General features: G+C 43.2%; 9 protein-coding genes across 21 annotated transcripts; 4 read left to right on the forward strand and 5 right to left on the reverse strand.

Moving 5' to 3' along the window:
- Positions 1-2,487: 2,487 nt before the first annotated feature.
- LOC122411072 (juvenile hormone esterase-like) lies at positions 2,488-7,110 on the forward strand. Its single transcript, XM_043419595.1, has 8 exons — positions 2,488-2,493; positions 2,575-2,860; positions 3,212-3,356; positions 4,454-4,790; positions 5,349-5,705; positions 6,069-6,232; positions 6,338-6,648; positions 6,854-7,110. Exons 2-8 carry the CDS (start codon positions 2,667-2,669, stop codon positions 7,050-7,052), a joined length of 1,707 nt encoding a protein of 568 aa, XP_043275530.1. The 5' UTR covers positions 2,488-2,493; positions 2,575-2,666; the 3' UTR covers positions 7,053-7,110.
- A 19,630-nt stretch (positions 7,111-26,740) lies between these two features.
- LOC122411002 (collagen alpha-5(IV) chain-like) lies at positions 26,741-41,054 on the forward strand. Of its 3 annotated transcripts, XM_043419515.1 has the most exons (5): positions 26,741-27,011; positions 31,647-31,767; positions 31,865-32,233; positions 32,356-39,527; positions 40,000-40,135. In XM_043419515.1, the coding sequence occupies exons 1-5, from the start codon at positions 26,976-26,978 to the stop codon at positions 40,003-40,005; spliced, it is 7,704 nt and encodes a 2,567-aa protein (XP_043275450.1). In that variant the 5' UTR covers positions 26,741-26,975; the 3' UTR covers positions 40,006-40,135. The 3 variants fall into 3 exon arrangements, with proteins under 3 accessions (XP_043275450.1, XP_043275448.1, XP_043275449.1); XM_043419513.1 differs by having other exon boundaries at positions 32,356-41,054; XM_043419514.1 differs by having other exon boundaries at positions 32,386-41,054.
- A 738-nt stretch (positions 41,055-41,792) lies between these two features.
- Positions 41,793-45,458, reverse strand: LOC122411003 (keratin-associated protein 19-2-like). The gene is made up of 4 exons (XM_043419516.1): positions 45,316-45,458; positions 43,729-43,867; positions 42,520-42,712; positions 41,793-42,236 (listed from the first exon to the last, which is right to left on the reverse strand). The coding sequence occupies exons 1-4, from the start codon at positions 45,331-45,333 to the stop codon at positions 41,936-41,938; spliced, it is 651 nt and encodes a 216-aa protein (XP_043275451.1). The 5' UTR covers positions 45,334-45,458; the 3' UTR covers positions 41,793-41,935.
- Positions 45,459-58,538: 13,080 nt separating this feature from the next.
- Positions 58,539-87,992, forward strand: LOC122411603 (RYamide receptor). Of its 5 annotated transcripts, none has more exons than XR_006261179.1 (11): positions 58,539-59,088; positions 68,433-68,570; positions 73,176-73,378; positions 73,843-73,991; positions 75,082-75,203; positions 79,689-79,906; positions 80,655-80,755; positions 81,231-81,321; positions 81,429-81,586; positions 85,822-86,669; positions 87,300-87,992. XR_006261179.1 is itself a non-coding variant. In XM_043420532.1 (11 exons), exons 3-11 carry the CDS (start codon positions 68,450-68,452, stop codon positions 86,114-86,116), a joined length of 1,458 nt encoding a protein of 485 aa, XP_043276467.1. In that variant the 5' UTR covers positions 58,539-58,765; positions 58,941-59,088; positions 68,433-68,449; the 3' UTR covers positions 86,117-87,992. The 5 variants fall into 5 exon arrangements, 4 of the variants coding, with proteins under 4 accessions (XP_043276467.1, XP_043276469.1, XP_043276470.1 ...); XM_043420532.1 differs by having other exon boundaries at positions 58,539-58,765; positions 58,941-59,088; positions 85,822-87,992; XM_043420534.1 differs by having other exon boundaries at positions 81,429-81,559; positions 85,822-87,992.
- Positions 87,683-89,812, reverse strand: ave (Protein aveugle). Of its 2 annotated transcripts, XR_006261180.1 has the most exons (4): positions 89,403-89,812; positions 89,163-89,276; positions 87,959-88,197; positions 87,683-87,817 (listed from the first exon to the last, which is right to left on the reverse strand). XR_006261180.1 is itself a non-coding variant. In XM_043420536.1 (3 exons), the coding sequence occupies exons 1-3, from the start codon at positions 89,439-89,441 to the stop codon at positions 88,021-88,023; spliced, it is 330 nt and encodes a 109-aa protein (XP_043276471.1). In that variant the 5' UTR covers positions 89,442-89,810; the 3' UTR covers positions 87,860-88,020. The 2 variants fall into 2 exon arrangements, 1 of the variants encoding a protein (XP_043276471.1); XM_043420536.1 differs by lacking the exon at positions 87,683-87,817 and having other exon boundaries at positions 87,860-88,197; positions 89,403-89,810.
- A 176-nt stretch (positions 89,813-89,988) lies between these two features.
- On the forward strand, positions 89,989-93,501 carry shv (DnaJ homolog shv). Its single transcript, XM_043419268.1, has 6 exons — positions 89,989-90,019; positions 90,323-90,644; positions 91,510-91,894; positions 92,057-92,325; positions 92,480-92,766; positions 92,929-93,501. Exons 1-6 carry the CDS (start codon positions 89,989-89,991, stop codon positions 92,991-92,993), a joined length of 1,359 nt encoding a protein of 452 aa, XP_043275203.1. The 3' UTR covers positions 92,994-93,501.
- Positions 93,502-93,641: 140 nt separating this feature from the next.
- Positions 93,642-101,679, reverse strand: LOC122411602 (uncharacterized). The gene is made up of 4 exons (XM_043420530.1): positions 101,365-101,679; positions 97,799-98,003; positions 95,626-95,923; positions 93,642-95,540 (listed from the first exon to the last, which is right to left on the reverse strand). Exons 1-4 carry the CDS (start codon positions 101,389-101,391, stop codon positions 94,016-94,018), a joined length of 2,055 nt encoding a protein of 684 aa, XP_043276465.1. The 5' UTR covers positions 101,392-101,679; the 3' UTR covers positions 93,642-94,015.
- A 970-nt stretch (positions 101,680-102,649) lies between these two features.
- On the reverse strand, positions 102,650-108,561 carry LOC122411606 (uncharacterized). 5 transcript variants are annotated; one of them, XM_043420541.1, is made up of 6 exons: positions 107,036-107,087; positions 106,443-106,962; positions 105,908-106,130; positions 104,822-105,032; positions 104,422-104,719; positions 102,650-104,274 (listed from the first exon to the last, which is right to left on the reverse strand). In XM_043420541.1, the coding sequence occupies exons 3-6, from the start codon at positions 105,932-105,934 to the stop codon at positions 102,750-102,752; spliced, it is 2,061 nt and encodes a 686-aa protein (XP_043276476.1). In that variant the 5' UTR covers positions 105,935-106,130; positions 106,443-106,962; positions 107,036-107,087; the 3' UTR covers positions 102,650-102,749. The 5 variants fall into 5 exon arrangements, with proteins under 5 accessions (XP_043276476.1, XP_043276477.1, XP_043276478.1 ...); XM_043420542.1 differs by lacking the exons at positions 106,443-106,962; positions 107,036-107,087 and adding an exon at positions 107,695-108,561; XM_043420543.1 differs by lacking the exons at positions 106,443-106,962; positions 107,036-107,087 and adding an exon at positions 107,122-107,146.
- Positions 108,562-110,930: 2,369 nt separating this feature from the next.
- Positions 110,931-187,301, reverse strand: salm (spalt major). 2 transcript variants are annotated; one of them, XM_043420537.1, is made up of 8 exons: positions 184,521-187,301; positions 121,414-125,631; positions 118,744-118,877; positions 117,719-118,036; positions 116,753-117,041; positions 116,288-116,436; positions 115,803-115,976; positions 110,931-115,711 (listed from the first exon to the last, which is right to left on the reverse strand). In XM_043420537.1, exons 1-8 carry the CDS (start codon positions 184,624-184,626, stop codon positions 115,310-115,312), a joined length of 5,790 nt encoding a protein of 1,929 aa, XP_043276472.1. In that variant the 5' UTR covers positions 184,627-187,301; the 3' UTR covers positions 110,931-115,309. The 2 variants fall into 2 exon arrangements, with proteins under 2 accessions (XP_043276472.1, XP_043276473.1); XM_043420538.1 differs by lacking the exons at positions 117,719-118,036; positions 184,521-187,301 and adding an exon at positions 126,869-127,222.
- Positions 187,302-288,358: the final 101,057 nt, after the last annotated feature.

A 288,358-nucleotide genomic window follows, 5' to 3' on the forward strand; every position in this document is an offset into this window, starting at 1 on the left:
GGAAATTTGAAAATTTTGATTAGGAAAAAATGGCGGCCATTTAAAAAAAAATTCGAATTTTACACAAAAATTTTGCAGTAAATTGTTAATAAAAAAAAATAAACAATAAAAAAAAAATCTACGATGCGACGATAGCGATAAGTTTTCTGATGAGAATCCTTTTTGAATGAATTCGATTGGACAAAATTTGACAGGGTTATGCTGTCAACCAACAAAAACCAACCAAAAACATGGTTTCGAGAAAAACACGTTTAACGTTCTGAAAGGATAAAATCGAATGATGCAACTTAAATATTAATATAAAACAAGTTCTTGCCGATTAGTCTGCTATCCCTGGACCACACAGAAGCTCTTTTGTGCCCAAGCTCTTATTTTCACACTGATATTCTTCCTTAAAATTTATGTAACAACTCTCGAATGTTGCACGAAAAATTTGAAATGTGGCACAGCATTGAATTATGCGATGGTATTTAATTATGCGAAGAAAGGCTGGCACGTGGGAACAATAACAAAACAAACATTTTCTTATCGTCACGTGTACGCCAGAGTTTCTGCATTTCTTGATCCCATTTGCAAGCGGTTTAAATGCAAACTGACAGATTAGAGTCTTTCCTTCGTCGTTGTTGGCTGTTAAATTTTTCAAGTTCTATGCCAAAGCGTTTACTGTTGATTTACGAATTCCCCATTCTCTATCATGGACCGTGGACAAACGTGTTGTTTTTACAACGAACGATTATACTATGCGCTCGAACGTGTAGGGAATATTCCAAAAGCATTGTTTTCCTCAAACTTCTACACTGTAAATTGAAGAAGTTTACGAAACGCCATTTTTCGTGGAAAAATATATTTCACGGTAAACTTCGTAACATTCCTCGCGCATCGATAAATTTATCTTTATAAGGAAATGACTTTTTTTCAATCTCTAAATCCCTCTGAGGAACCTCCACCAGCATGGAGGAAAATCAGACAAAAGACGCTCGGAAGTTTCAAACTTACGAACAGAAAATTATTTCTGAAAGCTTGACAGATATTGGTTGAAAACTATGAGCGCGTTGCTTCAACACTCGCCCCATTGTTTCATGGAAACCATCAGCCGCGTGTGAACTTCCATAAAACTTGAAATCGGCTCCTTAAACGTTCCGAATAGAAAAAACTAACATTTCATATCCACCATTGAAAATGATGCTGAAGTTTTCTCGTAATTTTTTTGTAATTTTATTGGACCATGGGCCAACGTAACGATGGGAAGAATATCCCGTTCATTGCTCTAGTAATGCGTCCTTCAAACGGTTCCGTAATGTCGAAATCGGAATCCATTTTTTCCGATTTTTAGTGAAATATTTCATAGAAATTTCGAGACGTGCAAACGTTCATTTTTATTCCTTATATAATTCCTGAAATTCGTCGACAACAGCTTTGGAATTGAATGAATGAATCGAGCCCTTTTGTCGAGAATTTACGATAAATTTGACCCCACAGAATCCTCGATCTGGACTCAGAATTTCTAGGCAACATTTACTCGGTCACTCGAAATTAACAAATTTTTTTGCTCTTAAAGTTTTATCATGGTATTTATCACTCGCAGTCGGATTATGGCTCAAGTACAGTTTCATCTGACACGAGGGCCTGGATCGTTATTCGTCTAAGTGATACTTCAGGTACGGGAGTTAAGTACAGAAGCTGCACTTGTTCCAGTTCTCAAATGTCATGGCAACCTTGATCCAGTCAGCTCTGTGTCGATTGAAATGAAACGTTAACACGTTCTCAAAATAATGGAGGTCACTCTACAAAGTTTATCTTTCATTGTGCGCGAAAACACTGAAGTATGCACGCGGAGGAACAATTTTTTCTGATTGAACACGTCGGGAAATGTTATCTGCACGGAATCCTCTTCGCGTCGCAAGTCTGAAAGCGTTAATGTGTTTCTTTTTCACGTGTGCCTGTGATAACAAAAAATGCCATAATGTGAAACAGCACGTGCTCTGTAATAAACGATGCCGATAAAAAATATTGTTGCAAACTGCAAAAAGCATTGTTGGTATTGTAGAAAACATGTCGATGGACACACTTGGATATAGAATGGAATATTATTTCCGTGATTACCGAATCGTTGAAAACGTAGAACGATACTTTGTTGCAAATTGAACAAGAGACTCAGGAATTTTTCACTTAGCATTGTCGAGAACGTGATTTTTCGTTTCTCGATACTCGTCGAGGCTCGGTAAATAAAAAAACGGAATATATGTATATATATTCCGTTTTTTTATATATATATGCATATATAGATATACAGAATGCCTGTTCGCTATTTTGATCGTTCGTTGTTTTGACCCCCACCCCAATATAACGGCAAAAATTATTATCATTTTCTCTATATAAGAGTCTATAAAAAAATTACCGAGCCTCGACGAGTATCGAGAAACGAAAAATCACGTTCTCGACAATGCTAAGTGAAAAATTCCTGAGTCCCTTGTTCAATTTATCGGAAACGAAGTGAGTCGGAATAAACGAAATTTGTGACATGAGTAGTCGCTCGCTCTGCTCGTCATTTTCGTCCATACGTAAACTTATCAGTTACCGAACGTTTAAAAAGACTCCGGAGAGTTAGGAATTATCGTTTGTTCTCGAGCGTTGGTAGAACTGGACGTAGTTTACGGTTGACTGTCATGGCCAGTAGGCAAAAGTGTCTCCGCTCGGTGCATTTTTTTGTATTAATTTCGTGCTTAAGTTTTGTGGAAAATAAAAGCGTTACGATCGAGCAAGGGGATTTACGAGGCAACACATTGACCTCGAGAGGGGGTAGAAATTTTACTGCTTTTCGTGGCATCCCTTATGCCCAACCACCGATCAACAAGCTCAGGTATTGCGAATTCTGTCAATATAAAAATCTACTATTTCACTGTAGAGTGCGTTGAAAACAGTTGACTTGTCGATACATTCGTTTAGGGAAAACAAGCGACGAGCTTCGAGCGATAAAATTGTGATTTTCAGACATTGTTGCATTGAGTGGTCGTTGGTTTGTTTTAGTTTGTTTAACGTTTCATTCTCATACCAAAATATCGCGATATTCTGCACTCGCGAAGCCTCTCTCTCTCTCTCTCTCTCGCAAAACAAACGGAATACCGTGTTATGGATATTTCGTTAGCGTGATTTCTGACAGTGAAAATTGCAGGCCCGATGATTAATCGTTAAACGGTGTTCACTGAAACAGATTTAAAAATCCTGTGCCGGCGGATTCATGGAACGGTACATTCGTGGCAGACGAAGAAGGTAATCGATGCCCTCAACTGAATGTATCCAGCGGCGAAGCCTTCGGCAATGAAGACTGTTTATATTTGAACGTGTACACGCCGAAGGTAAACTTTGTTAATATTTATGTCTCATTAACGTTCGGACGTTGTCAAATCTGTGCACGAAATTGCATCGCGTTAATTAACATAAATTACATAAATCAAATTCACTTGGGCACTAATCTATATAATTTCATAAAAATTATTTATAATTATCGTGATTGACAGTGCGAACTAATAACTTTCGATTAAAGTATACAAACGTAGGAAGCATCTTTGACATGAAAGCGACAAAGTATGCAGTGCATCAAAATAAATAGTATATTACACTACAAGGGCAGAAAGTTTGATATTCCTGCACTGCGCGTCACAATGCCCGAGGCGATAGAAATGTTATACTTTCGACCGAGGTGTGCAGAAAAATAGTATATTACACACCGAGGGAGGGAAAGTAGACTACTTCAAACCGCGGGCAGAATTGTCACCCGAGCCGAAGGCGAGGGTGATAAGCACGCGGTTTGAGGTGGTCTAATTTCACTTCCGTGGAGTGTATACTATTTTTCACCAGACATGCACCGAAAATTCAACCTTCCGATTTCGGAAAGTTGAACTTTCGGGGCAGGTGTGGTGAAAAAAATGTTTGCGCCCGCTGTCACAGCGAGCATGTTTTTTTTACCAATGCAGGAATGTTGAACTTTCGACCCTGAAGAAAAACATGAAGAAAAACATATGAAGAAAAAACAATTTTCAAATAAAATTGAATTGAATCCAATTAAACGTAACATGTGTCCGTTTTCAGAGAGTTCATTTTTAACGAACTTGCGTTGTCAAATCTCGATGACACTGCACTTTACAATGCCTCCGGGAGCAACGTCATATCGAGCTAGCTCCGGGCTTATTTCGTGTATGTTAACGACTTTTTTTCAGTGGAAAAATGAGTGATACATTTTTTTGAAATTTTGTTTCGATTTTAAATGCTCACCCGAAGTGTCGAGGCACACAGACTATACCGGGAGGTCATTAAATTGTTTTTAAATGAATCGCAAGGTCTCTCAATCCTCGGTAATAATTTCTTAACGAATGTGTTTGGGTTTGTTAAAAAAAACCATTTACCGTTCCTTCGAGAAGCATCAAATTTGATCCTTTCAATCACAACGTTTCAGACGAATCCGGTGACTTTGTATCCGACCATAGTATACATCCATGGAGGTGCTTTCACGAGGGGGCATGGAGGTGCCGACTACGTCGGCCCCCAGTACATAATGGACAAAGATATCGTGTTCGTATCGATGAACTACCGTCTGGGTGCTCTGGGTTTTTTGAGCACTGGTGATGCTGCAGCACCTGGCAACTTCGGTCTTAAAGATCAGCTCTTAGCGCTCCGATGGGTTAATGAAAACGTGAAAGCGTTTGGCGGCGATCCGCAGAGGATCACACTCGCCGGACAGAGCGCTGGCAGCGTCAGCGTCAATCTTCATGCTTTGTCTGAAGCCAGTATTGGTTCGTGCGTCTTGTTGCCACTCATTATTAGCCTTCCCCAGCTCACTTGTCACGCTGTATTGAGAATTGGACACGAAGATAGAAGAGGGAATTCGGTTCATTGATCTTTCGGGTCGTCGAAGCATCGCTGAGCTTCTCAACAATTTCGTTTTTATTCGTTAACAGGATCATTTTTTTCTATTTTCAGCTATTTTCAGCTATTCATTTTGCTACTCGATATTTTTGAAGGAATCAAATGCTGAGGAAATTTTCATACTTCTTCCCTTAAGCTTGAACGTTACGCTTAGAAAAAATGAAAATTGAATTAGAATTTATTTTCGAAGTAAACAAATTTGTGGTAAAACAAATTTCCTGTCATCGAATAATCAAATATATAGCAAAAGGGATGGACGACATTGTGAGTTGAGATGAATGAACACGAACACGAAACATCTACGTTTCAATATTAGAGGAATTTCTGTCCCCTAAAGTACACGTTATAATTGATAATTAATTGAGAAGCAATGACCCCAAACCGGCCGAAACAGTTTTATCAATTTGGTACGTTTTCCCCAACAGGCCTATTCAATCAATACATAACCCAGAGCGGAAGTCCATTATCTTTCTGGGCATATCGCGATATATCGAGCCACAAAAAATACGCGAGCGATCTCGGAAAGCACGTTGGTTGCCCGACTAATGATTCGGAGGTCTTAATCGAGTGTCTTCGTCGCATCGAGGTCTACGATCTTCTTACTACGGAAATCTTCAGCGGAATTTCAACAGAATTCAACACCTGGGTACCCACCAATGAACCACCGCTCGAGGGCGCTTTTATCACTGAAAGTCCAATCGAATTACTTCTCGGCAATAAATTACGCGATTATCCGTGGATATCTGGCAACGTGGCCGACGAAGGGCTCATCTTATCGGCACGTGAGTATTCCGAAATCCTTATCGAAAACCTGCGTTCAGATGAATCGATTAAGTTGGTTCTGAAACGAGCAGAAAATCATTTCAGCTGACACACTCTGTCAGTTGATAAAAAATTCTTGAAATTGGCCGATCTACTTGCACGTGGAGATGTGCGTAAGCTCTTGACACGATCTGTCATAATTTTTGTAAAATTTCACGGTTGCGGCTTAAATCATTTGATCGATCACTGATCAGTGCTCATTATACGATTGCGTCAATATGTGACAGGGCTATTTCTAATCGAGGATTCTGCAGTGTCGGCGTTTCGATTTACTGTTTAATCTTCATTGTTCCATGCCAATCGATAATAATTTACCGCGGAAGACCTTTACGTCCACGAGGACTTTTACGACTTCGTAGCAAAAGATGTCGTCAAATTTTTACAATACTTAACGATAACCTTCATCGACACGAATAATTCGACGACCCTGGGCACGGACATCGCCGAGTTTTACTTGAAGAATGTCGATCTCAGTAATAAGGATGCTGTAAGTATGCTGTCGAATAATTTCGAGTGATATGAAAAGTCAAAGCCGGTTGCGCTGACTTTCCCATCAGTTGGATTTGACTATTCTCCTTTTCCGTATTTCCAGCTCATTCAAGCACTAACGCGAATCGTAAACGACGTTGGTTTTTTACTCCCTGCTATCATACAAATGCAAATTGCTTTGAATCGAATGAAAAGTCCTTTTTACTACTATCTGTTCGAGTACCGGGGCACGAACAGCGAAACCGAGAGAACTTTGCATGAAAATCGGGACATCGGTGTGGCTCACGGCGACGAATTGTTCTACATTTTTCCACCAACGAAAACTAATCTCGCGTCCGGAGGTGGAATGGTTCACCTCGATGAAACGATGATCAACATTATGACAGATCTTTGGAGTTCGTTCGCCTATAACGGGTGAGTAAACACTCGCTGTTGCCAGTTCTCAAAATGATCAAAGAGGCGGATCCTGCTTGAGAAATTACTTCGTAAAGGTCTTGAGACCACATCGATCGATGTGAAGAAATTTACCATTTTTTCCGTTCCGAACATCTTGATCTTTCAACATTTTTTTAATTTTTATTCTCGCTACGATTATTTGAACTGTTTGACATTATTTCAGGGTTCCAGTGACGAAACACATGCACGAGACCAACACCTGGAAGCCCTTCGACCAAGAAATGACCTATTTGGGAATAGGTGGTCGCAATCATACAATGTTGACCGTTGGAAAGAACTTGCAACACGAGCGAATGCGCTTTTGGATAAAGCAGTTGTTCAAATATGCATTTCACATGTTTACCAAAAAAAATAACAAGTGAATCCGAGAAGCCACTCAAACGAGTTCATTAAAAATAAATGGAGAATCTTTATTGTAAATCAGTAAAATTATTGCTCAAATAATGCTCAGCAAAAGTTGACTCAAACTTCACTCTAATAGGTTCGCTTATATCAGCACGAATTTTCCGTTCATATATGTTCCATCCGACGAGTTGTGGAAGACAATATTCCGGGGCAGCCTCCCGGGAACCGGGAGAACCGAATGGATAAACTGCCAGTAGCCCAGAAGGTGAAAAACGATGGGGGAAAAAAATGTAGTAACCATCGTGGTAGAATAACGTTGGGCTTCTGAGAATTTTCGACTCGATCGTTGTTCTGTGTACGACTTCACTTCGGTTCCGGACGCAATGACGTTCTTGCGGTTCAACTAAGATTCATTTACATCGCTATCGCTCTGTTTGTTTTGCACACTTATTGGCAACTCCGGCAGCAAACTGACAAGTGACTTTTGAAATGGCAAATTTATTTCAAAATCTATCATTTGAAAGTTATTTTCTTTTTTTTTTTTTATTACTTTGTTTCGGATGGTGCCTCAACTACGAAATAACAATGCAACTGGATTGAAAAGTTTCGAAGCCAAAGTGTTGTTGAATCGAATGTCACTGTAAGTTTACGCAGCGTCAGTCGTAAATCAGTGTTCCGTTCAGAGTTAAGGCGCTGCTCCATTCTCTCTGCAGCTTCGATAGATAGGAACGATCCCGAGGAAGTGGAATTCACGAAGGTTGCCAGCGACCTAAACTCCACAAACTTCGATGTTACGAGAAAAGGTAGTTCATAGAAATATCCTCGGGATACGGAAGACCGTTATTTCAGTCTGGGCACAACCTTGAACTAAGCCAAAACGTCAATGCCTCTTGTGATATTTTAGTCACAGAGGACTTCGACAATTTCACTCTGGCGACGAAGAAACTTTGAAGTTTCAGAGTGTTTGTGTCTGCCATCTGATCCTCCTCTCGTCTCGCGTGTATATTTTCATCTCTTCGTGTCAAACCAAGGGATTCTGAATTTTCGCCTATCTTGCTTTGCGTCACTCTGCCATGCTTTATGACACTTTGAAAGTGCTGATCGATCTCTCAATAATGAAAATTTCTGTTGATTTTGTCAAAAGACATAAAAAAATGGTCAGATGATCAGCTCGGCCAGTCTCTTTTATTTTTATGTATTTTCACGCAAAATCTTTCATAAAAATGGCGAACTCTCTTCAGTATTGTTTTTCCTATATTAATTTAGGTGACTTGGGAAAAAAATGTTCCATTCAAGCTCTCGATTCCTGTTGCGGTAAAGGTAAAGAGAATTTCAGCACGAATTACATTGGTGGTGAGCGGCTCCCTGAATGTGTTCCGTTGACTCGAAAGACTTCGCAGTTCATCCGCTAACTCCGGAACTAAAGAACGGACTATTGCAAAGAGAGGAAACGCAGTAAAGGGAGGCACTCGTCGTGGTCCGATGCGCGGAGAGAACGGAAGATCCGCGCAGTTTCAATTGCTCTTACTTTGGTATTTCACAAGTCACGTTGCTGGTTGTATCGCGTAGGATTTTTGAAAAAGTGTGTGGGTGTGTCGCAAAAGGATTATTCACGGCGAAAGCTGAGCAAGATCCTTTCAGTATTTTATCTCAGTATCGCGCGTCATTTTTCATCTTCGCTTTTTTGGCGTACACGCGCAGGGTATAATGGAAATGTGTGCTCTTTCGTGGTGCGTGAAACAAGATTTATTGATTTAAATTCTATTCCTTCGAAGTTGCTTTATATGAGCAAGTCTCCGGAAAGTGAAGCTTTTCTTAATCGAATTTTTTACCGAAGCTTTGAATCCGTGATTGATAGCATGCAATTTTGAACAAGCTGCGCAGAGACCAATCGATTGATGTTTCGATTTTTGCTTCTTTAAAGATAATTACAAAAGAAATTTCAACCTTCTCATTATCAGGATTAATGAACTTTCATTTTGTGCGTTTTTTTCGAGAATTATAGTCGCAATATCCACAAAATGAGGACTAATGGATTCACTTTTTCTGGAGCAACTTTACATGGCAGCACAATAAAGCTCGAGATATTACGCGCGGATGAAATATTTGTACCACTTGACAAAACGTCGTGACCGGACGATTGAGGTAATTTACACGAAAAGAACTCGTAAAAATACACGCATGTTGAAATAGAATCGGCCAAAAAAACGTTACGCCACTGGAGAAGCAGCTGACGCTCGTCAACTTATTATCGCGGACCGCGCGGGTAATATTCGCGTGAAAATTCATGACACGAACGCATGATAATTCATTGAAAGCCATATATCAGTGTAATGCAAGTTTATGTATGTTACTTCAAGCAGGTCAAGTCGTTACTGAAACATTCGCCAAGTATTGAGAATGGAAAGTTTACAGTTTACTTTTCGAAAGTCAGAACCTGATATGATCAACAGTATTTTGGACTAGTTTTTCCATTTTTTGGGATCTTCGCTCTCGGAAATGTTGTTCGTAGCAGAATTTTCGTCGACTGAAAAATAGTAGCGTTTGAACTGTCGAGACGAGAGTTTATCAGTTTTTCTCAAACGTTCACGCAAAGAGTTCTTCTTTTTGGCTGACTTTTCCATCGGCAGGCCCACGCACGAAGGGAGGGACAGTTCGATGTTTGAATAATTGAACCAACGATTGATTGTGAATGCGAGATTAATTATGAAACGTAGACGATTCAAGGTGCAGGACCCTTAAAGTGCGAGTTCGCTTCGTCCTTGTCTCTTCTTTCTTCACAAACAACTTTTCATGAAGTGATTGATTAAACGAGAATTCAACAAAGGCCCATTAGAAACGTTTCTGATTGTGCAAGAAAACTTTGGTCCAATCCGTGTATTTTAAATTGTGCGAAGAGAAGTAAAATCTACATGGAGATAGGAGAAACACTGTTCAGCAAAAGCGAGCCAGAGGCGAAGCAGTCGTGGTCAGTGCTCGCTCGAGTGCATCGACAACAGTTCCGTAACGCATTATGCAAATTGCACTAAAAAGCAATTACGTTTTATGCGCCTCCGTTCAATCTTCGTGGCTTTTCCCGAGTACAGTTTTCTTCCCAAATTCATTGTTTAAACATTGAGCAATTAAATGAGTGAATATATTTGTATGGATAAATAAGAAATAATTGAAAACGTGATAAGTGTGACGATCATTTTAGTGCGAGTCAAAGTCGATTCTCGACCGTGTTCTCGTCTGAGCGAACCAAACTTTATTCCAGAGAATTGTTTACAAAACGAATTTATAAAACCATAGAATTGGGAACGCGAAGTCTACAGCGGTAAACATTTTTTCCCCTTTTTCTTGTATGCTGTTTTTTCTGTAAACAGAACTTCATCACTAAAAAAATTATTAACCGCCTCGGATATAATCCTTTCCAGGATTTACAGGTTGCTTAAAAAAAATGAAATACTCAATGGGGATGAGTTTTGTGGATTTTCTGGCCACGGGGACACCCTCAATCTGGCTTCTTGCCAAGCAAAATATTCAATTAATTTCACCAGCCTTTGTCCCTGTAGGGGTTTACGCGTGCCTTCTCACCGCAAGAATGAGTCTGCACGGTGTCTCCCTTCTGCTTTTTCACTTGTTGGGCTACATCGAGGAAAATTATTTTTCACGTTCTTCTGGGCTCATGATTACTCATGTGTAAAAGTTTCCAACAAGATGAACTATTTTCCTATGAACGTAAAAAACTTCATTTTTTTCTCGAAACTTTAACGTCATTCAACCTGAATAATTTTGAGTAATATTTAAAAATTAATAAACTTTAACGATATTGAGTAAAATCAAAATAAATTGCAGGCTTGATGGAACATTCAGAATGAACTTTGTCCCACAAATTTCATTAAATTTACAGATCAAATTTCCATGTATCATCTAAACGAGAAATTTTCTCCAAAACTCCCCTCCGCAATCTCAATTTTTACCCACTTCCGATAAGTCGAGCACAAAACTTTAAGCTGAAAAGTTTCGAATAAGGACACATCTTAACTTCGATGTAGCCAAGAGCAGCTGAAGCATTTCTCTAGCAGCCAGCAGCTGTTCCACGTCAACTCTCTGTAACATTATTTCCTTCACAATCTCAAACCGTCTCTGATCCTCGCTCTGATCTCACGTTGTTCTCTTCCCTCGTAAAAAAACCTGAACTACCATATTCTAACGAAAAAAAAAAAAATACTTTTAAACTGTTACCGAAAGGTCACTATCAACGAAACAACTGCAGCTAATGATTTTAGCTTGAAAAATGCATACCGAGTCTCTTGATATCAACCATTACTCAACCAAATTCATACTGTTTCGATTTCACTTGAAATTTTGTAACGTTGTATAATTTTGTCGTATTTTCACAACAATTATTTTCTTCATTCTCATAAGCTTGCACTAAAATTCGTTGCAAAATAAATTTCCAAATACTAAAAGAAGAGAAATAAAAGTTAAATCATCACCGGAGTTTTGAATGTTTTTTCCATAAGAGTCGAGGCCGCCGTGGGAGGATCAGATTCTCGTAGTTTTATTTTCTACTTAATAATTCCACTCCGGCAAAATGATGAGGAATCCGATGAATTATCACGTATGACAATTCTGGAGACGTACCAGGTGCCATATTACATTCATTACTAAAATACGTATCTCGAAGGAATAAGCACATGGGATGGTGAATGATGGTGTTACCTAATTTACCTACCTACAAGCTGCAGTCATGTGCACATGTCATACGTATTCGATCATTATTCCTTAAATCAGGGTAGGCTGGGACAAGGAAACCCGAGCTATCGACGTATTTCCTGGTCCAGAAGGGAGTCATAAGATCCGTCGAATTACACACGACAATCGGTTTGAGATGATTTATGGGCTTTCTCATATGTGCATATTTGTGGGGTTGGGGAGAAATACGATAAGATTTAGGAGTTTCTACGTTTTCGCTATATTTCGAGCGAATTTCTTAGATATTTATAAATTCGTTTACTCGAACTTCCACGTAACGAAGCTCAACTGCAAAAACGACGAGGCTTGATGAAAAGAGTGCTCCGAGCCTTGAATTGTGTCAGAGAAATATCGGACGCTTGTTTTTTTAATAAAACGAACGTAACGTCGGAGAATAAGAATGAATGAGGAAAAAATTGTGGAAAATTAATGATTCTTGCGACGTCCGTACCCGAAAAAAGGACTGAAAAACGAAAAAAATGTTTGTGAAGAAACTTGAGAATGGTGAGACTTGAAAAACGGATTTTTTTGAACACTAAAACTTCTATTTAATGAATGAAGAGAACTGATTTTTCTTCATCCAGTTGACACATTTTCATATTCAAACGATTGTTATCACATGAAAAATTCTTCTTTTTAATTGGCTCTGACAACTCTTGTTAAATGTCTATTTTCGTTTTTCGTTTCCAGGTAGTTTTTAATAAGAAACTTCTGTCGTGCGTGGTTTGAAAACATTGTCGAACTTTACTCCAATCGCAGAGCACCTGAAGCTGCAATAATTTGGTTTTGATGAAAAAACTTCAGTATCCAGGAATCCTTTCATTTGTTCCTAGAGAAGCTAAACAAATACAAACGAATAATGCGTATGGTTTTGATACGCAGAGAATTTCAATATCTCGCTCTTAAACTTCAACGTCATCCTCAAAGTCAACGCTCAACCGCAGCCTTCGAACTTTCCTTCGGATGGCTGGATCTGTGGCAAAGTGTTGTATGAGATTTGCGTATCGAATCGCGTCAGTGTCAGAGAGCCAACGCGAGCCCCTGATTTACGTCTAAACTGTTCTTCGCATCGGATAAGACGACTTTATAGATTCTTGTCAACACGGTGTGGAGACGCAGTCATGCTTGCACTCGCTCTTGCAGTTACTCCCTTCTGTAAAAATAGCCTTGGAGGGTCGCGAGAGAGAAATTTACTGGGCGATTCAACATAACGGAAATTTCAATAAAAATGATTGTTCATTTAATTTTCTAACAGGATTGCTATTTCAATCTAATTTTAATAAAAACTGAAGGAATTTCGGTAAAACGTGATAAAAAAATGTGGCTTTAATCGCTTGTCAGAGAACGTTCAATAAAATTAAAGCACGACGGGATTTCTGGAGAACCCGTTGGACGGGCTCGGTTTACAATGGTCGCGGTCAAAACTGGCCCGTAATTTAAATCTTGGGTCATTAAATCGAAACGAAAAACCACAAAGCCATGCACGTTTGCAAATGACTCAGTGCTACGTAATGCGGACCGTCCAGATCGAGCCACCTTAAATCCGATTCGTTAATAACAAGTTCGAATCACATCCGGGTCCTGTTTACAAAATCTCCAAATTTCCATCTTTGTTGTTCACGAATAATATGAAGAGTGGTAGATTCGAGTGTTTCTGGAGCCTCGATCGATTCGTGCAGTTTTCGTAGTCTGCATGGAAAAATTTGTATAATTCACACGAACAAAATGTTCTTATTGAGCCAATAACGCATCGACGACTTTGTGTTTTATTGCTCTCATAATACAATTTCAAAAGCAAAATACAATTTCGAGTGTGGATACCTGAAAAACGTAAGTAAAAGCCAAGGTCCCTGACTCACTTTTAATTTCTGTCTCCAAAATGCCAAGTCTCTCAGTCAATCGATTCAGTCAGTTTCGACTCTATCATGACGATAGACCATGAAAATACCAGCATTTTTTCATTCGATGCTCTATTACACAGGTTGCTTAAGAATCTTGCATCAATAGTGCTCGTTTGGGTGCTCCGATGAAAAGATAAGTGGAAATATGCAGTGAATACAGTCAAACATTCCATTATGATTACAACACGTGGGTAGTCCCCCCCCCCTTTTCTCACCGTTTCATGGCTCTTCTTCGTGACACACTTCAAGTTGTTTTATATTTCTTCGATATTGAATGGAAGCTTCGTTTCATTGGCTTTATAAGGAGAAATCAACATTTTTGGGATTCATTGTAATGCTTAAGAAAACTGACGAGATAACGAGATCAAAGTTCAATCCTAATCATCTTAAATAACAAGTTCAGAGCAGACATGAAGGTAATAATTGTCAGCAGCAGTGGTCTTGGTATAAATCGTAAAAATTGGAATATTACAGCTTAATAAATAGTGGCTATCGGACGAGGTTCGAATTTTTGACTAGGAGACTTTCACATTGGATTAGAAATTGACAGCCCCTAATAACGCAATCTCCGATTAAAATTTCACTCGGCAAACATCGATGCTAAATTTCGAATTTCTTGATTATGCAAAATAGATTTTTATAATCAAACACAAGTAGGTTCTTATAACTCATGAAATTTTGGTGAAATATTTAGAAAGTAATTATTTCTTTCTCATTCAAACTCGTTGTTTGTGATGTTTTAATTTCACGTTAATAGACGTAGGAAATTAATATTCTTGAGACGAGATGGAGAGTTTAACGATTTCGTGTGTGTTTTCGATTTTTCTATGAAAGCGAGAAACAAGCGATGATTCTTAAACGAAAATTATATTCGGAATTTTGAGCAGGTTCGACTAAGTTCAATTTTTCATCGATGATGAACGTGTAACTGGAAAAAGATCCAGACGAATTCTATCAAGAGTTATATAATGTGATAAAATATGAAAATCGAGAGATCGTGTGTATAAAAAATTAAGTCTCCGACTTTATTTGCATTAAACAAATCCATCAGCCATGAATGAGAAGTTTCTTAAAAGCATCATCCCGAATAGAAGATACTAAAAAAATCTCCACCCGAAAAAGTTCGGGGGAAAAGAAAAATTGACGAAATCGTAAATAAGCAAATTGTCGACGTAACAACTGGACGGAAAATGGGAACGAAGGGTTATCGAATCGACGACACTTGAGCTACTCTTTTGCGAGTGTTGCTAAATTGAGTGTTGCTAATTGCTTTTCCAAAACTTGTGACGCGCGCTTGTACTGTTTCATTATTTTGGAAAGAGAGTCGTTCGAGATATAGTGGAGAAACAAAGTTTATGGAAGATTATTCATCCGAGATATTCCGGGGAATAAACGTGGGCCACAGCACACCAAAAGCGTTTCTTTCTTCTTTCGCTCGTTTACGATGAGAGCCTCACAAAATTCTTTAACATCTGCGAAGCCTCCGTCAAGCAATAACGAGACGAATGAAATTCTGCGTTGCTATAGAAATGTTTCGATCCGGGCAGATTTCTCCTAATTATCATAATCTTCCTTCCCGACCATGAAAAGCGTGTATTCGCGTTCACTTTTTTTCTTCCTGTAAAGCTGACTCTTCGCCTCTGCCGGCACCGTAAAAAGTCAATGTCTCAATAACCAGCATCGTGATTCTGCGTGAGATTAATTATCGTCTGGTCAATCGTATACTGTGATTAGACGATTTGCCGACCGGGAACTGTGACAAATATTAAGTATAGACGGGCCCACTGTTTTCTAAAGCTTCATCAAGCCGGATGTAACATTTCTTAATGGAATAAATATCTTCATTTCCAAGCTAAAAATATTTCAATAGAAGCGTCTTGAATATTCACAAATGTACTACATTTTGTACGTAACGTCAAGAAAGTTATGCAAAAAAACGAGCTTCGGTCTTTTTTTCCTTTTCGCAAAGTTCTGCAGGAGCTGCGGTAATTCATTCACGAAACGATTTTATTAGGAAAGTCTTGAAATTTACACAGAGTTTCAATAGCTTGTCGACTGACATTCATATCAAATTTTACAAGGTTCTTCTTATTGGCTATTGTGACAAACGTGTTTAAAAATGAAGAAAAAAATACAAGGTTATAGAGACCATGCATAAAAAATCGTTCACCTTTCCATATAACGAATGAACACTTCTTACGAAGTTTTTCAAAAAGTACACAATCTCGAAAAAAATTCGAGATGATTGTCTTACTAGTAATAAAAATTAAAATTCAACGAAATTGCATGGTAATGAGCACTCGTATAACCTCACATTTGCTTATTTCGGCATTTCGTTTCATCTTGGCTTGGCCCATTCCTGTCATAGTCTTCTGTCCTTTTATTAATACTTTTTTTCTTGATGCATTTCCTATTGTGTTTTCTCTTTGCGCTTTCCAATGCGATTTTTAACATAAAAAACAATAGTATTTTCGCCAGGGACGAATGAAATTTCGGGTTCAGCCAGTGATGGATCCCCGTTTAATTAATGGCTTATAATTTAATTCGCCAAAAAATAAGTCGGAAAAATTTATTTACGCTCTGAATTAATATAACTCTGACATTAATTTAGAGTGATTATATCTTTAATGAGGAAGTAAAAATCGACCAATTTAGACAACCATAAAATACTATGGGCATGATCTACCTTAAAATCCTTGAATCTAGGCACAATTTTTCCACGGTCTCAAAAAGTGAAGTAATGTTCACGAGGATCCTTGAAAAGTGTCTCGAATTTGTGCGACTCCGATAGGAGAGATAGCCTGCGCAGACTTTAAAAGTGAATGCGACTGGCGGAAAGAGCGAGTACTTTTGCCAACGACGCAGACGTTTAATTTACTTTTTCAATCAGCGGGGTCAATTGACCCTTAAATTATTCAACCTCACGAAATCAGCGAGTCCCGGGGAGGAAAGACTGCGACTGAGAGAGTTTTCACAGATGGGAGAAAAGCTCGATGCTTCATTAAGAGGGGTGCAAAATTTTCCGGAATTTCCAGGCAACTGTCATAGAGGAAAAAGCTAACAAGACTGCAAAATTTTTCAGTTTCCACTTCTCAGTATAATTATAATTATAAAACTCAATTTTTATTCCAGCAAATAGTTTTTTTCCTAAAATAAAATCGATTAAAATGACATCATCATAAAAATTACTTGATTGGATGAAACATTGTATTAATCTGCAATGCTTTACCGACGTCACAAAAAAGTGCAATCGACCCAGCAATGCAATCGAGTTTACCGTGAGAAATACAGCAGAGCGAATTAGATGATTAAACACACTTCTTGCACCCTTTTAGTCACAGCAGATTTGTTTTTTGCGGGCCCTTGAGGAATGTGTGACGTCTTTCTCTGCAGGTTCAGCGGCCGGTCAAGTCCTCGTTTCGGGGACCGATACATAGCTGCATATAAGCGAGAGGAGTCCGAGGGGGAGAAGGGGAAGTGAGTGGATCGTGGATGTGCAAACTTTTTTGCGTATGTCACGCATCGCTGGCGATCCCCGGCGACGAAATGAAAATCCGGATGGTTCGATGCTGCAAATAAGTGTGAATAAAAAATAAAGTGTTGGAATATAAAAGGAAAGAAGGATCGGCGTCTCGAGGAAAGAAAAGGCGAGAGTATTTGCGAATAAAAAAAGGCGATAGCAGCTGAGACTTCCTGGAAGAAAACTGGTTTTCAAGCACAATAAGGTTCTCGAATCTGCTCCTCTCTTTGCTCCGTTCCTATACACACGACGCTCAACTCCGCTCAACTTCTCTCAGCAACATCCCACCGTCGCTCGAGTCTCGATCTCCTTAAGGTCGGAGCTCCTGAATCTCGGGGAATTTTGCGACGAAAAAAATTCCTTCCCACGCGCCAACCACCTTTCGCATTACACACACTCCTGAATATTTACGTATTCGAAAATAAGGAGCTTGCGGTCAGACAACCGTTAAACTCCAAATACCGAAGTACGAGCCTCGAAAACCACTGTTTTGAGGGGCTACTCGTCTTCTAAAATGTTCTGCAACCTCATCAAAGAATCCTCCCAATCATGAGGTTTTTTTGCTGTACGATTTCCAGCAAGAAATATTATCCTAGTGATTTGACACGATCGATCGGGGAGAAAAACTGTAATGAATATTCAGAAGTGAACGACGAGAATAGAGACTAGAAAATCGATTCTTATAAATTTTCACCCCTTTGTGGACGATCCATAAAGCTGACATGTAATATATGGATACGGAAGAAAAGGTATAATTTGAGACGCAACCCATAAAAAGCGTTCTTCTACACAGGACTAAAATCAATATTTCTCTCGCATAATTCACAGCAGATTTAAATTCGCACGGAGGAGATAAGAAATATTTTGCTAAGCCAATCTGCAGTAGAGGGAATCCCTCATTTTTTGCGTAAAAGCGAAATTCTTCTGTTGGTGGAAAGAAGCAGGCTGCAAGTTTCCGCTCTGATGAGTATTGAATGCAACCTTATTTTGTAGCTTCACAACACAATTTTTCTTCTAGCCTTAGGTCACTCCAGCTCGAGTCCAAAAAACGGTAAAATACCCTTGAAATTTCTCGTTCACGATAGTATAACGATATCGTCAAGTCATTCCTTAAAATTATTTCTATTCATCGCTATTCCATTCCGATCCCACGTAACATGCAGCTTCGTTAGGTGCAAATCCCCCACGACTCTCATAACTCACGCGGGGAATTCTTCGATTTTACCAAATTCCAAAAAGTTTAGATTTCCTGCTTTTTTCGTCGACTCAAATTTCGGAGAGTCGAAGACCTGCTATGAAAACGGAAAAGTTCGAGATTTCGGTGTGTTGTTACGACAAGCAGATTATCGCACCTGATCGTTGTGACAACAAAAAGATAATTTCAGACCGCTCAATAAATCACACGAAAACGTGAGACTCAAGAACTCAATGAATTTCATCGACGAAATGATCGGTTGCTCGTGTCACTACAAACGTGCAATATCACCAATGTCAAGGCCGCGTTGTGCTCTTGATCTTTGCCGAGATACAGCTTTCTGTTTCATTTATTATTTTCGTGTACGTTGCGAGCGCATTCTGCCATGCAGCCGCGATTCGATAGTCGCCCGAGAGATGCAATAAGTAGACGAAAGATGCAAAGCATACGCGCCGATAGGAGCAACAAAAAATAGGAGGGCTATAAATTATCGGTTGTCCGAAGAACTTCCTTCGTAAAACACTCCTCGATATACTCGCACGAAAATGCAAAGTCCGTATACACTTTCCTCATACACGTTATAACGAGGATAATGAAGCCAACCTAAATGCATAACGAGAACGAAATAAACAATGGCTGGGCTATGAATATACATGGATAATTCTCCGAACCTCTTTTTGGCCGAAGATCAGTTACGGGCCCGGTCAGTAGCGCAGTATTTCTGACACAGTTACGCTCGATCTTATCGGCTCTCCCGAGGAATTTTTAACGTCAAGTTTTTTAATTACCCCGTGCCCCAAATTATTGTGTCTGCGATATAGCGGAGAGAACGCTACTCGTTTTAATCTATGCCGAATGTGGTAACGAGCGACGTTTTGAGCTGATTCGCATGTGTTCGAGTCCGCGAATTCAATACCAAAGAGGTTTATTTGACTGAAGTTATTTTGAAATCGTGCGAGAGGTTTTTTGGATCACACTTTTTCGACAAACCGACGATGAAAAAATGGTTCATTTTGAAATGCAAAAAATTTGAGGGTGAAAAATTCGAAGGTTATGCACAATTCGTCTTCAAAAATTCCACTGCACTTATCTTCAGCATTTTTTTTCCAAATCCGTGCCTCGTTTTCTTCCACGAATTTTGTATTCCACCTAGTTTCTCACGAGACTCGTCAAACCTCGTGTACTTTTTTCCACCGGAGTGTGTTCATCGAACGTGGTTAAAAGTGAGAATGAACTCGTAAACCAGGTCCTGAACAAGTTTTGTATTTTCGTGTAGGAAGACTCGTAAAAACGTCAAATTCATGTAAAAGTTGTAAAAACGTCAATAAAGCTACTGTCATACTTGTTATGTATGCGGAATGGAAGAAAATACTGAAACCTCAGATTTTTATTATACGATACATTTCGTACGGTGCGCATATCATTGAGCGAAGAGTCTGTTTTCTTTGATCCAGAAAAACCAGACTCCTTTTCCCGAGGAACCTGAAACCTATTAGGAAAAAACGTTATTCGATCACAAGATTTTTCATTCGTTATTGCTCTGTGCGGGAACGCGAAGAAATTTTTCATTCTCCGAATGTAATAGGAAACGGTGCAGATGCATGAACTGATCATGCTTGATGGCTGTACACGATTAACATAAGAAACGATAATTAAAAAGGGAAAACTTTGTATATAAATTATTAAACTTATTATTCGTATTAATGAAATCGATTATGATAGAAACTTTGCTGCCGCTTTCATATTAGTTACTGGTTTACACAGTGTTATCAATAATTATAAATGAAAGTGATTTTTCTGAGTTTCTACCTGATTAGAGAAAACACTGGTATTACCATGAAAATTTTCTTCATTTAACGATGTATGGTACAAAAGTCTGAATAAGAAATTGATCAAATTTGGCAATAATGTTCTTCAACATCAAGTGCGAAAACACAGTTTTTTTCAAAATTTTCTTCTGCTTAGTTATCGAGTAATTACGCATTAAAGCAGATTTCGTATGCCCGGAATGTATACCTATATATATAGAAACGCTATGCTTGTACACGTGAACTTTAGTGATCAATTACTCGATAACTGTACAGAAGAAAAATCTTAAAAAATTTGTATTGTCAAATTTGGCACTAAAGAATATGTTCACCAAATTTTATAAAATTCTCATCATTTTGAAATTTTTTATGTTTTTAGCATGGTTTAGCATGGCAACATTGTAAGCCTGTACCAAATATCCTTAAAAGGGAATCGAGAGTCCTAAGCTCAGTGGAGGCTTATGTAAAGAAACATGTAAATCAGGTTGGGTTTCATTCAACGGTTTTGGAACGCATCGTCAGACTAGTGTTTTGAGTCTTATCTCACTTTGACATCCCCTCATTACTTTCTTCACTATCTACTTTTCCGAGTTCAAATGATTTTGTCGATCGAAAACTAGGAAAAGATCACAGACCCGTTATTATATCACTGCGAATTAAAATTTCGTAAATTTTCGAACGAAATGATATTGGATGACTGGAATCACGTATTCGAAAGTCATAAGTGGGGGAAATTTAAATAATTAAAAAAACCTACGGCAAGTCACTCGACGGATTTTGAGCATCTGCATAACGGTTTATTTTCAAAATCTCTCTTCGGAGACTCCTACATGAATATTCGTTTCACTCCGTGGCATCTTCCTGCGGCCAAACTATAGTAAAATTACTGCTAAAAAAATGTCTGAACTCAATCCGTGGTGGGGTTTCCGTGGCTCCGCTGGTCTAAAATTACTCGAGAGCAAACAGTATTTTTTTACACAATTGTTGTTCTGCTTTATATTCTGCTGATTATCCCACTGGAATATAATTAAATTCCCTCCTCGATTGGCTGACCCTGTTGGTTTGAAATGTGAATAGTTTTGTGGTTCGTGATAGAAAAAATTAGAGGAGCTAGTATATTTTTCGTATGAAGCAACTGCAAAACAGTTGTCACTTGTCGCCTCAGGAGCCAGCTACGTTTTTTCGTGTTTCATAGTGGAAAGTATACGGCAGTGAAGCACATCAAAATAGTCGCGTGGGCAAGAAGAATTTGAAGAAATAAAACATTCGACTAATCAATCAATAAAGATTACTGAGAAAAAGGTGTCAGAAATCTGCATGATCGCTAACGGGATCGTCCATTTAACGCTTCAGCATCGGAGAATCTGCTATCTGTACAGTTATGCTATCACAACGAAACGTCAATATTAAAAATATATTTGCACATTCGCCGCAGACCTTTCAGTCGCTAAATTCGTTCATAAAAACATCCGCGACGAATTAGGAAGGAAAAGCTGACCATAAAGAACTCAAGATCGTAATTGTTCCTCAACGTGCGTGCAGTTTCAGGAATTTCCAGAATTTTTGTAGCGCTTCACGTCGAAGGGGACGGCGCGAGTCACAACCCCACATGCCCTGGGACACCTCGCACTTAGATCGCATCCTCGAGATTTCTCGTCTCGATAACGTTACCAGGCAGATACACTAGACGTAAATAAAAATTCTGTAGATATTACGTCACGCTTCGCGATGGCCACACTCACTAAATGAATTCACGAAACCATGCGGATTCCAAGTTCACGTCCGTGTTCGAAAACACGAGGACATCGCTCCCACGATACAAGGACTGTTGGTCCTGTGTCGTCATGGCTCTCGATAGAAACGTGTTCAAGATCATGGCTGAGAGGCCTGCTCTCGGGTCGGCCGATGTACTTTTATTCCGTCGCTAAATAGGTGGGCAAGATAATTGATTATGATGAGATTGGCGGCTGTATGAGCACAACACGAGACAATAAAACGTGCCATAAACCGAGGGGAGAATTTTGGGATGACGTCTGGTGTGAACGGAGTCTCGAGGTCAGTGGACTCCGGGAACAAACGGCTAAATGGTGACCTCAAGATCAGGAGAGGCAGAAGGAGGGGGAAGAAGAGAGAAAGAGCACCATTCGCGAGCTTTAACGAGAAGATTTACATTGCTCACTCGGGGGGTCACACGTGCCGAGCATCGAGAAACCCAGAGCAAAAAAGACTCCTGTGCTTCCTTGATATACGATGATCGTATTTGGCCACGAAAGGATCTGCTCGTTGAGGCGCCATACTTTAACGTAACTGGTTGCATGTAGAGTTTATTCTGGTGCGTCGTGAGTGCATGCACACTGAAACAATCGCGTAGGAATAATAATTCAAGCATGAAATTGAACAAAATTTAATCTTATTAAGGCACCATCTGGACAATTTATTGAAATAATGAAATCACGAATGCTGATGAAAGGGAAAGTGTCTTGAACGATGATCGCTAAAAATGTAAATTCATATATTTCTGATGCTCAATTTGTTGTGGAGAATGAATTTTATAAAAAACATTTCATTCGTTTAGTTTCATCGCAATATTTTTAGATTTTCATAAAGCTTGGATCTACGATATTTGGGATTCTAAACATTGAAGCATTTGCACCAATTGATCGATCTATCGATCCACGTCTGAACATTTTCATTTCGCCTGCGGGAACCTTATGCGGGAACACGAGCGTGTTTTTGCTGCGCTCATTTGTCAAGAGCCAGCTCGTTTTCCCGAGGGAGGTTCATAGAATATGGTTCAAAGTGCATCCAGGAACGGAAACGAAATCGATCTGCAAAGTGAAAAGGAAATCAAATATTTTCTCGACCAATTCGCGTGCATTGAATCTTTGCGGATTCATCCAAAGACCTTTTTCCTTTACTGATTCCGTTGCAACTCGAACGTGCAATATTTGATTAGAATGGAATTAGTTTGCTTTGTTCCGTTTAATGAGCTGCGACCTATGACTAGTCAAACTTTTGTAACTTCCGAGGAACAGCAGAAAGACTGATTCATTAATTAGAGTTTGTTTCAAGTCGCCGGAATTGATTGCCGGCGAATCAAGATTTATTTCAACTTTAGAATTTATTTACATTCATGAACACAAGGAAACGAGAACTTGTGTATGCTATTTTTGGTTTACAGAGCAATTACGTGTGTTTAAGAATATCGTATTCGATATCTTTGTCAGAAATGAAATTTCGATAATTGTTGCATATACGAAAGAGAATAAAGAGAACCGGTCTGGTAATGCAAGTGTGCGCGCGTTAGCGTTTGTACGAAGAAAAAAAAAACAACAAAAACTAGGCAACACAATATTGAATTGACGAAAGATAGCGGTGTTTCAACGTGTCTCGGCGGGAGGCCATCACGCGCTTCAAGGCCGTTCCACACACTTCGTTGAAAAGTAACGTGTGAGTGGGAACAACACATCGGTTAGAAAAATACCTGTGAGCGTCATTTTAACGAGGTGGGGCGTCATTATCGAAACACGACATTGCTTCCACTTACCAAAGCGTTTTGCTTTCACTATTAAAAGAAAAATATCGTGCGTTAGAGAAAGTGATTGGTTTGAGATAAGGATAAATCGTACAGAATATCTCACATATTTTTCAAACACGTTAATCTCCTTATTAGTTACTTTTTCTGCCCGCACCACAGCCGGAACCTCGATCATCAATTTAAAAGTGTCACGAGCAATCCGACCTAGAACTTTTATCGGAAATCCTTGAGTCGTTCGTCGACTGCTCGTCGAGACATTGAAAGGTGGTAGCTCGCGAATTTTCCGGAAGTTCGTCGTTCCTGGAGGGGCGTTGGAATGAGCTTCTCCAATTGAATTTATTGAATATGAATACTGGAGGATGATCAGAAAAAAATGTTCAGCAACCCGCTTTTCACAGTCGTAGAAAAAACAGTCTGCTCAATCAGATCGATATTCTCGAAATAGAACCAAGTTTACTGGATGATTCAATTGACGACGGTGGATGTGGGGCAAACAAGGAAAAACCTTGTGATTGAAAAACAATCGAGATAGATACAGATAAAACCACTTTTTGTCGTCTCCTTGTCCTCGCACAATCGAAACAGTTAATCAACTCTTCTTCGTCCTAATGACTAACGTCTATCGTTTTTTTTCTCTCTCTCTCTCTCTCCATTTTTGCCCCATCAAATCTCCAGTCTGCTTTTTCTGTTTCTCGAGAACAGTAAATATCGAAGCATAATAGTTTCATCAAAGTACAATGGTCTGGCTTTGTCATGCTATTATGTACGTAATTTTTAGTAACATGTGTGTTTGTCTCGAATCTGATATACGGTTTTAGTTCATTGCAATTTGAGTTTATTCAATGCGTGGCCGTCATTACTATTATTGATGAAATTCTGTGCGAAAGCCTGCAACAATTTGTCCAGTATGAATAACAATTAAATAACATTTTTCCACCCCTTTATGGTACTTTGATTTAATGATTACAACTAATCGCGAATACGTGGCCTGTGCCATGCGCCAGGAACAAACCACAATAAATCTTTCGATGAGAGAGAACCAAGCCAGTGCTTTAGTACACGAAGCTTTGCCACACGTGTGGAATGTAAAACAAGCTCTGAACGTGTTATGCAACCAGTGAATCTGTGGAATGATAAAGAGCTCGCTTCGTGATCGTGTTTATTCCGAGTCAAAGACTTTTCGAAATTCGTTAGTCAAAAGCAGAAATTCTACATTTAGCGTACCTGTCAAGATAAATTGTTTGTTATAACTAATTAGTTTTTTACTCACTGCATGTATGCATCTCTACTGTAATTATTCAACCAATCGATAAATAGCAAAATTCCTCTAAAATGAAGTACGATAATTTCGTGTTTTAATAAACTTGTTTGGGCAGGAAGTTTAATAAGCTTAAATCAAAATGAATTTATTATTTAACGATCTTCAATAATATTTAGTGAAGCTTTCAAAATAGTGAATCGCGTAATAATTTCGAGTTTTTACTACTTTAGTTATGACTCCGAATGAGAATCCACTACTTTACACTACTTTTATATTTTATGCAACGGATGCAGAGTTTCATAAAAAAAAAAAAACTATAATGTATGGATCTCATTTGTGCACATAAAGAACGGCGACAGTGGATTTGGGAAGGTTAAGGTTCTTTTTTACACCGCCTCTCCTTACTCTTCCAGATTCGAGATAATCCCGGAAATTTCTTGCATCCCCTAGAGAGCCAGGCTGCTCGGTTCAATGCTTTATCTTTTTCATTCTCACCTCTTGCAGGTCCGAAACTCTTTGCATTATTTAAGCCGCTTCATTGTATTTGGCCCTCGACGATATTCTTAACGTTACTTTGATCTCGGGAGTAATTAAATAAATATTTAAACCCGTGGATCAGATTACTGAGTGAATTTCTTGGCTCGTTCCTCCAGCGATTTTTCAAAAAAGTCACATTTTTTACTTTTTATTGGTTTCCAGTTTTTTTTTGGCGAACTCACGAAACAGCGTCTGCGTGGACGTCACTACGTAAAGAATTCACGTGGTTTCGCTCGATTTCTTCTTCAAGTGGTCTGCGCCAAAAAGGTTCCTGAACGATATACGTTCGTGAAACAAAGGTCATTGCACGGCAAATGGCGCATGGAGAAGTTCACCAATTAACGTATGAGCTGTTTGAAGAGGGGGAAGGGAGAGGTAGAGATTCTTTAAATTCCTATTCACCATAAAGCATTGGAGAATTAATTAGTTGGATAATACGATCTAACGAGTAGGAAAATTGGAAAATTGTTTTCTGGAACTCTATCTGACAATAAGTTGATTCAGCGCCCAAAAATGAGTCCATGGGAAAGCACTTTCATGTTCATCGACTCTTTAGGGATTCGCAAGCGTATAGAAGCTGCCATTGAGCAGCCGCATAGTATGCAGCGAACAAGCACTTTTATTTCCGATGCTCAGAAACCATTTGGAATTACGATTTGATAGTGTAGTGCGTGAGAACGTAGCACGCGCCAAAAATCGATGCTGTGAATGTTGATTTTTTTTTATGGTTTCGTTTCCTAACGTAAAAAGATTCGAAGTAAAAAACGGTGCTGAAAGTTTCAGCGGGAAGGGATAGACGTTGACAACTATTGGATCCAAACTTCTCGTTTGTTGTGATGCTGCACTGATGAACTGTCATAAGCGTGTAGTCTTTTTTCAAAGGGAATGAGAAAATATAAAAGAGTTTCGTGAATATGAGACAAAAAGACGAAACAGTTGGAAATATATAAATGCCCATACAAGTACAGCATATGTGCCGGTGGGCATGAAGCGAAAGAGGTATCAGGTAAGAGTGAATAAGAAAAAAACGAGTACGCAAACCAGAGGAGGGATAAAGGCAGAAGATCGAGAAGAGATGAGACGATGGGTACCAAGAGAGATGGTCGGTTGGGTTTGCGGATCGTGTGTTGGTCCTCCTTGGTGACCCCCACCCTGTATATAAGCCTCAAACGTTCAACTGCATCTTCAGTCTTGATTTTGAACGCCACACGTTGCGTCGCTATAGATCGTGGATACGAAACCGATCATCGAATTCATGTGGAGCGATTTTCAGTTACTCCTTTCTCATTAAACTCAAAACATATTTTCATCGTTTTCCCTTAGCCTTATTTTTGCTACGTACGATTATTTACCGTGGGCGAGTTTTTTTTTCATAAAATGAGTTGGTAAACGGCAAAGAGGATAAGAAGAGGCAAATCGCGGCCACTCGATTTCGCGAGGATGTACAGCTGCGGAGGGATCGTGGCCTGTGCCCTGGTACGTTTGGGGTTCGACCCGTCATACGTAATTTTTGTTCAGTTTTTTTTTCATATGTTCAATCTCGAATTTAGAAAAGCGCACTATCAAATACTTTCTGTCGATTCAACAAGTCCCGTATAATGTACTTGTGGAACGGCAAAAGTTTTCATACACGACACTAAAAAAATACGAATTTTTCACTTAGTTTGGTGGACGGATATCAATTTAAATCGTTTTAGAATGCATTCGTGATACTTGTCACACCGATTGGTTGAGGGCTCACAGCGATTTTCGATATGCACGTATAAATTACGAAAATACTGATCATTATTTTGGAAACAAAACCACTATTATGATTGATAAATTCGCTTAAGTTGTATTTGTAAGTACTGAGATAGCTGACTGGATTTGCAGAAAAATGAAAATTCAGTGAAAAGGATGAATCAGAACAAATTTTTTGAGTGAAGGATTTTTAACTTGAATGTGATGAACACGAAATTGTTTTCATCATATTCGAACGCCTGCACGGATACATCGATTGTGTTTCGGTGCTGGAGCGAAATCGAAAGCGTATTTTAAAAATAGAATCCATTTGTCATTTTGTCAAACGTTACGTGGGTATTGTGAAAGGTCAAAGTGTGTTCGAAGCATTCGTACGCTTAACCGGACAATGATCGTCGCTTTTCGTTTATTTTGTGAGCATGAAAGACTTCGGAGATTGTCAGTGATATTCACAATTATACAATTTTCATAACACGAGATCTATATCGAAACGTTTTGCAGAAGGAGATAGAGACATATCAGTGGTAGAATCAGTTACTTAGATACGTGTGTTTATTTAGTCGATCGGATTTACTTTTTTATTAGCTTTACCAATTGAGCAGAGTGCCTGCTCGTAATACGCCATTCATTGCTTTCGTTTACGTGATCGTCTATTTCTTTTTTCTGTCTCTTTTACTACTCTTTCATGTCGAGACCATTCATAGTATCGTCGAAAGGGTACAGTGACTGGAGGTGACTGAACTACATTTGATTCATAAATTCCTTTCGTAAAGCATATGAATGTCAATGACAATCGCATCAATCGGGAACACTAGTTCAAGTAAATAGTTATTGAGATACTTTTTTTTCTTGAGAATGGCGAAACGATAACCTCTGTAATAGGCACTTCTAGCCTTGTTAGCATGCCAATTGCTACGATTAATTCGAATGGCACTTTGCAAATTAACCATAAATTAAGTTATAAGAGCATTCCCAATGAAAGCTTAGCCAATTTCCGATGGAAATCAGATTAGCTTTCGTAACATACACGAGATCTTGGATCTTCGGAGTTTACAATGAAATCTCATTGAACATTAGCGCAGGAACCATCGTGCTGTGCAATAGCTTGTTATTTAACAAATTGTATGCTATGTGTACATGCATCTTACACACACGCACATACATATCTCATTAGACATGATGCAGTATCGAGAATCTCAAGAAAATAGATTGACAACTACCGGTTTAAGATAGAGGCCGATCCTCGGTCGACAATCTCTCGACGTGATCAGCTCGAGAGTTCTTATCTGTTGGTACAATCCGATTGTAAAAGCTGGGTATTGTATAAATCTTTCTCGGTGGTTCCTGCCAGACTATCCCAGTATTCTCAGTTTGTAACCGCGTTCAATAGCGATACGACTGACCGAGAGATCAGTACACCCGAGATGCAGAGTCCAGCGCGTGGATACGGCTAGTTAAATAACGAAGCTTAGCTAATTTGTTCCGGTGGGTAGTCAGTAATGAATCGTGGGCTTATATGTACAGGTAAATTCCTATTGCGCAGACTCCGCTTCTGTTGAATCTAGCATGAGTTCTTTCGGTTCGAAATTCGTGTTAAAATCCACAGGGTTGGATTGTTTGATTATCGGTTGATCACGCACAAAGCTTCATACACGTTTTCGCATGTTTTACCTTCATCCATGCAGATCTCGTACGTTGATTATCACTTATCGATTAATAATATAAAAGTATGTCACGGGAACGAAATTGTTTCGAGACAGAATTAATTCTACGATAAAACTATCTTTGGGGCACACGAGCACATAGCTCACCACTGCTGGATGGCCTGAGGCCACCGCGAAAGACCGAGACGTATTTAGCCTCTCCAGGATATATGCTGTCATCCTGAGAATGTCTTTAACGTGTTACTCATTCTTACTTGCTTACTCCGTATACCGGGTGTCTCAGAAGCGATAGCCGTCGGATTAAAATTCTGCCCTGATTTTCATTCCGATTGAAATAGTTCTGTTTTAAACTTCTCCTTCTTGCCAGAAATTAAGAAATGTGAAGGGGTGATTGAAAAAGACCAATTCGCAAAAATTCGTGGGACCAATCTCGGATAACGAATAATTTCGAACAAAAAGACTCAATATTAGTGCCTCCATTCTTCGGGAGCTCTAAGAAAACGCGCCGACGCTTGATGACCTCTTGAGAAAGTTAAGAGCAGAGCGCTCGCATACAATTCGAAATGAAATGTGCACATGAATGGACGAAGAGTTAGTAAAACGTAGGCTTACGAATGAATAATTAATTTTTGCATCGATTATCAATATTGGCGATCGAGCACCCGGAGATAGGTCTATTGATATGCAAGCACACTTGCACCGGCGATGAGCAAATAAAAAGTTGAGACGCCCGTAGTGTGTTATGAAAATAAATTTGGTCTCAATCTCGCTCCCTCGCAAACAGTCAATATCTATATATACTGCATGCACTTTTCTCCATCGCCGCTCACCGACAGCGCTGCATAATTTGACGGATGAATTCTTCAGACGGCCGTTCTGTTATGCACGTCACTGCTCATTGACAAGGTCGTCGTTCACACGCGACGATCATCGAAATTTCGTATCATCAACTGTATAGGAGATATATTAATATAGTCTAACGAATAGCCTATAAAATAAAGAGAAGTGAGTAAATTGCTTCTCATCAAATTTCGAATGACTTTTCGTTTCGTAGTCCTTAAATTATTATGCAGTTCTATAAAAATTACTGTGACAGGTGAAAGTGCTAAAAGTTTAATAACCGCAACCACAAAGTGGAATTCATAATATGGCAATCAAATTCGATGATTGATTGAGCCTGACCTTTGTGTAGACATAAAATGTTTGATCGCTTGATATGTTCGTCTGCTGCATGTATTTGGTATACATCGATGCCTATTACTTCAAGAGTGATATATCAACAGTTTATCTTGAATTATTACGTGGCACAAGCTACGTTTTAGAACATTCAGTCGGCGTTACATTTGGGAAGATATAGTGATTCATATGATTTCGAATAATAAATTTATTGCTAGTTTCTTATCGAATATATAAATTACGAGTCTGCTAGGGATTTCTAAGTGACATAAATACAATCGACATTTCAGCTAATATATTATACAAGACAGAAAGTAACAAAATAAAATTACAAGGCTAGAAAAAAAACTGATTTTTCTTGTTCTTGTAATTAGACTAAAGTGAGAAATGATGCTTTGATACATAGTTCATAAACTCCAATGAATTTATATAGAAAATCGATGCAATAATTCACAGTCTCAGATGGTGATTGATTATGACAATTAACGATTTAACATGTCTTTAGTGTTCGCTTGTATTGCTAACGTGGATATCCTCACATAAATGCTGATGATTTATTCGGTTCCTTACGAATACCAGACAGGCTCAATATGTCAGGCAAGATATATTGTCTGAAGGTAGAAAACTGTAAGACATACTGTAGTAAGATGCAGACATACCCAAGATATCATATATTCTCCTCAAACGATATATACGTGATGGTGAGACAATTCATTTTACTTGTCGAAGCTATGGTAACAGACAAGAGACATCCAAAAGCAATAAGTTTTATTCGATCTTGATGACTATGGAACAATGATGAAAAATGTTTGATAAATAAGTAATGAAAAGTATAGTTGTATAAAATAACCCGTGGTCAGGCCATGACTAAACTTCACAGACAGTTCGAGGTTAATTTTTATCGCATTCCAACTTGGGAAATTCTAGTTATGATACTCTAGAAACTCTTGAAGTGAACACATGTCTTATGAAATAGCATGAAACGTGTAAAGCATGCTATAGTCGATATCGTTATCCACAAATTCCAAGTAAAAGTCGGTGGAGATATAATAGCGTATAACGCCTTCATCAGTGGGTGGTTGGGAGAAACATTGGAACTAACTGTGTGTTAACTATAGTGGTCTCTTGTACATCACAAAGTCACCGTGTGGACGCGGAATAGGGACCCCGCATCCCTTCATGAATCGTTTTGAATGTGATAATATGTGTTATTTTAGCGTTGATTTCTATGATTGTGCGCATAGAATAGATTATCGTGATCTCACTAAAATAACTTCCATCTTGCTCAAAGGTTGCGAGTAATATTTTTTTATAGAAATATTCTTCTCATTGGATCACGACTACTTGCTTATTTTTCTTAAAAAAAAAAACGTCATTAAATTTTCGAACCAATAGTGGACACATAAACTGTAGCGAAAATGAACTGTATAGAAAATTTATTTATTATACTCCTAGTCATACATGTAAAGCATACAGAAATTGTCGACCTACAATGTCCACGGTAAAAAAATTTTCTGACATTTGTTTGTAGGTGCTTGCAGCAACTGCTTTACAAGCTATACAGGCACAAACAGTCGATGGCGGACGAGAACTGATTCTTGATATTAGCGACGATCAGAAATCACAGTACCTAAGTCAAGACTTCGGTTCAAGTGAGTTCAGACACCTTTGATATGGATATTTCATGAATTTCAAGCTTGACCGCGCTTTCAAATACATATAAAATGTCAATATTTTTCTTGAGTATAGATACGTATGACTATGGATACGAAGTACAACCGAATGGACAGTTCCACCATGAGGTCCATGGGCCAGATGGGGTTACCTACGGATGTTATGGTTACGTTGATCCCTTGGGAAATCTAATGGCCACATTTTATTTGAGTGATGGGTGGGGTTATCGAGTAGTCCATCCAGGAGATAAGGTGGAAATATTTCTACACGAGCATGAAATCCATGAGGATGATCATGAACAAAGCAGTGGAACAGCCGGCGAGCATGAACACGATCATCATGGAATTCTGACAGCATGGCGAGATTTACATTTTCCCCCTGATTGTGGTCAATTTGAAAGTACTGTTGTAAACCCGGCGATATCCGGAGTCGCTACATCTGAACGTGAGTAGAACGATATTTTTTTATTTAATAACGTTCCCGTTTTGACAGACATAGTGGTATTACAAATATGATAGACCTGTCATAGGCTGGGTGGAAAAACTATAGCAGTATAAACAATACAGGTAATGTGAACACATATCTCGAACTCACAGAACCCGGGGGCAGCACATCAAATGAAACAGAACATCCAAAACCGACTGATAATAATCCAAGTATAGCTGGGACCCCAGAAACGACGGGGAGCTCATCTCTTAGTGACTTCGAGAAACCGGATCGTCCTGATCGACCGGGGAGTGTGGGGAAACCAGGTCATCTGGGAACACCTGGAAAACCGGGACATTCAGAAGGGCCGGGAACGCTTCCCCAACCAGTATACCCTGGAATATCGACTCAACCAGACTATCCAGAAGGGAACGAACCTCCAGGAAGTCTTTCGACACCAGATAGTCCTGGAAAACCATCCAGACCGGGACATCTAGGAAGACCACCAAAACCGGGTCACACAGTGAAACCTCCAAAGCATGGTCATTTAGGAAGACCACCAAAAGAAAGACCTCATAAACCGAGTCATTCAGGTAGGCCACCGAAACCCGGCCATGCCGAGAGACCACCTAGACCGGGCCATGGAGAGAAACCTCATCATTCAGGACATCCTGGAAAACCTCCAAAACCTGGTCACACACATAAGCCTCCTAAACCAGAACATTCAGATCGTCCTCCGAAGCCAGAAAATACAGGTACACCGGTGCAGCCGATTAGTCCAGGATATCCGGGTCAGCCAGGTTATCCAGGTACTCCAGCTCGACCAGGCTATCCAAGCACTTCTGCACAGCCGGGTTATCCAGGAAATCCAGTTCAACCAGGTTATCCAGGCAGTTCAGGACAGCCAGGTTATCCTGGAATGCCAGCACAACCAGGATATCCGGGCACACCAGCACAGCCAGGCAAACCAGGAACTCCGGCTCAACCAGGTTATCCAGGCAGTCCGGGACAGCCAGGTTATCCTGGTGTGCCAGCACAGCCGGGCTACCCAGGAACACCGGTACAGCCAGGTACACCAGGGATACCTGGATACCCAGGAACTCCAGCTCAACCAGGTTACCCAGGAACTCAAACTCAACCAGGTTATCCGGGAACTCCAGTTCAATCGGGTTATCCAGGCAGTCCAGGACAGCCGAGCTACCCAGGAACACCTACACAACCAGGATATCCGGGTACACCAGCACAGCCAGGTAGTCCGGGGTCACCTGGCTATCCTGGATACCCAGGCACATCAGCTCAACCTGGCTACCCAGGAACACCGGCGCACCCAGGATATCCTGGAACTCCAGGTCAGCCAGGTACACCAGGGACAACTGGCTACCCTGGATACCCAGGCACACCAGCTCAACCTGGCTACCCGGGAACACCGGCGCATCCAGCATATCCTTCAACCCCAGGTCAACCAGGAAAACCGGGAACTCCGGGTCAACCAGGCAAACCCGGAACTCCAGCTCAGCCGGGTGCTCCGGGGACACCTGGCTATCCCGGATATCCAGGCACACCAGCTCAACCTGGCTACCCAGGAACACCGGCACACCCAGGATACCCAGGCACCCCAGCTCAACCAGGATATCCAGGAAACCCAGCCCAACCAGGTGAACCCGGAACTCCCCCTCAGCCGGGTACACCAGGGACACCTGGCTACCCAGGAACTCCAGGTCAGCCTGGTACACCAGGGACACCAGCTCAACCTAGCTACCCAGGAACACCGGCACACCCAGGATACCCAGGCACTCCAGCGCAACCAGGATATCCAGGATTCCCAGCCCAACCAGGCAAACCCGGAATTCCAGCTCAGCCGGGTACACCAGGAACGCCAGCTCAACCTGGATACCCAGGAATACCGGCGCACCCAGGATATCCTGAAACTCCAGGTCGACCAGGCAAACCCGGAACTCCGGGCCAGCCAGGCATACCAGGATCTCCAGGTCACCCAGGTACACCAGGGACGGCTGGCTACCCTGGATACCCAGGCACCCCACCTCAACCTGGCTACCCAGGAACACCGGCTCAACCAGGAAAACCAGGAACCCCAGTCGAACCAGGCAAACCAGGAACTCCAGCTCAGCCGGGTACTCCGGGGACACCTGGCTACCCAGGAATACCGGCGCACCCAGGATATCCTGGAACTTCGGGCCAGCCAGGCAAACCCGGAACTCCCGGTCAGCCAGGTACACCAGGAACACCAGCTCAACCTGGCTACCCAGGAACACCGGCACACCCAGGATACCCAGGCACTCCAGCTCAACCAGGATATCCAGAAAACCCAGCCCAACCAGGTAAACCCGGAACTCCAGCTCAGCCGGGTACACCAGGGACACCTGGCTACCCAGGAACTCCAGGTCAGCCAGGTACACCAGGAGCATCAGCTCAACCTGGCTACCCAGGAACACCGGCACACCCAGGATACCCAGGCACTCCAGCTCAACCAGGATATCCAGGATTCCCAGCCCAACCAGGCAAACCCGGAACTCCAGCTCAACCAGGAAAACCGGGAACTCCAGGCCAGCCAGGCAAACCAGGATCTCCAAGTCAGCCAGGTACACCAGGGACACCTGGCTACCCAGGATACCCAGGAACTCCAGCTCAACCTGGCTACCCAGGAACACCGGCCCACCCAGGATATCCTGGAACTCCAGGTCAAGCAGGAAAACCAGGAACTCCGGGCCAACCAGGCAAACCCGGAACTCCAGCTCAGCCGGGTACTCCGGGGACACCTGGCTATCCGGGATACCCAGGCACACCAGCTCAACCTGGCTACCCAGGAACACCGGCCCACCCAGGAAATCCTGGAACTCCAGGTCAAGCAGGAAAACCAGGAACTCCGGGCCAACCAGGCAAACCCGGAACTCCAGGTCAGCCAGGTACACCAGGGACACCTGGCTACCCTGGATACCCAGGCACTCCAGCTCAACCAGGATATCCAGGATTCCCAGCCCAACCAGGCAAACCCGGAACTCCAGCTCAACCAGGATATCCCGGATTCCCAGCCCAACCAGGCAAACCCGGAACTCCAGCTCAACCAGGATATCCAGGATTCCCAGCCCAACCAGGCAAACCCGGAACTCCAGCTCAACCAGGAAAACCGGGAACTCCGGGCCAGCCAGGCAAACCCGGAACTCCAGCTCAACCAGGAATACCGGGAACTCCGGGCCAGCCAGGCAAACCAGGATCTCCAAGTCAGCCAGGTACACCAGGGACACCTGGCTACCCAGGATACCCAGGAACTACAGCTCAGCCGGGTACTCCGGGGACACCTGGCCATCCGGGATACCCAGGCACACCAGCTCAACCTGGCTACCCAGGGACACCGGCCCACCCAGGATATCCTGGAACTCCAGGTCAAGGAGGAAAACCAGGAACTCCGGGCCAACCAGGCAAACCCGGAACTCCAGGTCTGCCGGGTACTCCAGGGACACCTGGCTATCCTGGATACCCAGGCACACCAGTTCAACCTGGCTACCCAGGCACACCGGCCCACCCAGGATATCCTGGAACTTCGGGCCAGCCTGACGAACCCGGAACTCCAGGTCAGCCAGGTACGCCAGGGACACCTGGCTACCCTGGATACCCAGGAACACCAGCTGAACCAGGAAAACCAGGATTCCCAGCCCAACCAGGCAAACCCGGAACTCCAGCTCAACCAGGGAAACCGGGAACTCCGGGCCAGCCAGGCAAACCAGGATCTCCAAGTCAGCCAGGTACACCAGGGACACCTGGCTACCCAGGATACCCAGGAACTCCAGCTCAGCCGGGTACTCCGGGGACACCTGGCCATCCGGGATACCCAGGCACACCAGTTCAACCTGGCTACCCAGGAACACCGGCGCACCCAGGATATCCTGGAACTCCAGGTCAACCAGGCTACCCAGGCACACCAGCTCAACCCGGCTACCCAGGAACACCGGCCCGCCCAGGATATCCTGGAACTCCAGGTCAAGCAGGAAAACCAGGAACTCCGGGCCAGCCAGGCAAACCCGGAACTCCAGGTCTGCCGGATACTCCGGGGACACCTGGCTACCCAGGATACCCAGGAACTCCAGCTCAGCCGGGTACTCCGGGGACACCTGGCCATCCGGGATACCCAGGCACACCAGTTCAACCTGGCTACCCAGGAACACCAGCGCACCCAGGATATCCTGGAACTCCAAGTCAACCAGGAAAACCAGGAACTTCGGGCCAGCCAGGCAAACCCGGAACTCCAGGTCAGCCAGGTATACCAGGGACACCTGGCTATCCTGGATACCCAGGCACTCCAGGTCAACCAGGAAACCCAGGATCTCCAGGTCAGCCAGGTACACCAGGGACACCTGGCTACCCTGGATACCCAGGAACACCAGCTGAACCAGGAAAACCAGGATTCCCAGCCCAACCAGGCAAACCCGGAACTCCAGCTCAACCAGGGAAACCGGGAACTCCGGGCCAGCCAGGCAAACCAGGATCTCCAAGTCAGCCAGGTACACCAGGGACACCTGGCTACCCAGGATACCCAGGAACTCCAGCTCAGCCGGGTACTCCGGGGACACCTGGCCATCCGGGATACCCAGGCACACCAGTTCAACCTGGCTACCCAGGAACACCGGCCCACCCAGGATATCCTGGAACTCCAGGTCAAGCAGGAAAACCAGGAACTCCGGGCCAACCAGGCAAACCCGGAACTCCAGGTCTGCCGGGTACTCCGGGGACACCTGGCTATCCTGGATACCCAGGCACACCAGTTCAACCTGGCTACCCAGGCACACCGGCCTACCCAGGATATCCTGGAACTTCGGGCCAGCCTGACGAACCCGGAACTCCAGGTCAGCCAGGTACACCAGGGACACCTGGCTACCCCGGATACCCAGGAACACCAGCTGAACCAGGAAAACCAGGAACCCCAGCCCAACCAAGCAAACCAGGAACTCCAGCTCAGCCGGGTACTCCGGGGACACCTGGCTATCCGGGATACCCAGGCACACCAGCTCAACCTGGCTACCCAGGAACACCGGCCCACCCAGGATATCCTGGAACTCCAGGTCAAGCAGGAAAACCAGGAACTCCGGGCCAACCAGGCAAACCCGGAACTCCAGGTCAGCCAGGTACACCAGGGACACCTGGCTATCCTGGATACCCAGGCACTCCAGGTCAACCAGGAAAACCAGGAACTCCAGCTCAGCCGGGTGCTCCGGGGACACCTGGTTATCCTGGATACCCAGGCACACCAGTTCAACCTGGCTACCCAGGAACACCGGCGCACCCAGGATATCCTGGAACTCCAGGTCAACCAGGCTACCCAGGCACACCAGCTCAACCCGGCTACCCAGGAACACCGGCCCGCCCAGGATATCCTGGAACTCCAGGTCAAGCAGGAAAACCAGGAACTTCGGGCCAGCCAGGCAAACCCGGAACTCCAGCTCAGCCAGGTATACCAGGGACACCTGGCTATCCTGGATACCCAGGCACTCCAAGTCAACCAGAAAACCCAGGATCTCCAGGTCAGCCAGGTACACCAGGGACACCTGACTACCCAGGATACCCAGGAACACCAGCTCAACCAGGAAAACCAGGAACCCCAGCTCAACCAAGCAAACCAGGAACTCCAGCTCAGCCGGGTACTCCGGGGACACCTGGCTATCCTGGATACCCAGGCATACCAGTTCAACCTGGCTACCCAGGAACACCAGCGCACCCAGGATATCCTGGAACTCCAAGTCAACCAGGAAAACCAGGAACTTCGGGCCAGCCAGGCAAACCCGGAACTCCAGGTCAGCCAGGTATACCAGGGACACCTGGCTATCCTGGATACCCAGGCACTCCAGGTCAACCAGGAAACCCAGGATCTCCAGGTCAGCCAGGTACACCAGGGACACCTGACTACCCAGGATACCCAGGAACACCAGCTCAACCAGGAAAACCAGGAACCCCAGCTCAACCAAGCAAACCAGGAACTCCAGCTCAGCCGGGTACTCCGGGGACACCTGGCTATCCTGGATACCCAGGCACACCAGTTCAACCTGGCTACCCAGGATCACCGGCGCACCCAGGATATCCTGCAACTCCAGGTCAACCAGGAAAACCAGGAACTCCGGGCCAGCCAGGCAAACCAGGATCTCCAGGTCAGCCAGGTACACCAGGAACACCTGGTTATCCTGGATATCCGGGCACTCCAGGTCAACCAGGAAAACCAGGATCTCCAGGTCAGCCAGGTACACCAGGGACACCTGGCTACCCAGGATACCCAGGAACACCAGCTCAACCAGGAAAACCAGGAACCCCAGCTCAACCAAGCAAACCAGGAACTCCAGCTCAGCCGGGTACTCCGGGGACACCTGGCTATCCTGGATACCCAGGCACACCAGTTCAACCTGGCTACCCAGGAACACCGGCGCACCCAGGATATCCTGGAACTCCAGGTCAACCAGGCTACCCAGGCAAACCAGCTCAACCTGGCTACCCAGGAACACCGGCCCGCCCAGGATATCCTGGAACTCCAGGTCAAGCAGGAAAACCAGGAACTCCGGGCCAGCCAGGCAAACCCGGAACTCCAGGTCTGCCGGGTACTCCGGGGACACCTGGCTATCCTGGATACCCAGGCACACCAGTTCAACCTAGCTACCCAGGAATACCGGCGCACCCAGGATATCCTGGAACTCCAGGTCAACCAGGCTACCCAGGAACGCCAGCACAACCAGGCTATCCAGGCACTCCGGAACAACCTGGATATCCTGGAACCCCGGGTCACCCCGGATATCCAGGAACCCCAGGGCATCCTGACAAACCAGGCAAGCCCGATCAGCCGGGACATCCGGGAGCTCCAGGTTACCCCGGGTACCCAGGGGTACCAGCCAGGCCTTGTCCCGCTAATCCATGTTCCGTTAATAAGCCCGGGTCCGGAAACACTTCATATCCCGGAGCTCCCGACGGCCCTCCTGGAGGGACTGGCCCCACTGGCATTTATCCTGGTTACCCTGGTGCACCTGAAGGACCCGAAGGACCGACAGGTCCCATTGGTGGAATAGGACCTGTTGGTGGTGTCGGCGGTGTTGGCGGAGTAGGAGGAGTCGGGGGCGTCGGACCAGATGGCCCTGACGGCCCGTGGCCTACCGGCTCACCCGGACCCGACGGCCCTTGGCCTGGTGATCCCGGTTACGTACCTCCCCATAATTCGGCACGTCGACGACCATCCGATGATCAAATCGGAAATCATCATAATGGACCTAAATTCCCGGTCGTCCCATTACCTCGGTCTCAGTCGGTGGATTCAAATGAAAATGTTGGTTTTACACGAAATTATAACGATTATGATACTATAAATGAATTCATAGATCGCGACGTTCATAGCCATGCTGTAGTAGATTCCACTAAAAATATTTTCACGACCACTCTAGACAGATTTGATATTCTTAACAAAAATACAATACAAAATCACGATGATCAGGAAATCAACTACAATTTTCCTGAACGAATCAATGGGTCAGAAAATACATTAAAACAAAAGAAAGAAAAATCGGGACGAACGGGAGAGATCGGGACTCCGAACGGGGTCATTGTTACTAGTTTTGTCAATAATAATGCAATAAGCAGTTCTCATAACATAAGAAAAAGTAGCGAAAATATTTTCTCAAATGTTAACACTCTTTCACAAAATGATTATGCAAATATCAAAACCAAGCATAAATTGATGATTGATTCTAACGTTTCTATGGAATCTGGACCGCAGCACTCAATTTCTTTTCCAATTACAGATATAAAACACCGAGTTGACCCTAACGGTCTAGGTACTCGTTCGGAATCCTATCCAGAAAAATCGATATCACACTCAAAAGTAAAAGATCTGCCACCAGCCTCAAATCTTGGATTCACGGCCATCGGTGTTCATCCACCTGGTCCCATCAATATTAAGCCTATATCGCTTCCTGTCGGTCCGGATCCACTAACATGTCCTTGCGTTCTAGTGGAAAGCAACAACAAAACTAAGACCCAAACTAGTTTGCTACAAAATTCTGTTGTCAGTGGTCAGCTCGGATTTATTCCCATTATTTTTGTGCCATACTGCCCCGGTGAAAAATTGCACAGTGAAAACATGATGAAAACCATGTTCCCTTTGGCTACACCTGTCCCCTATCCGTGCAGTATTTGTAGCCAACATGAAGCTCCTACTCGAAATCAACTTGCCGACATTTATCACCTGAATAGTCAGATTAAACAAGTTTTAGGAAATGCCAATCTTGGATTTCTAAATATTTCGGAACGCTGAAATATGAATGAATATTCGAGTTACAAAAAGATTTTGAATATTACATGAGTAGAGCTTCAAGTTTGTGTTTCTTTCAAAATCGCGTTCAGCCATCGTGAAATGCAGACATTTCAACCGTTGATATCATAATATGAAGGAAAAAACGAAAAACTATGCCCCCAGCGTGATCTCAAGAAAACTGATCCACCAGCTGCTGGCTAGCTAACGGTGGTCGAGGTACGGAATGGCCTAATATCGGTGTTATCTGACATTATTTATGTATATATTTCAATGTTAATTCTCAAAAGACTTAACGGTATTATTTATCTTCTCATACCAGAGCTTTGGTCCGCGATCAGTCACTCAGGGCGAATTTTCAATTTCTTTACGTTCAATCATGGCTCTTAGAAATTGAGAACGCACCGTTTCAATTCAGACCAACTTAAGGAGGGTGGCTACGTTCGTCAAATTGATAAGAAATTGATCAAATTTGGTGATAATGTTCTTCAACATCAAGTGCGAAGACACAATTTTTTTCAAAATTTTCTTCTGCTTAGTCATCGAGTAATTACGGATTAAAGCAGATTTCTTATGCCCGGAATGTATACCTATATATATGGAAACGCTATGCTTATACACTTGAACTTTAGTGATCAATTACTCGATAACTGTACAGAAGAAAAATCTTAAAAAATTTGTACTGTCAAATTTGGCCCTAAAGAATATGTTCACCAAATTTTATTAAATTCTTATCATTTTGAAATTTTTAATGTATTTAACGTGGTTTAGCATGGCAACATTGTATCGTCGGTAGCCACCCTCCTTAATGTCAAATATCTTCATAGGAATTTATAGGTATATTCGTACTCTAATAATTATTAGCATCATCTTTCCATGCATCATCAAACTTCATAACTAGACGTTTACGTTCATATATTGTATTGTCGTCAGTTACGAGCCATAAAATACGTAATGAACCACATGTATTTTAAGATTGTACATATAAAAGACTTAAAAAATACATACAATACTTGTTAACATGTGTCATCTATTGATCTATTTACCTCCTGAAGTATCCCCTTGACCGTAAATTATATCCTTACATAAAGCGATATTTAAAAAATATATATAAAAATCAGTGTCGCTTAAATTTTTTCCTAACCAATGTAACAAGGTAAATAAGGTCGAGCTTGACCTTATGACATTTGATGTGCTGATGGTTTGAGTAATAATTCTGAGTTCTGCATATAAAACCGTGTGAGAAAGGTATTCACATGTATTTTATCATAAAACAGGAAAGTCTCAAATTCACATATTTATTTATTCTTTTTAAAAAACGTTATAGTAAATATGCTTGAAAGTATTAGTGTTCAAAACTATCAAGCATTCGTCAAATACTCAACTGACAGTAAAAATATGACATTGCAGATTGCAGCAATTCGGATTTAAGAATAGCCCCGGTAACCCGATGGATAGCCTGGGTAACCGCTCGAGGAACCATATGTACTTCCACGATAGCCATACGGATAGGATGAAGCCCCATAACCTGAAGCTCCGTAACCTCCGTATCCACTACCCGAGATTCCGCCATAACCGGTTCCAACGTACCCGCCATATCCCCCGTAACCATCAAGGCTGTTCCAGCGATTGTATCCTCGACCACCGAGTCCCGCGTAACCATCCTCATAACCCCCATAACCTACACCTACGGAGCCACCGTAACCTCCATTTCCGTAATAACCCCACCTATGACGAAAAAATAAGCATGAATCAGAAGAGCTGTAATAATCATATTGCCATGGTCAGAAATATATTTGTTGACCTACTTCGAATCATTGAATTATCAAGTAACTGTGTATACTGCAAAAAGTTCAACAACCTTTAAAAATTTGTCTTTTGTCATATTTTACGACAGTAAAAATGTTTAACAGCATCAAAAAATATTAAAAAACGTTTTTTAAAAAATTATATACCCTCACTAACAGAGTAATAATTTTGTTTTTGTACGCAAAAAAAATTGAATTTTTACCCAGTATGACCACCACCGAGGATCCCACCATAGCCGCTACCACTTTGATAACCTCGATATATGCTGTTTGCACCATTGCCATGGTTGTAGTAACCATTGCCAGTTGGGCCATACAGAGAGTTTCCTCCGATAACGGGATAATTTCCGCCATAGCCTCCACTACCATAGCCATACTCTCTACCAATGAAGAATGCTGCAATTGAAAAAATTCAGTTTAATAGTGAGAGTTTTAGAAGTTCTATTGAACGAAAGTAGCGCACTACCAATCAATAGAACTCCATGGAATTAAATCGTATCACAAAGATTCGCCGGCTCAGGAAATCATCAAAATTCTATCCAGAAGTTAAATTGAAACCTTTTGTACATAGCGAAGCCAGTCAACCGAACGTTCAATAAAGAAAAAAACGTGATAGAAGATTCTCGACATGATCGGCACTCTTTTTATTTCGATACGGCAACGTAGAATAATGGAAAAGTTCATGATGGAAATTAAATTACGAGCGCTCACTACGTATACCATATATTTATGTATGCTCGCTGTCAAAGTAGACACATATTTCCGCACGCACAAGCAATCATGTGGAAAAATCCTATCGCAATGTATACATGAGTCAGTCCAAATGACATTACACATGGAAAACCGCAAGGTCATGTGTACTCCAGAAACATTTAAAACTGGAATAATTATAATTCATTGATTATATTCGATCTACGAGTCTAAGAAATATGCAAATATAGGAGGTCAGTATCTATGACTAATAACAGCATCTTTGCTGAGACTTAAACATATATGTAACAATTTTGTTATACAACGCCGTGTGCATTTGCTCGTGCAATGGTATCGAGGAGGATACCATCGTGGTAAAGTCGGGTGGGGCAGTAAGTGTGTCACTAGGTGTGTTCACACGCTGTTTAGAAATTGAACGATCTTCTTTGTCGTTCATTTTTTTCTTTACCCGTATTACGGTATAATCAAGCGTTTGTAGGAAGTTCGTCAATAACGAAATATTATTAAGTCTTCTTTTGTTCTCATGGTAGACAGTATGAGTCACTCATTTTACTTCTTCTTATTCGCTAGCGTGAAACCGACGTGAATAGACTAAGTTTCTCATACTTAATAAAAATAGACAAATGTTTTTATTTACATTTCGATAAAGATTGACGAATGGGTCCTATAAAGCTCATTAATGCAATCGAAAAATTACTTACTTCGATCACTTGCAGCTCCTTCTAGATCTTTACCATCGGAGACTGGTTTCCCCGCGGCTGTTGAAGTCAATTTTGATAGTTGTTCGGTCCCCTCAACAGCGCCATTGATCACTGCTATTAGAGCAGTAATAACCGTGACCTAAAATCATTTGGGCCCAAAACAAATATCCAAGATTATTCAACTAGACATTTAAATATTCCACAACTAAAAAACCGCCATTTTTTCAGTCTTTGTACATTATTTACGTTCCTTCTAAATAATAAAAAACATAAACACGGTCTGATTCTTCTTTTCGGTCAAATTCAAAATTTAAAGGGTTTTGTCATTAACACAACTAAAAAATTCGTGAACATCTTTCGTTCGTCTACACCTGTTGATTGCTAGTCATATAATATTACTGTTAATTGTACGTTTCATCTCTATACTTATTGCTGGCTCCTTCAATCCTTGTATTATAACAGCTGTGGCCGAGTGATGTATCTACGCTCGAAACTGTTTCGTGCATTGATCTTATACCTAATGGACATGGTGTCTCGATACCCATACTTAGTTTTGTTTAATCCTAAACAGAGTCCAATTCAACAAGCCTAGGAATATTGTATATCAGGCTCCACTATGATGAGGTGCAACATTTCAAAACTGATGAAATAATAATAAAAGTGCTCACGGCCAATCTTTTAGAGCATGGATAAAGCTTCTGACAACACTTCTCCACAATTGGCAGTTTAATTGTACAAACGGTTGAATGCAATGGATAATGAGAATTATTCTTTTACGGGGACCCTCGAGCGAATTATCTCAAAGTTTGGTTTATTCCACTCTCAAAGCTACGCTGCTGAGACTATGAAGAAAGTGTTTGAAAGTCCAAAAGGAAATTTTATGCTTCTCAAAATTTAGGCTGTGAGCTTTTACTTTATTTTCAACCGATCTAGCAATAAAATTATTATACCAATTAAAAAAGGCATTTCTTTTAACTTTAATACTAAGCATCTCATCTCTCATCAGAAAGAAGTTTACTCAAACGACATGCGGTGACTTCTTGGTTCGGATTTTGACACTATATTCAGGTTCAGAAGCACGGATGCTTGTAATGATACACACTATTCATAAAAACGAATACAGCGATGTTAAATGCCCACATTACTCTACACTCGGCTTATTTAACAACTGATAAATGAGGCTTATTCAGCATAAGAGAATTGTCGGCTGTCACTGTCACTTCATTCCCGGTTTCGTTTAAAAGGAATATAAAATGTTATCCTAATAATCATGAGGCTCTACAAACTTCGAATGTATTCTTAATGCTCCAATCAATACTTTTGCATTTTTTGACGTAGCGTACCAGAGTCTTCATCTATTTTGTGAATTCTTTCTCCCCAAAACAGTAATTATTGGCTCCAAGAAGCGAATGCTCCTGATATTATAATCAGGACCATTCTTAGTATCTCAATTATTATATTCGATAACCGCACCCATTTGAAAAAAATCCCATCCCAGTCAACCGCAGTTTTAGACGAGAGGCACATCTACAAAAACCGTATTCTCACTATTTCACTATTTTTCAAAACCAGTTCGTAAAAACTTACCAATAAATAGTTTCTCATGTTGTTAATAGATTAACGTGAGATTCTGGTTGAAACGAAGCAGTGTTTTGCGGTATGTGGTTCTGTCGAACGTGCAACTAAAGTACTGCGAAGAGTAACGTCTCTGTAATCCCCATATATATATAAGTATTCTTTGCTGCCCCTCCTAGTTTACGAGCATGTCAACAGTCATCAGGGAAGTCACCGTATTTGAGTTACGCCCGATGTTTCAGACTTCGAGACTTTAAGACTCCTGTGATTACACCGTGAGTGTGAGAGCGCGTTGACAAGGTCGTTTCGTCGAGACTCGCTACTTGGACGATTTCCACATCTCAAGACACACCCATCTACGAAACTTTAACTTTCAATACTAGCTATCTCCAGTTTGTTCGGATAAAAATATGAACATTTCAGGAAACCAATGTTTATTCACGTTCGTGACACGCAATGGTGCGTATTGCGACGTATCATGAAACTCATAATAACACGGTACTTGAATTATCAGTAAAAGTAATGCTCGATTATCTGGATTTCAATTTTCTAAGCTTCTTAGCTGAAGGATCGTTGATGGTCCATGGCTCGTCGTCAAATTATTGATTAATTTATCGAAACGTTGAAACCAAATTTGTCGAGCTGTCTCAGACACATTTCAACTTGTGAATCTTCCGTGACTATAATGAACTCATAAAGTGTATAACAACAGTAGTGACAAGGCCAGTGGTCGGACAATCAGCATTGAAAAACTTTTGTCCACGTGTGTGTGTACAACGAAATTTATTTCAAGTATTCCAAGGAATTTGCCTGGTGCACGGTCAAGAAAAATTTTCGCACGCAGGTGACAATTATTCGATCGCCGTGATGCGTGACATTTGCCCGACCATTCATGGTCTTGACTCTAATCCTGGGAGTCAGTTTTTCTCCTCCGAACGCTTGTGTAAACAATGGACGTAGAGTTTGTTCCCATAATGTAGCTCAATGTTGCATCGAATCCCTGACGATTCACGTAAATGAAGGAACACTCGAGAGTTCTTGCCTCAAATATTCACTCGTTGAGTACAACAGCTCATCATGGTGGTTGTGTAATACATTCTTATCGGAAGTAAACTGAAAATTCAACACTTTTCTAAATCCCTTTCGCTCGAGTAAACTCTGCCAAGGACATCTTAGCTCGATGCGTTTCGATGGCAGGAAACTTGATCCATTTCTTGCTTTCTGATTGTGTTTTGGTCCAATTCAATTTTTCTCACTTTTCCCGTTACGGTAAGATCCTACTACATTGATCGTATTGACACAAGGTGTGTCCGGAACAATGACGTAATGTGTTGAAGGAGAACGAGCGCATGCATGATGACAATCATCTTGGTCAGCCGCGTTGTTTTTTCACTTTATTAATAATATATCTGTGCGGTTCTGGAAATACCAGTATTTATTTTTCATCTCATAAGCATAGGATGTGGACGACGCACTTGTTCATAAAGGTAATGCTGAAGTACACTGAATTTCCTTAAGTAGGTCAAGCTGGTTCCTCTGATTGTGTGGTCCTAAACAACTTGGTGAGTTCCACTTTACACATTCATTCCTGCGAAGAAATAAATACCTTCGTCATTCGTCTCAGAACCGGATTTCCCTATGGGTAATCTTACTTTTAAATGCTATTATGTGTGTGGTACGAAAATCGAATAACAATTATGTCAGAATTTACAACGAACTGCAACGATTTTTATTCGAATCGGCAAATGTGGGATTAAATTGTCTGGGGCATGAGAACAAGTTGAATTGTAAGTACCAATAGATTGATATTTCATCGAGAGTCTTTACAAAAGCGAAAATAATTCAATGTTGTGCAATTCATTTTATAAAAAATCTTCCTTAAACGCTGCAGTAAAACTTTTTAATACTGTGACACTTTTTAAATGATCCCATTATACAAAAAGCCTCGTTTCCTTGACGCCGCTCTGTTGGTATTCTGTTTTTTCTATCACAGTGACAGGGCCACGCCGTTATTCAATAATCTTGTTAATTATAGTCGGCAAACAGGTGATCCAGATCTTGCCCACGACAATGGGAGAGGTTCACGAACTTATTTTCTTCTACCCTCCCTGTCCGAGCTTTAAGTTCATTAAGAGGAGCGTGAAAATAAAATTCACAAGGCTGAAGCGCAAGAGAAAGAGAAGAAAAAATAGAAGGTTCTTACTTTATTACTTTCTGAATTACGGACTATGAGACGTAAAAAATTTGCTTGATGAAAAAAATCGTTACGCGTTCGTCGCTCCTCCTTGCTTTTTATGTCGGTAATCGAACTGATTCTTCCGCTCTTTACTTAGCCATTAGTCCACTGCAATAAAAAAAGTACGAATAGTAACACTATTTAATTACTTTCAGTACCTGTATTGGCTGAGATTCCTCAGAGCGAGTTGCCAATGAAACATCCTCCCATTCAGCTAAACTTAAAATATTTTTTCTACAATTCTTTTTGGCACTGGAGAAAAGCGATAACTTGCCTCGTACCTTATACTAGAAATATTGTGAAAAAACGTACATTTTCTTAAATCTGTCAACATTCTACCCTTCGACTAATTAATATAAAATAATCCCAATTGTACTTGATCCGATGTTGATTCTGAAACGAAATTTAGTTTTTCTGAATTCCTGTAGCTGTTGATAAATCCGAGTACATAGCCGGCTGCACCTGCCAGATTTTTTCACAGTACAACTTCAGCTCCTCGAGTAAATGTGATTCTGGAGTACAGTGAAAAAGAGTATACGAACTACGCGAGAAATCAGGAATCCGTAGAACACGGAGAAAAAAATGTTAAAAAAATCTCGTATAATTTCCCTCTCGAGCTACGATGTAATTACTGTCTCGTTGTCATTTAATTTTTTACGCTAACAAATTTCCTGAAAACTCAATTTATAACGAGAGAAGGGACTCTCCAAAAAAATAATAAATTACTCGAGTTGCTGAAGGTAAATTACGAGAGATTTCAACAATTGGGCATTGGGACTTTTTTCTGGAGCTGCATCAACTTCATGAGTCTATCCACGGGGTGGAATCTATTTTTGTCATTTGAATCTATGCTTTAATTTCTGTAAGTGATGATGTTTGAAAAAAATTTCGAAAAATGTATTTTGTACGATTTTATTAAACTTTAATGATTTCACCCATTTTAGTCCAACGAATTATGACTTCGTGGATACCCAGTGTATAATAGAAGAGCTTTTGGATACCAGTCGGATATTACGTAACATTCCTCAGCCGTCCGAAGAATGAAAAAAATGAGTGTGCTATTCACCTACGTATATCTTGCCATTTCGTTATGAAATTTGTCTGGCAATTCACAGATGTCTACGAATTTTGGAGAAAAGTAGAAAGTTTTTAAAATAGTCAATAATAAACGGTTCCATTGATACTTCATCCTTTGCTTCTGCTTTACAATTGCAGTGAAAAATGAAGTAATATTTTTTCCATGTATCAGAAATAGTAAATAAAAATCAGTAGTATTACAAAACAACACAAAAGCGTCCAAAAAAATCACATGATCACATAAAGAGAATAAATATTTCTATAAACTGCATAATTTTGCTTTTGAATAATTTTTGTCGTGTATCGATATCAGAATTCAACGCGTGGCATATTTTAAATTTCTCTATAAATGTTTGTTATTTGGTGAACCTACTAAACCCGAATTTGACCTGCTCGCAATTAGTTTAACCATCCTCTGGCCTCTTCCTGACGCCGACTGACGCTAGCATCAATCAATTGATTCTTGTCGCTGAAGTATGTTTGCAAATATTTCAATACTATTGCTAATGATATTGACCAATGACAGTGCTGTTTGACTCTTGCTCTGTTCTCAGTCAAGAACTTTTAATACTTAATATCTCGCTGCACCCACTGTGATCACTCATCAATAAACATTCGTTAAAAAATGTCTTACCAAAGCGTGTTCGCCAATTGCCGCACAGTCATGTCAACACTGAGATATTAACGAACACGTGATTCATCCTCGTTCGAACTCGATATTTTTGTTCACGTGGCCTTTTCTTGTTAACATGTTTCATATGTTTAGGGTCATTGAAACCTCAAAAGAACTAAGCACTTCTTTCATGAATAGCAAATTTAATGACTTTCGTCATATTCGACATGACTAAAGGAATACTGCTTTTGGTGGGTAATTCTTTTTCATAAACATTTCAAATTACACGATTCTCGCAATTAAAAATTTCTTTGTATTACAGTCGTTGACCAACAGCAATAAAAATTCGATTCATTGATGAGACATACGTGGTGTGATAAAAAAATTAATAAGTCATCAATTGAGCTAAAAGTAATCAAACAATTAGAGGTACAAGGAAGTTTGCTTGGAAGCATTTTTCCATATTTCTTTCTCATTTTAAAATAGTGCCAAAATGAAATTTTTAAATAGGACCAAAGTGAAATGAACGCATTTTTGTCTTACACCTTGAAAACTGGGGCTCGGTTGAAGGATCCCAATTCTCAAACTAGGCTTTTTCGTGCTTTAAAAATAGGCGAAATATTTTTGAATTTCATTGATTTTTGAGAAACCAATCAGAGATGGAAGTTGTATCACAAAACACTGTCTCAATGAGTTCCACGTCACTCAAGATTTCGTCATCACAGAGCCGCTGATGGAATTTTTCAATAAATTTTCACGCAATGATCTGCAAATGTTAGAAAATCATTTCACAAAATGATTGAAAAAATATTGGTAATTATCGAACGATCATAAATACCACCGATAAGAAGGAGCCATTTAAAAAACGCCTCGATTTGATAATTTTCATACATTAGCATAAAAAATCATAAAACTCAATGCAATATAACGAGGTTAACGCGACTCGCAGCTTTTTATGATAATGGAATCCATTCCATTTTGTGTTTACGGCATTAAAAGATAATTCGAATTAGCAATCTTTTCAGAGCCATAGAAACAAATGCTCGTGGCTTTGCTTCTCTCTACCAACCACGACCCTTGTTTCCACATCGTAAAAACTTGATTTCCAGGATTATAACGAAATTGAGATAAATTGGATACTCTCGTATACGGTGAACAAAGTTTCAGAGAACACATAACGTTTGACAGGACGCAAAGGTAACAAAAGACGTGAAATAAATATTAGACCTGTATGAGGATCGAGGCAAGTGAACACACGTCACGTTTCCACGAGCATAGAAAATAAAGAACATATTGGCTCTTGTGAGTTGTTTACTGTACACATTTGTCGACGTGGTATATAAGCTGAGTCAAAAGGGTCGGATAAAATATCTCGACGACAGAAACTCTCGAGACTTGCAGTATACAAGCGTGCAAACGTATGAGTGTATACCAATGCACGCGAGAGCTCTGTCGGCTGTTGAACAACACCGAAATCTTGAAAACACTACCAATTGCAATTTCAAAGTAAAATCATAATTTTGTGGCAGACTTTTTTTCCGAGAACTGAGATAACAATAACGTGAATCTGTAATAAGGAGAAAATAAATTGGTGATAAAGTGTTAGGAGTGAAACGGTTATTTAAATTTAAAAAACTGTCCAATGGGATCTGCCTCGATGGCGTTTTAACTCAATGTAGAATTCATGAGATTTCGGCAAAGATACATTCATTCCAGTGACCTCGTAAGTGTATCCCTGAAAATCCGAATTTAGATAAAAAAAATTAAAATATATGGAAACAACGATGAAATTTCGGTCCTCTTTTCGCACCGATGGAAAAAACAAATGAGCAGATTCGGAAGATTCACCATAAATGTGAACTCGCTCCACAACGATGGAAATAAGAGGTGGCGACTAGTCGAGGAATGTTCCGTATATCGTGTGCGAAAGTTTCGACTCAGAAGCGAAGAATTTTTCTCTCACTATCGACAAAGTTCACACGCGCACACGCAAAAATTCCTCCTGGGAATTTAACGGCAAGATAATGAAAATATCTTGTTAATTGAGTTATTCCAATAGCGAAAATTTCTACATTACCAATACTACGTCAGGAAACTAAACTCATAACAACTAACCTTAAAAATGATAGAGGAAAAAGGGGAATAAAAAGAGAACAATTTGAATTGAAAATAAAATTTGTATAAATAAACGATAATTCAATCAAATTATGAGGAATAAATCATTTCAATAGTGCCTAAACAAACAATAGGGGACGAGGAAGTCTCCTCTAAACGGCGTGCGAAAGTGACACTCGAATCGAGGTCGAGGGTAGCAAGCCCGTGGTATGAGATCGCTTTTCCCATTTCCAGTTGCGTATATTATTTTCCATGACACTTCTCCGGAAATTTCGACTTCGACAACGCAGCAAATTGACCTGTCTGTGGACGTGCGAGAAAAAATATGTTTTTGCGATGTCTTTCAGGACGTTTGATTCTCGATTAGCGTGTTGCGCAGGAACCGACGGTCCTTTCTCAACCTTTCGTCCTCAAAATTACGCGAAGATTTGGAAATGCCAAGTTATACCGCACGAACCTAACCACACCCTGCCATAAGTAACTTTCTTCTACCCCATCGTTCCCAGGTAGAGACAATTCATTTGGAAGCTCATAAATCTGTTCGCAATCGATATTTTCGCAGGATTTTTAGAACGAACACGAATTCTGCCGAATTAAATGGCCGAAGAATCGATGCAATAACGACTGCTGAAAGAAAGTGTTTTTACCTCCTAGCAAAACAGCACGAATGGCTTGAGATTGAACATTTTTGTTCAATCTCAAGCCATTTTTGAAAACCGAACAGATTTTTGCGGCCGGACATTTTTTTACCGGACATTTCTTTTACATATAAAATAATGGAATACTCGGTAAAATTTCACTGATTTCACACAATTCGTAAGCTTATGTTTGAGACATTTTACAGGGCATCAAAATTTACTTACTACTCTGGTAAAAGTTCCTACCTTGAACAATGAATATTATTTAGTTTATTGGAAAATTCAAGTTTTTTCCCACAATACTATCATGAATTCCAACTCGTCATCGTACTATCGTTACTGGACGGTAATTTTTCCTATTCAATTTAATTCTCTCCGTGTTCAAAGTTATGATGCATGTATTCGAACTCGAACGCGTGTAGACGCTTCCGATTCATGCGCCTCAGAATTATTCGTGGTTTCGGTATTTGATACGCATAATGCAGTAAATTATGCTTCGCTCGCGATCTGATTCGTTTTTTTCGCACACGTCGCAAACTGTATTTCGTACGCTGTCAGTTCCGGAATCGAAATTTGGCAACAAGTCCAACTTGGCAATGAAATTTTTCGGACGAACGTTGCGAAACGGTATCGCAACCGCTGTTTCTTGCACCTTAAGCATCCAGTTTATTTTATACAATCATTCATAAAAATTAAAGTGTTTCGAGGTGCTTCCTGGAAATTTTTCACAAGCAAGAAACCATCAATCGTAAAAGGGACTTTTCCATCAATCAGCTAGTGAATCAATCAAGGCAAATCGCTGAGAAATAAGCCACCTCCCGAACATCAATCGAAAATCGATCTTCCAATGCAGGTACTCCTTTTATCCCTGACAAATTTCATATCATTTTACTCGGTTTCGATAATGGAAATCTATCATGGAAATTGGTAATTAATAGACAATTGAACGACTTATGTGGATGTGTGCAATCATGTTAATAGCTCGCTGTTGATTCTGCCTTTGAAACTGCCGAAATTTGGAGAACTAATTAATTATTTCTACAACACAAAAGTGGATTGAATCCGCTATAATCGTTTCAATAGTCACGTTCGCGTGGAAGCATTTCATTGAGCAGTTTTGTGACAGAAAAAGACTTGAAAAGATTTTTCGACCTCTCAACGCTCCCAAATAATATGAAGTCGAAATGAATCTTATTAATGTGACATATCGATTGAACTCAATAAAGGACTTCCGTAGGAAAAATCTTCAACGACATTCTCAAGAACATTCTACGAAAGTAAGTCATAGACCTGCAATAACACGGGTCAACACAAAATTTGACATTTACATTTAAGCATGAAACTTTAGTGAATTGGATCATATTTGAACGAAAAAAAAAATTACATGGCATGAAAAAGTTTGCTTCTGTATCCAGGTGAACGTTTGAACGATACTTTTGAAAATCAGTTATTTCAATTTTTATTTCATAATAAAGCCATGACACTAAAGTTTGCAATTGCGTTACCCGACTAATTTGCAATTCATAGTTTTTCAGTCTACATCAAAGATTCGTGAAATAAAAAATTGGTGAATTACAAATGTTAATTTCGTTGGACTGCAACGTTGCAAACTTCAGCATCGTATAAAATCATACAAATATAAATATTATTTTTATTCGTTTTAACTATCAAACTAGCTAGCAAACACCTCGTTGTTATTTATCACTTGAGTGCCCTCCGGAGGCACGGTGTGAATGTAAGAACCTCATTTTTATTACGGGGTATTTTTGAAAGTATCAAAATTAATTAAAATTCTTATGAAAACATGAAAATGAGTATTATTGTTATAACTACCATAAAAGCAAACTTTATATGAAATACGGGTATTTTTTTTTTCGGTTTTGTGCATAATTAACCAGAAAATCATGAAATGAACTTTAGGACAAACAAAATTTTTTTTATATAATTGTGTAATGAAATCCTTACGACGAAAAACACTTTGTTGGCCAATATTGCTTATTAACTAAACTAATCTGAAATAAAAATCTATCCCTATGCGTTGCTCACCTCAGTTTATTTATCTTTGATCTTCACTCGACCCCACTGGATACACACGACGACTTAACCAGCCGCCAGGACTATCGATCCAATTCTCGTCACCCTCGCTGATCACTTCCCGTTGGCTAATAAGAATTGCCCATTTATGATGGACGAAACTCTGACTTGGCTCGGTCTAATGCACAGTCGGAAATCGGATAATAAAAATATCGCGTGCAGTTGTCGGATTAAAAGTTGAACGTATTACTTCATTCGTTTGTAGAGTCATAACGACTTATGGTGCAAGCAGAAAGGACTTTCAATGTTGTTGCTTGTGCTCTTTCAAGCAACACTACTTACTCATCGTATAACGTGGCTTCTACCTTTTAAACCCTAAGTTCACCATGAACCACATTCATGGAAATACTGACTCGAGACGTTGTTTGAGATGAGAAGCAAGGTCTAGTCATTGTCTTATAACATCTGTCATATTTACTAAAAAAAAATCCTTTGAGAGACGATGAAAAATATAAAAATGAAAAAATTCAAGAGCAGAAGCAATTCCCATGGTACATATTGCCTGAAAAATTAGCTCGTAGATAGTTGCTTACTCGAAGGATTATTACAATGATTCTTCCACGTTCAACCTCCATCCATAAATTCGATCCGACGCTGAAGCAGCTATATGTAAATATTCGCCTCCGTGTTCGTCATTAGTTTTCACTAATAAAACAAGAAATTCGGGAAAGTTGGAAAAATAGTTAAAAAGCATTGAAGTTTTATTTGTTTAACGAAATTGATGCAATTTTGTAAAATACTTAAAACAGCTTCAAAACGTAATGGTGTAAAAAAAAAAATCTGTTGCTGAAACTCTTAAAGTCCCGAAAAGACTGCTACGAATTAAACAATCATCATAAAACGCAAGTTGCTAATCCAGAAACATTGCAGTTCCTGTAATGTTTAGAAAGGTTTTCAAGTTATTTACAATCGCCTCTTATGGCATTAGAAATCCACACCCATACTCTCTACTCAGATCAATGAAACTCAAACTTAGTTCATTCGACGTATTTTCACTGGCTGCGTGACATTGAACAACAAAAGTAGCAGGATTGCGAGAGCGTGTTTCATAGAATGATCCACAGCTGTGTATTCGTGATTCCAGTAGAATAGTTTCCTTGTTCACCAACTTGTTCTGCAGCAACATTGTGTTCCAAGCCTCCTGTTCTGTAATGATTGAAATCGTGTATATACATGAGCGGAATTAGTACGCGATAGATAGCACGGGAGCTTTCTCATTGTCAGTCAAGGGTCCTCGACTTACCCTGTATATAGACGCAGGCGAGCACACATTTGCGAATAGATACGTGAGGATTAGCTACATCATCACTCCCGGAAAAGCCAATATTAATCTTGAGATTTTTAAAAATAATTGAGAGGCCCAAAGTTAGAATTGGAAAAGTGTTTTTGCCCAAATATCGCAGTCTCAAAAATCCCCATAAAATCTTCAAATCTTCCTTATCACCATGGCTTATTTAAGCATGGATTACAAACAGCATGGTATTTTTTGAATTTTGCTATTTTTCGTCCCTTGAATTCTAATCAGCTTTATGTGGATAGCAAAAAGTGATGCACGTGAGAACTATATTTCGTTTCGTTTTCGAGTCCTATTCGTCGTGTCAGACTAGCACTTACTGACAAGTGCAAATATACTGTAAATGACAAATTTCCACTGTCAGCATAGCAAATTCTATGATAAATAGACGCACCGAAGACGTGTGACATTTTATCATACACATAGTTTTTTCTCGGGGTTGCCCGAGCATACTTTACAATATAAACATTTAAAGTGACTGTAAAGATTTTTTACTATGTTCATAGAGAAAAAGACTCTTGAGTCTTTTGAATAAAAGGTATGTTTATTGGTCTTTTTACTATTGTGGATAGAACAATTCTTACTACTGCTCTTCGAATTAATGCTGTAATCCAGTCCGTATAAACTGTCCCCGAGACACTATATTCCTAGTACTTTCCTCTAGAATTTTCGGCCTCGTTTTCTTCATGTAGGAAAAGCACTGTAGAAATTCGACCGTAGAAACAAGCACAATAGGAAAGTTCGTGAGGAACACACGCGGACAGGGGCTTACCAACACTTCCGGCAAACCCAATTGCGCTCTCTATTCCAGGTAACAATTGAAACATCACCGTAATTGCTGTTTCACTAACCACGAAAAGGTTATTTCACTCGAAATGAAAACAGAAAATGTTTAGCTGATTTGTAGAACATGTTTGATCGTCGAAATTGTTCCCGTGGAAACGTAGCGTTACCTTAATAATTCCAGATTATGCAACCACTCCGGTCAACATCCGAAACGTGTCTCCGAAAATTATGGCTGCTATTCAATCGAGATAAACAAGTTTCATTTGAATAATAGAATTGCCATTAAGCTGCAGTACAAACTCGATTTATTCGCCTACACGAAGAGTTTCGTTAAACGAATGCCGCATCCGCACTCAGACACATTGTGGATCGCATTTCAATTGTCATGCGAAAAGGTGCGAATTCGTTCAATACTGATTCGGAAATGCATCCATTTTCATCGACGCTTCGAGAGCCCCTCGAGTGTTTTCACTGCACCGCACTCTAGTAAATTCTGTATATCAATTCCGATAGAAATACAGACAAGCGGCACGTGACCGTCGCTCGTACTGTGAAATGACAGAAGTGAAATTGTCGGACGTTGACAGGTGAATTTCATGAAAGTGCAGAGTTCGAGATTAATAAAAATGTATTTATAAAGAAAAAACCCGGAAGATCGTGCCCTAAAGATGGACGTTCGAACTGATAATTATTTCATTAGAAATTCTAAACTCATCTTGGAATATGAATGCACCTCCGAGAATGAAATTCGAGTCGAAATTTTCCAGCTTCACACACCATGCAATCCATTGTGACGCCTGTGGCTCGAAACCCACAGTGCATGATAACCACATCCATTTTCACTGGCGAGCAGTTGTCGAGGTGAGCTAGAGAACTTGATAAAGGAGAAATTGTAACTAATGGAAACGACTAATTGTGACGAATGAACACGAAGTTAGAAGGAACCGGAGGAGTGCAATAATTACATCGCACATCTCCGGAAGCTCGCTACACGAGGGTAAGAGGAAGCTTTTATAATGAAAATTATAAACTAAATCCTCTGCTCGCTAGTTTCATATTTTTCAATATTTCACGAACCACGAGATCTTGGGATGTACACGAAACCAACCGGATTGGTTTGTCAGTGCAGCGGAAAAGAAAAGAGTCAAGTTTCCATGGGCCTTGAACCTCAGCTCCAATTTTTTTCCGGCCAAGATCGAAGCCAATCTAAGCCAAGATCGAAAACGACTCCAATCTTCTCAGCAATTTGAAAAGTTCAATTGCACAAGAGTGTCGTCAGTTTTTATAAAATTCCAAGATCACTCTGTAATTGAGTCGCATTTTGTGAAATGCTCCAAAGTAAAAAGTAAATTTCGAAGAATACCTAAATGAGGTTGTTCCTAAGTAGTTCCAAGGCTTGGCACACCTTGACAAGATTGATCAGGCTAAGTGCAGCTCCACGAAAAAAAGACCCAACATAGTCACCGAAAAAGTAGCACTCTGTAGAATTTTCACCATAAATATTCATTCTCGTTAATCAGTCCATTTGGATGAAAGTTAAGGAGGGTGGCTACATTCGTCAAAATAATAAGAAATTTATCAAATTTGGTGATAATGTTTTTCAACATCAAGTGCGAAGACACCATTTTTTTCAAAATTTTCTTCTCCTTAGTTATCGAGTAATTACGCACTAAAGCAGATTTCTTATGCCCGGAATGTATACCTATATATATGGAAACGCTATGCTTATACACGTGAACTTTAGTGATCAATCACTCGATAACTGTACAGAAGAAAAATCTTAAAAAACTTTGTATTGTCGAATTTGGCACTAAAGAATATGTTCACCAAATTTTATAAAATTCTTATAATTTTGAAATTTTTAATGTATTTAACATGGTTTAGCATGGCAACATTGTATCGTCGCTATGCACCCTCCTTAATCCACTTTGTACGAAACGACACGCCACTGTTGCGTTGTCTGAATTTGCATAGGAGCGTAGAACGAGTAAAATAACTGCAACGAAACACAGGAAAATACACAGTGACGATTCTCAACGTTTGAAAATGGGGTAACATTGATTTTCGAAAACGTATGTGACGAGAATGAGACAATGGAAAGTGAGACGCGAAGGGAAACTGCACGGTACCAGCGAGTTTCATCTGCTTTGGGAAACTCTCTTCGGTCACACGGAAAGAGTTGAACCAAATAATAGAATGTCGAATTGCTCGAGATAGTGGGATTAAGATAACCGTGGAAACGGTACACGCATGCATGTATAGACATTTCGAACCGAGAGAAGATCCCAGGGCGCATGTTACAGCGCTGGCGTACAACGTTAAAAAATTCGAGTCCCGCCAGACTGGCTCAAGGCGAAAAACGGCCGCATTTCATCGTGGCTACTCGTCACGCGCGGTACGCACGCTCTGTCGTGAGCTTTCGAATTAAAACTAACTTCCGCCTGGATAAGGCCAAATATCGCTTTCCGTTTATGCATCAGTCAACTGACCTTGATGATAAACTTGTCTCGAGTTCTGAAAATCAATGTTCCAATACTTCCATATCAATTAAAATAGTTTACTGATCCTTCGAGTAAATGACATTCGAGTGCAGTCTCAATGCAAGGCTTGTGAGCATAAAAACACATTTTAATTTGAACGAGTCTTCGAAACACTTGCATGATTGATTAATCATGAATCACGAAATTTCTGTCAGCGTCAATCAAACATTCATTTTGTGATATTCAAGTGATCTCGTGATTTTCGTGATGTGCTTTATCTTTTGTTCAATCTCGTTTGCGCAAGAAAACCAATAAAGGCTGGATTATCACGCTCATCGTAAAAAGACGCTAATTTTTTCCGGCATGCAAACCCCATGAGGAAGAGTTCACTGGCATCGGATTCACTGACAGCTCAGACGCAGTTATGAACGAATTCACTTTCACGATTTTCGGTAAATATTACCTTCAAATTATCCCTGCAAAATTATCATTTATTCCATTTATTCCAAGGTCATTTATTCCATCGTTGATTCGATCTACTTTTCATTTTTGTTGTTTTTTTCAAACAAGTACGATTATTCAACACCGCAAACCTGGTAGTTCAAAACCCGAATCTGTGCTTTCAGATTATTTCTTCGTAGCAAATATTTTTTTTTCTTCCGAGTGCAATGACTTTACACATCGTTTTTTCACAAGTATATTCATCAGGTGATAACGCTAGTTCACTCCGTTTCCTATAACCCAGCGAGAAAAAAAAAAATTGGTATCCAAAGAAACTCTGGATCGCAGCGAACGAAGTGCACGAGGGTAATTTGCGTTACAAATGCAACTTTCAGCGAGGCTAATGAATATGTTACGGTTGGGGATTCAATGGCAACAGATTTGCGGTTCGAGCCAACCGGATACTTGCACGGCAGTGTCGTTCCGTAATTCATGAAAAGATCCCCTTCGCTGAAAACTTTTAATCGGTTACGTTTTATGCTGAACTAATAATTGTAAATAAAAACTGCGATTAAAGATACAAATGTTGATTAATTAATAAATTAAATTCAGTCCATCGCTCAATTTCAATAGCCTGAATTGTCAGAATTTTCGAAATAATTGATTCATTAATTTGGATTATTTTGATTTGCAACAATTGATCGTGGAGTTAGTTTACAGTGGAGCCGTAAATCAGCGAATCACCAAAAACTAGATTCCGATGTAGTATTATTTTGAGATCGCGTGGGGGCACATTCGTGTGAAATTTTCGTTACACAAGATGGATAAAAGGATTTTGCATCTTCGGTAATTTTTTATTCTTCTCTCAGACACTTTTGTTAAATTCACAATCAAGCGAGAAAAGATGCGGGTCCAACACGATGAATACCCTCTTATCGCGACCGCATCTTCCAGAAGCATCCCTCAAGTCGCGTCCTTACATCACTTTCGGAAATTCCACTTGATCAGTCGAGCTCACACTTTTGTTTTCTTTCTTCATCTCTGCATGAGGATCGCACCTCAAGCATCGTCGTATATCACGAGACACCGAACTGGAGGTGTAAATGGAATCTTTTCATGATGAGAATGAGTTCGTCGATCGCTTCTTTCAAGAGAATCTTATCGTCTCATGACGTTTGGTTCCATCGAACCTGTTAAGGTATTCCTTTCACGAACCCGAATATTCTAGAAATAACTGATTCTAAATAACAGTAAAGTTGAAGCGCATGAGAATAGATTGGCGAAATTTCAGGTCAGGCTATCGAACATTTAACGAAGAACTAAAACTTCGAAAATCGCACAATTTATACGGGAGCTTCCTGATACAAACTGTCTCACAGATAGAAAAAAATGTAAGGAGTCTACAGGGACGATAAAAATCAAGGGTCACCGAATGCTTAAAAGAAACATTGACGATAGGAGTTGGAAAAATGGCAGAAGCAGAAGCTTTTCCTATACAATCGCAACTTCTCAGAGGTTAGGAATCGGTCCAAATTTCGAGTGCCCCAATTTGCGCCACCAAAAAATACGGTCATGCTAAAGGAGTACCTTAATTATTCATCGTTCTCATCACTGATGCTTGATTTGTTTTTTCCATTGAAACTGGTCAAAACACTTTCTTCAAAACAATCTTTGACTCCATTCACTAATTAATATCGACGAATTTTTCCTAGAAATGGAAATTAAAGAATTTTTTTGTATATCAATGTCACTGGCATATAGAAAAAGGAAACTTCGGTTGATCGTTCGATAGTGAAATTGAATCCAGCCCCCAAATAAATCCTTAACAACATTTGATTCCTGTACCCAAAAATCTTCTCTTCTTTTCCGATTGCAATCTTCGTTGTCAAATGTGAGATCATCTTAAGCTTTTCGATAGACTCTTAATACTCTTTTCTCCGAGTGTTGTTTGTATTTGAAGATCCTCTTAACGACAAGTCTAGAAGCTGGCAGTTAGCACTGAAATGGTTGCCAGTAAACGTCACGTTGTTTAGAATCAGTCTGGCCTCAGTCATTACGCATTTGTGTACATTTGCTATCGAGGAAGAAAGTGCGATGGTTCTTCCTGCGTTTTTGTGGATTGACGAGAATTGAAACGGAGTTTTTGGCATGGAGCCATGGTTCAACAGTCCCCGAAGTAAATATCATTGGCATTCGTGTGTTGTGTTTTGTCATAAAATTTGTGTGTTTACCAAGTTGAATGACTTCGCACAAACCTTCGTATCGAATGGTCGTCACTGCTCTTTCCAATGTGTTGTATTAATTCATCAATAAAATTTACTATCCCTGCAAAACTTCAACTGCAATCTTCGAATTTCGGTATTTATTTTTCACTGAAAAGTTGCCTGCGATGCCTGAAGTGATTGCTGCGCAGCTGCACGTGCACGTTCGACGATGCATAATGACAATAAAAATTATCTGACGATTACCGCATCAGTGGTTCGAAGTCTGAAGCGTTGTGCAGATTCAAAACTTTGTAATAGCTCCATGAACTACGATTGCGACTGCGAACGGATCGAAGGAGCCGGAGAAAGATTATTGGTAGCTTCTCATATGCAAACGCAAACTCAAAACACTTCTTGCTAAGATTCCATAAAGTTTTTAACGACCCACCAAAGTTTGTATTTGCTCAGTGGAAGTTTAATGTATTCATGAATTCATCTGGTACTGCGAATAATCGAATAATCGCCAGTAAAAAAGCAAACTGTTTGAGACCATTGTTTTTTTACTGGTCGTAAAAAACATTAGAGAGGCCAATAAATAGTTCTGACAATGTTTGTCACGACGCGTGACGCAGTTGTGCTGCTAGCTGTGGCTACTCGTGTATGCAAATTGCGAAATATCTAGGCGCCCATTTGTACCCTCGGAGCGAAAGGTCCCCCTGGAATTTCATAACAATGGTACGAAAGCATATGAAAAAAATGGCGAATCCCTGTTATTGCTTGGTTTTTTGTCGGAAATAGCGTGTTTTATCGATCACTGTCCTCGTTATCCCAATGAAAAACAACAGATGTCACAGGCTTGGTGCTGACTGTGCAAATCTTTAATGCCGTGAGCAAACGATCATCCATTTTCTCCACCCTTCTTTGCGATATTATGTATCAACTTGATACGATATTCTGACGGACACGCCGCTACTTTATTCGCCGTCGTGGTTGACCTCGTTCTCCTAACTACCACCGTTTGCGTTTCCACCATTGGGGAAACAGAAATTCGAGGGTAACGATTCCCCCTTTCGTCTTTTCATACATCCCCAGCGAAAACCCGGAAATCTTCTAACAAAACGCCCCGGAATTCTCTCGGACAACTCGCAAAAGAAAAGACGGACGAGGGCCGAGGAGATTGAGTGAGAAAATGAGAAAATGTAATCAAAGAAAGAAAAGCCACGGATATTCTCTCACCGCTTTCCACTTACGTCGGAATAACTCGTTTGCTAACGAGATCCATTGTCGTTCGAATGACGCTCCAGTTAGCGTCGAATGAATCGTGTAATTTAGCATTTTCTCAAGATTCACCTTATTCAGTAATCTCCCTAGGAATCTTGGCCCACTCATCCCGGGACGCTCTTCCCATTGTCGGTGCTTCAATAGTATCGACGTTAACACATGCTAATGAAGGCACCGCGAATGGAAGCGATCGAAACTTTAAACACACATCCAATTATCTCAGAGTGGGGAGTTTTCGTGTTAGAAACATTTGAATTTTGGGTGATAAATTCTTATCCAAACTCAAGTGTTTCCATAAAATGAACTTTTCAAAGACATTGTTCCAGATCCAACAAACGAGCCTGAATACCGGTTTCATGACATTTTTATTCCAACATTCTCTCTCGCTCTCGATCCTCATAAAAGTTTCAATTGCTAGTAAAAATAGTGCTATCGTTCACGCATCAATTCCAATATACTCACACCCGGCATGTAGTACAGCCCCGAAAGATCTCTCAATTAGACGGATTTCACTCACAATTTCTGCCACTGGTTGAATCTTTTTTATTTATCAAATGAAAATATTTTTACTAATTTTAGGAATTTTTTGTGGAAAAAAGAATTTCACGCATTCAGTCTTCGTTTATTCTGAATTGCTGCGTTTTTGAATATCATACAAGCAATTTCTGAACCCAATAAAGCACAGATTATACTCAAAAACGTTTGAATTTATGAATCGAATAAATGTTTGTTTGCTTTTCGTTTCGCCTTTCCCCCCCGTCGGACCGCCTGATTAAGCTGAGAATTTTTCGATCGAATGTAACACACCGTAACGTGAAAGAATGAAACATCAGTTCGATTCAAGTCGCAGAACACGTTGGTCGCGATTGTGAACACGTTTGTGAAATTCAAATACCTGTCGACGAAAACGTAGGGAACGTTAACACTGAAACTGTGCAAACTTGGAGTTATAAAAAATTCAACGCTTTGCTGGTGAGTGTATGTTCGACGGAGTAAAAAAACGAAACATCAACGTTAACCACGAACCCAATTCCGGAGTCGTAATGTTGCTTTTTTGCGGTCATTCGCCGGTTCGCATGCAGTCGACGGCTGAATCGTTCCTTCAGAATTTTATTCGAAGTCACGCGTGTACCGACATTCATGTGTCACGTTAGAATATTATTTTTCGGTTGCACTTGAGCTATGCAATGAAACCCAGCCATAGGTTGGTGAGGCGTGGAAATTCGTGTCGATATCCGCCAGAGTGAAAGCCTCGTAATTTTATTATTTTTCATTGTCAATTACTTCAGCCGAGTTAAAATATTGTAGGATGGTACATAAAAATAGTTATCAAAACTGACGATTTTCCATTATTTATTTAACGAATTATGCAAACGAACCAATATTTATCTTGGAATTGACAGCATCGCTTCAAGTTCGATATACCATTCGAAATGTGACACGTGACGAGAGATCTATCATGCTTCGATCAATTAGCTTTGAAGAAAAATTGAACGATCCATGATATATCTCTCGTCACGTGTCTCATTTCGAATGGTATATCGAAACGTTTATTTTTCACAGAATCAAATCTATGTGCTAGTTCACACGTAGTGGTAGCTAATTGTACAAGTGTCCCATACGAGTCTTTATCGATCGTCTGATAACGGTTTCACTGCTCGGCATTGTACGATGTGTACTCACTCCACGACTTATCCTTCTCGAATGTTTTTACATTTTATTCTTCTCTCAATTTATAGTCAATACTGATATAAAACTCTTAAAAGTTGCAGTACTTCGTGATATTTTCAAGGGGTTCACTAATTCGGTTTTACAGACATTTTCTATCAGGTTTTCTGCTGCTTTATGGAACGTCGGTACAAGTGGAGTGTCTCTCACGGTAGTTGCGAAACCGTAGAACCGATATTTCGGAGTCTTTTCGCTTGTGACGAAACGTACGAAGAAGTTTGAGGAAATAAACCATAAATATTGCTTCTAGGTTTCGGAGGTGCAGGGACTTTTGATACTCATTTTTCAATCTGCACTTGAAACTTCGCTGAATTTCAGTCGTACTTACTCTCAGCTCACAATTTCCAGCTGATGTTGCGAGTAAAGTTCCCCGAGTATGTAACAAACTTGCATTCGAATCTGTGAGTGTTTTAGTGCGAATCTGGTCTGGAATATCAAAGGGATTCATGCATTTGTATAAATTATTGGAATTTTTACATTTATAAAAGCTTGGAAACTCGGAGTTTTTGTTGCTTCAAGCCCCTCAGCGTGGTTGGCATCATTTCACTTCATACGTGCGCTTCACGAATTCGAAACTATTCTGTAAATTTTTCTACAAGCTTCTTGGTATGGCGAACACGTGACAATCCCATCGAATTTGATGGCGAGCATTATTTTTATTTATTTTTTATATTTGTATGTCGTATACGTTCGCCCGTTTCCACGAGTTCATCTCGTCACTCTTATTCCACTTTTCCCGAGCACGTTTGGAACCTTTCCGCGGTCCACCCTTCCTCGGTGTCGCGCCCATCGTCGTTCTCTCTTGATGCATTACTGCCTAATAAATTCGCTCACGTGCCAAGGAAAACAGTGAAAAACCGTGTCGATACGGTTGACATTATTTTTACTTCTCGTCGCTCTACACAATGAGAATCGCTCTGAATGAGAATTCCGCTTTCGAAATTTCGCAGCTGACATCCGAGTCTACACGGGAGCTACAAGCGTCGCTTGAGAAAATCCAACGCTGGTGATTCAAAAAAGTGTATAAGAACAGTTTGACGATTGTTGACGAAGTTTTTGCGTGTCTAGAACCAAAAGCAGATTGATAGCCTTTAAAAATGACGTCGCTAGACAACTCCATTTGGATAACGAAAATAACTCGATATCAGTCGACGGATTTACTCAAAATTATTCGTTTGCAAACGACCATTTTGGATTCGTGGGGAAAAAAACGGAGTTGTGACCGTGAAACTTGAAGTGGTCTGCGATCTGAATCGACTACTGTTTCACTCTTTTCCCATCAGCCCCATGAATTACGTGGCTGCTTAATGATGCAACTCCATTATTATTATTATAACTCCGCTGTGACGTTCATTTGAAGCTTGTAACGAAAGACTGAACTCGGTGGATTTTACGAGCGCTCGCTACATGCACAGGGAACATAAAATCAGAATTTCACGCTAGCCTGAGTGCTTTGTCAAGTCGTATCATGGTGCCATGAACGGGAATATGCTGACGGAAGGAAGAAGGAAAAAGTGGGCGCACTCTTTTGACGATATTCAGCCTACTGAAAAATGTATTTTTCGTCGATTTATGAATATTCAGTTTCCATTTTCTTTTCCGATCGATTTTTTCGGAAAAAAAATAATTGAGTTGATAGTGTCGTGGTTCCACGTGGCGGTGACACCGGCTGTTGCAATTAGAGTTTTTCTCATTATTTTGAAGCCTAGTGCGATGTTCGATTCATCGAATCGAAGCGACTCGATACATACGAAGACCGCTTCTTTTCTAGAGAAATTCCGCGACGTAAACGTGTTTTCAGAGGCTCCAATTTCACAGGGATTCCTGACACTTCCGAGATGTGAGGAGCCCAAGATTTATCGAGGCTTTTGTTTAACTTTGTTTAAACCAAGAGCGCTGTGCTGTCGTCGTAAATTTTTTCTGACGAATCAAAGCCTGCAAACGAAGAAAAAGCGAGGAGGTTGCGATCGCTACGAACTCGAGCTTCGCTATCCGCGTGATTGATTATACGGATGCCATCGTAAAGCGGGTGGAAAAAATGATGAGAGCAAAAAATTCCTGCTGGAAACTCACCGCGTACGGCACCCACGCGGTGCTCGAGTCTAAGGAAGAGCTTCACAGAAACTGACCTGGTCATCGCCGAAAAAACGACCAATTAAACGGAGCTTTTCAATTTTTATCTGAAAATACTTTTTGAACTCTCCTCCCCTCTCCGAGGCTCATCGCTAAGAACATTTGCGGTTCGGCTTAGCTTTCACCGCTCCGAACCCAACGAATCAATCAAAACGAGAACACTTCACTCGAACGAATCAAGTCACGCGAAAAACCAAACTTCTTTCCATGCAAATCGATAACCAATATTTACCGAATCTTTCTGAACCGGAATCCCTCAAATATCAAACAAAACCTCTCTCTCCGGACCAGGCTTTTGTTATATTTTGTTAAACGCGACTAAAATCAAGAAAATAACAAAAAAATCTTTTCAGCCATTGAATAGTGTATTTTGGAAAATCCGGAATTCCGGATTTTCCTGAAAGGAACATTGCCCAGGGAATTAACTTTCCGGAGACGAATTTCGGTAAGTCAATTTATTTTCGAACGGCCAACAAAGCGATCATTTATAACGATGGTTTGTGAGTTATGAAAACTGTAGAAATTCGGTATTCGAGCGAGCGTTTTACTCGAGGCGAATAAACTTTTTTCGGAGGGAAAAAATATGAGAAGTTTCGTACACTTGAAAAATCAAAGCCGGAATTCGAAGTTCGAAACTTCGAGATCAGATGTCTAATATCGTGTTGATCGAAGATTTATTTAGTCCAAGGGAAACGGGTCGTTAGCCAAACGGTGAATCATTCGCACGTTCCGGAGAAATCCGTAACGCGGATTATCCGCGGATAACAGCAAAGTAACAACACCGCGGCCCAGGGGTGGCTAAAACTTTGTAAAAGTTTTCAAATTAACGATCTCACTTCTCAAACGGTAGCCGATCGCACTTTACGTATTTGCTTATTATACAGGTCACCGATATTTAACTTATGGAGCCCGGCTGGGAGCGGGAGGAGGCAAGAAAAATTGATTGCTTGAGGGAACAGAGAGATCGGAGCTGGAAGTTACAGTGCTGAAGAGATTTTGCTGACTCCTTCCATTCAAACATTCAAAGTACAGCGTTGCTTGTTTATGACATAGGATTGAAGGAGAAAACTCTTCGGATAGCGACTCACTGAAAGAGAATATTTTCGTGCCAATGAAAACTCGGAATGAAGTGATCGTTGAACTGGAAGTCTCGATCTCTCGAAGAAGTCCAATTCCATTTCAGTAGTTCAGTCCGACTTTGCGTAAGGAGAGAATCGAACTCCGAAACTGCAATTCGTCCGCCCCGCAATTTTGAGAAAGCAAAATGCATTTTCTGCATCTTTAAACATTCCAGTCCTACACGGAGAGAACTAAATTTGATAAATTATCGTGAGTGGCGATAGTGCGATGACGAATTCATGATATTATTGTGAGAGAAAAATTGAATATATCACGATAAATTTCACGCTAAATATTACCGCTTAATTCTCTCCTTGCAGATTAACTGAAATTTTTTTTTTTTTCAACTGTTCGTGTCATTCAGCTCGAGAAATTTTCACCAAACATGAAACTAGCTCTAAGCTCTCAATCTGTCAAAATTCCATTGCAATGTGCGACAACTCTCCAATTTTTCATGAAGTATTGAGGGAAAACGACGTTCATGGAAACTGTCAAAAATGGTTCACGGTTAAAATATGTTCGAAAAGCTCGCATCACATAATCAAAACGTGTGTCAAAATAAATATCGAATGAAGTCACATTCTGACGGTTTGACGTGTTTCTGCATCATCGCAAAAGCTCACGACTCACCAATTCGTTGGAAGGTTTCAAACGCACCAAAAGAGCTAGAGTTTCAGAGAATGAAACCTCTCACCGGAAGCTTCGTTTGTACGCGTCAAACTGATTCGATTCAATGGATATTTTTGGACCTCCACGTACGAGGTGCCCAATATGCTCAAATTTCCGAATAACATCGAACAGGAAATTAAAGTTACGATCAAACAGAAGTTTTCGTGTACTCCATTTATATTTAACAATATTATTTGAACGGGCATTTGTGCATGTTTCAGAACTGTAATACCGCAGGATGAATGCTACGTGGTCGTCGGACGATGGAGATCCCGAAACATTTTCTCTGGCGATGCTCAACGCGACGTACTGGCTCAGCAATATCATTGACAACAATACGTTGATTTACGACGAATACGGTATGTTACAGTTTAATTGTCGCTGTCCGAAATGTCTGCAAATTTGCTATTCACGATTCATGCGTCAATGACGGCGTCGATGATGGGGGTTGCATACCAGAATTTGAAAATCGATGAGAGACAAGCGAGGAGACAGGGGGCCGTTTCTATTGGCGATGGCAAAGCGAGTTATGTGCGTTTTCCTTCATTTTGAAAAAAGGGTTAAATTCAGTTTTTTTACAATAACTCGGCTCTCCGTTGAGATACAAAAATTTTGAATCAGTACTTTTTTATTGATTTTTTTACGCTCCACAATGTAGGTCGTATAAATTTTTCACCTATCGTTCACGGTTATTGAGATATCGGTCGAAAAAGTCAAAAGTTAAGGTAGTGAAATTTGTTTTTTGCTATTTTCTCTTTTCTCGCGATAGATATCGAAAAAATGTTCAGTATCAAACTCCCAGAGCGTATCCAGACGTACAATTTCAATTTTTTATTTTTTATTTTCAACGAAAATTACGACCTCTAGCGCGCCGCAAAGTTGACCGGCCCGACACTACCTTAACGTGTGTACATGCGAGCGTGATTAGAAGAAAAATCAGTTTTTTCCAAATGTATATTGACTGGACTAGAGGGCGCGCAGGTGCAAACGATATCGGAACGCGCCACGTTCGAATCACGTGCCAATTCGATTGGATCCTAGGTGGAAAAACGGACTCACGTAATTATTCGGAACCCTCGAAAATAACGACTTTTGACACACGCAGTGAAATAGAAATCTACTTTTTGAGGTTCAATAAAAACAAAGAGGGGATAGCTCGAAGAAAGCGCGTGAAGAAACAATATTTGCTTCCACCGTTGGAATTGTGGAAATAATTGGAGACGAGGGGAACCCTCATGAAGGATTGCCTCAGGGAATTCTCTCGCACGTTCGACTTCCCGTTTCCAGAGACGCAGAAAAATATATGTAGCTTCAAATAAGTGAAATGCTGATAGGTAAAAGGGCGTATTTCGTACGTCCGCACACTCGACATACGTGACTCAGTATCTAGTGATGCCATATCCGGAGCGCTGGGTTTCCATTTATTCTCACGAGGCTCCTATCTCCTGACGCGCGTTCGGAGACCTTCTCAAAAATTGTACGCAACGCCTCCCGCGTGATCGAGCCTCCTCCGAGCGATTCTCGATGAACCCTCCGAGCCTACGATCACAGTTTTCTTGAATGAAGCCAAAGCCCCTCCCAAGTCCATATACGAGCTCGCTGATTCAGGCACGGAAAATATGAGGGTCGGATCTATATCTTTATGAAGCATGGTCAACGCCGACCACTCACAATATTTCATATGAGATATTTCTCTTTACGAATCGCTTTCTGACCCGGGCACAGAGCCTTTCTCGGACCGATTTGTCTTCATTTCTCTCTTTACGAGTGACAATCGTATGATGAAACCTCAGAAATCTCACGCACAATCTTACTGTCCTATCGCTCACATTGTTTTTTATGTTCGGTGCACAAATCCTGCGAATCTTTTCTGTCATATGTTCATTCATACCTGTCGATTTGAACGCCACTGAAATCAAGTTGCGTCGGCGAAAATATCGACGTTTGGTGCTCGCAATCCGAGTGGAAGTCTCTGCTGGAACTCGATTTGCCATTTATTTTATCAGTGTTTGCGTACCGTGGTTCGAGGCTTCGTTGGGCTATTAGCATCGTTCGGATGGACAACATAAAAACCTGGATTTATTGAACTTTTGCTCCTGCTGCTGCTGCTGCTGGGTGAAACGTAGTTTTTGCCTCCGGTAAATCCAACCGCGCGAACGGCCTCTCACACCAATTTCCGCTTCACCGAATGAAGCCCTTTTCAGGATAGCTCACAAGCTGTAATTGATTGTTCTTAGGATTTGAATAAAATATTTCTATTTCACAGCGCATTTTTATTCCCTCATTACTTCCATGTGCCCAAACAAACTCACTCCAACTTATCGATCCACTCGAATAATCGTAGACGCGATGATAAAATAATTTGAAAGTATATCATTTCGGCACTGCTGCAACCCAAATATTGCGATACACCCAAGAATTAAGGCCTTACGTACGCCTGCAGTGCGCGAAAAAACGCGATTTTCTTGATTTTTTTTCGAAAAGAATATAAATGTTTAGTGAAAAACTGTGAACGACTTTCATTAGTATATATGCTCAAGTACCTGTACAATTTTTTTCATCAAAAAATTTCCCAAAATGGCGCAACTCCAGCTGTATTACAGTAGCACCTTTTTTCGAGCATTAATTGCAGTGGACATGATAACTAAGGAACTATTAATCCGATCCATACCAAATCTATACCACTTATTTATTACAATAATAGCTTGGGCCTGGACGAAGGATTTGTAAAAATTTTGATTTTAAAAAAATGGCGACAGTTTTGACAAAAAAATCATTTTTTGGGGTGTTAAATTTTCGGTTTTGTTTGTTACAATTTTTTTCCAACAAAATACGAAATCCTTCGTCCAGGCCCTAGAAATTATTATAATAAATAAGTTGTATAAATTTGGTACGGATCGGATTAATAGTTTTTTAGTAGTCGTGTCCACTGCAAAGGTATTTTTCAAAAAAGACGATTCTGAGATAATCGCGTTTAAAGATTCAAGTACTAGACGACCGCATGCTCGGTTGAAATACTCATAGCTGCGAATTTTTATGAAATTTCGTGAGAATATTTTTCAGAAATTCTACCTAAAGAATATCTAATTAAAAAATTTTCGATTTTTCCGCCATCACAAGTGCATGTATATAAGGCTTTAAATATTTAAAAAAAAACGCCATGAACAAGACAGTAAGAATTCAGTGTTTCGATCGATGGTTGTGCATTCTCTGAATTATTATTAACCCCATTAAAAAAGCTCAGTCTAAATACAGCTATTTTCTTGCACTCCACGACTTTTTCGAAATTTTGAGAGCAGTTATTTCGCCCCGAATGAGCTGCTGACACTTTCCAGTGCGTTACGTGCCTGTGGAGTAGTTCAGCTACTCGCGTTCGAGGGACTCCAATCTAAAATCTGATCCGACCTCTCGTGCATGCGTCACCGTTTTCCCAATATCTACATCTATTTTGAGTCTTCTCGTCCTCCCCGTCATTATCATTGTCTTCGTCGTTGTCCAACAGAATCTCTCGTACCAACGACCCGAACGAGATAACCCGGAGAGTCCGGTTGGTAAAGCCAGAAAAAATCCTTTCTTTGAGTGGATACGTGAAATACGACACGAAAATACCATCCAAGGATTCTATTCATCTTCTTATAGCCGAACGTATCAACTCTACTCGAAAAACTTTACCTCGAGAATCCGCACAATCCTGAACCACAAATAAGGCAAACTACAAGCATGGAATAGCTTCCGAGCCATACATCGCGATGCTGATAGGAAAAAGGCGAGCAGAAGCGCCCACGAAAAACCTAAAAATACCTCGGCGCTCATCCTCCAACTCTTGACTCGATGTTGTGACCAATCTTTGCAGAAACGAGGGAAATTAACTCTGCCGGAAATCCCCGAAAACCTTGCGGCGATCCGATGAATATTGCAAGTCCGGATGAGCCAGACACAGTTCATTTTTACTAACACAATGAGAAAGAAGAAACTCCAGATTCGTTTTCGTTCCTACAGCTCAAATTTTATGCCTTTTCTGATACCAGTGACGACCGCGAACCTCGAAGCTACAACGTCTCGTCGAGTTATTATTATTCGAGAAAAATAAATAGAAAAATTTGTTATTGCAGTAATTTCTGATGTTTTGACGTGAATACTCGTGACCCGTCAACCCAAATCAACGGTTCTCGATAGCTTGAGAGCTCAAAAATGCTTTCCAAAGGAATCGGGCTCAAAGTCTCGAGAATCTTTGTACCCTCAACAATAAATTTTTCTCTTCATTGTAATCCTTGGAATCTCTCTAAGAATATTTTCATATATTGAAAACCTTTCACATTTCGATGGCGCAGAGAAACCAATACCCAGGAAAACCTTTTCTACTTGATGATTCATGAAACTCGCATGTACCTCGAGAAATGGGAGCAGTTTTTATGATCCACATTTTAATCTCCAGATTGCGAATAAGAGTAGAAAAAAAATGTTGCATAACGAGAGGTTGTTCTCGTGAAAATGTGCACTTCAATACCCAGCGGTGATAACGTCGTAATTCAAATTTTATTTTCTCGAAGATCCTTCTGAAAAATATACAACCTTACTTTTATGGCAGTCACTTTTTCTGATCACCTGCGAAAAAAATAGCGTCGCCTATAATACCACAGCTAATCAGGTATAAAAGCGTGCATGTCTCAACATTTTACGAGTTTCTTTTGTGATATGAGAACCGCTAAAAGTTTCTGGAGAATATTGGTCGCTTGAGCTTACGACAATTCAGAAAATTGCACTTTTACCTTAGAAACTTTTGAGCAGCGACCATCGAAACTATTCGAATTGATTGAGCTGACCATAAACAGCCCGCATAGTGTTTCCTATGCAGGAGGGTGGCATGAGCTCAACAAAAGGAGCTGCGAGTCGTACAGTTGATAACGCGAAATGAGCTCAACGATGCCTGCTTTGAAACTGTAAGGAAATTTGCAAATTTTCAGATGACCTGTATGACGTTCCAGCAGGAATCATTGTACTTTTGAGTCTATGCTACGGCAGCATATCGATTCTCGCTGTCGTTGGCAATTTCCTTGTCATGTGGATCGTTGCTACTTCACGACGAATGCAGAGCGTTACTAATTGTTTCATCGCTAATCTCGCATTGGCTGACATCGTAATCGGCTTATTCGCCATTCCGTTTCAGGTACTGTAATCAATTCTCTTTTTAAGTATACTTTCGCATCATCCACATTATTCGAAGCTCACTGCTCACTCAACTGGTCTGTTTACTGTCTTCTCGCCCCCCCCCCCCCCTCCCTACTTTGAATCCTTCTTGTTATATTTTTGTTATATTTTACCAATGTAATGCAACTATTTTATTTCATTATATTTTAATCCATTTTATTTCATTGCTTTTTTATGTTAGATCTCAGGCACTGGGCTCAAAAATTCTTGTAAATTGTTTTATTTTCCGCCTTTACTTCGTATTATTTTTTGGTATTTTTTCTTTCTACTTTTGTAAATAATTATTGGTTGCATCCTGATTTTTTTTCGGCTGTATTGTCTAAAGGTTTAACTAAGGCAATAAACTATTATCATTATCATCATCTCTCTCTCTCTCTCTCTTTCTTTGATTTCTATTATCATGAAATTTTTGCGTTATTACAGTTCCAGGCTGCCCTGCTGCAACGGTGGAATTTGCCCCACTTCATGTGCGCGTTTTGCCCGTTTGTCCAAATATTGTGTGTCAACGTATCGGTTTTTACGCTCACTGCAATCGCTGTCGACCGTCATCGGGCAATTTTGAAACCACTGAGGTTAGTTCAGGTCAAAAGTGTTTTCACGAAAATCGGTTTTTCAAATTATATGCTTCATCGATCATTTTGTTCTATTGCTCGTAACAGCTTTATACATGTAAAAATAAAAAAAGGCATTTTTGAACGAATATTTCTGTGGGTTTTAAGTAAATATGGAAAAAATGTGAATATGAAAATTTTAGGTTCTACAACACGAATAAAAACTTGAAGCAGCTCGTAGATTCGATTCGATTGGCAACCGCGTTATAAATTTTATTCTCAGATTCGTTCCGTTCGGTTTTCATTGCGTAAAAATATTTGAAGAATTAGCGGGGCGACCTTGAGAAAATGATCGTAAATCGAAAATAGATCAGTCGGAATGAATCGCCGGACGCGATAAACGCTGAGGTTGTATAGAAAAAAACGTGAATCCCGACCGGTCGGCCTTCGAGGCAGGAAGTCGTAGCCGTTAAATAACTCTAAATGCAAGTGAAAACGGTGCGAAAAAAATTCTTTTTTTCTGACGCCGCGTGCTGATCCGAGTGAGTGAAAATTGTTCACTCGAGACCTCTGAAATTCTTGCGATCGAAAAGTTCACCGGTGTCGATCGATTTACGATCATAAAAATCCAAAACCGCGTTTGCCCTCGAAGTCCTGGCACGTCCGTGACGCAGATTCAAGGTAAACGCAACCTTTGACCCGCGATAAAAGATCAATCAGGAAAGCTTTTACACGGTTTCGAGCGTAGGCTCCTGGCCATCGGAACGAATCTGCGGTCCTGCATGGAGATTTGTTTACAAAGTACTTCGAATATGCGAACCCGCTAATGGGAAGATTGCCTGTGGAATTAGGCGATTCGGTTATTTCGAGAGAAGCTCAAAATCAGTGCAAGCCATTAAGGACCGGAAACAACGCGTGTGCGTGGCGATTTTTTTGAGCTTTTTACTTGATCAACAGCCCTAAGAAAGCAGCAACTTCTTGGAGTATTTTTTCATGACGATACCCTGGATTTACGTTTCTTTATCTACCCCTCTGTCTTCATGTTGTGAATAATGCATGACGATTATATTTAACACTGTTCGATGCTATGATCACTCAATGTCATTTCCAGTGCTAGACCAAGCAAGCTCAGAGCCAAGATCGTGATAGCAGGAATCTGGCTAATTTCCGGTGCACTCGCCACCCCCATGGCAGCAGCTCTGAGGGTCGTCATGGTTCCGGAAAGTACGACCGGTGAGTCGGTCAACTGTATAAGAAATCTGTTTAATAACTTTGCGAGTTTTTGGGGATTTGGGGTCCGATGAGCGATGAAACCGTGCGAAAATTTGATCCTGCGATGAAAACTTCTTGACGATGAATGGAAAAATGAACTAGTTTACTCCCCCATTTAGTTTCCCTACGGTCTAGGAACTCAAGGGCGACGGAACCCTGACGGTCGACGTTGATCAATCCGCCAAAATGTTCCACTTTCGAAAAAAGCACGGGATCCGTTTTTTTATTTTTAACCACTGAGTGGATCCAGCGATGTGATAGTAAATTACGAAATTCAGTTGAAGGTTCGTTCAAGTAGTGGCTTTTTATTCGTTCAGTGCGAGCCGAGCATACTCTTAGCATCTAAAGTGCGGAACTCGTTAGTACGAACATAAAGAGCAATCGAACAGAGAATCACTTTGAAGAAAAGCTTTTTATCGGAGACCCTCTCGGACAGGCTGCTGCAAAAACCAGCCTGGAGTCGTGGGCGAAATTGTGCGCAGGAAACTTCGGATCTGTTTTTCTGTTCCAACGTACAATTTTCAAGACATCGAAAGCTGTTAAGCACTGGAGAGTCGATATAAAAAGACGCGGAGTTTAAATACAATCAAATCGCTTGACGATTCGCAAGCATTTTTTCGCTCAGCCTGTACCCTTCGGAACTCTTTTTTCTTCCATAGAAAACAACAAGCAGTCTACGTAAATATAAAATGCATTCCTTTCGATCGCATTTCATCGGGCACCTGTGTCACTCCCGTGTGCTTCATTCTGTCCGCTGAATTTCTCAGTGTACACGGTTTTGCACTCTGCCAGCCTTTCTCGTGGAAATCCAGTTTCTCTAACTTAGTTTCCATTGAGTTGAAAATTGAAAAAAAGAATTTTTTTATCAATAAGAAAAACATGTTCATCGTCGAGAAAATTCCATGTAATTAGATAAAAATATGGTGAATTCTCAGCAACTTTATTCAACCATTTTTTTTTTAATGTGTCAACGTCGTGTGTTAGTTCAAATAAAAATATTGGTCGAGGAGTTTCGGTACAATCGATACAATGTTGTAATGCCACGTTGAGAACAAAAAATTCCAAAAAGATCAGAATCTTAGAAAATTTGGTGACCATATTCTTTAATACCAAACTCGACGATACATATTTTTTTTTATTTTTCATCTACACAGTTATCGAGTATACTTAAACACGAAAGATCACGTGCATAAGCATAGTGTTTCATTATATATAAGTATACATTCAGGGTATAAGAAGTCTGCTTTAATGCGTTTAATGCCTAACGATGTATGATACAAAAGTCTAAATAATTAGAAATTGATCAAATTTGGTGATAATGTTCTTCAACATCAAGTGCGAGAACACAATTTTTTTCAAAATTTTCTTCTGCTTAGTTATCGAATAATAACGCATTAAAGCAGATTTCTTATGCCCGGAATTTATACCTATATATATATGGAAACGCTATGCTTATACACGTGAACTTTAGTGATCAATTACTCGATAACTGTACAGAAGAAAAATCTTAAAAAATTTGTATTGTCAAATTTGGCACTAAAGAATATGTTCACCAAATTTTATAAAATTCTCATCGTTTTGAAATTTTTTATGTTTTTAGCATGGTTTAGCATGGCAACATTGTAAGCCTGTACCAAATATCCTTAGCGACGATACAATGTTGCTATGCTAAATCATGTTAAATACATTAAAAATTTCAAAACGATAAGAATTTAATAAAATTTGGTGAACATATACTCTAGTGCCAAATTTGACAATACAAATTTTTTAAGATTTTTCTTCTGTACAGTTATCGAGTAATTGATCACTAAAGTTCACGTGTACAAGCATAGCGTTTCCATATATATAGGCATACATTCCGGGCATACGAAATCTGCTTTAATGCGTAATTACTCGATAACTAAGCAAAAGAAAATTTTGAAAAAATTGTGTCTTCGCACTTGATGTTGAAGAACATTATCACCAAATCTGATCAATTTCTTATCATTTTGATGAATGTAGCCACCCTCCTTAATAACTCGATAACTATGTAGTAGAAAATTTTGAAAAACATTGCGCTTTTGCACTTTACGTTGAAGAACGTTGTTACCAAATTTTGTCAATTTTTTAATTTTATTAATATGTACCGAAACTCCTTAATTCACCACTTTTGGGTCCAGCTGAATGAATTTTGTTCTATAAACAATATTATTTTCCATGTGCTGCAAATATCTCGATTCACCGTCCAGGACGGTTGTGGTGAAGTTTTTTTTTTTTTTTTTTTTGGCGAAACCGAATTGTGTGACGTGGTGGCAACACTGAAAATCGCTGTGATTACAACAGTCTCTGATTTCCGGAACGACTATATAGTTTTGGGTCTGTGTATTGTCTTCTGATTTGCTTAGGTCTGTACTACGACATAGGCTGTGTGTTTAGGTTTGTTTGGATATTGAGATTTAATTAAAGGTTCGTATGCATGTTGAATGCTTGGGGTTGCTGCTCATCTGGTGGGGATTGTCCTTTATAGATTTCAATCGTGTCCTGTTCCTTTGTGTAGTTCCATGTCGTATATTTAATCCGTAGACACTAGACTGGTGCAAATTTGCACCCACGAAAATTTCACGTGTCTACAACTTCAGAATTCCTTTCTTCAGTTTGCCCACTTTTCTACAATAAAACTATATTTTTTAATTTTTTAAATGACTGTATTCGATTACCGAGGAATTGCTGACCGTAAAAAGTCTCGTTGTAACATTAATTCCGTACATTAATGAATGAAATAAACAGTTTTTAAAAGTCCAAGTGCAAATTTGCTCCAGTGTGGTGAGTGTGTGACCTCAAAGGGAGTGTGCTGTCCAAGGATTAAATATTGAGTGTTCGGGGTCCATTAATTTCGTCATTATGTGAGGTGAGTGATTTATTTCGATGATTTGTTCCGAGGGTGCCGCCTGTAGATGTCGAGATTGTTATTTTCCGGTGATATTATTCGGATATTTTTAGTCAGGTAGATCCGAAGAGGATTTTTTGGGAGCAGAATTGCACTTTCTCACGATCTTGAAAAAATCAATCGGTTCATTCCCGTCGAGATTCGAATGCAAGAATATTCCTTGAACGTATTTCGACCGATTTACGCCAGAGACTTTTTCCTGGAGAAAAATTTGTCTCTCTTGCTGTTCACCTTATTGTAGGGCATGGGGATGTCTGGTCTGACGAAAAATGTTGTTACGAGATTCTTCCATATTTCTCGATATTCCTGTAAACTTCTTTTCCATCTTTCACTCCCTGTTTCTCCGGGACTATTATTTTTCTGGAAATCCATTTCCATTATTTTTCGATTCAGAAGGCAGTTACGGAAAGTTGACTGCACACGTCAAAAGAAAAAGTCAATGCAACGTCTTAGGGAATACGAAATCCGAGGCGGTAACACGCTCGGAGTCCCACCGGAATATTGAATCGTGTTATCGAGCAAAAAATATCAAATATCTCTTCTGCACACATTAAATGATCCGTAAGGATGCCATTTTTCCAGGCGAACGTACACGCGGGAACTCAGATTTCACTAATCCTTTGCTTATCGAAAAACCATCGTTTCTAGAAGCCTCAGAAAAATTCGGTAGAACATAAAAATAAACAGTTATGAAGAATCAGCATGAAAAGAACGGAGCAAAAACACTTCAAGCACGTCCAAGAGTCGAGAACGCAGATAAATCAATTAAAATGGAATTTTCGGAGTTGTTATTCGGGGAAAATTCTCTTTTAGTAACATGCAGAAAATTGAGGACTTTGCTAACTGGCAAAAGGGAAAACTGCTCGGTGATGAGGGCGCAGGACCAATCTAATTGTTGCATCTGAACAATCAGATGCTGTGACAATGGCATCAGCTCGTTAAGGCCCGATGCAAACAGCAGCTGCAGAAATTCAAATGTGCTCAAGGTTCCTCGATGTCAAAGCTATTTACAGAATTTCACAATTTGCATTTATTAACTCAAACGATTATCTCTCTCGAGTTCTCGTCTCCGTTTACTTTGGAATTATAACCAGACAGGAAGCAGACATGACATCGTTGGTGGGCTCCTCTTACAGCCTTGATTTCGATGTCAAGTCCGAGGCGAAAGCTTCTTTATGAATAATTAAGGGACAGCAAGGGGCGATGAGATTGCCTCTCAATTTTCTGCAGAAATAGAACACTTCCGAGAGCTTTGTCATGCTGAATTTTCATGATGGGATATTGATGAATCGTAAAGTACAATTTATGTTGCCGTTGTGAAGTTTCGGAGTCTCGCGACGGATTTTGCAGATTATTTTTCAGAGCTTTTTCTCTCCCCAATTCCACTGTTTCCTCTCAGGAATTTCTGCGATTTAATAAACAGTAAAAATAAAAAATTCAATGGTTTTTCACCGGATTCGTGCTCTTCGAAATTTGAGTTAACAAGAAATTATTTTTTCTTTATTGCGTTACGTTTAAAGCTGGCCGTTTGCACCTAAAGCCATTTTGCCAGAACGAGAACATGTCCGAAAGATCGATGCTGACGTACCGAGCTCTGCTGGGATTTCTGCAATATCTCACACCACTTTCGGTAATATCATGCGTGTACGCGCGTATGGCTCTGAGATTGTGGGGTAGCCGAGCACCCGGCAACGCACAGGACTCGAGGGACGCGAATCTCATGAAAAATAAAAAAAAGGTAATCATTCTTTCGTCTTTGCTCTCTTTGTGAGAAGTCCTCCCGGAATATCTCGACTCTTTTCGTATTATTTACGATACGATGACACTCGAGGAACGGGAAATGCGATTCGAGTCACACGTTTTACAGGAGCTTCAATATCAATTCATCGGAGTCTCCGGATACGAAATACCGCACCAGAAAAAGTATCTTCGAATCGTGACGAACATTTCTTCCACGTTTTTTCATTGCTCTCATATTCCGTGACGCAAATCATCCATCAGACTTAGGGGAGTCAAATTTTACGTGAAATATAAACTATCAAGCCGCTGTCATTACCGCACTCGTTCGAGGAAACGAAAATTTTAAAATTATTATTACTCTAAATTTCGTTGAAATATTAAAGTATTCAGTTGCACTGAAATGAAATTTGGTTGAGACGTTAAAACGGTTCGTCGTGAAAAAATATTTTGTTGAACGCATTCAACGAGTATTTCAAAGTCTCATTTTCGTTTTTATCGAAGATTTTAAATCCAAGAGTTCTGGTTGTTGAATACTTTTCGATTATTCGTGTGGGACGCTCGACAGCGCAAAACCCTTGTGGTTGCTCTGTTTGCTCGATCGATGTGCGGCCGCCGCACGGACTGATGCGGAATCGTTGGAATCTTCCTACGCCATGACCCAATTAAGCCAACATTCGTTTTACTACGCCAAAATGTCAATGAAAATAGTTAATGTATTTTCATACAAGATTTAACTACCTTTTCAGGTGATTAAAATGTTGGTCATAGTCGTTGCACTGTTCGCGATCTGTTGGCTACCGCTCCAGATGTACAACGTGCTTCAGTACACCTATCCACAGATCAACGAGTAAGTAAAATTACTATTTGATTCCGAAGAAAAAAAAAACGTCGATAAATGTAGAAACTATTTACGAAGTTCTGTTAGCTCTTGTGCTTCATTCCTCGTAGATTTTGTGGTACTAAATTCGGTATATTTACGAGAAATGAAGTGACCGCATTTCAATCGAACATTCCCCGATTCAGCAGTGATTAATCAGTCGCTTTTGGAGCAGCTTTAAAGTGATGTAATTTTCCAAAGCTTTACAGAACATAAATAACTCGCGTGAATTAGCAGCGATTAATATTTTATTGGTAACTATGCAAAAAGAAGCAACAACTTCAATACCCCATAGCTTGTGGTTTTTATGGAAAATGTCAGCCTCCCTCGACGGAATATCACTTATTATAGTCCAATCAAGAGCTTCGAGAAGAGAAAAAAAATTCTTGCGTCGATTATCGGAAAAGTAAGGAAGCTGCATAATCACTGTTTTTTTAATCCTCAGATATCGGTACATCAACATAATTTGGTTTTGTTGCGACTGGCTCGCGATGTCCAACAGCTGCTACAATCCTTTCATCTACGGGATTTATAACGTGAGTCAGACTGATGTATTCGAGCTTGCGTCAAACTAACGAAAGCTAACGAATTGAGAAGAGGAGCAGAGCGTGTAAACGTAGAAGTTTCATTGCTGTTGTTTCAGGAGAAATTCAAGAGAGAATTTCAGCAGAGGTTTCCCTTCAGATCTCGAAAGTGGTCCTCGAGCCCGGCAACGGACAGCCTCGACATGGAGAAGACCCAGAGCACGAGAGCATCGTTTAGGTATATTCTCAGGTGCTCTTCAAAACTCATCACAATACCGTACGATCGATAGTTTTACTTTGGGCCAAGTATCGCGTATACCATAATCATAAATTTCGGGCTCGTAAACGCTTCGAACTGTTACGCGCGATCTGTATCGAAGCAGTATGAATACGTGAGAGTAGAAGCCTTGAACTGTTGGTGCCATTATGGATTCCGGTAGTGCGATACCTTTGTTCACGTGCTGAAACATAAAATATGTGCAGGTTTATTATTAGAACGGAGCGTAGCTCATCTAAGACCACTCCGGTTTACGCACCCAGATGCTTCGTACTCTTAAACTTTTCTGCTACCTACGCCTCCGTCACAAATTCTCTATCTGGAATTATCGAACTTACAAAATTTCTCTCGCACGCTTCTCCACTTATTAGCTAATTTCGTATCAGAGCTTCGAGTCAATAATTTAGGCCTCATTGCCGAGGAAATTCTGTCGGCGACAGGAGAGAGTGACTCGACTGGAATTTCGGTTCCATCGCCTCAGCCACCTCGCTGGATGATGTGAAAAAGCGTTATTTTCTTCACCGATGAGGCGTCTGATAGCGGTACTTTGAACCGAAGATATATTTTCGTCTAAATTCAGAGACTTTTGGATCTTTGAGAAATCTCTGAAAGTTCGTACTCCCATTTCGAAACGACCATTTTTTTGCAATATTTTCGTAGCTTTAACCGGTTGACTGGTGAGCTTTATTTCAGTTTTTGTGCCAAAACTGGTACGAGCCAATATGTTACCGAAAATCACGATATTTTATTTCCGAGGGTTTTCGAGGTTGCTGATTCCATTTTCATGTGATAAAGCATGAAATATTCGCAGTGAAAAATTAACAAATTTCACCCTGAACCCTTATTTTTCACATTTTTGGGGGTAGCGAATTTTGTTTGATTTCGATGAAAGAGTCCAGTGTGATGAAAAACTAAAAATTGTCATGTCACATAGCATGGAAAATCCATTGAAAAAACGAAAAATTTCAACCTCAACCTTCGATTTTCCCCATTTCCAAGGGTAGTGAGGTGAAAATTAAGTTCAAAAATCGACTCAACGACCCAAAAAACCATTGTATACCAATTTTTGTCCAAATCGGTTGAAAATTGATGAAGTTATTTCAATATGTACACACATGATACAAAACCAGAATGATAGATAGAAAAAAGATATTCGCACCCACGCAATTCTACTCGAATGTTTTCGATTAATGAATCGGTCCATCGAAGCGCGTACCATTTTCGGTAAATTATGAGAAAAATGTTGTTTCGATGACGTTCGAGATTTTCCTTTTTCGTGAAACAAAGTACCACAAATTCTTGCTCCAAATACAAGGTTGCTGTTGAGTTAATCACGAGCCATCCATCAGCTTCGTTAAAACTCACTTGAAAGTGCCCACAAAGTCGCTTCAGCGCGAGGAATGAAACGCGGCGTTCTGAAAATTTATTTAATCGAATTAAAATTGGTCGTAACTTCTTAACGAACTTGAAACGATTCCCAAGTCCCTGCCTGCTGGAACCTCCGAAAGTTTACTCGTGAAAATCAAAAGCATCGTGCCAAGTGATCTTTGAGTCTGGAGATCGCAGCCTCCTCTGCTCCGACTTTGATGAAGTTTTTCGATCGAGTTTTCCCGGCGAACGATAATTTCCATTCGTATCGCATCAACATTCATACGGAATACATCAAACTCAAGGTCCCCTCTGAAAATATTTTCAATGGAATTTCCACACCGAAGAAGCTCTATGAAAATTGAGCCCAAAACTCGTCCCTTCGTCTTCGGCTCTGTCGTCTTCCACTTTTTCAGACTCAATAAAGGTATCGAGTTTGAATTCGGCCATACGGAGCTTACTATCCAACAGACTCGTCAATAGGAAGCGCCAATTTTTCTATCTCCGGCAATTTATCATCGGCGTAGCTCCGACGGAGAGAGAGAGAGAAAAAAAGTTGAAAAGGAAATGATCATTTCTATAAATATTTCGAAGAAAATAAAAGTTACGTTTCATTCTCTGATAAAACGAGAAGGACGTGCTGCTTTTATTATTCTCTAAAAGCGAACTGTGTCATACACGGAGAGACTTTTATACGAATATTTCGGATTGAATTTGCTAGAAAAATTTGCTATGTTTTATAGCACCGCTGTTCTAAATCGCCATTCTATTACATTTCACCAAAGTGCATAGTAATTTTGATGCCGAAAGTAGTTCTCTCAAATTTTACTATGTATTATGTACGACAGGCAAAATTTAGGTCTGCGACATTCTTACATCGAACGACGTATCGATATCTGAATGGCACTCGTGTCATTGGCGAAATGTTAAAAATTGGTGAATTGAACTGGACAAATTGCTTGAAATTTTACTATGTGCCACTGGTTAATTTTCATGTTTATACTCGCAGCGCCTCATATAATTGGTGGGCGCATGAATTTTGCTATGTTATTGAGCAAAATTCAGTGCGGTAAAAGGGAAAATACGAAACTATGCAATTTTTCTTATAGCACCGAGAAACGACTGCTATGTTATCTCCTAAATTTTCATCAAATCATTTCATTATTTACTACGTTTTTTATCAAAATTCGCTCGGTGTTCATTTTTGATACAGTACAGCGCGTTATTTACTATGAGCTGTGGTAATCCGACGTTACTATAAAAACATAGTAACTTTTGCTATAAAAGTCTCTCCGTGTAGAAAAATGAGCAGCAGAATTTTCACTCGCTGGCCGAGCACCTCAAGGGGTTTTGAGATGGTTTATCATTGTGAGGTATCGGAGGGAAGATTCCATTGCTTCGAGTCGAGTAGCAGCAATATTGCTTTGGAAACGAACGCGAGCATAACGAGGCTTGGACGAGGGCAATAAAAATAATGGCATTTTCAATGCCATTTTAATTTTTATTCAATAAATCGCTGATGAGATCTCAACGAACGTTGTCTGGCTCGAGGGAGACAAAAGTCAAAAGAAACTTTCCAAAAATTTCTTTTTTCCCTTTTCGATCGAAATATTAACTAAAAGTTAACAAAATCGGGTTTCGGTAATCGAGATATTCTGTCCAATTGCTGTTCGCCGAATTCGAACTTTTTTCGATCTAACTTAAGCGAGGTGTTTGAAAAAAAAGAGAAGGAATAATAGACACTACAAATTTACTTGTTGTGAGACTCTGCCGAGGTTCTCGATGAAAAACGTGCGTCGATAGATTCGGTGACGGCGTTATTCGCTGGTGACGAGTTTGTTTGTACAGTCAGCTGTTTTTTCATAAGCACGGTTTTTTGAGAAGACTTTTTCTAGGAAATGGAACGAATGTTTTGTTAAGAAAGAATTTTCATACGATAATTATTGGAACGTATAATTCTTATCAAAAATGTGTTTCATTGGACGAATATTTGCGGCTCAACGACGAGAGTCGTTGAGCGCTCACGCAATGTTGTCACACTTTTTATGTGTGTACTTTCGATCACCGAGGGAATTGATCGTTTTCGTTGAATAATTATGCCCGGTTTTTCCGCCTCTTCGAAAATTTTATCTGATGCTCGAATATCTGGAACGCGATGCTTTAACAGCCTCAGATTAAACTTACAGGAAGGTGGCATAGTCTGCTCGAAGTGAGTAATTGATAAAGCACGTAAACGAATTAAATCATTCCTACCATTTTTCAACTAGCGTGTTTGGTAGTCGAAGTTGGGATAATCAATCAATCATTTATCAATGTTCAAAGCTTCTTTTGGCTAATCATTTTTACGGAAACTGCCCGAACGACCGTTTCACTACTCGAAGGGTATTTCCAGCGTGAGGCAAAAATATTGCGTTAAAAATTCCAACAAAAACGATTTTTGTCAATTGTTCCGAAACTCCTTAAGCGCCATCAAGCGTTTTAGCTCCAGTTTTATTGACGATCCAGCATAAAATTTGTTATCTTGTCTCAAAATTCAGTGAAACAATTTGCAAGAAATTGTTGAGTGTCAAAAAAGGGATTTTTTGACACTCAAACGTTCAAACACGTTTGTAATCAACTTATTTTCCATAAATACGAATTTATCTTTCACCATTTTGTTCGTTATAAAAAAAAAGAGCGCCAGGGTCGAAGAGCTACCAAATGTGAAAGTGATTCGGTGTTTGTTTGCAGAATTGTAAAGGGGGAAAGAAACTTTTGGATTATTGTATATGATGAGGCAGTGAATTGCATTTTAGATAAATATGACGCGTCTGGTTAGTGGAAACGTTCGAATGATAAAGTGTGAATTTTGAAACTTGGAACCGCAGGTACGATTGGCGAAGACCGGCTTCAGGGGGTTGTCCGGCGGCTGCTTCCTTCTACCGAGGAGTTTCACTGCGAGAGCCAAGCCGAACTTCGATAAACGGTGACGATCCGAAAGCTCGAGGCTTGACGACGGCAGGATGTTGCATTGGAAACGGGCATGGGAATCAGCCAGCCGCTGTAAATAACAGAACGGGGAGTAAAAAAAGCAAGGAAATTTGCTCGGCTGAGTTGTACGTATTTTCGTCCGGTAGACACAAACGTTCTCGAGAACTCGGCGATCAAGAGCTTTGTCTCTAAATCCACGAACGTGACAACGAATACGATCGATTTATTTATTTTTTCTTCTCCTTACTCTGCTCATCTCGGTTCTTCACACTATTATTAACGTGTCCGGATGAAACTGCCGAGAACACTGTCACGCTCAGTGAACGAGCACGTTCGATTTAACGTCCCTCACGTCTTGGGCGAAGGGGATGACGAGTCGCGGAAGTGCACGGTCTGGAAAAAAGAAAGGAACAATAAACAACCAAGCGAGGAGAAAAATAGTGTGCGCTGATCGAATTCACGGGAAATAAAATAACGGGAAATTCGTCCTCTTTATTTACCCCCTGGATCAACCTTCGAGCCACGTCTCACTCTCCAGCATCCACTCGTGTCTGACAGCAATAAAGAGCTTTAGTGGTTTATAGTTGTACGAAACTTCAAGTGGAGAGCCGACGCACAACATCGCGATGAGGCAATCTCTTTCGTCTCCCTCGTCGTAACTCGTGCCGCAATGACTCCGTGAGAAATGAACGCCATCAGACCGGGTCTACCTGACCAATGTCCACCGAGGAAATCTCAACCAATTGTGCGTGAGAGAGTTTTCCCAAAGTTTTTCTTCTCCAATGTAATTTTCGATCGTTGGCAATTTTCGTAACCAGGAGAATTCGCGAGATTTTCGTGAATTTGCTCCATTTGTGTAAAATTTCCGGAGACGCTTTGTACATTCATTGTAAAGTCGTATATTTTTCTGAATATTTGTGTTTCGATTTGAAGATGATAAGAAACCATAAAGTTCTAACGATGTTAAAGTTCGCGTGGTTCGGATGCAGCGAAATTCCTTTTTTCTTCCTTCACCAAAGTACACAACTTATTTGCCGTTCAACATTACGAAAATCGTGCGGTGTTTGTTTGGTGAAGAAGAAAGGAATTACGATGTTCAAAAAATGAATAATAACGATGCAAACTTCAATAACGTTGTATATGATATCGTTATATTAAACTGTTGCTACAGCAGATTTATCCTACTAATATTTAAGGCTTCATGCAAAACTGATAATTGAGTAAACAATCGTCGAATGAAGCGTCGAGTGCATGGAAGAAATTTGTCAACAATTTCTTCTTTTGTCAATGAAAATTTCGACGTATGTAATGACGAGACTTAAAAATCAATCGAAACGGAGGCGTGAAACTGAAGAAACGACGTGTTTTATTCTAGTCAAGTAAACTCTGGCTTCGTACTTCCGGGTTCATTGGACCCAAGCGAGAATCGATCGAGGGCTGGAACTTTTTGCCCGTCAATTTGGGAGGCCCCAGGAGGTTCAGGATGAATTAAATCGAGCCTTTTCTATTGAGCAGACCAAAAAGCAATCTTCGTTTGCTTAGGTCATGAGTGCCGGAATTAAAAACGACGTGGTATGAAGAATTACAGTTTGAATTTAGGCTTGAGGAAGAAAACAGTTGGAAGCGCGGTCGTTTATCATTGTACATAATAGTTTATAATTTTTATTTCTAATGACTATAGTGAAATAGCTCGAATGGAAGAGTGCCAACTCGATTACGAAAGGCGAATGAAAACGAAAAACGAAGAAAAAAAAACAATGAAGCTTCGAATAAATTCTTATTCATTTTTTAACGAGTATTATGCGTCCTCGGAACGTGTAAGATCCTTCCATAACTACAGAGCGTACAAAAAAAACGGTATTCGCTCTTACATTTGCGTCGATTTGAAAGACGCTGTAAAAAGTGATTTTTTGTGTGTAAGCATGAACAATGAAATAATTGAGAAACTATTTTTAATGTTATACTGTAATCAATGTAAATAATTCAATGTACATTTAAGCATATAATTCGTGTTTCGCCGTAATGAATAATTACCTTGTTGAATAAACAAACCCAAAGCAATATGAAAGAACATATTTTTTTCTAAGGAAAATTGACTAATCATAATTCATGTTGTTGCGACGTTCGATGTCTCGGATCTCGAGGATGTCTGTTTTCAGATGGAGCTTCATTATTTCACGCCAGATGTCCATTCTGTGCTCCTCATTCTCTATGCCCAAACGCAACAAAATGTTCTCGTTCACCCTCAGAAGAGCCCGGCCCGTTATGTCATGCTAAAATCATTCAATTTATTAGCGACACTTCATCACTTTTTCCATTTGAGTTAAATATCGAGCAGTTTTTGCAGCTGGGATTAAAAAATTATTTATTCTTATTGGGACTCCTCATTATCGGGTTTCTATTTTTATTGAATGCAGAAAATATTGAATTTTTGAAAAATTTCATTCTCTCAGCATTTCAATTCGGACTCTAATATTGAATGATACAGGAATTGTGAAAATATTGTAAACTTTAGTTCTAATGTACAATAAAGTGGATCAATTTACAAAAAATATTTCAATAGGCAGACCGCACTATTTTTACCAAATTCAGATTCATGAGTAATTTCATTTTCTTTAGAGTTTTTGAAAAAGAGTTTCACAATGAAACAAGATTTTCAAAATGTCGTCACAAAGCTCAATGCTCAGTCGGTATGACAAGCCAGCCGAAGATAAGCTACCGTTTGTTGAGAGTATTTTTACAACAATATCCACTAGAAAAATTGACACATTTCTTTTAAACATTCTTTTAATTATTTATTTTCATGGTAGAGTCGTTGCAATTTATACATTTATCAATAGAAATGTTCTGGTAGAATGTGCTTCAGGTATAGAGTTGATATGTGGTAGTTGTGCAATCAAAATTAAATTAATTTTTCGAATTTTTGTGGAGCAGTATTTGGTCATTGTCGGAATATTATGAGTCTCGATTTGTTGAGTATAAATGGATTTTAGTATAGATGTTTCTGGTAGAGATGTGCCGTTGAAAAATTTTAACTGTCAACAGACCGCACTTTTAGGTTAGAAATACACCTAAAGCACAATGAAAATAAAACAGAATAAGGCTCATGCTGATTTAAAATAATAAATTCTGTAGCAGAAGCTTAATTTTAACAATTGATTTCATCTCAAGCTGTTAAGAAAACGGTTTATAAAAAATAATAATCGATTTAAAAAAAAAATTTAAACAGCGCACTTACATATAAAAATTTCTCATGATACAACTGATAGTAATCGCTGCAATGTCGTCTCAACCATTTCTGTACATCCAAAACGTTCCAGAGATAGACAGGACGAGGTCTCGCAGTTTTGCTCTAATGGCAATTTTACAGTTTCAAAGATTTTCACAAAATTACATTGATTTTTACGTTAAAACCATTGAAATAGCACAATAACAATACGCAACGTAAAGCAATAAAATAGCACTAAGGAAACTATACCTTCGGTTTATTATACGGACTGACAATCTCCTCCACCATTGTTCCAAATTAATTTCGTCCGATTTCAAAAGTATTACATTACGAACGTTTTTTCGATATCATAAAAGATCGATCATATTTACAAACAAAGACATAATCTTAGTAACTATGCTCTTACTTCTATCAACGAAATCTGTAAAAAAATACTTCGATGCTGTGATGTAAATTATATATTGGCGTTGTTGGTACAGTCGGTCGTACGCTAACTGATAAATTTTCGGCGTAATAATAAGCAAGGTATAAATCAACCAGGTATCAAGTTGAGACGATGACAAACAAAAGTATCAGCACAAAGTGTCAGTGAAGAAATAACATTGTTACACCGGTTACACCTTTATGCAGAGTGCGTAGTGCGTTTTCAGAAGAATCAAAATAGAAGAATCAAGAAGAATGAAAAGAAGCGCTTTTTCGCAGTGGCCAACTCTGTAATGTATCAGATTTTATTCCTTACTCAGCCGATGCTGCAAATTGTTCTCTGTCCGACATTGGTTTTCTCCCGCTCTTAAATTTCAGTCTTTCTCTCGTTCGCGGTGGGGATAATACCGCTATGAAGTTGAATTTCAAAATGATCTACCTCCGTGAATTTGACCGACTAATTTTAGATTTTTGACTTCCTTTTGCCGTATTTTGTCGATATCATTGTGAAGAAATTTTCATCCATTCAATGAACTGCAGTCTAGAATCACAACAGTTTTGCTCTTCCCCTAATTGCTTAATTTCACACAGATCGTTTTTGATTTTTATAATAAACTAATTTATGATAAGCGTCACATTTAATCCGACAACCACTGCGACAAGAGCCCGACAAACGGTTTACTTTAAAAAAAAAAAAAAAACAGTCACAAATCCAAAATCAGTAAGCTAAGTTCACGAGAGTTTAGAATTTCAGTTGAAATACTTCTACAAAGTTGAAATTGTCGTAATATTTGATCATATAACAATCACCACCACTTACATTTTCCCTTTGATCGATGATAAAGTAGGGGGCGTTCATTCTCAAGCGTGCAAGCAAGCAAGTCGAGCTATACAAACAACACAGCACACGTTGACGCGACCAATCAGAAGCAACCACGATCCGAGTTTTGGAGGCTCTCGCGTTTCGTCAAGATCAGTGCAAGCGACGTCTGCTAGAATGGCATCACCTAAAATTTTGCCCACTTTATTCGTTTATTTAACGATATGTGCAGTATTATGCATAGCCGGGTAAGTGATTTTTCAAAAAATTTCTGGTCTTTATTCACTAGTTGTTCACAAACAGACGTCTATTTCAAATATTGAAGTAAAAGTAATCCTAATCTTGCTAGGTCCAAATTTCGTACTGCTCTATCCTGCTAGCACTCGTGCTGTATTTCACTGACGTGTTCATCGTTTGAATATTTGACAATGACATTTTCTATTTTGTTCTTGAATAATTCTCTTTTGCTCAATGCATCTAAACTGATGATATCATTCGGGCTTAAGTTTATACGGTTTTTACTTCAATGATTGAAAATGGCGTTTTGTTGATTTTTGAATGTCAAACAAACAATCACTTTGAACATTGGGATTTCAAAAATACTCCAAAACCTTTTCTACAGTTTTTATAAAATTTTTCCACAACTCGCTGATGAAGAAGCTGAAAAACTATAGTTTTTCAAATTGTTTGTTTTTATGATTTCTATCTGAATGGTTCTTTCCATGACCGATAAATTTGTGCTATTTTTTCTTATATTCGTTTTTTCAATCGATTTTTCCCATGGCGATTTTGTAAGTAAGAAAATACCACAAAATGTCGAATTTTTTCACATCGTGCTGATTAAATTAATGACCTGATCGAATCAGCAATCCAAACCAGATTGCTCTTTTAGCCATTTTTGAAAGCTCCAATTCATGACAGCATCCCAAGGATCTTTTCTAATCAGTTTCATTCAAGTTTGATCACTTATATTCTTCGACTTGAGTTTCTTATAAACTACAGAACATTCTTCATAAATATTCCTGCAAGAATGAGAATAAAATTCAATCTATCAATCAGACCTCATCGATATTTAAATGTCTGTGATTAATATGTGTATTTTTCATTTTGCAGGCGAGATTTCTATCGCATTTTAGGCCTGTCAAGGGGTGCTACCACAAATGAAATAAAAAAAGCTTACAGGAGTATGGCAAGAGAATTACATCCTGACAAAAATAAAGACGATCCTAATGCATCACAAAAGTTCCAGGATTTAGGTGCTGCTTATGAAGTACTTTCTGATCCTGAAAAACGTGAGTTGTATAATAGGTGTGGGGAGGAATGTGTCAAAAAGGAAGGTGGTATGAGCGGTGGTGATCCGTTCTCCAGTTTCTTTGGTGATTTTGCCTTCCATTTTGGTGGCGAATCGCACAGTCAGCAGGAGAGTCCAAGAGGAGCGCATGTCGTTATGGATTTATTCGTCACTCTTGAAGAATTGTACAAAAGCAGCTTTATAGAGGTTAGAGAAAAATATTCAATACTAATTATTTGTGAAAATTTCAAAGCGAATTCATGAGTTATGAAATCTACTTTTGAGTCCGTGCAAGAGTATGAATTTCGTTTTCATCAAATTTATAAAATTGATTATGAAAAATTGCTAAATTTTTATTGAACATTTCAGATTACCAGAAACAAATTAGTTATGAAAGCAACAGCCGGGACAAGGAAATGTAACTGTAGACAAGAATTGGTTACACGCAACGTCGGTAATGGAAGGTTCCAGATAATCCAGCAGGCAGTGTGTTCCGAGTGTCCGAATGTTGAGTTTGTTAATGAAGAGCGAACGCTAGAGGTTCTGGTTGAAGCTGGAATGGTAGATGGTCAAGAGACTAAATTCTTCGCTGAGGGTGAGCCGCATTTGGACGGAGACCCTGGTGATTTGATTCTGAAGTAAGTATTCAATTCTTTCTGCTAAATTGCTTTCTTCCCTTGAGTACTTCAATCATTATTTCTATTTGTTAATTTTTAAAGTGTGTGAAAAGTACTGACTTCATATTTATAAGTGCGACAAAGCAATAACACATGTTTGTACTCCATATTTAAGGATACGAACACAACCGCATCCGTTGTTCGAGCGAGTGAAGGACGATCTTTACACAAATATAACGATATCGTTGCAAGATGCGCTCATAGGATTCACAATGGAAATAACACATCTTGACGGTCATAAAGTAACGGTAGCTCGAGATAAAGTGACTAAAACGGGCACGCGAATTCGCAAGAAAGGCGAGGGAATGCCCAACTTTGACAACAATAATCTTTACGGTACTCTTTACATTACGTTTGATGTGGCCTTCCCCGAGACGGATTTCTCGGAAGAAGATAAAGAAGGTGAGTTATCTAGTTGAAAGTTCGATAATTATGCTGAAAGCCATTTCATATTTGATGATTCGAAGCTTTCTCACGTTTATCTCTTAAAATACTAATATTGCATCATTCCAGAAAAAAGTTCCACCACATTAACGAAAAACCATAATTTTCTTTTTATCACAGCGATAAAGAAGCTTCTCCATCAAAAATCGGTGAACAGGGTCTACAATGGTATTCGAGGCTCATAATCATCTAGACGAATAATACCGAATGAAGAGGAATGATGAAATGAAATCGCGTTAAAATTCGTGCGACGTATTCCAAATGAAATGATGCAGTTCCCAGACGAAGGCAAGAGCATAATCTTGCTTCAGCATTAAAAACTAGTTCCCTGGAGGTTACCGTGGGAGGTGGATAATCGTGAATTTCATCTGAAGAAAAAAAGTCTCCCCATTTTTTATAATCCTTCTTCATTCTTTTTCCATACGCCTGCGGGAGTGTTTTTTCATTGAATAATCCAGTGCGTACGAGACACGTTGGTTCAAGGTTTATTACGAGTTTTGTGGGTGCGAGAACGACGAGTGAAAGACCAATGGTTCCCCCACAACGTCGCATCATTTTGACGGAACTTTTTTTGTACAGTGATCATATGGTTTGCCTAGACGAGTGTTTTCCACTTAAAAGCTAAAAAATGGCGTTAAGAAAAACAATACGACAAGGTCGACAATATTTATAGTAAATTATTATTATAAGAAATATCATTCGTTCATATTGCTTGCCTGCCCTCGCTCAAAATCCCTTCCAGTTTGCTTCGCCAACAAACTAAACTTCACAATAAAATCGCCAACGGTTCAGTCGAGATTTCCCAGTTCGTTATCGATTGTGAATAAATTTCGAACGATAACCGCCTAATTTTTATTTATAGTTACTGCATGAATTGATTGTTTTTTTAATTTTCAGTTACTGATTGAACTTTCGGCAAAGAAGCTCTCAAAATCTATCATAATCAGAAAAACTTCAACACTGTAATTCACGTTTTTCGATCACTCATTTTCATGGTCACTTAAAATTTCAGGTTCTATCGATGCGAAAGAGATCAAATATTCCGGAAATCCAAGATCCAAATTTGAGCAGCCCTTGATCGTGATACTTACTGCAAGAAGATCGAGCAAACGGAATTTTAATGAGATTCAACATTTATTTAACAAAATAATCCACATCCAGTCGTCGGATTCCTAACAGTTTATAATTGACTGTGCTCGCAAATGATTCAATGACAGTGACAATACAGACGCAATTTCGGTTCATCGACACACGCGCTCCGATTGCCATAAGCGTTTAATCGGGCGACAGAACCGGTGAGCTGATTTTTGGTCGCGGTGTGCCTGACAGTAGATTCGAAGATGGCATCGCCGGGTTCGGTTTGAAGGGTTATCGTTAAATCGATCCAGGCCGGGACTTGATCGTCGCCGATATCATCGGTTCGCCCGATTACCATTTTAGCGTTTATTAATTTACTGAGCTTGAGGACTGAGCATTGACTGTGATATTTCAGGAGTTCGTTGATTTGTTCGACCAAGTAGCTCGATGACTTGAGCACTCTGACGTCATCCAGCGAAACGTTTTTACTGGTGTGGCACATGCACCAGTGTTCGGGTATGCCGGCCATCGAGCAAGTCCGATAGTGAGGAATGGGCAGGAACATGCTGATGCCTCGAGGCAGGCTAGTTGTTTTGTTCAGACGTTCGGTTCGCCGGATGATCGACTCTTCGGTGATATCCTCAATTCTCAAGATATCGAGGAGAGTTTCGTGGAGATCGAAAGGTGTTGTGAGGCTGACGGTATTTCTACGAAGATTATCGAACGCGAGGGAATATTTGCGCTGCCACCATCGGGGAAAGACGAAGTAAACGAAGGGCAAACTGCCCTCCATTCTGCCTTGATACGTTTGGCGATAAGCTCCCCACCTCAACCCATGGTCGCTGGCCACCACGACAACCGTGTTATCCAGTAATGTGCTTTTTCTGAGGGACTGGAAAAACCTACTGTAACCGGAGTCCGCGAGCTTCGGCAAGTTCCAGTCATCGTGACCCAAACTCGTCTGCCAGTAGAACCCGAAGTATCGTCTCGTCGCGAACGTCTTCGCTACTTTGCTCACGTACCCGAGCAAACAATCCAAATACTCTCTGCCACCGAGACACAGAGGAGCGTTGAATCTCTGGTTGTTTGCGATGTCATTCTCCGCGGCCACGCTCCACGGTCGGAGATAATAGTCCGTGGGGGGATCGCGGTAGCCAGGTCGCTGCCAATTGAACGCCGTCAATTTGGCTGCGTCTTCTCCCAATATCGTCCGGTAGCCCGATTCACTGAAGTTCTTCCATAAAAATGGGCAAACGTCAAAAGTCGCTGATTTATTATCGTGCATATAAACCGACTCCATCTCTTCGGCCGTCAAGCCACTCAGTATCGGTATGAGATTCGGGTACGTGTTGTCAGCGACTTTGTTGTAGCCGAGAAACTCAATCGCATCGAGACTTTTCAAAGCTTTCACAGTCTCCGGCATAATCCGATGCAAATGCAATCGCGATATCGAATCCACACCGAGGAACATCACGCTCAAGTGATCTCTCAACTTCTCGTCCAAATCTTCACATCTCTTTTCCGTTTTATCCTTCCGAGGTAAAAATGCATGGTAGTCCCGATATATTTGCTCCTTTTTTCGAAAACATTCGACTTTTACAAATTCTGCTTTGATCGATGCTGATCCTTGAAAACGATGGCACTTCTTTTCGAACCTGGAAGTACGCAGAGCTGGAAATTATTGTTCTCGAAACACACAAAATGGCGAATTCGTTAATTAAATAATAAATCTTTTCTCACGTGACATCGTTGTCGTGGCCTTCTTTACGAGAAAAGGAAGTCCAACAACAATTCGCCCTTTCAAATTCGTTGTAATACTGATACTGTGCCAAGGGGTTTACGTAAATGGCACTTTCGTTGGATTCGATCAATGGGAGTTTTCCCCCATTATCGCATTTAAGGGGTTCCACGTATTTTATGTAACGTTGACTGATGGAATCGAATGGATCTGCTGCAGGGATTCGACAGCCCTTGTTTTCCACCAGATAACTCGATATTTTATAGCTTATCAATCCGAGCGATTCATCTACACTCTCACCTGAAAGAAAATTATCGATTTCTAGAAGACTTTGCAGTCAAGATTCCTGCCATGTGGATATACTTTTCGTATGATTAGTCGTGAGAAATAATTCAACTAAAAAAAATTCAAAACTCAAAAAATGACTGTTTTGACAGAGAACGATCAATTTCTATGGAGCACGATTGTTTCACGATGTAGTAGAAACAGTTTTCTCGTCTTTGGATAATCGACAGTAGTTTTAACTCCGATGAATAAGATTTGGTTGATAAATCAAACAGGATTTGTGTCGGTTGCGTCGGTTTTCCCGATTCCAGGATTGTTTTTTGTACTCGTTTTGACTAATCGTCACTCATGCACTTTGCCATATTTACAGTAAAGCAAATGTCACTTTTTTGGTCAATAATTATACAAAAATCAATGTTGATGCGACCAAATGAGGAATTTCGTGAAAGGTTAGGATTCAAATGAATTTCAAACAATCAAATTTACTTCGATTAATTAGAGTAATTAACAATGTCATATGACTCCAAGCTGAATTGATTAAAATAATAATTTTATATAAAAAAATTCGTTAATCGTTTGAATTCCTCAATTCATCGATGATTTCATTAATCGAATACGTACTCGGCGATGCTGTCACATTGGAAAAATTTTTTACATAAACGCTTCCAGGAATGAAGCTTTTTATGAGTATGAAGAATGCCAAGAGAAAGAACAAAACTTTGAAGCAAGTTCTCCACCGCACTCGACTGAACTGATGTTTGATATGATAGATGCTGTCAATGAGCAAAGTCTTTTCATCCTGCATCTTCATTCAATAATCAATCATTGCCTGTGTTTGAAAGTAATTCGGATCAGTTATCAATTTAACGAAGGAGGATCCAATTATTCTGTTGGGATCACTAAAATTGGGAGTAATCAAAATTTAAAAAAAATTTCTTCGTGGCAACCTCGAAAAGGAGCGACGAGCGGATGAATTTTTATGTGCTCGATTCTCAAAAGGTTATGTTGAAATTTGATATAGAGAATGAATGACATGAAATTTAATTCTCTTTGGCAGTCCAATTTCAGACTTTGTTCACCTAAACGCTCAAAAACTTTTTTTTTATATTCGTCCAAAGAATTGATTTTTTTTTTTTTTTTTAATTTCTATTCGTTCTTGGGGACCGATAATTGGATGACATTTTTTTTATTGAATTTAATTTATGAATCATCGCGAAAGACTCTGCTGATACGTGCAAAAAAATGCCCCCCCCCCCCCCCCCCCGGATAGTTTCTTTAACCAATTAATACGTACCTGGACCTAACGAATTCTGATTGAATGTCAAGGCACATGTGAGTTTTTGCTTATTCTATTAAATCGTCGTCGTGATGCACGACACGAAGTTTTTTCCGGTAATGAACGAGTCAAAATACAATTTCTTTTCCAGACTTGAAAACAAATGAAATATAACCAAATCGAGAAAAATTTTTTTTTTTCGCTGCGACATCGATTACGTGACTTGTATCGAGAGATCTCGGTTGATGTTCGTTTCAACAATAAACGGTTACTCGCCACTCGATCGGAGTAATCGCATTTCTTATATTTCTGTGTTTCCCTTTCCTTTCGTGTGTTCTCAGTAAACGATGACGAATGTACATTCTTTCTGAATGTTGCGCGATATGTCAAATTAGCAAATAAATTTTGATCGGTGTTCCCCCAATATCGCACCTTTGAGGCAACTCTGCTCGTCGAATTCAATACAAAATTGGCTCTTTTTTGTTACCACCAATTATAGCAAATGGACATCGCGCGATTTGAGCTTCATCGAAGTAAAACACCGTCCCATTCTTCGGCTGAAACGACTTAATTTGATGATTTTTAAATCATTTTTTTTCCCATTTAATACAAACCTAGTATTGCCATTTCGTACGACGAACCATCTGAAAAATTGCGTCCAAAAAAATAGTCGATCAGCAGTATCAGCACTACAGAGAAAAAAAACGCTTTCAACCATATTTTCAACCTCACTCGGTTGAATTTGCGTCTAACAATGGAGATGTTGTCGCCGATTAGAGGTCTTCTGTCCTGCCCGTTGCGCTTGCTGTCGGCCCCTGCCTGCATTCAAATACAATTCAAACGTCAATAAAATTATAATGAAACAGAGAATGGAATCAGAATTTGCGATTACTTCGAAAAAAATGATATTGGAAGACAAAAAAATAAAAGATGCAGAAAATTTACATTTAAGGACCGAAAAATCAAAATTTTTATTTCATCGGCGAAACTATTAAAATGGGGTCGCGTCCCGTGAAGGAAGTTCAACTCGAATGAACTGGAAAGGATGATGTTCTATGTCGTGATTTTTCTGGTTTGTCTGACAAGGAAAGGTACTTTAGTGTCCGCCTCCGATTTTGATAATTTTTTTCTATCTTATAGTCCATCCAAAAATAAGAGACACGTATTTTTTTTTATCGGCCGAAAGTTATTTTTAAGGGGTGAAATCAACCCTCAAAGTTCGGCATGTTTTGCGTCTGGTAGAGTGTTTCATATAGAAGCACTCAACCGATCGAAACGAAACCAATTGCAAAATGTTCGGCTTGTCAAATAACCCATATGACATGTCCAACTTCTTATGCACCCTTACGGCAAAGGGGTGAACCACCCCCGAATATTCAGAATTTTTTCGTTCAACAAAAATTTACTATCCAATTTTAATAAAACAAACGCCATTTTGCGGAGCAAAAAAAAATAAAATCGACGTGTTTTCGGGTTTTCCTCAGATCAAAAAAATTAAGGGGGTAAACACCCTTAAAATGTCAAATTTTGTTTTGAGCACTGGCCCCTTCCAATTTTAGTATTCTTTTCATAGAATGTAGCTTATCAAAAAATAAGAAACACGTATTTTTTTTATCGGCCGAAAGTTATTTTTAAGGGGTGAAATCAACCCCCAAAGTTGGGCATGTTTTGCATCTGGTAGAGTGTTTCATATGGAAGCACTCAACCGATCGAAACAAAACCCATTGCAAAATGTTCTGCATGTCAAATAACCTATATGACATGTCCAACTTCTTATGCACCCTTACTGCAAAGGGGTGAACCACCCCCGAATATTCAGAATTTTTTCGTATAATAAAAACTTACAATCCAATTTTAATAAAAGAAATGCCATTTTGCAGAGCAAAAAAAATAAAATGGACGTGTTTTTTGGTTTTCCTCGGATCAAAAAAATTAAGGGGGTAAACCAGTCCTAAAATCTTGAATTTCACTTTGCGCATCGAAATGTTGACATTCAATTCATATGGTTCCTTTATCATTGCGTATCGACTTATATGTTGAATAATATTTATTTCACATATTCATTGGCTGACATCATAATCGTATAGAGAATCGAATACTTTGACATGCTTTACGTGAGAAGTGTTAGTTTTCGTTCTACAGGTTCTACTATGACATCTTTAAATGGTTCTTGAAAATCTAATGTCGTATCTTCCACGATTTCTAACCGATTGAACTCTGCCATAGAAGCATTCAGAATTCTCTCGAAACTTTCTTTCTCGTAGCCATGTATTCTTAAAAAAGCCAGCTCGCTCAGCCTAATGCTTGAGAGATAACCGAAAAAATAAAAAAATCTGTTTTTGTGATGATGTCCGATTAAGCCACCCACTCAAGATGAAGAAGCTAAAACTGACGTATATTACTTATATTACTCCAGAAGTTTAGTTGCTGTTTGATTGTTTATCTGTCACTATCGTGTCTGCTATTGTGAATAACGTATTGTCATGAACATGTCTATCAACCCAATGAACGTAATAAGACTGTTGCTTCTTACATTTGAAGTAATGAACATTCCTGACAGTCCTGTTAACAATAATGAAGTGGAATTGAAAGAAAGTTTCGAGAGAATTCTGAAGGCTTCTATGGCAGAGTTCAATCGGTTAGAAATCGTGGAAGATACGACATTAGATTTTCAAGAACCGTTTAAAGATGTCATAGTAGAACCTGTAGAACGAAAACTAACACTTCTCACGTAAAGCATGTCAAAGTATTCGATTCTCTATACGATTATGATATCAGCCAATGAATATGTGAAATAAATATTATTCAACATATAAGTCGATACGCAATGATAAAGGAACCATATGAATTGAATGTCAACATTTCGACGCGCAAAGTGAAATTCAAGATTTTAGGACTGGTTTACCCCCTTAATTTTATTGATCCGAGGAAAACCAAAAAACACGTCCATTTTATTTTTTTTGCTCTGCAAAATGGCATTTCTTTTATTAAAATTGGATTGTAAGTTTTTATTATGCGAAAAAATTCTGAATATTTGGGGGTGGTTCACCCCTTTGCAGTAAGGGTGCATAAGAAGTTGGACATGTCATATAGGTTATTTGACATGCAGAACATTTTGCAATGGGTTTTGTTTCGATCGGTTGAGTGCTTCCATATGAAACACTCTACCAGATGCCAAACATACTCAACTTTGGGGGTTGATTTCACCCCTTAAAAATAACTTTCGGCCGATAAAAAAGAATACGTGTTTCTTATTTTTTGATAAGCTATATTCTATGAAAAGAATACTAAAATTAGAAGGGGCCAGTGCTCAAAACAAAATTTGACATTTTAAGGGTGTTTTACCCCCTTAATTTTTTTGATTTGAGGAAAACCCGAAAACACGTCGATTTTATTTTTTTTTGCTCTGCAAAATGGCGTTTGTTTTATTAAAATCGGATAGTACATTTTTGTTAAACGAAAAAATTCTGAATATTCGGGGGTGGTTCACCCCTTTGCCGTAAGGGTGCATAAGAAGTTGGACATGTCATATGGGTTATTTGACATGCCAAACATTTTGCAATTGGTTTCGTTTCGATCGGTTGAGTGCTTCTATATGAAACACTCTACTAGACGCAAAACATGCCGAACTTTGAGGGTTGATTTCACCCCTTAAAAATAACTTTCGGCCGATAAAAAAAAATACGTGTCTCTTATTTTTGGATGGACTATAACATAGTAAAAAATTATCAAAATCAGAGGCGGACACTAAAGTACCTTTCCTTGTGAGTTTCAATGCGAGCTTTAGCATTCAAATTGCAGCTACTACGTGACAATAACGGGGTTTCAAAATCTCGTTCGACTCCCCATTTTTATCAAATTCGAGAGGAAAAAATTCCTTTACTGTCGTCTCCTGCTTTAACAAAAAAGCGGATGAATTATTCGAAAAACCATTCCACAGTAACGTGCGCAATTATTTTTGTATTTTTTTTTTAAATGCAATTCCTCATTTTTGTCGGCAACGATGAAACTCTAGAAACAAGTAAAATCTTCTTAGTTTAGAATGAAAAAAAAAACTGAAGAAAATTGACCCTTTTTTGGCAAAGCGAACTCATTTCGTAGGACGCAAAACAAAATTTGACGAAAATACGAACAAAGTGAGTGATGACAATGGCTCGGGTGATCAAAATCATCGGTTTACCAATAGAGGCTCTGAAGAAGGGACCATCCTTCGTCATCCAGCTTTCGTATGTACGGACGCTATTAATTCAAAATCCAATTGGTGTGTATTACTGCGATGAATGATCAATTCAACTTTCTCGATCTTGATCCACGTAGACACTACCGGACACGAGGAGGATATAGAAATTATTTGACTCGCGACCGTCACAGCGGAGAACTTCGACGATGACTCTCGCGAGCTTCACCTGATGCAACAATCGATGCACGGTTGCAGTTGATTCGTGTCAAATCAGCAATCCGTTTTTATTATATGTAATTAGCACGATTTAAGTATCACGAAAATGATAAACAAGAGATAAGAATATTAGTCGGTATTGTACAACATTCCGGACATTTCGAAAAACCAGAATTACCTTTAAAAAAAGGCTCTGTGCACACAGAAAATGCTCTTTTAAGAAGTTTAATCAAACCTCAGAAACTATTTATTATTTTATTTTTTTTTAGTACTGCCACAACTGACGTTAAATTATTATTATTTTATTTTTCTCGTGCAACCTAACTAAAACGAACTCGAACTGAGTGCGCGTATCACCTAATCAAGACACCGAATATAACACATAGACATGTCGTTACCAAAGATGCGTGCCTGACGCAAGTGTTCTGGGTTTTACGAAACTCCCATCCGAGCACTACTGCCGTAAATTTCGGGGATTCATCGACTCATTACACAGATGTTTTTCCTTATAAGGACCGAAAAATAGAACTCTGAACACTTGTGCCCAAGGTAACGATAACAAACCCTACCTATTTGACCCAAATCTAGCCCTATAAAAAGGCCAAAATTTACTGTACAACTTGCATTCCGTTCCGTACAACTTGCATCCTACGAAGTGTGGTGAAAAAAAAAACTCCAGCACCGTTCATTTTCATGTATAAAGAATTAAAAACAACTTCATTGTCGGCTTTTCGTATTTTGGGCACAAATTTCGAAGGTTTTTTTATCCTCAATCTTAGTCCCAAACGATTTCGAATTCCAATGTTCGTCGAATGTGTTCGAAGGCATAATTTCAAAGAGTTTTTGCCCGAGTATAGGAGACTATAAAATTCACATGTTGCTTTTGCAAGTTATAAAAAACGCTTTTTACACGATATACAAAAGATGAAAATGATTTCCATATGCTCCAGGCCGAGCACCAATGTCCGTGGAATGTTCTGACTGAATCGCCACGACGAACAACTGCTAACGTCGAAGGCATTGCCTTGCCACGTATTTTCAGTTCTGAAAAACTGCACAGAAGGAAGTGTAACGAGAAATACTCAACATTTATTCGAAATTCTACAAAATATCACATATTTTATACATTAGTCGGCGGATATGTTATTGTTTGGTAGCTCGTGAGTAAATCAGTAACAATAGCAATAAAGACGCGTGTTGAAGTCATCGACACAGGCGCTCTGAGTACCGTAGGCGTTCAGCCGGCTGATAGGGCCGACGAGTTTGTTGCTGGTTGCATTGTGTCTAATGGAAGCTTCGAAGATGGCACCGCCGGGTTCGGTGGCGACGGTTATAGTGAAATCGATCCAGGGCGCGTCTTTTATGTCTTCGCCGGGTTCCTCCGAGCTGCCGATCCACATTTTGGCGTCCTTCAATTTTTTAAGCTTGAGAAACGAGCACTGAGGATAATTTTTCACGAGTGCGTTCACTTGCTCGATCAAATAGCTCGTTGCGTTGTGGACCCTGGTGTCGTTGAGGGAAACGCTGTTACTGGTGTGGCACATGCACCAGTGCTCGGATATATCGGCCATTGAGCAAGTTCGATAATCCGGTATGGGCGAGAACATGCTGATGCCCCGAGGCAGGCTGGCCGCGTGCATGAGTCTATTGCGCCTAAGCATCGATTCTTCGCTTAGGTTATCGGGCGTCAAAATATCAATGAGAGTTTCGTGGAGATCGTAAGGTGTGGTGAGACTGACGGTGTTTCTGCGCAGATTGGTTATTGCCTTGGAATACTTGAGCTTCCACCAATCGGGGAAGACGAAAAAAACGAATGGCAAACTTCCCTCCATTCTGCCTTGGTAAGTTTGACGATAACTTCCCCACCGCATTCCATGATCGCTCATCACTACGAGCACTGTATTATTCAACAATTTGTCGTCGCCGAGGGACCGGAAGAACGAGCTATAAGCGACGTCTCCTAGTTGTGGATAATTCAAAAAATCGTGAGTCAAACTCGCTTGCCAGAAGAACCCGAAGTAACGCTTGCTCACAAATTCTTTCGCCACTTTGCTCGTATACTGGAGTAAACTTTCGAAATTCTTTCTACCACCCAGACACAGATTCGCGTTCAGTTTGTGGTTGTTCCCGATGTCAGACTCCGCTGCCACGCAGTAAGGACGAAGATAATAGTCCGTTGGTGGATTACGAAATCCTGGCTTCAAATAATTGAAGGTCGTCATTGAACACGCGTCCTCACCGAATATTGTCCGATACCCCGATTCACTGTAATTTTTCCATATAAACGGCCCGTCATCGTATGGTTTTTTTTTATTATTACCCATATAAGCAGTCTCCAACTCTTTCGATGACAAGCCACAGAGCACTGGCACCAGATTCGGGTATGTATTGTCGCCCACTTTGTTGTAACCTAGCAGCTCGATCGCATCGAGTCTCTTCAATGCTTTCACCGTTTTTGGCATCATACGGTGAAAATTTAAGCGCGATACCGCGTCCAAACCAACGATCAACACGCTCAGACGATCTTCCAACTTTTTGTCCAAGTATTCGCATCTCTTTTCCGTTTTATTCTTCCGTGGTAAAAAGGCATGGTAGTCACGATAGATCTGCTGTTTCTCTCGAAAGCATTCTACTTTTACAAACTCCACTTCGATCCTCGCTGATCCCTCAAAACTGTGACACCTATTTTCGAATCTGCAATTACACATCAGTTATTCAAAGAATTCATTGACTTTTGATTGGACGTTGAAAAAATGATGTTTTTCAGATAAACTTTTTCAAAATGCAATGCATTATAAATAGAAAAATCCTCCCCAGCAAATAAAGATTTTCTACACTTACGTAACGGCGTTATCCTGACCAGCTTTACGAGTAAACGAAGTCCAACAACAATTAGGGCTTTCCGATTTGTTGTAATAGTGATATTGTGCCGAGAGGTTTACGTAAATGGCAGTCTCGTTGGATTCGATGAGAGGAAACTGAGTGCCATTTTCGCATTCGAAAGGTTTCTCAATTTCGATGAAACGTCGACTAATCGGATCGAATGGGTCCAAAGCAGCGATCCGACATCCCTTGTTGTTGACCAAGTAACCCGATATTTTTGGGCTGACCAAACGAATCGGTTGATCTACGATACTATCTGGAAAAATATGTTTAAAGTAAGTAAAAAATTAGAGTTTGTAGGCTTCGGTTTCGTCAGATTTTTCCCATTTCGGAGGATTTTTTTTCACTGAAAACATACTTCGTAATGCTGTTGCGTTGATGAGATGTGCCAGTCGAAATTGTCCGGTGATGAAGGTGTTCAAAAACAAGAGGGATGCCACCAGAAACAACAAAACTCCAATGAGCCATGTTCTTAGCCGCAGTCCACCGTTTTGATGCTCGACGTTCGGGATGCTGCCAATGAGTAGAGTTTTTCCATCCCGCACTTTGATCCCGCCACGAAACACTACCTGCGTTCAAAGACACACGGATATAATTAAACGGTAATATTAAGTATGAAATTCTTGCTTAATATTACTTTGCTTGACTGCGGAGACGAACGCACTGTGAAATTTTCACATGCGGAATTTTAAGTTTCATAATCGTTAATATTGCAGATAGTGAAATTTACGGTACGTATACTAAAATTTATAAAATGTTTAGTGAATTTTACGGCGCATCACGGTAAAATGTCTTTGCCCTAACGTAGCTATCGATTACTCCTTTTCGAATTCCGTAGCACACTCAAACGATGATTTACACACTTCAACAGAGGGCTGAGCATATAAAAACAATGGAGAAATAGGCTGACGTAGCGGCAAGATAGCCCTGCCATGTCCCCAGTATAGCCGCATTCTGGCATGAACATTCCTACGAAAATTTGGACAGAGTGCAGGGCGCTAAAATTCACCGTGACGTCAAAATTTACTAAATACTCCGTTAAAATTTCCTACTGTGAGCAATGAATATTATGTTTTTAATGGAAAAATTGAATGTCTTTCCCATGAATAGCAGCTCGTCACCGCACTATCATTACTGGAAGGCAATTTCTTTAAATTTACCATAATTCTCCCCCTGCAATTGGAATATGAGTTAAATGACATTGAAGATGAAATGAAAAGTTCGACTGGATTTGATCAAATATGCGAGCTGAAGGGGGGAGAGCAGGATCGAAAAATTGAAGCTAATTAACCACTGTAAATAATAATTTTTCTCGACTCGATATTCGCCGACAGGAAGCACGTATCGAAAAAAATGATGCCATGATTCGAGTCAAAAATAATAGAGACCGAGAGTCCATTAATCCGCACGAAATGTCAGTGTTTGTCGTTCGATTGAACAGTACCTCGTTGATGGGATGAGATTCGAGCATATCCCAATGCACGTGTAAGCTTCGTACTGATTGTCTTTATCCGCGGCGGTGGTGGTGCACGACACGTGCATTGTTCCGCAAATGAACGAGTGAAAATTCAATCTCCTTTCGGTTAAAAGTCTGTCTGTGGGCGTGGAAAAAATGAAGAAGTAAAGCGAACCGTTGGAATTCCTTGGACTGCGGCACTGATTGCAACCTGAACATCCAATAAAAATGCGATTTTATTAATGACTATGACAAACACTTCCGGAGGGGCGTGAAGGAAAATTTTTGGTGGTTGAGCGTCGAGCGGTAAACGCTAGGTCCCAGCACAGACTTTTCCATCCAGGAATTATACTCAATTCGTATTAAAAATTGTGGACAAAGAGATCTAGGATTCTTAATACACTCTTCAATGAAAAAACAGATGCTTAGTCGTTATTGAGTTACGAGATCGATTGTAAAATATTCTGTCAGAAGTCGAGATGATTGTGGAAAATATTTCAAGTCCCATATCGGAGCAAAGTACCTTAACACCTTCGTTGCTGGAGTTGATTCGCTCTCTTCTGTAGAGGACCTGAAGTTCGGCCAGAGTTTAAGTGTGAGAAGTCTAACCGAATGACAACCGAACTATAAACGCGACACTAGGTACGGATCGGAATGCGAGTTGTGCTGCAAATCTTGGCCTTTTTATAGATATTTGGGTCGAATTAGTGGGATTTGTTTTCGTTATCTTGAGCACAAGTGTTGTGGGCTCTATTTTTCGGGGCTTAGAAGGTGAAAACTTGAGTGGATCCCTGATTTTCAGGACAGTAGTGCGTATTTTGATTAGGTGATACGCGCACTTAGTTCGAGATCGTTTTAGTTAAGTTGCAAATAGGAAAAATAAAATAATCAAAATGTAACGTCGGCTGTGACAAACGAGACGACGAGCACGAGCACTCTGATCAGTATCCGCTCATCAGAGTCTCATATTTCGTTCCGTTTCCCTTCCTTTTATATCGCCCGGAACGGCGATAAATGTACATTTATTTTCGATTGATTTATATCTGAAAACACGAAGGCGACAGATAACTTTGTTTCGTCGCTTCGCTGGCAACGACGAAACTCTAGAAATCGTACTTTTCAATTAACTCTCCCAACACCTTCGCTAATCCACGAGCCTCCAGATCTGCGCCTCTCGATGATTCACTTCGAACCGAACTAACCTGCGGAAAGTGCGTGGAATCACGTCGCAGCTTCTCGTAAACACTGCCATTGAAACTCTGAAGCAAAAGTTCTCTTTCAACTGGCCTGAGGCCTTCTACATTCGCGTAATTTATCTACACAGTTAAATGGAATCTATGCAAATTCGCTTGTTGTCTTAGCGCATGAAACTGCTCTTATCTTTCGCTACTGATTGAAAAAATCACTCCGTCAGAGTTATGGCACGTTCTCGAGTTTTGTTAAGGTTCGAGCACTGTTTTTAAAATCGAATTGACGAGAGCTCAGGAGCGAAGCAAACATGGTGTAATGAGATCGTGAAATGAAACAGCTGCCCGGAGTTGACAAGTCAATTCGTCAGAAATGTGATGGAACTTTGACACTTTACGGTTGACAGCTGAGCTCGTAGATCGAGAGCAATTCAATTGTCGGTCCCGTACGGCTCGTAAGCTCTCGACTGCTCGGAGTCCTTCAATAAACTTTATCGGTCGCGCACCACTGAATAAATATTTGATAAGCGCAACGATAAAATGAGAGAAAAGAAAAGCAAAGGAATGACAATAATTTTGGAACGTTACCATTGATCGAGAATATTCGATGCTGCAACTGCGTTCAAACGACTGCCAATGACGCTCGTTATTTCATTTATTATTTTCGTGTATATGTTTAGCGAAGAACACGTGGACCGAGCGACTATCCCTCGACCGTACGCTGCTCCGATCGAATGTGTTTATCTGAAGCTTCCGTCAATTTGGTAAGCGGAAGTACGATAAGGGGTGGCATTCTCTTCCTTTTTGGGAGCGCCAATTGTAACGATTATTTAGGCAGTCACATTGTCTCTATCGGGACAAGACCATGTCATGAGAAAAACTCGATCACATCTTCTCACTCTATTCTACTTATTTACGATTTTTTCATAACCACGATATATTGGCGATTTATAACGTTTAACTGGCAACAATATTCAGCGGAATTGCTGTTTTTTTCGTTAATTATTATCAGGCCGATCGAACTATGGATTTATTGGATATTTTTTGAGAGATCAATGCCTCGTTGGAAGCTGTGAAAATCCTTGGAGACAGTCGATTCTCGATATTCTCATGTTTACCGTTCACAGCTGATTTTCCTTTATTTATTTACGTTTCTGTATTATTATTATTATCATCATCATCATCATTTTTCCGTATAAATATGCACTTATTTACACACGTGCACGAAAATTCGAAAATACGCACTCCCGCGCGTGTTTTTTCGTTTTTCGAGCTTCCCAGTAGCCCGTTACGTCTAATTGGAAAACAAAACGCTACGGAGCCCCGCGTCTGTACAGCCGCGAGAGTCGGTCCGACTCGGTCGCGGACGAGTCCTCGACCTCGTCGTCCTCGCCGTCGTCGTCGGGAGCTAGGACTGCCCACAACCGAGTCCTCCGTCTCGACGAAGGAACTCACAGCCGAAAGCCTCATCACACAGACGATGACGACGATGACGACGGCGGCGTCGACGACGAATCTGGTCGATACGAGAGCGCACGCGTGCCAATGCCTTTCTCATCCTCGACGTCGACGTAATCGTCGTAAATATATGTTCAATTTTCGTGTATATCATCTCGTCCCATCTCCTGTATACACGGGCCATTCCATCTCACTTGGAACGAGGAAAAATCGTTAGGCTCACTGCCCTCGTTCATTCACCAGTTTTACTTTTATGTCCGAACGTTTTTTTATCACCTCTAGTCGTTTGATGGAGAAAGGTTCTCGATCTTTGTGAATTTTGAAGTTTCATACTTTCTTCCGGTCCTTAGGAGATAAAACTGCAAAATATATCGATTGATCCAATGTTTTGAGTGTTTTTGATCAGAATAAATAAATTACGTTCGGATTAGAGTAGTCTCACAATAACCCTTGAGACGAACTTTGGTATTTTTATGGAGAAAATTCGAGAAATAAAATGAATGGAGTTCCCTGGTTGCTGGGATCGAAGCCAAGTAAAAATTTCAATTTTCCTGAATTTCAAAAACTTTAAAAAACAATGAAAATACGAAAAAAATACAAAGTGATTCGAAGTTAGAGTCGAAATCATTGTTCGTTAGTTTCTCATCGAGAAATCCTACTTCGAATTGGAAAATCGAAATCACGAGACGATTCGAACAGCTTCAAATCCGTTTTCCTATTCCAAATTATTCGAATCTCTTTACGAACTTTTCCAAATTCTATAAAAACAGCATCATTTCTTTTTTCATGTGGGCACGTGCCAATGAAAGGAAGTGAATAAACGAATGCAAGAGAACGAGTAAAGAGCACCTAACTCTATATAACGATCGTCATAAAAGTATGTATAGAACGATTTAATCGATGAATGCAGTCGGTACCGACTTATTACCGTATCAACGTTCCACTATTCTCGTACTTTTTTCCATCGTTAATAACTTGTTTGACTTAATCCACGTTAGGCTTTCCACAAAAAAAAATTTTGACCAAAATTGTTTTGTATTTTAGTACGAGATTATTCACTTCATTGTGGGGACAAAACATTTGAAAAGTGTGCACCGAACTCGTCGGTTTTGTGACAGCGAACAATGTTACTTGAAAAGGCGTGGATATTTTATTGCATTTCATCCTTGGCATTCTGCCTGTTTGTGGAAGATACTCATTAAAAAACGTCCGGGAAATGCTCGCGGAGTTATCAACGAAATAATTTTACGATGATTTCACTGAATTTTTCTCGGTGAATTTGAAAATACTGTTTTGAAAAATCCTCTGAAAAGGTGTGCCACGCGGTCAATTATTCGAGCGAAATATAACTTTTAAATCGTGTGTTCAATGCTCCGGTTAAAGCCTTAAGATTTTGTTGATATTGCAGTGTTTGTGTAAAAGCTTTACGCACGAGCATGATAAAAAGCACAGTCGGGTAATCTACAGAGCTGCTCGAGCTGCTATTAACTGCACATTCTCGGTATCATGTGAATAATTATTGAGCTCCGCGTTTCGTGTCACCGATAAAACCCACAATTCAGTGCGCTCGTCATACTTCAATTTATTTTTCACAGTGAATTTTTCAACTTCTGTAACCCTTAGAAACACCGCGATATAAAATGAGAAAATAAAAAAGCTTTCCAATATGAGTTTTTACGAAATTTCGAGAATCATAACCTGCAGAAAAATCCTCTCAAGTGGGTGATACTTCCGCTGGGTTCGTCAAAATTCCCTGAGCTTCAGTGCCACAAGGAGCGATTCATCCCGTTCCGATTACTTGGAAAATCCGAGAGTAAATAAATTTTCAAACTATGTTAAATTTCACCCAAACACATTGGCTGAAAGCAAAGTCAAGTACGACGAAAATATCGACAGATAAACAAAAGTGATTCTGTGAAGGAATCACTTGCTTTTATACTCGTGTAAAAATTAAATAGTCAATTGTTCAAATGAAATTTTGAATTGTCATATTTTATCTCATTGTTTCTCCATTACCATGCAGGGTCGGTCGGTCGGGTCTCTGTACCATAGAATCTTCGTTGACTTACCTGCCGACGGTCTTACACCGCTTGTCGATAACAGAGAAAGCCTACAATACTAGTCATTAAGGTTTTATCTTGTGAGTGAATTTTAGCTTACGATATCGACGGGACATTTTTTGAGCATCCTTAATTTCCTCTCTGATGGCGCTAGTTGTCAAAGACCGTTCGCTCTTCATTTGTCTTTTTCGAAAGGAAGTTTCTGTTGCCAAATTCTCTGTGATGGTTGAATGACGTCAAAAAATATTTAAATAATGAATCATGTAAAACCATAAGTGTTTTAATTGTCAGTAAATAAGAATATAATTGTCATCATAATAATCATGGTTTATTGTTGAAAGTTATATAGATATAATGATTCGTACTCTAATCCACTACAATCGTAAGCTTATAGCTATGGTAGAGTCAGTTGTTTATACATGGATTATACAATATTTACAAAACAAAAAAAGACTTAAGCAACTTTTGTCATCATTTTTATCTTTCGTTTTTTTCCTCTTTCTTTTTATTTTGTAGGCTTTCCTGGCCTACCTACGACCAGTTAATGCCAAATTATTATTCACAGAACTGCGGGGTAGCAGTTACTTATGTATATTTATGTATGTATATATATATATATAAGATTTATGTGTCACGAGTTTAGTTTCCGTACGTTAGGGTTCATATCGAAGCCCCTCGTACAAGGAAGAGCGCTCGTATTACAATGGGTCAGTTTTTTCATTCTGTATACGTGGAATTGCCGTATACTTTTATCATTTAATTTTTTTGTTCGAGGTTTCACATATTATAGCTGGAAATGAAGGTTTTGCGGTTCAGTTTTAAAAAGTATTCTTTCACACTTTTACCTCCTTGATGCGGCCGTTGGTCTTCGTTCATACGCAGACATAATCTTCTTTGCGAATGATATTTACACTATTTTTATAGTTTTTTTTAAAATTAATATCAATCTCTCTCTCACGCACACACGCAAATGCGATTTTTTTCGCTCTTCCTCTCTTACACAATAATATTTCGCCTCAGTTTATACAGCGAGTCTCAGAGTCGAGTTCACCAGAAAAGCAACGATGCAAACGTGGCTTTTTTCGCATCTTCACTTTTCCATTAGCTCAGATATTTTTTGTTTAAGTTAAATCATACTTTCTGTTTTGATCGGAACGCTCGTGGTTTTATTTCTAAACCCAATTTGTTTCTCTCTCTCTCTCACTCTCTCTCTCTCTTTCTATTTATCGTTTTATTTTTTTTTTTTTCGTTCTTCAGTGTGAGGATCTTTAGGCAGAAGTAGCATTTTTCATCGTGCCAACCGAAGATGATGAATGTTTGAATTTGCAAAAAATTATTTTCCTTCTTTCGTGCCTAAATTTTGTGACGAATGATTCATCGTGGATTTGCGTTTTTTCTTGCGAATATCCAGCAAATTTTCATGTTTTGATATTTTTCAATTATTTATATCTAGTCATATGCATATTACACTGAACCTACATTCTAATATTTATTCCGAGATTGATAATTATCGATGCGATCTCGAAACGATTTTTCTTCACCTGTTCGTTCCTGAGAGAGAATTTACAATGGCCCGTGCATCGCCTAAACATTCTACCAGGTATTTTATGCTATGTCTGCCTGTTTTTGACTCTTTTTTTTACCAACAATGTATAAATATATTCCGAGGTTATTTTCATATTCTGTTTCATCTTATTTGTCTCTTGTATCAATACAAAATCATCTCGATATGCTTATACGCTTCATAAAACCCTCGCAATGAATTCTCTTCTCTTTAAGAAACTTGGGATTTCATGAAAAATATCCAACTGCAAATGCATTGACTCAAAAATCAGTAATTGTCTGTTCTCATTTTTATTACAAAGTAAGTTTATTTTTTTCTTTAATGAGATCGATAGTTTTGGCGAAAAGTGACTAACGATTCCTGTTTTTTGTTGCAGCTCCCCCATTTTCATCGATTCAAACATGATATTATTCAAATTTTTCTCACAAAACCAGCGACAGAAAAATTTATTCGTTTTTTTTTTTCCAAAACACACTCAATCATTCTTCAGGTAATTTGAGGATTAGAATTTCTTGAAACTGCTCGGTGATCGAATAAAAAATAACAAAACTCAACACTTACGTTACGAAAACGTGTCCCAATCGAGTCTTCCCCATCGTCTACGAGTAAATTTTTCTACCGAAGTTAAAAAACATCGAATCCGTGTATAAAATGTCGTGAAAAGCGATCGTCCATTATGTACGCAAAACTGTAAAATTGGATGAAATTCGTTATAAATATCGTGGGAAATCCTCGTGCCAAAACCGCCCGAGGCTTCGATCAACTTCTGAGTCTAATTCTTCGACGAATATTGCAGACCAGTTTGGAAGACATGAATCGTTTCGTTCATACGATTTCCGAAAAGAGAATTCTGTCGTAAAGCCTGCAATGTTTACGAGCAATTCTTCGTCAACTGAAAACAAAGAGGCAAACATAATCCTGAAAAAAAAAGGATTATTTGTCAAGACCGGACGTGTGAAAGCCAAGAAAAAGGCGTGCCCGAACGCCCTAACGTTCGATCGAGTCTCTAGTAGCATTGAAATTGGGTAATCGTCGTGCGTCCATTATTTTTTTGGCGATTGGATTCGTATAGCATCGAAACGGTGGATAATAATGTTCATATACAATAATTAATTTATTATAATAATACTATGATACAAGGTTATAAGTACATTGGTTTAGTGATTGCAGGCTGCTCCTCTCATATCACAGCGAGGGGCGCTGCCGGGCCCGCTTTTCTACTTACAAGTACTATTTACTTTCTCGCACGCACAATTCACTCTCTCCCTCGGACACTGTTATCTCTCAACATTTTCCCCGTTATCATCGATCGTTATTTCTTAGAGATGTAAAACGAAGAAAAAAACACTTGATTTAATCACTGATAAATAATAAATCTAAAATCGACGAATTTTCTCGATTACAATGCATAATACATAGTTTTAGTCGCGAGTTCATCAATTATTGAGAAACCATTTTTCCTCAATTACACGCACCGACATCAATCTCGTATACAACGCACATATTCGCTCATATATTCCACATCGTTTCATATATATATATTCATTTTTATTATATTCATATGTATATATTTATAGTATTTTTGTATATTTTTTATACATACATGAATGTATATATTCATACGGAAATTCGCACACGTCGCTAGGTATAAATATATACATGCATATAAATATTTTATTGTGATAATTAATTGTATTTTAATGGGTCTTTAGATCCTGTCGAATCATCGATAGGAAGATGATCGAGGGGGATTGTGGGGGGGCTCGGAAAAGAGCGGGACGCCACATGTCTTGTGGCTCGAGGTTTTTTTCTGTTGAATTTTCTCGTTTTTAATTGAAAGGAGAAAAAAATATTGGAAAAGTACTCGAGCTCAGTCTAGGCGCCCCACTCGATCCGATTTATCTCGCGCGATCGAGCCAATAAGTTCCGATCGAAAATCGTATGACCAAGTCACATATGTGGGTGTTGATTATAACGCAATTATGTGTCGAGATGTTCGAGAACATTGGGAAAAATGAGGAAAAATGAGGGAGAATTGTTAAAAAATGTCTCGAACTCGCGATCTTCATTTTCAATTGAAATTTCATTTCGTTTGTTTGCTTGTTTTTACAATTTTAAGACTAGTGTAATAGTAGGAACATGGTGTCTTCTCCAGCCGATCGCGCGAAACGAATGAACGAAAAAAAGTAAATTTTTGTTGAAACTATGAATTTCGATCGACGAGTCGTTCGTTTTGGAATTTTTATTTATAAAACGCCCTTCCGGGCCTCTCGCACCTCGTGAGAAACTGTCACGTGGACTTTTGGTTTTTCTCTACTCCCCGCGGTCAATCTAATCGACCGTCTTACGGCCCTTTCGCAACTCGATCAAACGATCCCTACTTCGAAGGTTTCCTTCCACGAGGACGTGAGAAAAAAGCGATAGAGAGAAGAGAGAGAGAGAGAGGTGAAAAGAGAAAATGGATTTTCAATGATATTGGAAAATGCAATTGGATTAATCACGATGGAACGCAATCGTGATTCACATATATTTATGTTAAATTTTCGAAATTTGTAAATATTGTCCCAAGAGGATAATTATCACGAAACCGGGAAAATGCGATTCGTCTTTTTCGTTTTACAGTTCTCTCGTATCTTATTCTTCGTAAAGTTGATTTTGCCAGGCCAAATAAACACCGGCCACTCCAGAGCAAACGAGATCGTTCCAAGCTCTCTTTGCTCCAATTTTTTTATACACACACGCACGCCTATAAGGTTTTTCGTTTGTTGTTCACTTCACTCCGAGGATTCTTTTTTATTCTGTCCAGATCAAAGGTCTCTCGGCGTCGTTCGTTTTTTTCCTGGGGATTTGACATCCACGCAGACAGACATTTATACGTTTAATATTATCTTGTCATTTTCTTATTTCTTTTTATTACATTAATTTTTATGATTTATTTATATATTTATATATTTGTCTATCCGCATCGATCCGGTGATCGCTTTATTTCTGTTACATCGCGACTCGATCAATAGCAACGTTCGTAACATCATATCACCATGAAAAAACAGCCCCTGACAAATCCACGATCGTTTTCCTTCGTCCTGTCTTGTCTGTTGTTTTCTTCCGCTTTGCTTTATTCTCACGCAGCGAGTCCCTCGCCCCTCGGTGCCGACGGCGGCTGGATTCTTGCCGACGGTGGGGTCGAATTGTTCTCCGGCCTCGAGACGGTAACGTCACGCTCGAAGTGGTGCTGCAGAGTCTCTCCGCTCCACGCGGGCACACTCGCCGAATTCTGATTTCCGGTGTTCGACGAAGGCGTACCTGGTGAATGGGACGGCGAAGGCGTCTGGAAGAGCATCGAACCCGAAGGCAGGGATGACTTGCCGTCCGACAGCGGACCGTTGCTCGGCGCCATCGGTTGTTTCTCCAGTGGAAATCCACCCCCGCCGTAAATCGAACCGAAAAGACCCGCGTATTTTCCTGCGCTCACCGGGTGCGCCGGCAATCCGTTGTTACTCTGAATCACCGAGATCTCGTTCAACTGGAAACGAGGACGAATTATTATTAACGGAATTCACGATTTCGTGGGGTACTTCCTGCCAATAAATTCAAAAACACTCTTTTTAACGCACTTTTTGCTGAACTCCGTTGAGAAACGGGGCCGGTAAATACGGATAAAAAAGGTCAGGACGACGCTGAAGAAACTCCGAGTCCTTGGGGGTTATTGGCAGAGGTGGAAGATCCAAAGACATTCGCCGACCTCTTCGCGATGCTCCGTTCGTCCACATATGAGTTCCCATGTGAACCTGTATTATCGTGAGAAATGAAATGAGAATAATGAGCGACCTCCGTCATTTTATTGATTGCTGATTTCTGTTGGACGCAAATTTTCGTTGAAAAAATGTTGATCTCTGGTCATGGGATTTGGCGTTAGTGCACAAGCGATTTTTCGCATCCGATGGGACTTTGCAAACATAAAACTCAATGAATCAACAGTGAAACGTTATACGATAAATTCTATTGGGAAAACGTGACGATTTCGATATACAAAATACTACAAAATAGTGCTATAAAAGGAATATAGAAAAATGCAATTGGTGTCATTGAAAATGTGTACCTTGAGATTGCCCTTGGTCGTGAAGGCCTTCTGACAGACGGTGCATCGAAAAGGCTTGTCGCCGGTATGAGTTCTCATATGGATCTGGAGCGCCGAGGACGAGGAGAAATTCTTATTGCAAACTTGGCACAAGTGCTTGCTCGACATGCCTGCAAATACACACGCACGCGCACACGCTCAAAACCAAAGTTCGTAAGGTGTTTTGTATCGATGGAATGCTAAATGTTGATACGCGCGGATAACGAGAAATCTGAGTTGCTGAATTAGTCTAAAAGTTAATGATCAGCGAGATCGCGATAAAGTGAGCGAAAGGTATGGAAGAGTCTCGAAAAGCTGCGAGTAAGCGAAAACTATTTTGGGCTCTTTGTGACTCGATAAAAAGTTCAAGTTAAGTACCGAAACGTGGTTACGTTCCTGGCAGAAATTCTCGAGTATCGAGTTTTAAAAAATTCTATAAAAACTCACTGGGCCTTTTGGGGGCTGGTAAATCGCCCTCCGAAGGTGATCTTTTCACGGGTATCGGCGACTCCATCGACGAGGGCGGCATCGGCGGCGGCGGGGGTGGAGGAGGCGGCGGTGGCGGTGGAAGACTCGACTCATCCATGCACATTGGACTCCTCGAGTTTTCCAGTTCTTGCGATTGTTGCGACAGCGTGGATTGTTGCTGCTGTTGAACCGACTGCTTCGAATCGTTGAACAAATGCGGTGGCATGTCACGGATTTTGTGGGTCAGCATGTGCTGCTTCATGTTTCCCTGTTGGCCAAATTCCCTCGGTTTTTTCAAATATTTCACACACAATTTTCAGGTCTTTCAATCGATTCCCATTTAGCTATGCTATTCGGCCAACGCTCGAATCAAATCTGAAGAGAACGCTGACGATAGACAAATTTCACTAACGAATTGACACGCCCATTCGGTGGGCCGCGATAAATAGTCAAAACACATTTATATCGACGCTCTTATCAACCAGGGAACAATTCAGCGGATATCGTCATAAAGAAAAAAAACATTTTTTACGGTATTTCGAGTCTCCACGAATTTTGCGGTATCGATCGAAGATTTTTTCAAAGAATCGTTCCATGGTAATCGAACCAAGTTTCGGTCAGACAATAACGAAAGTTGTCATAAAAAATTCAATCACGTGAACACTGACTAGGCAGGCAATAACTGTTACACAAAGATTCGAATCATGCGACAATCAAGGTTTCGAGTACATTATTTTGATGGAATAGAAACGACTCATTTTCACACGATGGAATAAAAATTTGAATGAGAATAGTCGAACAGACATTGGAAAAAAATTATTCAACATTATTGTTAGAATGAGAAATTTTTAAACGAAATTTTTTCATAATATGTTGCATTCGTTAAGATAGAAGCTAAATGAAATATGGAAAGCTTTGAAATCTCGCTCGGGAAGGGACTCTTACCAGGAAGACGTGGTCCGAGGCTAGAAGTCCGAGGGCGGGGGGCATCAGCGGGGGCAGGCGGACGGCAGCATAGGCAGACGTCAGCCCTCGCCCCCCTCCGGTCCCTGTCCGCCCCCGGCTTTTCTGTTCCTCAGTCCGCCGCCGCCTGTTCCTTTTTGGCCTGATATCCTGACTTCCGCTTGTCAAGACACCACCCTCAGGTATCGCGGTGTTCCCGAGCGAGTGGTACGCCGCCGGTGGATTTGATTGTAGGATATCTCCGGTAAAGAGACTCGGATGCTCCATGCAGTTACACGATTTCACCCATGTGCCGTCACTCTGAAATTATCGCATCACCTCGTACAAACACTTGAACGAATACTGTGGATTTATTTTTTATTTTTTTTATAGATCACTTTGGAAGTCAATTTCAGGATGTTCCCGTTAAGCGTCGTTGTAAAAAAAGTGTTACGAGCCAAGTGTGCCCAAATATTTGTGAAAAATTCATTGATTCTAAAAATTTCGAAATAATTTCAAATTCCGATATTTAAAAAGAAATATTAAAAAAGTTAAAAATAGTTTCAAACGACGCAATTGTTTTTACTTTGGTTTGAAATAAAATTGGGCGTGGATCGTCGGAAAGTGATTCGTGTCGAGATTCACGACTAAAGTGATGCAGAATTATTCTCGTCCGTGTCTGTCTGTTTTTTTTTTTTTTTTTTTTAATTTTCATTTTTGCAATTACTTGACATCAACGAGGCAAAGTAGTAGGAGATTTTTATACACGCAAGAACGCGGCGAGGGACTTTGTGAAATGCATCTAAAGAGGGGCAAAAACAACCCGAGGTCTGGGCTAAATAGATAAACCAGGATGAAGGAACGTGCAACAGTCGGAAATACTCGAGAGTGCAATGGATCCGGTTGATTCCTCTTTCTCTCTTCTCTCTCATTCTTTTTAGTCTTTTAAACATTAAAACAGCAGGCGCAACCTTTCAACTTTTGCGATCAGGACATGAAATAGGAAGGAGAAAGAAAAAGAACGGTACCTTTGTCGAGAAGCCACGGTCGCAAATGCTGCATTTAAAGGGTCGCTCCTTCGTGTGGCTCCGATAGTGAATCTCCAGTGCCGAGTTACACGCGAATGTCTTGTAGCAGATATTACACGTGGTGTTGCCACGTACTGCAAACAGATCGTGCCAAAGTTCAGTTACGCTGGTCCTACATATCTATATGCTCTGTATGAATGTACTTTTTTCAAATAAAATCAACTCAACGATTTACAAACAACTAAAACTTTGGAATAAAAAAAAAAAAAGAAAGAAAGAAAGAAAAAAAAAATGTCAACATTTCGATAGATTTTTAGTGTCTTTAAATCGAGAGCCTGTTTCAATATTTTCTTGCCAATCGTATCGTTAAGAAGCTGCGTTCTGAATATCGGATATTTTCATGTTCGTGACATATATTTTGAATGGACAGAAATAAAATACCGTTTGGAGGAAGACCGCGGAGATTCCAACGGTCGGAAGTGAAACTTCGAGCTAACGAAATGAACGAAACCTTCAAATTTACTGGATATTTAGCTACTTCGTTAAGTGAATTCTCTGTTAACGTTGAAAGGGTTTTTTTTTTTATCTTTCGACAATTACCTAAATGAAAATAAAGTGCGTAATCTCGTTTCAGAGTTTATCGATTTCTTCTCTCAACGCGATAAGACACACACGCAAGGGGAATGGGGTAAGTTGCGAAGCTTTATCTTCAATGTACAAAATTCGTGGTTGTGTAGAAAAAACAATTTATTATTTCGAGCTTTACATCAATACGCGGGTAAGGAAGATCATTATGTCCAGTCCAATCGTTCGAACTAATCATAATAATAGCACAATACGGACGACTTCGAATAAATTCTTTACTAATAATTAATAATAATATAATATAATATAATAATAATAATAAGAAAATAATAATAATAATAAAGTGACAATAATCGTTAGAAATACAGTGATATTCTCGCATCGAATCTCATGGATCGAGGCCGTATATACTTTTGTCTATCGAATATATAATTCACTAAAACCCGAGACAGAGATCGTTAACGATAGCGAGCGCAAGAGTGCAAATCTATACCAATTATTGGAAAGATTGTCGCGGTTTATAAATTGCAGGCGCGTGTTTGTATAAATTTATATCTACATGTATATATTGGTGCACATCGGCCCATTATTTTCGAGCTCATTATATAAGATACGCATCTGGTTTACGACAAGCAAGACGTAGAAACATGTACAAAAAATCAGAGACACATAGGCTATAGATAAATGTACAAAAGAGATTGATCGAGTGAAAGGGGAGTGCTAGGTCCGGCTACACCACATTAGGAAGTTTTTAAAAGACTCTGGAAAAACAATAATATTCTTGTCGACGATATGTCAAGCTTTCGCTTATTTTTCTTACATTTTAACTCGAGTGAGTGAAGACGTAAGAAAAATTTGGAGGAAACGTGAGTTATTAGGTCTTATGGAATAGAGACACACGAAGTGGAACACAAAATTGCATCGAGAATAATAATCATCAACGTATTCTCTCCTTTTTTTTTCATCTTTCATATATAATATTTTATACGTATATATGTTCCATGGTGGTTTCTAGGATATTACTTCATTTTGATAAGCTCCATTGAAATAAATGGGGTTAGAAGACCCACGAGAAATGAATCTCACTGACCTAAGCAGGATTTTTGTATGCTTTCTTTGAAGGGCAATATTTTTTTAATGCAAAATAATTCTGGACTTGTGGATAATTAACCTGTTGATCAATCCTCTGAACAACGAAAATCTAAGCGTTTATTTGACAGTTATTCTAAACCGAAGCGAAATTGGATTTCTTTTTTTTTTTTTTTTTTCAATCGCCATTGATGGATCTCGATAAGGTGTTAACAAGATTCAATGTTTCATTGATAATTAATGGCAATCAGGGATAAACACTCGCTTGCAGAATTGATAAAAGGGCAATTAATTAACAAGAAATGGAAACACGTGCCAGTGCATAAACGTTGACAACCCAATGAATCGGGCGCACATGGAGCATTGAATGCGAAAACGTATAATGCCCATTAGTATTCGTTCAGAAGATGAATAAACCGTCTTTTTCGGTCGATATAACGATCGATCAAGCCTACTATTTCTCGTAATTCAGTATACTGAAATGCATTATCGAATTGTGGCGGCAAAATTCGACGTAACGAAAGATTTTCCCTACGAATGAAAACTCTCATTATACATGGGGAGCAATTGTTGAAATTCCTTCGATCAATTAATTGATCCATTTCGAGAAATTCTGATCTAGGAAAACTTGATAAAAATTTATCAGCGAATGATTTATTTGATTTTGCATAGAATTTGTATCAGAACATCGTTAGATTCGTTAATGAAAACTTGTCAAAATTGGAGACGAAGGAGCCGACGATGGCAGACTAGGTATTGGAACAACGTATGTTAATGGATCTCCGAAATTGTGACGTACTTTGTAAGCAGTCGATAATCGCGTAGGGTCCCGAAACCTACCGTACAACATACATAGATATAAACATACATATATAAATATATATATATATACAAATTGATCGTCTTTTATCGTTTTTTTTTGTTTAACGGAAGTGTATAAAGTGAAGGAAGGTGTAGCAGGAACTGCGGCTCGCCCTGGTTGCTAGCAGCGCCTACCTGCTGGCCCTCCGACAGCCAGGCCGAGCGGATTATAGGTGGAGGATGCTGCGAGCACGGCGGACGTTGTTAGCGAGGCGAGAGGTCCACCTCCACCACCGCCACCGCTTCCACCACCGTTACCGCCACCGCTGTTGCTGCCGCCACCTGGACTAACGGCGTTGTTAATAGTCGAGGAAACATTAACGGCAGAGCTGTTTATCGCGACCCCGGCACTTGCACCGCCCGGGGGGCCACTGTGTTGAATGCTATTGCCGATGATGCCCGGAGTTTGGGAGGAAACAGCCTGCAACAGGCCGGCAAACATTCCGAACGGATGATGCGAATGATGGTGGCCGAGGCTTTGCGAAGTCGGGGGCGGTGTAGTTGTAGCGGAGACAACGGACGAGGCTGGTGTGGAGGATGCCCTTGGAGTTAGGTCGAGAGGCGCGCCACCACCGCCGGTGCTGTTGACTGGACTGACACTTTTTTCGCTACCGTTGTATCGATGCATCGGCGTAGGCGAACACCCGACTGAGCTATTGTTGTTGTTATTGGTGGTGGGAAGCATCCCCGAGGCAGTAGTCGTGATGGTGCGAACTTGATTTTCAAGGGCTGCTAAGGAAGTTGAGAAACTTGGTATCGTGAGGCTGGTCGCCCTCGACGCAATGTCGTCTTTTCTACTGTCGTTGTCGTCGCAATCGTTGATATCGTCCTCGTCCTCGTCGTCCGATCTTCGCTCACGATTCATCATTTCTTCGCACCTCTCGTCGTCCTCGCGACGATCCTCCTCTTCGTCCTCCTGGTCCTCCATATCTTCACTCTGAACGTCCTCAAGATACCTCCTCTGTTGCATCTGGAGTTGGGCTTGGTGCTGCTGCAACCGCATCTGATGATGTCGATGGGCGTGCTGCTGTTGTTGCTGCATTTGTTCCTTTGCATCCAGATCGTTTTCGAGAGAATGTCGGTCTAGGGAGTGAAGACGCGAAGGTGGAAACCCCAATGGGAAGCCTGCTCCACCGGGATGTAATCCTGGAAAACCTTGCGGTAGAAACGACGTGAGCGGATGGTGAGGATAACTCGGTGGGAATTCGTTCACTTCTGCAGCCTGGATCTGTTCGGGGCTCAGATCCGTTGGTTCCCCGGTATGGAGACGTATGTGCTGTTGGAGAACGAGCGCATTGGTGAACTTTTTGTGACAAACTGGACACTGGTGCAACACTCTCAAGGGGGGTTTCGCGCGGTGAACGCCCATGTGAGTCTTGAGGTTTCCTTTCGTGGTGAAAGCGCGACCGCATATTTTGCACTTGAAGGGGCGTTCCCCGGTGTGAGTTCTGTAGTGCATCTGCAACGCGCTTTTGCAGGATAAAACGCGATGGCATATGACGCACTGATTCGGATCGGTGAGTTTGTGTTCAATGTTGTCTACGAGCTGTTGAAGTTTCGATGTCTCTGAAGTTTTCGTAATCTCGATGAGGCTCTCCCAGGAGTTGTCGTTGCTGCCGGGTCTCGGAAGGAGGCTGGAGTAGATTGCTGGATCCCGAGCAGGATCTACCATCATTTCGTTACCCCCCGTTCCGGTAGGTGTTGTACCGGTTGTCGAGGAAGGATGTTGAGGCAGCTGATGATGGGACGGTGGACCAGGAAAAAGAATACCGGCGAAGGAAGTTTGCAGGCTTCCACTGCTGGCGCTGCTGCTAGCTGGAGAAGCACCTGGATACCCACCGCCGCCACCAGCACCACCGCCACCACCGCTCATGCCGACTCCTTGTGGTAGAGCCAAACGACTCGTACCACCGCCGCTACCACCGCCACCGCCGCTCCCACGACCTGAAAGATTCTCCGGTTGTTCTTCCATTTCTTCGTCGGCGTCCATGTTATCGGTGTCAGGTTCGAGCCGACCACTCATTTTGCTATCCATGCTACAATCTTCGTAAGATTGGGCATGCGAGATCGTGTGATTAGCAGGTGATGTTGATGGGTTGAGATAACGTTGGGAGGTCTCGTCGAACTCATCGTCGTCCGGAATTTCTTCAGGTTCTTCGGGCTCTCGCTTTGGCGTTATGCTATCTTCAGGCTCGCGACTCGCAGGTCGGTGAGGTTGATAAGGCTGCAGCTCTTGCACTGGTGATCGTTGTTCTATTTTTATATCGTCGCAATTGGCTCTAGGAGATTCAGTTCGTGCAGGGGGAATTTGTTGTTGGAACTGCTGTTGTTGGCGTTGTTGTTGTTGTTGTTGTTGTTGTTGTTGCTGTTGTTGTTGTTGTTGTTGTTGTTGTTGTTGTTGTTCGTGAAAGGAATGATGCGAATTCGAATGGATGGAGGGATTAGGTGACTGCGGTGAGATCGAGGGAGCCGGTTTACTCAGGTTCTCCGGGATATCCTGGTCATCACGATGATTAACGATCGGGGCACGATAGAGGGGCGGCATACCAGGCAGGGCAAGACTCAGGGGCAAAGGTGGCTGGGGCGGAAGAAAGCCATGAGCTACCGCTGCTGCCGCCGCGGCTGCTGCTGCCGCTGGATGAAAGTTTCCGGCCGCTACTGCAGCCGCGTGATGTTGTAACTGTTGCTGATGTTGTTGATGCTGGTGGTGCTGTTGGGACGGTGTTTGATGAGGTGGCGGAGGTAGCGGCGGCGGCGGCGGTGGGGACGGCATAGGTCTCTGACCTGAGGCAGCTAACTGCTGGAGCAAGGGAGGGTGGTACTTGTCGAGGTGTTCGGGCACGGGATTCGGATTCATTTTAACGTGTGGAAACTTTGCCGTGTGCCTCTGAAAGTGGACCTTGAGGTTTCCCTTGGTGGTGAATCGGCTTCCGCAGACGTTGCACTTAAAGGGACGCTCACCTGTATGAGATCTTATGTGGATCTGTAGTGCCGAGTCGCTTCCAAAGACCTTGCCGCAGTAACGACATCGATGCTTGAAGAATGGCTCGCCCCGTCCACCACCACCGGACTTGGAATCGTACGGGGAGAGACGCGAACCTTTGCCACTACGAAAAGCCAGCTCGTCCGCAAGATTGTTCGCCAGCAAGCCCTGACTAGCGTTGTCCAGTACTTCCTGAGCACGTTTTTGCAACATCTCCAAGGTATTCGGCTCGTGGAGAGGCAACGGATCGTTGTTGGTGATTATCGACGACGCTAACGAGGAACTTATCGAACACATGTGCATCTGATGTGACATTGGTGTCGAGGCTGCTTGAGTCATTGGGCTCCCATTGTTTGCACCAATTTCACTGCTGCTACTCGTAACTGCTGCTGACGTTAGTGACATGTTCGAAGTCGGGGGCAACGGTAGAGCTATGGGTGATGTACTGCACGAATCAACCGGTCGATCTTGTTGCGCAAGACTACTGGGTGTCAACAGTGGTGAGGACGAAGTTTGATGATGACTCGGTGGTCGTGAGGACGGTGGTGAGGTCAGACTCGCTATTGACTTGGCATGTATCAACGGCGAGCTCGATGACGTTTCTTTGCATGAACTCGTTTCGAGGTTCGTCGTAGGAGTTACCGGCTGCATTCCATCTACCGTTGGGTTGCCGCACGCCATACCGCTGCCGCTTAATATTTGTTGGGCCGGTGTCACACCAACCGGCTGACCTCCGGCGTGCGTTATCGACAATTGTTGCTGCAACTGGCTTATCAACTGTAACTGAAAGACCTGTTGATGCTGCAGGGTGTACAGCGTGCTCTGCAACAAAGCGAGATCTTGGAGAGCTGCCTCGCTGTCGGCACTCCCGGCAAGTGCTGTTGCTGCAAATTGAGCAACCGCAACTTTTGTGTTCTGGAGAGCCTCGAGGGTGACGTGACTCGTGCCAGCTGCCGGGAATGCACTACTTGCTCCCGTTGCACCGCCGCTACTACCAACCCCATTACCACCAATTCCTTGCGGTCCTCCCGTCGCCATCCCAGTTCCTGTAGCTCCCACAATCGCCGGCCCACCCTCACCGATAAAACTGTTGTTGTTCTCGGCGTCTTGTCGATTACGCATTTGCTTTCGCGAACCTTCCTCGTCCTCCTCGTGCTCCTCAATCTCGTCCACGAGCTCGTCCGTCTCGTCCTCCTCCATAGGTAATTCATCGTTTTCCCGCTCGTCTTCCTCCTCACCGTCGTGATTAGACCTCGCTGCTGTGAGATCAACCGCCGCCTCGTCAACCGAGTTCCCGACGGCTTCGACACCAACAACGCAACCTCCGTTGTTGCTCTCCCCACCCTCTGACGCTGTGTCATTTTCTTCTTCTGTAACACAAAAGTCAACACAACATTTAATAAACAAATATTCTTCATTGAGTAATTATCCTATTTATTTTTCATTCAATTTCCCCACACCGTCTTTTCACTTTTCAACTTTTTCCTTCATTCGCAAAGATTTTTTTTTTTCGGCTCATTCGCATGGATTCAGATCCCGAGGCATCTACGTGACTCGAATAATTATATAAATAATCACGACTTTTTCTGAAACTGCTATAACTGTACATCACATTTAATTAAAATTAATTATGCCTCGGAAAAGAGGAACTCGAAAGTAGCAATCTATAAGATCGTTTGATATCATTGTGAAATTATGTTTTTTTTTCTCTATATTTATAAACGTCTTGGAGGAATCCTGCTATGTAAAAACTCGACTCAATATTCTTCGGTTTAACGTAGTATGAAAGAGGCGAGGGCGGGGATTCGTAATTTAATTATTCACGAGCTGGGAATCTTCTCATTTATCTCTCGTCGTATAAGTGCATATGCTGTGTATGTAAGTTGAGAACGGATGCGCGCTTCGCTCCAAGAGCCTTGGTTGGAAAATCGCGACACGAATAATGTGTGCGAGAATCGGTGGATTAAAGTCTTGCGAATGGTGTTCCGAGCGACATGAATGAAAATTATTGTTGTACTTAATTCATTTATGTTTGTATGCTCGAGTATGCTCGACATCAGAATTGTCTTCGAAGAATTTTTCAATCCGTTAATTAATACCACTCGTAACCCGGGCGCTCCATAATGAATAAAATTTCATGAAAATAAATGTGCACTCGTGAGCCAAACAGCAGAGCAAGGAACTCGTGCTCCGAGTTCCGGTACATTTTCAGCGTCGCGAGGAGTCATAAATATTTTCAAATACAGGACACTCTCTCTCCGCACTAATAAATATTTCAAACCGACAATCATGCGCGATCTCGCTCGACTCGATTTCAGATTTTCTGGCAAACCTTCGGAGCTGAAAATCTAACAAAACCCCATTTCTCAGGGACGATCAACGCGAAGGAAACACTTGAAGTTTCAATGGACGTTGAAAAACCACGAGCGCCACACTCGGAGAGAAGCACGTGCTAAAATTTTCGAGCCGCAATAAAACGCACGCAAGTATATATAACTGTCTCATTCAACTGAATTTTTCGAAACAAAAAAAATACTGCCAAAGATGCGAGAGAGCGAAGATTGCGAATGGGCGATAATGAAATGTGTTTTGCAGATTGAATCGTACCGGAAAATCTCGGACACGAGAAAGAATCGTTTGTAATAGTTTGTTGTTCCTGCTGACAGATCTCGCCGTCGCGTCTCGGTTTACTGATGCCGCGACTCTCGAGTCTTCCGGTGATGCTCCATCTCATCAGCTGCATATCGTACGCGATAATTCGTACAACAGCGTCAAGCACGAGAGGTGTATATCTATAGATTCAAATGAGAGAAAAGCGTTCTCTTGGCTCGTCGCGGGAGTTTCCGTCGTCGCGACACAGCCGCAGCAGCGGTTGCAGGAGCAGCGCTACTTCGACGATCCGGTGACCCGCGAGCAGTGAACTCGAACGAGATTCTCGAAGCATCTGTGCGTTAATCGCGTTTCATTACGACGAAGAGCATTTCCTAGTCTCCGTTGGTCGAGACACGAGGCACTAATTTTCATCACTAAATTTCAGTCCACTTTGTAAAAAGTTCGATGATGAACAGTGTCTAACGAGGCACAGGGCGACGAACTTTGTCAACAATTGACAATCGCACGTTCGACGATCACGATCATTGGGCTTTCGGTCTTGTGGAAAAAAGAAAAAACAAAAACAAAAAGGGGACAAGGAGCGTCTGATACGTCGAGCCTTTATCCCCTGCGTCTCTCGTTACAAAGGGGTTGCGCGCCGAAGCTCACTGTCCGACAGAGTGTAACATCGAGCAAGGACGAAATGCAACTGATCGCTCGGCGAAAGAAGCCGCCGCTTGGGCGTAGGTATAACGAACCGGCCTGGTGGTGGCGCCGCCACCGCTTGTGTTCCAGAGGCAAAATCTCCTTCTCCCACCACTCCAACGAAAATGTGTTCTCTGCGCTCTTCTCCGCACAGATCTCTCGAACCTACTCCCCCACCAGTCCGACTCCGAATCGAGACTCCTACGCGCCTCTCGTTCAGTGTACACGTTTGTACGGAGGCTCAACGTATAGCGATATATTCAACGCTGTTTTACCACCACCCGAGCGAAAAGCAACTACGGCGACGACGACGACGACGGCAACGTGAACGGCGCCTCCACCACTTTCCTCCTCGATTCTCTCGACGTTTTACCACCACCACGAGCACCACCACCATCCGAACTGAAAGCCGTATCTCTCTCTGCTTGTGGATTATGACAGTAGGGGCGTTGCGATTCATAAATCAGGGGGGAAAAATAGGCGGAGCCTCAGCGAGCCATTCAACGTCGAGTTTATTAATTATTATCCAGACGGGAAACGCCACCCCCGCACATTACTTGCTTCGATCTCTCCCTCCACTCCCCCCTCGCTCCTCTTTTCTCCTCCTCTCATCCTTGCGACATCCCTTCTACCTCAAATTCACTCATACACTGAGAAACAAATATGCATCGACGTTGCACATTATTCGTAGTCACCTTTCAGCTATATGCGCATCGCAAACTCTCTTCAAATCCATTTAAATCGCTCTCGAGCTATTTCGGAAAATAAGCCGCTTTCTATATCGCGCTTTTACCAATTTCACGAGCATTCCCTCCCCCATTTTCACCCACACCCCCCTCCCCCCTGCACAAACTCCTGCGAATTTATTGCTTTGGTAGACGATATCAAAACTGAGCGAATACTTCAATTTTTTTTATCTCCGAGCCAAGTATTTTCGTTGGGTTTTCGCTCCACTGGTCCTTGTAACGTTCGCAGTACCGATGCTGGATACACGAACTAACAATTTATCGTTTTTTTTTAGGAATTCTCGAATCGTATCCGCTAATGATATTCCATCGGTTCCTGCTCCATCATCGATCGAAGACCGAAAATAAAATTTTCGGGTGATCAATTCTCACGGAGTTATTAACGTTGAGCCTCAAAATTAATGACCCACAAGGAATGTTAATTTACTGGATATTATTGACGTTTTTTTTTCATCGCGACGAAAAACAGCCGGCAGCTCCTCGGCGCAGGGAGCTGCGATTTTTGTTTATTTTTTTCTCGGTCGACGAACTTTAGAACGAGGCTCATCGTGCTCGATCGGAGTAAAAGTACGAGGGAGACAGCGCCGCGCAGCATTGAGAGCGGTCAGTAACCGAGCAAATAGCGAGAACACGAGGAAATCGCCGTGGCAAAAGTGTGATGCTCTCGAACGCTCGCGTCGTCACCCGCCGGATCAGAATGACGCTCGATCGCTCCTTTCGTATCCACAAACATTTATAAATTGCTTTATATCACGTAATTTCACGCTGTATTGGTCTCCTCAAAATAAATAATACAATCGACGTGCAGCCCACTCTCGGGACCCCTGGGACAATTTTTCGCAAGAAAAGAGCAAAAAAAAACTCATTTTTTCCACAACTCGCTCTGCCAATCGATTCCATTCTTCCCTCACTCGAATCAGGCGAACAACCAAATGTTTCAGGAAATAATGTAAAGACTGCGCAACATTGTTTAACTTCCGATGAAAGAGGCAACTAAATAAAACGCTCGTTCTGAATCAACCTGTCTCGCGTTTCGTTACATCGTGCAAATTCACGATTCCCGATATATTATTTCTGATACAACGAGCACTGAATAAAAAATATGAACTTTGGCATTTGGCAACAGGGAGTTTTTCCTTCAACCTATCGATTTTGTATTCGTTAATGACTTTATATACGTAAGTGGCATGTATATTGACATAAATTCAAAGTATATTATAGCAGCGCACGCTCTCCTCGGCGATTATATGAGGATGAAGAATACTCGATACACGTATAGACGCGGGTAAATAGACATTGGAAAAATTGGATTATTGAATGTGTATATCGGGCGTGTGCATAGCGTGATAAGGCTTCCTCGTTCCACATATTATCAATCATCACTTTTATATCTTCTCTCGTTAAATATCCTCGAAATAGAAGCTCGGTGTCTCGGGTTCCCGATGGATTTAACGTTACGAAAGATTTTAAATTTGAAAAAAAAAGCGTCAATAACTGTGAAAACGAGCGAGGAGACTCGAAATTTGTCAGGAGAAGCGAGTGCGGATTCGATGTTCGAACTTTCCCGAAGTTTAAAAGAGTCCAACTGCGAGACATTTTTTCTCTAGTGAAGCAATAAATCAAACTTGATACTTGACAGTGGGGAAAGAATTTTGGAAAAATGAGCTTTCACATTGTCGCTTTGGAAGGGGAGAGCCGGCGGCGCGTGGCGATAATTCGGAGCTCGGGCACAAGGTAAACGGTTGAAATATATGAAAAGCTACTGGTCCATTAGGAGCGTACCTGTAAGAGCGATTCCGGGATCGTCAGTATTGATTTATAGGGGGAGCCATAAATTAATTCTCCGTATTGACTCGTGCAAACGCACACGTTCGTACTAATATAAAAATCCAAGGAGTAGAGTATTGTCCGTGGTGAAACGGGCTCGTTGCGGAGCCAAGGGAAACTGGGAACTGCGCCACCCGCGCCTGTTCCCCGTCGCCTTTGGGTCAAGGTTACGCCGAGAGATGCGCGCCGGCGAGGCAGTTTTTCCCGTTGCGTAATTCACGCACGCACGAGACGCACCTCGCTTTTCCCACTGCATGTTTTCCTTGTAGGCTCGAGGCGCATTCCGCAGGGCCACAGCTTTCACGGTCCAAGTTTTTACGACGGTATGCGCGCGGGTGGCGCGCCCACGGTCACAGTCACAAGGGCCGATGTCGCATTGTTCGGAAGCTCGGATCGGATCCTTCCGAGTGCGGACTCTCGATATGCGCGCTCACGGACAGAGGATCGTTTCAACGAATCGGTTGAGTGTGTGCGCGAGTGAGAAACTCGGACATCCGTCGTTTTTTCCTCGGCCACGCGGGGGTCGATTCCTCATGGTTGACCGGCTGCATGGCTCACTGCGAGTATGATTCCATCTCGTGATTTATTGACGCGTCATAAAAGAGCTCCACCGTCGTCGCTACTGCTCAAGATATTTTTCACTTCGTACATATCTATGTTGCACTTTTGTACATGAATATGCTTATGTACGTTCTTCTATATGAAAAATCAAACGAATATACACGGAGAGACGGGGTATGCTTTGAGGACTCGGGCATAAGAAATAGCACACCCGAACCTGCTGCCTCCGGTCGAAGGTCTCGTCCCTTTAGGGCGACAAACGACTTACTGACTTACAGGCGGACTGGCGGAGCTAGAAAACCATGAGATGCCGGTATACAGAGAGTCGACTGCTCGATATGTGTGTGCGTGTACGCGAGCGAGCGCACACTCTCAAGAGCACGAAACATCGCGATATGGACACACGTACACACTAAAGTCTTACGACAATGGTGAAAATGGGTCGGAAGTCATAATTCACAAGGTGGGTCGTATGTCTCTTCACGGTTCTATCTTTCCCTCTCCCTTCCTCTCTTTCCAAGTTGTTGAGGACTACCACGAGGCCCGTCGAAAACACCCGAAGAAAAATCGTCTTCGTTGCTCCCCTCTGCGCACGTAAACTTCGCTCGTAGTCTTTGGCTTCGTAGATCGTGGGCAAAGGGCTCGGGTCTCCTGGTTTTTAGTGCCTTTTTCAACGTGGAAAAATCAGTTGTTCAGTTCCATCGGGACTGTCGACTCCACGGAATCGATCTGTCAAACTGATGATTTTTTATTCAGATATCATTGGACAACGAGGACGAATTTATTTTGGATAAGAATCAACCTGAAACTCGAGGTTGTCGGGAATATCACTCAACTTGAAGGTTTCATTAATTCAACATTTTGCCTCGACGATTATAATTCTTGCCATGGATTTTGCAAACCGAAAATTTATTCTATTTTCGGATGAATTTTGTCAGTGCTTCAACTATTGAGCATCTTCAGCGAACAAAAACACTGAGAACAGGCTATAGAAGTTCTTCGGTTAACGTTCGACGTTCAAAGCAAATGGAGATCGACCGGTGCATCCATAAACACTGGTACGTGCATATAAATGCACACATTTATTATGGATACATGAAAAGGTCTGGAGGCAACGGTACGATTAAGATCTGCGATCGACAGACGACGCCAAACTCATTTTCGAGGCCATGCTTTCCGTGTGTATGCGGGGACTGAGTGAATGGGCATTGTGTTTTGTCACCGACGAAAACCACCCTTCCGATATTCTCGGCCCGGCGCCACTTCCCGATGAAAAAGAATGAAAAGATGAAAAAATGTAGATACAACGAAATCTCGGGCTCTAACGAGACACGAGATTCATTCAAGTTTATATACGACTCGTTTTATCTGCTAACATCTTTCGGAGAAAACGAGACTACGAGAACTGGCTTTAGAAAAAAAAACTGAAAATTATATCTAGATGGCTCTTTGTTTTGGTTTTTTTTTTTTTTTAGTAATTATTGAGTTGACGTGGACAGAGAGCGAAATATTTTTTTATTGGTTCGTTCTAACTTGGAAAATAACTTGACGAATTGAACGAACTGCGTGGTCCAGCGAATCTGTGCACATATTTTGCTCAAAGATAATCCGCCGATGAAAAAAGTTACCTGCGACCGATGTTGGGCCAATTATTTTTGATGATTTTTGGAATCGAGGGAAAAATGCGACGCCGCGTACGGATCTGATACGCGATCAGGGAATAAATTACAGATCGGATCGCTTTCGCCTCGAATTTTAATGATTGATATGCTTGTTCAGTACTCATATGAATTTCAACGGGTTTATATTCGCGTATCAGTTCGTCGAGACGTTTTCACGTGCGATGAAAAAAAGGGGATTTCGGGATACCACAGGATGGACGCGATGCTCAAACGCGCCATAAAAGTGTAAATCACTTTCGCCAGAGAGCTCGTAAGAAATCCAACTATGAATTAATTCGCTGGTTAGTGCTTTGAAGAATTTTTAATTCGAAAATTATTCGCTAGTTTGAATGAACCGATGAAATCTGTTTCGTCCTCAATGACTCTCGGTTATTAAGGAGTTTGTTCGAAATATATCAAAAGGACGAGAAATCCAATGATAAATATTCGCTGAATTAGCGCAGTATTTAAATGCCAAGTACGCGAAACCCTAAATGCACCGGAGCCAGGGTAACTCAACGTGCTCCAATGTACATGCACATTCGCATACGTTTATAAGCGAGGCAAAAGGTAAATTGCACGTGGCGTAACGTGATTGGCTCTCGCACCTGTCTCCTCGGACCGCCCTCGCCTCCTTTACGAGCCTCCGCAGGGATTCCCGAGAGCCTTTCCAATGTCTGTATACATGCACGTGGTTGCGAGTGAGTAACAAGCGTACCTCGAGGTAAACGTACGAACACGAACCGCGCACATCGATCCAGCTTCGCGCGATATCCCATGCAAGTTTGTAAACACACGAATCTAAATATTTCTGCCCACCAACTATTTTCCAATATCAAATTGCTTGCTGTGAAGAAATATCAAATTTCGCTGACGTTCGCATACGAAAATTGGATTTTTCGAATAAAGGAGGTGCCAATTTCCCAAAGAATCTTTCAGCCAGCGAATTCGTGACGAAAAAAACTTGAGAAACTTCGTTAATAGCCACGATGCCCGACTCCCAATTCCGAGTCACGTTTCTCAAAGCGTAGATAAAATTTCGTCTCTACTCATGTTGTAATGTCCAAGGGGCGGGTGTGCACGAGTGCAATCTGCGATCGAGATGTGTGTAACGAAAGTCCCCCCTCCCTGAGACGCAAATGCACGAGCGTATTTCGCAATAGCCCATTCGAGAGTGTACCGAGGACACGTCCAACGAGACCGAGCCGAGACAACTGGATTTCCGAAGAGTGGGAGGCGTGGGTACACACCGCTGGTGAGGCTAAACGCTGCGACGGGGGGAGATTCGAGGAGGAGATGCTGGAGGAACGAGGGGCACCGAAAGAGGTGGAGGAAAGGATGACGAGAAGGGGAAATTTATACGTGTACAAATCATTTACTCGGTGTATATCTGTAGCGGCGTTGGGTGGGAGGCAAACCCGAGAGGCCCGTGTACAGCTAATTCATCCCCGAGTAAGACGCCAAAGCCTCAAGATGGAAGACATTTATCTATCCTCGTCCGCAAGAGAGCATACACACTAAAGTACTACTAATCCTGCGAACGTAGCTCTGTGGATACTCGGCACGATCGTGTTCTCGAATCGTTTGTACTTTAAGTTTTCCATATTTGTTTGGGGCATCCAAGATCCCAATGTGCCTCCACCTGACGCGACACTGTCTCTGAAAGTGTCTGTCTCTTCGACTCGATTCTTTTGTGGATTAAAATTCCTTTTTTTATCGTCTTAAAGATCGTCTTTAAGATTGCTCAGAATATCGAGGGCTTCTAACGGAGTTCGATGATCGATTCCAGTGGATTATTCATCGCCGGAGGTTCGTCGATTTATCCCTGAAGCTTTATATATTTTCGAGAATATCTGGAGTTCGAAGAAAGTATTGGAAACGAGTGGAAAAAGTACGGGGCCGTTTCGCGATCGGGGTTAATCTGAAAAATCAGTAATACACGCCTCTCGATTAGCTCTCGGGGGAGTTCGAACTCGAGGATCCTCGACAAGGCCAAGAAGAATGCGATTGTGGTGTTACGAGAGGTAACGATGTACTTCATATACGAAAGTGTACGAAAAATGTAAAAGAAAAAAAAGGAACGCAGGAAAAAGCCGCGGGGTCAAAGAAACTCGACAAAGTTTCGAGCCCCGGCGCGAGGGAGGGGGCAGGGAGGAACGACACGGAGGGAAATATCGAGTGAAGAAGGGCAGAGAAATAAAGTTTATACTAACCCACGGATTTACACCGAGTGTTCTCTATCTTATCGAATACGCGGACGCAAACAGAACACAACACACAGAGCTTGTAAACGTATATACGCATATACAGACAGATATATACGTGTACTTAGACCCTTCGATCGAGAAAACATTTATTTATTTGCAGATGAATAAATAAGGGGGCGATCGATGCACTGCTCGATCTTTCCCTCCGTCTTTCTTCCTCTTTAACGCCATTTTTAACTCTTTCTTTCTTTCTTTTTTTTTTTACTCTCGCACCATTTCTCGTGCGGACACACACTCACCGACCTCCTCAGACGTGCGGTCGTCGTTCTTGCGTTTTCTTAGCTATGGACCGAGTCAGGATATACATTAGGTTCTCACGATTATATACAGCATTGGGCATTCCTGATGCTATATTCCTTCGCTCTCTCTCTCTCTCTCTCTCTCTCTCTTACGTACACAGAGACATGAACGGTATTGTCGATCTCGATCGAACATTGCACGCTCGATTGCTCGTCCATGTAAATACTCAATCGCAAAAGCTAATACTTTCGGTACTTCTTCGATGAAGAAGTCCGGGGAAAAAAATCGATCATCGGGGGATTTTTGGCTCACGAAATCTTTGACTGGCTGGTGAGTTTCGATAGAACTTTTTTGAGGGGTCTAGTCCAATTAGAATTTTCAATAAATCGATTTTTTTAATTGCTTCTTTCGAAAGTATGCATATTCAAAAGTATCATGATATAAAATTTTATAAAGATATGAGCAGTCCAAGTGCACTTTTGAGCGACGTTTACTCGGCTGTCTGAGCACGCTGTAAACCACCGCCCACCGCAGTACCGCGTACTCGCTTTTGTTTAAACGCGTTTCTCTCAAAATCACGTTTTTGGACGGCTCGTTGACAAAATCTCCGAAACTGTTGAACCGATCCTTATCAAAGTTTTACCACATGTTCTTTATGACTATAGCTGTAGCGCGTATCATACGAATTTTGAAATTTTTGAGTGGAACTATTTTTTTTTTTGCAAAAAACGATGAACCAAAAATACGCTTTTTCGTAGTCTTTGGAAAAGTGGCCGCTATTTTGTCGTTTTTGGAGAAATCAAAAATCGTATGATGTGCGAATTTACCTATCGAATTTGAAAACCATTTTCACTTTTTTTCTTCGATCGACCATTCCAGAGATTTTATCAACAGCGTACATGCACCCATCTTATTTTTGGACCTCTGTTTTCTCCTCGATTTTTCTGTACGAAAACTGAGTAAAATGAATGTAAAAAAAATGTTTGTGTATTCTTAAGGCCTAACACTTTTGATATCCATTTTAATAATTTATATCGGCGAAAAAAATTCGTGAAAATAGTCATTTTTTTGGCCCTCTAATTTGGGGTAACGTGCTGAAAAAGCCCGTTTTTCAAAAGCGTGCGCGAAAGATCCTTTCAAGCTCGCAAAGTTACGATCACCCAAAATCGAAATGACGGGAAACTTTCCTCGAGAGAAGCCCACTGACGAAAAAAGTGTGTTAAAAGACCACTAAAAAAACGCCCAAATCGAATAAAGCTCGATACGAAATCGGTAGCGTTTCGTCGTCCAGACTCAAGCGTCCGTAGGGAGATCGAAGCGAATGCGCAAAAAGGCCGCAAAGGGTAAGAAAATCCCTTCGGACCCCGTCATACGTCCGCAGCATTGTCTTATCTCGGCAGCAGCGGCGCGCACGAGATGGTCTCGCATCGGAATCGCATCATCGTTCTTCTCCTTGAACTAGTCGGAGGGGAGCTCGGTCAGGAGATACCTCAAGACACAAATTTCCTGTACAGCAGGAGTGTAAGAGGGTTTTAATGTTACTGACACGTCGTGGATGCTGCGTATAAACGTAGCTCGCTTATAACCGTGTGTAAATACAGGCACGAAGGTCAATGTGTACGTGTGGACTGGGAGTTTTTCTCTTTAGTTACAAACTCGATATTTATCGTTATTCGAAATCCTCGATGTCTCGGGAACGCGATCGAAACTCGCGCCCGCGGTTCGCGCGTTCGAACACGTATGCGCGTATATTTTGTCAGAGGAAAGTATGTGTAAGCGGTCAATTCCCTTCCCTCATCGAATTCAAGCTCGAATTTCGTTATCGGTTTGGCGAGTTTGCGCCGGGCGCGGAGGGGTTGAGGGAGCTTGATCTCTGGGAGCATACCGCGCGCCGGATCGAGAGAGAGAGAGAGAGGAAAGAAGGGAGGAGTAAAAAGCGGTTGAAAAGAGTTGAAAAAAAGGAAAACATTTGGAGGGAAAAAAAAGAGATGAAAATAATCGAAGACAAGCGATCGAGGGGAATTTGCGAGCATCGTCGCGCGAGGTATTTCTTATCAGGTTTACTACGAGCTCGCGCGGCGTCTCAACGACTTGTTGTACCCTCGTTTTATATTATTTTCAACTTCTCCTTCTCGCGCCTCTCGCCGCTCACTTCGCGATGCATCGTCGAATGCATCAATTTCGATCGCGCGGCGTTCGCTCTCTCGCGGATGAAAAATCCTCGAAGAAAATGCAACGAGAGCGCGACTCCAGAAACAAATATACGCGAGATTCTCTTTCCACGGAGCTATTACAGTTTGTAAAACATCCGAGAAAGAAATAATACGCGCGGGAATACGCGTTGCGGAAAGGGTGCAAAGGCCCCGCGATTCGATTCATATATTTTGATTTTTTACGATACCGCACTCGCCGATTTTTACGAGGACGACGTCGACGAGCTCTCGCTCTCGCTCCTCCACCTTTTTCTTCATATTCGACGTCGCGGAGTGTAATAATCGTAATAATCATCGGTGAGCAATAACGACGCGTTGAGTGAGAGCAAAGGATGCAACAGGGAGATCACGGACGAGCGGCGAAATGCGAGTTCGTTTTTTTCCCCCTTTTTTCTTCTTTTTGTTCCCCCGGCACGCCGCCTTTCCCCTATAACTATATACGCATGCCAGAGGAAAAGGAAAGAGTATGAAAATAAAAAAGAACGCGAAAGAGTCGAGAATGTCGGGGGGAGAGAGCGGAGAGACATTCGAGAGGGAGAAAGAACAGCCACCGGCAAAGAGGACCAGAGAAAGAGAGAGGAACGTAGATTCGTGCGTGCCGGCGTTCGTAACACGTAATATCCGAAGATCCCTCGAGCTGCTGGCTCTCGCTCCGTTGATGTGCGTGCCGGCATGCGTGCGCTCGCGTTATGACTTCGAGACAGAGATCGACGTATTCTCCATACATGTATACGAGCTCACGACACGGAGCGAGACCGGGGCACTCGTTTACGGCGAATTATTATTTAAATGCTCCGGGCGGAGGGCGGAAGGTGGGCACCTTAAGAATAACAGGCACTTTCATCGAGGGACTCACTGCACTTGACGTCGCCATTGGCGTCAGCGAAAACGAACGTGAATGTGTTTAATAAATTATAAATGGTACTTTGAAATTTTTCAATGCAAATTTATCTTCCGTAAAATAATGATATTTTGACGGGAAAACTGTGACGAAACTCTGATGGCAAAAGCTCCTAATGACGGACTCGATTGGTCGAAAAATCTCGAGCTTCGAATCGAGCGAAGAGCAATAATAAATAAATGCTGAAAGTCTGAGAGGCTGAAACGAGCGGAGGTTCGGAGATGATGAGACAGACGAGAGGAGATGAGACTTGTGAAGAGGTTAAAGAGACCGGTGTGACGCAGCGATTGGTCACGGTTTTGATACACTCGCGCGTGTAACTCGACCACTTGGTTAACCCAATCTTCTCCTCGTTCTCCTTCCACTTTTTCCTTCTCTCTTTCTCTCTCTCTCTCTCTCTCTCATAGTCTCTTCGAATGTTAAACTCGATATTTTTATTTCCGTTCATTTTCCCCTCGGAGAACGGAGCCCGGCAGGGTCCCGTGGCCCTTTGGCTCCGCGTGTGCGTGCGCGGATATCCCAAAGTATCCGGCCAAGTATCGATTTCCAGTTAAAAAGTCGTAATCGACGTTACTTTGAGAGCGAAATGGATGCGAGCACACGCCCTTACGTCCAGGTGAACACGGCGATATAAACGCATGCTCATTTTTGCTGCATGCGCTCTCCGCATGCGGGCCCCTCTGCGTCGAGGATTTGAAGAGCCTCGCGGAGGCTGCCCGCGTGCGATGGCATCGTGGCGGGTCAATCTGGCGGCGCTAATGCGACGAGCGAACGACTCATGACTATTTAATAGACTCCCAAGCAGTTTGAATTTACAACGCAATAATTGCAGTAGTTTATACTCAAAAGAGTACACGCGTGTGCCTGTGTTTGTGGGCACGTACGGAGCCGATAAAAAGTACGCGAAGAGAGCGCATTCGACGCGGAGCAAAGCGGATTAGTGCAATTCTCACGATGACCTCTTTCTGCCTGTCAATTACACAGTTTCGTGCAGCCCCCCGTAAATAAATATTGAAATAAAATGAAGCTAAAAAGATAAACAGTCCAATCAACTTTTCAACGGCGGACTAAAAAGAGCGGGCGCGAGTCTACATAGGAGGCGATGAGTTGTAGTTTCATACTCAAGAGAACGTTAATCACTTTGCCGACGCGGTAATTTTATCGATCACGATCAATAGAGAGCGAGCGTTCGCCCGTACTTCGCCGTGTATGATACACACCGCGTGTGTACTATTCGCATAAAACCATAAATTCTTCACTTATCCCCGAGCTCTCACCGCGTGATCCACATTCTTTTATTCGCTTAGCTTGAAAACGTGCGTTGGCAGAAAATAAATAACGAGATCAATCCGAGACGCGCCGCGAGTCCGCGTGCCCCGTACATTTTTGTATCCTTTAATTGGACTACTGAATCCTCCAAGTGTGGAATTAAGAGACAAATGAATTAACGGATTCGACGAGTGAGTTACGCGACCGGCTGAGTCGACTCTCGAAAGAGGGCTCCCCCCCCCCCCCCCCTCCCCAGACGCTAATGAAGATCCAACCGTTTGTTTAATCATCGAAAAACTTTCCTACGATCTTAGCACCAGCTAACGGAAGATCGAACTCCGCGGAATACACACGAACGCATTCGAGTGTTTGAGGCCCTTCCCTTGCTCCAGGGCGACTCTCGCCACTGTGCAACGTCCACACAATACCGTTACGCAGGGCTGCTCCAAATCTAGGGTCAACTATCAATCACTGTATTTATCTTGCAATACTCCAGACCACGAGGAATCGCGGCAATATCGACGTTGTGCACAGCCTTTTATAATAAACGAGTGTACAAATCCTCACAAAAACTATGGACACACGTGTCTGCTGCTGCGCACTCGTGAACGGGGACACACAATGGTCAGGAAATAATAAAAGTTTAGCGCGGGAGCTCTACCGTGATGCATTTACTGTATTCGTTTCGCTGGACTCACACCGCCCATATATATATATATACGTTTGCGGACTCGGTTACCGGTGTGCGCGTGGGCGTTGATTATCGGGCTTTAAAGGGGCCGGTATACCTCGCATCCATAGGATCCGAGCATTATATTATTCTCATTATGTTACCGAACACGCTTCTACGAATGTGCACATAGTCCAATCGGCATAATGCCACTTTCCAGGATTATAAAATATTGTGAAGGTTGCACAACGCGGGACACGCTCCTGCAGCGATATTTTCACATCGGGATACAAAATATTGCGAGCAAATTTTTAGAATATATTCACTCGCTCAGAGTGAAAAACGCGCTTCGAGTCACGTGGACAGTGTCACCATGAAAAATCGTTCCGTTTTTTAAGCCCGATGCGATTATGCACCGAAGATAACGAGCGAAAGAGACAAATGTCGCTGCGATTATCGCCACGGTCGCGAAGAGCAGCGCACGACCGTAGAGTCTCCGGTATGAGAGGAAATCAAGTTTTTTTAAAGTGAGTCTAAGCTCAACGACCGTTTTCTTTATCGCGCCCCAGGACTGTCTTCGCGAACGAATATTGGCAAGAAGACACGAAACTTTGCTTCGAATTTTGCCCCTTAAGGCAGTTCATGCACGAAAGGATTTTTCTAAGAGAGTCCTGAAATTTACAGAGTTTGAATGGGAAGGCGACTGACACGCGTATCAACATTTTTAAGAGGTTCGTCTTACGACTATGCGTAAAAAATCGTTTATCTTTCCATATTACGAATGAACGCTTCTTACGAAATTTATGGAAAACGTACACAATAATAATAAAGTATACAAGGAAGGTCTGAGAAAAAATTCGAGACGATTGTCTTACTGGTAATGAAGATATAAAAACCTTAAAGTTTGAACTAAATTGATAATGAGCACTCGAATAATCTCACATTTGCTTATTTCGGCATTTCGTTTCTTCTTGACTTGGCCCATCGCTGTCTCAGCCTCCTGTCTTTTTACGAATACTTTTTTCTTGATCCATTTCCCTTTGTGTTTTCCCTTTGCGCTCTCTAATGCGGTTTTGGGCTTCGGTCAGTGATGGATCCCCGGTTAATTAATGGCTCGTAACTTCACTCGCCAAAAGATAAGTTGAAAAAATGTATTTACAATTTCGAATTAATAACTCTGACATTAATTTAAATGATTATATATATCTTGAATTGGGAAGTAAAAATTCCCCGAATTTAGACACCCATAATCACGATCCTCTGGGAATGATCTAGCTCGAATGTAGCAAACGAATTTTCGAGCGAAGCATTTATCCTGCGACAGCTGATAAATGCGTAGATTACGAGTGTTTCGAATGGCTGCTCACAGCGAATATAAAACTCGCGACGAGGATGCTGGGATTATAAATACAATATTGTAAAGAAATCAATCGCCGTTACGTAAACCTTCGAGTTTTGAATTCCGAGGAAAAATGTGTGGGTGTGAATGCGCCAGGGAATAATGCCAATAATGATGAATGGCAGCGGAGGGGCGGACGTCGAGGTCTTTATCACACAATGAGAAACATAGACGGACGTGCCTGTACGTCGTTCTCTAATGGCTCGTGTGCGGATACTCTCGAAAATTTAACAAAAGAAAACGAACGAGCGAGCAACGCAGTACGTATTTGTGTACGCGTTTACAGACACGAGGGGGGGCATTGGTGAGCGCTGGTAAACGAGCTGATGGTCAGCTCTAGCTTTATCTATGGTATAAACCGTTTATAGCTCGTTGGACTTTTCGTCGTCGTCGTCATACAGTCGATGTACGCTCGAACGCGTGCCAAAACTCACTTGAACTCTCTTCCCGCCAGAGACAGCTGGGGCTCTGACATTTTTTATGCGTATTTCTTGACGCGGCTATGTGTACGTGTGCACGCGTTTGTACGTGCGTCCCCGAACCAGTGTGCGGGAGTAAGAGAGAGAGGGAGAGTCACCCCCGCAGCTGCACTCTTTAACCGACTGACCAGCAGCCGCCCACGCGGCCGACTCTCCAGGCTGGACAATGCAGAATACGTGCTCCCAAAACGAGCAAGACGAAAAATCAGTTGTGCTCGAGTTTTCCATCGGGAGATGAAGAGCAGGGAGAGTGAAAAATGAGGGCGGACGATGTCCAGCCCTCGACCATCAAAAATTCGGCGTGGAATAAGCGTCATTAACGCGAGGACTTCGGTCTGCATATATTTTTATGGGCACACTCGGGTGCTCCATTTTTCTTTGTGCACAAGCTTCGCCCTCGAACCGAACATACTGCAAAATGCTCCACTACCGATCGTAATTGGGCCTCGATTGTTCAGCTCTTCTCTCTCACCTTCCCCATCCCATTGTTCTCTCTTTTACTTTTATTTCCCGTGCAAAAGTCCGTTCAAGTTGGATTGATTGAACGGAGTCGAAGCTCGCGCGAGGCCAGCCGATTCCCATTGGACGCGCGGGTTGTGCACCAGCTCCCGGGGCCGTGAATTCGTCCTTTGGGCCCCAAAGTTCCTCATGAACTTCATCCGTCAAATTCGAACGAAACATCGTTGACACTCATTTTGAAATTAACCAATTTGGTCAGTTTCGTAATTTGGGATTGGAACGAAGATGAAAAAAAATGGAGAGCATCGTTTCAGTCGCGGTTGAAGATTCTCGAACGAGGCCGGGTGCTCGGAACCGCTGCCGCTCTCAGTCACCCGACGGCAGAGACGAGCGCGTGCGCTCGCCGATTTTTGTGGGAGGTGTCAACACGCCGTTCACTCGTCGCGTGGCTTAGAACGGCAGGCGTCTCTTCTCAGTGCTCGCGCCGCGGAGCGGGGAAAAGCTCCGAGCATCAATGACAGAGGAGCTTTTCGTTACATTGTATACGTAACATGAAGTAGAGGGAGCTTTAAAACGAGAATAAAACCTCGAGGACCGCGACGATTCTCCGTCTTCATCCATCTCTTTCGCTCGTTCGCAGCCGCGCGCGGACCCGCGAGATTCACCAACTTCTCCTTTTCCACCGAAAACATCGTCCAAGCGCGTGCGAAACACGCAAAAATTCAGGGAGAGCGAAACATGCGGATTTTGACAGGTCCATCTGTCACGAGCGTGACCCGTCGGGAACTTGACACCTCAGAAACTTCACATGCCCAGTGCCCCCATGAGATTTCATTGTAATACCACGGAAAAACCTTCCCGAAACGTCATAAGCCTCCGGAAAACTAATTACCCACTAGTTCCTAAGTTAAAAAAGTTTTTCCAATTTGTGAAAGTATTCAAAGATGTTGCACAGGGAGGCAGAAGAAATGGGGCATATCCGGTGGTCAGGAGGTTGTCACAAAGGGTGAAAAGGGATCAAGAGTCGAGGCCAAGCGCCTGCAAGGCTTTCTGCTCGGTTTCTCGTGTCGGTGGACTACGAAAAACGTCAGGCTCGAACATAATACAGAAATAGAGAGTTTATGCAGAGCCGGGGAAAGGAGAGTGTTGGCGTTGGTGACCGGCGTGTGGCACGGGGTCGTGCTAGGCAAAGGCGAGGGTTGGCTCAAAGCCGCGCTAACCTCTCGGGGGTGGCAAAGTGAGAGGAGCAGCCACGGGACGGTGTTATTCGAACGAAAGTGAAAGAAAGAGCGACGAGTGAGGGAGAGGCGAGAAGGGTGAGCCTGAGAGAGAGAGAGAGAGAGAGCGACGAGGAGCTAAAGGTGGCGCGTGCCGGTTCGACACCCTACTTCAGTTTCAGTGAGTAGGGGGTGTGTAACACCCATAAATAAATAGGGTTTCCGTCTCGAGGCAGACTTGGGCTCGCGTTCGAAGTTCCTCAAAAAATATTCGAGCGTCAGATCCCGAGGAAAATAAAAAGAAATATTGAGCAGCAAGGAGGGAAAAAGGGGAGTGAGCAATCCAGAGCGAGGCTTCTCAGTGTAGTGGATATTAAGGAATTCGGAAGCGAGAACGTTACGGAGTGGGCCGCGTTTTGTGTGCAAGTATCACATGAAAACATCTTTATTTCTTGATTGTGTCGGGGGGGGACACGTTTTCACGAGAGCACTTGGACTCCCGTGTCCCCGTGCTTCCTCGTCGACCAACTTCTATATCTGCCTCAGTTGTATATCTCCGAAAACTTTACAGAGGGATGTTCTTGTAACTCGAAGAGAAATGGGAAGGGAGCAGGAACGAGAGAGGGAGCGAGAGACTCCGTGGCTCCTCGTCACTCGTTTACGGCTATTTTTAGATAAAAACTTTGCTAGCGATGCAGCCAGTTTTACATATTTCGGGAAAGAAAGCTATGACGAAAAGAGCACGGCTACTGCTGGTATCCCAACGAGAATTCGAGGGACGAGAAAAATCTTCTGTATACGCCAGTTGCTTCGTTTATAACGAGAATATCTGTGTGTGTAATAACAGTGGGGACGCTACGTTCCCTCTTCATAAACATAACTCAATTGCTAAATGTCAGAAAGACGCAGACCTCGTCACTTGGCGGGCCAGCCCCTCGGGCGATACACCCTTTTAAATTTACTCTACAAGAAGGATTACGAGAACGCAGTGACTGCCCCAACTCCCAGAGTGATCTCTATGTATAGAACGACCACGTCGATTCTTCATTGCGGAAGTAAAACCATGAAATTGTCTGCTTTTCGACTTTTTTCTACAAACCCAAGACCCGCTGCCGTTTATACGACGCGGCGTTCCAAAAAACAGGGCATTGGGGCATGAAAACGTTTTTAATTCAATCGACGAGTGTGAGTAGAGAGTAGAAGAGACGAAACGTTTTTTTATCACCGAAAATCGGACGTAAAGTTTAAATAATTCTCGCGTCAAATTTGCACGTGGACTTTTCAAAACTTTTTATTTCATTAAGAGACTTTTTCGGGTTAACAATTCCTTAGTAATCGATAACAACGATTGAGAAAATTGAAATTGAAGTTTTAGTATTGAAAAATGGGCGAATTGAAGCACCGGTGTCGTGTGTCTACGGGTTAATAGCGAAAGATCGTAGCAACAATAAACATTGAACGAGTTATTCGTCGTTGCGTAACTGCATGGTGCGGGTGAGCAGGAAAGAGAGACACGGAATCGATGCAATCTGAAAAGGCGAGCACGAGCGAGAGGGTATTTCAAGCTCAAGCACAACAACTCGTTTCCAGTGAGTACAGCACGCGGAGATGCGGCCAGCATTTGTGAGAAGAGTGGGGCAGATAGTTTCTTCGATATGATAAATTGGCTGTTTATGCAAATTATTCGCCAACTCGCTCTTGGCACACGTTTGTTAAATGCACCTATACGTATAAACATTGATGCGCATGAATATAAATATAGATCGAGCGTCGCTTCGTACGAGTAGTCTCGAGTGTGTCGGAGGCCTCTTCTCCTCCTCGTGCTCTGGATGCCGGTGCACACAACGTTGTCTAACACGAGGGCGAGCAACGAGAGCGTCCACCTGCGAGCATGTAAAAAGGTGTCACGCGATAATCCTCAGGCGAGTAATTAAATGCCTGGAAGGAACGTCCTCAACTTGATTTTCCAGATAAACATACTGCTCTCGGCCGCGCGCAGTTCTCCGTGTGCATTCTGCTTATTACATGTCGAGCTTCTCGTATTCTCTACTTATCGGCGACGTATTTCTCCCTTCCCCGTTCGTGTGGATCTCATATATTGCACATATTTATACACACGCTTATCGGGAGATCGGAGCAGCGATTTTTCGACTGCATTACCAGATTTGTGTATCTCTGCGCACGCCACGTGCGTGAGCAGCAATCGACGCCGAACAATCTACGGCGATAGGCCGAACAGCGCGATCCAGGAAGTCGTGTTACTCGCGGCATTTTTTTCAATCATTCAAACAGGAAGTACTGAAATTATAAGGAAAACAAAATACTCGTACATCGATTCCTGCCCTGAATTTTTATTTCGATCAAAAGTTTTGATAAACTTTCGCCAGAGATCGTTGACTTTTTCGGGGAGAAAACGCGAGGTCTCGGCACTCTTCGGTGCTCGGAGTGTCGTGCCAAAATATTGAGTCCGAAAGAATCAGTAGCACTCTCGGTGTATACAACAGTGTTTTATTTTTGTTTTTTTCGCCTCGTTCATTTATCCGGAGGTCGTTTTTGCTTGAATATACGCACGTACGCGAGACTTGCGCGCACCCTTGACGAGCACGGGAACGTCAACGACGAAAGAGACGACGACGGAAGGACGTCCGCATGACGAGTAAATATTTGAAGATCTCCAGTCGTTTCGGGTGGAGTAGAGATCTCTCTCCTCATAAAAACGGTGCTGGTATATTAGCAGCGTATACGCGACGGCGCATGGAGCACGTACGGAGATCGACGTGTGCGTTCTCCCTTCCCCCTTTTTATCTCGCTCTCTTGCTCTCTCACTTTCTTTCTTTCGCTCCCTTTTCTCCTCTCTCTTCCTTCGCGTGTGTCTCTCGTGCTAAGACTCGCGGGGGTTTCCCAAACCACGAGTGTATACACGCGAATACGCCACATATGTGCGGTCTCCTCAGCGTCCTTCTTCGACAAAACATACAGCTCGTGACAAAAGTAACGCTCCGGACATGGAGCGTGGCTACGGAAATCAAATTTTTTTCATTTGTGAAGCAGTGGCTATCGTCTGAATTATAATCACAGAGAAATATTGAAAATCGAAGGATTTTCCCGCTTTGAACAAAAGTTTTGGAATTTTTCGTTTCGAAGCTTGGAAATCCCTCGATTTTTCGAAGCTTTTGAAACACCGAATTCACCCGAGATATCAGAGCTCAGAAATCCTATCGTAGAGTTGAAATACCAATCGACGAACCCTCAACCTTTCAAAAGTCCATGTTTTTTCTCCCCCCAAAAATTGCGGCTCCCACACGGGGTGACCCCCTCAAAGTTGATCGAATTTGCAGAAATTATTTAATAAAATATCCACGAAAGTTGAGACTCGAGAGAGGAAAAATTCAACACTTTGATCTCGAGGATTTCGGAATGGAGCGTCATCGGGGCGTGATTTTTGGATGACCGTGTACACGCAACCTGGATGTTTATACGCAACCCCCGATGCAGATGCGAATCCGTACGTTTTTTCGAATCTCTCTCTGCTCTCCTTCTCTCTCCTTTTTTGCGAGGAGTCTTATTGGTTCTGGGAGATAAATAAGTATGGGAGTGTACGGGAGAATTAACGCGCGTTGCAGAGAGCAATGGCACATGTCGTCGCGCATATATTTGTGGCTGAGAAACATCTTGAGTTTGTTAGGGAAGAACGCCCCGAAATGTTTTGTTTATGATTGATAGTCGTTTCTCCGACTGTGAATGGCTTTTGCAGGGAGAATAATTTCGTGAAAAAAATCACCATGATAATCGGACGAGTGTATTATTGCCGGCGCCGCAGTCGAGTCCGTTTCCTTCGATTTTACAAACTCGAAATAAATCAACTCGAATTAATCGCAGACGCATAGGGAAACGAGCTCATCCTCCGACTCGCGAGACTCTCCTTAATAATGCAAATCTTCTATTTTCCGAAGCTCACGAATTATTAATGATTCTTGGATAGTTTTCAGCGACCCTTCATCTCCCATTCGGATATTTCCAGTTCTAATTCACGAATAACTTTATCGACGTCTTCGTCCCAATCGCGACATTCTCGATGTCTGTGATTTTAATAGCATCCGTTAATAACCAGCAATCCGACGAGACGGACTCGGAAGATTCTAATTTTGAATATTTGTACTTATACATTATTCCTCCCACGTAATATACTCGGCGGTTCTAATTGCCTGTTAACGATTCTCCCTCAATAACCTGCAATATCGATTTTTCATATCTTCCAACCACAAATAAAGGACGAAAGCACTAAATCCATCTGGCAAACTCCAAAAAAATGAAGTTTCACCGAAACTTTCAGTTACTTATAAAAAAAAAAAAAAGAAAAAAGGGTTTCGTTCCCTCGATGGAAACTCCGATCCTGGAGGCCCATCGAACATCGAACATTTTCTTCTAATCAACTGAATCAATCGCTCCACCAAGATTCCCGTGCTTTAATGAGAGGCCTCAAATCACAAGATTTAATTCCAGGTCATCCGCGGTGACCAGGATCTGGAGCAAACGAGGATATGAGATTCGCCATATAAACTAGCAGCTTAAATATCTTTCTCATAGTTGGATCAGATTAAAGCGAATCTGAGGAATTACGTAAGTGCATAGACCCGTTGCAGCAGCTTGTTCTCAATGTATATTTATATGTTGTATGGGCTTTGCAATTTTCGTAGCGTACATTACGTGCTGCGAAGCCACGATGCACATTCACGTTGCAGCGTATTCTTGCGAGCCCTCTCGTCTTGAAAATATATCATAAGGCTTGCAATGAATGAGCTGGAGATAAATATAAGTAGATTTCCTTGTCAAAGTGCATCTTGCTCGTCAGCAATTTATTACAGGGAAATATGGATCGGAGAGTCGAACGTTGAGAATTAACGATCGTGATCGACGCAAGAATAAACTGGAAAATAAAAAAATTTTGATAAAAAAACAAGAATCGAGCGAAGCAATTAATTTGAAGCTGAGAAACGAAGGTGGAAAAATAATCGTCCGGATGCACATTCGTGTAGAATGAGCTATTTATAAAATTTAGTAAAAATCAGTGAATTCTTATAGCCGGAAAGCTGCATCAACATTCAATTTCTCTTCTTCCTAGCATTAATAAATCAAATTTGGATTCGGTCTCTGCATCCAGAATGAATTTCCACCGCACCGTGGAGTGAAGCAAGCAAGTGTACTACCGCAGGAGCTCTGCAGGCTCGAAGAGCTTTGAATAATCGAGTATAGGCGAAATGTAAATGAAAAAAAAATAAAAATGAAGCATCGATCGTGGGGTTTAATGTGCGAAGAGATTGGTCTTTCGACCCGAGAAGCCTCTCTTTCTCCTGCCACATGCGAGCAGGCGCATAAATAAATGTAATATTGTTTCTACAATCTCGATTGCGCAAGCAAACAGAGAAAGAGAAAGATAGAAAGAGAGCGAGAGAAGAAGCGAAACGTACAGATGCATTAATACTGTTCGTCACGTTGGACACGAAGGCCATTCGCGGGCTTCGTTCGAATAAATAATATATTTTACCCGTTCGCAACCTTTTCAAACGTATTTGATGAATATCCACCTCGCGATTGGAAAAGTTCACAATATCACTGTATATCAAATGATATACGAGCCCACATACGTTATTTGTATACTTATATGTGAACGTGGGCATGAATGTCTGCCTGTTTTTACACCGACGTACACGCGCGTCTATACATGTATCCATACGTATAATTATATCGCACGTGTATCTATGCGAAATACTACAAAGGTACATATACAATTGTATTTATATATACTGACAAACGAGGCCGATTATAACTCGCGGGTCGCGAGTAGGACGTCGAATTCTCAGACACGCCGAGCAAACTCTCGCACATTCTTCTTCGCGATCCGTAGGAAAATGAGTTGTACAGAAATAGTTTGGAGGGAGAATAAGAGAGAGGAAGAGAGAGAGAGAGAGAGAGAGAGTGAGAGAGGAAATACTGGGGTCCCTAAATTTCACGTCAGAGAATTGAGTATTGTTATAAAAACGCGTTTATAGTCGTCAGAATAATTTCGTTGGATTCAGAACGCTGAGAGTGTGTGGAGCTTCATTTTTTATGTTTCGTAAAAAAATATTTTTCACTCATTCCAAAATTTCTTGGGTGCTGGGCTCTTTTATGGTGGGGAAAATGAATTTTTTATCGACGAGTTTGTATTTACTGGGGGAAAGAGTGAATTTTTGTACCGGAGGAGTGAAAAATTTATGTAGAATTCGGCGTGTCCGCGCACTCTCGCGGATATGCACAGCTCTCACAAGTGCATCGGTGCAAGGGAAGAAGAATCGAGATTGGAAGTTTGAAAAAGACGAACGATCCCCGGCCCGCCGGTCGTACTTTTCAATAAAAGTTATGACCGATACGGGAGATAAGGTCCCGCGATCTCCCGGGAGCAGACAGCCAGATACTCCACGAACTCTGTATCTTCTGCGAGAAAGAAAAATCTATAGCTAGTCCCTGCTAGATATTGACGGGAGAGAAGGAAAAAGAGAAAATGAGTAGTTCGTGTAAGGTCGAGAGAGTTGTACGTGGATCTTGCCGAGGCATTATGTTATATAGGTATAAATAACCGGGCGCGGGAGCAATAATACGTAATAATATATCAGTCGGGATTTTAGTGCTGCAGCTAGGTCGCTCGGCCCAAAGGTCGTAATTCATAGAGCATCTCGCACCCACGCCAAATGTTCTTTCTCCCTCTGCGTCCAGTCCCGTCGAACGTGAACTGCGCTTCACTAGCTCTTTCTCATTTTATTTTCGATTTTTCGCCTCTCCTGGCCCGCCTCGAACGTAGCGGAGTTCGTTTTTCCATTTGGTTTGTTCGGGACTGACGTCCAGTCGGTGCGGAATGCGATTTGAGAGAGAATTTTCTGCTTTTAGCTTGTAAATGGCAGCGCATAGAAAAGTGAGCTATATTTTATGGCGATGGATGTGGCATCTGTGATAAGAACGCCGTTGGACGGTTGCACTCAAACCGATGATTTTCTTCGTCACACTCTCCTGTGCTTAATTCCGTGCTGAAATAATGCCGTGAGCCGCGAGAGGTCAACTGCTCGGAAAAATTCCATGGAATATCCGGGCACTCGATAAATCAATAATTATGGAAGCAAATTGAGCACGGGAAACAGACGGAAATCGCTGAATCTTCAGCAATATGGAAAATTAAATTTTTCTACGGATGGAAAGCTTTATCGTGATATTTGTCGGAGGAAAATCGCGCTGGTTGGGCCCAGGGGGTGTGGAGGAACTCGCAAGGGTGGTTGAACTTTTCAGTGAAAATACGAAGCCAATTCTGTAATCGCAAACAACCCCGTCGAGTAGACAAAAAGGGAGCTCTCGCTCTCTCTTTCACTCGAGGTCTCAACTTCGTTTTACTCGGTGAGAGAGAAGCGGGGAAAGAGAGACAGCGACCGAAGGAACGAAAGTCGAGGCGAGAGGGAGAGGGTTGGGAGTCGCCAGATTTCATCATAATAATTTTCCAAGCCATTAAATCGCTTGTCCTCCCTCGCGAACCCCGAAAGAAAGAGATCCTGAGAGAGAGAGAGAGAGAAAAATTCCTGGAATATCTGCTGTTGCATAAAGAACTTGACAAATCCGTTTCCTCGATGACGTTCGGGGCAAGGGGTATGTAAAATCGACGTTACAGTTTGTAGCAAACGAAATTGGCGACAACGCTTCATTTATCCATAAACGTATACACGAATATTGACCGAACGCTCGCCCGGAATAAATTATAATTTATATTCCTCGGAAACTTTCAGCATACATTCTTTCATGTCGCGAAACAACCTTCGACGACGAAATTCTCCAGTCGAACAACAACTTTCTGGACGTTATTTTTATGGGCTATTTTAATGGTATTTTAATAGACTCATCCGTACAATCGTTACAGTAAAAAGGACTTAATCGAGCTGAAGAGAATTTCGAAAAAACGAGAAATCAGCAATTCGGCCAATTAAACGAAAAGAGATTGAGTAGTTGAAAAAAAAAAAAAAAACATTCTAAAATGCCACCCTCTTATCAGAATCGAATGCATTTATTCACGCGCGTAATGAGCCGAACGTCAGGGAATTGAGTGAGCGATTTTATGTGCCTCTCAACGATCGAGGTCTCTCGAAATAACTCGCATTTAGCCTTCTCAATTCCACGTCGATCCGTATTTTTCCATCAGGTGTTAAAAATCGCTATGATATCGGAGAGAAACTTTTGGACGAGAGGGCACTTTGAGGTAGCGGTTGCCGAGGCGCCCTGGTCTAACTATATTTCAACGAATATTTACAGTCTCGAAGCGTGCCGAGCTCGCCACCCGAGGCATTAATATTACATTATATCAATGAGAGTATATTGATACGTGGGAGTAAAAAAGCTGAGGAAAAACGTTGGATTGAAGGGGGTGGAAAAGGAGGTTTGAAAAATCGAGTGTTATGAGGGGTGTAATGGTAAACAGAGATATCGGCGGCGCACTACGTTGAATCGAGAGTTTCGTGTTGCTTCGCAAACATCACTTTACCCCGTGCTCCTCCCCCGCGCTTCACCTCGCGGTTTGCCTTCTGGCCCGGGGGCAAAATCTCTCTATAGACGAGTCCGTACAGATATACACAAAGGCGTATGAGCGCGGGGTTGGATCCGGCGCGGTTCGCTTTCTCTCTCACTCGCTCTCACCTTTATCGCTTTTCATCCCTCCGGCTTTTCGCCCTTTTGCTTCTGTCGAAGCCACCGCGCGCGGTAAGCTTTCTGGCCAAATACCCCGGGGATCAAATTCCATGCACAAGCCATGAAGAACAGTTACACATCCATACCGTAATAATAACTTGAAATATCTTCCTTTTATTTTTCTCCCCTTTTCCTTCCTCCCTTTCGTTTCTGGCCCCCGAGCCCCCGATCAGAAATACATTTGATTTGTCTCTCCTCCGCACGAAGCTTTCTGTCCTATTGAACCGAACAGAGAACCAGAGTTTTCTTTCAGTGCCAGCACTTCTGGCGAGCCTGAGATTCGAAAAAATACACGACCAAACAGCACCCTGTGGTTGGTCATTATTTTTGATGTTCTTGTTCAGACCGAAAGTTTCACACAATTTTTCGTGATTGCGATGCCTCGAGGCATCGATTTTTACAAAATTCTCTAATAATTCGTCACACAACGATTATTCTCGTAGCTTCAACTCCCCCATGAAACTGAGAAAAATGAGGCGTAAAAGGAGACAAAAGTAAAAGCACGGAAAGCAACGTTCCTCTTACGAGTCTGCCTGCTCTGGTTATTCAATTACCACTTAAAAGTATTAGTATCGGGGTTTTATGTTTTACATACATGTATACATGCGCTTATGGAGAGTCAAAAGTGGCAAGGTCAACACGCCACAGCCGAAGAAGAAGAAGAAGAAGAAGAAGAATAAGTTGGAGAGAAACGACGAGGAGGAGGACGACGACGATGTCGAGGAGTCCCTGACTATTTTCGTGGCCATTTTTCATGGTGCCGAGGCGGCGTGCGTGTCAGGAGCGATCGACCAGCTAATGACCCGACGGGCATATCGGGCCCGTGCATCGTGTGAAGTTTCGTTCACGAGAGCAGTTTTCTCATTCCAGGCTCTCCCTCAGATATATTCACTGGATTCTTTTAATGCTCAACGTGTGCTTGTACCGTGTGTGTATGGATTGCCATTATTCTGTATCGTGTGGCGAAGCAAATTCGTTCAAACACTCGCAATAACCCCAACTCCAGCTGCTGATTTCGTTAGCGTTACTTCGCTAACATCAAAATTACACAACGCGCTTCAGCCTTGAACGAATTTTTCGACACCCGAACAAAACTTGCCAACATTTTTGTCCTTTTACAATAATGAAGGTTCGACGATTCTACACTAAGCCAAAGAACTCTGTTTACACTGAAACAGAAGATTCGTTCGACCGAGAATCTTCATTTTTACCGTCGGCGCATACCATCCACGGGAACGAAATCCGCCAACAAGATCTGGTAGCTCGCAGAAGCAAGAGTTTTTCATTTTTATTCCAAACTCCACATTTTTCTCGTTCGTCAAGCAATTTTCTTTCGAAAAAAAATTCGTATTGTTGAAAACAACCGAAAATTTCGAAGAGTTATGTGAGTGCTCTTGAGTTTTTGTTGTTCCATAAGTTTTCAGAGAAACGGACGTGTGCGAAGGGAATAAAAAATGATGATATTTGTAAGTGGCGAATATGTTATAGGGGCGATGAAGGCGAGCACCTGTCTGTTTAATCATGTGCTACCATTTAGCACCGTTACCGGAAGCTCGAGAAAATAATCGTTTTTATATTCCCGCTTTCTTCGAGCGATACTTGCCGGGCCGTAATAAGCGAAAAGAGTAAGCGTTTTGATAACTAAACGTACGGGGCGGATAAAACGAGTTTGCGGTTGTGCGGTTTCGATCTGAGAGCGAAACGACTCGTTACGTATCGGATTCTGATTGAATATTCGGCGTCACTTTTGAAAAGCCAGCGACACCTGACGCTCGTGAAACGTTTAAAACAAAAAACGTTTTCAAGGCAGTGTTCGCTTTCGAAGCACTATCGCGTGGCCGCCTGCGTACGAGCGCGCGGTCTAAAGAAACGAACGACTTTGTGAGGAACTTGCACCTGTCCCGACCTCGGTGAATCTGCTTTGGAAAGTGGCGTACAGGAATTTCGTTACGGTCAGATTAAAAGAAAAGAAAAACTGCGAAGCGTGTGCCGCGAAAAGCCTCGGGGAGGCTCGCCCTCGAAATAGGTCACGAGAAACTTTGTTTTTTTTCTTCCGAAACTTCGCTTTCACACTTTGAATAAAATCGACCAAATTTTTTTGAAAACTCTCATTATTTTCGTACCGAAACTCGTAGATGAACGTCGAAATAATTCACCGAACTCCAAATGTGGGGGGATGAGCTGACCCCGGAAAACTAGTTTTCGACACTCCAAGATAAAACGAAATGTTGATGCTTCTCCGATAATTGCTGGTCGATTGTAACAAAATTAACGTTTTTTTCAGTGTTACGTAACGAAGGATCAAGCAAAATGCGTGAGCACGTTGCTCGTGATGTGCGAAAATGAGGGACTAAAGTTGAGATTTCTCGTCGTTTTCGTCCGGTGACGCCGTCGGAACGGGAGACTCGTATAGAAGCGCCGGCATTTCGTTTCTCGCACACAAACACACACACACTTTGCCTTCTTCTCTCTTTTGTGGACCACATTGCCCGGACCACGGAGAATCTACGAGGATTCTATTTTTGTGGCGACGCGTGTGCAGCCTATAGTTGCGAGGAGTGAGCATTTCAGACGAATAGTCGAGCATACAATAGTGACGTGTTCGATGTCACCGCGGGAACGTGCCGCTGCTGCATGGTGTCTCGACCAAAGAGGATTTAAAAATGTGAGAAAAAGAATAAAATTAGAGATAAAGAGGGGGGGAGCAAGGGAGGCCAGTGCCAAAATGACAAGTAGTTACGAAGAAAGAGAGAGAACAAAACAAAGAACGAGAAAACGGGCGATGAAGAGGAACCGCAGTCGGACCAGGAGGGGGCAAGATTCAGATTTGATTTCTGAGAATCAGAACGGCATAACTGGAGTCCTAGACGCTCTAAATGCGGAAGAAACTTCGACGAATTTCTAAGAAACCCATTAACCTTTGACGATAAGCAAGAAAGACAGAAAGTTCGCTCCGTTTCCGATTCGAGCGAACCTTTCACCCCAGCGGAAGCTACAATTTCGTGAGTATCAACTTTTACCCATGGAAAAAAAGATGGAACGATTTTTCCGTCTGTCTTTAAGCTGGTGTGATCGCGCAGCAGCTCTGTGGGCCTTAATTTAGGGTTATGCCAATGAAACCAGCGAGCGATTGATCCAGTGGGAAGGACAATGAAGAGGCCCGAGTCGCTCGAAGCTTTCCCCAAAAATAAAAATACGTTGAGGCTTCGTCGGGAGTACGCAGACACGTGGCTGGCAGCAAAAGAAACGGGGGTCGATAAATCAGAGAGCGGACGGGACTCCGAAGCCGCGAGTCATTCCCCCCTCTCTTTCCCATCTTCGCGCCTTCCAAGTTTCATCTCAAGAAGATATACAAACAAGCGCAGACTGAGATACGCAGGCGTGCGTGCACATCCCGAAACTTTTTATTTTCATTTAGCGAGAGGCTCTACTCGAAAAGCGAGCCGAACGAAAATAGCGCAGGGGCGAGCAGGACCGAGAAGAAGCGACGGTCCCGCATCGGGCCCGCCGCTTCTTCGAAAGCCCCTCGAGTGCATCCTTAACTATGTAACCGTGAAGTAGCATTAAATTGCTGCAAAAAGAAAAGAGAGTAGAAAAGCTCAGTAAAAAGGCGGGGGAGAGGGCCAGCCTAGAGAAAACTCGGACCGTACGATTTTGTGTAGTTTCGTGTCTCGCGAACTTTTCGTTGGAGCCCAAAATGTTCACTTTAGTATGTATACGCGCTGAGTACTCGGACGATGCACGCTGTACACGCTTTCGTGAAAGCAGCGAGTGTGAGAAGCTCTGCGGATGTATAATAAACTCGGTATTCTTTTCAGACTTCTTCGCTTCTACACACACACACACACACACACACACACGACACTCGCAGAGAGCGATGCGCTGATGCATGCAACACAATTGTCTGTGCGATCCAAGAGTCTCTTTCCCGCCACTCGTAACATGCAGTTCTCCACACACGTGCATCTTCATTTATATACACACTCGATATCACACGTGGAAGCTCGATCTCTCGGAGAGTGAGTGAAGCATCCGCTCGTATCCCATAACGCGTGCATTGTGCTGCTCTTCATCAGCGCAATGTATTCTAATTGGATTTTCCGAGGTCGTGGAAAAATGCATGGGTTCGGAGTTTAATTCGTTTCGAAGCTTCGATCGGGCAGAAAAGTTGATGGAAAATTAGCTGAACGGGACATCAGAGGTTCCGGGGTGGGTTCTGAGTTTGAAAAAAATTCTGTCTAACGAAGCGAAGCGGGGGGAGAATGAAACGAGCGAATCGGGAAGCTCGCTCCGCTTACGCAGATTACTCACAAATATAATCAGCCGAGTTTCATTCCCGTAGGTTTGAAAATAAGAAATGAAAGGAAGAAAAAACTCACATATAATTCGGCTATCGGGACGAGCCTCGTAGAATATCCGGCGAAATACACTCGGTAAAAGAGAGCGAGAAAGATATCTTGAGATTATGTGTCAGGGAGCAGCGAGCGCGCGGGAGAAACGTGTAACGATATCGATATCGTTATTGAGCAGAAGGTCCGAACGACGATTTTCTCTCGTCGTTTTTCGAACGAGGCGAGAGCAGAGAGATCGTCGAATGTCGCGCGAACGGTCATATGTGGGTATTGTGCGCGAGCTCACGGTATATTATACACCCTTCGGAGCTTCCGGGCATTCGTGAAAAGAAGGGGGGAAGAGAGCCCGAGCGAGAAGTATCTCCCGGGAGTATATAGCCGCGCGCGAGATTTCACGTTTCGATCGTAAAAGCGACATCGAATCGAGAGGAGCAGCGATCCAAGCTGCTTCTCCCGATCTCATCTTCCTTCGTATCGTCTCGTCCTCGAACATTCTCCCTTATGGCCCGAATTCTCACATCTTTTTCGCCACTTTTCTACCGTACAATCTTCGCCGCTTCTTTTTTCGCCTTCTCACTTTTCCAAGGTACCAACAAATTTCCGACCGTAACATTATCCTCTGAATAGGCGCGCGGGACGAAAAAGAAAGCGGAATAACACTTTTCGACGGGTTTAAGGAGTTTCCATTCGGACGAGCCTCAATTCGAAAAGCCCTGGCACGATTTTCATACTATTTGTAACCAAAAAATCACACTTTCAACATCTTTCTTTCGTTTTCATGGTAAATTCTCTGACGCTGGGCACTGGACGCAGCCACGCTTAAGGAGTTTCGCAAAGCGTTTCTTCTTCATTCGGAACGAAATGCTTCCCTGCGACTAATCAATAGCGACGATCCCAAAACCACGATTATCGTGCCTACGAATTCTCGGATATGAATATTTTTAAGGAAAGCCTCAAAGACAAAAGGCCCAAAAATGGGAATAAAATAAAAAGTGCTGCGAAATGAGGAGCGTCTGGAGGCGTCGTATCGCTGCGAGCATAAAGGCCGTCGATCACGTTGGCGCGACAGTCATCGTACGGCATATAAAGCCAAACGTGAGAAGGAGGATGACGACGAGGACGACGAGCCGTGGCTAATTGCTGCACTCCAACAAAAAGCTCATTCCCGCGTGTGCGCTCACGACACGAGGACCGAACGTTACCGCGTACACGAACATCCAATCTGTTCTATACATATATGCGTTTAAGCATACCCGCCACTCTCTATGAACGTGGATACAAACGACACATCATTGCAGTGCCTTTCTGCCTTAAAATAAACGAAGGAATTCGTACAGTTTCGTTTTATCGAGTGAATTGATAAACTGCGACTTGGAATGCGAGATAAATATTTGAAAATACAAAGTTTCTGGATACACTTTTGCCAATTTTAAGGAGTCTCGATAATTCTCATGTAAATTGGCGGTGCTCCGAGGCTCGGGTGATCCGAAACCGATTTCTCGTTAATCCGATCAGTAAAACCTCTGGACCAGTGATTCGTGGACACTTGGACACTTCGCCATAAAATTTTGGCACTTTGGTCGAGTCCCGAACACCGAATACTCTAAAATTCGATGAAAATATGTGAAAACAATAGCGGAAACGTTCTCGACTCTACGAAATGTAAGGGGAATATCAAGCGGCCATATATTTGGGGTTTCCTGAATCGAACAACGATAATATAACACAAGAGAAGCGACTTAGTGACTAGAATCCTTTCACATGCGATAAATCCATGTTAGAGGATTGTCGCTTGTGGGGTCTTGCACGTTTCTCACCTAGCAGGCATCTCCCCGCGGTTCTGGGGAGGGCCAGCACAGACTTCGTGCATCCTTTGGCTCGAGGGAATCTATATCTATACAGGCGTTTTCATCCCTCTCTGATTCCTCGTGGTGCTATGTCAGAGCAGCAGCAGCAGCACCACCAGCACCAGCAAAAGGAACAGAACTATAGCTCAGAGGGTGTCCGGCGTGTGTGCACGCGACACCTGCTTCGCATTACCTCCTGCTACATAACAAATACGTGTATGTATATATGGAGCACATGCACTGCAAGAAAAACCGTCAGAGTCTCGCTCGACGCTGGTGCACTGTCAACGGAATTAGATTTACAGGGGTGTTAAGTCCATCGAGTATCTCACACGATTCACTCGTGAAACGTCACGAGAATAACGAGATGGGCACGAACAATCAAGAGGGGAGAGACAACGAAATAGACAAAAGAGGAAAAAAGAGATGCGAAAAGTGTCGAAGGATGTTGGACTTTGGATATTTGAGGTGGATCATGCCCGTAAGATCGTATTTTATGGGGGTCCGGATTGGGTCGATTTTTAATTCGTTAATTAAGGATGTTATCACTCTGAATTAATGTCAGAGCTTTTTCAACTTATTTTGTAGCGAATGAAACTACACGAACTACCTCAAAGAGTAGAACGTTTTCGTTGGTATTTCTATTTTTATTGGCACACCTGTCGACGAGGTTATCAAATTTTTTGTGTTTTTTGTAAAGGAAGATTTTGAAGATCTTAATTTTGATTCGTCCTCAGTGTCGTTCGAATTCTAGTCTCGGAATATGGAATCGGGTTTGGAGAATACGGCAAAACGTCGCATGGAAAATAATAAAAGCATGCGAGGAAACGAATTAATGTGAAAATCGTAAAAACACGCCATTCTCTTTGTGCTTAGAAAAAGCATCGTGGCAGCTGTAATTGTCGATGGTTATATTGTCCAATCCGATAGTTTACGATAACAATGGGCATAATTTCCGACATTTTCTCACGTGATCCCGGTACGACTTAATAATATGCAAGCAAGAGGATGACCTTAAGGCGGAGAGAAAAAAAGATTATAACAATCGATGTGGAAATGGCGGTTGTGGCTTCGATCCTCGAGCTCAACATCGACGTTTCAACCCACCGATTACAAATCGCTCGTTCGCTTCGTGGGACTCGTATAAATAACGAAAAAACCCCAATGAATATTCCCAGGTAAATGCTTTCGTGATCTCTTTGCTGCAAAATTCACTCGAACATAAATTCGTCACGAATCAGCAACGAGTGAATCGCACATTGAGATCGTGGACCAATGAAAGATCGAATTTGTACTAAGAACATTCCGTTCATTCGACGATTTTATCGTCATCTGCATGAGCTATCGATTCACCCATCATTATTCTTCCCCCATCGAGTCGTTTCTTCCATACGGAGAGAATTAAACGGTAATATTTAGCCTGAAATTCACTGTCAAATTAACCGGATACATTTGACTGCGCGGGGACGAAAGTTAACGAAAAATATTTACACCAGTAACGCACTGAAAAATTTTCAATATTTTACGGAATTTTCAGTTTTATAATAGTAAATATTGCAGATAGTGAAGTTTAAGGTACGTATACTTAAATTTACGAAATTTTTAGTGAATTTTACAGTGCATCACGGCAAAATGTCTTTGACCTAACGTAGCTATCGATCACTCTTTTCCGAATTTCGTAGCACACTGAAACGACGATTTGCCAGTGCAGTGCGGTAAAATTCACCGTGACGGTCAAAATTTACTAAATCCTTCGTTGAAAGTTCCTACAGTGAGCAACGAATATTATTTTTTTACAGAAAAGTTTAATTCCTTTTCCACAAAATCATGAATTGCGGCCCGTCACCGCACAATCGTTGCTGGACGGCAATTTTACAAATTTAATTATCTCCGTGCACTACCGAACCCTGCAGACCCCAATTTTTGGAAAAAGCTGCGTACTGAACGAAGCCGAGAAGCAATATCGATTAGATTTTGATGAAAGTATGAAGAAACCTCCCATATTTGTTGCTACGAGAAACAAGTAATTGCCTTACGCGGAATGTTCTTGCTGAGCTCGTTGGGATTGAGCTTAAAGCCGATAAACAGCATCGAAGGAGTTAAACTGCGCGCGGTGGGCAGCGAGACACGAGCCGCGAGTGGTGGAGTGAACGAGGAGGAAGGCAGTTGCGGCGCGAGAACGTTCAACCGGTCTGGGACTCCCCCGAGACTGCGAAAACTCGCCCGTTTCGTATTCGGCTCGTCCGTTCGCCAGCAAAGCATTCTGTACCCTCAGCAGCATTCGCGTATACATGTATTCGTATTAATCCTTCTAACTTATTCTTTATACGCGTTTGTGTACGTACGATACAATATAAATTCTATGAGTACCGAGCGCGCGGAACGTCTGCGCGTGGATTCTGTTTGACGTTGAGATAATTCCTTTCACGTTACATTAACCGCGCGGACGGGGAACAAATTCTCCCACAGAACAAAATAATATGATTTCCTGTAGCTTTTGCTACGTTTCTCACAGACTCGAGAGCGGTGCGGCGAGCGTAGCAGACGCACGAGACTGCGGGAGAGTCGCGAGTGCGCAGGTTTGCAGTGATCGATGTCAAGGGATCGTGAGTAAAGGGACCGATCGTAGGAATCGCAATTCCAGAAATCTTATAAACAATTAAATAAGAATATTGATCAAGAGTCTGAAAACTTGTTTCCCGTTGTTTCGGTGGATGTGCCACGAGACGTTGAGGGGAAGTTTAGAAAGTTCAGGCGCGATTAAGAATACAGGGACCGCGACGTGCGTTTGTTCGAACGTTCAAAGCGACTGGAGCCCGCACACACGTGGACGAAAACACATATACGAGAAGTAACACAAGCGAGCGAGGGACAGCGCGCCGAAAATTCGATATCCCGGGGGAAAAAACGACAAAAAAAGAATGACGGTTCGGAGGGATGACAATTTGACATTTTTTTTTGACGAAAGCCCGAGGGCGCGGGGAAAGAAAAATTTTCTCGTTTATTGCCCCGCAAGGGATGTGGAACCTCCTTTTCGTCGTACGTCCCGCGCGGTCTCAGGATCTTATTGTCCAACTCATTGTCTGTCAAGGTAATCCTGTACGTACCGAAGCTACGTATACGCGCGCAGATATACTTGGACCGAGCAGTCTGTGTGTGCTTGCTTTGCGGTCTTGTTGCGTCGAGGACCTGTGTCAAGGAGCCGACATAACGCCGCGGCTGAGACGATCCTCTTTATATTTGATATTTACATTCTCGTATGACATATTTCGAGTTATTTCGGCTGAAATTTCCTTGTGATTATCTCTGATTTGTACTTTTTTGATTGTCAAATCCACCGCCCCTGAAAAACTAAATTTTCTACGTTTCTGTGAGACTCGTATCTGGATCGGTGTCCACTGAAAATTCGATCGCGCGTCTGCAGATCGCTGCAAGAATTCACTCGAGTACAGAGAGAATCCTTTAGCTGTGCAATTATCGTTTGATTCCTTCTCCTACTTTCCAAGCACCGGAAACACTCGGGTTCAATAGCAGAGAATAAAAAATATATTAAAAAAGTGAAAGTTCATGGACCAGGCTCGGAAGCAGCGTCTGTATTTCGTGCGAGTACAAAAACAAGCGAAGCAAAAGCGAGGGCATATTTCTACGCTCTGAAAAAATATGATGCTCGCTCCCTTTATTTCTCCATTTCTTGTCGCTTAGTCCGTTTGAACGGAGGGGACGACATTGGGACAAATTTTCCGCAACAAAAATTTCGAATGGGAAACAGAGAGTGGTTGGTGGTCGGCTCTCGCCGTGGAGTTTGTCATTTGTGTTGCTCCTTTTCTCTCTCTCCTTCACGGGCATTCTGTCTCACGTGCCCCGGGCTACAGAAACGTATTACAGTTTAAAATGACAAAAAGGAAGGTACTAATAATGGGCGCAATATAATATGAGCGTTGTACACATTCTTTCGGGGTTTCTCTTCGTACACTCCACTCACATATGGATATACAGATATATCAATGCAGCATGTATATTGTATTATCTATAAACTGGTCCCAATATCGAGTTCCTGCTCCTCGGTTTCATCAGTCCAAACTATTATAGAGTAACGTATAGTGTTCGGGGTTATGGCTCCAGTGCAGTCTCCCGAAAACTCGTGTGTAAACACAAACTCCCCTCGGTAGCAATTCCTGCTCTGTTGCACTCACTCAGCTGCAGCCTGCTCCTCTGGCTATGTACGAATCCGGACGAGCCTGCGTGTACCGTCGTAGACACGGTTCTATGATCCCCGGTGAATTGAGAAGCCACGACGACTCGGAGACCACGACATCCTGTCAATTTCTAGTTAGATCGAAGCTGCTTTGGAACGAGATGAATTTGTGTTTGAGCAATCCAGATAAAAGTCCCGCTGTAGGATCTTTTTTCGCATTCGTATTATCGAGTTTGTGGAAAGGAGTCGCGGCTGGAGTTCTGCGTCGGGGGGGCACGAACATTCGATTCGATGAGGAGACTGAAATCACCGGGGCATTTTCGAATTTGAAGGTCACTGGATCGAAAACCTCCAGGGGGAGAGTCGAGGGTAAACGTCACGGCAGCCAGTGATCAACGTTATTGAAAAAAAAATGATGTTTTAAGGGGAAAATGGCGGCGAAGGTACTTTGAGCTGTCCGGCGATTGGATGACGTACGAAGGGGGTAAGTGGCTGAAGGTACATGGCCAGAGGGTTGGCTGGACTGCTAAATAAGCCGAGTACCGTTACGCATACTCTTGTTCACGTGGGATTACAATACACACGTGCATTATAAAGAGGCGTGCGCTGCGGGCGGGGGGAATGGAGCGAGGAGAATCGAGCTGGAAAACAGGAAAGAAACGATTCTCGTGTGCCGTCCCAAATGTACTTGTACCGCGGTATGAGTAACGTACTCGTTTCCGCGAGAGAGAGAGGGAGAGAGTGCCGGAGAGAAAAAGAAGGGGCGAGAGGAGAATGAAGAAAGGAAGAAAGAGAAACGAGGTTGAAGGGACGGCTGGGGCAGGGGGAAGAGAAAACGAGGGTCCCTGCCAGTCCGGTATATGCCTGTACTCGCTTGAGCACAGTAATATAAGAGAGCGACCTGGCCGACAGGCCAGGATAGATTGTTATTGGCTGAGGAGGATTTCAACCCTTTCTATACGACCCGCCTCGCACATTTGTATTACGCAAGCCTCTTCCCTCCTTCCTCTCATATTCGCCGTCTTTCTTCCCCTCGTATGATATGCTAACGAGCACCAGATCAGCGCCAAATAAGTTATATGGAGGAGTACTGACGAGTGGGGAAGGGAGAGCCGCGAGGGAAGCGCCCCGTTTTCAGGGCTTGCGAATTCGACGAGCGGGCAAAAAGGTCGAGGCTTCTCTTGGGGTTGGTCAAGTTAATGCGCGACTGAGGTGCATGCCGGATGGGAGATGGGAAGAAAAATTTGCTTTTTTTTAGTCTCATGTTGCTGCTTGTGCGACTGCCCAATGTGAAGCCGGCTAATTGTGAAGGCACAGGTTGTCTCAGGTTGGCGGAAAGCTGGATATTATTCGACCTCTGGCGTTGCGTGGGTGGGAACACTTTTGCTTTCAACTGTCCATTAATTATCGTTCCGCACGTTTCATTGGGAAATTTTGCCAAAGCCTCGTTTCGGGGCCGGTGACCCGTGTCTGAGATCAATTTGGAATCTTGGTTTATTGAGATTTTTGTGTCGTCGAAGTGCTGGGAAAAAATCCAAGCGAATTTACAAATACGTGGGAATTTTTAGCTGCGATGGAATCTTGAAAATTTACTGAGTTTAAAAACTTCGGGAAAAAGTGTCTTTCGACAGCTGCCTTTAGCCCCACGAACCGAAATTCTTGACTGCCAATGAAAATTAATAGGAATCCAGGTTTGGGGATTGATTTTGTGCAACGAGTTCGGTAACTCACGCATTGACGATAAACTGATTTTCTTTAGAATCCTCTGGCCCTTCTCCGTCTCCGCGCCTCCGCTGGTTTATCTCGTTTCGCGTTTCCGTACGTTCGACTCCCCGTACAATGTATCACATACGAGCGAATAGGGCTTTGTGCTATACGTACTGTTACGAAAAAAATTCCTCCCTCGCGTGAATCCCCGCAGACGAAACGAGAAAGGGTCGCGAAGCAGCGAAGACACGTACGACTCGGATTTCTTCGCAACGTACAGTCGGAGCTCGCGCAATTTTATCGATCACACGAAGCGAAGCAAACTCCGCATAATTTTCTTCCTACAGGGTCATCTGATTCACGGTCTTTTCGAGCAAGCACCAGAGATTTTCATTTAAATCAAAATCCACGTGAATACTGGGGTCGGTGTTTTAAAAAGAAAAAGATATTTTTTTTTCCTCAAATTTGCAAGTGATTATGTTAATACATAATGTGAAAAATAATTCTCTCAAATCTTGGGCAATCTAAAAGAATTTTTAGAGGTGGCGCTAGTGACGTGAATTTTTTTTTCTTCCCCAAAAAACCACGATAAAAAAAGATTGATTGCTCGGTGTTGCGACGACGAAAGTTAGCAGTCAATCAAGAGTTGGTTCTCTCTAAATTTGAACTTGGAGGAGAGACATTTAGAGGTCGTCTCAATGGTTTTTCTAAAGTTTTTTTTTTCCATTTTTTTGTAAACGTTTACGAAGTGCTTTTCAAAATGTTCGAGCTTCGAAGTAAGAAGTTAAATTGTGAAAACTTTCACTGTACCTATCGATACGCCCTTCGTCATCGATATATGTGCACGGGGTGGAATCATTCCTACGAAATCGTACGTATTTACGTACGCACATATCAATTTCACGATCTCTCGCAACTCTCAGGGGGGAAAACCCCGCGTATTTTGTGGGGGTATTCGGAATAGAGATTTTTTTTGTCGATTTTAACGCTGCGTGTCTGGAGACTTATGAGAAAATGTAGCATCCCAGTGGTCTCAAATCTTCTCAAGTACAATCTCAAAACTCTCGTCAAAAGCCCGCGACTTTGAATGAACTTTTAAAAAACTGAAAACACCAATTCCCGAGGGAAATTCGTTCCGTCGAAAAATCTTAAGGTAGTTTATGCACGAAACGATTTTCTTAGGAAAGTCTTGAAATCTACACAGAGTTTAAATGCGTAGTCGACTGACACACACACACACACATCAAATTTTAATTTTCTGTCTTTTAATTAATACTTTTTTCTCGATCCATTTCCCTTTGTGTTTTCCCTTTGCGCTCTCTAATGCGATTTTCATCGTAAAAGACTGTAGTACTTTCGCCAGGGACGAATGAAATTTCGAGTTCAGTTAGTGACGGATTCCCGATTAATTAATGGCTTGTAATTCCATTCGTGAAACGATAAATTGAAAAAATGTATTTACGATTTCGAATAAATAACTCTGACAATAATTTAAAGTGATAATATCTTTTATTGTGGAAGTAAAAATCGATCCGATTTAGACACCCATAAAATACGATCCTTCAGACATGATCAACCTTAACGACTCTGTAATTTTTAACGATTTACATGCGACTCCAAAAAGTCCCAGTCCATTCGTGCCACGTATTCTGTATAGTCTGACTTTGGAAGGAAACAAGGAAGAATCGACTGTAAATACAGAGCGCGTTTTATGTATATTCGCAATTCGTTTGAAAGATAAGGGGCTAAGAACGTGTGGGCTATGCAGAATACATAAAGCAGCACGGGAGACTCTCAGCAGAGACACATTCAGCTTTTGTATTCTTGCGTTATAACTATACATTAAACACAAACATACAGATAGAATAAAACTCGAGCAACTTATAGTGCGATGTGGATAGCGAACGTGTGATATGCTCGGTATGAAGCAAACGCGAGAGAATCAACTTTAATAATTGTGTATTCACCGAACGTGAAAGATAAGGATGAAAAGGTGTCCGGAAACGAGGCGTTGATTATACGCGCGGGCCTCGCGGTTGGACATTGTTGATTTTCCTTTTTTATTTCTTTTCTCAGCACACGCATGTACGAAGATACGAATGTGTGTGTGTGTGTGTGTGTGTACACGGAATGAAAAACTGAAGGATTTTATTGGTGTCGGTATGCGGGCATAAATTTGAGTAGATTAAGCCCTTAAAACGTTCATCCATTTGATTCGCCGAGTTGGTTACGTCGCTTGAAAAACTTATCAGGCTATTCTATATCTTTCATTTTATTTATCGTTCGTTAATACAGTCAAACCGACCGATGGATGATAAACTAACGAAAATTATCCTCCTTTATATTCAAATATACGGGGTCGCAAGATTTTCTTCATAGTTTTCGGTATAAAAAAGCCGTCTCGTTAGCATCGTTGAACACTGCGAGGGAGAGGAGTTCTCGTGTTCGAGCTATCATTTATTAGCGCTGACATGAAAATGGGGGGGAAAATATGCATGGATTTGCATTAATTAGTTTATCGTTTCGAGCTACTTTAGAGTGTAACTCGAGTCAGCACTTCCTCGAATATTATCGGAAATCCGGTGTTTTATTGTTCCGAAATGTAAATTCGAGTATAAAAGAAAAACGGAGAAAAAAATATCAAGCACGTTTTCGCGGGGTATTTGGAACGCCGAAAGAGGCCGATCGACTGTCAAATTTTATTGCTCATCGACAGAAAAAACAATCGTTCGATGAAGAAACTTTTGAAAAACTTCGTTACGTCGACCGTATGTCCCCGCATAAGCGAGACACCGGGAAAGCGAGAAGCAGCGATCGGGAGCTCGTGGGGCTGGCTAAAAAAAGGAGCGAAAAATTCGAGATGCTAATCTCGCTTAGCCTCTAAAGAGGGGCGAGGGAGAAACGCGAGGGGGAAAAACTATGTGCTAATGCGATCCCGTTTAGCCAAGTCATCCGGAAAGCGGGACACCCGCCCTGCTTTTGGTGCGCCGGTGAGTTCGCGCTCTCTTCGATCTCTCGGTCTCCCTTTCCTATTGACGGCGGTCCATACGGCCTAAATGGAGGTGCAACTACCTTTTCAACGTGTATTCGATGCGCGCGCGCGCGCGCGGCATACATTTGAACGTCGTTTCGCATAAGGAAAGGCATGTGGAATGAATGCACGTCGAGGCGCAGAAGGACGGAACTGAGGATGCCGAAACGCCGAGACGAGGCGAATCGCACCCTCCTGATTCTCAGCTCGGCGGTGTGCTCGAGCCTCATCACATATTCGTGTTCGCGTATTAGCTACGCGAGTATGAACGCTTCATTTTCACATGGAGAAGCGCGAGCCCGATCATAACGTAACGGCATCGTGACAATGACGAAACACGATGAACGGATCAGCGACAGATTTGCCAAGTTAGTCTGCACACGTTATATGTGCATCCATATCTGGAGAGGGAGCAGAAACTGGGAGGGGGAGAGAGAGCGAGATCTCGTGTGAGCTCGGCGTTGGGGGTAGTAAAAGAGAAAATGGCAGGGCAAGTCCCCCATTAGTTTCTCATCAGGCCAGAGGCGAGCGCACACACCGGTTGGTTGTCGCTGTTGCGGCAATGTACAATCCCATCGACGCCATTGTTGTTTCGATTGTCATTATTTTGGGATTCCTCCCTGCCGCGTCCCGCTCCGCGCATGCTGCATATCGCCCTCCGTCTCTTTATCTCCAACTCCCGCGAATTCGCCTCGATGATTTTCCAGCAAAGCTCATTCGACCGAAAACATTTGGACATATTGGAACAACCAGCCCGGTGGACAATGACACCGCTATTTCATACGCGATGAGATTATTTCATTTGTCGCCTCGGGTGCTTTCGTTCTGGACACGAAATTAACACGAGCTACGTACAAACAGAGCATCGGGAATCTCCGGCTGTCCAGCCCCGATATTCTCGCCGTTTCGTGTCAACTCGACGACGATTATTCGAAACAAAAATTATCCAATCCGAAGCGTTCCCATCAGGAGGATAAACAAAACGAGACTCTTTTCAGAACCCAAAGGATTATTGCCTGCCATCGAGATGGCGCCCAGATCGAGATTCTTCAACAACTCTCGTTCCCGTGATATGAGAAGCGATAAGAAAAAATTTGCGTACGCGTCGCCCCGCGTACGCGTGTTGGAGCTAGCATGTTGTCCGGCGTGTGCTCGCGGGTGCGTGCGTAACCGCAATATATGTACGGTCCCGATACACCGTAGCGTGATCGAGACGAGAAGGGAGGGGAGTGAGAGGAAAAAAACGATTCTACAGTTATATTGAACGTGGATATATTATATCGCGTGTGCGAAGCGACGTTTGGATTCACGTCGAATTTGTAATCTCATACATATTCCTGGATCCGGGGGTGTGCTCGACTCCGAGGCCTGCTCCTCGGCCCCCGCGCGCGCAATCGAGTCGTTGCATATGTGTCGAGAGGTGTACGCAGAGAGCTCGGCCATTAGTTACAGTTGTTGCGGATCGCCGTACACTTATCCCGACGAGAAACGCGCGTTTTTTCTCCCTCATTTTTCCCGTGTGTTTACTTCGACACTCGCCGCCCGCGTCAGCGGCGAGGGTGCTTATCGGCGTTGAGGATTTTCGCGTGTGTTTCACTCCATTTTTCCCAAGCTTCGATTCACCGGTATGGGGGAATAATTGGGAAGAAGACGACACTGTTTTGGGGGCAAGCCAGTGTGAACTTTTCTGTCGAAGGCTCGAGAGCGGGGTAGAAACGTTTGAGAAGAAAATGGAATCGATTGATTCGGAGTTTGAATGCGGATCGTTAGGAAAGTTCGAGAATCATTGACACCCAGAAAATAGGGAATTTGTTGGTTGAGTATAAAATGAAGCAGGCAGCAAAGTTTGAGGGAACGGAGCGAGGAATGAGTCCGCAGTTCGCAATAAGCCGGAGGCCCCGTTCGGGTTTGCTTCGAGTCGCTTATTGAGCAAATACTGCTCGAAGTAGAGATCAGCCCAGTCCCATCGTCGCCCGTTTCTGCATATACCTATACATTCGTATTTCCTTTCGGTTGGTGGTTGGCAGCGATGTTGGCGAAGGTGTGGTGATCCTCGCCCGCGAGCACCGGGGCTGATAACCCTTTCGCTTGCGAGGCGCCAAATAATACGAGACCCTTAAACGACGGCTTTTGATGTGTCATCGCTCCGGCGAGCATTTTACGCACGCCTCGGCCAATTTGAACGGGTGCCCACACGCCCACACTGCTCCGTGCACACGGACGAGTGTGTCGAGAACACATTTCGAGGCGCGTACTCTTCCAACAGCGAGTTACCCCTTCGAGCTTGCTGTGCCTCGCGAATTCTCTGCTCTCGTGAAAGCCCCGACTCCCGGGGAAACCTCGGCTTAGTTATTGGCTACTCCGCACCTTCCATCGCAATCTTCACAGCAATTTGTCGCCGATGGAACGAGTGCGAGCATGTCAATTATTGTTTTCGTCCATTTTTGGGAGCCGCGGATCACTCGATTTTCTCATAACCGGTTGACATTGAAAAGGCTGCGTAGTCACCGCCCTCCAAGAGCCGAAACGCCTTTCTCATTTTCTTTCAATTTTCACGTCGCCCAGCCCCTCTTTGTCAGCCATTTAAACCCTCCTTCATGCTCATCGTTCATATTTGCTTCCTCCTCTCGCCTCCGCGCACGCTTCTTCTCATCTGACCCGTAAAACCATCGCCCCTTTTACGCCCTTCCGTATAATCCCTTTGGCGATCCGCGTACGCGCGCCCACACACTACGCGTCATAATCATCCCGCCCTGCTCTCCCGGTCCCTTAATCATTCCGCCGTCCCTGTAATCGGGGATGGCACGCGTTTGATTGCATTTGCGTTTTACTGTGGAGTTACGCGGATCAAGGCGCGAAGGGAACGCTCCAGAAAGACGCATTCAAATTCCTTAATGAACGGACTCGGCGTCTCGCTTTTTCAGTACCGTCATTCGACTCGAAATCCTCGTGTATGAGTTCGATAATAACCAAATTATTCTAATCAAATTTACAAGTTTTTTGCCGGTCTTTAGATGGACGGTGCAGTTCAATGATTCTCAACTTCAAAAGTAATTGTACGTGTCGACTTAATCATTTCAAATATGGTCGAAAAAGATTCGGAGGAAACGACTTTTAGAGTCGTTTTTTTAATTAAAATATGAACGTTCTCGTTGGACTGAACTTTGCGGAGTAAACTGACGTAAAATCGATGATCGACGACTGATTTTTCGAGGGCGCGGGGACTGAAGGGAGCGCAAATCGCACAGAAGATCCGCGTACGTGTTCCGTAACTGAAAGTAGTAAAGCACTGAAAATTAAGGGTATGCGCGGTATATTGCCTCTAGCATCTCGCGAGGGACATTGAAAATATCTTCATTTGGCATCGTTCCAATTGGGCTGGTGCCCTTCACCAATGCCAGTAAACGGTGTACGAAATTGCTTTTCCTGCCTTTCACAAAACCGAATAAAAGGAGTAAAACACAATATTGAAAACAAAAACTTGCATCCGACGCTGCGATATCGTTCGGATGAATGGTTCGTGTTCGCCAAAATACGTGGACGGTTCGCTGTGAATGGATCTCATGGAAAGTATAACCGAATTCGAACAATAATTGTTAAATTCACTTCAATTTATATTCAGAGTGTAAAAAAAAAAAATGAATATTTTTGCACATGGCATCGAATTGGCGGATCAACGGAACTGGGCCTTCGAGTCTCGCTGGCCAGCGACAAAAACTTTCTGACCAAGTGCGACGAGCAGAAAGATCCGCACTAAAAACGGAATATTTTGTTGATCCAAAAAAATATTTAATCAGCTAATTAAAATTTTGTGCCACCAAATATTTCGATTTATATTATTCGTGCTACTGAAACAACAAAACGGTTGTTCCTTACGAAAGCATATTTTGTTACGTGCACAGTGATTTTTCTTAAAAAGCAAAAAACTGTTTTCCTTCATAATTATTCAGCAGAACAGAAGAATGAATTTCAAACCGCATTTAGTTCGATGAATTCGACTATTTTATTTGATGTCAACAAAATTTCGTTTCCAGTGCCGCAGCAGTAGTCCGGGAAGAGGTGGGGGTGCTAAAACAAGATGAAAAGTGCACGAAGTAGCTCGGCTGTTCAGCATACGAGGGTACAATGTAAGAGCCGCAAGAAGGAGTCGAGTAGGTGACTCGTCGCCTCGTAAAACTCAGGATGTACGGATCCATAAGTTAATAAACGCGAGAACGTGTCGTCTCATGCTCCATTGTCTGTCTCAACCGCCATAAACGTGTATTCCGTGCGTTGAGGCGAGGCTCTCATTCTCACTCGCCGGTTTCTTCAACGAAGCGAGAAACACGTGAATGAAAGTTATGACGACGAATATTCGAGGTGGATCTGGCGATGGAGGTCGTCGCTGCTTCTCGATCTTTCTCCCTCTCTTTTTCCTCGTATATGCATATTAAGCGTGTTTTTAAATGTATAGATATAGGACAGAGAGATATTTACACGCGGATGGCCGTCGCTTGCATCCGATGTACGAGTGCCATTGAGTAAAAAGGACCGAACTCGGTGCTGATGGCCAAGAAGGAGGGCCGTGATTCCCCGCGTCCTTTTTACCTCCGGCGTAGTCCCAGGCATATCCACTTACATCCGACATTATGTTAGCTCGAGCCACGTTTTCTATCCTTCTGTCCTCCTGTCCCCCTCCCTCTCTCCCTGGGCCGTCATCCCCTCCTTTTTCCTGATCGTAGGTAGATTCGGAGCCCGATAAAGTCCAATAAGCACGCGTATAAATCGTCGGTGCTATTACTGATCTCGAGCTCTTGGATAACCGTTTATTCGTCTTGGACGTAGGATTAATATTTGTAATAAATTTGATGAAATTTCTAAGCTTTTCGTATGGAATGGAGTTTGTTGTTGCGCGCCGTTATTTTCGGTTTAGTGTGACTGAAAAACGCTTGCGGCTTGGTAACAACCGCCTCGTTATTATTTCTACTTTGGATATCGTAGCCTTCCGTTCGATATGATTCCGAACGAAAAAACGTGCCTCGGGAGACTTTTTTGTCCGTTGGTAAAAAAGGTACGAGAATTGAGTGAGCGCTTATGCGCGTCACGCTCGTTGAAAATAGCATTATTTTATTTTTACGGAGTTTTAAATTTGTAGCGATACTTCATTTAACCTACATTTTTCTTTCGGAATATTAGCCACGGCCTCAGCTCGACGTTTAGCATGACAAATGGACGAGCCGGCACACTGTCACTAACTGTTTATGAATATGCGTGGATTCAAATTTTATTATTATTTTTTGTTTGACGAGACATTTGAATTTCACGGAATAACGATGTTGATAAGAACATTGTATAGCTAACGGGATATTATTATGCGCGGCAACTATGCAGAGCAGCTTATTATCGGACGATTTTTATCTCTTATGCGCCATATTATATTGATAATTGCTGTGTTTGCTGCTGATTTTTCAAATGATTTACCGCCAACTTTTCAGCTTTACGGTGACACGAGTCGGAGGTCAATAGAACTAAATTTTGTGTGAAATCGTGTCTCTTGTCTGCTGTGGAGAACCGAGACGGACGTTCCCCCGGATCGGTAACTTCCGACGACGCACTTGACTTTTGTCGGGTTATCGACCGTGAAACGAGACACCTGCCGACGCTCCTACTTCGGCAGCGTCGAGACTTCGACGAAATCTAACTCTATCTCTCTCTCTCTCTCTCTCTCTCTCTCTCTCTCTCTTTCCACTGAAACACACTCACTTTCTCTCCTCCTCTTCACCCTATAGGCGCACCTTAAATTCGATTCAACGCTAAAGAGACATCGCAAAGGGCTCTCGCGGTATTGAGCCCTGATGCGAAATGCGAGACGAGGATGAAACAAATCTCGTTCATACTTCATGCAGCTCCGATTATTCCACTAACCCTCTGGACTTAGTCGTTGAATTTGGCCTCGGTTTTGAGCGCGCTTTGTCGCAAATTTCGCGCGAGTGCGCGTCAACTTTGCAATTTGTTTAACAATTATTTGCAATATAAAAAATCGCCGGGTCCGATAAGGAAACGGTTCTTCATCGATTAATGGATAAAAGGCAAAAAATGACTTTGATTCTGAGTAGAATAACGCGATAATGGTGCGGATACGAAACTCATAAAATTATGAAATTTTTTTCATCCGGTTCACTCGGGAACGAATGCTTTCACGAGCCAAGTTCGATCGGGTGAGGAATGATAAAAAATGAGGACGAAATATCGATAGTTGATAAAACGAGAGCAATTTTCATGATCTCGCGGCGAGGTGAGGTTTCATCGCGGCGAGTAAAAATGGCATCGTTTGGAGCGGCGTGCCGCGGAATCTCGGGGCAGCAGGATCTTCTCGTCGAGACGTATGGATGACGAGAAATATGACGACGTGAGAAAAGGGCTGCGCGCGCGCGCGCGTAGTACACGAAGCCGCACGTCGGGAGGATACACACGGAGGACAAAAGGTAAAGCGAAGAGTGAAAAATACGAGGACGTCGCGAGAAATCCAAGCGACGAATGCTGGCTCGGAGTGAGCGCAATTTTTGTACTCTTTTATTTCCTCCTTTTTGCAAAAAGACTCGCTCCCAGGAGCGAGTTTGAGCGAACCGCTAATTGGGCGCGGAGAGCGCGCAGAGAGATCGCGAGCGGTCAAACCGCGACGTACGAAAAGTCGACGAGAGAGCAGGAGCGAGCGAGAGAGGGATGAGAGCCGCTTTGTAAGAGAAGAGGAGAGCGAGCGAGCGGAGGGAGCACACAAGTCGAGTAATTTGTTGCCAATTTCACGTTGATGCTTTTCTCCCTGGTAATATTGATGGTCGCGAATTCACGATTCTCGCGCGCGATCATGCGAAAATCGCGAGAATTCCAAAAGGTAGAAAATGAGCGGGTTGTCACACGCGGCATTGTTTTATATCCCGTAATATGGGCGATTCCATATAAAGTTCGATTGCTTTTGTCCGAGGTATTTCCTGCTGCGGGTTCGATGGGACCGCTGAATCGAAACGACCAAACGAGTGTCCATAAACCTACGTGAAGGATTAACTTGGCAAAAATAAGAGGAGAAGAAAACCCGATTCAGTTTCCTTTCGCTGCTCCAAACGAGCGAGATTCGAATTGAAAATCCTTCACTTCGGCGAGCTTCTGCGGTTCCGAAGCTTTCGGGTTTGTCGAGTGCTATCCCGAAAGCGCTCTCCTCAGCGACATTTATCGTGAGAAAATCCGAAAAGTTGTAAACCCACGAGAACTTATTCTGCCCTCAAAATTGTCACATTCCATGCGAAAGAGCCCGTGCGCATTGTCCGACTAAAACGAGTGTTCCTCGTACGAAAAAGCAGCGATCGAGGAGCGCGCTGAATAAGAATGAGAATTAAGAAGAAAAGAAAAAGGAAGGGGACGCACACTGAAAATGCATATAGCAACGCGCCTTCTATACTTGTATAGAGAAGCGAATATGCGGGCGGCTAAAGGATCTCCATTTCCGCACCGCGACGCCCCGCGAGAGATGCACCGCTGGTATATATTATATGCCTGCGCAACGGTGACAAAAAGCGCGTCTCTCTCGCTGCTGGAATCGCGGAGCCCCTTTCCGAGGCCAGTTATATAGAAAAATGATAAAAAATCAAATGAAATAAAGGAATAAAAATGCGCGGGCGCGGGCGCGGTATGAGAAAGAACTCGAAGGATTCTCTCGGGCTCAAGTGTTTGTTTAAAATATCGTTTGGCTTCCCGGTGGAGTCGTCGCCTCGGGAAGCCTGCCGAGGAGGATGGAGAATAGATTTCGTCAATAACTTGTTTTCCGTTGTTTTTTTTCTTCATCTTCTCGCATTTTTCTCCTATTCCCAAGCCTTTTTTCTCACCTTTTTTTCATCCTTCCTCTCAAATGCGAATCGAGTTATTCGACACTGCGAGCCTATCCGCCGAGGATTTGATTCATCGAATCAATTTCGCTGGAGAATCTTCTTTTTGCGATCCGCGACCCAAGGGCCTTTTCAGAAAAGCTGTTACCGCGGGAGAAATATATTTATTTAGTCAAACCTGTTGAAACGAACGGATCGCAAATTCTTGTTGAGCTTCTGAAAAATTTTATAACCAATTTTGCATCCACTTCAAAGCACTTGGAAACAAGACCCGCTGCGCCGCAAATAATTGACCCAGAAAATCTCGTCAGCTTCCATCAACCGGTGGCAACAACGTTAATTACCATTCGCGCGAAACATTGCGTAGGCCATTTTTATTGGATTCTTCCAAACGTAGAGCGTCGAGAAGGTGCGACTTGACATTGATCGATGCAATACTTTGCTGCTGTCTTAATCCACACACTTTTAATCCGACTTTTGTGATCGCGCGCGCGAGTGCCCTGGAAACTTTGTGGTATGTAGCGCGGAATACGCCTGCGTATACGTGCGTGCGTGTCACGGCACTCGCGTACCTCAAAATGACACGATAACGAGATGAGAGCGAATAAAGAGCGATGATTCACTGAGACATTGAAATATCGTGATTTTTTGTAACTATCCCCTCTGCTCTGACTGCGCACACAGCTCCACCAGTTTCCACGAAGATTCGCTATTTTCTATGGACCGAGGCGTCCTTTTTATTTTTATTATTTTCCTCGAGCTCGAGCCTCGAGATTATCGCGCATGCATGTTTTGTTGCGAATTCACTGGTGTCTTTACTCGCTTCCAGCACAATAACGCTCCGAGGGGAAACTTTCTGCCGATGTTGTGCGAGCTCGCGATTACGCACGATCCACAATGATCTATACTTCGCGAGATTCCATGAGGTCTCGACACAATGATCGCTGCGCGCGGCGGTTCCTTACATGTTTACCACCGACAGGACAATTATCCGTGTCAGTCTTTTGTTATTTATTCACAATTATTATTATTTTGATGATTATCATGGATGAAAAAACAAATTCATTTGTCTGGAGAAACTTTTTCGTGGGGCGGAAGCCATTTTTCGTGACAGAAATTATACGAATTTTTGAGAAACGATCCGATTGAATGACAATTGTGTTTATTTTATTTTTACTTTTGCATGGCATTTTTTGGAGCGGCACGACGTACGAGGGAAAAGATTGCACTACAAAATGTGTTTGGTTAACGGTACCGGCAATCTTCGGTCATCGGTCAAGGCGTCGCGTCACTTTAGGCATTTCTTAAGGGACTTAACGGATCTTTCCATCCGCGTCGGTCTCTCGGTGTGCGAAACTCGGTTGCATCCGGATCGTCGCACTATATGGGTATACATAATCGCGAGTATTCGCGCAAAACAACTCACCCCCTCTGCGTACATTCCTTCGGGGAAGAAGGAAGGTCGCCAATTATCGCGGGACCCCCGGTTCCTTCTCTCTCTCTCTCTCTCTCTCTCGTGCTCAAAGACCAGGCAGGAAAACATTTTTTTCTGTCTCTGTAATGGCAGTTTCGATGTCCCCGCGAACCTTTATGATCTCTTGCATGTCAAACGTTTCTTATGACATTTTATTTAATTGCAGGTGGGGAGAGAAAAGTTGTACGGTCTTTAGAAGCCGCAGAGGGACGGCGAGGATTGCTTTCCATGCGAAATATTAATTGATCAATTAGCCGATTAATTTTTTGTCGGCATTTCGATATTTGATCCTGCCCCCTTTGGCAGTTAAATTGTTCCGGTTTTCTTAACACCCTCGAAGTCATTTGGAATTTTATTGTTACGCTCACGTTTATTAAATTTCAGGTGAAATTTTTTAAGCCGTCGAGTTGAAGATTTGCTCCAAATTTCGTTGCTGCGACTGCTGGCTTGGAAAGCGAAGCTCGGAAAGTCTATTCCTTTGTTTAGCATCCTCGCCAATACGGGAGATGGACGAGCGATTGTCAGCGGGGATTTGGGGAACAGTGAACTCTCTGATAAGCTCCGAGGAGCGTCAGTTTTCTTTATAATAAGATCACAAAGCCTCATATTTATCGGAGCTTTTGTTATATTTCTTGAGTTTCGTGTTGGTTCGTCCAGAGTACGAGCGATTGGCTTGAGGAACCGAAGACTCTTGGCTTGAGCACAAAAGTCTTCGAGAGCGAGTTTTGGATATTAAGATGTATATTTTTCGCGGTTATTGCGAAAAAAAAGACGAAAAATAAGAAGAAGGAGCAGGAAAGAAGAAGAAAAATGAAAGAAACGAACGCGGGCGAGGAATCTTCGCTGCTAATCTTCACTGCATATATATTAAGGCGCTACTGGTATTAAGTATACTCCAAAAGTCCGTCCTTATATCCTTCACCGCGGGGGGTCACCTCCGCGGGCGTTTGGAACTCGTGCCAAAAAAGCTCCATCGAAATTGCTCCTTCTGTCGGTCTGCTGAGCGAGCGACGATGTACTCACTGCCATCGGAAATATCCAGTCACGCAGCCTCGAAGTGCTTTGCAAAAAGAGTATATCATTTTCGATAAATCCCGCGCGTGTGTTGAAGTATTTTGATTTTCTTTTCCCAAGTCCCATTGAAAAGTGGCAGCATCCAAGCTCGTGGTCGTTGGATCAGTGAAATTTTCAGATTTTTTATTATCTCGGTACGAGAATACCGATAATCGTTGACTTCGGAAGTTTTACAGTGACTTTCGGAAAGTTGGAGTCGCGAGTGCACGAGAACGAGTGATTTTTTCGAGTCCCTTTTTGCACAAAGGTTTTCTCACATAAATGCGATCGTTTCGCGAATTCCCATTATCAGCAAAGCTTAATGACAAGTCCGCTGAAACAATGGCGAGAATTCGCACACTTTTATGAAAGTCTCTTACGTTTGTACGCGTCCACCGGCATCGAGGGGTTGGCGATCTTTTGTTTCTGGTCGATCGAACACTTACGCGTGGATTCTGCGCTCGTCAGGTGACTCGACCCGGCGACGAGTCGAGGACGAGAGAAAAAGAGGGAAAGGCGAAAAAAAGGGGAAACGTACACGGAGCGTGTAGCGATTGAGGATGATGGTGGAAGCAACAGAGCGAGAATTACATTCGCAGGGGTCCACACACACACACACACACACACACACACACACACACACACACACACACACACACACACACACACACACACACACACACACACACACACACACACACACACACACACACACACACACACACACACACACACACACGCGCGCGCGCGCGCGCGCGCGCACACACACACACACACACACACACACACACGCGCGCGCGCGCACGCACGCACACACACACACAAACGGCGGGGAAAGACAGTTGGACACCTCGATCGGGGCATAACCGAGAAGATCACATGTTCCCCATAATAGCTACGACGTGTACGTCTCGATAGTTGGGAGACGAAGAATGATAGTGCGAGAACGAAACGCAAAAGAGGGGAGAGAGAGAGAGAGAGAGAGGAAAAGGAGGAAAAAATGATGAAGAAAAAGGGGAGGAGGGAAAAAGACAGAAGTGTCTGTGCTGAGCGAGCTTGACGTGGAAGTGTTTTACTCCGCCAGGAAAGTGTGCATGGGTACGAGCGAAAGCTCGTGAAGACTGCGGAACCCGTGCGAAAGCCACAGTGCTCGCTTTGCCTTGGGAGAGTCGCGAGCGGCAAGAAAGAGTCCGCGATACACACCAGGAGTCGCAAGAAATTCCCAGAATTTCGCGCGAGTACAGATGTAACCTGGAATTCTTTCTGGCACAGCCGTCAGATCGATTACCAGCCTTTTTTTCTTCGTATGATTAACGTGTCGTTTGTTTTTCTTATACTTTTTGTTTTTTTAATTCTTAGTGTCTCTTCATTCAGCTCGGCTGTCATTCTCGATGGAGGCTTCGAAGCGGAGATAATTAATTGCGATGATCGTCGCGCGCATGAAAATCGGCCCCGTGCGTGTGTTTTTTTTTTTTTTTCAATTATTTTACGCGTTTAATCGCACTTTTCGCGCAGATCCCTCGCGGAGCTTCCGATTCAAATGTTTGATTCCCCGCCCCTCCGGTGAACGAGATGCACAATAATAGAGCGGCGAGACAATCGCGTACGAGATTTGTAGCCCGTGAGCGTTCGTTGGCCTCGAAAAAATTCTTACCAGAGAGAACAGGACCGAGGGAACGGGGGGAGAATAAAAATGATAGTCTTGGAGCACCCACGTGAACGATATATTAAAGCGAGGAAATAAAGTTAGAAATAAGCCCTCGCTAAAGTATGCGCAGACGTAAAGCATTGGGAGGGAAAAAGAAAGAAGAAAGAGAAAAAAAACGAGATTTCGTAGTCACGATAAGCGTTGTGCGGGCATTTCAACGTTTGGCTTTTTCCCCATTTACCATGCAATTTTCCCACAGCTTTTTGCCACTGCGCAACTCGACTCCCGAAAGAATATTGATTCCGAAATTCTTTCGAGTACCCACAGAAATCCAAGGAAAAACGTCACACTTCGAATGATTTTTTTATGTTTATCTCCCTCGTTTCGTAGTCGAATTTTGAGCATGAAGTGCTCAAAATTTTGATTTTTTCACTATTTTATTTATATTTTTGTATGTTTATCTTCCTCATTTCGTAGTTTGAGCAATGCATGCTCGAAATTCGACTCGAAAGACACATTTTTTCACATAATTTCTCAGTAACCGGCGATGAGCTCCAAGCAAAAAATAAACTGACTCGTCGAAGAATTATTTTCCAGAAGAAACGTCACCGTGAGATACCAAGCACCTAAAAACAGTGCTACGTGCCTTCGTTCGAGCGGTCAAACATTATTGCACGACATATGGATATCGGCTTTTGCTTCCATGCGAGTATTAATATGCAGAGAATGCGTTGTCGGACGTTTGACGGTTTTCATTTAGCCGTCACGCAAGTAAACTCGTGACACCGCCGGGTGCGACTTCCTTAATCATACAAATATATATTTACAAGTTGTAATCCGTCCGCGGTGCTCGTGGCGTTGAGCAATCGTGTATTTTATTAAAAGTATATACGCCGACATGAAGCGAATCCCGGACGATCGTTATTCATCGAAAAGTTGCGAAACTTCGTATTGAAATAAACTTGTCGCGTTGTTTAGCTGTTTTATACTTATTATAATGAATTCTATTTCTCTTTTGGGTCACGGGAACCTCGACTTATGACCGAATTACGTGCGGAATATGCTTAGAGGAGTCGTCGTACGTTGCTCTGACACGAAGATCGCGATATCGAGGATTATTCGATATCCGCAATTTGGTTTTAACACTCGGCATTTTTATTATCGAGCAAGCTGAGTTACCCCGCAAATTTTCGTTAGCTCGAACTTTCCTCTGATCGAATAGCAGCGCTCTTAATGCCCGCGAAAAAATGGACTGCCGAAGCGCTGTCACAAATGGACTAACGCACTTGTTCGGCCCAGCAGGGATTTACTCGAGTATCGTCAAAACTAGATGCTTCTCAATCGTATTAATAGATTTACGGGGAAAGGCCGGGTGAGCGCGAACACGCACACGAGCCTGCTGGCTTTCGGAGGATGAATGTGTTCGAGGCACAAAGCCTAGAAACGGGGATAGAGGCGAAAGGGAAAATCTTGGAATTCTTTTCGCAGTCTCAGAACGCCCTCTATATTTATCGCGCCGCAGGCCGTTATTACACACGATCATTTGGCCTCAGTTATATTTCGAAATGTCAACGGGCCATCAACGAAAGTCGAGATTGAGAGAAAAAATTGTCGCTTAAATTTGACGTTTATCGTCCATTGTTTCAGTATTAAACGCGCCGGTGCAGCTGTCGACGATCGTATTAGAATTTATGCTAAAAGTTTTACGGACTTTGCTCCTCTCGTTCATATCCACGAATCACATTTAAAATAAAACTTTTTCAGCTCCTGTGTACGTGCACGTGCGTACGCGTGTGTTGTTCTTTGATTTATCGTCATTTGATAAAATGCGTTAAGGATACAGCCTGTGGCTCGTTATGAAAACGCGACAATCGCGAGCGAGCGAGCGAGCGACTCCAATTTCGAGCTTTTTAATATTGAACCACGACATGATTTGGTGGAGAAAATTATGTCGCGTTAAACAAGGCTCGGTTACTCCCGAGCGTTATGATTATTATACGAGCGCAGTCCTTGCGCCTACCTCCCCGTATTTAGTTATCGTATATTCATCATAAATTACTCGTTGAGTGAATTCTCCAATGAATATTCAATTTTCTTTTCAAGCTTGCCAACTTTTGGCCAGCACGATCGTCGCCAAAGGTTATTATATATGTATGTCCACGCGAAGGACGATAAGAGATTATTGCCGATGAGTTTGGCTGAAATATGTTTCTACGTTTCCTTCAAACTTTGTCGCTGAAACTTTGAATTAATCATCTTTGCACGAGTTTGCGCGTACACGCCGGGGGCTCTTTCGGGTTGAACAGGTGTTTCGAAACCCGTCACGAGGCAACTTTGAGGTTGATCGCTATCTGCCAATCATCGGGCATCATTTCTCCGAAATTCCTCCGCGCCAAAAATCATTTTTTCCCAAAGATTTTGTTCGTGAGATATTTGAAGTATTGAAATAGGAAACGACGAACGGTAAACCGCTGGAGATGTTTTTTGGAATGTAATTTCGCGAAATTAAATTGGTGTGAATGATTGCCTCACTGTTTTCTTCCTGCGCCGGAATCATGGTGGAAATAACTCGAAAAACAAAAACGTAGTCAATAACGACGGATAGAAAAAAACTGAAGATTCCAGTCCGAACGTGACGAACGCTGGCGCGAGTGAAAATAGCCGAAGCCCCAAGAGGCTCGAGCATGAAGAAAAATTGATGCGAAAACGGCGAGAGATTAAAAAAACTACACCAAACGGAGTTTTTTAAATGAATGAAAAAATAAAATCGAGCGAGCGGATCCATGGGGTTGCCTCGTCGAAGAAACTGCCCGAAAAATAATGAATTTTTGTTCTATCATTCGGGCGGCAATAAAGACGCGAATTCTCGCGTCTCCCATTCGCCCGATTAATTGCGAATTTACCGCAAGGATTCCTCCTAAATCTTAGGACGTATCTCGTTCTAGAATAAAGAGGCCAATAAATAACTTGTGAGCAATAATAAACGTTTTGAGTTAAAAACAGGGGGAGCCTGATAGAGGTAGAAGGAGGGAGAGCCGAAAGGGGAAAAGAAGAGGAAGGAAAAAGACACTGGCCGAGCGTTATGGCCGATAATAATTCACGGAGTCATATGCCACCAAAACGAGAGATATAAACGAGGTACACGACACAAAGTACATATTTATAGGTTTACGTATACAAATATTTATAAAGATACACATAAATCCGTGCAGCGACACAGCGACGAACGCGAATACGATCATACCCTGTAAATAGGAATAATTGACTGATTGCCGTGTCATTAAGGAAACGATCGTAAAAAAAAAGAATACGGTGAGGAAAAGAGGAAGAAAAAACCGGTCAGAAAGTTAGCTGAACGCGCCGGAAACGGCTCACGAGTCACGAGCAAAGAGCACTGAAAGACTCGGACACACGGACGAGGAGATCGCGGCGACTCTCGAGCTGATTACGATCGGCGCTAGTTTCATCGAGTTGAAGAATTTCTTCCTTTTCTCTTCTCATTCATCGTATTTTTGTGCGTGTGGCCGAAACTTCCCATAGAATTAATACGCCTATTCACGCACACGCTCAGCGGGACGTAAACGTGCGAGAGAAAGCGCGAAATATGCAGAGGAACTTCGACTCTGTCAAAGCTGCATTTCTCAACTGAATTATCGTTTTCATTGAACATCGCGGTCGTCACTATTTTGTGACGTTCCAGTACGAAGTTCGTTGATCGACACGCTCGAAGTCTCTGGAGCAAGAGGGAAAATTTACAGCGATGCAGAAACTGCTTGGCGAAGACCGCAGCAAGTTTGCTCACAAGCAACACGAAGCTCGGCCCTCTGCGCGAGGGAGAAACGCCGGAGTTTCATAGACTGTTGCGAGTTAAATCGTAAAGCCAGCGCCGAGGAGAAGAGCCTGTATAATCTCAGAACGTCTCAATCGAGGCAACGTCCAGGATTAATTCTGTGGATTAATTCGACGAAATCCTTACGACGTTTTGATATTCATCGGGAGATGGGGGGATTGAGATGTGCGTATATACACCAGAGTCATCGAAAACAGTGAGAGAAAAAGCGAGATGCTGAGAGGAGAAAAAACGGAGAGGTAGAGAAAGGAGGAGCGAGAGCATGTGACAGGACGAGACGAAGAATGATATTCTGAGGCTCTCGTAGAACGTGTGATAATACGCATACCTTAAGTGTTTCCTTGTCTCTTTTTATGTACATCAATCTTTAAGCCATTAAATACGAGTTTTTAGTAATAAAGTCGAAAGAAGTGTGACGCTGTTGTTGTAAGATGTTTTATTCAACTAAATCCTGAATATTGCATTTTGCTGAGGTTTTACGAGACGTTTTTCTGCTTCTCTGTTATCCTCCCTTGTTAATTACTATTTTGTCTCATTAAATGGCCACTTTTATCGCGATATCATCGTCGGACAAATGATCATTGGATTGGAGGAATGAAAATTGCAGCTTTTTTCGCAAACCCACGCGCCCGAGCAGTTACTTATTGACAGTTTTATCTTATCAGCGAATAGAGCATAACGGATTTATTCAACGTGATCACGATCCCCGGAACGTCGCGAGACTTGGCCACAATCACACATGAAAAATAAAATAGTTTGAATGCGCTGATAGATTCCGTCTGGATTTCTCGTCGGATAGTCATTTGGGGAACTTTATTACGCGCTACTCGTGAAAATTTCCGAGTTTATTTAGTCTCATATTTTTTCGTGGCTCCGCTCTATTTTTCAGAGTTCACTGACATTCGGAATGCCGCCCAACGCTTTCACTATTTTATTTGCTCTGAAAAATCGCTCTACCATTCCGCAATACTCGCCGATTTTTTCCAATTCCAATGATCTCACTGCGATGATGAAAAATTTATGGGATTTTCGTAATAATCGAATAAACGAAATTGACGAGCATGCGAGGCTCAAACTTTATTTGGCTCTCATTAAATGTGACTCGAATCTCTTTCAACGGCCAACTTTTCTAACGCTCCATATAAACGAGTTCAACGAGCTGATCGAACCTCGTTCAATCATCGACTGTATTCACGGTTCCTCCTCAAGAAAAAGGTGCCCTTTGCAAAATGAAAATCTGTCACGACCGAGGTCAGGAGGGTCTGAAAAGTGATTAAACTTACGGGTTTCATCCTCGGGCGTTCCTACGGGATTATTCCGCAGCAATCTTTGTACCAGTTCCTCCTCAAGGTTGGCACGGCTCGGTCGGGCCTGCTTTCTCCGTGACATCCCTCCAAAGCTCTCTTATCACCACTATCTCTACTCCCGCACTCAAAGTCTCACAGAAACGTCTATGATCGTAGTCCTTTTGTTATTATTTCCCTGTTGGTACGTACGAGCGAGGGGGGTGCTCTGGCGATTGGAGAATGATTTATTTCGTGGTGTGGTTGGTCAGAGCTGGCCGTCGGCGATGAGGTCGGAGGTGAGTTGGTTTGCGAGCGTTCCCACCGGTGGAGGGTGTCGTTCCGTTATAATCCAAAAATCGTTAAAGCTTGAGAATTTTTTTCACTACTTTTCCTTCTCATCGTTGCAGCCGAGCAAACGGAGGGCGATACCGGCTTTTGGGGTCTCGTAACCTTCCACAGCTGATTCCCGTTTCGCGTAATCGAAGTCTCGAGCCTCCCCCGCGATCGCGTAACGTACTGGGCGAGGTAAAACTCCGTTTTCAGCGTTGTCTAGGTCGAGGAAACGTTCCACCTTTGATTCGTGACATCGGCGCGAGAAAATGCACGAGTTCTATTGCCGCGATGGGTAAAAATCAACGATCGTTACAACACGCGATAAATCGTGAAATTTCGACGGAGAAGCAAAACTAAAATCGTCGCTCAGACGGCTGGATGAATCCAGGAAAGATTCATCGGCGATTCACCATCAAAACTGTGTTTAATGAAGTTTATTCACTTTTGGAAAGATACTTTATCGGCGACAACGACAATCTTCGCTTTCGTAGGAACCACACTGAGGGAGCAACACCTCCCCACGAAAAATCCACTTTTCTAACAATTCCATGCGTCCGGAGGCGCGGGCGAGAGATTCGATATTCTCTTGGGTCAAAATCGCGGGACGAGGTGTCAAGGATTTTTCAAAATCGGGGAGGGGACGGGTGGAGGGGTTCCGCGCGAATCAAATCTTCGTGTAATCCATGCTATAATCACTCCGCACCCCTCCGTGCGTGTACATAAACACAAGTATATTTAGCATTTGTATATATGCGTAATCCACTGCACACGCGAGAGTACGCGAGTTCATAAACATGTAAATATACACGTGCACATGTCTGTATACATGGATATAAAAACAAAAAGAAAAAAAGAAAAAACGCGTCCCCGAATCAAAAAGCGAGAGACGCGCTCGTCCCGTTTCGTTTCGTCGTCTGCATCGCTCTCGACGCCGCGACTACTGTCGGCGTTGATGCTCCGTGACGACAGTTAACCCTCAATTCCATTCGCCCGCGCACCTCCGTCTCTGTCGTCGTTTTTCCATATGGACGTGTGCATGTGTAGGTGCGTGGAAGCCCGAGCTCGGGGGAGTGTCTCGTTGCTCGTGATGGCACGTTTTTTCTTCTCTTTTCTCCGGCAGATTAAAAATATTTTCCAACGATTTAACACTGTGACTAACGAAGGCGCCTTTTTTCAGCGATCCGCCGCGTTTTTTCGCCTGATTTTTCGCCTGAGACCGCAAGGGTGAAAGCTCCCCGCACTTAATCTGCCTACCGATAAACGCGTAAGCTCGTAACACTCTGTTCGCGAGGTTCACCCTCCTCGTCGGTGAAGTCCGAGTTCCCCATTGGAGCAAGAAAACTGTGAGGATGTTGAATAAGCCCAGGCGTCCTGGGGCGTCCGAGGGAAACTTCGCCGGAGGTTGGACACTCGTTTTCCCTCTGTTATTTTGCACTTTCAATTTATTCTGATTCTCTCGTCGGAGGGGAGAGAATATTTGTATGAGCCACAGCTGAGATATCGATCCTCGAGTCCTCGATTACCGAAGAGCCTTGCGAAACCGGGTGCACGGAAAGTGGTTACAGCATTTCTGTCGCCAGACGTGCTCGTGCATTTTCTCAGGGATGAAAAGCTCCGTTCCGAGTTCCCCGTTCCTCAGTAACCTTCAGCAACGATTGCTCGCGGTCAAATGTCACCGAGAGGCTTCGTTCTCCAGAAATCAAATATTTTCAGGCCTGCACATTTTAACGTACTTCTCTACGAGTCTATCGACATAAACGTAAACATCGACGTGTCCACGTACATACGAGCGTACATTCCAAACAAGCACACGATGAATTTTTTGTAGATTGAAGTTTGTGAACAAAGTTTCCTGTCAATTACTGGCTCAGTCCTCGATTCCGATAATCGCACCACATATTCTTCTCGTCTTACTGTGCTGCATTTAAAAAACACGTACACATGCACACCTTTACGTATCTCTTGGTACGTCAATATTAAAAACATATATCAGTCCCCGTTTACGTAAAAGTATGAGTTCCGTAAATGATTATTATTACGATGATTAATCGTTTGTCTTTTGTTCGTTTAAAATCGTTCGTTATCTTTATTCCCTCGTTATTTATCCGGATCTACATGCAATAAATGTACACCAAAATGTCTTTTAAATACACACGATCATGTAGCTATGCGCGTATGTGCGTGCGTGTGTGCGTACAGCATTTCGTTGCTGTACATAGCGTCAGTGTTTTCGTGTCTCTGTGTGTATTCGTGTACGTGTGAATTTCCGTATATAATCTGTATATACACACACACATATGCTCATATGTATGTATATATGTATCAAAATGGTTATATATCTCGCGAATCCGCGGCTCAGATGCTCGAGTCGGCCGGACGACGGACGGACCAGCTCTGGGGCCTGACGTCGAGACGCCCCTCTCCTCCGCCCCTATGCCTCTGATATCGTTCCCCTGGTAGGGGATATTCCTCTTCGTTGCGCGCGCTTCGAGCACCGATTTCTCCTACCACCTTCTCCCAATCAGTCTCCCACTCTTCGTTTCTCTCTCTCTCTCTCTCTCGCTCGATTTTCTTCCTCTTCCCCTTCCAGCCTCGCCAGGTAGACTCTTTGGGTTTGCTTGCCGCGCGCACACACTCGTCGATTCACTGGCGCATGCGCTCACGCTCTTTGCCACCTCCACCGGTCTCGGCGACTGCTCCACGCTCCCCGGTGCCCCCACTCGGACTCGGCGCTCTTCTTTCTCTCTCTGGGACTCCGCTTCCCTCTCTTTCTCGGCCGCCCTTCTGCCCCCTCCTCGAGGCTCGGCTCGCGCTACTCTTTTTCTACTTTCCCCTCCAGCTCAGGCCGTACACTTAGCCACTGCCGTTTCCACTACTTCCACCGCTTGGCAACGCTGCTACCATCTCCACTGCGAAACTACCCCCCCGCCACTCGCCGACCGGGAAGCCTTGCCGGCGGATCCACCGGCAAAGGTCCACCCTTGAAGCACCCTCGATTTCGCTCGCTCTGTCCTACCCTCGCGATCCCTTTCTCTCCCACTCTCTTTCTTACTCGCTCTCGCTCTCTTCCTCTTTAGCTGCTTGCTCGCTCCGAGTTTCTAGCTTTTCCCTCTTTTTCTCGATCCTCCGAGGATCTACGGCTGAGGCTGAACACGTCGACGACGACGAAAATCTTCCCAGGGACCTTCCCGTACGCGGTGTATGTTTTATTGTCCCAACTCTCCTCTCTCCGCGGCTGCTCCACTCGCTCATCTCCACTGCTCACATTTTGACACTCGCATCCGCACCCACGCACTGTCGATATCAAACTTTTGTTTCCGAGAGTCTTCGATTGTTTTCGCGATCGCGAATCTCGGTCTGTCGCTACCTCAAGATATCGATTTTCCTCTCTAATCGATCTAACATCACAGATTAATCAGGGGCTCTCCAGTCAGCTTTCCGTACGATTTTTTGTTCAGCCCTATCTCTCTATTTCATCGACGATTTTTACTGCTCTCGCGATGCTTCGATTACGAGGAGTGAGAGATCGTCGCACCGAAATTATCGACGAAGCAACAACGGCGTACGAGTCGACCGGTAACCAGTCGCGATCCCCTGTCCCCTTTTCCTATCCTTTTCGCCAACGATATTTTCCATCGTCTCATCCTGACTGACGTTTATGCAAAGACTCATAATCCCAATTGTTTATCACACAGATCCCAACGACAATCCGAACCTCATTTTCGTGACATCGTTATAAATATTATTATATCGTTTATTTATAATAAATATTATCAACGGGGGTAGAGCGTGACTCTGTCCACCGTTGGAGACTCACTCTGAATGAGTCCGCGCGAGAGCCGAGAGCGTAATTTCACGTCGATCTTTCCTTCCCTATCCATCCCGTTCGGTCTCAACAGCTGTCTCACTCGAGTCCAAGCCTCTCTCCCTCCCTCTCTCATTCGCTTTCCCTCTTTCCTCGACGTTCGTTACACTCCCTTCCTCTCCCTCTGTCTTATTCCCTCTCAAGCACGTTCGCCTCCAGCTCAATGTGTATGTTCGTGTGCGAGAGATTGTCGGTACATTCTATATTGAGTTTGTGATCCCCCACTACACTCTGCGAAAATCGAGGCGTGGCTAAATCCCGATTCCATGACTCCGCCTCCTTATGCATTATTATTGCCAGAACCACATCGTCCTTACCTGTATATATGACCACATATACATAAACTTTGTACACGTATATAAACCTCACTCTATGATTTTATATGTTCTATCAGCCTGAATATTTTACAACGACCACTCGTATCGCTTTCACATACACACACACACACACACACGGGCACACGGACACGGACAAACGCACACACACACGCACACACACGCGCGCGCATACGCTCTCGCGTTAAGGGCGAATGTTCCGATCGTATTCGCGCGATTCTCACTCACTCCCGTTCGTGTACACCTGCATATACGCGTATACGAGATACACTTTGAACCCTCTAAACTATGGAACAGCCCTCCCTGTATTTTCCACCGCAATTCCTCAGCCCGAAACAATTCTACTTTTGTTTCGTTATTGTTGAATTATTCTTATCCCCGCTTTATACCGGTGAATGAAACGCGAGAAATTGAATTAGGTTATCGAAGCTTTGGATTAAAGTTTATTGGAAAATATTGGACTGCTTCGAAGGCGGACTTTAGGATCGAGGCATGGGGGAGGGGGGAGTCCTGAAGGTCGACACGAAAATCAAAGGCCTTGAGGTGTCTGCGGGTCGTGAAGATATGGAAAATGACGTTTTTCTGTTTCTTTGGAATGCTCAATGGTTAACGAGATCATTAGAGATTCTTCATTTTATTTTTGAAGCGATGAGGTGTTTTCTCAAGGTATTCAGAGTCTTTGATTTATGCTGAAGCAGAAAAGCGAAGCGTGCTGCAAAAGGAATGTTTGTTGCATGCACCGCTGCTGAAGCGAACGAAAAAATAAGGTGCGAAGAAGACAAAATTACTCGTCGGTGTGTGAAAAAGAGAGATTTTAAGCTCGTTGGGATCCATTCGTCGCGGAGGTGAACGCTGCCAAAACGCCGGTGGGTTTCAACTCTCTGATCAATGAAGCGAGACAGAGAGAGAGAGACTCGGCTTTGGAGGACGACCTATTCAAGCTTTTCATTCGTTTCTTCGCTCACAAGGGAGAGAATGGACCTTCGGACACGCGCCCTCAAAAGAAGGACAGTCTGGAGATGAGCTTCGGCATGATCCCTTGTTGGTCCATTATACCCGCCGCAACTCGGCGCAGCAGCGAGCTGAACTCTGGGAGGGAGTGAAGCAACGAGGCGGCTAGAAAAAGATAAAACACGTAGCTTCGTTGTCCTTTCCATGGGAAAAGAAAAAAGAGGAGAACCGAGGAGAGGGAAAGCGGAGGAGGAAGTTGAGGGAACAGGTGGGCTCTCGTGGAAGTCGTGGCAGATCCTCATTTTCATTCGAAGTTCGACTTCCTTTTTATATAATCAAAAAAAATTTCCTTTTCTAAAATAATCAACGCACGAAATCGTCTCGAAATCTTGCTTTTTGTGGGGTTTGGATTTTTCGAATTTCTGTGAGATGAAATATCGTTTGGTCCATTGGCTTTATCGCTGTTTTATGAGTGCTGAGACGTCACGGTGGAAAGCTCGAAAAAACGTTTGATTTTTTGAATCGTACGAAAATCAGTTTTACACGGCGAAATCTCGAAATCGAATATTCATGAAAATTTTCGACACGCCAGTGCGGAGGTTCAGCGAGGAATCTCACGCCTCCATAACGCTTAAAAGTATCTGAACAAAAAACTTGTCAGCTACATCGGGGAGCACCTTTTCGACTATTCCAGCCACCCACTAGACGCAGTTTGCCACTAAATCAGCAATTCACTTGAGAGTCCAATATTCAGATAAAATTTTGAAAAAAAAAACACCAAGAAATTCATATAATAAAGTATAAAATTACAGTTTTTTCTGATACTTAGACTTTTAGCTCAATTTCTGTTTGTCTGGATACAAAGTTCGAAACATTCACAAATTTAACGTTTTTTTTTGCTCCTTAATCAGCACAATAAATTTACTGAATAAAATTTGTTGTTATTCACTAAAAAAACATCAAGTTCATGACGACCACAAACTTCTAAAAGTTGCATAGAAAAAATCTGCTTCGTCTTGTTGTTTTGTTTTTGAGCCCAGTTTTAAGATGGCTCATTTTCCTTGGTTTGTAAAACCGTAACCATCCGAGGCGATACGGTCCGAGAGTGTTAGACTTTTAACCTGGTAAAAGCAGGTATAGTGCTGTAAAGCCGGTGACTGTGAGAGGCATTACGTCCGAAGATTTCACCGTTGCCTCGTCCCTGCATCCGTGTGATCGTGTGCCTGTGCGCGTGTGTGTGTCTCACTCTTTCCTAAGCTCTTCTCGGGGCGCCGGCGTCGAGATTTGCACCTGCGACCTGCCCACGTGACCCCCGTGACGCGCATTTACACTCTTCGTTTCCTCGTCACCTTTTCCTCTCATCCATGAAAGATTCACTCTCGGCAAACTGGTCTGTCACATGTTTTATGTCTTATCCCAGTAACCCTATGCCCGAAATGAGAATTTTACTGTACACATTCTGGTCAGTCTAAATCACACGTTCTGGGTTATTAAAAGAAATTCCTTCTCACGGACATCGAATTATTTTTAAACGAGTATTTTAAGGAGTAATTTTTATTTTGTATTCGCACTTTTCCGTTTCTTAATTTTTTAAAAATTTATGCAACTTTTTCGAACATGATTTCGAATCGAATACGAAAGTGTTGAGCACGAGAATTAATTCGAATGGTTGCTTTTGCGGAGTAGCGAGAGGAGGAGAAGGAGGTGGAACGAGCAAATTGACGCCATTTAGATTGTGTTGAGTTCAATTAGGCGATTTGGACGCGGGACGCGAGCCACAACGATCTTTGCGGCTGAAAGAGTTAAGAAAACGAACGGATAAGCCCTCCTGGTCCGAGGTGTTCTTGTATGAGCGACCGAGGCGAACATTCCATTCCTTTCCCTTGGACTATGTTTTTTCTCCTGCTCTCGCTCCCTCTCTTTCTCTCTCCCAACGAGCGTGATCTCCCTTAGCGTAAGTCCACACCTGATAACTATCGGAGGAGGGGAGGGGCCGTGAAAAAAAGTGAAAAAAGTGCATCGCCGATAGCCAATACGAGTTGTCATCAGAAGACAGCTCTTCGATTATAATTACTTCGTCTCGTTTATTTATGTAGACAAAACAATTCGTACGATACCAATCTTTTTTCATAAATTACGCAAGCAATCGTAAATAAATTTATACAGGGAATTCGCTCAATTAAGGTAGCTCATGCACGAAACGATTTTCTTAAGAAAGCCTTGAAATTTACACAGAGTTTAAATGGACAGTCGACTGACACGCATATCAAACTTTGAAGGGTTCATCTTATTGATTAATGAGATAAAGGACTTCAAATATGAAGAAAAATACACGCAGAGACTATGCGTAAAAAATCGTTCATCTTTCCATATTACGAATGAACGCTTCTTACGAAGTTTATGAAAAACGTACACAATAACAATGAAGTATGTAATGAAAGTTTGGGAAAAAATTCGAGAAGATTGTCTTGCTTGTAATAAAGATATATTAGGTTAAAGATTGAACGAAGTTGGCAATGAGCACTCGTATAACCTCACATTTGCTTATTTCGGCGTTTTGTTTCTTCTCGGCTTGGGCCATTCCTTTCACTCATTCAGGAATAAAAAGACAGAATTCTGTCTTTTTATTAATAATTTTTTCTTGATCCATTTCCCTTTGTGTTTTTCCTTTGCGCTCTCTAATGCGATTATTTACATAAAAAACTATAGTATTTTCGCCAGGGACGAATGAAATTTCGGGTTCAGTCAGTGATGGATCCCCGATTAATTATTGGCTTGTAATTTCATTCGTCAAAAGATAAGTTGGCCAAATGTGTTTACAATATCGATTTAATAACTCTGACATTAATTCAAATCTTTAACGAGGGAGTAAAAATCGATGCAATTTAGACACCCATAAAATACGATCCTTCGGGCATGATCTACCAAAGTCTTCCCAGTGTTCCCATTTCACGTATCTACCTTGGGTTTTATGAATGTCATTAACTGATTGAACAAAGTCATAAATGAATAAAATCAAAAAAATTCGAATATCTCCGAACCGAGAATAATTTTCTGGTTAAATTACAATCGAGATTTCTCGATTGCACGTAAGCTAACTTCCCCATGCAACAAAATCATTGCCCGTTGTTTTTAGCTCGTAAAAAAAATTACTCAAGCAGGAACGTGGGAACCTTTGCGATTTTCCGATGCCGCTTGCAGCACACGAATTCGGTATCTCCAGCCTCGAGGTTGTACATCATTTAACAAATTTGCACGAAACAAAATATACGAATGACATTCCGTTCGCGGGCTCTGTTGTAGCATTATTACAAGAGCGTATATTCTCTCGAGCCGCGGTCGAAATATTTCATTCGAATTTCAAATCTGACTGAGAAGATGGCGAAATGAGTGTATCCAGGGCTGGAAGCTCCGCGACGAAAAAAAGGACGTGCGGCAGAAGAGAAGGCTGCGAAGGGAAGGAGCCAGAGGACGAGGTGCGTGTGCTCGTCCTCTCAGAAGTCTGGAAGCTGGCGCAGGGGGAGGCAGGCCAGCGTTCGCGTTTATGGCTTTCGGTGCAAAAGAATAGATATGACGTATTCATGAGGATAGCGCGGGTTTGTCAGACAGATGGCCGAGCGATAGCGGCGCTTCGAAAACCTTCTCTTCCTGCACCTCCACTTGGAGAAAAACACGAAATAGTTCTGTGTGCCACAGAGGAGCCGAGATTTCTCTATCCTTCTCACTCTCTCTCTCGCTCTTTTTATTCCTCGATTTATATTTGGCATGAACGTATAGCTATGGATGTATTCTTCTTTCTCTTTCCTCCTGCTTTCCTCTTTCGTTCTCGTTCGATACGAGAGGCGAGACCTGGACCTGTTTCCTATCACCTTTCTTCGCGAGCGCGAGGAAGATCCGGCGCGACGACAACCGCGATGATATTCACCCTTCTCTTTGTCCTCTTCGCTCCTTCGGCCTCCGCACCGCAGCTCTTTCTCTCTATCGCTCATTTCGACTCTCCCATCCCATGTTTTTCTTTCTTTCTCACCCTCCCTCGCGTTCTCTCCTCATATACCTGCCGCAGCCACAATAAAATCTGATTCGACGTCGATTTATCTCGGGGCATTCCGATATTTCAAGGCGGGCGCGATATTTTTTTCCCCACCCTCGCAAGTGTGCTGCATTCGTCGGTTTTTCTCGAGTCTGCTGCTCCCCCGGCGTTTACCGTTCAGCGTGCAACGATATTTCTTTCTCCGGAAGATCATCTTCGGACCAGTATTTTGTCGGTTAACTTTCCTCCACCCAGTTTCGCATGCACTCGTATCAACGCCCAGATTCTTTGAGCTTCCAGTCCATATTTTCTTGGCTCGCTTCAAGAGCAAAGTTATATAGAATTTTGAGTATTTTTCGCTGTTGAAATAAATTTCGCAGTCAACCGAATTCGATTGATCGCGCGCAGTGACAGTCGAAAAATGATGACTCACCGCTCTCTTTACGATTCTGGATCCCCAGAGCACGAGTTTTCATGATCGCCGTTAAAACCTTTCATCGAAAGTGCAAGGATTGCAAATCCCGTTTTTTTATTTCCGCCCGCTCTACCCCCGTTGTAATTTCCTTCCCAAGATTTTCCCTCGCCGCTTCCCTTCTCTCTGCTTCTTTCTTCGTGCAACGATCTCTTAAAATACCCACAGAAAAGGCTCAAAGAGTACGCGTCGCTATTTATACGACTTTTTTCATCATCGCGAGCATTCCGCGGCCGCTATCTATTGATCTCGCCGTCTTTTATCGCCCTCGAAAACGCTCTTTCGCGGCAACGTGCGCGAGCGGGAGGACGAGGGCGTGCAGAGTTGAGCGCAGTCCGGTCAACTACGAAACGATGATTCTTAGCCAATTAAATATTCTTCTGACGACTCCCATCGAGAGCTGCGGAGCGAATGAACAAAAGTTGGCCGAAGCTCCTCCGCAGAGTTTCCGATGATCGCAGGCCATCAACAGCAGCACCGGGAACGTCGGGTCGCGGACCGGCGTGAAAAACCTTGTCGTTTTAAAGGAATATTTTCCTGGAGTTTTTCCATCGATAAAAATCGTTGAAACACGCGACGTGCAAATGGCAACGAAGTCGACGAGCACTCGCGAGTGAACTCGCTGTTCGCAGCAGCTTTGCCCCATACCTCCATATAATCTTTACACCTGTATCCATGTATATGGCGATATCCACCAACGTATATGGGGAGACTGGGTGCTGCACGTTCTCGCGCGCTCTGTCTTGTCAAGTGCTTCTGGGATCAAGAGTTTCTGCTGCTGGAATCAGGCCGCCGGCCGAGATCGTCATATCCTGCAAAACAGCAACTGACAACGACGATTATAAGTGGCCGGGCACCTCGCGCGGAATACGCGAGGAGAAGAGTGAAGCTCGGAGTGTGCATTCCGCCTCGATCTTTCCTGTCGGAATCGCGCCTTTCTGATCGGTTTTCGGGTCGAATATTCTCGTGCAGTATTTATAAACAAAATGCATCTTCTTGCTCGATGGAAGTGAGCAGGAGTGAGATTGGGTCCGACTTTCCGTTGAGGACCGAAAAATTATAACCTTTTCTTTTCTTTATCCACGACAACAAAATTACAACACAAATAAAAAGAGAAAGAAAAAGAAAACAATTAACGAATAAACGAATCAGGATTTTCAAAATTGATGAAACGAGTTTATTGTGAATTAATTTTGATTATTGTGTCATTTCGTCATAAACATCCACAAGCATTCTTTTCTTCCATTCCCGCTCACGCACACATACAAATACTTGTAAATTGGTTTTATCGTCCGTGGAACCACACCATTTAATTTTCTTTTGCTCGCGAGATTCTCGAATTTTTAATTGACAATAGATTGATTGCGTTATAAACTTATCTCGATAATTGAAGGATCCCTCGGTGGCTCTTGCCCGAGGACTAGAGGCATATCTCGTCGACGTGAAGCTAGACAGACGGGATGATCAAGTACGCTGGCCAGGCGATGATGCGAAAACGTGTTCGTTTCTTGTTGAATCCCTTGAAAGATGTAACCTCGTAGACGTCCCCGAGCAAAGAGACCGATTTCGGGAAGCGAAACGGCATCGTCACGCGTATGTCCCCACTCTCTGTCATATTGAGTTCATCTCGCCACAGATCGCGCTCTCACCCAGCGCCCGGGAATATCAAAATTTAATACTGTCGCTCATAAAATAATAAATAAAACATTAATTTTAATGGGTGATCGCAGGGAAATTCAAAAAATGACGATTATAAGGAGGGAAGGAAAGAAAAGGGCGTCATAACGGCTCTCTACACGAAACGTTCCGGAATACCGAGCCACCACTTTTTCTTCGCTCTTTCGTCTCTCTTGCACCCCCGTTTGCTCACGTCGACGAAACAGCTCTTGATATTCTTCGCGTTTTATCTTCCTCGCCTTCTTCGGTCTTTCGCCGCCTTCCTGATCGATGAGTTACACACACTGATGCACCTGTGCGCTGCATATGTATAACGACGTTGATCAACGGTCTATAGACACATTACGAAGAAGCATAATCGAGCCTCTCGTCCATTTCGTTCGCTTTTTCTTCCCCCTTTTTCTCCGAGGCTCGCGAACTTCTGAAAATTCATAAGTTTCTTATCCGATTCGTTTTTCTCGTCGTCTGCTTCAACGTTAACTTTATCTTTTCAGCTCGTTTCCCTTCCATTTTCGGACTCGGGAAATACGAGTCTTGGTGCGCGTGCCCGGGTCGCAACGTCTTCTCAAATCTCTGTGCAAATGCTCGTATTGCATGTTCACACTGCGAGACCGTCCTGGGCGCCAAAGTTGGAGGAGAGAACTCGCATTAGAGAATCTCTGAAATCTCAGGATGATCGGTTGAATTGAGGAAATTCATCAAAAGAACAAATGAAGGAAAAAAATCAGAAAATCAGCTCGAAAATGTTTCCACGTGGAAGGCCAGATCTTCGGTTTGTTTTATGAAAATATATTGCAGCTGAGAATCTGATTAAAATGACAGGCACACACGAACGTTCCTGGGAATGATTAAATTCGTTTCACAATATTTAGCCGCATCGGCTAAAGGTATGAAGTTATTGGATTGAATACGAGGTCGGGACGAACAATTTATAAGTTGGCAATAAAATAGCCGATCAAGTCTACATACGGGAGTGTATAATGAACGGTTAATGCATTGTACATGTCCTTGCAGTCGCAATAAAGATGCATTAACTCATCGACGAGAAACAATATATCGGCGGTATATATCTGCGTCGCGTTTTCCTCCCGCACCGGCCGCGTCCTTCTCGTTTATGCACATCGTTCCTATGCCAATATAAAAATAATGATGATAATTCAGGAGCGTTCGCGATCTCGTAACTCCTCAGCGCAGTAGCAGTAGTACAGAGGAGGAGGAGGAGAAGAAGAAGAAGAAGAAGAGGGCGAGTTGTCGCATTATATATATATATAGATATGTGTACATATATGTAGGACGTATAGAGGAGCAGAAGAGACGCCAAGGTTGCGAAGGGGGACCCCGCCGGGTCGACCGATCGCGGATCTCGGTCGCATAAATTTGTTTTAATTGCCAGCGACGTTACATTTTGCTTTAATTATGCCGCATTATCTGGGAGGTAAATTAGGTGGGTCCAGAGCTCTCGGTCCGTCTCTTTTCCTTTCTTTCTTTACTGTCTTCGCGTTTCATTGGGGCATCCTTCCATTTCTTATTCTTCGCCATGCCTCCATTTGTTTAAGTAAGTTTTTGTTTATATTTTAGCTTTTTTGTGTCTTTTTTTTTTTTTTTTTATGGAGAGAACACTCCGAACTTGATGCATTTGTACTTTTGTTGCATTCGGAGTATTCATACTCGACGCGATCGTATGACCGGGTTGAAGCCACTTATTAACGCCGACAACGGGCATAAGAACCGTGGCGAAAGGAACAAACGTCGGAGGAACCGAAAAAGTACACCCACTGGAAAAACGTGCGCGAGAAACCACGTGGATCCACAGCCGGGAACGGAAACCTCACTTCTCTTCTTTTCTTTCTCCGCTCCGGATCTTCGGCTAGAATCTTTTTCCACCCCCGGCACTATCGACACACTACGACCCCGGAGCTCAGTTTCTCTCGCACCCGAAACTCACCCATTCAAGCGCTTTCTGTGGTTTCTATTTCGTCGAATCCTCAGGTTTATTCGATCTCGCTACTGACACGTGCACGCTCTCTACGGGGGAAATGATTTTCAGTTTTTCTAGAGTTCGAAACGGGAGGCAAGTGCAGGCTGAAAATGATTCTCGAAGGGACGTTTTATGAGTGTTGCCAATAACGATTCGGCAGAAAAAATATAAATGATTATTGATGAGCGTACGGTTGAATTTTTTCGTCGACTCACCCAGTAATTTTGGAAAACTCTCGACCCGAGTTTCGAAAGTGCTGGGAGCGATGGAAAGCTTTTTCAAAACCATCGCGACAGAGTGCAGGAGTCCTTGGGAGATTCACTTTTCGCAGTACCTTTTTCGTAAACCCGTGCCCATTCCCTAATCTGCGTTCTCGAAGGATCCAAAGAAGAGGAAGAGAACGGAGCGGTCGAGAGGAAAGGGAGGGAAGGAAGGTGAGGGCGAGAGAAAGAAAAAGCGTGGAGAGCGTGTGACAATTTACTCGGGCGATCTTTCCGAAGCGTGGGGTCGTCTCTGCGTCGCCTCCCTCGCATCTCTCTTCATCCTTCAGGGCCTCTTCCCGCTGCAACATCCGCGAAGAGCGACGAAGCAATCGTGCCTCTTTTGCCTCGATTCCTCAGCTCTCAAGTTCTTGCAACTAAACCACCAGCAGCACCCACAGCAGCCAGCCATCCATGCGCCTCGCCTCTCCTTCTTCCTCCTCGAGCCAAGGAGCTCCAGCATTTCACCCTTTCTTGCTTTCTCGTTCTTATACCTTATGGCCGCGTTATTTATGCCTGGTCCAGCTAATAAACATATGAACGCCCGTGCCTTCCCACACGCTCAAATACATCTATATGCACGTGCGTGCCTGTAGATACAACAGTGGATCTTCCTCTTTCTTACCGGCTTTTCAGAACGAAAAACATACAAAACGAGCCGCGCCGAGCAGGGAGAAAGAGAGACGAAGCGAGCACATGTCCAATCTCACACACGCACGCATTTGTGCCACACTGAGAGAGAACCATTCCTCCGGGCATTGTCTCGTCTTATTAACAGCCGGTGGGACAATATATTTCGGTATCCTCCCGCGCCGGTTCTTTCTTTCCTCCCCAATTTTTGGCCACCTTCACTTTCCTTTATTTTTCCTTCTGATTATTCACTGCTTTCTCATTCCCCTTTTTCATAGATTCCTTCTTACGCCTGATTGGTTTCGGGCCTGCTCTTGGGCTCAAGGCACCGAAATCGCGTAGTTATCGATGTACTTCTCGGCTCTTTTTAAAGTGAGTTTCGAACGAGCAAGGTGAATTTTTTTTCTTTCGGATTTGGATAACGCTGCTGTTATTTGCCTCGGAAATGGGCGATTTTATTGTGAAAAAATCATGTGAGAAGCCTGGTTTTTAAGGATTTTTTGTTTCAGCACCGTTCGAAGTAGTTTTGATCGATTTTTGAGGGCGACCAAACTGGAGAGAGGGGCCAATTAATGGGCTTCTCTCCTGCATTTCCTTCGTTTTGTACTCAGCACGGGTACACGGGGGACACATTTTTGAATTCTTTTGTCTTTTGTCTCTTACTTTCTCAGCTGAGAAGACATGATTTTTACGAGGGGCCCGGTCACGGCGTGTCTCTTCGCGTTTCGTGGGAATCTCAATGCGCGCGAGAATCGTTTTTTTTAGCATTATATACGGTTTGTCCTCGCGGGGCAGCAGCACCAGGAGCCGGATCGACCGGACGAATTCTACAATCGAGCGATGCGACACCGGAGTGCGCCGATTATTCAAGAATTTTAGCGAATATTTCAGAAGCCGGGGGCACGCATGAGGGGCGAACCGCGGTACGCGGGACGCCGAAGGTGCGCAGTCAGAATCGGGCTCTCGTGTTCCTGGGGAAAAAGTTTGCTTTCTCGAACTCGAGGTTCGTCGGGGGCGCTGCGGATGCTCACTTTTTCCCGGGAATCCAATCGAATTACAATTTTCACAAAAGATTATTATTTTATTGAGGATTACGTGGATTTTTCATAAAAATGAAACTGAACGAAGAAAAACGGGAAGAGAAATAGCGGGGAGAAGCTTCCGCCGAAAGAGATGTAGGAAATATTCACCGCGATTTCTCCTCCGTCGCAATAAATAATGCCGGCGACTTAGCGACGTAACAGCAGACCTGTTACACGTTTGCAAGAAAAAATCATTGAAAAAGCCTACAAAAGAAAAGAAAAGGAAAAGGGGGGAGAGGAAGGTCGATTACCCCTTCAAAGTCTGTTGAAAGTACGTAATATATGTCCCCCGCGATCGAGAGAGATTAGGCGCGACAGGAGAAGAGCGTGGGGCATCGGGAGAGAGCGAAGGCCAGAAAAGTAACGAAAGAAATGCGGGGAGACGAGAGGTAACGATACAGTAATAGACAGAATGTAGGGAAAAAGTATAAAGAAAGGATGAGGAGAGTGAGAGCAAGGGGCGAAGCGGGAGGGAGACCGACGGAGGCATGGACAGAGGCGAGAGTGAATCTAAAAGAGACGAGGAGGAAGAAACGATCGTGATTTTTGCGCGAGCGCGAGGCTCGAAAAAAAATGGCAAAAAGTGGAAGCGCGCGGGAGAGGCGAAATCGAAAAGAGGGATATGCGACGGTGACAGAGATAATAAATAACGAGAAAGATCGAGTGAGCCCAGAGGGGTGGGAGGTCGAAATCGTCGTTGTCGTCGAGTATATATATATATATAAATATCGAGAGAGAAGAAGAGAGGAGAGAGGTGAGTTTGACGGGAATGAGCACCTCTCGGTCCGCTCCGTTTCGTATATCCACTTCTCTCGCTGAGGGGGCCCAGTTTGTAGGAGCGACGCGGCCGTGATGTCAACGAATATTTATTTAATTGGCTGGCGGCGGCGGTGCGACCGGCGAATGCGGCTGCTGTGTTATGCGGGGGCGATCGAGAGGCTCCGAGGAGAAGGAGCGAGAGAGAGGGAGAGAAATGAGTGTGCAAGCGTGCTGGGGGCCTCCATATGCATTCGATGCATCCGATGAATCTGGACGCAAACTTCTGCAGGTCTGTCCATCGATATGGATGTATATATACGAGGCGAAAAACTCGGGATCAGCTGGACCGTGAGTTGTGCAGAGACGAACCTGTGAAAAGGCCGGGGCTTCGATCGCAAGCTCGGAGGTGGGGGAGAAGCTTTTGGTGTTAAAAATAGTACGGGATGAAAAAAGCCGGAGTTGTCATTGACCAACGAAAGCGTTTGAGGAGGAAAAAGTTATAATTTCCAAAGGGCCGTGTGAGAGCGACGCGAATCGGAGATTCTTGTGAGACGCGTTCCTCGCTCCTGGGGGTGGGAGGATCCTGTGAGAATCTCGAGTACGAGCGAGTTCCTACGAATTGTTCTCCTCGCAGCGTCTTTAATAGAGTTGATCAGTTTTAACCCCGCGGACTTGCCGCGGGATTGCGAATAAAAGAAAACGAATTTCCACCGGCTCGAAAAGCCGGGCTCCCTACTCGCTGCACAAAGACGCGGCAAGGGTGTAAGTGAGCTGAAATGAAAGAGCGAAAGAAAAGAGAAGAGGAGGAAAGAGCGGGAGGGAAACGGCGATCGCGAAGCGCGCGGCTTTCTCGACCGCGGAGTGATTTGTGAAGACGCTCTTGCGCCCGTAATCACGTGGGATCTCCGCACTGTCGCGAACGTATAAAAGAGAAGAGAAAGGCTAAAAGATAGAGAGAAGAGTAGCAGTCACATGGTTCCTGGGATGAAAAGGAAGAGTGCAGAAAGTAGCAAAGATCTGTATACGCGAATCGAGGGGGGGGGGCTCGGAAAAGGAAGGGCGTAACTCGCTCGATTCGAGGAGCGGGCCCCCGCGAGCTGCGGGCTTTTCAGTATCCCGAAGCTCGGAACACATGTACGTAGAAGATCTGGCAGAAGGATAGTGAGCGAAAGAAAGGAAGAGAGGAGGGCTGGCAGCAAAGTGAACGTCGAAGTGGTGGACCGGGCGATTCTTATTGTTATTATAGGGAGTGATGGGCGTCCACGATCGCATGGCATGTTTATGCGTTCAGATTCGAAGCGGCCTTGAATGCATTCCCGCGCGCGAGCATCTCGAGCCTGCTGCTGGTTACAGCGAAGAGAAGTGCCTGCTAAACGCGCGCTCGCTCTTCTCGGCGTCACACAGCCGCGCGCACCGTCCGAATCAGGCAACTTTCAGTCTTCGTCTTCGCGTTCCCTCGCGGCTGCTCCCAGAGTTTCCGCAGAACCTTTATACGCATACCCTCGATTCTATAAACTTTGTATAAGTATTTACTACTGTTTCTCCTCCGCTCTTTCTTCCCTTCGTTCTCCAGTCGCCTCTTCTACGTGCCCCGTCTCCTCCGCCTTCACTCACGGCCCCGGACCCTCTTCCTGATCCGTCCCTCGATATTCGACGGCCCGCGGTTCCCTTGCTGTAAACATCGCCGATTCTGATAATCGGTTAACACTTTATTCTACTTTTATTCTCTATCAACTACGAGGAAGCATGCCAGTCATTATTATTCGCTCATAGCGAAGTCACCGTGGCCATAAAACTCATTAACACCCTCCACTTGCGCCTATTTCAGTACCGGAAAACACCACAGACCCAGCCAGATGACATTCGTTCGAAAATATATCCATAAATGAAATACTTCCAAGTATATTTGCCGCTGAGGGTGTGTTTATGACGAGGCTGTTTGCAGATGCTACTTTATAAAGAAGCTGTGCGTGGCAGGTCGGAGGTTGCGAGGCGTGCTTAGACGGGGAGGATCGACAAGCACGCGCGGCCTCATCGTTCTCTGTTCGTTGCACCATTCGCTGTATAACCGATTCTCTTTCTCGGTCTCTAAACCTTACTCGCTTCTCACTATCTTTTTTGTTTTTTTTTTTTTTTATTTTTTTTATTTTTTTTTTTATTTTACTACAGAGTAGAGAGAGTTTGAGGTCTGCACGAAAGTAACACACACACACACACACGCGCGCTGTGTGCGATGGTGATGGCTCAGGGCGTGGCTGCGAGGGCCGCAGGGTGCCCTAGTCGGGAATAAATTATCCTTACCTCGCTCGCGACCGGGACAAGGCCGAACGAAGCCTCACTTCGACACTCGCATATACCCACACATTCACTTTTTTCGCTCTCCTTCGCCATGGCTTTTACGAATAACGGGGCAACTCCACACACTACACACACCTCTCCATACACGCCCGGTTATTATTGCCTAATAGATGACCAAACAAACGGTCTTCACGCCTATACACCCTCTTTCAATAACCCCCGACTCTCTTGATTAAATCGGTGTGCCTGACAGTAGCTAATAGTCCGATATAGAGACAGGCGAGAAATACATTAACTGTCAGCTCGAGTCCTACCTGAAGCGAACCTCAAATAGTCGAGCTAAAAACTCTGGCTCAGCTATAGGGAGAGCATTAAATTTGAAAAATTACCGTCCAGTAACGATCGTGCGGTGACGAGCTGCAGTTCGTGATATTATTGTGGGAAAGAAACTGAATTTTCCTGTAAAAAAATAATACTCGTCGTTCACGATAGGAACTTTTAATCGAGCGTTTAATAAATTTTGACGTTACGGTGAATTTTATCCCGCTGCACTGTCAAAATTTCCGTCTTGAAGTGTGTCAATCCACCGTTTCAGGGCGCTACGAAATTCGGAAAGGAGTGATCGATACCTGCGTTAGGGCAAAGACATTTTATCGTGACGCACCGTTAAATTCACTAAAAGTTTTGTAAATTTTAGTATACGAACCTTAAATTTCACGATCTTCAATATTTGCCATGATAAAACTGTAAATTTCGCAAAATATTGAAAGCTTTACAATACGTTACTGGAATAAATATTTTTCCTTAATTTGTCCACGCAGTCGAATATATCTAGTTAATTTTACAGCGAATTTCACGCTTAATATTATCGTTCAATTCTCTCCGAAGGTAAAAAGGTGAAAAAAAACGTTCGTACAAATTCAAATTCTGTAAAACGCGAAGCTCAACTTTGAGTTGAAAAATTGTTTCATTTAAAAAATGAAAATTCGCTTGTTTCATAAAATTTTTAAGATCTCGTTGCCATCGTCGGAGAGACTTTGAATCTTTTTGCACAAAATTTCTGCAATTCAGGAATTTGCAATGAGTGGAGAAGAACTAAATACCGATTTCGTCAGATCAAAAGTATGACGAATGCTGAGTATCATATTTTGGTTTTGTGTACGAGAAGAATGCACGATACCTTTGGCGATTCCGGCGTAACCGGTCATTGCAGCTGACCTCAGAGAGCTCGTGTCACTTTTCCTGCTTCCCAACGTCCCCAACTTCGCATGCGTATAATGAGCGTGAAAAAGTCTTTGCCGCACTTTCGGTCACTTTAGTCCCTCGCACTAAACGACTGCTTTGAGCACACATCGGCATATCGGTAGCAATAAAATGCACGAAAAAAGCGTTTACTACGAACACTTCGAACTTTTTGAGCATCGATGCGATTTATGAAGTTCGGAGTTTGCTCTTCCGTCCTTCCCACAATGCTACTGGAACGTTACACTTTTTTCACAATGAACTAATCCGAGTAATTGAACAATGAAATTATGAGAATTGAAAATACTACGCAACTTTTGCTCTTTCAGCGACTAGGAAAAGGCTTTGTCTTTCGCTTATCGCGAGAAACCGTGTAGACTTAATTTTTTGAATGAAAAAAAAAAAAACGATGCGTGGCACCGGAGCTAACTCAACCGTATAAAACTGTTGCCGCTCGAAATTGCGTGTTTCATGCGTGTACTACATACATACATAAATCGTAGAAGTATATAAATGAAAAAATGTTAACGTATGTCCGATTATTTTTATTCCCCTTGCGAAGCGAACACCGCTCTTATTTCTCGGCCCCCTTCGATGGAAAAATATTTACGGCATCAGCGCTTTTCACGAAATACACGCAAAAATAAAGTCCCCGCTGCTCTATCACGCACCGTGTGTATCAGCTCTTGTTGAAATATGAATTCTCACCGTAACGATACGAATTTTGTAACACAATTTTTCTGGGTAAATATTTATAATATTTATTTTTGCTAAGAATGGTCCTTACATTCTCTTTCAGCATAATTATCAATAAAAAATGATATTGGGATTCATTTTAAGGAGGGGGAAGATACAAAAACTGAAAAAAGAAAAATTTTGACAAAATCCAAATAAAATTTCAGTTCCTTCGCTATCGTTATCAATTAAAAATGGTTCCAAAATTTTTGGCAACTTGTAATATTGATAAAAAATTACTTTACGATTCATTTTGAGAATAGGGAGGTTCAAAAAACACAATCCTGGTTTTATGAACGAAATTTCAATTTTTTAGCTACTGCAATCATTCATTCTTTCAGTACTCATGGTTCCGCAAATCCATGCAACCCCTTATCTTTAACACGCAGAAGTGGTTGGGTGGGTTCGGAACATCTTTCTTACTTCATATTTTGATTTCCCTATACCTTCCCCTATGTGATTTTATTCAGATTTAAAAAGAACATTTTTAATAAAACTTCAACTTCCCCCCCTCCCTAAAATTAATCGCGATATCATTTTGTAATCAATGATAATGCTTAAAAAATAATTTTCCATGCTTTTTAGCGAAAGTAACTATTGTAAATATGTACCGAAATGTCTTCCCTGAAAACACGATCGATCAGTGATCCCATTTTATTTGAAAATTTGACAAAATATCACAAAAGTTTGACTTCCTGAAATTTCAAGTTTTCTTTCCATAAAAAAATATCGTTTTACGGTGATCTTGTCACGGCGCACTATTGCAGCCTCTTGCCACTTTGTGTTTGGAATTCCAAAAACTTGCAGTTTTTTATTTCATCGCGTCATTCGAGCCGTGCCAGGCGATCTACGAAAACGGAGCTTTGATAGAACTTGTTATTTTCTGTCAAACTGGCGATCCTGAGTAGACCGAATTGTAACATAAACCTAATTACATTGAAAAAAAATGTGGAGTAAAGAGTTGAGAAAAGAAATGAGGAAAACGATAGCGTGGCGTGTTCTCGTCGCTGATACGGTGCACACAGAGAGCCAATACAGTCGTGCTTTGGGTGCGGGTCGAACGCGGAACGCGCGAACTTACCGGAGGCATTTGTATATCGAGGAGATAGGTGGAATTAATTAGAGGTATCGGTAGTATCTCTTGCCGTCATTAGCGAGCGTATCGAGTAGCCTCTTCGTCGTATTGCTTACACAAACTCTCCTGAAATACATTCGAGGCGTCCATACACATTAATATCGCACGAGGAATCACTTGTACGAATAGTAACAAGAAAATTCATAAATTCTGTACCACTGAATTAGAAGGCCGAATAGAAAAGGGAGTTTATGCAACGAAAATTGATTGCTCGATGGGACTTGCTCGCAGTCGACGATCAATCGATAAAGGCCAACGCTGCTGGAGTGTCCTCCTTCGTTCCAATCCATTTGAAAACTCCATTCACACGTACTCCAAGGCACGCCTCTTGCTTCGAGTCCCTGTAAATCCTCGTATATGTGTTGACGCAGGCATAGCATAATTAATAAATGTTCCATAGCGATATACACGATGCTCGCGATTGTGGAGTGACGTTCAGGTATAATTGAACATGAGCATAATAACGATCTCGTAAGGAATAAACAAAACGAAGAAACGAAGGGGCGAGTGCATATAATCAATACTCGCTTCTCGATCGTACGCGATATAAATTTTCACCGCTCTCCGGCCTCGTATGCACGCGTATGTATAAATGACGATAACTCGTTATCCGTCATTCCTTCTCTTTTCCTCTCCCCGTCTTCATCTTCCTCTCTCACAGCGCACTCGCCCAAAGCAAGCGAGAGCGATATACGTGCTTTCTGCAGGGACGGTAGGACGTTAATTCTATTTATTGCACGAGAGGCAGACTCGCTGGAGATTTCCTCGATCGATATATTAAGCCTCTGCGAGAAACCGGGTCTGCACAGGACTCAAAGCTGACTCGCCTATTCTAACGTGTCCGATAGCAGAACCTTTGGCAGATGATTTACAGGGAAGGCGTTTACCACGTTTTTTCGTTCTTTCGAAACACTTTCATCACGATTTTTCAACAAATTCGAGAATCGACTTTCCATGGGGATAAATATTGTTATAGAAGAATAGAAAATTGATAGATTTCTTCGAACGCTGCATGGAGCCCGATCAATTTCGCAGTTTATCCACTTTTGAATATTCGCGTCAGTGAATTTCACGTCGTGAGATTAAATTTTTCGGGATTTTTTATCCTTATTTTCGAGACGTGATACTGGAGAGCGTCATTTTCCGGGAGCCAAATCTTTCTAGTCATTTCGAGGATAATTGAGGGACTCCACCGCGTTGTTTCTGTTTCTTCGTGGCTGCATGAAAATAGTTATCAAGAGTATCGTTGGTGCGACACAGCGGAGTATAACGGCCCTGTAAATCCCGATGAAGCGCGATTTCGCGAGAGAGCAATACGGGACATGGGATGGGGGAGTGGGAGAGCGAGCTGGAAAGTGAGCAAGAGAGAGAAAGATGTCTGCTTCAATATACGAAGAGAAAGAGAAAATGGACCAGGGCGGCTGAGCGTGAGCGCGAGTGAAAGTGGGAGGTGAATAGGCGGGTGGTTTCGCCAGTCAACGATTACCATAGACATGCCACGCGTTGATTATCAACATAATTTAAAACAACAAGCAGCGATTCTCCCCCCCCCCCCTTTTTCTCGCCATCTCCCTAAATTTCCAATCTCCACATTTCTCCATTCGTTTTTCAATAAATTCACTTTTTCCTCTATTTTTCCTTTTGATTCCTCCCATTTGGCCTTTTTCGTCTCTTTCTTCCCCGCGTTTCGGCCAATGCCAGTGCAAAGACCCATTGACGATTATTTCTGCGCCTATATTCGTGGCCGGACATTAGTATGTGTATTTCGCTGATCCCAAACCGTTGTGCCCGGAACAAGGAGCATCGGGAGCTCGCAGACTTGAGCAAAAGACCAGAGAGAGAGAGAGAGAGAGAAAGTCTCTTCACATCCAGCACACAGTAGCAGCATCGATGCCGGTGGTCCTACGCGTTTAACTCTCTCTCTCTTTCTCTCTCCTGCTTCGATATGTAATCCTCTACGAATCTACCTCACGGCATCGACAGCATCGTCTCTCTTCTTTCCTGTTGCATTCGTTTCCTCCCTGGCTCTTTCACTCTCTCCCGAGAGGCTTTTTAACAGTAACGCGACATTTTGCTCAAGTCCTTTTTTCTCCTTATTTTTTATCCCCCACCTTTCGATTTTCCCTCGACTATATGCTTTATGTATGCAATGTGTATTGGCCCGATACTTCCAGTGTGCACAACTCCTGAATATATGTATACCCCCGAAGCATTATGTATGTGGATATTTTTGAAGGAGTTCAACATTCTTTATGACTTGTCCAGTTCAAAGCGATAAAACTGTCGTGTCTTTTAATATATACGTCAGCATTCCCCTTCATATATTTGTATTTATACGTGGATTTATATTTATGCGTATACATTGATACTGGCTCTGTGTATGCGGACATTTCTCCTCGTATAATTCAAGCGCGATATCCTCGTGGAGCACACATTCAATCGGAAAACATAAAAATTAGCTCACGTGACTTTACGAGCTTTCCGAGTATACCGAAGTCTCTTGGACATGCTCGTGTACCGGTGCATGAGCGAGTGCATATTTTCGAAAGGTATGACGATAAATGTTTGATGTTAGAATGAAAAGAGGGATTTTTATTCGTCGAAAAATGTAGTGGACGCGAAAGAGAATTGACGATGATAAAAAGTATGATTTTTACTCGATTCCAATGTAAAATCCACCTGAAACGTATGCTCGCATCGAAGAGGATTGCTGGACTTGCGAACTCAAGGGAGCCGAGCAATGTCAAATACTCGACGAGAATAGAAGTCGGACTGGCGTCTATTGAAGCACGAAAATGTGTGCATATGCTGAAACATGAATGAATAAAGTGGCATGGTTCTCGTAGCGGACGCGAGTCGATGGGAAAGGAGGAAAAAAACATGGCAACTCGTAAAAATGTCAGGTATAGGACAGTGACAATATTTTACTGAGGCAATTAAATTCGATCTTGAAGAGAGAAAAGGGGGATGTTTGTGGTTTTTGGGCTGTAAGGATGAAACAAAGACGGGGACGCGCGGGTGACTATGTAAATTTTTTTTACTAATGTCCGGGCGCATCTGTGTGTATGTACACATCGAAGAGGCTTTATCAAAACGCGCTCTTCAAATTATAAATTTTCTACCTGCCTCGTTCTCGCGATGAGAGCGCGTTCGCGGTTGACGCTATACTTTTGTACATGGAGCCATGGTGTGGAAGGATGTATAAGTGTCGAGGGGTAAATATCCACATGGTTAAGGTTCCATGTTTCCCTCCGTTGCTGCGATCTGCTCTGATGCTTGGTCCCTCTCGCCTCCCCCGGGCCGCACTTCTCCAGCGTCCTTTCGGACCCCAATTTAGATTCTTACGAGCGCGATATTTCAGTTCATCGTCCCACGTAAAGATCACTATCGTTGCGGTCCTCTCACAGGACTCGTCCATGGGATACACGTAGACGTTGCGTGTATACTTTAAACTCGTGTATTTTCGTTTAGATTTCATTCCATACTCCTCTGCTTATGGTCCACTTTGTTCGGTGATGCTTCCTGAAATTCTTCGACAGCTTCTCGCTTCGCTCAGGTGACGTCCCTCGGCCTCGCCCCCGCCGTAGAACCCACCTAATTGGTGCAAGTACCCGAAAAATCTTCCAAAATAATATTCCCTCGTGGTTTCTACGTCTGGCTCGCTCGTACTCAATTCGACTGAAAAATCTTCCGTCATACTGTAACCAGCCCGTTCGGATTCTCGGACGATGATATTTTCCTTTCAACTTTTTCCATTCACCTTCTCTCAGCCCGTGCAATCTTAACGGAGAAATTCCGTAGAGCCTTTCGGGGATATCTTTCATCTGATGGGGAAAGGAAGAGGGGGGGGGGGGGGGGGGTGGAAAAAAGAATAATGTATCCTGGTACGATCCGGAAAAGGTGAAGACGTCGCGTCGTTTAGCGGACACGGCTTAGAGCCCCGGCCTCACATTAGGATTCTATGGCCCGTTTCTTTTCTTCATATTTTATATTCTTTCGGCATAAATTATATCGAATGAGGCCCCTCGAAGCGGAGGTTAGAGAAATAGGAATTGATATGATCACGTTTGTTTGGAGGGAAGAGACTTTGCCGCGGAGAAAGCCATCCGCTGGCTTGAGGTAACTCATTTTATCACCGCGGTAGGAGGATGATCGATCGATCAATCTTTGCGGCAATGTTAGATTTTGGTGTTTGTACAATTGCTACACAGAGGCATCCACCGCCGATGGGTTTACGTTTCTCAATAATTCAACGGTCATTAAATTTCGACAGGCTCGACCGAGGCTGCTGCAAACTTAGCGAGAAGAAGGAGCAGACGAGCTAACCTAGTGGCGCCACGTCAGCGACGAATCGTACTGGTTGCCGCGACGAGCGCAATTACACAGTGCTCCCCGGGCGAACGGATCCGTTTTTTTTCAGCCCAACGACGCAGCCAGACACATCGAAGCTTCTCTGTTATAGGACAAAGCGAGTTTTGCTCGCCCACGGAGGAGAGGCCCGCGCTGGTACGTCGCGCCGGGCAATTTCGATCATATACACGGGATGCTGGCCTCGCACGTGTGTTCGTATTATGCGAATGTGTATAATAGGAGTACACAATGAGAGCGGGAAGGACGCAGTGAGCGCTCAGAGGATACATAAGAAAGTTAGGAGTCCATATAGTCGCGAGTACAGGAGGAAAGGCGCGATTGGATCTTTCTCGATCCGCCCAGCGCGCAAGGGCGAGAGAGGCCTGGCTTCACCTATGACCCTCGATCTTCACTTCTTCGGGTCTCTCGTTCCTTCAGCTCCTCTCTCATTCTCTCTTTTTCTTCTTCTTCTTCTTTTTCCAACACCCTGTTGCATGCATCTTCTGCCATCTCTTCACCCCCAGTTCTTATTCTCCATCTTCTTACTTTCTTATACTCTTTATCCCACGTTCTTTCATCGCTCCTCTTCCTTGCTCCCCCATCCCAACCACTTAAAGTTCCACCATTCTCACATCCTCCGTGCACAAGCCTCCCTCCCCTCTTCGTGCTCCTTACCAACCTCATCCTCGTTCTCTCTTTCGCGTGTAATCTTATTTTTTATTTCTCTCCTTTGCACTCCCTGAGGGCCACACACTGCCATTTTGTATGCCATACGCGCCTAGCCCTCCCAACGATTCTTCAAGGCTTTTAATTGCATTATCGATTTTGGCAGATTGGTGCACGATTTATGAGCTCCGCGCTCCAGATTTTCGCTTAGTGTTTAACGGAATCGGTATTACCTCTGGAATCGCAGTTGACGGCAATGAGGAGGTGTGAAAAATAGGCAACGAGGGTCAATGGACCTCGGAGAATCTTCGAATTAGCAGGCCTCATTTTCGCATGTCGTGGAAGAAGACGCACCATTAGTCGAGCATTTTCATACTGTCAGGAATCTAATATACTGTTGAGTATGAAGTTACATTGGGAGAACAATATCTGAAAAATCAGGAGGATGCAAGGAATATACAAGGCTCTTTGCATAATAATTCAGACTGGATTGTCCGGAGATAGAGCCGGAGTCAGCGGATTCACTGACAAGTCTCGTGATCTCCTAACACGCGAGACTTTATAATTGATGGAGTGGTAAAAAGCCATGAAGTGAGCTCGCAACATCGAGAATACTCGGAGATTAATATAACTCCATATAACTCGTGTGGTGCTCGACAAACTCGCAGCGTGGATCTTTCCTGTATATTCATATACTGGTGTATAGACTGCACGAGGACAACGAGATGGAGAAGGAGGAAGAACGAATAAGGGCGCGAAGGAAAGAGAGAAGCAGAACTCGGACGAAGACGGTCTCTTAATACGACCATAAACCCGCGGATCTCGCACGGTAATAATAAAGCGATAATAAAATGAAAAGTAGTGCCCAATCGTTCCGCAGGATACGCCACAGGGAGTTTATTACACACACAGCTGTATTATATCGAGCTGAACATGCCAGCGCGATTCCACACCCATAGAAAATATATGCGAGTGTATGCGATATGAGCACGCTGAGGAGGAGAACTTCGAAGAAGGCTTTTACGAGGATCATATCCTCGAGAAGAATCTCAAACTTGGTCCGCTTCTTCATAAGGATACCTTACAACGGAGATAGAGCTGCTTCGAATTTTCGAGACTCGAGGAAACAATATTTTTATTCTCAATTTCTAGTTTTCGGTTATGCTTAGTTTTCGAGACTCTCGAGATTTAGATATTTCTGGGCGTTGTTGTTGTTGTGGGAAAACATTTGAAGGAATCCTAACGATCGGAAATGGTGGAATGACTTTTGAACGAATCGTTCCAGCCATGATCGTCACGTGCTCGGAAATTTTTTCAAATGAAACTTAAAGATCGTATTTTATAGGTGTCTAAATTGGATCGATTTTTACTTCCTAATTAAAGATATAATCACTTTACATTCGTGTCAGAGTTATTAATTCGAAATTGTAAATAAATTTTTTCAACTTGTCTTTCGGCGAATGAAATGACAAGTCATTAATCAAACGGGGATCCATCACTGACTGAACCCGAAATTTTATTCGTCCCTCGCGAAAATACTATAGTTTTTTATGTAAATAATCGCATTAGAGAGCGCAAAGGGAAACACAAAGGGAAATGGATCGTGAAAAAAGTATTAATAAAAAGACAGAAGGCTGTGATAGGGATGAGCCAAGCCAAGAAGAAACAAAATGCCGAAATAACCAAATGGGAGGTTATACGAGTGCCCATTAACAATTTCGTTCAATCTTTAACGTAATATATCTTTATCACTAGTGAAACAATGGTCTTGAAAGATAAACGATTTTTTACGTATAGTCCCTATAACTCTATGTATTTTTCTTCATATTTAAGCACGTCGTTTATCTGAATAACCAATAAGAAGTAGCCTTTAAAATTTGATATACGTGTGAGTGGATTACCCATTTAAACTCTGTGTAAATTTCAAAACTTTCTTGAGAAAATCGTTTGTGTACGAACTACCTTAAACTTGGAGTTGTGTAGCTTTCTCGACAATGACGATCGGAGAATTTTCAATGGTTTCGGGACTCGAGCCAATTTTCGATCGTCGTAAACTCCAATGAATTTTGTTTCACGAACAGATGATTACTTTTGCCAGTAAATTGAATGAGTTTCTTCCAATTGTTGAAGGAGGAGAAAGTAAATAAAAGATGAATGCAAAAGTTGGATGTAATATACGATATTTGGCCGATCAAATGCACTGAAAAAAGACAATTTATGACAATTGTAGCGAGAGACGAAAGGATGAATGGGCTCCAATTTCAGCGAACGCGTATTAGCCTCGTTCTCTTTCGCAGGAATACACACACACACACACACACATTAAGGAGAGGCTGCCGTTTTGCCCCCCACAATAACTCATCGCTAGCCCATGAGAGACCGGCGTACGGCCCTTTACGGCAGATTTTAATTTTAACAGCCGCAGTTCGAGATCGTTTATGGAGGCCTAGCGTATAATTTTATCGGTCCTCCCGATCTTACCCCAATCTCCTCGCGGTCGAATATTCTTCGCGTATGTGTATTTGTCGTTGGTATAGCGGATGCTGTGTCTTTGCCAGAAGAAAAAATGAAAGTGTCCCCTTCGGCCACGAACACAGGACTCCATCGAAAGAATCACCCTGGACCTATCAAGTATATTTTTTACATTTGTGTGAACGAGAATCGGCACACGTACACGATAAATGCACACTCACACGAAACGCGCCGGATCGCTCCTGCGGAGATTCTGTGTGGTACGAGCCACCGAAGTCTCCCCGCATTTTCAAGCAGCCCCAACAGACCAGGGAACTAAACTTTCGAGGGAAAACGTGGAGATCCAGTCGCAGAAGGTATCTCAAAGAATCTCCTCCACGTGAAGACTTCTTTATGGATTTTTCGAGTGGTATAAATCAATTTGTTAATGGGAACAATAAACGAGTGGAAAAGATTGAAAATTTTCGGGTTTATGGCGAAGAATTGTCTTGAAAGGGAATTCTGTAGCGACGAATTCGAGTCAAGAGCGTTCTCGAATCCCTAAAAACGTAAACTGACAACATTATTTTGAATTCTGAAGTTGGGAGAAAAATTTAGAGGAAGTGAAGTCGATTCGACTAGGAAATTTGGTTTGACCAACTCCAATTATTACCGAGTATCTCAAAAATACTGTGAGAACAGCTGAAAAGTATTTCGGCAAAATGTAATTCGTGCGAATTAAATGAATAGAGAAACGCCAGATGATTTTCGCGATCGTTGAATCGAGTGAATGATTACGAGGAGAGAAAATAATTTATAAGCTCGGCTGATCGACTCGGCGAGTTGTTAAAACAGACAAACGTCAGTGCGTTCGAATCTTTGGTTCGGAAGCACGAGAAGAGAAGAGAGGAGAACGGTCAGCCCGTGAGTTTTTGTGTTGGATTTGAGGCTGCTTCAATCATTCGATCTTACATCGTCGTTCTCGTGATTCGAGAACTTTGGATTTTCGTTGGCATAATACACAAGCTCGCAACGTTCGCTGCACAGCTGTAGAATGCGAGGCGTTTTGCATGTCATAATATTTGGAAGTTTGGTTGAATAAAAAATATGCTTCTCGAGTCTATAAATCAGCGAAAAGCGCGCGGGAGCCAGCACGAGTTTTCGCTTTTCTACGTTTCTCACCGAGCGCTCTGTCCGCGCTCATATAAACTCTGCTTACATTCACATCCTTTCGTCGACGTGCGTTATTATTGTTCGGAGTTAAGCTCCGAGATTCGTGCCTCAATATTTCCATTTCATGCGCTCGTTTCGTTTTTTTGGCGAGCGCATATATATTCCGCATGACTGCGGAGATAATCAAGCCCAGCTCCAGGACTCATCCACGGACCATATAAATATTGAAAAACGATTTTTCTCCGGTGCAAAACTCTCCTGACTCATCCGAGGCAGGAGCAAAAAGCACGCGTCTCCGTAAAGTTTCTGTTTCTTTTTTGCTCCACCAAGTTCGCGTCTCGCATACAAAAATCCACTGGCTCGTCGTGGCTAATGGAAATGGAAATAAAATAAAAAATAAACGAAAAGTAAGAGGGGGGATTGGGGAGGGGGAGGGGGGGGGGGGTGCGACAGGAAAGAAAAGTAAGCAGAGATCTCCTTATAACACTCAAATCCAGCTCGTGTCACTTTCCGAGACGTCCGGCACACGCTTGTTGTCCCTGCTCGCCGAGCGACTCATTTCTTTTATCTTGCAACGAGGAAGAGGGAGAGGCACCGACACCAACACCATTATCGTCGGGGTATAACGACAGAAAGATGTTCTGCGACCTCTCCCAATATGCTTGCTTCTTCGGCATAATGTTTATGCCGATAAACAAGGCGAAGTAAGGGAAAAAGCGGGAATATCAGAAATGCAAGATCTCGTTCGATGCCTAATATGTGCACCTCGGCAGTCTCACTGTATACACACAGAGCGACCCGACAGTGTCTCGCCTTCGCTCTCGCGAATCTCGGAAGCTCCATTCAGTCTTCGTGCGAGACTGAGCTCGAGGAACGATGATTTTTCAGAAGAGCGAAAGACGGAAAGAGAGAAAGCCGTTTAGGGCATGTTGGCGAACGACTGTTAAGCCAGGCGATGACTCTCTCTCTCTCTCTTTCGCTTCCTCTTCGTTTCTCTCGCCGCCCTGCGACTCCCGAGAACCTTCCCTTTTGGGCTTTCCGAGTCTTTCATCTTCATCAGTCAAGAACAAATTCCCAATTAATTCATTGCCATCCTCTTTATTGGAGTCGAGCTCATCGCTGCCCGCTCAACGCATAGTTATTTTCAATCTTTTCAACCAAATTTATAAAGGAAACGAGCGAATAAAAAAACAGAAAAGCAAAGTATAAAGTTCTCTTGCATTTCCTCGACTCGTATGGCACCTGTGGTATGATCAGCTTCCCCGATGAGCAGCAGGATATCAGTATCGTTTTTTTTCCTCCCCGTCGTATGGGCAATATCCAGAAGATAAGGTAAGACGGATCGTCGTCCACGAGGATGAGACGTCTCGCACGTGCTCCAAGCTCATCAAACCCGGTGACTGCTTCTTCATGATTTACCACAAGCGCGCTCGCTAACGTTTGTGCGAGTGTACCGCGCGGGTATTTAGCGCTTTTCTTCGTCTCCTCAATCTCGTGTCTTTCTGGTCGAGCGTGGAGGATGGAATCCCGGCTAGTACGTGGCTGCTTATTGAGTCGATTCTCATAAAGTGAGTAGCGATTCGTAGCCGTCGATGCGAGCATGCTGGAGATAAAACACTGAATGCGATTTTTCGAAACTGCTAGTTCGAAATCGAAGTCCGTTCCTCGAACTCGCTCTCATTCCGCTGCGTATTCTGAGCAGTTTCGCCACATCTTATCAAATAAAGCGTCGGCCATTTCTCACCGTCATATCGATTGCTAAGGAGGTTATTCATGCGTAATTGGCAGAGAAGTGACTTAAGGAAATTTAATGGGTGGTCCCACTCTCCTGCGGAGACTTTTATGAACCGGCTATTCGGATTCTTCGATCTCTCAATGTATCTCATTGGGTCAATGACTACGGGCTTGCCAATCAGCGATAAAATTCGCCAACAATGGCAATTGCCGTCCTCCCCGGCTGATGCTCTCCTCCAGGTGGTCGTTTTCCTTTTCTTATTACATTCGTCCGCATACCCCGCCCGATGCGTCCAAGTCCTCATCGTAGAAGTGACAGCCACATACCAGCGGACTTTGCCTCAATATGCCGCGGCCAATCTCATCCTACATGAGAATACATTCCGTACAGGTCCCACCAAAAATCGTGGCTACGATTCCGCCCGAGCTCGAGTGAAATCCAGCTGGATACGATCAGATCAGCGAGCTCGAGAGGCCTCCGTCCATCTTTTCCTTCGACGAACGAACTCCAAGTGGTCATAACTTCCTTTTCCTGCCTGAGGAACGTCTCGTTATCGGTTGATTTGAAAAGGGGCTTCCTGAGGCTCCATTGCGTTGGAGCACCGCGAACAAACTCTTTTCTAACGTCCCGCAATGACTTTCGGAACGGCCTGTATAGTTAGAAGGTCTGAAGAACGAGTGCGAGCTTGATGCTCTGCCGTACATAGATCGCGACGTGGGGAGACTCTTCTCGGCGTTTCTCGCGAGAAGGCGAACCCGCGATGAAACGGAGGAGCACGAGAGAGGACGAGTTGTGCATACCGCGAACATGAGTCGTACAAAAAGGATAAGTCATTTTTAACGAGGTAGAAGAAAGGGCTCCGGCACACGGCCAGAACCGCTGGGGAGAGAGAGAGAGAGGGGGGGAAAGAGAAGGACGTTGATGGTGCGTTGCTCGCGCGCGAGTGTCGCATGGCGAGGCTCCATTAAACGAGAGTCAGTAAATACGGCAGCTATAGGAAAGCGGAGTGCGCGCATGTGTAAATGCACTCGCGGAAAAGTGCACCGGAAAAGAATCGCTAAAGAAAAGTAAGTTCTGGAACGGACGCGTTTCAATATTCCCTTAATTTCTCGGTCCCGCTCGAGGCCAGAAGATGTAAAAGGAAAAGATTATTCGCGAAAAATTGTCGTGCTCATCCCCTACGATGGGGACAGCTGCGGGATCATCCGCTCCGAAAACGTCGAGCGACGAGAGAGCTCAGCCGTGGACGAAAAATTCTCCTCCCCTGGAGGCGACACACATTCAGAATCGCGACGACCCGATTCGATATTACGAACTATCCTCGTCATTTCGAACGAAGTCGGGCATGAAGTTTTGTGCAACAAGTTGCCTGCTCTGTCCTTACGAGTTCTTCAAAGACCGTGTGCGATCACTCGCTCGTCTGTCCCTATGTGTGCGAGTCGGTTCCGCTCTTTCACTGACATACCATAACAGGCTGCTACTTATTTTTTCAATGGATGATATTTTTCGGTCGCTCCTCGTCACTTGTATGTCTCGCTTCATTTTCTATGTACAGGCTGTCCTTAATGTTGTTTCGAAGCTGCACTTTGTCGCACTGAGAAAAATAACGGTTTGTTCAGTAGCAATTGATGTTATTCGTAGAGTTTTCTTCATTTAACTGCAACGCTTTCGGAGAGGATGAATCCGCAGTTTGATCTAAAACTATATTTTATTCGTTTAATCATGTTTAACCTTGCGATGATCACATTTTTCATTGGCATCCCTTAATGCCATATTTCGTTGTTCCAGTGACTTTTTTTCTCAGTGCGGGAACGGAAGCACGTAAATATTCGCATAAAAAACAAACAAACGATTCAATATAATTTTGGATAATTGAGCTGCCCATTCAGGCAATTGGGGACTGTAAGGAGCCTACGAAAGAAACTTTTTTGGTCCCTCCGCCATGCGAAACTCAAGATTTATTACAACTCGTTTATCTGCGATGATAAACTTTGAGTAAAAACTTTCGAATCCTTCTCCGGTGATGAGAAGCACGAGCCACTGCCAAAAAGTCGATAACTTCTAAGCAGTATAGAAACTAGAGAAACGAATGATGAATTTTGCAGTTCGAAATTCCCTCACCGTTTTTGAGACACACCGTATAAGTTGTATGCACCTCAAGGGGGAGCTCGAAGACCTGGAGCTAGTTGCGAGCAACGAGGTGGGTCTCCGGGTCCGTTTTCTTTCGTTTTTATCTCTCACCCTAAACCATTTACTTACGGATCGACGAAACGCTCAAAATATTGTCGCACATTTGTCAAGTCCTCGTGTCCTGCACGCACTCTCAAAGCCCACCTCTCGCCCTCGATCTCTCTCCCTCCTGCGTCCACGGCTTTCTTTGCTCCATCTTAATCCGCGATTTGTCCTCCGGGTTGCTCTCCGCATTAGGGATGTACGTAGGTATAAGTATAGATTCAGAAGCGCGCCGCCGGGGATGATCTTACTTGGGTGAGCCTCGGCTCGCAATCTCATTGGAGAGAAAAAAGGTTCGAAGATGAAAACCGACGACATCGCTCACGCTAATAATATTCCGCGGAGCTCGGTGACACAATTATATGCCATGGGATGAGTGAGAAGAGAAGAGAAGAGAGTGAGAATAATACACTTTTTATATTCCCACTCCTCGCGTATTTGCTCGCTTATTAGCCACATGAAAATATGTCGCTTCAACGAACTTCGTTCCCTGCACAATGCGTCCCAAATAACGGTACGTAAAATCCTCTATTTTCCCTCACTCTGGAAACGAATTTTCGATTTTTGCTTATTCTTATATATGACAGTGGGGACAAAATTCTTCAAAGAGAAATTCAAATAGATCATTGTCGATTGGATTTCGCTTTAGTCTGTTTGCAGATGCAGAAAGTATGCTTTCAAAAAAAAAAATACAAAAATCACGATCCTATCATTATTTTTCCTAAAAAAATAGTTTCTAAAATCTTTTTTTTGCTGCAACCCAAATTTCTGATCTTCCCAACTTTTACGATTTTTTCAAAAAATTAGATTGATCGCCTCGATGATCACAAAAATTGTGTCAACAAAAATGAACTATCAACAGCTAGTCGCGCACGTGAAATTTCAAAAAGTTATTCGAACATTTATGAAAATTGCAATTGATTGTCACGACCCAGTATTAAAATGAGGGGAATAAAAAATGTTTGTCTTCAGCGTCGATGGCGAGTGCCCTTTGTTTTTTATGGCTAACACGTCTACGTATGGTCGCCTATATAGCCATATACATGTACAGATATACGAGCGAGAATCGGTACATCGAAACATTTTGAAGCCGATAAATCACAATTAATTAGCTGAGCGTAATGATGTGGCATGTCGGCTCCAATTGGTATGAGTCCGGGGGTGCGGGACGCTGGAGTGTGTTTCGTTCGATATATATTTATCAGTGGATTATATATAGACATGGATCGGTGTGTTTGTGCCCTGAAGCCAAGCCCGCGGATGAGCTCTGTATACTGTAAACACCAGAGACGATCTACACTGTAGCGCAAAGCCACCACACGGCCGATCCGTCTCGCTCTCTCACTCGGTTGCTCGCACTCGCAGAGTCGTTTGTGCGAATACCAGCTGCAGCATTGATGCAACACGAATTAATCGTGGGTCGAAAGAACACGAATTAGGTGCTCGTCTATGAAACTTGTTCGGGGAGAGAGTCGATGCAAAGCAAATAATTGTGGAATGGGCCGAGGAAGAGGGAATGAAATTCGAACGAAAGCTTGTGAATTATTTTCATGATTTGTGGGTGCAGATTTGCACGTTCAAAAATATCAAGTGCCTACAACGTCAGAATTCCTTTTTTTCAATTCTGCCATTTATTCTGTAATAAAACAATTTTTTTCAATTTTTAAAATCACCGCACTCGCGATTACTAAGGAATCGTTACCCCCAAAAAGTCTCGTTATAAGATAAATCCCATAGATTCGTGGATGAAATAAAAAGTTTTTAAAAGTCCAGGCGCAAATTTGCGCCAGTATGGCGAGTGGTGACCTCAAAGGGAGTGCGGTGTCCACGGGTTAATATTCAGTGGTAATAGCGTATTTCCACTAGCTTCACAGGCCGAACGAAAGCTTGGAATTTATCGAGTTACAAGATATTCTTCGAAGATGCATTATTTCTCGATCTATCGAAGCTCTGCTGAAGCTATTCGGCTCGAGTGGGTCTACAGACAAAATGAATTAAAGAAGAATCATGAATATTCGTGAATAGTCGCTTATCGCGAATTCTGCAATGCCTCGCAAGAGGCTGCTCAGCGGAGTACAAGGTATACTTAATACATATCGATTCCTTAGAAGCGACTAACAACCGTGCATATATATCGGGGAGCGTGGTGTGGCTTCGGTGCTCTCGGAGCTGCGAGAGGAGTGTATCGTTGAATCATCGACGCCGCGGGCTCTACGGTAGCATCAGACAAGATCCTGAGGGTTGAACGACGATGGGAAGAGGGAGAGCGAGAAGCGGAGGAGCGAGAGGGAGGGAGACTAGCAGAAACACACGAAACATTCTGCCATCCCCGTGGTGTGCGAGTGTTCCGAGAATTGGATGTAAATCGAGTCCGCCACCGCTGTATTCCCCTTTTCCCACCGAAAATAATGGTCTAACTATTCAACGAGCTATTGAAGCAAACCGGCGGGAGGAGAGCGAGCGCGAGCATCGGATCGGGCGAAGCTCGAACAGGGATGCAGAAAGTACGTGTGCAGCTATACGCGGAGAGGCAGCATGTGACGAAGGAGAAAGAGAGCCGACGGTGTCCAGAGGAGGAACATAGATGAGGGAGAGCAAGAGGAAGATAGTTCTGGTGGAAGAGCGAGGAGGCACCGGTGGAAGCGCCGAACAGCAGGCAGCCAGCCGGTAGCGCGGAGGTGTTAATACAGAGGTCGATCTCCGGGACTCCAGCCGCCTACCAGTTTCATGCAATATGCGCATGTTTAACTGACCAAAGCTCTGTAGCGCCGCGGCCGTCGTTCCCGTGCGGCGCTCCTCTTCCTCTGCGCCTCTCCCTGTCGAAAGATCGGGAGCCCGAGCGAGAGCACCTATTCGTAGATGCGCGTGTGAGCGAGAGAGAAAAACACTATTTACGTGTGCCTGTGGCGAGTGTTTGTGAGCGAAAAAGCGAGACGGAGAAAGCGAGCGGTCTCTCGTGGACGTCCGCGTCGAGAGAGCAGAGGTACGCTTGGAGAACACCATCATGCGGATGAGATACAGTACAATCGGGCGCATGTTCCTGCCTGGGATTTTGCCGCACTTTAGGGGCATGGCAAGAGGATAGTTGTGTGTCCTCTCCCTGGTCCACACGGCCTCGTGGACTCTTCCTGCTCCTCTCCGTTCTCGTCCACACCTACATGCATAAATACACATTCAAACTTGTCCTAACGACCGATTCACGTGTGCGTTGTAGCCAGCATCGACACGAGCGGGTGCGCACACACGGCTCTTCGATCACTTTATTTATCTAGCGCACAACGATCATACGATCCCCGAACGCACTCTCACCCTCGCAATACGTCCTCGTAGAAATCAGCGTAGACTCGGAATGTTGGAAATCATTGATTGGATGAGATGAGACGCAGACGTGACGTCCGGTCTCGTGACTGTTGTCGATCCAAGACGACAACTGACCTCATAGGAGCGCGGAATAACCATCAAGATCCGACAGGATGACGATTTTCGTCGATTATCCACAGGACTAATCTTCCAGTATGACAGGAAGTTGTGACAGTCAACGCTCCGGTCTGGATACTCCAAAGAGCTCTCCGAAATTTCGGACTCGATTCGATGTCCAGTCTAAATTTCAGAACTGCAATATCCGTAACGAGGTCATCGGACTGGCGAAAGCAGGAGCAGGCTGGAAAGGCAGATTCGCCGGGATATTTAGCTGCGTTCGGGCATGCATTGAGCATGAGGTGGAGCCAGCAGGGCCGCTTAGCTATGCGGGTATACACATCTGTATTCTCACGAGTTCGCTATTCTAAAGTCGGTGTAATTCTGCATACATAGAATACAGGAGTTCATAGGCGGGGTATTTGATGGCGGAGCGGAGAGACGGGACGTGTAAGAGAGCCAGGGGGGCGGGGTGCAGGGAACGAGAGAAAGAGAAAGATCAGTGTGGAGGAACGGAGGCCTTCCGGTGCAGTGGAACCGTTCGGGTCAACTTTGTTTGCATTGCTCGAGCGTTGCTTGTAAACCGGTAGTGTCTGCAACAGCGTTCGCATCGAAGGGGTCACGGGGGGGGGGTGTTTCGCCAGAGCTCGGGCACCCATCGCCCCCCAACATAGTCGGCTCGGGGGTGGTTCACAGGGCTGGTATACGCTTCTTGATGCAAACTGCCCATTTGCAACTACAATCATCTCTCCGGCGCTGAATATCTCGCTCGCTCTCGTCAGCCTGTAGCTTTGTGCCGTATCACAGAGGTTTCAGGTTCTTTCTGTCCTCTTCTATCCCCCCTTGGCTCTTCTTCCTTCCTGTTAGCTGTCATGCGCTATATACCGTTGCCTGCAACCTGTCTGACGAAAATCGTCCCTCTGCATGCCTGGTTGGACACACTCTCTGCTCCACACGCTTCTCTTCGACTCTCTGTACATGGAATTTATGCACGTGTGCGTCTCTCCCTCTCTCTCTCTCTCTCTCTCTCTCTCTCTCTCTCTATATGTATACAGAAAATACAGAGGAAATACGCGCCTATATACACCGCCTGCTCGGTTTTGCTCTTCGACGTCGCGCGCTTCGACATACTACGCAGAGTAGCCATCTAGTAGTGTATAAACTGACCACACTCCGCTATACTCGATGCATCGCACGTTGTGTGCCTCGTCCGTTGTTGAATAACAGAGTGAAAACAGCGAAGCTGTACGTCCGAGAGAACGACCAAAGGCCTCTCGTCCCTACGCTCTTCTATAACTGTACACGAACCTCCTGCACTGACGCGGCGACCAACAGCATACTGTGCTGGGCGAACGAAACCCATGTGCCACTCGCTCACATCACAAACCTCATACGCTTCGTCCTGTGTGCATCCGCTTGTCTATCCTTTTACCCACGAAGCTCCCTCCCCCTCCCCCGTTCCCGTTCCCGTTCCCTCCGCCCCTCTTTTGTCCACTCACCGAGCAAACTCTCCTATGTGTATTCCTTCGATTCGTCGCCTGCTTTTCACTCACAACAAACTGTCAAATTTAACATCGCAAAGGGCCTTGTACCTCAGTGTCTACATCGAGCTCTCGCTTCGAGATGATCTCGCTTAACGGAGCTATTCGTTCGGGAGGCTTGCGAGCTTTTTTTGTTCAGATTAAACAAGGAACATTGAAATTTTCATTGGGCTTTTCTCGATATGATTGAACCTGTCGAGAAAACTCGGAGATTCTTCACGTTTTGGTATTTTCTCCGTCGTCGATTGCGCCAAACATTTGCCCACGGATGAGCGTCAGCGTTGACGTGCCTCGCGACATCGGTCTTCGAATTCTCATAGAAAATTCAGCGTACGAGATCTTTTCGGTCGACGAAATCTTCGGCGAGAACTCCCACGTCAGCCTCACTCCGCCACGCGATGATGATTCTTATTTCTCACTCACTGATTCGTTGGAGGCTCCACAATGAGATTCACTGTGTCGAGAATACTCTGATTTATGTGGATTCTGATTTACACATTCGTCCAATTTATATATCCCGCTTATACTCGTAATGCATCGTTTCTCTCTCTTCGTGTACAGAATATGTGCACGTGTACACGCATTACGTCATTGACGTCACTCTTGGTCCCTCGCGAGCTGTATCGCCCGAACGATCAACGTTCCGGGAATGTAATTTTCCGCCCCACCTACGTGTGATACGGAAATATGTATACGCAACCGGGCAGTCGCGTTGCGAAGTGAAAATGCTGGGCATTACGGAGAATACATGCATCGCAGCGATCTGATTATCTTATTATGTACTCGTTCGAGCAACAGCAATGAAAAACGCTTTTTCTGAAGGTCTGAAAATCGTGGCGATCGAGAACTCGTCGTTGAGAGTCCCGATAAAATAAGGTATGAAGCGATTTAACATACTTTTTAATAAAAAAATCATATTTTCTTGGCCGTTACCTCCGTGGCAGGATTTATTTTATCTTTATGGAAGCTCTTTATGAATCGCAGTGAAATTTCATGTTCGATTTTACTTCACAGCTTATTATATTAGGATTTAATCTAAACTGCCTCACCAGTGCGATCATAAAATGATGCAAACTGGAGCCAATCGAGGTTTTACTATTGAAGGACCATGGAGATCTACAGATGATCGTACGAAACAACAAAACGGGTAGGCTCACACATTTTTTCTGCAATATCTTCGATATTATCCAGCTGAAAGATTCTCCAGGCCTCTGTCTGCAGCCCAAGTCTTCGGCGTTCCTTCTCCGTCCTCTTTCTCTCTGCTCCTCTTGCCCGCTCGCTCAACTCATTCTCCCTGGGCCCATCGCTTCTCACTCTCTCACGCTTCCGCGGCGCGACTCTTCGTTTTCTTCTCGGTCCGCGGGCAAAAATTTCGCGATAGGTGCTTGAGCGCGACAGAAACAATAAGAACATAAGCATACGCGGGCTCCGATCGCACGAAAAAACTGCCGGGATGTTCTCCTTCAATTTTTTTTCTTTCGCGCATCGAAAAGAGGAGGAAGGCAAGACATCGGCTCTTCTGCCACAACATTTCCATAATATTTAAATGTATAAAATCCGCTAACACAGCGATCCTTCCGCGATGCTGAGAGCGAGCGAGACAGCAGTCGAGTGCTGTACCAGGCTTTCCGTGCCTCAGTATTTTCATGTGCCGAAAAATTCAAAATAAAATTGCGAACGCGATCGAAACGCGGATTCAGGTTTCTAGAAATTCTCAACATTTTTTTCAGGCCCCACGAAAACTGGACGTGCCCCCTTCGACATTGTCATTCGCGCGGGCATCATTGATTTCTTCATATTTCACATTTTTTTTGTACCAACTTACTGATTTTTTCGTACTGTATTTCCTCTTGAAACGACACGAAACCTCATTGAAGTTTAATCCAATAAAAATGCACGAAAATGCGATAGTGGGAGTAGATTCTTCGTGCAGAAGTGTGCAGACATTTCGATCTCCACACGAAACACACACGCGCACACGCTCACAATCGTAGCGTGTTCGTAGGACTGCTCGAATCCCTCTCTTCCTCTCTTTTTGTTTTGCTTTCGCTCGCGGTGTTGCTCGTTGACATATTTATCGGCGACCGTGCCACCTGCAACCGCGTGCGCGAGCTGCTCCGCGGCATTCGTCGTACAGAGCTTTGCGCTTCTCGCGCGCCCGAGAGAGTCCACGCAGAGGCCCAAGAGACCGAAGAGATAGAGAAAGCTCCGCATCGCGGAACCGAAAGACAGAGAGATATGGAGAACGAGAGTCCTCCGTAGTCCGACTCGCGAAATGCACTTGGTAGTATGCTTTGTCCATTTATATCCCAATTTAACCGACACCTCGTTCCACCACTTTACACACTCGAGCTCTATTTTACTCGTGTTGCACTAGATCGAGGTCTGTTTTCACAGCGATCAGGCTTTTAGCGTCTTATTATGTCGAATTTCGAAATTTCACTGTTCTCAAAAAACCTTCTAAATATGCTAATCCTCAGTCTGCAGTAGTTTTCATTCTCCGCAGTTAAAAATCTCGCATTTTGTAATTAAATGACGAATATTCGTCTGAAAATGTTCTCGAGAAAATTAGACGGTAGTGGGTCGAGTCTGTTGTAGATTTTATGGATGCCACGCAGTGGTCAAGTTTCCAGAATACTCTCCCGAGTCTCGAGTCATTTTGGGGAAATATAAAAAAAATTTTTTACCTGGTATCAGGTCGATGGTGCACTGAAAATTTCATAATTTTCAGCTCCTACGATTTTCAGTTGATTCAAAATACATTCGTTCGTGCAGACGTTGCTGGAAATGTCTCAAGTTCGCACAGTCAGGCGAAGTGTTTATGCAAAATAAGAGAAAAAGGGATGACATATTAGTGCTTCCTGATTTCATGCGCGTTGCAGAATAGCCTGGCCGAGATGCTTTATCCGCTCGGACGTTAATCCATAGCATGCAGGCTCTCAAACTTGCATATATTGAGCGTTCACGTGTGAATAAGTAACGGTGCGAGGAATCCGGTGGGACAGAGTCAGCACACTCGTGCCGCAAAGATTTTGTCTAGTTGTTTCGTTCGGTTTTGCAAAACATTCTCCCCTCGCCACTGTCTTACGTGTTGGCTCGCGGCGGAGCGACGCTTCGGGACAATGGCCTATATCCTGCAACTCGCGCGGGTACGTATATATTTTGCGCTTTCTCACGAATACGAAAAACACGAGAGAAGGAGAGCACGAGGAGGAAAGAGATGCGGCCGCGTGCGCGTGATCCATAGATCTTATTTCTACTCCCTTTTTGCCTTCTCTCTATATCACAAGACTTTCTGGCAATATCTTTGATCAATATCTTTGGCCTTATCCCCCTGCTTTCACACCAGTTCCCCAATGCGTCGCATCTTTATAAATTGCTTCACGATTTCCTATTTATTATTTTTTCACGAAAATAGTGATAAATGTGTATAAGAATCAAATCGATTCTTTCGCTCGATATTTCGCTTTGATAGATCGATCTTTTATGCAATCAGAATCGTACCATTTGCGTCGAGCCTCCGCGATTCGTATCAATTCTGTACCCGAAGAAATTTCACTTTGGCTCCAAGACTGTTACGAATGACCCGAAAAGCAGAATTTTTTTGACGAATCCAAACATTTGTCCCACAATGATTCGGGGACTCGATTTATTTCTGTAACTTTATTCAATTTTTTGTTTTTTTTTCCCATTTAAATTGAATCTCAACGATGTACTGCTGGTTTCGATTATCACTGCAAATATGAATTTTTTAAATACTCGTCGATAAAAGTGGGTGCTGCTGCATTTCGTTGGCGCGAAGCTCAGCATAATGAATAAATGGCAGTTTACAAAACGTCTGTAGGTTGGCTCTACTGCAGTTTTCGTTCCTCGTTATCCTCGATCTATTGGATCTCATCTTCGCTTCGGTCTTCTCGCTTCTCGATTCTACTGGCATTGTGTATATATAGAATACACTTTCTTTTGCGAAACCGGGTGCGGGGCACGATGATGTATATCTTGGGTGCTAAACGGCCCATTGTTCGCGGTAGCCACTGACGAATTTGTATATGTTTATAATGGCGACGCGGTGCGCGGTCTTTCTGGCCGGGTTGAGGCGATAAAGAAACTTCCTTACTACATTTTATGCATCGAGGCACTCCGAATATATGTATTTACATACGGTGGAGCCCGGTGAATCAATTCCGGAGCGGAGACTCGATATTTCCATGACGTTATTCTCCGAAATGATCATTCTTTCGATTGATTTTCGTTTGGAGGTGCGAAGATGATTCGAAGATCGATCGCGCTCGGAAGAGTTCATAGGCTGATGAGTCGAAAACGGTGGAGGTGCGACCTTGACTAGGGGAATCTTTTCAGGTGGGTGTAAAGACTCGAATTTGACGTATGCCGGAAATTTTTCTGGTCAGAAGTATGACGAGACGGTGGGACGAGGGACAGAAAAAGTTGAGCGATTCCGAACAACGGTGTTGCGGGAGTTGGTTTTATTTCTCAATTTCCAGTAGAATCTCCGAAGCGGCGAAGGAGGCAGTCGGGTTCGATTGTTCGAGAGGCGATAAATATTCTTTTTCTTTTCTCGCTCCTCGTGCGCGAGTTTTTAACTACTTTCCCAGGAGACGCGTGAATATTCTTTTCCCGCGTATTCCGCGAAGGATCGCTTCATCTCCCGAGTTCTCAGGTCCTTTCAGAAAGCTCCATATGCACTGTGCTTGGTGCGAGAGTTTCACGAACGATCCATTAATCTAACGCATTCCCTCGGAGTGCTGCTGAGGTTCGGAGGGCTCGCGCCTCTTCGATCCTGCACAAGCGTCGTGCGGGCTTTCGGGTCCCGATTCTCCGCGAATTCCGCGTGGGGTTGCCGGAGAGTATTTTGCCAAAATAGCGGCGCGTCGAAGTATAACAAAAATCAAGAATTATTTATTTTCCCTTTCTCTCTTATTTTTTCTATCTCGTATCGTCTACGAAGTTGGATTGTGAGGAATCTCCCGGTCACTATAAGAAGTCTTTGGGAGCTCGCATGACAAAAGCTTTGCTCTCGTGATTTGCTTTGGGGGAGCGCCCTTCGCGGGAGAGAGATCGCGAGGGAATGGCCGCGGGACATTTCAAACAAATACAAAATCCATTCTCCCAATAACGCATAAATATACACATACGTCAGCCACGTATTTGCGCGCTTCCTATTATTTTAAATGCGTCAACGTATTGCGCATGCGTACTGCGACGTATGCATGTGAGCGTATGCTCATCGAGGAGCGAAAAAGATTGAGAGTGAGCGAGGCGTGCGGGGGACGAAGGGGGCTCGAGAGACGAGCTGCAGCGGTGCGAGGCACGAATATGCGGGAAGCTGCGCGGAGAGTCGAAAAGAAAGAGAGAGAAGAAGAAGATCGAGGATACGGGAGAAAGAAGCTCTGAAATATAGTATTGGTAAGCATAAAGCGTGAGACACCGTGAAGGGAGATAGAATTGGCGAGGAGACACACAGCGAGCGCGATGGGCAAACAAAGAGAGAGAAAGGGAAAGGGAAGGAAGATGGGAGAGGAAGGAAGGGAAGAGAGAAAGAGAGAGAGAGAGAGAAATAAAACGTAGGGAATGTCGGGTGTCGAACCCGGCGCGGATTTACGGGGCGCTTTGTACAAGACCGCCTTCCTCAATTCAGCAATATACCTAACCACAGCAAGGCTCTTTCCTCGCGCGTTCTCTTCTCTTTTCCGTTCTTTCCTCTCCTCATTTCTCCTCCGCGTCTCTTTCGCCCCCCTCAATCGTTTTCCCCCTCTCCGGCGCGTCTTTTTCTTCCTTTCTTCCTCGTCCCAAGCTCTCTCTGTACACCGGAGCGAAAGCCTCGGTGCGGCTTCTCATGCCGGTCCCTCCGGGTGAAAATCTTCTGCTACGACTCCGCAGAGGAACGCGCGCGAACGCCGAGGACCCAAAGGGTTGGGACAGCACCACACGAAGGGCGACTAACCGGGATGGAAACGGAGATATAAAGCGAGATAGAAAGCCCTCGGAAGAGTGAAAGAAGGGAAAGGAGAGACCGTAAGAGAGCCAACATCCGTTTGCGCATCGCGCGCTCGGTGAACTTGACGTTCATTAACCCCCTCGCGCGCGCACACACACACACAGACACACAGCATCGACTCGCCAACGAATTCGACATTTTTTCGCAAATACGAACACCACCGACGCTTCCATCGACTCGCGAGCCCCCGCTCCCTCCTTTTCTCTCTCTTCTTCTCCCATTTTATTTCTTTACCGCGTGTTATACGTGCATACAGCCAAAAACGAAGAAAAAAGAAAATGAACGAACTCGCAAGAGACAGAGCAGCGCTTTCGAGATCCCCCTGGGAGTCGCTTGCTCGTTCTCGATATACTCTTCTCCGGCTGTTCATGTACACATGATCGCGCCACTTAGCCTCTCGTTTCTCACAGCAACGAGCTACGGAAAGTACATTTATGTGGTGTCTGCATAGGGGATTCGATACAAAGTTATCGAATCATCTTTTCGGGTGGAATTTTTTTGGAAACTTTGACGTTCCAAGTTTTAACAGACCATTTTGTTGCTCCATTTAAAGTGTCTCAGGTTCGTGAGCCTCTTCAAATCGTGGCTCATGAAATGAGGGCAAAGAATCAAGGAGTTTTCTCGTCTTGAGAAAAATCGACGAAAACGCATCTCAGTATTGCCACGATTGACTCGGAGCCAAAATGCAATTCGATGCCCTCCCAAAGTTGGTCGCTTTTGTGCGGATTAGCCCATGCAACAAATTACACCGGAACATGCTTAATCGCCCGCCTGTAAAAGCGCGAATAAATAATATCGCTGCTCTTTGGCCTTCGACGGACAATAGAGCTCGAGCTTCTACGAGGCTCCGAAGCACACTCCTCGCGCGTCGTGTGCTGCTCATAAATCCCGTTTATGGAAGAAAACTCACGTGAGCTAAAGTGCCATGGAGTTTAATGCGGTAAGTCACACGAGGAATACACACACGCGCGCACACAATCATTCGCTGAATCTTGGGTGTCCCGGCAACACTTTAGCGTACCGAGAATCCGCGTTCACCTCGAGACACCCGAGTAACGACGAACCTCGCGAAATACTGTTTTACATTTATTTTCATTGCCAACATGATATGGCAAAATATGATGTTTAGACGAAAGACATTTTTCGAATTGACAAACTCGCTTTTCAATGGCGTTCCAACTAAAAAGGCGAGAAGAACATTTTTTAAACGATTTTTTTTACGAAATTAAGGAGCAAAAAGAAATTCAGGAGCCAGCGATTCGTCGTGGAAAAGCATCGATTTTGTGAGATTGATCATCTCGAAGTTGAGACTGATAATAACATTTTTGGGGAAGGAACATTCGTTTCTGTTTTTTGTTATGTTCACTGTTGTGTTCCGTTGTTCGAAGAGAAAACGTTCCGAAAATAGGGCTATTAGTCAAAGCTTTGTTTTTGACCTCAATCTTTTAATCATTCTCGGTCGCGTTCATCGTTTTGTCGGCAGCAACTGCGGAATTCAGTAGTGCAATGGCTTGGTGAGTAATTGGGACTCTCGTGGGCGCGACGAAACGCGGAATCTCCCTCGTGTATTCCCGATTCTCTCTTGCAGAAGTAGCTGTACGTTGGTGTGTTTGTACGTACATGAGTAATCGTGTATGCGCGTGTGTGCGTGTGCGTGCGTACGTATTGCAACAACAGAGAGTTGAACGAAAGAGACACGCCAGTAAATTGGTGGCCGTGGAATCCGCGCTGTAATCTCAATAAGAGGAAAAGAGACCTCACGATTATTGCTAATTACAGAAAATTCTTCAAAGCAAAAGATGAGAGCGTGCTGGATTCTTTCTCTTTTCATCTTTCTTTTTTCCCGTACGCTATCCCCGTACGCGCGTGTGTGTGTATGTGGGTGCGTGCGTGTTTGTTGTGACGCGAATAGAAAAAAAACCATTTTTCTTCGTTCAGATGGATAATGACACACGTCTTCGATAAAAAATTCACGGGAAAAAACTGGACTGCGATTTCTTGTATCCAGATAATTTGTTCTGCAGCAATTAAACTCCCAAGCCGTTGCTCCGAGCTGTCTGGAGACAGCCTCTTGACGCCAAGTTCTGAAAAGATAGTTTTCGAAGGCAAATCACGCTGAGTTTTTGCGCTCGGGATTGCGGTTAGCTTTTAGCCGGATACTCGAAGCTTCGAGGGACAGCCGTGGACAGAAAAAGGCCGAAAGAGCGATCCGAACTCTAGGAAAGTTTTTTATTATTGTTATGAGAATACTTCCTTCAAAATGGTTCTAGAGCGTAAAGAGAACTGAATTAAACGTCTCATCAGGCGAATGAATTTTTAATTCGAATCGCTCTCGGAGTTTATCGAACGGCAAATTTATCGTGCCAGACAGACCAAGTATGAACGATCGTTTCTCATCCCTTGTCGCATATAGTTTACGTCAATTAAACGTTTGTCAAATAAATGGATGTGATTCGTCGTCGTGGTCGAGTCTCTTGTCCATCGGTCTCTACGAGCTCGTTTTCTCTCTCTCGCTCCCTGCGCCCGGCTGTCTCAAGAGGTCTCATTAACCGTATGGCTCTCTACCGTCAATTATATAATAATAAGCTGATAATAATTGCATCGCTGGTGCATCAGCCCACCGGTCGTTTCATTCGACGAGTGGCTCGAATAAATTAAGGACTAACTTCCCTCTTACAACGCCCTCATGCAGACTGAATGCATTTCACGACTCCATGATGTATGCGATGTCAAACTGCATGTGGTCCTCCGCGGTTTCTCTCTCTCTCACTTCGCATCTTCCTCCGATCTCCGATAGACCGAATTTTTCGCATGCATTCCTCTACTTATTAAGCATCGCTATCATTTTTAAGAGAAAGGCATTCGTTCAAGGCTCTGATCAAATTTGAGAATTTACGTAACAAATGAAAATTATAACATCAAATTGAGTTCACTTTCAATTTTACAAAAAAAAATTGTAGCAAGTTTTTACGAACCACGATTTAGAAGTACAAAACCCAGCATTGTTATTTACTTACACAACCATCCCAACTCAGTTCTGGAAAATTACAGAATATTTCTTGCAATACGACTAAGCATATTTATCGAAAATTTAATTCACTCGTTTTACAATACCGATATTGTAAATTTTCTAAACAAATTAGGATAAGTAGAATTACAAAACACTTTTGTTGAATTACTAAATTTATTTTATGTCATTTGTTTGGAAAAATTACAATATCGGTATTGTAAAAGGAATTTTACAAATTTTCGATAAATGCCTTGTCGTATTGCAACAAATATTTTGTAATTTTCCGAAACTGAGATGGGTTATGTTGTACAAAAGTTCTATTTTCTTATTGATTAGTAAATCTGAAAGCGTTTCTTGTCATTCAACTTACACATATTTTTTCGTTACTTTAATAACAGTTATAGGGATCTAAATTTCTCTAGTAATCCTGCTTTGCTTTTTTATGAAACTCACTATGCAAAAGTGCAAATTTACAAATCGCATCTGATAAATACAAAAATATAGTAAAACTGTAAGTCCAGAACGGATCTAAAGAAATTTTTAGAAACATATCAAGGTCGATAATCATTTAGTAAAAAAGTCATTCGAGTAGCAACTGGCACTCAAGTAGATCGATGTATTTCCAGGAGACCTTAAAAATTCCCATACTTTAAGGTACTAAACTGTCGGAATGTTTACAATGAAAAATGTAGCTTACCTGCAGTATGGAAAAAAAACGCGAGAGGTATACGCGAACAACGGAAAGCGCCTGAGTAGCCTCGCACATTTCTGTAGCCGAAGGAATAATCCATGAATCTGTTCAACTGTGCATCCATAAATCCATATTGCATCACGCCCGAGCCGGACAAACACAATGAAGAAAATCCACCGTGCGAACTTTTCGTGATAGCAGAAGAAAAAATGGATAAAAATCATTCGGCGTATCGGGGTGGGCACACACACACACACACACACACACACACACACGCGCGCGCGCGCGCAGTAATAAAAGTTGTCGTTATTTATATGAATTTATATGACGCGTTCCCGGGGATTTACGAGATGTCTGGCTTTTTACCTCGAGCTTATAAGCGACACATATTTACTGAAATATTGTCCGGTGCAGCGCGCGGCATAATGCACTCGCCTGCTATTGCACTATTCCGCATCTATCTGCTTCACGGGGAAACGCAGCCTCGACTACTCGCGCATTGTATAATTTAAACATTCGACGAAATATATATCGATATTTTCTACGCTATATAAATATTTATGTCCACATAATACACATGTGCGTTTACGCCAAGTTTAAACTCCACTCGAAGATCGAATTCACGTATCTAATGTGCAAATAGACCCATTTAATTACAGGCTGTCCGAAATGTTGCAGCTCCCAACATCGAAGCCGAGTCTCAAAGATTCGCTGCAACTTTGACACACGATATTAAGCTCCCGTTTTTTCGATGCTCTCCTCTCGATGAGGAACCAGCACCAGAAAGGAACTTGGTGCCGACTGACTAGGGAAACTGAGCCTGGCGAATGCCTAATCTGCGATACTCTCAAGTTGAAAACTCCGCGATTCCAAGCCAGGTTTTCCCGTCGTCTTCGCAGCTCGTCAACCGCGAATTGCAGCAGGGAACATCCGAAGATCTTCCTCCGAAATATCTCATGATCGACGCGTTCTGCGAGCTCGAGGCGCACTTGCAGGACACTCTGTAGGTACGAATTCACATAAACCTTATAGAAGTCGCTTATGTGTATTGGCAAATACACCATATATCCGTACGTATGGAACGGAGGACACGGTTATCGTGATACCGCGCGGGAGGTGAAAGTAATAAACATAAGTCATGCGTTCGACGATCATAAATATTCGATATTAACGTTGATATGTGAGGGAATTAGCATAAACCGTTGGTCAGCTCGTTCTCAGCGTTTGCCACAGTGTTCTATCTGCTCCTGCTACCGCATAGTTTCTACAAGTAAATATATTGGTGGACGACTATATGCGCGGGAATATCCAAGCTTGTCTATATATCATGCATATTTGCTTTATGTTTCGTGCACTACTATATAACGAGGGATAACGATGAGGAGAGAGTAAGACAGATCTTGCGCGATGTATATCGTTTGCTAAATACCGCTATTTACCACAAACGATATATTCGCATTTGCATCATTTTCTTGCATCGATCCGTGTCCGGTTTGCTGCTGTTGGCATCGATTTCAGGCGCTTTGAGTCCCTCATGGAACTCCGATTCGATTATATTTTATTGAATTTTTCGAGATCGACGAATAATAAGTCTAAGGATGAGGAGAGTCATGGATGTTGCAAAATATATTCAGTTTGGAATGGTCACGACGCTGGCGGGTTTCCAGAGGGCACTTGGCAATTTCGATTTTGTAGGACGAGTGAAATTTTCCCCTGCCAAATATCGGGGGGAAAAAATGCTGAGAGGAATTAAGGTTTGCAGGATTTTTGATAAATTTGCCTGTGAGAATCTCGAGCGTAATTAATACAGAGATTTTTATCTCGCCGGTAGGCTCTCATGGATCGTCAACGATTTAGCCTCGCGGCCTATTAATGTAGCGCACACGCGATGCAGCCATTCGCCTATGTATACGTAAATAAGCGACGTAGACAGATATTCGCACGTCGTTGAAACGGATGATGCATATTATGGCCGCGTCCGTGGCTACCTCTTTCGTTATCAAGGAAAATCGGACGATTGCTGTACGAAATGTAAACTCTCGCCTCGTGCTCCCGGCGAATATTATTCTCGAGCTCGCACGCTCGCGTTCATTTGCTTGTAACGTGGCTTTGCTGTTCACTGCTCGTATATTTGTATATCGAGCTGCTCGTTTAACTTTTACGTAATACACACACACACACCGCCGGGACACACATTGATCAAGTGACGGAGCAACCAGTTGAATAATATCCTTATAGAACTTTAGCAAGAATATAACGTTTCTATCGTTTCAATGTCGTGCGGGGGACAGAGCCATTAATCATGCGCGCGATCGTAACAAGACATTTTCTACGCCATGCATATATACATTCGAGCACATAGACTCGCGGATGTTGCAGTATGAGCTTCGGTACGCTAGTCGCTTCGATGTGCTCGTTAGTACTCGTGCAATCGGTGAATCTCCTAAAGATTTTAACCGCATAAAAGTGAACGTATGAGGGAGAGCGAGAGAGAGAGCAATTTTAACGATTTGTACAATTGTCTAATGAAATATGATGAACGCACTTTTTCATATTAATTAACATGATTTAATGGCTTCGTTATTGATGCGATTGCATGTTTCCCAAACGAAGTTATGTCTAGAGGTCAAAAAAAAATGTGATGGCTTGTTAACAAAATGACAGCTCCTACCTCATTATACAATTAAAGGTCACAAGGAGCTGTGCAAATAAGTACAAAAGAGTCCGCTTACACTTGAATTAAAAATTCTCGAATTGTGAGCCTTAATTCGTCGGCCAGCACGCACGAAGAGAATTAAACGGTAATATTCAGCGTGAAATTCACTGTTAAATTTACCGGATATGCTTGACTGCGGGGACAAGTTAAGGAAAAATATTCATTCCAGTAACGCACTGTAAAATTTACAATATTTTGCGGAATTTTCAGTTTCGTCGTAGCAAATATTGCTGATAGTGAAATTTACGGTACGTACACTAAAATTTACAAAATTTTTAGTGAATTTTACGATGCATCACGGTAAAATGGCTTTGCCCTATCGTAGCTATCGATCACTCATTTCCGAATTTCGGAGCACACTGAAACGGTGATTTACACACTTCAACAAGGGGCTGAGCATATGAAAACAGTGGGGAAATAGGCCGATGTAGCGACAAGTACCCCTGCCATGTCCCCAGTATGACCGCATCCTAGCACGAACATTCTTATACGGAAATTTTGACGGTGCAGCGCAGTAAAATTCACCGTGACGTCAAAATTTACTAAAAACTCCGTTAAAAGTTTCTACTATGAGCAACGAATATTATTTTTTTACAGAAAAATTCAATTTTTTTCTCCCATAAGAATATCATGAATTGCAGCTCGTCATCGCGCAATCGTAACTGGACGGTAATTTTTCAAATTGAATTCTCCCCGTGCAGCTGATACGCGTTTGAAATATTGATGAAGTTAAATAAAAATGGTTTATTTATTGGTGTATAAATAAATGCTGGAACGTTATATTATAACGTGCATCACAAGGCTCGAGAGCGGTAGACACCAAAGGAGTCTTGTCGATGAGTAAAATCGTCCGAAACGATCATAAATTCAATTTGATAGAGCCGCGAATGCTTTACGCGTCCTGTATCTCGGCCTCCGACTCTTTTTAATCGGCATATTATAGTCGGATCGTTGTTTTCAATCGATTTATGTTATTGCGACGATCCGTGATGTTTCTCTTGCTCTCTTGCTCCTCGTTATCTCGCACTCTTAATCTCTTTTTCTCTGAGGTAATCGCGATTCACTGTGCGAATATGTATGGCCATACCTATTTATGCAGAAACAAGCAACAACTCATCCGTTTCTCACGAGCGTGTGCATCTCCGCGCTGAGAGCACACACAGCGAATCTGCCACACGCGGCAATGAAACCGACTGATATTCCTAGCAATCATTGCTTTCGCACTAGCCAATGAAATATTTATACGTGTGCTTGTATCTCCGCTTCCCCTTCAATGCTGTACATTTTCATAATTTATAGGATTTAAACGTAAAGCCACTTTATCCGTTGGAGAGCTCTCGCGAAGATCTTTGCCATGCTGGAAAGAAGAATTATTATTGGAAGCTAGTGATCATTGAAAATGTTGTGAGTCTAGAAAAACATACTGAGGAGGAAAAATGTTTGAAAGTACACAGAAATTGGGTGCTCGAAAAGCTCGCAACTGCAATGCACCGATGGCAGGACACACATCTTGGGAAGGAACTGCTGATCGAATCCTGCGACGCGTGTACACGCTATTGAAGAGGAAAGAGCTTTTTTTTCTTCTCTCGGATGCTTTTTCCTCGTTCACCTCAAGGCTTGATCAGGAGGCATTTTGAGCATTCTGTATTGAACCGTATCCGTATAATATATAAGCTCGAGAAGCGTACGACGAAGGGAACAACGTCGCCATCTCCGACGACGACGACGACGACGGCGACGACGTTGCAAAACTTTTCTAATTTAAAAGTTACCCGCACACGGGCCTGACTTTCGCGCTAGCTACTGCAGCTCACCAGCTACAGCCAAACAGGTATCTTTATTGCATTCAACAACATCGCGGGTAAGCTCGATCCCCCCTCCGCCCCTTGGCCCTGCAGCCTCTTTTACTCCTGGGTCAACTCACACCCTCGTGCTCGTATCCGTAGCCGGAGGCAAAATTCTCTCTTGCTTCTGAGAGCCTGTGCTTCCCTCAGGATCCTCCACTTCCCTTCGTCCCTTCCCTCCCGCCCTTCGAAGAAAGTCTTGCTGTATCGCAATCTTCACTTTTCCAACGGAAGCGTGTCTGGCGAGCTTGTCGTCTGACGGAAGCAAAAGTCCCGACTTATCAACTCCCACTTTTATTTTTCAACGCCAATCGATTTTATCATTGTCCCTAGTCACAATAACATGGACAAGAAACTCCGTTATTAACCGGAGGGATATCGAAACTGGGAGATGACACCCGATACCGTTTTTTCGAGGGCACAATAATACGAAGGTGCGCATTACGAGCTCGTTATTTCCCAGCCCTTTTACCAGAGCCACCCCGAGCTCAAACCCCCAGGCCCTTGTACCTTGGAACTCGTGCGTATTTCCATCAGTCTCTGTGTGCGTACGGACTATCGAATGGGGTGTTCGCTCGGAGTTAAGGTAGTTCGGTAATTAAGCGAGTCTTATGTCGGCCACGCGCAAGGGTGACTGCGGTAACCTTAGAGGTTAATAACTTTTGGAAGCAGCCGAGTAATATTGGGTGGACTCCTGGAGGATATGGTGCTGCTGTGAAAACGGTGAATATGATATTGTTACGGGGGTTTGTTATTCGAGTGGCAGACCGAGCCACTGAAATAAACGTCTGCCCAGGCAGTTCGAGGGGTCAAAAGGGCGCAAGTGGTACGAATTTACGTGTGACGATCGTGCCCCCATTTCTTTACGTTCTCCACGACTCAGCACGGATATCCAGTGAGCTGGTGGCGTGCAAGGCCTCAAGCTCCGAGAGCTCGGCGTCCCTTTGCCTTGAACTCTGTGCCATCATGATTAGCCTCGTGCCACGCGTTATTAATCCGCTAACTCGGTGGGCCTAGCTAAATATCCTGTTCCAGAGGCTCACAGATAAAGGCACACGGGCAACTTCCCCTTTGGCACTGTTTCTACAGGCCGGGTTGCGTTATGTCGGGGAAATGCTGAGTGTTGGACTCGCTACACGCACATGGCCTATTATCGTGGTGCCGTTCTGTCTACTCCGGCCAATTTTCGTCTGACAATCTTACTGCCGACGTGCCAATTGAATTCGATAACCCGAGCGATGTTTCAACTATTTTTTCACCGGGCACCTGGAATTATGGAAATTTGCCGATTTACTTGAGGAGCGGAGTCGAATTACTGACTGAGCAACTGGGAGCTTCGGTCTTGGGTTCACGATGAGCCTTAAAATCATTTTTTACCGGGTATTTTGAACATGTGAAAAGTCAAAAAGTTTGACTCGAATTAGAATTAAGCGAAGGACTAAAAAATTTATCAAGAGATGTAAATTCGACGGAAACTTCGGTTAAGCTAGTTCATACACGAAACGATTTTCTGCAGAAAGTCTTGAAATTTACACAAAGTTTGAATGGGTAGTCGACTGACACGCATATCAAATTTTAAAGGCTTCGTCTTATTGGTTATTGAGATAAACGTGTTTAAATATGAAGAAAAATACACAGGTTTATAGAGACTGCGCGTAAAAAATCGCTCATCTTTCCCTATAACGAATTATCGCTTCTTACAAAGTTTATGAAAAAGTACAGGATAACAATGAAGTATATAATGAAGGTTTGGGAAAAAATTCGATTGTCTTACTAGTAATACAAATATATGAGGTTAAAAATTGAACGAAATTGGTAATGAGTACTCGTGTAATCTCACATTTGCTTATTTCGGCATTTTTTTTCTCTTTGGCTTGGCCCATTCCTGTCATAGCCTTCTGTCTTCTTACTAATACTTTTTTCTTGATAAATTTCCCTTTGTGTTTGCCCTTTGCGAGTTCAGTCAGTGATGGATCCCTGATTAATTAATGGCTCGTAATTTCGTTCGCCAAAAGATAAGTTGAAAAAATGTATTTAAAATTTCGAATTAATAACTCTGACACCAATTTAAAGTGATTATATCTTTAATGATGAGGGAGTAAAAATCTATCGAATTTAGACACCCATAAAATGCGATCTTTCGTGCATGATCTACCTTAATTCGTCTAAATAAAATTCGTAAAATTTTTTCATCAGCGAAGCTTCTCGGCCACATTTCTTTACTTTTTATTTTTCAAAATCGAACGATGCATCAGATTCGTCGCAAAGGAGCAAATAAATGAAAAGCAGCAAGAATGAATCATCGTCGCGTCTTCCTCGTTGACCTCTCGGTCATTTAAAATCTTCAGATCTTTGGTCCATTAATCAGATTATTGCTCTACCATGGGAATACATCCCATTAAGTATATTTCAGCATAACGCGAAGATTTGTAGTGTCGTAGTTGGCAATGAATTTATGACTATCGCATATATGAAGTGAATATGTAGAAAATGTAGTCGGTAGTTGTGTAGCGGGATGCAAAAGCCAGAGACAGAGGGGCCGGAGGTTTGAAGCTGATGCTCCGCGCGGATGCATCGCCGGAGCGCGTTGCATTTCAATATACTTACGTATCATTTAGCGGGAAGAAGGGACTCGCCGCGAGCAAAGTGAATGGGTAATAAATGTCGCGATACCTTATTAGACGACTTGCTATAGAACGAATAAAATATACGAGATGTTGCACGAGTGTGTGCGTGTATCTGTTTTCACTCTTTTTTTTTTTTTTTTTTTCGATTGAGCACACGTGCTCCGGCAGCTTATTAGTGAATTATTACACAAATATACATCGAAACTCGGTCAGCGAATAGCCAAGCGACTGTTTTCATATCTGAAGAAAAAAAAATCATAAAAATCATAATAACGACAACAAAGTTAACAAACGCCCATAAAAATATGTTTCCCAGAGGCAAGTATTCGCGTCTAGCTCAGCCCTAAGCGAACAGTAGCAGATATTTCCTCGGTCATTAAACGTTCGAAAAATCAATTAAGTTTATCAGTCATCGATGTAGTAAGAGAAGCAGAGATACAACGCACGCAGGCCTCTTTATTAGAGTTACTATTAAGCGAACGCGATCGTAATGTGTTCACTTGAAGATAATTCAAATACGGGCTCATAAAGTGTGTAAATTGCGATAAATCGATGCATAAAATACATACGCGCTATTGGTAGAGGCGTGAGAGTTAACACGAGACCCATCTATCTATAATAGCCACGAGTGCGCGTTACATCGCTAGACTACGAGAACTGAAAACTCGTTGATAGTCGAGAGGCATATAGGCTCGAGCAATTCGCGCTTAGAAAACGGGCGTGGACTTATTTTTCGAACAGCATTTCTCGTTATTACCTACCTACATATATCCACGTACATATTGATGCGTGTATATATTAATGCGGCAGGTATATTTATAAGGCGCTCACACTATGCATGTACTGTACACAATACTTTCGAGGAACTATCTGTGATAGTTTGCAATCGCGGGCCACAGCGCAGCAACCGCGAATGCCGATGAACTTTCTAACCAGATGCATATCTATGGGTATCCACATAATATGACTTACTCGTACATACGCGCGTACGTGGGCATATACATATTATTTACAGCTCTCGTGGCGGATGACGTACGGAGCGCAGGTTATAAATGTCTCGGTGTGTGCTTTATTAGCTGGTGTCCTCTCTCCCTCCCTTCTCTTTCTCTCTTTCTCTTCATAAACGCAATTTTATACGGGCCTACGAGTATGTGCTTCGACTAAAACAGAAAAGACGAGAAAAATAAGAGCCCCGACATGTTGAGGTTCGAATATAAACACCCATAAACAGTCTGCGTGTGAGTCTGCATGTGCAATTGTGTATGGAGGTGCAGGTATTATTTTATGCACAGGTAATCCTCCTGGCGATTCTTCCACTGCGATATATGCATGCGGATATAAGGAGCGTTAACGGTATAACTTTATAACTTTGAGGCTAAGCTTCGCTCGAGAGAAAGAGAGATGTATAAATGGGGTGCAAAAAGGACAGGCTTTTAACATGACACACTCGCCTTAAGGCTATAACGTCGTGTGTCAGAACATGTAGACGCCTGACATTAACTAGTCGAACATGATAATTATTACGCTCTGTCTGCCGATCCTATAACTGTATGCTTTCGTGCCCATATCGCTGGCTTTGCCCTGCCTCGGTTCTGGGGGCCTCTAACTTCGTGTGTACTTCGATATTCCATTGGTAAATTCACTCATAATTATCTCACGCGTATCGCTATCAAATGCATCGCATGATGCCTCCCGATGAGATCATTAATTAAGGCGACTTGGGAGACTCGCTGTAAATCAGCGAGTACTGACTCCTCCGTGCTAATAAAATGGAGCCTTTCGGTGCGATGAATCCGAATGGAGGGTTACACGGGATCGTTAAAATCACAGATTTTATGGGGTTTCATTAATCGTTTCTTGCTTGTTATGATTTTTTTATTTTTTCAGGAATTCCACTGCGAGTGGAGAGTCGCTTTTATTGGATGCACCATCGAAAGTTTTTTGGGATTCTCGAGAATCGATGAGAACGATTTTTTTAGTGATAAACGTTTTGGGCTGGGCCAATGGAAAATGGTGCAGCTTCCTCTCGACTACTGCCATCACCCATACTGACATAATTCCAAATAGAGAATGACAGGGCCATTCTCCACTGACTCTGCCTCACGACAATACAAAAGGAGGAAATCGTTCTCAGAAAATCATCACCATCGCGCTATGGAGCTACAGGTTTATGAGGTTTGCGTAATATCTGGGGCTTCGTGAGGGTGGCGAACGAGTCAATGCCCCACAGAGGAGACGTAAAAATACGCGAGAAGGGCAACGTATGCAGTTTTACGGGATACACGTAGATCGAACCTGTAGAGAAAAAAGATGAGCCACAGAAGAATAGCGGTCGCGAGGGACGTCTCATATGCTTGTATACATTCTCAATGATATGTAACGCCAGGGGATATGTGTACCGAGTGGATAAATAAGGTTGGCAATCATAAAATTTCCAAGTATACGAGATTATCCGTACGAGGGTCGAACGAATGGAGGTCGAATTTGCCTGTGAACTGGCGGCAACTCACTTTTTCCTCACTCTCACATACAGTGTGTTACAAAAATCACGTTCACGATTGACGGAATGCTTGGAAAGCCAAATCCTCGCTCGTTTCTCTATGCACAGGACTGTTAATGAGAAATTCATGAATTAGTGGCATCGAATCTTGTGGGCCAAAAATCCAGTTGTTGCTGATGAACTTAATATCGTCAGACATTCGTCATTGATCGAAAAAAAACGATCAACTCCGAACGATGGCGAATTACGAACACGAGAGTGAATGGGATCTTTTGAATCTAGAACTGCATGGGGCTCCCAAGCAACTTTTCGTACACACTGTGCATCTCGTGTTTTCGTGCATCAACATCTCGTAGGTTGGCTCACGCGTGCTGGCACTATTTCATATTGTGTTGTCAGCCTCTATTTTATTCGAGTCAAATTACGCGTGGGATCGCAAGGGGACTGTAAAAATACTTCGTAAACTGGAGATCCTGTCGGAGCAGTTTAAAAGGAAATGATTTATGGCTACGAAGTAGACTTCTGAAGAGGAAGGAAATTCCTCACTCCGACGTCGAGTCATATGATTTTCAATTATCGATACTCAAGATAATCTCATGTATATTGAAGGACTTAGCTAGAATAAATGATTCATGGGATCGCTAATGCGATACAGTCCGATAAGCGGGGACACGTTGGAACGTAATTCCCTGAGACAGCTCGATATGTTTCTCTTCATAGTTTTTTGTCATCATAGAAAAAACGCTTGAAAGGTCTGGAGTATGATGAACGTAATCGACGACTTGAGAAGCTGATGAATCCAGCATACTTTTGTTGTCTTTGAGGATTCTTCCATCGCATTGAGAAAAAAAGCAGCTCAGTATTCCTTCCGAGGATAAAGATGCAGAAAACGAGAAAAAAGTGGGACCAGCGACGTCACATTGTGAGGGAGCACGCTCACCGAGATCGATGGAAAAAAATAAGGAAAAAATGGCAAATAAGGAAATGAGCGGAAATGAAATTTGAATACGTATTTATTCCGCGTGGATGAATCGAGCGGTGGATATCGAGTCGCATTCACCGTGTCTGGACGAAATGTGAGGGCGTTGATTTCGACGTAATGACGGAAGTGCAGATGGACCGAAGAGGGAGAAAAATGTAATCCCCGAACAATGGGCCATCGCGAGCATCGATACGGAATACATTTTGGGTAGCTGAGACGACGACACGACTCTCGCTCGAACAAAAGAGTGGAGCTGGTGAATCGACGTTGCTCAAGTTTCCTATCAACACTCGACCAATTTCACTCAAACAGAAGCCGATTAATTTACAGCGTCCAATTTAATCCGTTGTACAGTTCACGTTATGGAATCGGGGGGCTGGGGCTCGGCTAGTGAATCGAAGTAAAAAGGTGGAGCAGCGAGGGCTCGGTGGAGCGATAGCACAGCGAACTTTAATAAACCTCTGCGATCCATTATACATATTTTTAACTGTCAATCTCTCGGACGGGAGGAACTAGGAGAGAAACGAATGTTGTATAGTCCCATGAAGAATGAAGGGCGGAATGGATAACGCGTAAAGGGTGCACAGGTCAGATTGCTCCGGCTGGATAACAATGAAACCGTACAAAAGACGCGTCGAGGGGATGACGAATAGCGCGACCCGATCGCCCTTTCGTTTCGATAACGTTCGACGCATGTCATTCGCTCTACATGCGTTTTCATTAATGATTCCCATACGTGTATAGTGTTATACACATACGTGCATCGGTATAGATGCGCGCGGATACGGCGGATCCGGATTGGGCTAATTATTACGAATTTCCAATCGCTCCGTTGGACAGACGGATCGAGTAATCGAGGGGAATGGAGCTTGAACCCTGTCCTTCAATCTTCGACTGTTCGTACCTGCCCCATTCTCATTTTATGAAAAATCAAACCCAATAGATTAAATGAAATAAATAAATGAAAAATTATCGTTGATAATTAAGAAAACAGATCAAGAATCTTCGTCGAATATACGTACTGGATTGCAGCATTTTTTCGAAGAGCAGTAATAAGAGCTGTTTTATCCACCATAGTAAAAAAACCAATACCCACTCATAACTTTTATTCAAAAGACTCAGGAGTCTTTTTCTCTACATGCATGGTAAAATGTCACACGTATTCGGTGTATATTCGTGCATTTATCATAGAATTTACTATGCTGATAGTGAAAATCTGACACGATGAATAACACTCGAAAAAAAAACGAAATATAGTTCGCACGTGCATCACTTTTTGCTATCGACATAAAGCTGTTTAGAATTCAAGAGACGAAAAATAGGAAAATTAAAAAAAAAAAACTGGGCTCTTTGTAATCGGTGCCTTGGTGCTTATAAAATTCTTGAAAAATAATATATTCCTCACTATACAAAACGAATCCGTTTTCTCCGCGTGGAAGAAGTTTTCGCTGCGTAGTAACTCCACGAGTCTGGACTGAGGTACAAATAATTGGAAATAACCTTGACCGCCATAGTTAGGCAAGAGGATTACTGTCATTATCTGGCTAATTTTATTCCCCAGTCTTCGTTACTCGATGATTAGAAACCGCTCGATCTACGCAGCTGCGAGGCTGAGGTCACTCTGCTCCTTATCCACCAAGACGACAAATGAATTCTCTTGGGTAATCAGAGCATCAATATCAGCTTGAAATAAGAGGAGAATCACAGCTGATCGAACAATTTCACGATCAGCTGTCTGTCTCAAGAAAAAAATCTCTCTTTTTCTCTCCCGTTGCTCTTGTCAGCTGTTCGTGATACTGGGCAATTTGGCCCCTTGGAGGGGGGTGTTGCGTTCAGTCGAACGTCCACCCCCGACTGTCACCGAGGTCGATTTCTTCTTCCCCGTTCCTTTTTTCCTTATTATCGATGTCCACCCTCAAATCGCATTGTTGTTTGTCACTGATGAGAAGATGGGGCAGGATCCGTTATCCGATACATCGCTCATGGGTCTCCAGAGCTCGACTAATTGGCGTCGTTATTACTTCAGCAAAATGTTGCTAATTACAACAACGACGAATCCAACTCTTTCACTTCTTCTTTTTCTTATTATCCTATCCACCAATCGTTTCAATTTAAACAAACAATCGATGAATAAAAAAACAATGAAAATTAATATTCAATTGCCTCGTTCGAAACGTATGAACGTATGCAAAGGTATGATGAGACCATTAGAATGAAAGACTCTCACTGTGTCGGGGTCGTACGCACGTTTGAATGTATAAACGTTATTCTTACGCTGCGAGGGTACACCTGTATGATAATTTCAAACGGTATATAATCCTTATATCTGTATAGAATGGAGGTATGGGCATATATACGAGTCCGTACTTCGGTGCTGGAGATATATTCACAGCACGTATTCGTTCTCTTGTGTTCGTGTCTCTTGTGATGAGTGATGTACCGTGAGTTAGCCCGGTCGAGCTTGGAACGGCATACCAGGAGATAGAGACAGGAACATGGGGTTGATCGAAGGGAAATAGTGTGTAGTTGTTGCCCATACAACTTTGAAGGAATGTGTCAGAGGAGCAGGAGGAGTTGACATTGGATATAAATAAGCGATTAACCGTTTGGATAAACATGTCTAAAGACTGGTGGACGATTGTGCGTTGAGTTATCCACAGCCCGCATTGGCTTCACCGAAATGATGACATTAGCACGTTCATAAAATATTGTTCGTTAATTCTGTCGGTACCCGACGGCTTGATATGCTCTGTTCATTGATTTTCTCACGAATACACCTGGGCAGTTTTTCTGCAAAGACTCTTCGAGGCTCGGACTGAGTTCGAGGCGAGGGTAAAAAAATAAGTTTACGTATAGGTCGGCATCGCAATTGCATTTTGTCGCGACGCGACGAGACGAGCGACGCCACACGCCGCGTTTACTTTTCTCCCAGCATTAAAGTCATTGTCCTGGAAAGCTGCGGCGAAGCCAGCCAGCGCACTCAATTGTGTAACTCGTGTGAGGGCGCGAGAAAATAGCGGGGGAAAGAGAGGCGGAAAACGCGAGTGGGTAAAATGATAGGAAAGCATGATAGGATTAGCCGCATCCATCCAGCATGATCGAGGGAGAAAAAAGTGGCAGAAAGACAGAGACGGAATGGGAGAAAAAGAACACCAGGGACGAAAACTCTTTACGAAGTTTTGTAACGATCTTCCCTTCGCGAGACACGGACGGACTGGCAGACTGGTCACCCGCGAGCTGCATCTAGATCTCCCTTCCATCATCCACTCATTCGCCTCTACCCGTGTTTAGCTTTCCTCTAATATACACATATCTTTAGCCCACATATACATACCAATGCACTCATCTCAGCACTGTCTCTCCAATGATGCCACGACACGTTTTATATCCTTGTAGCATTGCCTGCTTCACAGACTGCCACTTGCAGATCTGTGTGTGTGTGTGTGTGTGTGTGTGTGTGTGCGTGTGTGTGTGTGTGTGTGTGTGTGTGTGTGTGTGTGTGTGTGTGTGTGTGTGTGTGTGTGTGTGTGTGTGTGTGCATTGGCAGACTTGAGGCGAACTATATATATTGGCATGCGAGGCACGAGTACAACAAACCTGTCGATCCGACAGGCTAAACGTGAATTATTTTATCCTCTCTCAGATTAGTCGTTGCTATTATTCCTCATCGTGCATTATTCTTTGTCCCTTGCTCTTTTAGGTGGTTCAAAAAATCCGGTACTAGTCATCTACGAAATTGGAGTCGCAGGGTTGATTGCTATCACATTGGATGCTTGATCAAATCTGAGGTTTGAGGCTCGTCCGAAAAATTGCAGCGATTTATGAGTCGTAAATGGAATGACTGCAAAAAACTTTGCTTCTCTTTCCAAAGGTCCTGAGGGAAGATGGTTAATGAAGGGATGGAGGTAGATTTGTGGTGCGTATTCGATCATAAAAGTGAGATGCGTATCGGGGACGGAGGGGAACGGCCCATAGCGGTTTTAATGTATAGCGGATTAAGAAAGATCTCGCCTTGAGGAATACGCTGTTTCTCGAGTGTGTGTTCCTGTGTTCAGTCTCGGTATTTCCAGTTTACTCTTTTGTATTCCTTATGTGCGATTGCTTGGATCTCTTTCTTTTTCCCTTAACACAGGCGATGGAAGTTTTATATCTGTATGCTCAAACGAGACTTGGTAGACTGTAAGTTATACATGTATATCGTGGTTGCAGAGATCGCAGGTAACGATATAGGTGTACAGCGATACTGGGAGCGCGCAGTGATTCGTTCATATTCTTCTGTCCCTTTCCACCTTTCTTTTTCTCTGTGTCTTCCCGGCATATGTGAATAAACGCAGAGGCGTTGGGAGAATAAGTTTTCTCTCTCGCGGTACAACGTCGGCACGTCTCGCCATTGATAGATCCCTTCAGGGTCATCGCGGGGGGTCATTAATAATTCATTCATCATCATTATCATCGTCATCTTTGGATCGTCCGCTTTCGTTGCTCCCCCCGCGGAAAACGGACACGCTTCGCAACGTCCAGTTAATGCATCGGAAGCCATTGAATATATAATCGCACACCGGTATATTAGACGACGAAATGGAAAAGGAGGAAGAAGTGAATCCGGGGAAGGAGAGACAAGCGGGAGTGACGGAGAAGAATCCGAAGGGGGAAAGTCACGATGATAGCGGCGACATGTTTATACACATATTCCTGAAGGAGCATGACAGTGTAGTAGTTCGCGCAACGTTGAATATATCGAAGGGAAAAGAGCAGGAGAACGAGATACATTCATATCTCTGGAATCGATCCACGAAGCTGCTGCTTATTCGTGATGGTTATAGAAGGACATATAATGGAGGATGTATAGCTTCTACAGTAGCATCCTCAACCTTCAACTCAGCCTTCTATCTTCCCTCCTTCGTGTCTTCACCTCCTCTTCTTAATCTTTCCTTCTTTATTTTTCTTCTTATTCTTATTCTTCTTGTTGTTTCTCTTCTCTTCAGCAGCAGTAGTAGCGACAGAAGCAGCACTCTTAACTTATTTGCATATAAAGGCATTCCTTCGTTTCGCAGGCTTGCCCTGTCGCAGCGACATAACTGTAAGTCTCCCCCGTTCGTTGACAGGATCTGCCAACAATCTGCGTACATGATTTGCCGCTCGCTCAGTCTCCCCCCTCTCTTTTTTCTCTCTCTCTCTCTCTCTCTCCATCTTTCTTCCTCTCATTCTGTCCGTGCTTCGTTCGGTATGCCCATGTCTCCTCTTCGGAGAGACTCTCTCACGTCAGTTTGTCTCTTCGATCGCTGTACCGAAGCTGTGTTGAAGACCCTATTTTGCTTTGCTCATATCGTATGGCACATGTCCTTATGATCGTTCCTGCTTTCTCAACACTTTTGCATCTCGTCATTTCGCATTGCCGCTGGGATCCCCGGGAATAAAATTCTTTGCACTGTGACTCCAACGTCATTTCGATCAGCGATTTCTCTGAGCGGTTTGGTGCTCTACTTACGAAAGAAGCAACGATAGAAACGATGAGCTTGTTGACAGAATTTTCGTCACTATTTCACCCTTTTGTTTCACGCATTCTGAAGTAGTCCCATGTTTCATGCTCGTCGTCCGAAGGTCGGTTCGTTATCACGAAAGAATCTGCAGCCATGGTGGTCATTGCTTGGTCTATCATCGCATATGGACGAATGGATGGACGCACGAGAAGCCAGTAGAATTTAGTGTACGTGCTCGCAAATGTGCATCGTCTGAAGCCCACATTAAAATGTATCTAATGATCTTCATTTAATTGTCTTTCTCAGGGAATGAGCTGGTGCTTCTTGTCCTGCATATTAATTCCTTTGGGAAATTCTGCGATTTATATCACGTGTATTACGTATCGAATCTCGGGGCTTCGGGTATGGAATAAGAGAATGAGCTCCATGGGAGGGGAATTTGAAGTTTTAAGATCAAATCTGTCTCAGTGTAGTTTCTCAATCTTTCCACAAGTGCGCACACTTTTTGTTCTGCAATTTGAGCCTCTTCGTGGCTATTATGCGATGGAAAGGGGATCTTCATACTCTTGCGCCAGCTACCTCCCTTTCTTCCTCTCTCCTACACACTCATTCTCGAAAAATGCTCGTGAGAAGATCCCATTCCTCCTGCGCTGGACCGGATCTTGCAGCAACGGCCAAAGAGCACATTCATGTTAGTCCATGAGTTAGGTGTATCGATTCTCCCGGCTTTCCAGCACCCGCTGCATAATATACAACACCATACACCGCCTTTTTTATTCCCTTTTCATCAGAGAGGGAATCTGCTCCGGCAATCCCTTAATATTCGCGAGAATTTCTCACTCCCGCGAGCCTCTCGTCCATACTTCTTCGACGCGCTGAAATTCTTGGATCGCTTCTCCCAAGAGAATCGCCCTGCGCGGATTCGAGTTGGGACGGAACTCGTGACGAGCGACAACGAAATATAATTTCCTTGAAGTTATGAGCCGCAGTTGGAATTCCAGGGATTCAATTCTCATCGATTTTCTGTGTTTCGAACCATTTTCTCGACAGCTGAGTCCTCATTGTCATGAGACTTTTGGAAAAGTGATTTTTTTTTAACTTCAAAATGTTATGAATAATTTTGTTCATCGTTGTACTACCTCGAGAGCTGCTGGAAGAGCCTGTAGGCCGATGGATATAGGATAGTGACTTCCGAGGAACCTCCGAGGTCCCAGAGAAGCCGCCCATGAATTTCGGCTAATGAGAACATTTGGAGATACGTCAGTTCCAGTATGCTAATGGCCATAGAGATGCCGATACAATTTCAAGATGAATCTGTCTCTGTTTGTTCGTGGGACCGGATTCTGCATATGCCCGTGACCGAGGCACAAGTATGGGGATACACAGTGCACACACGAGACGCGTCTTTTCTCGTTTTCTCCTTGTGAGTGTAGTTTCGTTTCTCTTTCGGACTTCCTCCCTCATTTATCGTCGTCTGGGTCTACACACGCGCACGATCCGCCCCATATTAGCAGTGTCTTTACCGTATATCTATTTTAACTATTAGCCCGGTGGAGATCGAGGCCGATTGTACTCGCGACCGAAGCGCGTTTGAGGCTTGAAGGGCAGCCAATAAATAAATTGGTTTATGTATCATTTGAGAGGAAAGGGGAAGGCTGCGCCATCTATAAATAGTGGGACAACCTCGATATCATTATCGTCATTGCGGAGGGTCGTGGAAGCGGCGAGAAGCTTGAAAAATGCTGGTCACATATCCAGGAGTAACCGGATGGTGGTGGCAGGCCATTTTTTATCTCGAGGAAATCGTCTAGACGAAACTTTCACACGGCAATTTTTGCACTGGGAGAAATTCTGTTGCGGGCACCGAAGATTTTCGTGAGCGCGCTCGTCATAATACCCGGTGCTGAGGTAAAAAAAAAAACGTCAGTCGACCTTGAGAGGCTGCCGATGTCACGGTCGATTTGGAACTTTCTTCGACGAGAGACGCTGATCGCAAGATGTCCACGCAAAGTTTTCACTTCATCCGTGTCAATATTATGGAGGTATGCTTTTTTAAGGAGGAAACAAAGGGGGAAGGGAGCAAAAAGTCGCCGTAGGGTGCAACGCTCAGTCGCGTCCTCGGGAAGAGGCCGCGCGGGGAGGGAAACGTTGTAAATTATATTCAATACCGACGATCGTAAAGTGGCCCTAATGTGTGCGGGTGCTGAGTTCGTGTACGGCTCTAGCTGACTTAGCGCAGTGCGCGCGCGTGTGTGCGTGTCTCACGGGCTCGCCGCCTTGACGACTCCGCGATAACCCAAAGAGCTTCCTCTCCGCACGGCTTGCTGGTGAATACATTCAAGGGATTTTCGGGGCTGGACCGCCTCGCTCGGTGCTGCAGTCGTAAATTGTGGACGGGCCAAAGTCAAACGTCGAATATAATGAACGTGGAAGACGCGAGAGATGGCCTTGGTCGTAATAGACTCGGAGTTTGTTAAAAAAATCTTCTTCAACTGCAGCAGGTACAAAAAAAAGCATAAGAATGTGTCAAATTGTAGCAACTCTGGAACGCTTCGAAGAACCACACTCCAACGAGACCCATCGCCTTCCAGAAAAACCTTTCAGTCGGATTGTTACACGGTGTGTATAAGTCATAAAAAGTCGCCGCTCATCCGACCGCACTCGAGCCCGAAATCTCCGGGAATCCTCCAATCGACCGCAGAGTTTTTCCAATTTTCTTATTGTTCGTATCTTCACATTGCTCTCGTTCAGACCGAAGAAAATTCGTCACTATGGAGAAACCCCTTGTAAAGAAGTCCCTTTAAATTTTCCTACCGGATGCGAGATTTTTTAACATAGAATTCTTGGAGCAAATATCTGCTCACATTTCTTCGGTATTCGCTTCTGGAAGCACAGTATTTTTTCAACTTTTTGCTGGCAACGGTTTGGAATGAAACTAAAAACTCACTGGAACATCGAACGATTTGTCTTTTCAAAATCAACTAGAATCAAGAGCGAAATAAACGATTTCTTCGTGTTGATAATAAAAGTATTAATAACTCAAGAATCTCACGAAAGTTTAAACTCTTTTTTTCCAGCACCTAGTGCCATCTCACAACTCATAATTTCAAAAATCTCGCGACGAAAGGAACGAGCCCACGAGATTTGTAAAGCATCAAATACAAATCATTTACATATTTTATATATTCTGTTACACTTTTTATATCTGTATATATACGTACGACAGAAGCTGCCGACATGTCATAATAATCAATTAGCCACTTTAGGAGTGCGTCGACATGCTTAATTCCCTGTTTGACTGATAGCCCAGATCGTACATCATAACCCTTTAGTCGGGGCTAATATGCTCTCGAGTTCCCTGCGAGCGAGCCGACACGACCGTTTATTTTCGAACCGGCCACGAGGTTGGTACGAGCGTGTAGTGCGTGCCCCGACGAAGACGAAGACGGCGAGTTCCGATGATGAATATCGCCGCGGTCCGCGATTACCCATGCTTGAACGCTGCACTTCTCTGTCTCCGGAGTTAGCCTCCCAGTAATCCGTCATCGGGGCTACACGGGCTCGCACATTCGTCGCATCCACCCTCAAGCCTTTTATTAATTATGACCCGTGACGAGTTGACCGTCTGCTCAGACGATTCGAGCATAAATTTCGACGTTGGAAACTGAATTTTTCATGAAACTTGGTGTCAATAGTGAAACGTAGAATTGATTTTTTCCTAGCTCCTGCGTGACGGATGATACATTTTTGGCTCCTCTTCCAAACTAATATATCTCGAAGATCTCGAGTGATGTACAACACACGAGGTTGAATGTGCAAAAGCCAATCGTACGAAGTACCAGATGAGCATCTATTCCGATCAATCCTCTGCATTTGTAACTTACCACGAGAGTTTGGTATAGAGAAAGAGAGAGAGAGGGAGAGAGGGAGAGCGAGATGGAAGGAAAGACCTTAATATACCTATACATAGTTGAGAGCAATATCTTCGTTCTGCTTCTCTATCCAGAGTTGGTTATACGTAAGCGAGTGAGTTACCATGTGTTAGCCGAAATATCTACGAGAGTTTCTCCGCTGGCAGAGTGCGAGAGGATATAAATGAGCGGTGCGAGTCGACAAATCAAGAAACTATCGACATAAATAAATTTGTGGCTCGCCAGGGGTTTCCGCGAAGCATCGTCGGGGTACTCTTGCGGGGCAGTCTCTCTCGCTCGTTCTCTCCTACTTTTGGCTCGTTCCCCTCCCCCCTGACGTGTGCGGTGGAGCTATATATGAGGAAAATGGCAGGCCCTAAATCAGCAATTTCCCACATTTCCCAGCCCAAATGCGAGTTTTCTCCCCTCGTTCCTCATAGGCTCCCTTCGCTTTTTCACAATCACCGCGTCGTATAACTGTTGTTTCGGGGCAATTAATCTTCGCTTCTATGACCTCAAAAACTGAGTGCTCGCAAGATCGATGCGCCATTTTTTTCATCAATGAACGAGCCCCTCCTCGAATCAGCATCCTCGTGATTCGCCTCCCCGTCGAAAATTCCGTTCCACCAAAAAATGAGTTACTCTCTATTTCGCTTCGGCGCATCGACAGTCAGATCGTTCTGTAATTCCCGATAAGGAGCAAGCGCGAATTATTAAACGTCCGCTGCATGCCACCACCGTCGGGAACAATGGCATAAGCTCGTCGGGAGCAGCAAGGGTAGTTCGTGCTACTTTGCCGTGATTCGATCTAAATCTCAATTTTGCCGGTTCATACATGTGCCCCCGTATATACCTACCTATCGCATATACATGTACTTACTTACGAATGTATATAATAGGGAGGTTTGTGGATGAGAGGGCGAGAAAGCAAGCCCCGCATCCCTTAACCACCTCAGCTCCGGAGCTCTCTCGCCCCCCACGTTCATCCAGTGAATTACTTCGTTAGTGGCTACCTTCAGAGGGCTGTTAATTCCTGTAGGGCAGATTATACAGATAGGTTTATTGCGCTCGTGTCCCAATCTAATGTCCGTAATGCTCGTGTAGCTTCTCTATCCGTCTCTTATTCGGGTCTTGACTTCTCTCCCTCGCCCTCGCACATTCTCCTCCTCCAAGAGCTGAACGCTCTTCCGCAACGAGCGAACCCAGCATCGCCAGCCTCCAGCCGGTGGAATATCCTCGTGTCGGCGTTATTTTGTGACGTTAGCGGGAAATCGCTCTTATAAGAAAGACGACCATGCCCCATCCGACCATCTCCGTCGTCCTACGTGGCGAGATAACGAAACGTTTCATACCCACCTCCCTTTCTCTTCGCTCTTTCTTTCCCTCGACCGAGTACTATCTTTCAGCGGACTTTTACCTCACGAGACTTTAATCGCCGAGAACTGGAAGGGGTTCGGCGAACCAGTAATTTTAGGATTGTGAACTTCCATCCGCTGCTCTGGACAATCGTTGCTTCAATTAACTCTGCGAACATACCAATGCGGTTATGGTCCTCGAACCAGTGACGATTCGTGGCTTGATCATCTCAAAGAATTCGGAGACTCACGATGCCGGATTCAAACTTAGTATCGTGGCTCAGGAAAGGTTGGAAAATCTTGGTCATCGTCGAGCTGCATTTTTCTATGAATATTGAAGAGTCCAAAAACTGATTCACATACGGGAACAGATGCACGAAAAAAGTGGGTCGCTCGAGAGAAATTCCTCAGAAACGAGTGTCAAAACTGCGCTTTCATTTGTCTTTCGATTCGAGAATTAAGAGCAGTACACTTCGAGTTTGATGAGCCAGAAGTGATGTATGGCAGCCTGTCAAATTTGGTAATCGAGTGTTCAAGGATTTTTATTATCGAGAGAGAGTCTGCCGTTCGATTGTGAGGAGCGAGGAGAGTGGCCAAGGGTAGTTTGACCCTCGCCGCTGAAGATCTCTCCATCACGCGTCGATAAGCGCGTTAGCTCCCAAAATTCTGGTAACGAGTTTAGCGTATATAAGTTGCAGTGGTCAGCAGTTGGGAGCAGCAGCAGCAGCAGCGATGATTATACCGAGGGGGTGCTATATAAAACCGAGATCTGATTTTAATGGATCGGACACTGGCAAATGGTCAGTCGAATTGTACAAGAGCGAGTGTTATTTCCAACGCGGAGACGGCGGGCGCGCTCTCGCTGACTCATTTTGCACAAGGGATAATGAAAAGCGCGCAGAGCCTGCTGCTGGGCTTTCGATTTGCAATACTCTTTCAATCGTCTCTTAATCGCTGTACTTCGCTCCGAACGAGATGACACGTGCATGCGTGGACTCGAATTCGTTTACTCGTGCCAATTGCACTGGCAAGCTGTTGACGAAGGATTATCAATAACGAAAGCAACCAGGCTGATGAACTTTATGGCCATAATAAAGCTCTCCGGTATTCTAATGAGAAGAACCGTGAGTTGTTTGACTCGTTAATTTCTCGCTTTCAATCGCGTCAGAATTACTTTGGAAAAGCTAAATCGAGTCGAGGATCGAGAATTCGGCTAATCGTTTTTTTTCACATTCTCTCTGTCCTGAAGCAACACGCTTCCTCGAGGCTCTTATCTTTCCTCGGTTTACACAGCCTCCGCCATCTCTGCCATAATTGCCCGGAGTTTTAATTAACTTCTCTCAAATTTGAAGGCTAGCTGGAGGAAAAAATGTTACGAGCGTTATAGTAGTTCGGGAGGGCGCTACGAATAAACGTCTTCGAAGATTGGTATTCTCGATCCCAGGTCCCTGCGAGCCTTTGTTCGGGCGGGAGCTTCCCGTTTTCACTATGTACCTGCTGCCACTCTTTATATACTACATTCCCGTGATTTGTCTCAATTAATTCGTTCCACTCATAAAGTGGAACTCGCGCGCTTACCTTTTTTCGTGATTAAGATTTTGGCATGCAAGATTTTGCCTCTCAATTAATTCGTGTGAAAAAAGCCTCCTCTCTGGGGAGCCTTCGAGAAAAATCCCTGCTCCCGAGCCTAATTGCGCTGCGGGAATCAAAAGTGCTTCCGGTGTTGCACCGATTTTGGGCTTCCATTTAACCGCCGCACCCGAGTTTATTCGAAAATGCTTTTTAGTGCATATTCGGTAGTGGAAAATTTGTTGAAAATGACGGCCCTCTCAAGGTTTGAGCACACATTCGCTGCCTTGATGTATTTCATGGGAGCACGAAAGTGTATATAAAAAATAAGGCGATAACTGAATGGTAAAACTCGACACGAGAGTCATTCCGCTGATGTTGCTTGCTCGCTCTCTCGTTCACTTATCAGAGACAGGGCTCGGGCAACAACGCGAGCGAGTCGAGGCATTATGAATAAAGCCAGCTCTTAATTGCTTCTGGCCGGTAATTCAGCCGGCAATAACGCTGCTGGGGCGTTCCATAATTATGCAGTTAATGTCAACATTATTATCCTGCTTCGTAAGTCCCGAGGGCGATGGTGTGGCAGTAGCGGCAGTAGAAGCCCGGCCAGCTTCCCTGAGCAGGTCTCTGGCTCTCCTCCCCTCCCCTCTTTCCCTCTCCCTCTCGTCGAATATCTCGTGAAGCTCCCTTTCGACTTAGGCTTATGGGTATAATACCGCATATAATCGGGTTGAAATATTCGAAGACTACCGAATTTCATATCGATCATCGTAGCTCCTTCATTGCGTCATTACCGTTATCGTTTCATCGCGATTTTTTGCTCGGCTTGTTCATCGCCCCAAGGCAGTTTGGTGCGATATGAATTTCATGGAAATCTGGAATTTTTTTCGAAATTCTGACTCTTCAGGGCCATATAAATCATTGAGAGTTTTTACGTGGGAAAATACTAGAAAAAATACACACTCAGCGGTGCGGCAATAAAGTTTCACTATTTTTGAGAATGATTTTTTGAAGGATTTTGTACTCGAGGTCGAGTCAGAAAATTTTTATCGAAAATATATTTGACCATGGACTTTGGTCAGACGTTATAATGGATGAAAAATTACTGGAGTTCGTTAGTTGGAGAAGTCATAATAAAAGTATCGATAAGTGATCTTGGTAAATCGCATTCCTTGCTGAATAAGCCAGTCGAGTCTGTTGGAGGGTCAGCCAAGTTGTTGAATAAAAACATAAGAAATGGTAGACTAATAAATCATTGACTTCTGGTGGAGTGAAAATACCGCATAAATAATGAAACATGGACGCTCGGCGTGCTTCTAACGTTGACGCATTTTCTCGAAAAGCATCATTCAACGATGACCAAAACTAGGAACGGGTCGCAGACTGGGATTTTGGAAGAAAAAACTCGTCTGTTTTATCGTCCACCTTTTAAATATGAGATAAAAGTATTTTTCTTCGTTGCTTCGTCAGCTTATGCGCTCTCATATATACCAGGATAAAAATGGCCGATCCCTCGGTAGGATAACGAGAAGAAACACACACGCACACTTGCTTCATTCCCAAAATGGAAAATTGACGCCGGCGAAGCACATAAAGGCCTGTCGAAAGTTTTGGGGGAAAAATCGAAAATAACGAAGGGGCCAATAATATGTGTGAGACAAAAGTTGTTCTTTTTTTTCTGGACCAAGAAGTCCTTCGGAAAAAGGTGCAGGCAGAGCTAATATCGTCCCCTCGCGCGCCCCGACGGTATGAGACAAACGAGAGAAATAAATACGAGCCGGAGATAAAGTTCGTTAATGGGTGAAAGGTTAAAAATAAAAGCGACATGGAGTAAGAGAGAAAAAGAGTCAGGAGAGAACTGCCGGGGCGGACCGTCATAAATCTGACAATCCCGGTAAGAAGTCAGCCAGCATCTTGCTCATCTCGCCCTCGATGTTGCCTTTTAGAAAAATTGGGACGTTCTCGACACTCTGGAAGCGACTGGTAGTCGGTACAAATAGGAAACGAAGCTCTGTTCTCGTGTGTTTTAAAGAAATTTAGTTAGGGCGAGACGGGGGATCGAGGAAACAGGAATTGGCCATTCACAGAATGCAGGAATGGAGAAATCTCAAAGCGTTGTAGGGAAGAGGCTCGTTGCTTCGGAGCACGCGTCACGAAAGAGTCAAATTCGGTTGTAACCGCTGGCGCACTCCTTCCACCCTTCGTATTTATTCAAAAAATGTGCTTCAATATTCTAGAAAAACCGAAGATTATTTTCTTTTCTGCTTCTCGAGAGAAGCGAGAAACGTTTCAACGACGGAAATAGATTCGAGCCGAGTATCGTATATTTTTGGACAAATCTTTCAAAGATGCGACACCCGTTTATGCGCAGTTGTCTCCGAAAAATATCGACTCGGCATAGGCGTTCTTGGGTGGGACTCTGAATCTGTAAACAACCGTTTCATTTGCCCCGCGAACGAGTAGAAAATTGCATTCGAAGTGGTCGATAAAAAATTTTTATCAACGCACGATCGATTCGCGTTCGTTCACTGTGTAAAAACTTTTTCAAATCCAGTGTAGATTTGACGTTTGTCTAAGGCTGTTTGCGTGTACGAAATTCCACTAAAAAAGCGGCAAGAAGAATCCCATCCGGATTCCACGGTCGGGAGACGAGAAGGAGAGCTGGTGCGAAGAGGTGGAAGAACGAAGAGACGGTGACCGCGGTCGTCCTCGTGGTCGATCGGGCTTATACTCCATTTTTATGCGAAATTAATATGCCATCAAATAATCGTAAATCAAGTTTCTTTTGTCGCTAATTTTGTTCTTTCTCCAGGCGATCTGGTCGTGCTAACACGATACACTCGGCATATTTACCGAGGAGAAGAATGAATGAGATATAGAAGAAGAGGAGGGAGAGAAAGATAGCCATGAGGGCAATCTCATGAACGACGATTTACACCGATGGTCGTGAGCGTCGACGTTTCCTTTTTTTCTCTCTTTCTTTCTTATTTCTTTTAATTTTTTATTTTTGTCCCGCGCACGACGGATACTTTATGAGCGACGATAATATCTGTGCCAATTAAAAAATTCTTTAAATTCACGGATCAAATCTCTATTTCCATCGAGAGCTTGTGGCGAGAACGCGCTCACGAGCGCGAAAAAGGATGCATTATTGCATCTGCATAACTAACACTGCGAACGCGAGCATTCACCGTTGTTCAACATTTAGCCTCTCCTCTCTCTCTCGCTCACACTCCGACGCTTCTTTCCTCTTTTTCTTCCTCCGCTCCTTCTCCCTCTGGCTCTCTCTTTCTCTTCGGGGATCTTTCGAAAACCTGAAAAACCGGAGTTCGCCGACACTGTCGCGAATGTTCACGCGTTCGTGGGTCTTTTACCACAAAAATTAAAGTGTCCCATTACTCGGGCTCTCTCGTCATCCGGTTAATAATCGCCCGTGCTGCCCCTACTATCATAAATTAATAAATTTTCCAGGTAGACCCTTGAGATCCCCGAGAACAGCATTTTACGCGCAGGCCTTTAGTGGATCCTTCAGGAGTGCTCGAGTCCAAGAAAACCTTTTTTTATTACGTTTGTTCAATCTTAGAAATAAACGAGTTTCGTTAAATCGCGCGCGATGGATCAGGAAGAAAAACCCCGAGATCGAGAACTTTCCCTTCGTCGTTGACAATTCGGCCACGATGTTACGAGTTGCCCCGGTACAGTTTGCATCGGTTCTGAATAAAGTTTGAAGCAAGTTCGAATATTCGAAAGGTATCAACATTGTAGGACGACGTTTGCCGTTGATATTTTTGACTCTTTTGTAACATACATTATGGACCTGCGGATCAGGAGTTTACAAGCTTGGAGTTGCAGCAGCCTGTGGATATTCCACGAATCGAATGTGTGAGTGCAAGATGCTTGGCGCGTATTTCCCGACACATGATAGTATTATACCGAGCGTACACTATAAACGCCTTTATATTTATCGTCACGCCCGGCGACCTCGGATAAGAGTTTAAGACCCCGCTGCATTATTTATTCGACTGTGAATCTTAAAAGTTAGCCAGTGAAAATGATACCTTCTTGCTGGCGAGTGAGTCGGGACGAATATAAAACGTTTTCGTACGCCCACGCAACTAAGAAAAAGCGAAAGCGAGAAGGAGCGAGAGAGAGAGAGAGAGACTCCTGTGGCTGTGGATCTCTCTTCGTGTATTGCTCGCACACGATCAGGACCAGCAGATTCGCGGGCTTCGTTCCCCGTCCGGGGGACAACGGCAACGGTGACACCAGCAATGGGTGACTCCATAACACCTCTGGATATTATACGAGGTCCCGTTCGCGCCCCAACCCGCAGGATAATATGATCGTTTGCAGCAAACCCTTTTATCCGGGAACCAACTTCATTGCGTTCGCTTTCGTAGTGTAACGACCTTTTTTCATCTTTTTATATCCGGTCCGCACGTCGCGGCGACAAGAAACCCATGAGAAATGTCATTCAGTCGTACTTTGAGTGAACTACGAATTTATATTTTCCCTCAACTCATTTTGCTGATTAAAAATATTGCAAATCGAATCATTTTTAAATCAATTTTAAAACTTCAAACAACTGCCAAGCGCAAAATGAGTCTCGAAGTTCCTCCAAATACCTAATTCCCTTGAGGATTCTGTTTGCTGTTTTGAAAAAAAAAAAAAAAAAAAAAAAAAACGTTCCGACACGAAAATCACGTGGTTAGACAAGACCCAGCTCTTTTTACATCCACGTACCGCTAATGCTCTCCTAATTATTATTATTCGTTCTTCATGTTCTCAAATCACATCGTAAAGTGTCGGTATCTCTTTTATTATTGACATTACGGGATGTTGTACAGAAAAGTTTAGATTCGTGTCGCCTTTTCGAAAGCTGTATCGAGAGTTGACTCTATCGTCGCGGCGTTGCGACGAGCAGCGTTAAAGAAAAACCACACAGAAATGAGACAAGCAGAAGCGAGTGTAGAGCAGATCGGGCGATTAAACACATCACGCGGGTGCTCGATATCTCGATGGAGTGCACTTCTCGCTTGCCGAGCACTATAAAATTCATATAATTGCAAGACCAGCAACGTCGCACGAATTCGCCGGGGTTTAATATTGAGCAATACGCCGATAAGATCCACGTCGAATTTGCTGATAATGACGCGTTGCCAGAAATCAGAGACACGGGAGAGCGAAAGTCGTGAAAGAAGAACCGACGAAGGAGTCGTGGAACGAACACTTGCGGGATGAGATAGTGGAGCAATTTTTATGGACGGTTTTTATCAGCTTTATGCAGAGTGTGTTCTTCCGCTGTAATGATGACAGACATGAACGTTAGGAGTCTCATTGATTTTCGAAGATTTATCGGCGCAAAAAATCTTGATTACCATAAAACATGAAATTATGCAGAAAGAGACGTGCGGAGCAGGAGAAACGAGATTTGAATATTCCAAAAAAATTAATCGCCTCAACATTAACGCGTCATCAAAGATCAAGAAAGATTTCAATCCGGTAGATAAAACGTTTGGAAACCCAAAATTCTCCACAATCCCTGTGATTCAGGAGTTCGCAGTGTAACTCCAACGATCCGCTCGCTTACCGCCAAGATACTTCGAAACAGATGTACTCGCATCGGGGAATTGTTCCCCCCATCGATAAAGCAGTAGTACAGACTCTTCTTCCTCAATCTATATATTTGAATCGAAGTGAGCCGTAAGCCGAAAGAGAGAGAGAGAGAGAGAGAGAGAGAGAGAGAGAGAGAGAGAGATCGAAGGCAAGAGAGAAAGGAGAAAACGAGACCGAGAACGACGAGGTGCAAGCGATTTCCAATCTGGAGTACTACCGAGCTAAGCAATGGAATACCATAATAGTCTCGGCGTGGACACATGTTCGAACATCTCGAATATATACATGCAATATTCATGGAAAGCTGTCCTCGTGGATATCGTTTTTATAGCTGGAATCGATTCAATTTTATTGTTCATAATTTTTAGCGAATTTTTTAGCGATTAGAAATATTTGAAAATTTGAAAATAGAAGCTTGAAAAAATATAAAATCAACGTCAAAGTTTCGTTTCAAAAGTTCGGCATTTTCTCCAAATCGGTGTTGTTCGATTTCTCAAAAACAAAGTATCATTTGACACTTTTCAACATCGGTGTACGATCGCTGAATGTGAAATAGGGAAAAAAATGATGCTCGCGAGTGGGACAAAAATCTCAAAGTGCCACTCGATCAAGGGTTTGGCCTGATTGAGACGCAAACTCGAATTAGGGGCAACTCTCGAAGCTAAAGTGCACACCTCGAGGCAACGTTCGCGTGCGTTCGAACGATATCGAGCCCAATTGAAACTCCATAGTGGTTTGCATAAACGGTGCGTATGCGTGGTAGAATGTGGGAGAAAAAGAGAGAAATTAACGGTGAGTATTACAGCAGGTAACCTAGTCAGAAATTGAGTGAATGAAATACCGCGGCACGTGCCAAGATCATTAAACTAAGCATCGACAGTTTAAGTGCATATTTATAGGCTGATGAATATATTCCCTCGGAAATATGGACGTGGTTGGAGTCGATATTAGTGTTGAAGATTGTGTTTCCAGTACGCTGCTGACGTTTATTTCTCACGTGTCATGTCGACTCGTGACTGCAAGTGGATTTTTTCTCTAGTTTTGAATAAAATTTTAAAACACTAGCTCAGGTGCGCACTACGCGCGCGTTCTAGCCGGTTTTTATAAACAAACATATCATGTTTGTCAAATTGTTCAAAAATAAAAATTCAACCGAACTTACACCAGGTGATTTTTATAGGAATGCTTACCTAACTTCAATCAATAAATCCTGCTTTATAATGTATTTTCATTATCCTTTTATGAAGTTTCTGACAAAGTAATTTAAATAAATTAAGTCATTGATTGCATCCAACTGCTTGTACATCAAAGAAGCTCTGAAATGAAATGTAAGATTATTATTGTATGAGGGAACCATTAGAAACCATTTTATAATGAATACATATACCATGAAAATTAGAATTCATATGTGGTTGTTTTAATATTGAAAAACCATTTGATTCCTTTTAGCTGTTCTTTTCAGGCACCTTAAAAGACGAAAAATCATTTCATTACGATGGCTAAATGTTGGTTCTTTCGTACGTGCCTGTCATTTCCGAATAAGCGTATGGAATTTCACAGGTTATTGAGGATCACACATTTTCCAACATTTCATATATGATGGTTTCCATGCATTTCCATGGCATTTCCAAGCATAAAAATTATAATCCAACCAGAAATACTGTCAGTTAGCTTCTCATGACATCGATAAAACGACAGCAATAAAACTCGCAAAATTCGACAATGCGCACACGGATTTTTTTAGTTAGGAAATTGCAGTTATCGAGTTTCATTGATTTCCTCATGCACTAAAATTAGGAGAACGTGACTCATTCGCTCCCCCTCAGCGCACTTATGAACCAGGGAATTGCTCGTATAAAATAATTGCAGTTCGCACGAGTCACCGAAACACTGATGACACGAAACCATTACGATGACAATCCATTTTGTTGTACGAGAATAATTCTCCGGAATTTGTGAGCAGGGAATGAAATTCGGGTGTATGGAGCGTTGCACAGCACGAGTCTTGTAATATATAAACTATACGCAAAGTTAAATGAATTCGAAATGATCGATAAACTTTATCATTGATCAATTAAACTTTGGACCCGTGTGAGTGACGTGCCGTGAGATAGACAATCGTCGGAGATGGTAAATGCGAGGGTGGATGAGGGCTGCGTCGCCCAGGATTCTCCCGCGTCCTCCGAGCAAAAGAGCCAGGGGTTGGCTCATTTAATGAATACTACAGACACGCCATGCCTGTGGCAGATTGCGAAGCACCAGCGAAAGCAGAAGCGTTCTCAGTGATTCGGGAGATGTAAAAAAATATCGGAAGCGATGGGGCAACAAAAAGGTCGCGCAAACCTCCGGATGAACTCGAGGTTTTTCAAGTGTATTAACGACCTGAAAATCCTCGATCGATATCAGAACACAAAGTTGTCAAAACAAAGTCAAAGAAACGTGAAGGTGGGTCTGCGTGACCCATAATGCGACATCAGATTCCATTGACGCTTCGGCACATTGTTCCACATAAGTTTGAAGTCGTGTGTGACTCGATGCTCATGCGTTACAAGTATAGAGACGAGCCAAAAGGGAGGAGTAAAGAAGGATGAATGATGCCGCGGGCACAGGTGAAATGCTCGGTTTACGATGCTCGTTGGTTCGCTGCGGTTCTCGCTCTCTCGAGACTCACAGCCCATTAGAGAGGAAAGGCTAATGAAAATATAAGTTGTACGTGATGGATTTAAATAAAAATAAAGTATAATGGCATGCTCGTTGCTGGCAGGGCGCCATTAAGAGGTAACCTTTGAGCGAGCACTACGAGAGCAACCTTTTGCCGGTTCTCCGGGCGCACGTTACGTCTCGTTCCCGCTCTTCCTTTTCTCTCAATCTTTCTTCCCCTCGCCGCGATCTTTCGTTTTTTTTTTATATTCTATATATAACGCATGATTCAGTATCCTCCTTTCTCTCGTCGGTTCTTAATCTCGCTGTGAATTTTTACGAAGCTTTGCTCTCACTCGATTTCTCGGCGCGGAAGCAGCTCGCTTCATTCGCTGCTGGCCAGCAGCAAAAAGAAGGGCGAAAGGGCAGAACGAGGGGGCAGAGGAGCCAGCTTTCCGCACCCCTTCGTCATCTCTCTCTCTCTCTCTCTCGCTTCACTACCGCGCGCCTCATCAACTCCTGCAGTCTCGTGTCTTGAATTAAGTATAACTAATATTACGGGGGTTAAGGGAGGGAGAGGCCAGTATTCAGAAACTTTTAGTATTCATTGAAAGACCCAGAGAAAGAGAAAAACGGGGGCCAGGAGGCCACGAGGAAGAAGCGAACGACGAAGAAGAACAGGAAGAAAGCAACTGAGGAGAAACCGAAAAGGTATGAGGAAGAGAAAGAAAGGGCGCTCCTCGGTGAAAGAACGTCTGAATAAAGGATGATACCCAACGTGAACTGCAGTACTGTGCTACCTAACGTATATATAAATATAAACTGTAATATCTCTATGTACGCTGCGTATATACAACGAGAAAGTATGTACAGCGGCGAAGAAACGTCTGCACTATCTCTCCTGCTATATCTTCCTGCCGGCTACCGCCCAGCGGTTGATTACCGTCCTTTTATGCATTTACATGTTCCCTTTTATTTTTTAACCTTTCTCCCTCTCTCTTCTCTCTCCTGCCTTTCTGCTATTCGTCGCACCAAAATCTTCGTCTCACTCCCCCTGTAGCTTTCTTCGACTGTGCTTTTTCCATCGTTAAGTCTTATTCTGCTCTCTCTCTCTCTCTCTTCCTCTCTTTCTTCCTCCACCTTCCCATCCGGCTCTCTTACTAGGTTTCCTCGGAGATTTCTCATCAAGGACAACTACGCCGTTTGAATATCTCCCCCGAAAAAAGAAAGTGTAAGAACATTTTCGAGAAGCCAATTGCACGATACTCGACGCACGGGGAACTTATTAAAGATCGCTGGAAATGGCTGTTGACTGCTGAACAATAAAGTTAAATGGGAGAACGATCTCGAGCCAGACTGCATCGATTTTGATGGGGAATTCCAGCGAATGATTCGTGTATAACTACTGAAAAAAATGTGCAAAGGAAACAGTACTTTATAAACGATTTTTCAGAGTGGTCGGATGCTGCGGTTTGACAGAAATACTTTATTCTGATATTCCAACAAATAATTCTGTGCGCGCGGACCATCGTCTCGTGAATAACTCGTAGATTGTGATATTTTGTAGCCGCAGTCGTTGAATGAGCACACGCCGAAAAGGCCCGCACGTGTGATCAATAAAGAAAATCTCTCGCAAACTTTCTTCTCCATTTACGTCCTTCCTCTCTCACAGATATCGACTTCGTATTATATCTTCGGGACTACTCCACTTTGCACATTATTTATGACCGTTCGTGTGCCTACGAAAGAAAAACGAGAGGTCAAAGCGGTTCATAAAGAGATAATTTATACCTTCCATTCAATTTGCTCAGGTCCCAGGTCATCTGCGCGCCACCTTCTGCTCCTTCTTTCCATTTCGCTACTCCTTGACATCCAACACTTTCTATTTTTTCAAGCATCATTTTTCATTTTGCCAGCACTCTACTCGACCTGCGTTAACCGACTTCGTGACCCATTTTTTCAAACATCTTTCTCCGTTCCAGCGAATGCCTTTTCTTCTAACGTTCGAATAATGGAGAGCTCAAACGTAGAAAAGATTCGAAATCGATGAAAATTTTGAATAGTTGAAAAATCTCGAGGCATCGTCCAACATCGTTTTTCCCGTTGGAATCCACAGCGCGGGCACCTGGCGAGAAATTTATTCAAGAAACTGTGGAGCGAAGCTGCGAATTTTTTCTCTGCCCGGTCTTTCGTAGCCCAAACTCGACTGACTTTTTACTCTCAAACTTCTGCCGAGAATATTTTGCAATTTGATCCATTTCCTGCATGGGGTTTAGGGTCGCGCCGTCCACTTGGTACGAAAAAACACTCGACCATTGAATCCTCCTTCGATAGTTAACGAGAAGATGAATTAGCGAGAATTTCGCAATGATCCAGAGAAGTCTCGAGGATGGTGCTACGTTCCTTCGATATGAAACGGTATAGAAATAGATGTACAAACGAAACAGAGTTAACTAATAGCACGAAGGTAGAGTTCGATGAAATGGAGTCCGGCTGTGCTCCAGCTTGAACCTCGGCACGGCAACCGGAGGCAATTTCTTCCTTATGAATCGTCGTTTCGAATGATTGGTTCCAGGAAGTTGATGTTCTTGCTGGTATTAGTCCCGTTCATCTCGATACGAGCGAAGTGTTTGGACCATAACGGAGAGACGATGGGAGGCAGGATACAACGAGCGAGAATGATCTGCTCGGTCTGTCCTCGTCGCTCCGGCTCTGTTTCTCCTTCGTTTTTTTCCACCCTATTATGGTATTATGAACATTGCATCGTCATCGTTACAGCGGCCATCCGCTCTAGACCGTTCCGTTCGCTGATCTCTTGGGCTGTATGTGATATGCCCCGAGTTCCTATCTCTCATCGACCTTCGATCTCATCGTGGTATTACTGTTGGGGCATGTACCTGTGCGCGTGTATGCAGGTGGAAGATGACGGATGGGGGTATTATGAGTTTATTGGTACGGATCGGTGCTCGACTCCGTTAAATGATACGATTATGGAATCGATAAGTACAAAAGTCAAAGACCTCGCGATACTTGGTCCATACTTTGTTCCATATTCCGTTGATTTTTTACTTATTCGTGGAAGCACGTTGGAAAAAGATGTCTCGAGTTAAGAAAACGGAGCGCATGTGGTAAGAGGAAAGAGGCAAAATCCTCAGCACTTGATTTCCAATGGATTCAATATTTATATTGATAGAATTAACGTGTCTCTGAATATTGAGACGATTATATCTTATTCGAAGCGAAATTCCAGGCCGTTTTCTCATAAGCCATTGGAACATCGATCGCTTCGTGATTCGCTCGTAAAACTGGAACGTATAAAGATTTTTAAGGCCCGGCGAGGAGTTTCTCGACAATTGCGATGTTGTTCCTGCTGGGCAATCATCGCACGAGTATCAGGAGCATATATTCACAATCTGCTCGGCTGTTCGCACCTCTTTCGAGGTTTATTACGGGCGCTCGAGAGAGCAGTTCGTACGCAGAATCTCGGAGGAGCGCAAAGCATAAACCCGCAACCCCCTCAATCCCTTGGATTGATCCGATCTCGAAAGAGCCGACTTTTATTTATTATATTACGGTGTATGTATATTTAGTATCGTATACGCGGGAGCGGCGGATTCGCGATTTTCCCCGAAGCGTGCAGTTATACGCTCGCAATGTCCAGCGATTGGCTGATTCTTCGCTTCCCGTTTCTCATTCTGCATTGCGCGACCGCGGAGAAAGAGCGTATATGCGAGGGACACGACGAATCGTAATAATATAATATCCTTCCACCATCTCTCTTTCTGCGTGCTCTCTCCGTCTCTCTCTCTCTCTCTCTCTCTCTCTCGCTCTCGCTGCCTCTTTCCCGTACGTAAGAACTCTTCCTCACTCTTCTTTGCCATATTCTCCGAGCGTTTTTTATTCTTATTTGTCGCGCGTAAACGAGGACCAAGACGAGGCGAGTTGAACATGAGGGAGGGATGTGAACGCGAGACCGCGAGCGAAGACCGAGCGTGGCCGCGTGTGCTGGTACGTTCGTGTACGAACGCAACTTCCTTCCTTCTTCGTCTGTTGTACGCTGAGCGAGGGAGCGAGAGGCCAAGGTAGAAGGGTGTCGTCGCCTCGTTAATTGGTATTTATTATAATTGGGACTCGTACTTATCCGTTTGCTGGTGAAATAGAGGGACTGTGGTCAGGATGGATGGCCCCGCAGCAAGTCGCACACTCGCTCGCACTCGCGTATACTTTGCTCGGGAGCAACGCAAACGAAAAGGAGAGATCGACGGAGAGGGAGAGAAAAATATCTGCGAATAGTTTAACCGGTGGGAAGGAAGAGCGCTCGATGATAATTCCATAACACCAGCAGGAGGGTTGGGCCCATTAACGGAACAAATACCCGACTCCAAACAACTTATCGGTCGTTGCAAAGGCCAATGGAGAAGTCAATAGAAAGGGAAAACGCGCCGTTTCTAACCCATGGAAATGGCGAGCTAGAGAACGGACAAAGCCACCTTGCCAAGGATCCTCGGAGAAACCCTCCGACCTTTTTGTCCCGCTGCGGCAGGTAGATCCCGAGACATGATCCAAGTGAGCCACGAAACTTGGTGCGCGGGGGTGCGATTCTTCGGGGGCCTAAGCTGTGGCGAGCGAGGGCGTGATTCCACGCTTTAGGTCGAGGGTCCTATAATTCACCGCATATTGTGAACTCCGTTACACACGCGCCCCACTTACTCGGCCACCTACTCGGGACGCCGGGATACCTGGACGCGGGGGTGAACGGATTTAGGCACTTCGGGGCCGGACGATTCATTGAGTATTCGGACAACTCGACCCGATTCCTCATGACGAGATTCCTCATAAGCGAACGCCTCGTCTCATCCGAGTCGACTCGAAGATCCTTTTTTAAGTTCAGTAACTACGGAAACTCGATGTTCCGCGATTCTTAAAATATGGCTCGCAGACGAAGCGAACGTTTAAAAGCCCGCGGATCTCTAAGATCGCGCTGGTACGCTCGGAAGGACGAGACGAAACACGCGCCACATAAATTGTCTCTCTGTCTGGTTGGGTGAAAGCTGGATTTGTTACAGTTTGCACTCCACCGCAGAGTCTAAGCCCGGCCTCCATTTCCTTCTCCTTCTTTCACCTTTCTTCTCGCAACGCTCTTCCTCTCGTTCTTCGACTCACTTACGCGCCGGAGCTTTGGAATCCATCGGTGTGCTGTTTTATCTCTGCGCTTTTCCTTTCTCCCTCTCGTCTATCCGTTTCACCTTGGTACGCACTTTCCATCCTTTTCCATCTCTTTGGACTCATTATCTCTAACCTTCGTCAACGCCCTTCCCAATATTCTCGAAGAAGGTAGCAGAACTCCTCCGAAGCCTTTTCTCATTCCGTCTTGATTATTTCTTGGTTTTACTTCTAAGTTCCTCGCAGTTTTTTCCGACTCGAAAATCCTCGTGAGCGCTTCGAGGCCTTTGCATTTGTTGCAAATACTTTTTCACCATCTCCATGCATCGCAGCCCGATCTCGAGCCATCCGTTGGCTCGAACATCCTTCGAAAGTAGTAGCACTGCGTCAACAGCCCAAACGATCGATGATAAAAGCCATTGGGATGAAAGAAATGAAGAAAATGATCTAAAACTGTAATTGTAATTGGTCAACGACACAAGCGATTCCCCAGAGCGCGAGCATTAAGGCAACAGTTTCACGATCGCGTTAGTGCGCTGTTTTTTTGCGAGAGTAAGGATCGCCGGAGATATTTTTCCGTTTCTTGCATTCGGGTCTTTGAACGTGGGGCGATGCGCGTCTCGGGACGCGATGCGCGTGCATGAGGAAAAGAAGGATGCAAGGGAGTTTGAACGCGCGAGGAGCACTGCCATAATACGATTATAATATGAGAACGGGCGCTTTTAATTCTCGGCATGCGCCTCCCCCTTTCGATTCATATATAACTGGGCGAGATGCGCGTTTATAGCAAAGCTGCCGAACGAGTAGCGCTGCCCCTGGCGCGCGGAGGGCTCCGTTGGCGCGCTGCATGAGGAGACTGTCGGGCTACTAACAGGTGTCTCCGATATGGCATGTTGCTCGTCGGGCGGTCCAGCCGTATAACGCCCGGCGGAGTCTCTATCACTGTATTCGATTTGCCATATAGTGCCTTAACGAGAGCCGACTGGAGTCAGCTCTCGTCATAGTGTGAGTATAAATGGTGCACATATCGAAGAGTGGCGTACAAACACAAACGGTCTAAAGGCTGCTGTTCGACTTGGCAGGGAGAAAGGCTTGAAAACCCGGCGATCTCGTCGTTCGGAAAGGAGAGTTGGGTCCTTTGCTCTGTCAGGACTCGAATGCATGAGCGGAAGAAAGAGTGGGAGAAAGAGACCACTGGAGGCACGTTCCATCGAGAGCCAGCAGGGACAGAGAACAGAATCGGCCGGTCGTCTCTCGTTCGCTCGAGTGGAACGAGCAATTCGTAAAACGATCTTGCGCTCTCGCGCGCGATCTAAAGAGCCTCGGTGCGAGGGAAAGAGCGAGAGGGCGAGCAACGCCGGAGAGGCTGAGCGAAGTTGGTCTGAGCGAGTCAGTACGGCAGTGTTATACCGCAGGGATAATGTTGCTCCGTTTACATCGTTCATTGCGTTCAGGTGCGACGAGATGACGGCTAGCTTTCTCGGTACAAGTTGTGTATCCAACTCGATATACACCCATAATTCCCATGTATGTATATGTATATGTGTCGTCTTATAGTGTAACCGCACGAGATACGATTTATATATTAGCACGATTCGCGTGCCCGCGCGCGCGGAGCCGCAGCACGAGAGAGTTGCGCCGAGGAATTTTAATGAAACCGCGAGGCTATAATATGCCTCTCAAATGTACACACGTATGTGCTCTTTATATGCCAATCGTTTTCTCGTACACAACGTATTTTAAGTATTATGAATTGTATCCCGGAATTCGCGAGAGAGACTTCTTACGCCTACTTTTCATCGAGTGCTCTACACCCATTGGCAGACGTAATAACAACCGTTGCTGCGACTCCGAGCACTCCGGCTTCCAGATCGAGACTTTTCGGAGACGCGAATTCGGCCTCAGAGATCCACCATCGGCTCTTCTTGTCTCAGCTCTCCTCCCCCCGGCTCCGTCCACTTTCTTCCCACTCCAGAGGAATAACCGAGCGAGCGATAGAGAGAAGAAGAGAGAGAGAGAGAGAGAGAGGGGAAACTGAAAGAGCGGTCGCGGCACTCTGTGCTCACGGGCTTCTGTGCACGCTGACCGTAGCCTTTGTCGGCCCGAATCCTGGCCGGGATAGCTCGTATAGTTGAGGCATAACGATATGACGGCCGCATATATTTCATGTATAAGCAGCCTGCAACATCAGAGTTGACCAGCAGCCGTGGCTATCCCTCTTATATCATATATTATCCTTCGCTCCCTCCGGATCCTGCTCCGATGTCCTTCCTCCTCTCATTCCTCGAGGGAGGTATACAACGAACGGATGTAAATCAGACCGCGTGCTCGTGCGATGACATGTGGTGACGCAACGAGGAGTTTTGAGCCTCGCGGAGCTCAGCTCGCTCGTGTGTACGCATTTGGCCGATGTAGCGAGCTGCTCCTTCTTCGAATACGCATCTGTATGAATTACGATTGGTAGTCGGATCAAGAGAATGTACGGGCTCGCCGGCATTATTATAAACGACTTTGGGTGTCTCTCGTACCTGGTGCGTACAACGCGAAGGATCGCCGAGGGAAGAGGCTCGCGGACGGAACCGCGATCGCAACAGCGACGACGAACAACGCGAAACCATACTTCGTTCTCCGCATACCGTCCTAATATGCCGCCGCACTTCTTCCTCGGTTAGTAACCACCAGAACCTTTACTACTCCTTCTCTTTCTCTCTTTTCCTCCTCCTCCTTCTCCTCCCGTCTTCTGCCTTCCTCCCGATGCCTTTGTCGTTGAGTCAAGCCGACTGCTTCCTAACCGCTCGTATATTATATCGCAATGCAACACAAGTATGCCGAGGACTTTTGCTCGTGTGTGTCCCCCTCGCCGCGCCGCACTCCTCCGCCCTTCTGTCGCCTCGTTTATGTACACTTTTTTTTACAATAATCATATATACGTTACAAGTATATGTTTGCGACTGACGTTCGCGGTGCTGAAATTGTGATGCCTGTCGGCGCATAAGCTCCGGGTACGCTCACCTCTCGTGCCTTGCATCTCGGAGCTCGTTCCAGTAACTACGGACCCCAGGGATATGCGACGGATCGAGTAGAACGGAAATTAAATCCAGTGAAAACGACGAAGCACGTCGATGGAACGCGAACGCTTTTCTACCGGTGAAGCGAAAATTGGAGGAGGAAATCGCTAAACTTGGACGTCAATGTGGAATAATTGTTTCGTACGACCTTCAGGACCAACGAGCCCGCTGCGCTGGAATACCGGCTGAGCTCTGTCAAAGCTCCTGGAACGTTGAAAGGAACACGCGTCGCGGCGTCTTTTTACTGCTCCCGTGCTGGTCAGAGGCCCCATCCGGAAAGAAGAGCAACGCAAGTGTCAGGGCGACGTATCACGCGCGGGGCTTTCGAAAGGAAGAAAGCTCGAAGGAAACGCGATAGCATTGAGCGCGCGAGGGCAGGTAAAATACGTCGGAAGGGTGAATAAACGCGAATGTACGCGGTTGAGTTAACCTAACCGGCGTTAAAGGATTCGAAGGCATCGAGTCCTCGCGGATCCTTTTATTTCTCTCAGAGGCTGTGCAAAGTCGAGCTCGTGGTCTCTTCGCAAGGGGTCTTTCATCGAAACGAGGAAACGTCGGGATTCGAGATGCGCGATTCGGGCTGTCTCGACTCGCGGTTCTCGCTCCCTTTCTTGCCAACGGATTCGCGGCTTTTTTCTTCCTTTCTTTTTTCCTTCGCTCCCCCACGATGTTAAGTTTTTCTTGGCTCCATTTATATCTCTCTTTTTCTTGACTGTTTCTCGCAAGTTCTTTCGGGGAGAAGAGGAGCGAGAAAGCGCGTGAAGCGACAGGTGAGACGCGCTGCCAGGCGGGATTCAACGCGCTCGAGTTTTCGGGGCTCATATATTCGCAATGGTCGCGGCCTCATCAAGTTTTGCTGTCTCAAATATCTGCAAAAGACGCACTCCGAAGAAAGAGAAATTGGCGAGAAAAGCCGCGTCGCGTCGCGATCCCGAACGACGCTGTATAAATCCGTGCTCCTGCTGCGGATCGGGAACTCGATCGAATCGATTCGTCGCAGATGAGAGAGCCTCGTGCCGCGGGCCAACGGACCCTCGAGCCAACCACCAAAGCCGACATTCTGCTTCGGCCCCGGCACGTGAAACTTCGCGTCCTGCTGCTCCGCGTCGACTTGTACTCTTGCCAGGTGAGAAATTCCACGATTAAGTCAATCTAACGAGAATCGATTCGCGGTAAGGGCGAGCAAAAAACCTACCGGAATACGCTGGATACCTCAATTTGTCGCCGATGGATCTCGCATCGAAACCTCCTGCAATTACTCGCCTCGGATTAGTCCGGTGCTAACGATAATGGCAGCTGGCTCCCGGCTCATTTTTCTCTCCCGAACCGGAAACGTTTCTATCGGCATCGCAGCCCTCCCACACGCGAAACCAATCAAAGTCTCACCTACCGATAGCACCTCGACGCAGACTCAGACTCCACGTGCGGAGAAACGCCTCGATTTTTCGAAGACTCTGCTCACGTACGTCCGGACCGATAGCTAGACACTTCCGGAAAGTGCGAACGAAAATATTCATACACAAAACAGGTTTACATATCCATACGCCGAGCTCTGTCCCACGGCGGTGTGCAGGGACTGCAAAAGTTGAGAGATCCACGCCCGAGTAAACGTATGCGACGTAACGTGTGGCGGGAAACGAGGCGAAACGAAACGAAACGGGACGAACCGAGCTGAACGAACTGGACACTGTTTTCGCAGGACTCGCGCGAGTATATATTCTATGCCTCTTTATGTGCGTGTATATACCTCGAAAGGTGGATGCATCGAGTATTGCGCGGTACAAACCATGGTAGATATACGTCCAGGAGAAATTTCCCTCTCGTCAGGATCCAGCGTAAAAGAAGAGAGATGGAAAAGCGTGTAGAGTCGTCGCACGGCGGCGGCGGCGGCGGCAATATACCGGAGCAAGAGTTCCTCTTCGGGGTGCATGCTGCAATCAATAACTTTGAAACACACCGACGTTTGGGAAACAAATTCAGCAAGTTGCTTGATTGGAAAAACCGAGCCGGAGGAGGTAAGGGAGGCAAGAGCGGGAAGGTTCGAGCTCGCTGGCTGGAGAGGGAGGATTGGGCGTCCGCGGCATGTATACGCGCGGGCTAAAAGTCCCGCCAGCTCGCGTTTCAATGCCGTCGAGCTCGTGACGTAGGCGCATACACGTACAGAGGAGCCTCAGTATATGCACCTCTCGCTCATAGTTTGCATCGCTTGCTACATTTGCGTTGTCGCGCTCGCGCATATACGTACGAAGATGCATGTGTACAAATGAAAATATACGTCACCGTGCGGAAGCATCGAGTGTTCCGATGCCTACGCGAGAGCTTTCAGTGCCCTCTGATGCGCGAAATTTCCGGCATCAGAGTTTCGCCGATATTTGTCTCTCCGCCGCCCGCTCCGCCAGCAGCGTGCAACAACACCACCGTTGTACGCACGTAGGACGCGCGCGATTGAGAGACCGCCGCGGAGAGATTGCGGGGGAGCGGAGCAGGTGAGAGGGCGGCGTGGGGGAGGAAAAAAACGAGATTCCGAGCAAGCGAGAGGCGGGAAATGAGAGACAGCGCCAGTGGAGGATGGACCTGATGCGCTCTACGGCCAGAGAAGAGAACAGAATGCTCCACCATTCGGCATGGTACGTCTGCACTATCGAACATACACAGCCCAAGTATGCCTCTGTACATGCCTCTATATGAGTGCGTTTGTGTTTGTATAAGATAGATGGAGGGACCTGTATGATACGTATATAACGTTAGCCTCGCGTTTTATTTCCAATTCCAACGGGAGGAACAATAACGGCTATCTCGTCTATCCCGAGGTACACAGGCGGGATGATGCATTGTTTAAGAATTAATCGGAGGAACAGACTGTCCGCCCCCGCGCAACTCTTCTCTCGCCATCGAGTCTCTCTCTCTCTCTCTCTCGTTGTCAATCCTCTCACACTCTCGAATCCTCGTCCCTGCTTCTGTATATAGATTGAAAATACGGCGAAAATCGGAGCTGTGCTCCCGGTGACTCGCAATTATTCCGGCGTGTTCGACGCCAGAACTCTCCGCACTTTTACCCTTTTGCACAGCTATTTTTATTGCCACAGGTACTTATATGTGTGGGGCTTTGCATGCGTGTCCCCAGCAACGTGCACGCTTCCTGCTTCATGAATTGGTAGAGAGATCCTGCTGCGTGGATATCGCTCCAAAGTTTTGCTCGATACGAAACTATGCCGGTGCTACTGAAAATACTCGGATATATACGACGACCTTCCTCGTGATGGAGCGTACAAAGTTTTGTCATTCTCGGGTACCAACATCCTTCGAATAGTTCGGACGATGCTTTCGACTTTGAGGAAAGTGGCGTTAATATTTGTCCAGTTTTGGGGGCTTTGCGTTAATGCATCCCCAAAAACATTCACCAAAGGTTATGAATTCTGTTGGACAATGCTTTGGAGACGCATTCCTGCAATTGGTAGAAAATACAGGAAAATCGGGAGATATTTTCGACGAAAACTACGCACCCAATAGAATTTAAATCACACGATTTTATCATATCTCGGCAAGTGTGTCGTGAGCAAATTTACGCTCAATTGATAAAGCGATAGAACACGTTTTCATAGGCGGCACTTATAACAAGCCTCTCTCGTTCTTGCCAGCTTCGAATGTTAATAAAGTTAAGAAAGCCTCTCATATCTGGCGTTCGAAATTGCGCTTTAAGTTAAACTAGCACCGATACTGCTTGGCAAGACAAGACCTCGTGGAAGAGCGTGTCCGAGTTATTTCCATCGGGCTTCGTCCATGTACAGAGTGTCTCAAAAATTATCTCGAAATATAAAAAAATAAGGGAACCGAAAAATCCTGGGGTGTTGGGCCAATTCGCTCTCTTTTCACTAATCGATGGATGGGTCGTTAAATTGGGAGGGAGAAACGAACCTGGACGTTTAGCAATCGCAGCTGAGCTTGAGTTTTATCGTGATAATATCACCAAACTTTTTCCAGCGGCGTTTCAATCCGTTGACCATCGTCGAATGTCCAATTAACGGTGCGTCGACGTAAAAAACCAACAAAATTTTGCTCCTCGGGAAGCTCGCAACCCTGCGTGCGATTTCTGTCGCAGCCTTTATACGCGCGTCCACAGATATATTGAAACCGGCGTGCAAAGGTAGAACCTTGTATGAAAGTGCGACGAGTGCGTCGTCCAGGATTGGAAGAAAGAGGTCTTAAGGGCAGGGGGAAAAAGGACACGAGGCGAGTCGCGGTAGTAGTGCCGTGGGGTATCGATTTCTGTCCACACGGTGTGGCAGTAAGCGCCGATATTGCCAGTCCCCATAAGACGATTATTGTCCTCCGGAGTATATGATTATTGCGCTATTATAACCGCCTCTCGACGCGAGAGGGAGAGAGAGAGAGAGAGAGAGTGGAAGGTTCGAGAGTGATTGTATATGCGGCACGTTGCTGCCGCACTACCGCAAATCGTACGCAGGGCTTTAATCCACGCTGCGCCATCACTCATGTTTACATCGAAGATGAATATTTTTGCGCCCATAAAAATGCGTGGATATGTAAATCTATGGAAATTTTGTGAACATTGTGATCTCGAGGGTTGACTGCACGTCATCGTACAAGATCATTTATATTGAAGCAGACATCGAAAGGTTTTTACATTTCTTCAGCATCGACTGTGGAAGACAGCAGCTCAATTCCGATCGCTGATCTTGTACGAAAGAAACCACAAATTTGACCTGAAAATGGAATCGCGGAAGTGGATCGGCCGATGAAATCTCACTGCATACTTTTGGAGACGTCCGACTGATCATGTCGGTTGAACGAGAATTAATTGCGATTAGAAAGAGCTGCGTGTGGGTCACACTTCGCATAGAAGGGCGCATGCACACAGATTGGAATCGAAGAAAGATCCGAGGCGAAACCGAACTTTACACCAGCTATTCCAAACATTGTACATTCCAGCGGACGTTTATTACCCGAGTTCTCTTTTTCTACCATCCTGGTTTAGAATTTATGTTGAATGATTTAATTGACGATCGGAGCATCCTTCCTCCGTCCCTTTGCTCTCGCTCCCCCGCCTTCTTACTCCTTTTTCTCTTCCTCACGGCTGCAAAATAATACTTGATAATGTATGAACACCCCCTTACCTCAGTCTCTCTTTCATGGGGCTCGTTCGCACTCTCGTTCGCATAAAGTTAGCGAAAAAATTCATTGTACTTCACCTTACTGTAATAAGGATAATAATATGTGAGTGTAAACGAGTACACGAGTACACGAGACTCGAGAGTATGGATACTTCAACAATTTGTAAGTTAATTCGAAAATATTTTATTCCCGAGTGAATTGAAATCGCGTGGGTTCCATTTTTGCTTCTCCCAAGACCGTGTTTCGCCGTCTTCCAACGTGCGTGTAAACACCCTCCGCAGGAAAACCCTTTTCGATACTCTACTTTATGCCGCAGACGCGAGACTGACGCCCAATCTTCTCGTCGATTAGGTACTCGAGTATAATATACGCACGTGTACACTCAATAGAATTCGAGACTTCGGAGGAAACTTTTTCGTACACAGAATCATTTTGGAGGCAGTAATTCTGCCATTCGTACAAAGCACATTTCACGTGGTGTTCAGCAGGCCCCTTCAAGTGCCTCGGATCAATATTTTTCATCAATTTCTAAAGTGCACAGGCACACAGATCCAGTACTCCGTGATTTCGATTTTTTTAGCTGCCTGAGAAAGTCGAAGAAATTGAGGACCCGAAAGAACTGAGCTTGATTGATATTTTTACGAAAAGTATGAAAATTCAATTGTTCGAAAATTCGTCCCTCGAACATCAATAGCTCGGTTGCATCGCTCAAGAATTTTCCCATTTATCGAAGATGCTTAAAAAATCGAGTTTTCACTGCTTTGTTGGAAGATTGCGGGGTTCGTCGATTCTAATTCGAGTGCATCGATCATACCGGAAGCAAACAAAGAGCCGGTTTTTGATAAACGTGAAAATAAAAATAGTAAGGAAGATAGAGATCTTGTACAGGCTGCACAGATCGTACCTACTTTTTCATCCGAAGGGTCCTGGTGACACAAATGACGATGTGGTTTCCAAAGGTTCCTTTGAAATTCACCATCCGTATGAACATTGTAGAGAAAAGGGGTACGAGTAAAATCGATTGAAGGCCGAAGAATATTCGTCTGTCGGAGAGAAGCCTTTGTGAAGTTTCTCTCTCGTTTTCTCTCATTTATTTATAAATCTTGTATTTTTCTTCGATAGCAAGCAAACTATCGATCCTGCATGGTCACATGCATCCTGCTCCTTCTGGTCTGTTATTATTTTCCAAAGATATAATATTACCCGTACTTCTCAGCAGGATTATTAAGCTATCAGCTTACCAGGAGCGTATAATTATAGCTTGTTGTTTCTATCTTAGAAGGAACATCCACGTCTTTCATTACCGCGGAGCTCTCGAGTTCTTCCAAGAGCGTTTGCCATTTCGTGTGGAATCCTTGTCGTCTCCCTCCCCGCAGGTTGGCAATTCGAGTTTAATTGGTTAAACATTAATCAACGCGAAGTAAAACGATGTTTTATCGGTGTAAACTGGCCTCGCGGATGCTCAATCTGGATCAATAAAGATGAGAATTTGATGTAATTCGATCATGGAATGTCCGGCTACCATGCGCCACCGCATCGCCATGAGTGATTAATTATTTTGGCAAATATCGATGGAGCATCCCCGAATCTGCTGCAGAGCTTCGTCCCTCCATTCTGCAAATTTGAATTCGTGATCTCGGAGCATATACGTGTATACAAACGTGTATGAAACCTCGATCGAACTCCTTCGGAGTTGAATATAGCAGGAAACATAAAGGATGCGGCGTACAGCAGCAAATTTACAGATGGAGAATAAGAGGATGTCGAATTCTGTCTCTCGTGCTGGCCGAGCGAGTATATATCAGAGGCACGGGGTGGAACTCGGGTCGCGGCACACGCGGTATATACAACCTACAAGCAATCTCGCTAATGGCTCCTTCGTTGTCCCCTTCGCGTATACTCGGTCCATCACGCGATCCTCTCGAATTCTCTAACCCCATGAATATTTATTCGCTCGACTTGTTTGCTTCTATTAAAACTAATAAATTGCAACGCAGCGTAAAAACGAAGGAGAAAGATTAGCAGGGTGGCAAGTCGACTCGATGGAGGCACGATCGTGGGGCCGCAATAATATTATCACCATCGAAAATGTGGCGTTTCGCGTGTGCTTTTTCCAAAATAACTCAAATCCTTCGTTGACACTTTAGAATAGCATTTGAAATGTTTAGCTGCGTCGGTTAAATACGATGAAGCCTCAAATTAAAATAGTTCCCGCCCGCAAGACGTTCGCTTATCCGAGCGACGATTATGCTCAATTAGCGCTTCAGCATTCTGTCAAAAAAATTGTAGCTCCATAACGCGCGCGCGCGCGCGGGGCCTCGTAACCCGAGGGGTCTTCTCTCGTCTTGGCACAAACGAGGCGCCGACGTTTCTCGGCTTCTTTAAACCTCGCTTTTTATTCCCGTTCTCGCTCGCTGTCAATCAGGACCCCCGACCAGAGTCAAGAGTCTCTTCTAATCTGCGGAAGAGAAGTCCCTCAATTCACATCCTCCGTTTTCATAGCCCCGTGTCCCCTCGTGTTTGGATATTAGAGAGAGAAGTGCGAGCCTGAGGAAGATACGTGGGTAGCGAAATTAGAAAAAAAAAAGGAAAACGAGGATACACATGTGACCAAAAGCAAAACGCGTGCCGGGTGTTGGGGCCCACGAAAACCTATTAATAGCTTCAAATTCTCCGGACGAATGATTGGGGGCACGGCGACTCTAGGCGACTCGACGTCGAGCCTGCTCGCAATCTTAACGCGCGTCAGAATTGAAACCTACGCGATGTTAAATGCGAGCGAAGCCTGCTCTGAAGCAAATTTACGGAAATCGATGTCGTTGGTTAATTAACAAGAGAGCAGAAAGTAGGGATCGTGGCGCAACACGTGACTCCTTTTGCTCGAGGTCAGTCCGGACGTTCCGCCCGGACTCAAAACCCAAGGTGCGATCACCATTTTCAATGAACCGTTGCCGAGCTCTGGAGAAACTTCTTCCAGGTACGAACAATTTCCACATTTCCCCTGACTCAGCACGCCCAAGCCCTTTCGAGCGTTGCAACAACGAGCTCCTCCAGACCCTCCGGAAAGTCAACTCACTCACCTTTCAAGGGCCTTTAATTCCATGATCTTTGTGCTCGAAATGAATTTTAGAATCGCTCGAAAATGCTCTCACTTCGACGCGTTCCAGCGTATGTACTTTGCCCTCGATTAACTGCGTACATGGACAGAATTGCAGCGTCTCTCGTCTCATCGAGCCAGCAAAATGAGAGGATTCTCAAAAACCAGAATATTTCATGGGGTCAACAGCTTCATGCTCGCTTGAGAGTGGATTTTCTTAGACGAAAATGCTTTTCTCTCGGTGGCCATGTTGAGCAGTTTTATCGTTGGGGTACCATAGCGATCTTGAATGCTCGTAAATTCGTAGTGAATAGGAGCCCTCGTACATATATGTAGAGTGTATGAAGAGAGGATATAGACAGGATTTTGATGACGAGTGTATAGAAAGGGAGCGAGGGAGCTGCGAGAGAGACACAGCAGGGAATTCGGACGGTGAAGGTGACCGGGTTTCCACAACTTGTACCAGAGACTTGAGGCATTAGATGGCGTAAGCTCGGTCACGTTTATCGTGCGGATTCGTTGCAAGTATGGCCGAAGTTATACGGTAGGAAAGTCGGATTTGGGGGGGGGGGGGGGGGGGGTTGAGAAAGACGAAGCGGATGAGAGCGACGTCGACGGTGACGAAGAGATGGGAAGCGAGACGAGGCACAGCGGCGAGGCGACCAGCAGCCACCCTGGCACCGAGATTGCCTTTAATCCGTCGAGATTTAATACGAGCGACAAATTTTCAGGAGAATTAATTGAATACGCTGCTCCAAGGGGAGGGAGAACGGGAGAGAGAAAGAGAGAGCGAGACCGGGGATTGGTGTCTCGCGGATTATTGTATGCTTCGGCCGGTTTAACAGCCCACGTTCCATCTTGCCTCCCCTCCCCCTGCTTCTATATACCTTTTCGTGAAAGTTCTCTCCCCCTCTCTCCCTCCCTCTCGCTATCCTGTAGCCTGGCTATCTCCGAAATCCTTGTCCCTTGGCCAACTTCACCCCGTTACTTTTCCAGCTCGCCTCTTCGACTTTCCTCCTGTTAACCGACCTTCTTTCCACTGTGTATAGAGTGTGCCGAATCAACTTACGATCATCCATCAAATATTTCTGGCTTCTCGACTCATTAATATACGGACAAAGTTCATCGGGGATTCTGGACCGAATGCAAGGGAACAAAGATTCAAACTTTTCGTGATGAACTCGTTGCTTTAATGTTCCTTTCGCATGAGCGCATTTTTTGGTGACCCAAATTGGGGCACTCGAAATTTTGACTGATTCCTAATCTCCGAGGGGTCGCGGTTGTATGGGAAAAGCTTCTGCTTCTGCCATTTTTCCAACTTCTATCGTTAATATCTCTTTTAAGCATTGGGTAACTCTTCGTTTTCATCCCGTTGCTATATGGATTCCTTCGATTTTTCTTATCTGTAAGACAGCTTGTATCAAGAATTTATAATTATTCGGTATATGAATTATTGAGTGAAAATGTGCTGATGATGGAATCTTCATAAGCCCCGGTATAAATTTTACGATTTTTGAAGTTTTAATTCTTTATTAAATGTTCGGTAACCTGACCTGAAATTTGGCCAATCTATTCGCGTGCACTTTTACTTTACTATTATTTAAAATCAGTTATTTGTAGAATATTCGGGTTCGTGAAAGGAATACCTTAAACGAACACGGAAAAGTTCTGTATAAATGAAAATATTGAGAAAAGGGATTCGTTTTAGCATACACTTTACTTGGGCTCAAAGGGCACTATGAAACTCGTCCGAATGAAAAGGGGGATGCTATGATTGACAACCACCTCCGCCCCCCCCCCCCCCCTGCTACTTTGCCAAGAACCTTCGCCGGTTACAAGGTTCCAAAGTACATGCAACACGAGATAAAATTCCTCGTAATTATATAATTCAATTGAATCTGCCATGAAAATAGAGGGACCGAAGACATTTTTTTTTTTTTAATAAATAAAGAAGAATGATTAAGACACAGGGTGCGGGAGCTTTCGAAGGGGAACATTATTCGAAGAAGGGCGAAGGTGTTCGCTGTTTTTGGCACGCTCGCTCTTTCGCAGGGATGTTCACCGAAAATGCTGCACAGTCGCGTTTCTTCGTAAGATTCGCACTACATTTGTAAACGAGATCTGAGAAGGAGGAGAATGGTAAAGAAAGAGCGTGAACAGAAACGTGGCATTTTAACGGATAATGGCCTAACCCATAATCCTCGCTATTTCTTTTCCCTCCTTCTCCCCCCCCCCCTCCCCCTCCTCAAACTGTTCTTCCTCTCGCTCTCTTTCCCTTTCAGATTAATTCGCAAATATTTCAATTTCGCGAACATAAAAGGATGTAAATTACATTTTTGGTTGAACGCCCACGCTGAGGGTCGACGCGACCCTCGTGTACATGCAGACGCAAAGGCCCACACCGAGGAGAACCAGTACATGGATTTGTACGTATATTTATACGTCAAACGCATACAGACGAGATTCAGCGACAATCGAGTCCTCGAATAGGTTTGAAGGAGACTCGGACGAGAGCCGGACGAGATCGTCGTAACGCCAGAGCGTGTCCTCGCTCTCCAGAGGCGGGATAATCGTTTTATTAACCAAATAAAATTGATGATTGAACGAGGATGATCGCGTTTTGCAGCAGCCCGAACCGTTTTGCCCGAAGACTCCTCCTGCCTCGCTCTCTCTCTCTCTCTCTCTCTCTCTCTCTCTCTCTCTCTCTCTCTCTCTCTCTCTTGTCCGCCGATATATTCTCCCCCGAGAGGATTCGGCTTATTGACACAGATGCCACAGTCCCGAATCGTTTCGCGACTGTTAAACGCACCGGACTAAACTTTCGGCGACTAAATTTCTGCTCATCCCATTTCATCATCCCATACTCGACACCCAGAACAACCCCCTTTGCGTTTTCAGCCCCGCCGTTTTCAATGCTACACTCTCCTTCAAAGCAGAGCTTTACAAATTCTATTGAGTACCCACTCTTCCTGATTAATATATTACACTTTCATTCAGCTCACTCATGCTCTCTTATCAACCTGGGGCAAATATTCTTTTGTCAATTCGTGAAAACGTGCCTGCTGTTTCTTTCATATCGATAATCTTAGCTCAATTGTACTTCAGCTAAGAAACTTTCGGGTTGACGAGCACAAAATTATCAAAACGTCATTCTTTTTGTCGTAGTCTTTTTATTCGAAGCAAAAACTCCAATTATCAAGAGTGAACAAATTTTTTTCGCCACTTTTTTTTCAAACATGCGAATCTCTTTAAAAGCTTCGAGGAGCCATCAACTTTTGACCGTGCTTTCGACGTTAGGATTTGCCAAATCCGAATTACAAAGACAGAAAAATCCAATTTTCTGCTCGCTCGTTCAGTTGGAAGCTTTTGTTAATTTTGGGGTGAATTCGAGATGATTCACGTATCTATTTAGAGTCGTATATCGGTACAATAAATACGGAACGATTGATTCGTCGAGTCTTCACTGCGGATGTCGTTGCGCCCCGTTTTAACGTTTCCTGAACGGAGGCAGCACGCAGGGAGCAATACATCGAATATAATCGTCCAAAAGTGAAACGCACGGAGTACTGGATCGTGTTCAACGAAGCAACGACAATGGACACGACAGAGGAAATAAGGGAAATGTTCATACAGATCTATGACGTGCACGCGTCATCGTCATCGACTTTCTCTCGTGTTTCTCCTCGATTATATTTCTCCATTATGCGTCGTAAAATACTGCAATCGACCTTCGATCCCCGCTATTGTGGTGGTCGCCGGAAATTCAACAAACATTTGGAAAATCCCCAAATTGCTTGCAGGCATGAGCTCAAATATCTGGGCTCGTTTCCACGTGGCTCGCTAGTTAATTCACGATTTTGTGCACATCAAAACCAAACAGGAGAGTAAACAATTACTTCGGAGTCGAAAACTTTTCGTCAAAAAAGAACTGAAACGTTCGTCACGACAAAATTGTTTTCTGAAAATAATGTAAAATTTACAATCGAACAATCTTTCGCTGTTCGTGAAAGTAATGAAACATTCCCATCACTTGTACGTCAGAATGCGAAAAAAGAATATTTTTATGGCCGAGATTAAGGCATTTTGGAGTACCAGCCTCCACAAACAAGACTCGTGTTCAAAGTACGAGAGATCGTGCGACCATGTTTAGCGGAAGCGTACAATAAAGAGTCTCAATAAGGCTTTTCACAAAAGAGAGAGCGGTGACAGGAGGAAAAGCAAAGTTATATATGTATATTATGAAGCATATGAATGCGCGCATATCGAACAAGGGCGCGAAGGTCGGAGGTTGTGTGGCGGCACGTGCCAAGAGCTACCCCTGTTATGACAGGCCCGTCGACACGAAAATTCTCTGCCCGCAGTTGTGTCTCGCACTCTCTCGTCTCGCTTGCTTTCTCCCAGAGAACACAAAAATACGCGGACTTCCGAAAAGATTTATCGTGACGACACGCGTGGACCATCGTTCTTTTGTTGGCAATATGATAGTAATTGTCCCCCAATTCGCGTGGGATTTATTTCTTCTTTACTGCAACATCATTAGTCGCTTAACACGATAAAGTAAACTGCAATTCTATCGTGTTCGGCTCTAAAAACTACCCCGGCGATTAAGGGTCCATCGAATCAGACTCCGATTTATACATTTGACTTGCTTGACCCCAGAATTTTTTCACAGGGTTATTCTAAGACCTTAAAGTCAAATGATGTCAAGAATAATGTGGAATAAAACTAAAATTTGTATTCTAATTCAACAGTGCGAGATTCCAGTTGGTACATTTTTCTAACTGAAAAAATCCGTGTGCGCAATATCGAATTTTGTGAGTTTTGTTGCTGTCGTTTCATCGATATTCTGATTGGGCTCTAATACGTCGAAATGTAGCTGTTGACTGTCATGAGAAGCTAACTGACAATATTTCTGGTCGGATTATAATTTTTATGGTTGGAAATGCCATGTGTGTAACCAACATATACGACATGTTGGAAAATGTGTGATCCTTAATAACCTGTAAAATTCCATACGCTTATTCGGAAATGAAAGACACGTACGAAAGAACCAACATTTAGTCATCATAATGAAATGATTTTTCGTCTTTTAAGGTGCCTGAAAAGTACAGCTAAAAGAAATTAAATGGTTTTTCAATATTAAAAAAACCACATATGAATTGTAATTTTCATGATATATTTTCCTTATAAAATTGTTTCTAATAGTTCCCTCATACCATCATAATCTTACATTCCATTCCAGAGCTTCTTTGGTGTGCAAGCAGTTGGATGCAATCAATGACTTAATTTATTTAAATTGCTTTGTCAGAAACTTCATTAAAGGATAACGAAAATACATTAGAAAGCAGCATTTACTGATTGAAATAAGATAATCATTTTTATCAAAATCACCTGTTGTAAGTTCGGTTGAATTTTTATTTTTGAACAATTTGACAAACATGATATGTTTGTTTAGAAAAACTGGTTAGAGCCTGATACAGTTTAATAAACAAACGTTTATTGTGCCCAAAAACAATTTTTCCATTATTCAAACGACTCAGAAGAAATGGTGCCCCGTATTCAGATTCTCTTTGAAATTCCTCTTTCACAGCAACTCACAAGGGATCGAAAAATATATAATTTTTCGCAGCGTTATCAATTCTTGAGCGGCTACGATCGATCCTATCGATAGTTTGATTCATGGCAAGGAGCGTGGGCATAAAAAACGCGTAAAACGATGAAGTCAGGCGGGTCTATTAGCCATATGTGACCATCCAGAAATAATGCTAATAGAAATTGATGAGCACAGTTTGGTGGAGCGCTCGCGAGAGCTCCCGTGCGCGCTTTGTAACGTCGCACACATCAGTTAGTGTCGTCTATATAGCGCGTGAGATATGTCCACGAGCTCATCCTCGTTGTCACCGTTAATATATATATAGACAGCTATAGGATGGAACGTGAAAACTGAAATGTAATACGTTTATGTGGTCGAGGCAAGTATATATGTATATAAATCGAACGACGAACAGCTGGTATGTACGGGCCAAGAGAAATACTGGAACGAGCTGAAAGAGGACTTACGATTCGCATCTGGTTTCGTCCTGACGCACAGCACGACAGAATCGTAACGTCGATATATGCTTAATGTAAAACTGTCGCGACGACCGTTCATTTTCGCTTTGAAAATTATTATCTTTCATCTCAAGTGAGTCAGAGAGAGAGAGAGAGAGTAACTGAAAATCAGAAAAATATGAATTCGGATGAAGTCGCTCGTTTGAAGAGACCGCCCGAGAGTTTGCGTCCACGTGTTTGTCGTTAGCACAAAAAAGTCGTAATTAAAATCTATAACGAGATGAGACGAAACGTTTTTTTTTACTCGCGGACAGAAAGCATCGAAACTTTCGATTTGATCCTTTGAGACCGAAATTAAATGTTTCATGATGGATGTTAGAGAACGAAAATAAAAATAAACAACGAAATTGAGGAAAGAAATTCGATGTTTTGTGGGCTTTTGTCAACTCTTTCTTTCTCTCGCGATCGTTATTCTTTTCGAAAAGTTTTCGGTACCGAATTAAGGATTCGCTTCGCGTTTCTCATTTTCGAGTGTTTCAGACGAAAATGTAATAAAAAAGGAAGGAGACGGAGCGAGGAGGAGTGAAGCGATGAAAAAAAGGTAAAGGAAAGAAGCACAACGACCATGTCGTGGCCGTTGGGATATTCGAAATCGTGGGACACCCGTATACACCGATCGAGAATCGTTCGCGCGATGAATGCATCAGTATCATTTACCGGTGTTTATAGGCTATGCCTATGCATATTATATAGGAGAAACGTATTAACGTCGCACAGAAACATGCACGGGCGAAGGGAGAACAAGGAGGAGGAATCGAAAAAATAAAAGAGCCACGCAGAGCAGGAGAGAAGAAGAGAGAAAAATATTGCCACAGCGCTGTCGATTCATAGCCTGAAAACATTATTTTGTACCGTTTCCTCGCGTATTTATGATGCGGGTGAGCGTTGCGTTGAATTTCTAATCACAATATATCTATTATACATACAATATGAATACACGTGCAGACACTTTACCTCGT

This window comes from Venturia canescens, chromosome 5 (genome assembly GCF_019457755.1).
Source record: "Venturia canescens isolate UGA chromosome 5, ASM1945775v1, whole genome shotgun sequence".
Taxonomy (NCBI): Eukaryota; Metazoa; Arthropoda; class Insecta; order Hymenoptera; family Ichneumonidae; genus Venturia; species Venturia canescens.

What these genes read in the sequence shown, in the direction of transcription:
- LOC122411072 (XM_043419595.1), top strand. Translation starts at nt 2,667, where the DNA reads ATGGCCAGTAGGCAAAAGTGTCTCCGCTCGGTGCATTTTTTTGTATTA. An exon ending in TGAACGTGTACACGCCGAAG is followed by an intron (nt 3,357 to 4,453) that starts GTAAACTTTGTT and finishes ACAACGTTTCAG; the next exon opens with ACGAATCCGGTGACTTTGTA. An exon ending in ATCTCAGTAATAAGGATGCT is followed by an intron (nt 6,233 to 6,337) that starts GTAAGTATGCTG and finishes CCGTATTTCCAG; the next exon opens with CTCATTCAAGCACTAACGCG.
- LOC122411002 (XM_043419513.1), top strand. Translation starts at nt 26,976, where the DNA reads ATGTACAGCTGCGGAGGGATCGTGGCCTGTGCCCTG. An exon ending in AAGTCAAGACTTCGGTTCAA is followed by an intron (nt 31,768 to 31,864) that starts GTGAGTTCAGAC and finishes TCTTGAGTATAG; the next exon opens with ATACGTATGACTATGGATAC. An exon ending in CGGAGTCGCTACATCTGAAC is followed by an intron (nt 32,234 to 32,355) that starts GTGAGTAGAACG and finishes TAAACAATACAG; the next exon opens with GTAATGTGAACACATATCTC.
- LOC122411003 (XM_043419516.1), bottom strand. An exon ending in AGGAGCTGCAAGTGATCGAA is followed by an intron (nt 42,713 to 43,728) that starts GTAAGTAATTTT and finishes TTTCAATTGCAG; the next exon opens with CATTCTTCATTGGTAGAGAG. An exon ending in CTCGGTGGTGGTCATACTGG is followed by an intron (nt 42,237 to 42,519) that starts GTAAAAATTCAA and finishes TTTTCGTCATAG; the next exon opens with GTGGGGTTATTACGGAAATG.
- LOC122411603 (XM_043420532.1), top strand. Translation starts at nt 68,450, where the DNA reads ATGAATGCTACGTGGTCGTCGGACGATGGAGATCCCGAAACATTTTCT. An exon ending in GTTGATTTACGACGAATACG is followed by an intron (nt 68,571 to 73,175) that starts GTATGTTACAGT and finishes GCAAATTTTCAG; the next exon opens with ATGACCTGTATGACGTTCCA. An exon ending in TATTCGCCATTCCGTTTCAG is followed by an intron (nt 73,379 to 73,842) that starts GTACTGTAATCA and finishes GCGTTATTACAG; the next exon opens with TTCCAGGCTGCCCTGCTGCA.
- ave (XM_043420536.1), bottom strand. Translation starts at nt 89,441, where the DNA reads ATGGTGGAGGAGATTGTCAGTCCGTATAATAAACCGAAG. An exon ending in GTCCGTATAATAAACCGAAG is followed by an intron (nt 89,277 to 89,402) that starts GTATAGTTTCCT and finishes AATTGCCATTAG; the next exon opens with AGCAAAACTGCGAGACCTCG. An exon ending in ATCATGAGAAATTTTTATAT is followed by an intron (nt 88,198 to 89,162) that starts GTAAGTGCGCTG and finishes GAATGATTTTAG; the next exon opens with CATGACATAACGGGCCGGGC.
- shv (XM_043419268.1), top strand. Translation starts at nt 89,989, where the DNA reads ATGAAGTTGAATTTCAAAATGATCTACCTCC. An exon ending in GCAGTATTATGCATAGCCGG is followed by an intron (nt 90,645 to 91,509) that starts GTAAGTGATTTT and finishes TTCATTTTGCAG; the next exon opens with GCGAGATTTCTATCGCATTT. An exon ending in ACAAAAGCAGCTTTATAGAG is followed by an intron (nt 91,895 to 92,056) that starts GTTAGAGAAAAA and finishes TGAACATTTCAG; the next exon opens with ATTACCAGAAACAAATTAGT.
- LOC122411602 (XM_043420530.1), bottom strand. Translation starts at nt 101,391, where the DNA reads ATGGTCCCTTCTTCAGAGCCTCTATTG. An exon ending in CTTCTTCAGAGCCTCTATTG is followed by an intron (nt 98,004 to 101,364) that starts GTAAACCGATGA and finishes ATTTGAATGCAG; the next exon opens with GCAGGGGCCGACAGCAAGCG. An exon ending in GTACGAAATGGCAATACTAG is followed by an intron (nt 95,924 to 97,798) that starts GTTTGTATTAAA and finishes ATTTTCTTTCAG; the next exon opens with GTGAGAGTGTAGATGAATCG.
- LOC122411606 (XM_043420542.1), bottom strand. Translation starts at nt 105,934, where the DNA reads ATGCTCGAATCTCATCCCATCAACGAG. An exon ending in AATCTCATCCCATCAACGAG is followed by an intron (nt 105,033 to 105,907) that starts GTACTGTTCAAT and finishes CTTTGAACGCAG; the next exon opens with GTAGTGTTTCGTGGCGGGAT. An exon ending in GGTCAGGATAACGCCGTTAC is followed by an intron (nt 104,275 to 104,421) that starts GTAAGTGTAGAA and finishes GTGTAATTGCAG; the next exon opens with ATTCGAAAATAGGTGTCACA.
- salm (XM_043420537.1), bottom strand. Translation starts at nt 184,626, where the DNA reads ATGTCACGGAGAAAGCAGGCCCGACCGAGCCGTGCCAACCTTGAGGAG. An exon ending in ACCAGCCCCCAAAAGGCCCA is followed by an intron (nt 116,437 to 116,752) that starts GTGAGTTTTTAT and finishes GTGTATTTGCAG; the next exon opens with GCATGTCGAGCAAGCACTTG. An exon ending in TCAACGGAGTTCAGCAAAAA is followed by an intron (nt 115,712 to 115,802) that starts GTGCGTTAAAAA and finishes CCTCGTTTCCAG; the next exon opens with TTGAACGAGATCTCGGTGAT.